Source organism: Crotalus tigris, unplaced genomic scaffold, assembly GCF_016545835.1.
Source record: "Crotalus tigris isolate CLP2741 ecotype Arizona unplaced genomic scaffold, ASM1654583v1 scf7180000024441.2113493, whole genome shotgun sequence".
Lineage (NCBI taxonomy): Eukaryota > Metazoa > Chordata > Lepidosauria > Squamata > Viperidae > Crotalus > Crotalus tigris.
Window position 1 is genome coordinate 81,117 of NW_024100610.1, and position 288,358 is coordinate 369,474.

The 288,358-nt window shown below is 40.5% G+C and overlaps 5 protein-coding genes across 20 annotated transcripts; 1 reads left to right on the forward strand and 4 right to left on the reverse strand.

The window, feature by feature from the left end:
• Positions 1-28,563: 28,563 nt before the first annotated feature.
• SLC11A2 (solute carrier family 11 member 2) lies at positions 28,564-106,381 on the reverse strand. Of its 5 annotated transcripts, none has more exons than XM_039332023.1 (17): positions 106,298-106,381; positions 92,391-92,474; positions 82,287-82,411; positions 80,729-80,854; positions 79,371-79,490; positions 68,418-68,524; positions 62,370-62,440; positions 60,909-60,976; positions 60,503-60,658; positions 59,707-59,865; positions 56,754-56,840; positions 55,761-55,880; positions 53,117-53,266; positions 48,821-48,894; positions 46,487-46,640; positions 42,580-42,633; positions 28,564-32,365 (listed from the first exon to the last, which is right to left on the reverse strand). In XM_039332023.1, exons 2-17 carry the CDS (start codon positions 92,422-92,424, stop codon positions 32,288-32,290), a joined length of 1,683 nt encoding a protein of 560 aa, XP_039187957.1. In that variant the 5' UTR covers positions 92,425-92,474; positions 106,298-106,381; the 3' UTR covers positions 28,564-32,287. The 5 variants fall into 5 exon arrangements, with proteins under 5 accessions (XP_039187957.1, XP_039187956.1, XP_039187952.1 ...); XM_039332022.1 differs by having other exon boundaries at positions 92,415-92,474; positions 106,298-106,343; XM_039332018.1 differs by lacking the exon at positions 106,298-106,381 and adding an exon at positions 106,214-106,232.
• An 11,166-nt stretch (positions 106,382-117,547) lies between these two features.
• Positions 117,548-135,687, forward strand: LETMD1 (LETM1 domain containing 1). 2 transcript variants are annotated; one of them, XM_039332032.1, is made up of 9 exons: positions 117,548-117,781; positions 119,208-119,359; positions 120,848-120,963; positions 126,118-126,200; positions 127,819-128,005; positions 129,133-129,234; positions 130,470-130,622; positions 131,321-131,417; positions 132,750-135,687. In XM_039332032.1, exons 1-9 carry the CDS (start codon positions 117,636-117,638, stop codon positions 132,854-132,856), a joined length of 1,143 nt encoding a protein of 380 aa, XP_039187966.1. In that variant the 5' UTR covers positions 117,548-117,635; the 3' UTR covers positions 132,857-135,687. The 2 variants fall into 2 exon arrangements, with proteins under 2 accessions (XP_039187966.1, XP_039187967.1); XM_039332033.1 differs by having other exon boundaries at positions 134,281-135,687.
• A 469-nt stretch (positions 135,688-136,156) lies between these two features.
• On the reverse strand, positions 136,157-176,529 carry CSRNP2 (cysteine and serine rich nuclear protein 2). Of its 5 annotated transcripts, none has more exons than XM_039332027.1 (6): positions 176,245-176,529; positions 171,131-171,193; positions 149,710-149,958; positions 146,896-147,155; positions 142,193-142,489; positions 136,157-140,993 (listed from the first exon to the last, which is right to left on the reverse strand). In XM_039332027.1, exons 3-6 carry the CDS (start codon positions 149,858-149,860, stop codon positions 140,094-140,096), a joined length of 1,608 nt encoding a protein of 535 aa, XP_039187961.1. In that variant the 5' UTR covers positions 149,861-149,958; positions 171,131-171,193; positions 176,245-176,529; the 3' UTR covers positions 136,157-140,093. The 5 variants fall into 5 exon arrangements, with proteins under 5 accessions (XP_039187961.1, XP_039187962.1, XP_039187960.1 ...); XM_039332028.1 differs by lacking the exon at positions 171,131-171,193 and adding an exon at positions 175,575-175,833; XM_039332026.1 differs by lacking the exon at positions 171,131-171,193.
• A 6,732-nt stretch (positions 176,530-183,261) lies between these two features.
• On the reverse strand, positions 183,262-235,097 carry TFCP2 (transcription factor CP2). The gene is made up of 16 exons (XM_039331959.1): positions 234,959-235,097; positions 234,020-234,263; positions 226,038-226,189; positions 225,055-225,131; positions 220,948-221,053; positions 217,886-217,992; positions 213,393-213,545; positions 207,730-207,840; positions 205,249-205,337; positions 203,800-203,848; positions 203,098-203,191; positions 201,048-201,138; positions 190,196-190,299; positions 189,530-189,672; positions 185,798-185,849; positions 183,262-185,559 (listed from the first exon to the last, which is right to left on the reverse strand). The coding sequence occupies exons 2-16, from the start codon at positions 234,139-234,141 to the stop codon at positions 185,522-185,524; spliced, it is 1,488 nt and encodes a 495-aa protein (XP_039187893.1). The 5' UTR covers positions 234,142-234,263; positions 234,959-235,097; the 3' UTR covers positions 183,262-185,521.
• Positions 235,098-246,586: 11,489 nt separating this feature from the next.
• POU6F1 (POU class 6 homeobox 1) lies at positions 246,587-284,304 on the reverse strand. Of its 7 annotated transcripts, none has more exons than XM_039331952.1 (12): positions 284,148-284,300; positions 266,632-267,700; positions 265,309-265,406; positions 264,333-264,540; positions 260,203-260,324; positions 257,908-258,133; positions 256,067-256,296; positions 254,281-254,409; positions 253,640-253,858; positions 251,262-251,400; positions 250,175-250,349; positions 246,587-247,770 (listed from the first exon to the last, which is right to left on the reverse strand). In XM_039331952.1, exons 3-12 carry the CDS (start codon positions 265,360-265,362, stop codon positions 247,425-247,427), a joined length of 1,848 nt encoding a protein of 615 aa, XP_039187886.1. In that variant the 5' UTR covers positions 265,363-265,406; positions 266,632-267,700; positions 284,148-284,300; the 3' UTR covers positions 246,587-247,424. The 7 variants fall into 7 exon arrangements, with proteins under 7 accessions (XP_039187886.1, XP_039187890.1, XP_039187887.1 ...); XM_039331956.1 differs by lacking the exon at positions 284,148-284,300 and having other exon boundaries at positions 266,632-266,721; positions 267,505-267,953; XM_039331953.1 differs by lacking the exon at positions 284,148-284,300 and having other exon boundaries at positions 266,632-267,381; positions 267,505-267,953.
• Positions 284,305-288,358: the final 4,054 nt, after the last annotated feature.

Genomic DNA, 288,358 nt, shown 5'->3' on the forward strand with positions numbered 1-288,358 from the left:
TCTTCAGACGTTTGTCCTTTTTTTCTCTTATTTTCATCAATCAGACAAAGATGCAACTCCAAGTCTCCTTTTACTTTGGAATATTGCTTTCTCTCTCTTTACTTTTATTTCCATCTCTGAACCACCAGTGGCATTGGGGGAAAGTTTATGTGCTGAGAATCACTGAAGCCTGTTGACTTTTACTGGCCACCATTTCTTGAGTAGCAGCTTGAGATGAACGGTACTAGTTAGCAGATATCACAGTATGTGCTGCAAATTTTGCTGAAGTTATGGTTCAGGGCATTTTGAGGGACAGGATCATCAATTCTGCACGATAAAAACTATGAAATTTTCTGAAAACATTTTTGCAGAATACAATAGAAACTTATACATATATAGTGGTTTGTATGAGTTTTATACCTTTGATATAGTCAGATGACTAAATCAATAAATTTTCTATTCTATTCTTCTAAAACGTTTTTTTCCCGATTCTCTTCAGAAACGCAGAGAACGGAACAAAACGAACCAATCAGAGCATCTTTTCTAGCTGAACAATAGGAGACAGTAAATATGTCATTCAACCAGGGCCCTGCTGGAAGCTAGTGCAGGTCCTGGAGCAACAGAAATCCTGTTACACCCCTTCCCATCATGTACAACATACATTAAAATAAATAAATGAATTGCTAGCTTCCTCTGCCACTGCATGTTTCCAGAATATGTTATATATATTGTCTGGCCATATAAAGAAATGCAACCCACAAAAACTGAGCCACATAATACAGGGGTCACTCCAGGAGTGATTGGAGGAAGGGTAAAAGATAACTGTCCTAACCGGTGATCAAAGCCCTGTCTTCTTTTTTTTTTACATATGTCACACTAATTCAACAATGGCAGGTCTATAACTTCGAAGCCTCCAATTCAGCATTCCTCTGTTGCATTTAAAAGCCCTCTCTGTGGGTACGCGCACCATGCCCCGGAGATGGCAACTGTCCCTCTTCAACCAGCTACCTCACGGAGGTCCCACGTGGCCGGATGCATCATGGCACGGCTGGTTCCCCTCCCCACCATCCCGTCCCCCCTGGCCTTGCACACTCTCCTTTTCTCTGGCACAACCCACTGCATCGCCTCCTCAGCTATTGGCCAGCCATCCAGCTCAGAGGCGGCTTCTTTGAACTGGCGGCAGGCTGCGGAGCCCCAGAGTGCACCGGTCGAGGGGCCGGCAGGCTATGGCTGCTGATGAAACACCGTCGGCCCCATGCACTCATTGGCTTCTGTGTGCGGGGCCCGATGGTGTCAGGCAGCAGCTGCCCCGACCCTTGCCTTGCAACATGGCAATGGCACCCCTGCTCTGCCTCACCTCACCCCACAGGATGAGCCTCCTGCCTACTGCCCCACCTGCCAGAGACCCCTGGATCTCCCCCAACCTTGCCCACCCCCCACAGGCATCCCTCCCCATGAGCAACATTGAGGTGACCATGCCCACCTTGGCCACACCCACCCAATCTGCCATGACCATCACAGCTACAGCCACCCAGTGGGCCACGCCCAGCTGGCACCCGGCGATAAAAGTGGGTTTTGGGTTGCAGTTTGGGCACTTGATCTCTAAAAGGGGTTATGCTATGCTAGTAAAATGGAAGAATTCTGGCAGTTTTGCATCCAGAGATTCATCCAGTTGCTGATTGTATATTAGCATAATAGTACGGGTGGCTAGAGGGCAGGATGAAGGGAGACATACTATATTCCAAAGGATAGGACTGTGCAGTATTTCTGTTTCCAAAGGGAAATGTGATTGTCATACTGGTCGAAATCTTCTTAAATTCGGTGGATTTTTCCTTGAGTTTGCATGCCGCCTCTTTAAAGGAGCTGCCGGGGCAGCAGGAAAGTCGCTCTGTGCTCGGAGTCACTTTTTAAATTTGGAATCCAAGTTGCTGCCCTGCCCCAAAATAGCACCTACAAAGCGAACAACATTATTAACAAGATGCTGAAGGCTGTGAGCTAATAGGACAAATTTGCTTCCATCTCACTCCATACAGAAGTTGCTAGCAATTGTGTACACACACACACACACACACACAGAATCCATAAGGCAGCTTTCAGCAAGCTATTCCCTGCTGCAATAATAATTTTAAAAACCAGAACTGTTATCAGTTTAAACCAGCAAAAATACTGGGATGAATTTGATCAATGCTCTGAGTTCTTTTGCCTTTTTCATTGGTGGAGGATAAGCCAACTGCAAAGTCCCGGGCTATTCGTCGAGGAGTTGGGTATTTTGAATAACTGTAGAGCAGGGGTCCCCAACCCCCAGTCCGTGGACTGGGACCGGTCCGCAGTATGCCAACAACCGGTCCGCACAAATAAGCAAAGCCCCACCCAGGGGATGCAGGCAGCACACAAAACCGATCCGCAGAAAAACCTCTCTCCATGGAACTGGTCCCTGGCACCCAAAAGGCTGGCGACCTCTGCTGTAGAGAATAGAGAGTGGGGAGAGAGTATCTATTTTAAAATGGCATCAACAAGATAGGGTGCATTTATCTGATGGTATATGACAGTGATGGCGAAGCTATAGCACGGGTGCCAGAGGCGGCACATATGCTGTTGCCCCAGCCTTGCCTCCCCCGCGACCCCCTCCTCTCCAGCAGCCCCCCTGAAGGAGAGCCGTCCCTGAGCGTGGCCCACGTGGAGCAGCGCAGCCAAGGACATGACAGCCAGGCAGCATAAAAAAGACTCTACCCTCACACCCCATCGTGCACAGTTGATGCTGCAGGGCACGGGCAGAGGGCGTGACTGTCATAGCACTGCTTGGCTGCCTGGGCGATCTGTGGTGGGCACTGGAGGCGGTGAATGGCCCTGTGGGCAGGCGGGGTAGGGGATGGGGGAGCGGAATGGGGGCGGGGCAGGGGGTAGAGTAGGGGTGGGGCCAGTTTTGGGGCACTTGGTCTCTAAAAGGTTCGCCATCACTAGTATATGAACACTGAAAGGTTAGCAGAATTGGACTCAGAAGGAAGAAGGAGATGTGGCAAAGAGCAGATATAGCAAAATCTTGACTTTTTCCTCAGTCTTCTGGGTCTTTTTGAGGCATCCAGTGATGGCTTGGATTTTTTGCAGCCGAGATCTAGTACAGCAGGGGTCCCCAATTCCTGGGCCATGGACCGGTAGCAGTCCATGGTGCAACTCCTCACCAATCGGTACAAGTCCATGGCCTATTAGAAACTGGACCGCACACATGGCAGGCGAGTAACCAAAGCTTCATCTGCACATGTGCAGGATTTACGTTATGTGCAGAACCATCCCCACCCACCCCTGATCCGTGGAAGACAATTTTTCTTCCAAAACCAGTCCCTGGTGCCAGAAAAATTGGGCACTGCTGTAGTAGAGCAGTGTTTTTCAAACTTGGCAACTTTAAGATGTGTGGACTTCAACTCCCAGAATTCTCTACTCAGCATGCTGGCTGGGGAATTGTAGGAGTTGAAGTCCACACATTTTAATATTGTCAGGCTTGAAAAACACTGTAGTAGACCAAATGAAAAACAAATCTGTGTGTGAAGAGAGATGTATAATGCAATCGACACTCCTTTCCCCTTTAAGAACCTGTGAACAAAATGGGCCATCTGCTGAAGCCCAAGAGCAAGGCAAGGAGATAGGTTCCTATGAATGGAAAAGCAGACTGCTTAAAGTTCTACAGAGTTTTTCATTGCTGCAAGTGGAAATACCACTTTGTTACCCTATATCAGTGATGGCAAACCTTTTAGAGACCGAATGCCCAAAATCTGGCCCCTCCCCTGCCCCACCCTACTGTGCCTGCCCACAGGGCCACTCACCACCTCCAGGGCCTGCCACAGATCGCCCAGGCAGCCCAGCAACGCCATGGCGGCCACGCGCTCTGCCCACACCCTGCAGCATCAACTGTGTGCATTGGGGCGTGAGGGCAGAGTCTTGTCTACGCTGCCTGGCTGCCATGTCCTTGACTGCGCTGCTCCGCGTGGGCCACGCTCGGGGCAACTCTCCTCCAGGGAGGCTGCTGGTGAGGACGGGGTTGCGGGCGGAGGCAAGGTTGGGGCAACGGCATGTGTGCCCACAGAGAGGGCTCCAAGTGCTGCCTCTGGCACCCGTGCCATAGGTTTGCCACCACTGCCCTATATGATCTGCACTTTTAGCAGTTGACCACCTATTTTTCCAATAGGTTTCAAAATTTATATTGCTGCAGGGATTATTTTTATGCCAAAACGGCTGGCTTTTAATTTTATAGGGTTTTCTTTCCCAAAGCTCCTGGCAGAATTTGTGTTTGTTTCCCATAAAGGTGAAAAATTGCCATGATTGCTATCTTATCATCTTAATTTCCTAGCAGAGGGATGGAAAAACAAGGTCATGGGCACATGAATAAGTCAATTTCATCAATTTATGGCTACAAAACTGGGCTGCAAAAATCCAGATGACCACTCCATTTCTAGCTCAGATCAAACACAGGTAGTCCTCAATTTACAGCCATTCATTTAGTGACCTTACAACAGCACTGAAAAAGTGACTTATGACCATTTTTCACACTTATGACCATTGTGGCATCCCATAGTCATGTGATTAAAATTCGGATGTATTGGTCTAATAAGATGACCATAATTGCAAATAAAATTGAGTTACGAATTGGATAGAAAAGATGCTATAATTTAGAAGCAGTGTTAGTAGATACAATATTAGAAAGATATGATGAAGAAGAAACATATATTTAATGTTATATGTATGTTATATGTATTAACAGTAGAAAGAATTGCATTTGTTTAATGTTTAAAAAGTGAAAAAACATCACTTGAAGGATTAAGAAAATGTCAGAATGTGCAGAAACTAAGAGCGATATTGAAGAACAAAGAAAAGGGAGATATAGAATAATTTTAATATGTATTGTTAAGTAAAAATGAACCCAGACAACACATTGTTTATTAAGCACCTATGATTTGTAAAAATTAGAAAATCAATAAAGTTTTATTTAAAAAAATTCAGACGCTTGGCAACTGGCATGTATTTATCATCTATTGCTACCTTCTGACAAGCAAAATTAATAGAGAAGTCAGATTCATTTAACAATTGTGTTACTAACTTAACAACTGCAGTGATTCACTTAACAGCTGTGTCAAGAAAGGTCACAAAGTGGGGTAAAACTCACTTAATATCCAACCTGAAAGCCAGTTAGCTATAGTAGTTAAGGCATCAGGCTAGCAACCATGAGACCGTGAGTTTTAGTCCCAGCTAAGGCACAAAGTTAGTTGAGTGACTTAAAACAGAATTCTCCAATGTTTTCAGTTTTGTACACTGGTGGGGTGGGTGTGGAGGGGATGGTTCTGCTCACCCGCCACTTCCATGGCCCAGTTCCAAAAGGCTCAAGGCCTAGTAGTAGGCCACGGCCCAGGGCTTGGGGGGGCCTTGCCTAAAGGAACCCTCTCTCAGTCCTAGGAAGGAGGCAGTTGCAAATCACTTCTGGGGGTGGGACAAGAAAATTGCAGGGGCTTATCCAGACAATCTCTGAGAATCAGACATGATTGAACAGAAAACAAAAAATACAATCTATTTTCAGGCAAGACCTAGCTTGCAAAAGTAACAGTAAGCTTCCATGACAAACGCATATTGTGACACTGCAATACAAACTCTGCCTCTTTTTTTTTTTTTTTTTTTTTATTGAAAATTTTTACATTTTACAAAAACAAATCCCCTTCCCATACCCCCCCCTACCTCACCCCCCCCCCTTCCCAAGCTCCCAAACCCTCCCCTGGACTTCCCAGAGCTGAGTACAGGCTTAATTAAAAAAAAAAAAAAAACTTAAAACACTTTTAAAACCTAAACAAATTTAAATACAATCATCATTCTATATAAGCTCCCTCCAAAAACACAAATTTAAACATTACTTTCTTTGAATATCTATATCTATAATATAAAATCTAATTTCTCCCTCTTTCTTTATCCTAAAACGAAAAAATAAACATACAAATCTTTGTTATACCATTAAAGCTAAATACTCTTAAAGAACTTAAAATAAGTACATATTTCCTTCAATCTTCATAATCTTCTCTCCTATCCAAAAAGAAAAAAAAAAAAAACAAAAACTTAAAAAACCTATAAGTCCTAAACAAATCTAAGCACATTTAATTAAACAAATTATTTTGTCTTAAAAATATTAATAATAATATTTAAAAACTAAAAACACTTTTAAATCCTAAACAAATCTAAATACAATCATCACTCTATATAAACTCCCTCCAAAACCACAAATTTTTAAAATTTAAAACATTAGAATCCACTCACTAAAATAAGCAAATTATAATCCCTTCAAAACACAAATTTAAACAATATTATCATTAAAGGTTCAAAACTTAAAACAACAAAGTTAATAAACACATTAAACATTTCAATCTTCACCAATAACTAATTCCATCCATAAAAAACTACATCCTTATCAATCTCAATTATATTAGTATTATTAATTATTCACATTCCAGTTTTTTCCATTCTCCATTCTTCCATTCTTCCATTTCCCTTCTCCATTCTTGTATCAAACTCGTAAGAAATGCTGCAAGTTCTGCCTTAGGAGACTGCTCCAAAATTCCTGAATCTCCCATCGACTCCGAAGCCAATAAGGGTTCCTTAAATTCCTCCTTGTATTGATCTTTACAATTGTAAGTTGTACAAGTTATCCTCTGCCCATTCCTCTCTTGTTGATGCCCCTCAGACTGAGATTTCCCAGTTTCCATTTCAGGCAACAATTCCACCCTTAAAGATTGCTCCAAAGACTTTGTAGGTCTAACATCTCCCAGAGATAAACTCTGCCTCTTTTACTATGTCACAGGCATGTACACAAGGAGTGGCACTTGAGCTGTCACTGAATGAGACCCATTTCAACTTTTGGCTGAAATTTCACTTGTTGACAGCGGGAATATTCACTTTGGAAGAAAGGGATTTTTGAAGAGATGCTTCAGTTGTGCAACCCCTGCCCCAGATACATTCTCCTTGCCTTTAGCCAGTATGAGAAACGGGATTAAAAAATTATCCAGTAAAATCAGGATTTGTAATTTCTGTGTTAAAATGTTATATTGCCGATTTCTTCTAATGTACAATTTACTTTGCAATTAAATAACCTCTATGGGATGCCGGTTTCCATTCTATGTACGCAGTCCTTTTTTTTTTTTTTTATGTTTTCCTTGGAAGAAACGATCCTAAGAATGTAGCTCTGGCCACACAAAAAGGACATCTATTTGCTTAATTATGTAACCTACACTGAGCACACTATGCACTCAACAGGTATTTGATTGTAGGCTTGATCTACGAAGAAAATAACACCAAGATGCCAAGAATAGATTGAAATTCTTCCCCTGTAGCTGAGGCCCTTTCACGAGGAAGCAAAGCATGGGAAGACTTGGCAAGAGCCAGCTCAGGCCTCTACACACAATTAAGAGCACAAAAACTCAGGGTAATACTTAAAATGTGTGACCCAGCTCATGCCAGAAACAGGTCCAACCAGCAAAACAAATCCAGATTGACAAGAGACACTAGAGCAAAATAGGAAGTTTGATTAGGAATCCGCTGGGCCTGAAGCTCACTTATGAGTAGAAACAATACGAAAGTGGTCAAACAGGTATCAAAGGAATGAAGCGGGGGAGGGGGGGAGAACCTAGGACCTGAAGAATAAAAATCAGGATGCAAAGAATAGACTGTCGAAGATAAAATTTGCCACATATACTTCCCTTTCCTTTCAGAATCCCTTTTGTCTGTCCAATTTAAAACAACTTCTGTCTTATCATCAACCAGCCATTTATAATATTGATAGAACTGATACACGTTGCTAGCCTCTAATGTAATTGCTTGGCTTCAACTTAGCATGTAGTAGGAATTCAGACACTCCGAGTTATTCCACAAGCCATGTATAAAACTAAGGTGACCAACTTTTTTACAATGAAAAGGAGGACATAAATAAATTGAAGAAAAAAATATCATAAATAAAAGAAACTTTTATTCATTGCAACAATAATACAGAATACACTATAATATGATAAATGCGTAATAAAAACCATTTGTAACAATAACATTTTATATTGTAATTATGCTTACATGCAGTGCCCCCGCCCGCAGCGCCCCGCCGCGTAGAGTGAGCCCTACGGCTCCCAAAGCACCAGCTGCGCCGGCTCCAGCCCCAGGGGGCAGCTCGCTGTCAACACACCCGGCCTGCAGCCGCCCTGCCAGCACCACTGCCCACCCTGCGCAGTCCCGTGTAGAGCAGGCCCCGCAGCTCGAACAGCATGAGGGGCAGCCAGCAACTGCTGCCCCTCACAGCCCCACCCGCAACAGCCTCGCTGCCCCTGCCTCTTGCACCCGCAGCCATTATTGCCCTAGTAGGGCCGAAGATCAAGAGAAAGTTACCGTGGCGTCGCCACTCCAGTCTCCTCCAGGTATCTTCAGGACTAACTAGGAGATGGTGTAGTTGGGTAGCAGGGAGGGGTGTAAAGTTACTGCCAATTCATCTTCGTTGTAGACAACTTACATGTGCAAAGTTTGCCGGCCAGAGGTTTTGGCACGCTCAGCAGCAATTCCTATTGGCTTTCAAAAGCCAATAGGGGGAGTAGCACAGCTCATGCAAAAGTTGAAAAAAAAAACCATCAAAAAAAGGTGCCAGAATGCCATTCTGAGTGTTCTATGAGGAAAAAAAAGCCCTGCAGATTAGTCTTCAAATATCGAAAAGGAGGACATGTAGGAGGACACTTTTTGAGAGAGGACAGAACTCATAAAAGGAGGACTGTCCTCCCTAAAGGAGGACGGTTGGTCACCTTAATAAAACAAACCATGACTTTCCATGGTATGTGAAACTAACCAACATCAGACTGAGTTAAGGAAAGGAAGGATCAAAAACATAATGCAGTGAAGGGGTAGGTTGAAAACCTCTAGACAAACTAGAAGACCAAGAAGGCATCTTTTCTATCCAAAGAGACAGAAGGAAGGAATTAATAAAAGCCAGAAGAAATACTAAGGTCATGTAACAAATCTGTGCAGGCTGTCAAATAGAAATAGAAGCTGTGGAGAATAGGGTTTGTACCTGATGGCCCTGGCTGGATATCTTCATGCTGAATGAGTCCTCCAGACATATTGGTGAATAATGTAGATGTCTGTTGTTAAGAAAATTGTGTGACTTTAAAGAAGCCATGAAGCTTGATTCAGACATCTTCTCTGCCTTAATTCCTTTATCTGGAGTTACCTAAGTGAAGCATCTTATTTTTAGAACCAGTTGTCAGAAAAGCAAAATGCAAGGGTGCCTCTATACCAGAGTTTCCCAAACTGTGAAGTTTATCTCTCTTGGGGAGGTACAAAAAAAGTTCAGAGGATGTATGAAGAAACTTTTAGTTCTATATTGTCACAATAAATCCCTCTTTCCCAAAGTTTCATTACATTGTTTTTAATTGTTCGTTTGTGTTCATACTGATTTTTGGATTTTTAGGGGAGGTGTGTACATTAAGATTACACATTAAAGGGAGGTGTGATGGCAAAAAGTTTAGGACCTCTACTCTACATTTACAATGCTCCATTGTTATTGTTGAAATATTTCTAATGATAACTAGTTCTTCTGCTGAATTTCAGATCCTCTAGAAAATGCAAGAACTTCCCCCCAAAATCTATTTAAAATAGTTGCTATTTTCTTACCGCACTGAGCACAATTTAAGATTATTAGACCGTAAAACACGTCTAGCCCCTCTATGCTTCTGAAGAAGTGAACTGTTGCTCCCAAGTGCTTATGCCTCTTAATAAAATTTCTTAGCCAAAAAGTTGTGTAACAGAAGTAAAGAATAATAGAGTTACATGGGACCTTGGAGATCTTCTAGTCCACCCTGCTCAAGCAGGAAACCTATACTGTGTTATACCCTATACCAGGGGTAGGCAACCTTGGCTCTTTTATGATTCGTGGACTTCAGCTCCCAGAATTCCTGAGCCAGCCATGCTGAGGGGGAAAGAAGAGGTTTCCAAGCTGAGCCATGCTGGTTCAGGAATTCTGGGAGTTGAAGTCCACAAGTCACAAAAGAGCCAAGGTTGCCTACCCCTGCCCTATATCCTATTGGTGTTATACCCTACACTCTATAGGTATTAATAGACTTCTGATGCTTTCCCTTACCGATTGCTTTGTTTAACAACAAATTGCCATCCCAATTGTGGGCATGACATCAGCATTACCTGTATTGGAAATTAATATGCAGTCTTCCAGAATCACATATGAGGAAAAATGGTTTACTGAAGCTGTTTTGATGGACTAGATGGTAAATGCCTGGAACCACACTGCGCCCTGCTTCTCCATTATGCCTCTAAGGCTTTTTTAAAGCTCATGGGCTTCAAAGTGAGCTTGTCTGGGTGCTAAGATTCTTGGAAAAGGAGTTTCCCTTCATTCAGATACCATGAGAAGCACATGTGGTCCTAGGGCAGGAGCAGCTTTTCACCCTAGATGCAGAGTCTGGACCTCTCTGGCAAACTTACTTTGTCCAATCAGACATTTTAATTCAGGGAGGTATTTCTATTTTTAAGCTGACTATCCATACTAAAAAGCAGAGACGTCACCCTGCCAACAAAAGTACGTATAGTCAAGGCCATGGTTTTCCCAGTTGCAATGTATGGCTGTGAAAGTTGGACCGTAAGAAAGGCTGAGCGCAAAAGAATTAAGGCTTTTGTACTATGGCGCTGGAGAAGACTCCTGCGAGTCCCCAGGATTGCAAGGTGATCAAACCGGTCAGTCCTAGAAGAGATCAACCCTGACTGCTCTTTAGAAGGCCAGATCCTGAAGTTGAAACTCAAATACTTTGGCCACCTAATGAGAAGGAAGGATTCACTGGAGAAGAGCCTAATGCTGGGAAAGATTGAGGGCAGTAGAAGAAGGGGACAACAGAGAATGAGGTGGCTGGATGGCATCACTGAAGCAGTAGGCGTGAGCTTAAACGGACTCCAGAAGATGGTAGAGGACAGGAAGGCCTGGAGGACTGTTGTCCATGGGGTCGTGATGGATCGGACATGACTTCGCAACTAACAACAATAAAGCCTTATCAAATTCCTTTCATAGAAATTTACCTCATTAATCTGATGGATCTGATCCACAAAAGCTTATGTGATAATAAAATTGGTTGAGTGCCACAAATGTCCCTGATTGAATGATTGATTTTGTTTATTTGCTTTGTGCCATTTGATGAAATAGCTTTTAAACTGGGGACAGTGTTGTTTCTTTCTTTAGTAGCACATATTTTAACAGATGTATTTTTCATTGATGTTCTTCACTGATGTGCTTTAAATACAAATACATGCATACAATATACATATATACGCACATGTGTGTGTCTTACCTTCATTTCTTACCGCATCTCACACAGACATACAAACACATACACATTTGTACTTAAAACACATTAGTGAAGGTCATCAATGAAAAATGCATCAATTAAAGTATACGTATATATTGTTGGTGTACGCGTACACACCATCTAAGTTCCTTTTTAGTCAAAAGACAAGATATGGCAGTAACAACCAAGCCTATGCTATCTTCATCCCTTGGCATTTTTTTCTTCATTCCTTTCCCCAGCTTTTTAAAATAGGTTTTTAAGGCTAGGGAAGGTGACCTCAGTATTATACAGTAATTTTAATATCAGTCTGGAGGTGTTTTTTTTCCCATCATCTCATTTTTATGCTCACTTCTGCTCTAACCATGCTATGTTTTTTCTCTTCTAATAAAATAGTAGAGTGGTATGTAATTAAATATGACAGCAAGGTTTACCATCTTTTCTCAACCCCAGCTCCATTTAAATCTGCTTTGATTTTTTTTTAAAAAAGAAACAATAGGCTTGTCAGTGAATTGTGAACAGTTGGAGAGCAATGTAATTTAAGAAGCGTTGCCTTCATCTCTTACCGCGTGACATCTCCTTTCTTCCCAGCCTCTGTCTCCAGCCTGTAGATGCTGCCAACTGTAGCAAATTACCAGTGTAAGCCCATAAATGTCTATTCAGTTCACTCTCTGGGACTTTCTCCCATGTAATGTATTGCAAATGAACATTGTTTGAACAGAAGCAGAAAGCAGAAAGGGGCCGGGTCATCAATTGGAACCTTTTTCCTCAGCTGCAGAATTCTTCAGCATCAATTTGGTACTACCATTCTGCCCTTTCCATGGTTGTAGTGGTAACCTTGTCATCCCCCCCCCCCAAAGGAAGAAAGAAAAGGTCCACCATTTTATTGATGCATCAGTAACTTGGGAAGAAAAAGAGGTTCATTTTGAAATTGGTCAAGCAGCCCAGGATAAAATGGCTGAGGAGAACAACAACAGAGCAACCAGCGAATGAAAGGGAGGATCATTTCTGCCACAGCACAAAGTAGCCAATTGGAGGGAAAGAATTTGCCTACAACAAAATGAAGTGCAGCAGGCAAACAGTTGTGATTACAGTTTCCAAGCTGGCCCAAGTTAAAAAATGTTGCTTTCAAAACATAGCAGGAAAGGTGGATAAAAATTGCCTGCCTGGTGGGCTGGGGTGTCAACATATTTTCTCACTCTCAAAAAATGATTAATGTTCTGTATTTGTGCTGATAGGTCGGATCAACCCCAGAAAGAACTTCATTTTATTTGTATTAATGTATAAAGAATATTGTCTATGTATATATTGTTCTCATATGTTTTATCTGCAATCCTGCAGAGTAGAACAGGCTGATAATTTCCTTTTTCTTATAATGCAAATGCAGAAAGTACATTGCGAGGTGCCTTATTATCATACCAAACAATCAGATATCCAAGTCTACAGCTTGAATTTATTGGCTACATTCATTTACCTGTGCTTCACTGAACCATGGTTTACTCAAATGTAATTTTCTTGCTCCACAGACAGTACTTAGGTAATTTGTGGTTTAACACTGTTATGAACACAATTGTAGGGAAAGCAAAGACTATGGGGCTGCAAAAGTCTGGACAACCATTAGCAAAAAAAAAAAAAAAAAGTTTTCTATATCTCTGTGCTACCACCTAGAGGGCATCTGGATATCTGCACACTATATATAGTTTTCAAGTTAATACGTGTACTAAGAAGGAACAAAACCTTGGAAATAGTTGCTTAAAATATAAAGTTAAATACTTCTATTAAGAATTTGCAGAGAATATTTTACCAGCTCATTTCAGGTGGACACACAAGAGTGTAACCTTTAGGCTGTGTTCATCTGACACAAACCAATCACCATTTTTGCTGGAACAGCAGAGGAAGAGGAAATTCAAATTACTCCATTAATAACTTCAGTGGCCTGATTCTGTGACCCTTAGGTGACTCTTTCAGGAATTCCTAAGGATAAGATTGAGTCAGAGGGAAGTCAGACTGAGATGTGGCACCATGTAGATTATGGTCTGTTTATGTCTGGGAATGCCCTTTGTTCAAAGCCATGGTCTACTCAGGAAAAGGCGGGCAGGCTTTCTCAAGTCGTACTTTAAGGCTTTTGAATTCTTTTGAAAGGAAATTTAATAAACAGAAGTGCAGATTCGCAAAGCCCATGCCTGCCATCAGCTAAGATAACTACAAGAGGTTCCAGGAGAGGGTGCTCTTTGTGACAAATGCCAAAACCCTGGTTCTGTGGGCTGGTCTGGAGCCCCAATTATAGCACACTAAGTTAATGGCTAATGGGGCAGAGAGAAGATTCCCCACTCCCATGTTGCCCGCCCTCTTGGTTTTTAGTTTCTTATTTAATCCTTGTAAGTTTAATAATTTTGCATTATCTTTTTTGCCTTTTTATCATATGGTAAGTGGCACAGAATTGCTGTAACAGTTAGATGGTCAGCATGCAAGTTTAATAAATAAATATAAATAAGCAAGCCTCCCTTTTTTTCACCATTAGCAAATATTCACAGATTTTCCAGCTTTTTTTTTTTTTTAGAAGGCTAGTGCAATCTCAAGAAGGTTTTCTCAGAAGATGTAACATCTTAGTCAGCAAAGGTATTTCCAGGTTTTTAAAAGTCCTCGGAAGACTGAGAGTGCTCTAGGAAGGCAGTTACCTTCCTTTCAGGAAATAAGCAAGAGCCAATTTGTACTTCTACAACTCAAACCCAGAGCTACCTAGTTGGTCCTTAAGCAACGGAAGGGCAAAAGAAAATTAGGAAGAAGGGGCAATTAGAGCCCCATCTGGTGCTATGCACTTTGGATAATTCCACCCACTTGGATGGAAGCTAATAATTGTGCAAGCTTCCGGTTTGATTGAAAATCTTTTGGAGAAAATCCAGAATCGGTATGTTTTGAGTTTATAATTAGTTGGAACACAAGGGGAGTTACATAAGGCAACTGTAAACAAGAAATTGATATAAAGCCATCAAATGATGTAGCCAGGAGAATGGCGACATCTGCTGGATAAAAGTGTGTGTTGGTAAATTTTGTGTCTGATCTCAACTAAGGGAACTGCATGTGTCAGAGGAGGCAGATCTTGGTTTGTTGCACCAAAAGCAAAGGCTCTACAGATTCTTCAGGATTAGCAAATAGTCATGGATGAAAAGCCAGTTCAAGAAAAATCATGTCTGTTAAAGCACAAGCACAAAGAGACTTGGGGGACTTGAAATGGTTAAAGCAAAGGGATGTGAAAAGTAGGAAACACAATTTCTTATTCTAGAAGATGCCATAAGATTCTTTAGTCTCACTGACAAAATACATCATTTTAAAACTATTTACAGAGAGAAGAAAACAAAATTGGAATAAAAATGTACTTGTTTTAATTATATTTTAATTACTTGGGACGTGATAACTATTCCACCTTTGTTGAATATGAAAGAATTTCTATATAATATGTGAAGTGGACAAAGGAAGGAATGTTCAAGCACATTATTTTTTTACCAATTATTTTCTAATATTTTTATGATTTTATACACACTTTAATCTAATTATTAATAAATTACAGAATAAAATAAATAAAATTAAACTCAAGGTTGACTTAACAGCCTATTCTCTTACATACATAAAATGAAAGGATGTGTTGGCCTATAGAGCTGCTTTCCCAAATATCGCCACATCAATTTTGTCTGCATTCTGTTAAACTAGCTAAGGACAAAGAAACTCACAAGCATTTTTGAAAATGCTATATCTGTAATGGTAATGGTACTTTTTAAATTGTACCATTTTTTTGTTCTTCCACCAGTAAAATTAGATGGTACCTATAATGTTAATTATTAATATTCATTTATGTATATATTAGAAGATATTACAGAAATTATTACTGAAGAAATTAAATATTCAGATTAGAGACAGATACAGATAGGCATCAATACTATGTAAATTACTAGCACATAAAATGCATCCCACTGTTTTGGCTTCTTCTCAGTATGTCAACCTGGAGAAACTCTAATCTATTTGGTTGCCATGAGTTGAATATCAATCAGTTTTGTGCACTTCCCACTGTCTTAGGAAAGCTCAAAACATTCTTAAACACTTATGTCATCCCAGACATTCTTTTTTTAAACTATTACCATCTGGCAGACAGTACAGGATAATAAAAACAAAGATAAATAGGCTGAAAAACAAATTTTATCACAGAGCTGTAACCATATTAAATATTACTGTATAGTGCAACATTGAAGAGCAATATTATGGGCAGCGCAATGGTGAATAGAATGTAAAGGATGGGTGTATAGAATGTGTGTTTTATCTTGTGTCTAGTGTGCACTGTGGACAGCACTTAATTTTGTTGTGAGATACATAATGACAATAAAGATATTCTATTCTATTCTCAACACAACTTAAGCTGGATCTAGAACTTTATCTTCAATGAAATGGGTATTATTTTTTTAACTGCTGATTTAATAATAATAATAATAATAAAGTTGGAAAGGACCTTTGAGGTCATCTAGTCCAATCCCCTGCTCAGGCAGGAAACCCTATACCATTTCAGACAAATGGCGGTCGTCTCTTCTTAAAAACTTCCAGCATTCACCGCTTCTGGAGGCAGGTTGTTCCACTGGTTAATTGTTCTAATTGTCAGGAAGTTTCTCCTTAGTTCTAGGTTGCTTCTCTTCTTGGTTAGTTTCATCCATTGCTTCTTGTCCTGCCTTCAGGCGCTTTGGAGAATAGCTTGACTCCCTTTCTCCGTGGCAGCCCCTGAGATATTGGAACACTGCAATCATGTCCCCCCCCCCTCGTCCTTCTCTTCATTAAACTAGACATACCAAATTCCAGCGACCGTTCCTTATATGTTTTAGCCTCCAGTCCCCTAATCATCTTTGTTGCTCTTCTCTGTACTCTTTCTAGAGTCTCAACATCTGTTTTACATTGTGGTGACCAAAAGTGGATGCAGTATTCCAAGTGTGACCTTACCAAGGCATTGTAAAGTGGTATTAATACTTCACGTGATCTTGATTCTATCCCTCTGTTAATGCAGCCTAGAACTGTGTTGGCTTTTTTGGCAGCTGCAGCACACTGCTGGCTCATATTTAAGTGACTGTCCACTAGGACTCCAAGATCCCTCTCAGTTACTACTATTGAGCAAGGTACCCCCTATACTATACCTGTACATTTGGTTTTTCTTGCCTAAATATAGAACCTTACTTTTTTCACCATTGAATTTCATTTTGTTAGATAGCGCCCAGTGTTCAAGTCTGTCCAGATCCTCCTGTATCTTAAGCCTATCTTCTGGAGTGTTGGCTATTCCTGCCAGCTTGGTGTCGTCTGCAAATTTAATGAGTTCCCCATCTATCCCCTCGTCCAGATCGTTGATGAAGATGTTGAAGAGCACTGGGCCCAGAACAGAGCCCTGGGGCACCCCACTACACATTTCCCTCCATGTAGATGCAGTTCCATTGAGGACCACATGCTGAGTACAGCCGGTCAGCCAGGTACAAATCCATTTGGTGGTGATGCTGTCTAACCCACATTTTTCTATCTTATCAAGTAATAGGTTGTGATCTACTTTATCAAATGCCTTACTGAAATCCAAGTAAATTATATTTATTTAAAAGAGCTATGGGACTGAGACAATAAAACATTTGCATTATAATACTGTAATTGCAATTATAGTGGGGTACCTCAAAGTTCTATCTTTGAAGAGAGCTCAACAAATTTGCAGATGATACCAAGCTGGTGAAAATTGCTAACACTTTGGAAGATAGGCTCAAGATTCAGAAAGATCTTGACAGCACTTAAGCATTGGGCCCTAGGCAAAAAGATGCAGTTCAGTGGTGAGAAAAGTAAACACCTGGACTTAGGTGGGAAAAATCAAATGCAAAGGTATAAAATAGCCAGTACTTGGTTCAGCAGTAGTAACTGTAAGAAGATCTAAGTGTCCTGGTGGAGCACTATTTGAGTATGAGCAAGTAATTTGCTGTAGCTGCCAAAAAGGCCAACGCAGTCCTGCATCAACAAATATCATCAAGATCATGAGAAGTGATAATACTGCTTTATATTGCACTAGTGAGGCCACACTTGGAATATTGAGTCCAGGTCTAGTCACCAAGATACAAAAAAGATTCTGAGGTCCTTAAAAGAGTGCAGAGAAGAGCAACAAAGATAATAAAGGGTCTGTAGGATAAATCATACAATGAATAGTTGAAGCCTAATGAAGAGGATTAGGGCAGACATAAGCTGTCTTCTGGTACTTGAGGGACTGTCAAAGAGAAAAGATTGATCTATTCTCCAAAACATTTGAGGGCAGGATAAGGAGTAATGGGTGGATGCTCCTCAAAGAGAAATCCAGCCTGGAACTAAGGAGAAATTTCCTGACAGTGAGAACAATTAATCAGTGGAATAGTTTGCATCTCAGAGTTATGGGTGTTCCATAACTGATTTTTTTTTTTTTTTTAAGGACAACCATTTCTCCAGGATGGTATAAGACCCCCATGATCTTGGACAGGGAATTGGACTAGAAAATCTGAGGTCTCTTCCAATCCTATGATTCTGTTCTACTCTAATTGAATTGTTTCCTTTTCCTGTTCTTTTAAGAATCTTGGAAGAGGTGAAAAAATAACTCAGCATCTGCCTTTCTTTAAACTAGAAACAGTCACAATCAAGGATATTTAAAGGAAAACCCTTCCCACCCTCGTTCTGAGAACACAAATGCTTCAAACAGATCCATGCTACAGTATGATAAATGACAGTACAACATGCTGCTCTTCACAATAACTCGGACAGGGTGGTTGCAAGCACTGGGAAATTGCTAGATAGCAACAGATTCTGTCCCAAAACTCGCTACCATACTCCTGGTGGGCAATTTATTGTTTCATAAGATCACCCATTAAAGCAGATATCCTGTTTAGCACCAAAATCAGTAATCGCCTAGCTTCCTTCCTTCCTTCTCCTTCCTTCCTTCCTTCTTCAATGAGCTCTATTTCTCTACAGCACTTAAGTTAATCGCCTTCGATTTAAATGCATTTGCGGATTATTTTCGACCTGGGTACTCGGACTCAGATGGATATCTTTCCTGAATGAGCGATCTGAAACACCCCTTGAAATATTTCCCGCCTTTTCCTTCCGCCGACAAGGAAGGGGAAAACCAAGCCGCGAAGCTCACTACTACCGTAATATTCGGGTCTCTGCGTCCCCGAATTACAGTACCGCCCACATTAGCTCCTCCCTTTCTTCACCCAAGAATGGACCGGATTGTGACGTTACTGGGAGGGAATGAATGGCACGCCTTTCGTTGGAACGTTCCTTTTTTTTCCTACGTAACTTGGCTTCTTCTAGGTTGGCAAAAGCAGCAGGGAATGATGGGAGCACAAGAGAAGCTGGGTGGGGCGATCTTAAAATTTTTAAGAATTCCTTTGGCAACCTTTCCTTTGTCTTCTTAGCAAACCGGCTAGGAAGATCGACGTTTGTTACTGCATTAACTTACTCTTGCTGGTACAGGGTAATGGTGGGCGTTGAAATCTAGTTCACAGGGAGGGTTGCTGGTGAAATGGAGGAACGGCAGGTCGAGTTCGGTCTCCGCAGGATTTTGATGGCCTTTTAACCTTGCAAAGGAGAAAGTTGTGTCAGAAGACATGGAAGTGAGAATGATCGGTTTGATCCGATGAGAAAGGAAGCCTTCGCCTAATCAAGATGTAGCATCTTTCAGGCATTCAAGTGTAGAGACTGTGGTATACACCTCGTGTTCTGAGTTTATTCATTAAAATTTGAGAGCATGTTCCCCATGAAGTTTTATGCTCTTCAAGTTGAACTGAGCTTCTGCTATCTTCATAGTGTTTTATTCTCTCCTCCTACACACACACACACACACACACACAAATACAATTTGTCCTTGGCTCCTTCAACTTTTCTTTGGCTTTCTTGGGGAAAAAAAATAAAGATTGTCATGGGATAGATTGACCTGGACAAAATCTATTTGGTTGCTAGTTGTCAAAAAGAACTTAATAGCACATAATTCATCTTTATTTTTCAAATGGAGTGGGCTGCCCTGGGCTTTCCTTGTGGTCTCCTATGCTAATGCTAAGGAGTTATGATTGCTTAGCAAAGCCCAAGAAGCTCAGCCTGCTGCCACCCGCTAAGGTTATATTGTAGAGATCTGCATACAATGTATCTCTATTACACAATATGTTAAGGAAAACTTTTCTTAACTATGTTTTACTGGGGGAAAAAAATCACTCTTGGCTGGTTTCAAACAACCCTACATACTGCATAAACCAGCCTATCTGGCTTCGCATAACATTAAACCACAAAGAGCAGTTCATATTTTTACTTAAATGTATTCTGAATCCAGCTACAGAAAGACAATAACATTTACTGAGCTTGAATTCCCACTAGCTGCATGTAACCAGCAGGTCTTTCTAATCTATTGTACCTAATAAGCCAAAATGATATCGGCTACAAATAATACTTGTTTCATTTAGCTTCAGGGGAGTCAGAAATTTCCATTTTGAAATTCTGAGAAAAGTAAATAAAACAGCAAACTGGTGTGGAAAGGTGGAATAGAAAAAAATAAGGAAAAATAGTTTCCTCAGGCTTCTGTTTATAAAATCTGATCCTCAGAGTTCTTGATTTCTAAATCTGATATGCTGAATCCATCCTTTATTATTATTATTATCGATCATCGCACAGTCAGCCAGATGTTCAGACTGGATTTGGCATTTTGTCTACCTATCGAGTCCTTACCCAGGACCTGGGATAGGCAGATGTGGATGTTTGATGGTATTACAGATATCGTCGCAGAATGGAAGCAGTTCCTAGTAAGGCCGCCTTTTGCAATTGACTAATAGCGAATTTGTCAATGCCAATGGTGTTCAAGTGGTGCTCCAGTTGTTTTGGGATTGCACCCAAGGAGCCTATGACTATTGGTACTACCCTTGCTTGCTTTTGCCACAGTCTTTCTATTTCTATTTGTAGGTCTTTGTATTTTGTTATCTTCTCCAGTTCTTTCTCTTCTATTCTGCTATCTCCAGGCACTGCCACGTCCACTATCCAGACTTTTTTGTCTTTCTTATCGACAATTGTTAAGTCTGGGGTGTTATGTTGCAGGTGCTTGTCTGTTTGAATTCTGAAGTCCCAGAGCAGTTTAATTTTATCATTTTCTATGACTTTCTCTATTTTATGATCCCACCAGTTTTTGCTTACAGGCAAATGATATTTTTTGCAGATCTTCCAATGCACCATTGTTGCTACTTTGTCATGCCGCTGCTTGTAATCAGTCTGTGCAATCTTCTTGCAACAGCTTACCAAGTGGTCCACTGTTTCTTCAGCTTCTTTGCATAGGCGGCACTTACTGTCTTTGCTGTCTTCTCAATTTTGACTTTGTATGCATTTGTCCTTAAGGCTTGGTCTTGTGCAGCCAGAATTAGTCCTCGGTTCTTTCTTCAATTTTCCTGCTCTTAGCCATTGCCAGGTTTTATTATTATCTGCTTTCCCAGCTATTTTTTTCATGTATTGGCCATGTAGTGCTTTGTCTTCCCATGCCTCTATTCTGTTCTTCATTTGGTCTTTCTTGTAGGCCAGTTTGGTCTCTCCAGTAGTTAGTAAGCCTTCCTGATATACTAATTTCAGTGCATCTTCATCATTGTTCTTCAGATATTCTTCCAAAGCCATTTTTTCTTCTTCAACCATCTGATGTACTTGTAGCATTCCATGCCCACCTATTTGCCTTGGTAGATAAATTCTATCAATGTCACTGCGTGGATGAAGGGCATGATTCATTGTCATTATTTTTCTGGTCTGCCTATCCATTGCTTTTAGTTCTGCTTGAGTCCAGTCCACTATTCCAGCTGTGTACCTAATGACTGGGATTGCCCAGGTGTTGATTGCCTTTATGGAATTTCCTCCATTGAGTTTGGACTTTAAGATCTTCTTCACTCTCTTGATGTATTCACCTCTAATCTTTTTCTTGACTTCAGTGTGCTTGATGTTGTCAGCTTGAAGGATACCCAAGTGTTTGTAGTACTCTTCCTCATCCAGACTTTTAATGTTATTTTTGTGGGGCATCTTGATTCCTTCAGTTTTCATTATTTTTCCTTGTTTGATAGTAAGTGTTATTATTATTATTATTATTATTATTATTATTATTCAAAAGCAAGTTGCGAGGGGCAGGCTTTCTTGCTAAATGCAGAAACATCAATTTCATTTATTTGTTTGTAAGAATAAGGACTTAGCATTTGTATGAGATGCAAGAAGATGCTATTTTATCACAGTACTTTTGTCAAGGAGGATAGAGGTGGTCAAATTGCTATAGAAAATCCAATGAATGAAACTGATTTTAAAACACTTTTACAGTAAGATAAAGGGCAACTCAAAGTCCAGTTTATTTAACCAATGCCGATTGGTAAATTATCAACTTGCTAATAAGGAAAATTGGAAAAGAGTACAGTATAACACTTAAAAAAAATCTATATTTGGTTTCAGTTATAAGAAGCTCTGTTGGAAACAAGATCTTCCCAATCAAAAGTATTTCCCCAATTTATATAATAACAGTCCAAAATTACTTCAAACATTATAATTCACTTCCTAAATAAAAATCAGTCCACCTGCAAGAGCGATTGAAAAATTAATAAAACACATTGAAGCTGAGGGAAGCCACATATTAGAATGCTTTTTTTTAACACCCATAGCCTTATCATCCATAATATTTGTCTGGTGGCAGCCATCTCAGCCTGTAATTCTACTTCACCTCCAGTAATTGAGCAGAGGTAATAATGGAGAAATTCTATTTTTATTTTCACAAATTAACATTTCCAGCCAGACCTAGAGATTTATGTTATATATCTCAAGTTTAACATCAAGGTGTCAATTAAATTGATGGGAAGTATTGTAATTGCATCTCATTTAACAGGATTCTGTTTGTGTAACACGATAATTAAAATCACCAAGAGTGAAGTAGGCTAGAGAAATCCCAGGGGATGAAGCTGGCAGGATGACAATGAACCTGGGACTATAAATCAACTTCTCAGGATCATTGTGATGTGGAAATGAGGAGCCCAGGGTGCCATAATCAGCTTCTTGGAGCAAAAGATTACTTGGGGATAGTGTGAAATAGTTGTTTCATGAAATGAGCCCATTTTATGGTTTGCCAGTTTTCTGTCAAGCAATAATTTAAGACCATTCTCTTCTAGCAAACGCAGTAGTCTCTTGTTGCTAAATTTGGCATACTAATAATTTTAACCTTTGGGGAGCTAGCCTTGGCTTCCAACATCAGTTAATTAAAATATGTTTCATTTATTGTTGTTACTTTATTATATTTTTAAGATTGATTTGAGTGACTCCTCTTTTTAGCATGGGAAAAGTGAGGTGGAAAGACCTGCACTCTTTGTTTTTCATTCACTGTGAATGAAAAACATTTTATTATGCAGGTTAAGAAGATGGTTGATGTAATAAATGCAAAGATAATGTTAACTCTATCATTAAATAAATGCATAATACTGATAATGGAACAATAGTCAAGCAAAGCAAAATGCATGTTAATTTAATTCTTTATTACAAATGTTGACCAGCCACACAATCTCAATTAACTACGTAAATACGACATAAAACTGAAGTGAAAAAATGAAAATGTCTGGAAATATATACATATAATAAAAAGGAACTCCAGAATATTTGATTATGTCTTCTCTTCAGATGCCAAACATGCAATTTCAATTAAGTTGTTTTTTTTTCCTGCTTCCCTGAGCTTGATTTTCATGTACAGGTAGTCCTCGACTTAACGATTACAACTGAGCCCAAAACTTATGTTGCTAGGTAGGAAATTTGTTCAGTGAGTTTTGCCCCATTTTACGACTTTTCTTGCCACATTTGTTAAGTGAATCACTGCAGTTGTTAAGTTAATTACATGGTTGTTAAGTGAATCTGGCTTCCCCATTCACTTTGTCAGAAAGTCACAAAAGGGGATCACATGACCCTGGGATACTGCAGCCGTCATAAGTGTGAGTCAGTTGCTAAGCATCTGAATTTTGCTCATGTGACTGTGGGGATGTTCAATGGTTGTAAGTGTGAAAAAACGGTCATAAGCCACTTTAGAAAAGAGATGAAATAGAAATATGATCAGTCAATCAGCCTGCCTGGGTTTTGGAGTGTGATCTGAAACCATGTTAACAGTATGACTAGTATTGTGGAGACAGTTACTCCAGTTACAGAAATGAATGGCATATTTCCAGCTTAATGATACCTGAATCTGTTGTCTTTCAATTTGTTTTTTTAGTGTTTTTCAGCATGTATGTATTTTTACATGAACGTATTTATTCCATATCTAAATTAATGCACAAAGCACCATATAGTTACAGTCACAAATATTGCATATCTAGTTATAGTTCTAGGTCTCAAAGCCAGTTTTTTAAATATTTTTCTTTCTTTCTTTCTTTCTTTAAAGAAATTTGCAGTTATGATATTTGAATGCGTGTCTTCCCCCCAATTTTATTCTGACAAGGTTCCAGTGATTTGGGGTTAGCAAAATATTTGGAAATCATAGTCCTGACTCCCATTTCCTGATGGTATTTGCAATAAATTAAACCTGTGACATCAAAGTAATATTCACTGAGTTTGGGGTTTATGCAGGAATGGTCTCTGGTTTTATCTGGAGTTTTGGATCTCTGCTAAAGTCAATTAAAAAGACCGAGTGGGGGGATGGTTTTGGAGTCTACTAGAGGTTTATTATTGTTGTTGTTGTTGTTATTGTTATTATTAATTAAAGAGAAAAAGTAGTATTGAAAATGAGAGAACCAAGGAAAAAAAAGAGAAAACTGCAACCAATAACCAAAACTATATAAAGATAACAGAGACAACAGATTTTCATAATTAATAAATTGGCAAGCAAGTGGTAGAATCCAGCTTCTGGAACAAATACTTCTGACCTCTGATGTCTCTAATGGATTTTAATCATGGAGTGGTAAAAAGTAGTTTTGTTTTCTTTATTTCTAACAAGAGCCACGTTCAAACTTCACTTGATGGATATTTTCATGACGCAGTGTTCATTTTAGTAAAGTTTCTTTCTCAATTTAGCTTTGTATGTGTAGTGTGTGTGTGTGTGTGTGAGAGAGAGAGAGAGAGAGAGAGAGAGAGAGGTTTGGGGATGGGTGTCAGAAATGAAATCTAGATTAGGTTTAATCATATTCAGCATAATAGCTTGGTTCATACCTTCTAATAACCTATAATTTTAAAACGAAGCGTTATTGAACAAGTTGAGTGACTGGGTTTATACATTAAGCCCAGATTAAACGTACTTCATGTTGAACTGTAAGAAAATAACTAATGTGTAATTGAGTCTTCATGTGATTATTTGGTATTGTATTCTCAGCTGGATACAGAAGAGTAAAGATTTACATCAAGAAACAAGTAACACTGAATAACAGATCAGTCTTGTTTATTACTGTATATATCTATATATCTTGGGAAGAAAGGATTTTTCTCCAAATGTCTGGGAACTAGGGCAGTCTAATTAGGAGGGATGAAGTCCTCTCTCAATTCTTTTAAAGCAGTGGTTCTCAACCTGTGGGTCGGGACCCCATTTGGGGTCGAACGACCATTTCACGGGAGTTGCCAAACAACAGTCCGCCATTTTTTTTACCCCTTTTCCTTAGCTATGCTACTCCCTTTTATTCTATTGGTTTTTGAAAGCCAATAGAATAGACTCTCTTGAATAGAGTCTAATTCTATTGGCTTTCAAAAGCCAATAGGAATTGTCCAGGCTGTTTCTGCCCTGCTGAGCCCGCCAAAAGTCCCATTCTGCAAACAGTGCTGCACCAGTTGAGTAGTCCTCAACTTAGGACCAGTTGAGTAGTCCTTGACTTACAACCGGTTGGGGGTCGCGGCATTAAAAAGGTTGAGAACCACTGTTTTAAAGCAAGCAATAAAACAGGTTAAAGGCAGGGAGATTCAGAAGTACAAGTAGTCCTCTACTTATGACCAGAATTGAAACCGGAATTTGTTAAGTGAGCCATGCTCAATTTTACAGCCTTTCTTGCCATGATTATTAAGCAAAACACTGCAGTTGTTAAGTGAGTCATGTGGTCGTTAAGCAAATATGGCTTCCCCCATGGACTTTGCTTACCAGAAGCCAACTGGGAAGGTTGCAAATGGCGAACTCACTGACCCAGGACACTGTCGCTGTTGTCAATACATACTGGTTGCCAAGAGCCCAAATATTGATCACGTGACTGTGTGGAATGTTGCAATGGTTGTAAGTGTGAGGACTGGTTGTAAGTCACTTTTTTCAGTGCCATTGTAACTTTGAACAGCCACTAAATGAATGGTTTAACTCAGGGGTCCCCAACCTATGGTCCGTGGTCTGGTACCGGGCCATGGCCTGTTGGCTACTGGGCCCCTGGAATAGGTGGCAATCTCCGCTCCACTCGCGGTAGCACCACTGCGCAGGCACTAGTAGCCCTATTTGTGTATGCGTGGGAATGCTAGCACTGCCAACATAATGCGGGCGCTAGCGGCCCGTTTGTGCATACCCATGGGCACCAGTGTGCGTGCCATGGGCGCATGCGATCCATTTGTGCATGCGCATGCTAGTGCTGCCATTGTGCGCACGCCCGTTTGCGCATGCACGTGCAGAGCCACACGCGCACGCATTTCCCTGCTGTTCCCTTTCCTTCCGGGCCGCCAAGCTGGAAAGGTTGGGGAACTCTAGTTTAAGTCAGGGACTACTCTTATGCTGGATCCCATTTGGATTTGTTCCTCTCTGGATGATCTGTTGGCTTCTCTCGGTCAATAATCTTGTAGCTGGGAAGTCCTTAATGGTAGGTGGTGCTAAATTGCACTTCTCCAGGGATTATTATTAAGGATGTTTTCCCTTAAAAGAAAAAAATGGCTAGGAAAAAGATTGGCTCACATCAGGAAATCCAAAGCTCCTTCATTGTTCTTTTGGCTTCCTTCCCACTGATCATCTCAAGAAGAACCGTATTAAAACAGGACCCCTTTCCAGGAACAGAAGTGATTTATACAGAGAGGGGCCATGAACACCAACTGCTAATTTGTATGCATTGTTGCCGATTAAATTTCCTGTGAAGACACCACTTTCTTCTTTAGATTATGCTTGCAGTTATAAGAATTTTTTTTAAAAAAAGAGGGTTTGGAGTCACGTGGAATTTACACATCCAATGTGAAGAAACAAAAAGCAGATCTAATGCTTTTTACTGATTGCTCTTCTAAGTTTAGCGGATCACTTCAGAACAATATTGGGAGGGCAGGATTTATATTCTCTCTCAATTTTGGAGAACGGACACTAAGGAAGTGGAGTTTATATAAATAGCTGCTTTAAGAACAGCATTTGATTTCAGAACGGAGCTGTTCAAGCCCTTTTTATTTTAGGTTGTGTTTAGAAATCAATAGATTTTTGTCACCTGCAATTTAGCTATCTTATTTCAAAGTAATAGAGGTAATTTGATACTGGTTTTATCTTGTTGTTTTCTCCGAAGTTGCCCAACTTTTCTCATCAACATGGAACATCATTTCTGCACTTCCCGAGTAGTTGAGAAAAAACAAAATCAACACTTTTTCAGCTCCTGACTTCCACTGAAGCATGGCAGTGTGGCTTCCAGCCCCATTCTTACTTTAAGTGGAAGATTTTACAGGCTAGGGGGTGCATTAAGATTATGGAGGATTAAGGCATCCATTTTACCTGCATTTTAAATGGATGATTTTTGCTGCCAATATGTAGCATTGTAGGGGGCTCTGGAGAGGGCAGAAAGGAGCTGGAGACCCACACTTCTGCAAGTTGCTCACTCCTACACTAATTGCGGCATTACTTATATACTGTACATGTCAAGACAGCTGCAGTATCTTACGGATTCTATACACAAAAGTCAACTCCCAGATTATCTTGGATGTAATTAAAGGATGTTCAACTAAGCAAAGTCGGAGAGGTGATTCAGGTAACTGGCAATCTGTAAACAAGGAAAGATAGAAGCTGCAACTGAAGCTCCACCTCCTTTGCACATGCATGAACATAATAAAACAGACAATGCTTCAGTCATGATCTGACAATTGTCATCTCATCTGTGTAGACACCAATGCTGGTAACTGCCTTGTCCTAAGATGGTCACCACTTCTGGGAACAATTTTGAAGATTCTGCAGTACATCAAAAGTTTTTCCACAATACACACTCAAGCAGTTTGTACCTTTCTTTCTTTCTTTCTTTCTTTCTTTCTTTCTTTCTTTCTTTTTCTTTCTTTCTTTTCTTTCTTTCTTTTTCTTTCTTTCTTTTCCTTTTTTCCCCTCCCTCCCTCCTTCTCTTCTTCTCTCTCTCTTTCCTTTCTTTCCTACTTTTCAAGTACTGCTCAGCAGCTTCCATTTATCACTAATCATCTACCTCCACAGTAGTTCCTCTAGTCCAGTGGTTCTCAACCTGTGGGTCGGGGCCCCATTTGGGGTCGAACGACCATATACAACGCAGTCCGCCATTTTTCCCCCCCTTTTCCTTAGCTGTGCTACTCCCTTTTATTCTATTGGCTTTTGAAAGCCAATAGAATAGACTCTCTTGAATAGAGTCTAATTCTATTGGCTTTCAAAAGCCAATAGGAATTGTCCAGACGGTCTCTGCCCTGCTGAGCCCGCCAAAAAATCCTATTCTGCAAACGGTGCTGCAAGTTGTCTGCAGCGAAGGCGAGCTGTCTGGAAGCTTCCACCCCTCCCTGCTGAGCAACTACTAAAAATGTAAGTAAAAGAGGGCCAGGGGTGGGAGGTGGGAGGCCGGCGGGCGCAGGGAGGGTTGCTGGTGCACGTGGGGCCCGGCGGGTGCTTTACCTCCCTTGGGCTGGGCCAGCTGGTGGCCCAGCCGGTGGTCGGTCTGCGCCATCTCTGCCGCTTGCCAGCTACGCCTCGGCCGGCGCAGGGGGCGGCACCACGCATGTGCGGCGCTCCCGGGCAGGGAAAGTCCTCGACTTAATGATTGGTTGGGTAGTCCTCGACTTACGACCGGTTGGGGTCGTGGCATTAAAAAGGTTGAGAACCACTGCTCTAGTCTAAAGCTTCAGTGTTCTTCCTCTTACCCATCCAAGTGTTTTTACAATATCATTCAGATAGAAGAGTGAGGGGAGAGAGCAGTTCTCATGTCTGCAATCAATTACTGTACTGAAAGCAGTTCTATATTATGATTAATTTTTTTAAAAAGTCACAGAATGCAAAGAATTGTAATGACATAATGTTTGGTATAAGATGAGATCCCAAAAGGAAGAGTAGGTATTCGATATTTATTTGAAGATCTGGAATTTCATTTAAATAAACAAAAACGACTGACCCAACATTTCAAATAAATTAGTACCAAATGTCAGAACAAAATTAACAATGAGAAAAATAGATTTTGTAACATCAAACTTTTAAAAACAATCAACACCAAAGGCAATAAATCAAGTATTTTATTGACCTACAAATACTTAGAGCACCTTGAATCATTTTCATTGCTATCTGATCATTCTGGTAGCACCATCAACCTAGTGTACTTCAAATGGTATAAGGTTTCCTGCCTGAGCAGAGGGTTGGACTAGATGACCTCCAAGGTCCCTTCCAACTTTATCATTATTATTATTATTATTATTATTAAATGTACCTGTGCATCCAGGTCTAGTTAAGAGACTCGGACACTGGTTTGAGCATGGGAATATGTTCTTCAGTCTGAAGCAAAAAGCAAAATTTTGGCAACAGCTTTGCAGCCAGTCTTAGAAGCCAGTCTCAACTTATTGCTGCACAAGACACACCTGCCCCCAAATTGCATACATAGGCTGTTGCCAAAGGACATCTCACTTGTTGGCTTAGCTTTGTTTTAAAGCTATGTCAACATTAGATTTTCCAAAATCGAAGAGACTATCCAGGTAACTCTAACATACAGAGATAGGATGCATCTTGGCCAACTAAAGCAACTGTAGTAATTATGAACACTGATGTTTTCTACCAATATTGCCAATTTATTTCTGAATGTGAGGATTGGAAACTTGAATGGTCTTGGGGCGAGGGGGAAATTTCAGACATCAAAGTTCAATGCTGGGTGTGTCTCTTTCATTTCTTGCTTCTAAATGCATCCTCTCCTAAAGGTCTGGAAATTAAATTAAATCTTAACACCAGAATGTGAAACCAACAAATAAACCTGGTCACGCTGCCCTCTAGGTATGTCACCAATGATGGTTAAAAAGGATGAGATGGGAGGGCAGGGTAGGTCCCGTTTACATAAAGAAGTTGGTTCATTACACAACCATCATCAACTCTTTACAGCATGAATATATGACTTGGGTAAAATGAGAGGCAAATTATCAAAAGCAGAAAAGGAGCCTTCCTACCTGCAATAAACTTAAGCATCAGACAATGCAAGTTGGAACAGTTTATATAATTGGGTCGCGCATTTTACAATGAGAGATACCATTGTATCTTCTATCTCGGATGTGAGACAGAAGATATGAAACCTGTTTGATGTGGAGTAAACCATCCCCTACTCTACCTGCCTTTTTATTCTGGAAGTGGGCTGCAGGAAAACTAAAATGGACTATGGACTTCGAAGCTGCTTTATAAATAGAAAAGAACACGAGCAATCACAGAAAAGGAAATGGGAAGGGAAAGATCAAATGCAAAAGATGGGATTTCGAGTAGAAAATATATATTTTATCACACGTGGCTTTCATTTTTTTTTTTTTTAAAGCTACCCTCATGAGGGCAAGAAAGCTACTTCTCAAAGAGAAAACTGATACTGTACCACAGTGTTTCCCAAACTTGACAATTTTAAGGCATGAGGACTTCAACTCCCAGAATTCCACAGCCAGCGTTGCTGGCTGTGGAATTCTGGGAGTTGAAGTCCTCATGCCTTAAAATTGTCAAGTTTGGGAAACACTGCTTGTACCACAAGGATTTCCTCCAATCTTAATTCTGCATTGAACCAGCTTTATAACAAAGCTTAGGGAGTACAAGGTTGCAATCCTGTGCACGCTCGGGTAGCATTTTGAGTAATCTGTTTAGCACTATATTGTTTCCTGAGTTGAAACCAGGGTGGACTATGTAACCAGATCGTGCATAATCTACGTCAGGGGTCTCCAAACTTGGTAACTTTTAAGACTTGCAGATTTCAGCTCTCAGAATTCCTCAGCCAGTCATGCTGGCTGGGAAATTCTGGGAGTTGAAGTCCACAAATCTTAAAAGTTGCCAAGTTTGGGACCCCTGATCTCTTATCAAAGAAATCCCTCCCAGTTCTGTCTCTCCCAACTGTAAAAATGTGCTTGAATGTACTTGAATGATCACAGTGTCAAACCCTTTTATCCAGAACCTCAGGCATTACTTGAACAATGCTAGCAGAAGCGAGAAAGAGCAGAGCAAATTAAACTCAGTGATGAGAGCAAAAGTCTTCAGGATATAGAAGCTCTGAGCAAACTCTTGTTGGGCTTCATGTTTAACTCAAGCTCAGAAAAGAAGGTTGACTAACCTTCAAGAAATCGGGACGAGGGAGAATCATTATTGGATATGTTATTTCTATTCTTTCTTGGTGATAATTGTCTTTGAAGATTAGGACACTCATGAATCCAAAGCCTCCATAACCCACCTGGCATGCTCTTACATTGCTAATTGAACAGCTACAGTTCTGGGATCAGCACTAGGCTGAAGTTTTCCACGAGCAATTAAGAAAGAGGACCTACAGCGGACTTCATTGGGATTTATCTTTCTGTATCTTCTTCTCATTAATCAACTTTCTCAAGAGGAAGCAACAGCAGCTTGGTTTATTTGTCCTTAGTAAAAATGTAGGATTATCATGGTTTCCCCTTAGATTCCATAGTCCTACAACTTCCACCCATTTCTGGAGAGAAGGATCAGGGGCCCAGTTGGGGGAAAAAAACAAGTCAGAATGATTTTGCACTAAGCAGAATCTGCAGTTTAACCACGCTGAAGCTCTTTAATCTAGCTCCAGAATGAATTAGATTTGCATGAAAGAAACAAAAAAAAAAAACCCTCCCCACAACAATGAAACAAAACAGGCAACCAAAGGATTAAACGAACATATGTCTTTCATGAATGCAACATGCAGGAATATGCCATATGAAGGAAAAAGGAGATGAAACATATTGGAATAGGATAGGAGGACATAGTTGGGAAATCTACCAAAAATTTTTTTGTCTAAACCTAAAGAACTTGAAGTGTGTTCTTGCTCCACCTTCTATTTGTTCCTCTTTATTTTAAGAGCTTATATGTTGGCTCATGCAGATTCTCTCCCTGGTGGATTATGGCCATTAAGAGTTTCAGAAAGTTCTTTTCAATTTTCAATGTGCTTTTGCATTAACTGCAGGATATTGCTTAATTTCTAGAACACCATCTCTCAATATTCCAGAAATCAGAAGGTAACAGAAAATTGTTGAGTCCTTCTAAAACAGATTATTGATCCTTTGCATCAAGTGGGAGGCTCCCTATTAGAACTATTATTTACAAAAATGTACCTATTTATACCCATGAAGAGGTGAGGATTTCTAAGTGGGAAGAGAGTACCAAACTCTCCCTTTATTTGCGACGCTCTCCAGTGTAATTGTCTTCCAGCCTCATAACTTAGTGAACTGAGATGTGCAAAAAAGAAAAAGAAATATCAAGTTCAGCACCCTAATTTCATTCATAGCTCTTCACCTTTTTGTTACCTCCTGCATTTTGCCGGTGTCTGTCAATCAGAACCATTTTTCTCACTTAATGCTTTACCTTTGTCAATAGTCCTTTAATAGGCTTCATAGTTGATCTCATGCACAACCTCTAAAGAGGTCTGTTTCCCAGTGTAACAGATAACTCTTCATAATTTGACTCTCCTTCCTGCTTCTTCTTTCAAGGGGAAGCTCTGTCTCCACTGGCAGTTCTTGACTTGTACCTGCTCATTTCGGAACCAATCAAAATTTGGTTTTGTGCAGCATAGAGGGGGGCTTCAAATAAGTTACGAGAGGTTGACGGGATTTCATCTATTCGTGATTGAGACAGCATCAACATTGTTCAGAAGAAAGAGTTCAGGCTGAGAAGTAAGTCCCAGATGATACTAGACAAGACAAAAAAAGAGGTTGGTGGCAATTAGAAATGTTGTTTCAGAAACAAAATCCAGAAATCAAATATCACGAGATCACCAAATTCCCCAGGATATGACTAGCCTGTAAAGCAGTGGTTCTCAACCTTTCTAATGCCGAAACCCCATAATACAGTTCCCCATGTTGTGGTGACCCCCAACCACTTATACATCACTGGGTGCCAGGGGTGTGGCCAAAGAAAAGGGGGAAAAAATGGCGGACAGCCTTGTTTGGTGACCCCTGTGAAATGGTCATTCGACCCCAAATGGGGTCCTGACCCACAGGTTGAGAACCACTGCTGTAAAGGAACCACCCAGGAAATGGCAAGCAAAGCTGCTTCTTATCTTCCAGCAGATGATTTCATTGGCTAAGCTAGTTTTTTTGTGTGCAATTCTGACACAATTCCAAGCCGAGAGAGGGCCTTGGTTTAATGAAGTATGACTCTAATTCTAATTTTTCCAAGGTTGTTTTCGTCTCTGAGTTCTCTTAGATAATTTAAAACCAACTTTTAAGCATGAACAACAGCAACAAAAATCTATGGATTTTAAGAGAAAATTAGCACAATACACTTTTTTGGGGGGCTAGGCCATAATGCAATTTGACTGAATTCACGTATTTGCTGAATGCAAAACAGACCACATTATGGCTCAGCACAGTGGGCGAACCCAACCCATTACTAAATATCCAAATGACCACTTAAATATTCAGATCTATTTCCAGAGATGCTTGATTTGTCAGGCTCCCTTTTAAAATAAAGCGAGAATGAGCATCTGGTGTGCTACAGTACTGAGCAAATTAGAGGCGATAGGTTACTTGACAGTCAGTCACAGGAATGCACAATCCAATCACTGCATTCCAAAGTAGGCACCACTGGCGATAATTCATTATTCAAGAGGGCTGAACCAGGCTCTAATGAAGCAAACCACTCCCAGCCAAAATCCACATTGCTGAATTTGCAAGTTGATTACATCTTAGGCTAGCTTTTTTTCTCCTTTGTAGAATAGGATGCTTTTAAAGTCATTCTCAAGTGTCCTTGAAGTTAGAAATACTTCATGGAGATTTTTTTGTTGTTGTTCTTAAAATCCAATTAATGACTTCTCTTTTATAGAAGGGGCAGACCTATTTGGCCTATTCTAAGGGTTAAAGCAAATGAATCTTTGATATCATTGCGGCTATTGTTTGATCCTATTCTACTATTCCTTGACTAAGTATTTAAAAATAGAGTTGATAATAAATCTGGGCAAGAGTTTGTTTCACGCCTTGTTGAAATTCTAAGGGTTTTCAAGATCTTCTGAGCACTGGCCTCAAAGATGAAAGGCTGGGTGTCGATCAAGCTTGCCTGAGTAGGTGCCTTCCTTATATCTGGAATTTTATATTTACAATTCCAATTATCCCTGGCTAGCATAGCCATGGAAATGAGAGTCCAAAGCAGTAGTTTCTTGAAAACACTGGAGAACCAAATCCCCAAGGACAGATTGTTCTCTGTCTCTCTCACTGGGCCTGTTCTTTGCAGCTGACTCTTGGACAGATCAGCTTCCTTGCTGAAAAAACGCGTCATCATTTCAACAATGCCTGATAGAAATCTTGCCCATGTTTTGCCTGAAGCTGCAAGGCAAATGTTTGCACCTGAGTAGGTGGTGTGTTTTGAACTGTAGATGATTGCTAGCAAGTATGTATGATACTGTGTTAATTTCCTCATCTTTTTACGCCTCCTCACAAAGCTGTACAGTGATATTCAGAAAAAAAAGGCCCTGGTATGGAATCATTCAGCTTGGGGGGGATGGGATCTGCATCTTGCAAATTCTAGTGCTCCAGATGTTCATGTAGCTGATTTGAGATGATGCAATTTAGGGGTAGGAACACTGTAGAGCAGTGGTTCTCAACCTGTGGGTCGGGACCCCATTTGGGGTCGAATGTCCATTTCACGGGGGTCGCCAAACAACGCAGTCCACCATTTTTTCCCCTTTTCTTTAGCTGTGCTACTCCCTTTTATTCTATTGGCTTTTGAAAGCCAATAGAATAGACTCTCTTGAATAGAGTCTAATTCTATTGGCTTTCAAAAGCCAATAGGAATTGTCCAGGCTGTCTCTGCCCTGCTGAGCCTGCCAAAAGTCCCATTCTGCAAACGGTGCTGCACCAGTTGAGTAGTCCTCCACTTACGACCCATTGAGTAGTCCTCAACTTACGACCGGTTGGGGGTTGCGGCATTAAAAAGGTTGAGAACCACTGCTGTAGAGTATATTCTGTTCTGCATAAGGGCAACAGATTCATTTTACCTTCAGTTTAGCTGTAACAATTGCCAGGGATAGCCATTAGTTAAAGGGTGTCAAAAAAAGGGTGTCAATATGGCAGTCATTGCCATTTTGAATATTTAACACACACTTCCTCCTTGCAGTTGCCCTTAATTAGATTTTCCATTAATTTGTATCAATTTTATACAAATGAATGTTTTGCAGATTAACATGATACTATCCATACTACTCTCTATTGCGCTGTTTGGCTGATGAGAACTTTTTTTTAGTTATGCTTGGCAATCATTTGTTTTTCAATTCATGTAGAAACATTTGTCAATGCTGCTAACATTGGATGTTTTTGCATTGACAACAGATGGAAATGTAGCCATCTTTCACCTTTTGCTTTTAGAGTTAGATGAGGCTGGGAGGGGGAATGTGAACAAGAGTCCAACTAGACATAACACTGGACCTAGCATGAGAAACAAGGTTATTGTAAACCAGAGCTGATAAGGAATTGGCGGGCTGGAAAACTGGGCTTCAAGCTAATTGGGGAATGTGATTTATGACTGTTAATTGGAGGAGGGAATTCATAGCTTTGATACTATGTGCTCAGGGGAGGGGAATTCAGTTTTTGGCTTTGATTATGCAGTGCCGATGTTATGCTACTCGAAATAAAGATTCTTTAAGGTAAACAATGCCTCAAAGTTCATTTGAAGAGTTTCATCTGTTGGAACCATGACTACATTACTATTTGACACCCCCCTTCCCTATTACTTAAAGTGAATTGTTGGATTTAACTTCATTATTGGATTAAATGTTTTCATTCCTCTGCCCCTTTCATTATAATAGAAGGAGTGCACTTTCCTTAGTCATGATCTGTATCTGCTTTAGGAAATTCCAGAATTCCTATTCTGGAACACATGCATGGATCACTGAATCAATGTAAGCAAGCCTCATCAGATTTTTAGAATCATGTCACTGGGGCTTAAGATACAGAGAATAAAATTTCAGCTGTTAAGCAATTTGTTGTAACTAAATCACACCAACACTCATTCTCATTTAGACTCACTCTCATTTAGACTAATTGCAATATCAATTTCTCACCAAATTATTTGTGTGCTAAGAGAAATATACTAAGTTAATATTTCAAGTTATTTTTGCATTCCTAGTACAGGAAAGAACTGGTCTGTAACGCATTTCTACCTGCTATAAAAATGATGGGTGTGGATTACTATGAACTAGGCATAAATATCTTCTATACCTAGCAAAATATTAAGAAATTCAACATGGGTTGAGCATTCATACATGGCAGTGCGTCTCTCTTCCTTTCACTTGGAATTTGAGGTGTTTAAAAGGATACAGTTCAGTTTAAAAGTGTTTCAATGTTCTTGGGAATCCAAGAGATTTAAAAGTTCTTTTCTAAAAATCAGGGCTGAGATTTAAGACATTTCATGCTGTGATTGGAGAGCTGCAAATATCCTATGTTTGAAGGACTATCGTATGTACAACCACAGCTTAATTTTGATGAGACTTGCAACACGTCATTCACAGGACATTATTAATCTTAAAATGAGTACCCTTTTCTAGCACAGAAAAACAACATTCTACGATTACCTGGCAACTAGATGAAAGCACACATTCATTGTTCTGGCTTTTACAAATATTGCTTTATATCTCAACTTGCCAGACCTATATTAAATATTTCAATGAGTCACGATTGCATTTGAAAGCTTTGACCTTTTTTTTCCTGAAGCCATTATAAATATTACCAAACATTTGTGTGTTATAAAATTATATATGTTTTCCATATTGTAGGAAATGGAACGCTTTTTAGGGAGAAAAACAATTACTTACACTTTCCAGTTCCTTTAAAGCTGGCAAAGAAAGCTTGTCACAGGAGAAAGAAAAAAAATGCTCATGATGTGTAGTATGTATGTAAGAGGATGATTACATTAGTTTTAATTTAATCTGCATATAAAAATTACTTGGAATATACTAGAAATATATTTTCTTAAGTGGGAAATATATAAGCCTTATAAGATTGCTCCATTGGCCAGGAATCTATTAACATTTTATTTTACCCCTGCAAAATGTTTGTTTAAGCAAATTAGATCAATATTATGGCTATGGACTCATACAAAACACAAAGATACAAGCGTGCGTGTGTGTGTGTGTGTGGTGTGTGTGTGTGTTGTGTGTATTTATTGCATTATTTAAAGCAGGCAAGTCCAGGCCACATATGGCCCTGGACAGCTAGTAATGCGATCCCACAAGTTCATAAACTTTTAACATTATATGATTATATACATTAAAATATATTAATAATATATATATTTTATATGAAACCCAAGTCAATTCCTCTTCACTCAGCGCAACCCAAGCAGGACAAAAGGTTGGACACTCATAATCTAAAGCAAAACCAATAAATAGGCCCCAAAGTTCTAAAATGCTTTAATTTAAACTTCCAAATTGTTTGTTCTATTTTATCAAGATAATGAAATTTCAGCAGTCCCTTTGTTCTCATCTTAGCTATTTGCCACTGTCCCTATTTACTAATACATTGCAACTTTATAGGGGTGTCTCTGAGTTTCTTTGTTATTTGCACGGAGTCAGGTATTAAAGCAAGTTTTAAAGTTGACCCTTTAGGTCTTCAATTTTTGTTCATCTCACCTTAATAATATGAAAAGATCAAATTGTTCATTGGAAATCTAAAAACAAAACAGCATTTTTTTTTGACAACACGGAGATAATAAAATACAAGAAAAATGCATGTTCCAAAATTTATAAAATTAAGAGGTCAAAACAGTGTGTCTCCTGCAATTCTTGGGTAACAGAAGATCTCAAGGCAGTCACAAACATTATTTGTAGTAAGTTTAGTGAGTCCCCTGGACTGCAAGGGGATCAAACCGGTCAGTCCTGGAGGAGATCAACCCTGACTGCTCTTTAGAAGGCCAGATCTTGAAGTTGAAATTCAAGTACTTTGGCCACCTAATGAGAAGGACTCACTGGAGAAGAGCCTGATGCTGGGAAAGATTGAGGGCAATAGAAGAAAGGGACGACAGAGAATGAGGTGGCTGGATGGAGTCACTGAAGCAGTAGGCGTGAGCTTAAATGGACTCCAGAAGATGGTAGAGGACAGGAAGACCTGGAGGAACGTTGTCCATGGGATCGCGATGGGTCGGACACAACTTCGCAACAACAAGTTCAGGGATGAAACATACAGTATAGGATTTCACATCATAAAGTTCACTGCCATAGGATGTGATGATGATAAGGATAAAAAAACTCAAAGTTTTTTTTAAAGTTTTATTCAAACCCAGGAAGCTATATTTAGCAACAGGTATTAGTTGAGAGAGTTCAATACACTTTGCTTTTTTCATTCAAACTTTACCCTTTGCAGAAGCATCTGGCCAGTCCCTATTATCAAAATAATGGTGAACCGTGGTTCTCATACAGTCAAGAAATCATTCTGTTCAAATTAACAATAGCAATAGCACTTAAGACTTATATATAGCTTCACAGTGCTTTACAGCCCTCTTTGAGTAGTTTACAGAGCCAGCCTATGGCCCCCAACAATCTGGGTCCTCATTTTACCAACCTCGGAAGGATGGAAGGCTGAGTCAACCTTGAGCCCTGTCAGGATCGAACTGCTGGCTGTGAGCAGAATCATCCTGCAATACTGCATTCTAACCACTGCGCCACTACAGCTCAATTGCAGTGTATCTGCTGTTCTAGGTCATTACTCTTCATTACTACAAGGATAATACAAAACTTCACACAGATGTTGACGGTGTACACTAGAGACAGCAAGAGCTTCCAGATTCCTTTCAAGAAGGGGATGCTTCATCAAGATGTGTTCAACCTTCTTCCACACTCAAATGAATGCAGGAGGGAAACTGCCCATTCTCTAAACTGGAGGGCATGTAGCTACCCTTTATGAAATGTTTTCCATGTGTGTTTGGGAAAGATACTGTGGCCTGAATTAGATAATCTTTATGATGTTAATTTAAAAAGAAAGAGACCCAAGCTGAAAAATGTTCCATTTTTTAATCAAAATTAGGTATACAGATTGGTTTAGGCCAGATAAAAATAGACATTTGTTTCACATTATACAAGCCATTATGTAGCTCGAATGTTTTGATACATGATTGCTACATATCTGTTTTTTGAAATCTCGTACTATATTCAAATAGTGTCAGACAGAAATTGACATCCCAAGAGGCAGTTTATCTTCTTTCTGAGAACTTAAAAGTTTAAAGTGCATAGAAAAAAAGTGTAGAGCAGCTGAGAATCTGCTGACTATTTTAAACAGCAGAAATACACAACCAGCCTCAGTATAAACTATAATGCTAAACAAAATCAGAAAACAGTCATCCATACACAATACAAAGCTCAATACGTCTACACAGATAATGCAAGACATATCCTTATTTGCTATTGGTTTAGATGGGAGTGGGACACATGCCAATTTTTTTCTCATGATATATACACAGTAAAAGGGTTAAAATACACAAGCCAGCAAACTGCAACATGGAGCTATGAGACGATCAAACAAATTGCTCTTCAAAATGTAGTACTCTGCTGTAGCAAATCTACATTGCCTACAACAGGAAGTGGGTGCTTCTCCATCAAATCTTAAGTCCCACATAAGCTCCTTTCCCGTGAGTGGAGGTAATGATCCCTTGTTGAGTAGGAATTATCTCAATGATCTATGAACACTATGAACTTTGTAGGCATGGGTGTTTTCTTTAAAAAACAAAACAAAATAGGAACAACCGCCCACCAACTATAGGAAAGCAAATTGTAAAGTGGATGGGAAATGTTGTGCAGTCACTGTTTTAATTTAGATATGTGAGGTAGAAGGATATATTTGTTTCAAGGGGGTCCCATGCATGCAAAAATAGTGCACTTTATCACCTCCAAGTTCCAACCTGGAGTTGTGAGATGATTCCAGTTAAATTCCATTGAAAGCCTTGCGTATTCAATATTGCCTTTTCCAGGCAAAGTTTTTTTTTTCCCTAGCAGCCAATGAGCAGCCCAAACCTTTACAAGTATGGCCCCTCTAATATTTGAACTCTTCCCACAGACTCAACATGCAAGCCAACAAATCAAGCCTACAGATCTCCTGCATTTGCACCCTTCCGCATGAAAAATATCATTAATCAGAAATGCTACGGTCAGCTAGGTAGTTCTCTGTTCCCATTCAAGCCAACAAAATGCAACAGTGACTATGTATTTCTCTTTCAGGGTCTGCTTAATTCAAGGTTAAATAGCTCAGGGTTTTAATAGAACCTGAGTCTGCTTAACTATGTACCTTTCAACATAGACGGATCAGGAAATCTGGGATAATTCTGGTAAAAGTTACAAATCATAATCTTTTCAAACTTATAAATACTTGGAAAGAAAAATGATAAATCACCTCTTTTAAATCTATACGAAGTAAGCACAATGTAGCTTTAACCCAGACCCTGAGCCGTCTGACTTTTAGTAAAAAAAGAAAAATTAAACTTGCTAAAATGCATTAGTCGTCCCAAGATTTATCATAAATACTTTAAAAAGTGGAAAAATACAAACACAAATCTCTTGGTGTTGGTGCTAAATGGGACAGCTGGCTGAAACCGTGTCTACAAGGAAGATATTTTGCTTACACGCTTCATTCAGTTCTGACAATTATACCATAATGAACTTAGTCTTTCCTTAGTCAAGAGTAGTAGTGTTATAATATATATAAGGAACATGTTGTTCAAATCAATTAAATTAGGAATTTCTTCAGAATTTGAAAGATAATTCACAACATACATATCAAAAAGTTAGTACCTCCATCTCAACTATAGCAAAGTAAACAAGTAAACATTAATTTCATCACAAGGTTGCATTTGGTCATCAGTAGTATGATTTGCAAGCGAGTCTTCGCCAACCTTTTCCCTGCAGATGTGATGGGGAACATAGGAGCTGTATAGTGTCAGGCTGGCGTAGGCTGAATTATTGCTCAATGCCGCTCTTAAAGACTCAATCCCCTCCATTCAGACTCGGGAAGGACCTTCTTTTTAAAGTATATTGTACTTTATGAAGGTGGTTCTGCTCAAATTGTGGTAGGAAAATCCAGGTTTTTTTTTCTCATTTGGCTGCTCCTACTTGTGGCAGAACTACAAATCCCAGAATTCTTTGTTATCTTGCTTACTGGTTGCAAAGACTGGGAATTCTGGGATTGTAGCCCCAACACAACATCTTATAGAGGCCTGATAGGGAAGACTGCGCAAGCTTAAGTAAGTAAGTATGATAGTAAGATCTTTAAATAAGGTCCTTGGGGAAGAATATAGACATGGATTAAAAGCTATTTGCCGTCCATCTTGACCAAAAGCTCAGGAATGAAATGTTCTTGGTTCTTTATATGATCTCTCTATCTCTTGATATTTGTCCCTTCCCTGAGAGCACAATATCAGGAAAGATTTTGCAATGCTTTGTTAACAACTGTTTGAGGAATGGGCCAACCAACAGAAACACAGGTAAATCATTAGTGAAAATGACAAGAGGGAGCAAGATCGAGCCAGTTATAACATACAGTCACATTCTTAGCTGAGCATACGCTTTTAAAATGGATGCTTATGTTTCATACTGGGAAGATTTCTGGCTAAAGGAAAAGGTTCATATTCCCATAGATAAGTAATTTGACAGCCAGAAACCCTTCCTTAATATAAACATGCCTGCCATAAAGAATGACAGGAAATACAAATACTATCTTGCTTGAGCAAATGAGGATGAAAGCACACACAAATACAAATGGGAAGTATTTGTAAACGCTGAACACAATTCTTCTGTTTTAAATCTAGATTTGATCTTATAAGCAAGCGGTTTCTCTGCAATTAATGACCAGGCTTCATCTCTCCACTATAATCATGCAGGTCTTCGTTGTTTCGACTCCAATGCTTAAAGAGTCTGACCATCTGTTTGACCATAAGGTGTCCACTTTTTGTAAGTCATTATTTTTGTTATTTTGTTATTTTTGCAATGTCTGCTGCACCTTAGCTGGGAAACGGATCAGCCTGGCATCACAGAGACTTGTTGTTGGCACAGAGGCCACTTGATCTCGGAATACAGCCCCAGCTTTGCCAATTTATGTAATCACTCAAAGATCTATGGGTTTCAATTAATTAGGTGGGCTATTTGCCCCCAGATTTTTGCTCCTCTTCATTCACTGATAGTGATTTATCTAGCACTGCTGATAAAGTCTTAACTCTGAGTTCGAATACTGTCCTCTGGGAGAAAAAAAACCTGACATATAGAAAACAAGCTTGACAATGATTAGGATTTAAGGAGGGGTTTTTTTTTTGCTCTCTCTTTTTTTTTAAGGCAGGTAGATACTTTCCCCACCCATAGTTTTATTGCCTCATCAGAAATTTATTTTGTCACTTGAAGCATAGAATGTGAACAAAGATGAATTCCTGAGTTCCAAAGAATGGTTGCTTTCAACTAGTAAACTTAAGATATCTGTATTCCTACTACAGATGTTAAGAAATATTCCATTAAAGGGCAATTTATGACATGTAATTTTTATGCCATTCGATTTATTAACATTAATCCGATGAGTCTCAACGGGAGTGAAATATTAGCTTCTTGGTTAAATTATAAAGTATCTTAGCTTTTAGCAGCGTACAGAGCGATCTCCACGGAGAACTAATGCTAAGAGAATCAATTAATTTTTCTCCCGAGTGTGATTGTTGAGGATTAACGAAAAATACACATAAGCTTTTCTCATATATACATCCAATAATTTTTAAACACCATTATCACAATTTTAACACTGTGCAAAATTGCACATACATTTGGATATGTTTACAAAGTAAACCATAGAAACGCACTGGCCCTGATGGCTACTTGTTCTGCGGTAGACACAGTGATTAATTAACTGCCGCTGAAGGCGGATCTTCAGTTAGCAAAGTTCTTGTGACTCTTACCGTATGCCCACAAGCCAGGAAGGGAACTCCGAGAGCAATTAAGCACTGCCAACTCTGAAAAAGAGAGAAGAATCCCCAATTAATGGTGCATTTATTAAAAGACTAAAGTATTTTTTCCCCTCAAGCAAATCAAAGAAGCATCGCTATTATCCCTCCTCCCGCTCTGTTCTATGAAGCCCCACCATCCCTACAATTCTGTTCTGTCTCCCAAAATCATTTCAGAGAGAAGCATCAGCAGGCAGACTTCAAAATATGAGCCAGAAATGACACATAATTCTGATTCTGGTCATGGAGAAGTACAGCATTGACAGGGAAAAAAAAAAACCCTGAAGTGCTTACTTTGCTGCACTTGCTATTATTCATGTCAAGAAACAAACCTGATTGACTTATTTCACCCTATCTTCTGTGGGAAGATTTTTATGACTCTCCCTATCTACCCTTTCCTACCAGCTGCAAACCTAAAATTCATCATCTATAAATAGATGCTTTTTTTTATTCCTACCAATTTCCTAGTCAACCATACCGGATAAGAAGCTCTTTGATTGGGAACCAACTCACACAAATTATTAAAGCTGTTTTTAATCAAGCTTAACACATGTTGCAGTCATTCAACAAAACAAGCCTGTGATGCTCCATATGCTGATTGACAAAACTTACTCTAGTCAACGTGTAATGCTAGGAATTGTAATTAAGCAACTATTTGCCAGGCTACAGATTTCTCAACCCTGTCCCAGTGTGTCTGAGAGATTGTTTTGGATGTCTCTTAGGTTGTTTCCTTTTCTCCAAGCATGGGCTTTTGTTGGACACCAGCTGTCTTCATTTCCAAGCTGTGAGCTTTCTGGTCACGTGGCTGGCCCAAGTAAAACAAATAGTAGGCTAAATGGAGGCTCTGGTTTGAGCTTGCAAGGTAGTTCTTCTGTTCCCAAGACATTTCTACTCTAATACTGGTAGTCCTTAATTAACAAAGGTAATTGGGATAGAAACCCCAGTACCAAGCAATGTGGCCATTAAACTAAGTAACCACGACATTTAGCAATGGCAGTTCTAGCAGTCCTAGCTGCCATTGTTATGCAAGGATCCCACGTCACCCTGATTTCCTGCTAGCTTCCTCATTGACTTTGCTTGTGAAAAGCTGTCAAGAAGGGCACAATTGCAAGATATTGTAATATTATAACTGCAGTTGGTCACCGAACACCCAAATTGTGATTACATGACCAGACAATATTAACTAGGTGACATTCCTCAACTGTAATATATGCTTGCCCCTTGTTCATGATTCCACTGGATGTCCTTGAGTTTTCTAGGCTGACAGTTACAACCAAGCTGTTTCTTTGATCCTTATTTTGTTTGTTAATATAGGTAGATATCACCAGGAGTGAGAGTTTAGGGGGAGGGGGGAGCAAGCGAGAGAGGTTGGAAAGAGTCTTCCCTTCAAGACTACTGCTTGTGCGATAAACCCATCAATTGCAGTTGAAGTTACTGAGAACTAGCTCTAAACTGCCCCTCCCTATCCCTACCAAACATCCTGGCTGTTTCTTCTGAATCACTTGACAAGACAAATACCCAGAATTGGGTTTAGAGGTTTTTCCAACAAGACCACTGAATTACATAGCCATTATTTTCTAGAAGTACATGTGCTGCCTTGTCTTCTCGTACTCTGCACAATTGTGGCTCATTTCCTCTCTAAGAGAATATATGTGTTTCTGAAAAGAGGAATAGGGAGAAAGGTAACTGTATATAACTAAAGAAAAAAGGTAACTGATATACAGTAACTAAACAAAATGTGATCAGACTTTTATTGGAGCATGATAGAAAACTAGATGTCATAGTTCCGACTAATGAAACACTTCAAAGAACTTCCAGGCATTGTTTATCCTAAAAGCCTTTATTACAGTGTAACAGTCGGCTCAGGAATTCTGGGAGTTGAAGTCCACGAGTCACAAAAGAGCCAAGATTGCCTACCCCTGCCCTAATGCATTATTTGAACACTGCTATCCTTTAGTTTAGAAGGGTATCAATGCCAACAGGCTTTGACTAAGAATGTCTATGGAGATTCTCAGTCACCCAGGCCATAGTTATCCCAAAGGTGCTTTTTCATGAGGCAACTTTTTCATGATGCAAATGGGACATGACATCATCTATCTCCAGTCTACCACACATCCTTTCAGCATTTCCAAGAAGGCCCCACACCCATTTGCACTACTCAGGTGACCCTGAGATAAAACTCCAGGTGGCCTCAATGACTCTCTAAAAGAATGCAAATGATCAGTTGTCTGCAAGGAGTATAAAGCCTTCATTCATCTACACCATCCAGTCAGAGCTGAAGAAGCTTCTTGAATGAGAAGTGAAACATCTTCAAAGAAAAAAACAAGTAAGTCCAGTTGCCTTGTGAAAAAGCACCTAGACTGAAGAAGTTAATATATACCACTGAATTACTAATGGACCCAGACAACACATTGTCTATTAAGTATTTGATTGTAAAACTAGAAAATTAATAAAATATTTATATAAAAAAGCACGTTTGAGATAACTCTGACTAAGAACTTCAGAAGATTCTTTGTAGACTAGGTGAATGAATGGACAATCAAATGGAAGATGTGGTTAACTTTATATAAGTGTAAAATGATATTTAGATAACTGGCCAGAATTACCCTGTGGTAAAATGGGCTGCAAAAAAATTTATATTAAAAAAAAAAATCCTGCCTCAACTGCACACAACCATTGATGGAACTAAGCTGCCTGTAGCTATTTTGGAGCCATAGTAGATGGGTCAAGGGGACTGTTCAATGAACAACAGCTCTAAAAAAAAAAAAAAAAAAAAAAAAAACAAAACAAAAAAAAAAACCACATATTTCATACTTTTGTTCATTAGGGAAATAAAATTGTCAACATGTATAATGCCCTTATACAAACCATCTGGAATACTGGGTAGAGTTCTGTGCATCATTTTTGAAAAAGGATGTATTTGAGCTAGAAAAAGTGTAAGGCGGGGTCTTCAAACTTGGCCCTTTTATAACTTGTGGACTTCAGCTCCCAGAATTCCTCAGCTGGCTGAGGAATTCTGGGAGGTGAAGTCCACAAGTCATAAAAGGGCCAAGTTTGAAGACCCCTGGTGTAAGGGGACTCCAACACATGCCTTATGAGAAAAGAGTGGATTGTTTGGGACTCTTTAGCTTCAAAATTAGGTGACAGAAGAGGAGCTGATTGAGGTTTATTACATTATGGAAAAAAATGGACAAGATAATTGTTACTCCCTCTCTCAGTATATAAGGGTCATCTAATGAAACTGATTGAAGGGACAGCTAAAACAGAAAAAAAGGAATGCACTGTTAACCTAGGGAATTCATTGCCATAAGATATAGGATATGGCGATGATCACTAACTTGACTTTAAAAGAGGACTGAGTGAATTCATGGAATACAGGTCTGTGGGGGATGGCTGCTTACTGACTGACTCAGTAAATATCAGTGGCAGTGGACCACAGCAAGGCAGAGGTACCTGGCAGGTAACATAGAAACATAGAAAACTGATGGCAGAAAAAGACCCAGTGGACCACTGACCCTGCCCTTTGAGTGTTTTGTTTGTTTTTTGTTTTCTTTTTAATTAATTAATTTCAGGTGATAGACACCTGTTTATCCCATGTATGTTTAAACTCAGTTGCTGATGATTGACCCACTACACCTCTGGAAGTTGGTTCCTATCTGGATGGCTACTGTGAGAAACCAAACACCATCCTAAAAAAAAATGGGCTCTGGCATCATCCAAGGGACTATTCTACGTCTCTTATGACCCAGTCTGACCGCTGCCTTTGTTAAAAACAGAAAAATCCCTAAAGAAATCACTGCTAAGAGAACATGGGAAAACCCCTGTGAGGAAAGCAAGAGCATGTAAGCCATCACTAACTCACCAGATATGCCACGAAGGCCAAGTAGAGAATGCTGATAATTGAAGCACATACATACAACACTGTTTGTCCTAGGGCAGTCACATAGATCACCACAAAGTACATGTTAATGCTGCAGATGATCACAATGAGAATTCCCCCAGCGATTTTCCAGCCCCTAGAAGACCAAAAAAAAAATTACAAAGAGAAGAAAATGGATCGGGAATAACTACTTAGGACTAACTGTTGACAAACACATATACACAATTTAAGTTCCTCATTTCTGACTGGATTTCAGTTATTTTGACGTACCCATCCCTCACTTCCACACAGCATAGTGGGCAAAAAACAATAAATCCTCATTCTTTGCACCGTACTACAAGTAGTCCTCGACTTACAACCGTTCATTTAGTGACCGTTCCAAGTTACAATGGCACTGAAAAATGTGACTTATGATCGTTTTTCACAACCTGTGCCGCATTCCCATGATCATGTGATCAAAATTCAGGTGCTTTAGAACTGACTCATATTTATGACGGTTGCTGTGTCCTGGGGTCAGGTGATTCCCCTTTTGCGACCTTCCGACAAGCAAAGTCAATGGGGAAGCCAGATTCACTTAACAACCGGGTTACTAACTTACCAATTGCGGTGATTCAGTTAACAACTGTGGCAAGAAAGGTTGTAAAATGGGGCAAAACTCACTTAATAAATGTCTCATTTAACAACAAAAATTTTGGGCTCAACTGTGGTCGTACGTTAAGGACTACCTGTACATATGTTGCTAAAAAACATTACCTTTCTACCAGCACTTGCATGTCTTACATCTTCTTCAAACATTTCCCTATCTTTAAAAGATGTACCCAAATTCAACTTTTTGCTTTGATTTTTTTTTTCAACATTTAGTTATAAAACTTCAATCATTCAGTACATTTTCCCTGACAAACACAGCCGTCTAGATCACGGGTGTCAAACTCGCCACGTCACATGACGTGCCGCGATGTATGGTGACTTTTTCCCCATTGCCGGAGCTGGGGTGGGCGCGGTTTCGGCATGACGCATCCATCCCACAGGCTGGCAGTCTAGATCTTTCATATATTCGCTTTCAAATCTTCCAGTCCTCAGACACAGATACAATCCTCATGCATGCTAAACAAATTGCACTGTCACTCGGCACTTCATCGCCCAGGAATCTTGCACTCCTATTTTTTAGCCGACGTTTCCAAAATAAATTGCACAATAAATAAAACTACCGAAACCAGTGCCTTGTGGGATTTTAAAAAAAACACACCAAATAATGTAGACGTCTGTGGATTGAAACGCTGCAATGATTACAGTAGGAAAATAATGCAATCTTTGGCAAAAGCATAAGGACGAGCCGTGGTGGTGGGCTGCCAAGCAGTTTGATTCTCACCAGCTCAAGGTTGACTCAGCCTTCCATCCTTCCAAGGTCAGTAAAATGAGGATCCAGATTGTTGGGGGCAATAGGCTGACTTTGTAAACCACTTAGAGAGGGCTGTAAAGCACTGTGAAGCGGTATATAAGTCCAAGTGCTACTGCTATAACAAATGTGCAAATGTTTCTTTCTGTATATTAGGCGTGAGATAGTTAGGCATGGATTCAAGCTCTTCTTCCGTTACTGAAAAGCATTTTGATCCTCTAAGATGTTTATATAGCAAATCTAGAAATCCTGCATGTCAATTGCCAATCTGCAAAAAGTCATAAAATCTACAGCCAAGTGCAGATTCGGGGCGATATTTACCCTGAAAAAGAAGAAGCGTCCATCTGCAGATTTTGCGCTAGTGTATGATCTGCTAGTCTAAATTCCATCTTTTGAAAAATAATTGCAAATGAATAGATTCTGGTGTTCATGCTAGTTATAATACAAACTCTACTCTGCCGTTGGCAGATAGAAAACAGAAAGGAAGTGCACTCTCAGTGTGTAATGGGCTGTGAGAATAACATTGAGGAATAGCTTCACTAAAGCAATGGTCAGGTAAGAAAAATCAGGGTCCAAACTGGGAATGTAATTTGAAAAAAACATCTCAGACTTGACACAAACACACTCACACACACACACAGTTCTCTTAGGATAAAGTGAGAGGGGAGGTACATTCAGAATTGCAAGATTCTGCTAACATAATAAAAGTAGTTTTAATATTTGTGACTTTGGTATTAAGTCTGGTCTATCTCCTGGAATGGACACAATGTGCTTAAAATATAGGTGGTCATTGCAGGCCATGCTGTTACATGGTGACAATGGGAAAAAAAAACCTCAGAGATGTGTGTTAAGGAAACAGCTAAGCTTAATCAAATATAACACTCAACACATTCCAGATGTGGACAACACTTCATACTTACAGGCCATTGGCAAAGTCATTCATCACTGGACGCAGACTTGTGAACGTGAGCACTGGGATTAAAGCAAAGGGTAGCTGGAAAGGAAGAGAAGGAAATTATGCACCAGAAAGGGGTCTTTGGTTATCTGCATACAAAGTAAAAGCTGGTGTAGTAATGAACTGCAAATGCAAAAAGCTGAAAACGGTTCCAAAACACGACTTATTCACTCAAGCTTTTTTCCTCACGTTAACTGCTGAAGGTTTTTCAGGGCCGAATGTAGCATCTTCTAAGAACTGAACAGAAGCACTATTGTCCCTTTACACCAAGGCCCCCATCAAACTAGATGGCTGCATGTAGGCAACCATGGCAATAAGGTGTGATACAGACGGCACTTAGGTGTGGACAATCCATCTTATAGTGAGGACACATTCAGATTTCTTTCCTATTTCCAACGTTCCCAAAGCTCTTTCCAAGGTTAACAACGTCACGTCAGACCCTTCTGCCATACTCTTCTGACCTCGGACAATGGGGAACAAAACAGGGGGAAGGAGAAATAAACAGCAGCATTACTCAGTTTCCAATTAGGCAGGTAGTTCAATGTAGCAACTCAGAGAGAGGACAGGATTGGACCTAATGGCTTTTAAGTTACAGAAGAGTAAATTTTGTTCAATATTAGGAAAAACATTCAGTAATAAAGGCAACATCCAATCTGGTAAGATCAGCACTCCCCAATCAGACAAAGAGTGGTCTCTCTCCCTCACCCCTCATCTCAAATCTTCTACAGAAGACGCCATAGCCTTCACTCTCCATACTGTTCTGACTCATCGGGAGCAGCGGGGGACCTAGGTAAGGATGCTCTTTGTAGATTTTAGCTCTGCATTTAACACAATTCTCCCATACACATTGATGTCTAAACTTGTCAACCATCGGACTTTCACATTCAATCTGCCTTTCGATTATGAAGTTCCGGGCTGGCTGCTCTCAGAGGGTTAGATTAGGCAACTATATCTCCTCAGCCCTTATTCTTAATACTAGCTCCCCACAGGGCTGTGTTTTGAGCCCCCTACTTTACACCCTCTACACCGGGCATGTCAAACTCACGACGTCACGTGACGTCGCGCAACGTATCGGGCCGATTTTGCCATTGCCGGCAATGGGGTGAGCGTGGCTTCCACGGGACACATCCGGCCTGCGGGCCGGCAGTTTGACATCCCTGCTCTACACTTATGACTGTACCCCCACTCATCCCAGCAATATTATTGTTAAATCTGCAGATGATACAACAGTGGTGGGGCTTATCTCCAAGGGGGATGAGTCTGCCTACCAGGATGCGGTGGAGCGGTTGCTCTTATGGTACAGAGACAATAATTTGGTTCTCAACACCACTAAGACCAAGGAGCTTATAGTAAATCATAAAGGGAATAGATCAGACATTCAGTCCCTGATCATCAGCGGAGACTATGTGGAACAGGTGGCCAGCTTTAGGTTTCTGGGTGTTAACATAAAGGAGGACCTGACCTGGAGTGCTCATGATATAGCATTGGTTAAGAAGGCCTAGCAGAGATTATATTTCTTGACACTTCTCAGGAAACAACAACTGAATGAAAAACTGCCCGTGACCTTCTACTCTTGCTCCATAGAGAGCATTCAAACCTATTGCATTTGTGTGTAGTTTGCCACCTACACAGTAGCAGATAGGAAAGCACTCCAGAGAGTCATTACCATCGCACGGAGGATTACTGGCTGCCCTCTCCTTCCCCCTCTACAAAAAATAATTTTTAAAGCCAGAGCTGTAATCATATTAAATACTACTGTATAGTGCAGTGGTTCTCAACCTTTCTAATGCCGCGACCCCATAATACAGTTCCCCATGTTGTGGTGACCCCCAACCACTTATACATCACCAGGTACCAGGGGCGTGGCCAAAGAAAAGGGGGGAAAATGGTGGACAGCCTTGTTTGGCGACCCCCGTGAAATGGTCATTTGACCCCAAATGGGGTCCCGACCCACAGGTTGAGAACCACTGGTATAGTGCAACATATTAGGGGCAGCGCAATGGTGAATAGAATGTGAAGGATGTGTGTATATAATATGTTTTTTTTTTACCTGTAGTTTTTACTTGTGTAAAGTGTGCATTGTGGACAGCACTTATTTTCGTTGTGGGGTACACAATGACAATAAATATTATTCTATTCTATTCTATTCTATTCTATTCTATTCTATTCTATTCTATTCTATTCTATACTATTCTATTCTATTCATCTTGGGAATGGCTTAGCTCTAGCTTTTGAATATGAATCAGAAGTTCAGTATTGTATGTTTCTACGTTCAAGCAAAGGAGAAAATAAAAGCGGAGAATGAATAATGAAGTGAGAGTATTAAGTGGCTTCAAAATTACAAGCTGGGAAAGCTTCCTACTGGGAAATAAACATTTGAGAAAATTGCAAGAGGAAAGGGAGATAACCGGATTTGCCATAGTTATGGTTTATTGCCTTAGAAAAGGCAGGCATAAAAAAGCAGAAATTCAACTAGAATGATTCACAAGTTAAGATCTAGCTTTGGTTTGGCGCATTAGGCTATTCACAAGCCTTGTTTCACTACAGGACAGCCAATCCCTTATGATTAGCGTTGATAATTCCCAAACCGCTGAAAAGACATTTCCACTTGCCGCTGATATATTGTATGCTTAAGGAGGGTCCAAATGTTCTTGATTCATCAAATTTAATTAACTGCATTAACTGCATTTTCACTGATTTATTAATTTCATTGGGAAAAAAAAGTCCACTTCTTAACAGAAGAACAGCTACAAAAGAAGGCTCTTATGCAAGGCTTACAAGTCAGGTAGCCCAATCCTAGCGTTTTTTTGTTTTGCATTTTCCTACACCATTTCTAATCTGCAAGGGGCAGCAGCTGTCCTTGAGGGGGGCGGGAACCCCTTCCTAGTTCACAAAATAATAAAATGATCTCTCTGCTTCACATAATGTAGCCCTGATGTAAACAAAATCAATATGAGATGGATTTTCTCAGGACCCAAATCCCTTCCAGCTATCAGCCCAAGAAAACCGAATTAATACTCCTGGATAAGCTTAGATAATATTTATAACATAATTCTGGAGAGCAAAGTCAAGAGCTACAGGAGGCCATGAAAAATATCCCCTTAAAGGAGAATAATTGTAGCTCAGAGTTGGTGATCTCTGAGCTTTGTTGTTTTCTTGCAGATGTTTCATTAACCAAACTAGGTAACCTCATCAGTGCTAATCAGTTCTAGTTGATTATGTTACCTAGTTTGGGTAATAAAACATCTGCAAGAAAGCCCAGAGAGCACCAAGGACCCCTCAAATATCCCATTGCATGCTAGCACAAGACTTTAATCCTTAAGTGACAAAAAAAAACAACAACAGGATCTTCAGGACTTTTTCAGTAGAATCGTTTGGGTGAGCCATTGATTTTAAGTAAGGTTTTTTTTTGTTGCCATTCTAATATCACTGAATTCACTCATTCCTTGTTTCTTTGCAGGGGAAAAATGAGGCTAGTATTGTTAGACTGCCTCAAATTATTTGCATTTACTTGCCAAACATCCTTCACTGGATTGACAGTACAGGTAGTCCTCGACTTACAATAGTTCATTTAGCGACCGTTCAAAGCAACAATGTCACTGAAAAAAGTGACTTATGCCATTTTCCACATTTATGACCATTTGCAGCATCCCCTCGGTCACACAATTAAAATTCAGATGTTAGTAACCGATTCATATTTACGACGGTTGCAGTGTCCTGGAGTCATGTGATCCCCTTTTGTGACTTTCTGACAAGCAAAATCAATGGGGAAAACCAGCTTCGCTGAACAACTGTGTTACTAATTTACCAACTGCAGTGATTCACTTAACAGCTGTGGCAAGAAAAGTCATAAAACGGGGCAAAACTCACTTAACAAATGTTTCACTTAGCAATAGAAATTTTGGGCTCAACTGTGGTCATTAGTTGAGGACTATCTGTAGTAGTTATCCTTTTTTGTTTATATCTTTTTGTGTGTGTGTGCAAATCATGGAATTGGATCTAGACTCTCTGCCTTACTGCCCAGACGAAACCCCTACTATTTTTTTTCTGGGGCAGGGGTAGGCAACCTTGGCTCTTTTATGACTCGTGGACTTCAACTCCCAGAATTCCTGAGCCAGCCATGCTGAGGGAAAAGGGAGAGGCTTCCAAGCTGAGCCATGCTGGCTCAGGAATTCTGGGAGTTGAAGTCCACGAGTCATAAAAGAGCCAAGGTTGCCTACCCGTTCTGGGGAGAAGAACCACGGCTAATTAGAGCCCCTACCTGTAAACTCATGAGGACATTGAGGAAGTCATTCATGCCGGTCAAGTGTTCCACATCTTTGAAAATGGCAACCAGAAGAGTTGGAGTGATGGCAATGGAGCGGGTTAGAACCACACGAGCAAACCGCGACCACTTCAGATTAAGGAATCCCTGAAAACAAGGAAGAGATCAGAACCATTCAGACAAGACACGGTCTACTGAGGAAAAGTAGTATCTCCTGCTGGGGCAGAAAACATGTCTGACTACAAATTTCACAACCTCTTTTATTTTCTGCAGTCAAAGTCAAAGTACTTTTGCAGTTATTAACCAGACTAGAGTAAAATAGCAGAATTAAATTTATAAACTAAGGCTGAGGTAAAATAGGGTTAGAGTGAGACAAATAAAGTTAAATGAATAAAATATATACTCAAATCAAATGGTCCCTGGCAAGGTCCAGAGAGGCCTTGTTCCGCCTAAAGCAGTTATTTTTGCAGTTGTCAAATGAATTGTATTGAGAACACAAACCGTCTTGCTGTGCAACACACTTCAGAGCTCTCTGCAGTTGCTGGGCAATTGTGGAAAAAGATTCAGCTGCAACATTTGCACCCTTTTTGGAATTAAACCTAAGCACAGCTTATTCTAAACAATGTTGGGTTCGATAATAAGGGCTGAAACACATGAGTGCTAGAGATATGCAAAATTCTTAACCCAGGAATTGAAAATTCTGAAGAACATTGGAATGTTTTCTTCCATATTATGCCCACTCTCCTCCTGGATCATTTCTTGCAGGAGGCAGTTTGATAAGTGTCCAGAATTTAAATTTTCTAAACTAAAATTAATTGGATCTGGTCCTGAAGCCCATTCTGTTTCATCCAAAGCTGCTTCCGGTACCGAGGACTTCCTTCTGGAAACCCTCAAATTGCCCCTGGAAACTGGGAGGGGGTTCGGCAGAGAGAGGAGGAACATTGTAGAGTTCTCCAGAATGTTCTATTTCCAGGTTGATAATTTGTTTTTTGCAGATCTCTAAATGAGACTCACGATTCATCAGCAAAGAGCAAGTTGGGGGCAAGTAAAGTTTCTGCAGCTTGTTTTCACAGTAATAAATTGCAGGGAATCAACCCTACCTATGGTCCAATGACAAATATACCCAGATCCTTTTATTGATACTGCCTAATCCTAACCTACTTTGAGGGGGGGGTGTTGTTATGAAGAATGGGAACATGCCCTTAGATAATACTAAATACTTTCAATTTATTGGACATTACATCAAAGCCAGATGGTGTACTTGACCACTTATCAGTGGTTTGACCAAGGCGTAAGGAAATTTAGCTATGTGTGACCTGTTTCAACCTAACAAAAAGAGAAATGCAGGATTGTAGCAAATGGTCTCCTTCTGGTCCATCTGATCCAGGGCTGTCAGCCTTGGCAGGTAGCAGTTTTGGGGGGATTTTAATGGGACTTTTTCCCAGTCTTATCTGTCTTTGCTGCTGATCAGACCTACACATAAAACCACTCTACTGCTAAATCTGGACCCTCCTGATTTGTTTAAGTACCTAATTTATTCTATTTTAATTAATGGAAATTCTTTGCAAACTGAATTCCAAATTAATTAATTTAATTAACAGAAAACGAAAGTAGGTAGTTTGCTTTGGATTGACAATTGTTAGTTGGGCACAACTAGCAGAAGTGAAGAGGGCACAGGACCAGGGAAATGGTAGGCTGAAATCTTTGGGAACCCTATGAACAACTGAACTTATACAAAGGCAAAGAGATTTGATGAATGACAGCCTAACTAGTGTCATAAGGAAAACACTTGAATGGCATTTCCTCCACAGGTTAATCTAAAGAGGGCATTTTACCCAGCATGGTGTCCTTTAATTGCCTGAAAAGATACCCCTCATCTAACCCAGTGGTGGGATTAAAATATGTGAACAACCGGTTCTCTGTGTGGATGCCGCTTCCGGAAGTTCATTCTGGGCCTGGGCAACAAAAAATTAGCTACCGGTTCTGCCGAAGTAGTGTTAATCGGCTGAATCCCACCACTAATCCATCCCCATATCCCAGATATAGGGCTGGGTAACACTTTGGATTCCACTTCCAAAGGTCCTTTTGCATGCTTGGGAACATGGAGGTAGCATCAGTCAACAACCCTTTAAAACAGCTGTATCTTCTCCTAGTTTTGCACAATTAGCTTTTGAAGGAACTACAGACAGATGCTATCCCCACAGTCTTGACACATGCTGAAGCCCCTTTTAGAAATCACATCCTAAGCTCTGCAGCTTTAATAGACGTGCTCCCAATCCTTCTGAAGTTGCTCATCTCTTATTTCCTTGCTTCAGTTTAACAATGATAGTTTTCAGCATCACTTGGTCGCTGCATAAAAATCTGTTTACAAAACAAGACACCACAACAGTCAGGGAGGGAGGACAAATACATTGCTTAGGGATCACACGAACTGTCCAACTGAAAAGAGAAAATGTCCGCATACAATTTTTCTCACAAAGAAAGTGTCCATACCACAAAGATTCCTGGCTGTGGCATCTGGGAACTGAGCCACTTGGACGACATCCTTAGATTCCTATCACTTTAATTTTGCAGAACTTATAGGGATATCGACTGGAAAGATAAGTCAAATGTAAATCAACATTTTAAAAGATTAAAATACCTCCATAACAAACTGTCCAGAGTAAGTTCCTGTCATTGTTGAGCTCTGTCCTGCAGCAAGAATGCCAATAGCCCAGATGTAGAGAGCAGCAGGGCCAAAGTAACAACCTAGAATTACTCCCTAAAACACAAAAGAGTTCTTTTAAAAAAAATGAAGCTGTAAACCTTAGATTAAGCCTTCTATGTCAGCAGTCTAATGCAAAGTGACACTTTGTGAAATCACTGTTTGGATTAGCAAGGGCCAATTTACTCAGAGAGACTTGACTCTGAATGCTATAGTTACTGTGCACATGCTTATTTCCCAAAAATATCACCATGGCCAAGAACAACACTTTGCTCATAAGCCCATGCCAGATAATTATATTGCTCCTCTGGATGGAAAACCTAACAAAATAACCTGACTACAGTATGGCCTTTTGCAGAATGGTAGGGACAGAAGGTTCACAAATGCCTTATACTGAAAAATATTTTCTTGATCTTGAGAGAAATACCCGGAAGGCAAGTAACTACTAAAGTGCCAATTTGGGTACTGAAACATTTGGAGCTACTCTACTTAGATGTTTGTCTCCTGATAGAACTTCCATCCGGTTCAGTTGCTTTAGAGTGCTAATGAAGGCAGAACTGGAAGAACTTGTGATCTTTTCACATATCTGTTTCATCTTCCCACTTACTCTGTTATGAGCCCCCCCCCCTCTCTCTCAGCACAGCACAGTCAGTTCAAGAGTAGAGCAGAAAGACCCATCAGCTCTGGCTAGCAAGGCCAGAGTGATAAAGGATACTGGGAAGTCCATCAGTACTGCCCATCTTTGAATTAGTAGATGAAGGTACTTTTTCTACAGATTGATCCACCTGAATTTGCCCTCCTCCCAATGTAAAGTTTTAGAAGTTTTAGAAATATCTTTAGGGTATTCAAAGGCTGATTCGGAAATTCAAGAGCCATTACACATGGATCTTTAACTATTGCTAAATTGAACATGTGAAGCTTTTCACTCACCCCTTTGTAGATATCCACTTCCAGGGTGCTATTATCTGCTTGAAACAGCACAGCTTGGGCAAAGCTTTTGTTTGCACAGATGTCATGCTGTGAACATACAAGTAGACATTTTGTGTTACAACTAAGAGACCCCTGTGGCACAAAACTGTTTTAAAAGAATAACAACCAAGAATTCTGGTTTACATTGACCTTTCCCTCTTGTAATGGAGATAGAGATGATGAGGAGGGAGGAGGAGGGAGGGAGGGAGGGAGGGAGGGAGGAGGAGGAGGAGGAGGAGGAGGAACAACTGATAGCATTCAAGGAAACTTGAAACACACAAGAGGCTGTCCTTCCAGTATAGCCTCAAGCTCTTTTATCTGTTCACTGGTCTTGAAAGACCAGCCCAAGCAAAAAGGGAATATGACAGGTGCTACCTTCCAAGCAACAGGAAAGGGGAGACAAAGAGTGTTTGACAGATTACTTGTTTCCACCACAAATTTTATTGCTTTTAATTTATTGCAAAGCATCCTGTCTTGGTTACATGGAGCTGATAATCCTACTGGGAGTTCTATTCTATTATCCTCAGTACTTGCTGTAGTGGTTTAATTCTCTCCACTAATTCTCCCTCCTAAAAGCAGGGGAAGAGAAGCTGAGGTTCACATACAAATCCTGCAAACACACGGAAACATAGGAGTATATGCACAACTCATCCTCCTCTTTTAAATCAGAAGTGCAAACAAGATGAAGAAGGAAACAGGATACAGATGTAGGTGTAAAGAAAAGTTATTAACAACATTGGCAAGAGAGGCAAAATGGAGGAACAAAGCTGGATTGAAGGAAGGGAGGCAGTAACTAAGCAGGAAAGGAAAGAAGCACTTAAGAAATTGGAAAGTACATTAACTCATATGATTTGGTCATGTCCGTTTTTGGGTTTTTGTTTGTTTGTTTTGAGGGAAGTTAGCCCCCCCCCCAACAAGGAAATATTAAAAAGGAAAAAATATTTTTCACCAAAAGGATTTTTTGAAAAGCAGAAACCAAACCTGGCCCCAAATTTCTTTGCCCCAAGCAAGAGCTAACCTCATAGCAATGCAGATATAAGACCATCAGGAAGGTTGGAGCCAGGGAACTCAAGACAAAGAAACTCTTAAGAGTCATTAGCCCAGCCCCAGGAACAGGAGATGACTTTGGGGATATAATAGGACTAACCCATTACCATCAAGTATACCATAGAGACACACCTAAACTCAGGTCAGAATACGGGACACAGGAAATAGCCTCAAAGTTCATGCCACAGGAACAGGAAACTATTCCAAACAAAAGTCTAGAGGGGGTATAAAAAAAACCCAAGTCCATGTGCTCAGCCCTTCTCTCCTCTGATCTTTCCTGAAGAACCATCTCTCTGCAATAAACTGTAACCTTCTTCCCAAAGCAGTCGCCATGTTTGCTTATTTATTCCCGGCTTGGATGAACCAGGATGAAGACTTTACTTCTAACAGTTTTTTTTAAAACAGCATACATATAAAAGTGGCTGTATGGGGGAATCTTTTCAAATTAAAGATCAATGTCATTTTGAATTATATTTCAAAATTAGGGAACCTGAACGTTTTTGAAGAATATTGCTTATACTGGGCATGGGGAATAGCTAAAGGAATTATATTGAGAGATTGGAAATGTAGCATTACACCGGATATCAAACACTGGATTTAAGAAATATGTAAATCATCTTTGATAAAGTTTTTTCTACTAAGCAAAAAATGATAATAATACTGAATGTTTCCCTTTGGCATAAACGATTATATTTTACAAAAATAGACAATTTCATGGATAATTTGATACATTATTAACAGATTAAATGAATTTGGAATAATTAGTTATATCAGTTTGGTACGTTATTTTTTTTGTTTAATTTTTTCTTTACTTGTTTCGATATTGCAATATCGCTGGCAATTTGGAACGGAGTTGCTGTCACTAAGCCATGCAGTCTTGAGGCATGATATCATGTGACTGCATGGCTTAGGGATAACAGTTCTAGAAGTCCTGGTTGCCATCATTAAACAAATACTATGTGGGTCACTAAGCAAAGGCCTCATATAACTGCAATTTCCAACTTCCTGATGGCTTCCCCATTGATTTTGCATGCGGAAAGCCGGTAGGGAATGTCACAAATCATGATCGTGGGACACTGTGATGGCCAGAACCCGTTTTAGGTCCTCCTCGTTCAGCGCCATTGTTAAGTTTGAATGGCCGCTGAACAAAGTGGTCATAACCCGAGGACCACCTGTATTACTGTTTTTATTTTAATTGTTTTTTCCCTTTGTTTTTTAAATTGCAACAAAAAAAAATTAAGTAAGGATTTTTTTTTAAGTATTTAAAACAATCCTTGCAATCCATTACTTAGAAAATTACTTAGAAAATATAAAGGAGCATTTATTGCTTACTAATGTAATATGAAAGCAGAGACATCACCCTGCCAACAAAAGTACGTATAGTCAAGGCCATGGTTTTCCCAGTTGCAATGTATGGCTGTGAAAGTTGGACCATAAGAAAGGCTGAGCGCCAAAGAATTGAGGCCTTTGATCTATGGTGCTGGAGAAGACTCCTGCGAGTCCCCTGGACTGCAAGGCGATCAAACCGGTCAGTCCTAGAGGAGATCAACCCTGACTGCTCTTTAGAAGGCCAGATCCTGAAGTTGAAACTCAAGTACTTTGGCCACCTAATGAGAAAGAAGGACTCACTGGAGAAGAGCCCAATGCTGGGAAAGATTGAGGGCTAGAGAAGAAGGGAACGACAGAGAATGAGGTGGCTGGATGGAGTCACTGAAGCAGTCGACGTGAACTTAAATGGACTCCAGAAGATGGTAGAAGACAGGAAAACCTGGAGGAACGTTGCCCATGGGGTCGCAATGGGTCAGACACAACTTCGCAATTAACAACAACAACAATGTAACATGAAAGAAGAAAGGAAGAAACTCACCACATCTTGGTTCGTCTTTTTATAAAAAGCTTCGGCAAAGACTGAGACAACAAAGACATTGATGATGAAGGAGATAAAGAGGGCTATACAGGATTCAATGAAGAAATACTTGTTGGCCTCAGAAACTTCCTTCTTTTTGGCCCGATTCACCTGTCGAGACTAAACAGCAAAATCCGATTCACACAGCCACCAAAAAGCAGCTTCATTGAAGTATGACCTTCTCCCTTCTATCTTCAGCTACTTTCACTTATTTATTAGATTTTTACCTGTTTTTTTTTTTTACTTTAGAAGTAACTCAAGGTGGCAAACATACCTAATCTCCCTCCTCCTATTTTTTTCCCCCCAAACTAACAACCCTGTGAGGTGGGTTGGGCTGAGAGAGACAGCTACCGGCCCAAAGTTCCTGGCTTTCATGCCCAAGGGAAGGCTAGAATTCAGTCTCCTGGTCTCTATGCCAGCATCTTCACCACTGCACCACACTGGCTCTCAAGCAAATCTACATCAATGAGGCTTGTGGAACTTCTGCTGTAGAGGGAGTCGTTTTAAGAAGAACCAGGAGTTTCTCTTTGCTACTCTAGTGCTCTTCATGAGCTGGAAATTCTGAAGGAAAAACTCGCTCATGGAATTTCCAACTGTGGTGAAATTACGGCCATTGTCCAAGAAGAAATTGGCTCAGGAATTCTGGGATTTGAAGTCCACAAGTCATAAAAGGGCCATAGTTCCCCATCTCTGCACTATGGCATTAGAGAGAGAATACATGGGTGCAAAGGGCTTCCATGAGGAAACCCACACTTACCTTGACCAAAGCAGAATGCAGGTACATGTTATGAGGCATGATGACAGCACCTACGATCCCAACAGCTTGCTCCAGCTGGGCAGGCCCACAGCCTTCACAATAAGGCATAAACATCCCTTTGAGCAGCTGCCCTTGGTCTGGTTTTACAGTTATATACTGCAGAAGACACATGAGAAGGCATCCAAGGGGGAAAAAAAAAAGACATTGGCATTAGCATCGTCCTTGGCAAAGCTCAGAGTCCCATTATAAAAGTCCCCATCGATGCAGCGATATGAAGTTTGGCCCCAAAATGTTTCTTTAGTTTTGGAGGGAGTATTTTGCCCAAAAGACAGGAAAAGGCTTATGTGAGATTCAAAAGCTGCACTGTTCATTTTAAAGATCTATATATACACAAAGGCAGTGTTACCTCATATCCAAACGTGACAGCCATGATAGTAATGAGGAAGCCAAACAATGCTTCCAGTTTCCTCAAACCTAAAAGAGACACACAGCCACTATAAATAGGAAAATTAATATTTGCCAATTAACATAATTAAGATTGTTTTTAGCCAGATTGAAATATATGCTCTGTTCATTAAATGATCACAATGGAATACATACATACATACATGAACACGCATGAACACACGCTGGCTGTTAAAAGACACGAACAACATTTGCAGGTATGGACCCATATGACCAATTTTGGTCACACATTTGATCTTGCCAATGCACAGATTTTGTCTGGAGATACCACCAAGGGAGGCCGCCTACTTAAAGAGACTTGGCTTTCCGATGAGAACTCTATAAACCGCCATGTAAAACTCTGCTCAGCACACCAAATGCTGAGAACGTGGGAAAAACAATGCCAGGATTCCCAACGAAAGCAATTCATTCACCCCTTACAGGACCAGAGGGGTATAGCGATAGAAAAAACAGGGGACCCCCCCCCCATTGGGAGTCCGTACACGAGCAAGAGAGCTAATTAAGGGTGGAATAGAATCCAGTACACATCTTGCAGAGAGTTTGGTGGTGAATGGCGGGAAGGAGCCTTTCAACATGCCTTGGGGCATCCCCTGAGAGGGGCAACAAAAGTGGAGACAGGAATGGGCGTGCTAGAGCCTTCCTGGACAAACATTCAGACCCATCTGACAGATCATCTTGAAACACTCACACACACGCAGGAGCAATGGGGCGAAAAAGCAAGAGGGCAATAGAAGAAGGGGACGACAGAGAATGAGGTGGCTGGATGGAGTCACTGAAGCAGTAGGCGTGAGCTTAAATGGACTCCAGAAGATGGTAGAGGACAGGAAGGCCTGGAGGAACATTGTCCATGGGGTCGCGATGGGTCGGACACGACTTTGCAACTAACAACAACAACTTACTACTAAAATCAATGGTACAATTCCCATAAAGAGCCTGCAATCCTTCCTAAATGGAAGAACTGCAGATTTAGCAGCCATTCTAAGAGGGCTGGGGGGGGGGGGGAATAAAACCTAAAATTCTCCCACTGCAGCTGCCAGAGAGCTGCTAATACAGGCAAGGCCCAAGGGGCTCTAAGCTGAGTCATTTCAGCAAGATGGCAGCAGCACTGGGGGAAAGTGGGATGGGAGAAAATCCCAAGATTCTCCCATAGTACCTCTGGGATATATATTTGGGTTAGCACATGAAAGAAAAAGAGGGAGAACGCACATATAATTGTCTCCTCTGCATGGCAAGTCATTTTTGAAAGGAATCAAGTTAAAATCTTTCCAGCTTTGTGCACAAAGTGAATTCTCTGGAGCGTGGCAAGCAGAGCCCTTCCCACACATCAAAGAGCCTTAATCTCATCAATCAAGAGATTATTTAAGAAATAAAAGAAATCTGCTTCAGTAGGAAAAGCGCTTACCATACTTGTCCAGGAAGAGAAACACAAAGGTATCAGCTATTGTTATGAGCACTCCACCCCACAAAGGGATTCTGTGGGAAGACAAAAGCAGATGAACAAGCTTCAGATTACTCTACATAGGTCAGCGTCTACCTGATTATTCCTTCCATTTAAGGCAGACCTCACCAAGGATGTAGCCCAAATTTATCTCTAAGTACAAAAGGTGGACAAATCACTTATTTAAGGGCGAGGGGAGAGTCATTACAATCCAGAGAACAGAAAGCCTCCTTAACCAGGAAACAAACTGGGCAGTCTAGCAACACATGCAGAAAAGTGTCACATTTTGTGTAGTTTAGCTATTATCAATGGCTCTGTCAGAGTGAAGTCTGAGTCCTCCTATCATTTAGAACACTGGTTCTTAACCTGGGCGATTTCGTTTTTCAGGGGGGGCGATGGAACAAAAAGGGGGCAATATGGGGGCGATGGAGCGAGACGTTTTGAGGACACTTTTGAGACTTTTTCATACAGTGAATCGCTGTATATCTGTCATACAAAAACATCAGATCGCTCGCTATTAGTGGATTGAATTGTGATTTCAAATGTTCCTCCAGCTAGCTTCAGTACAGAACGCCGTACATATATGAATATGCATCGCTTATCTTCATGCGCGTTGCACAGCAGCCTCTACCCATGCAGTGGCGCGCCAATGGCCAGAATGGGCAGTGATGGAGGGGGGAGCGCTTCTTTCGAAACATCGCATGCTGAATGGCTGTCCCCTGTGATGTCAACTGTAATGTCAACGTAACTGTTGAAACTAGGTTTATCGACGTCCACGTGTGTTTTTCTAGTGTTCCAGTGCAGTCGAAAATTTAATTTACAGGTAGTGCCTTTCATTTCGAAGACCTCTCAACATGGCCGAGAAGAGGAAGTGTCGCCAATATTCGACGGAATACCTAAAATTGGGATTCATTCCATCTCCTTCCAACATACAGCTTCTGTTTTGTCTTCTTTGTGAGAAAACATTTTCAAATGAAGCGATGAATCCTTCCCGACTGAAAGACCATTTGGTAAGAATTCATTCGGATAAAGCCGACAAACCGGCATCGTTTTTCCAATCCTTAAAGGCCAAGTTTGAGGGTCGCAGCACTGTTGGGAAGTTATTTGGAAAATCGTCACTCAACGCCAACACGGGGCTCATTTGTTCCTATGAAGTATCTTTGTTGATAGCAAAATGTGGCAAACCTCACACTATCGGAGAAATGCTGATTTTACCAGCAGTGAAACAGATTGTTGCCATCATGTTGTGGCCCAGCACAAGCACTATCACGCAATCGATTCCTTTGAGCAATGACACTGTATCAAAAAGAATCGATGAAATGGTTGCTGATATGGAAGAAAGGCTTATTGACACCTTGAAAAATACAGAATTCGTGATGCAGATTGACGAGTCAACGATTCGTGAAAATGAAGAATTGTTATTGGCTTATGTCCGTTTCATCAACAGAAATGAAGAGATCGGGGAAGAACTGTTATTTGTTTGAAATTTAGCCACTGACACAAAAGGTTTTTCGATATTTAAAAAGGTTGTAGAGTTTTTTAATGAGAAAAACATCCCTTTGACAAACGTCATGGCATGTGCAACCGACGGAACTGCATCCATGGTTGGATGATATCGTGGATTTCAAGCTCATTTAAAATCGGTTGTACCTGGAGTTATGTCTATTGCATCATTTATAGATAGCACCTTATCTCAAAAAATTTGAGTGGCCATTTGCACGAGTCTCTACATTGTGTCATTAATGCTGTGAATAAAATTAAGTCGAATGCCTTGAACAACCAACTTTTCACAAGCTTTGTGAAAAAAAATGATGAGTTTGAATGTCTTCTTTTGCACACCGAAGTAAGGTGGCTTTCAAAAGGAAAGTGTTTGTGGCGATTCCACAAACTTTTTGACATAGTTGTCGAATTTCTTGAATCCATTGACCCAAATCTAAGCAGTTCTCTTAAACTTCGATGTCTGGATGTAGCTTATCTCGCTGATGTTTTTGACAAGCTGAATGAAGTGAACGTAAAGCTGCAAGGAGATAAAATCAATTTTCTTAAGGCCAAAGGAGTAATCTCCTCATTTATTTCCAAATTGGACCTCCTTGCAAACAATATGAGTCGCCAGGAGCTGTATCAGTTCCAAAGTCTTGGCAATGAACGTGAACTCCAAGGAGAAGATCTGGACTTTTTTTGCTGGCACTTGAAACAACTAAAAGAAGATATGGAAATCAGATTCTATGATCTGATAAATCTGGAAGTGCCCACTTGGGTGTTAAATCCTTTCACAGCAGACTTTGCACAACTTCATCCCAAACTGCAAGAGCCACTGACAGATCTGAAATATGACTGTGAAGTCCAGTCACATTTTCAGAGTTACGGCTACGAAGCTTTTTGGGTGAAAATAAGGAACACTTACCCAATATTGTGGGAGGAAGTTAAGTTCCTTTCTAAGTCAAGGAACATGTTGAAGATCTCTGAGCGCGGTGATTTAAGAATGCGATTAACAAAAATGGTTCCAGACATCAAGAAATTGGCATAACCTCACCAAGCACAAGGCAGCTATTGATGTTGGGTTTTTTTGCTTTTTGTGTACATACATTTTTTTCGTTAATAATTGTCTGAGCTTTTATCATTATATTTGCTTGCATTGGATTTCACATTCCAGTTTGAGTTTTTGGCTTCATTTTCGAATTTTTGTTGTGCTCTGTAAAACATTTTGTGTGTCTCTTTGTATTGTACTTTTTAAGCGTGCACTCCAGTTCGATATTATATTTTCTTTGTGTCTTTTTAATCCTTTTTACAGTGTGCGTGATTATATATACCAGTGGTGGCGAACCTTTTAGAGACCAAGTGCTCCAAAACCACTTCCTCACCCTTGTCCCTGCTCTGCCGTGCCCGCTGGACCACCCACCACCTCCACAGCCCACCACAGATCACCCAGGCAGCCCAGCAGCGCCATGGTGGCCACACCCTCCACCCATATCCTGCAGCATCATCTGCACGCAATGGGGTGCAAGGGCGGAGTCTTGTCCCCGCTTCCTGGCTACCATGTCCTTGGCTGCACAGCATTGTGTGGGCCGTGCCCAGGGGCGACTCTCCTCCAGAGGGCTGCTGGTGAGGGGGCCATGGGAGGAGGCGGGGCTGGGGCAACAGCGCATGTGCCCACAGAGAGGGCTCCAAGTGCCGCGTCTGGCACATGAGCCATAAGTTCGCCACCACTGACCTATACTTTCCTTGAATCTTAATTTAGTTTCAGAGTTTTTGTCTTGAAATTCTTAGTTCCTGTATTGTGGTTTGTTTTTATGCCCTTTTTATATTTCTTTTTGCGTCTTAAATTTTACTTGTAATTCAATCATTAAATGTTACTGTTTTTCTTTTCAGGCATTTCACTTTCTTGCAATTGCAAGTGTTTGCATAAATTGAAGAATTATTTCCTATGTTGTGATTGAGAGGTTATGTTGGGGGAGGGGAGCGATGACAACTTCCTCATTGGCTCAAGGGGGCGATTCGTTCAAAAAGGTTAAGAACCACTGATTTAGAAGACCAAACATTGTTTTAGAATGCATAGATAGCAAGCTGATTCGATTATTTGTTGCAATACTTCAAAGGAAGCCATCTACCTGGGCTGCAGCCATCATCTAATAACTCTAAGCTTTAAAACAGAATTTTGCTAGAGCTTATTCAGGAAGGAATTGAAGCAATTATAGCTACCGTAGGTACACAATGCAGCAGGAGACCCAACTGAGCTGTTAGCTGCACTTGGCATCTGGTGAACCTTTTGCTTTTATTAACTGCACAATGACACCTGGAAGGGCTCCCCATTCAAAACATGGCTGCTATGAGGAATACAACCAGTTGCAAAGTGCTGATTTCCCAGGATATCACTTGACCCCCACTATAATTCCTCAGGCCCAGCGGTTTCCTACCACTCCTGCTTTTCTTTGTCCCTTTCTTTTCACAGCAATGGATACACCTCTAAACAACTCACTAAGATGCAGTTGCCCATTAAGTTTACTTTTTAAGAAATTTGACATTTAAGATGCTACAGGTGCTTTGCAGCACAGCAGCTTCTCTTTTTTTAAAAAATGTAAATATCTTAAATAGGTCTAAAAAGTAATATCAGGTAATGAGCATGATGAGTGCCAAAAAAGTGTCTAGTGCAGTGGTTCTCAACCTGTGGGTCTGGACACCATTTGGGGTCGAACGACCATTTCACGTGGGTCGCCAAACAAGGCTGTCCGCCATTTTTTCCCTTTTCCCTAGCTGTCCTACTCCCTCTTATTGGTGGCCACACCCACTTGGGGGTCACCACAACATGGGGAACTGTATTATGGGGTCACGGCATTAGAAAGGTTGAGAACCACTGGTCTAGTGTATCTTTAGATGCCATTTGATAGTGCTTATTTCAAGAGACCACACTGATACTACAGTAAGCTACATCCTGATGTTACATATGACCTGCAAAAGATGACTTTCTTCACGTCTTTAAGAAAGTGGTGCAGTCATGCATCAGAAGTCTGTCTATGACCCTCAGCCTAGGCCAGGGGTAGGCAACCTTCGCTCTTTTATGACTTGTGGACTTCAACTCCCAGAATTCCTGAGCCGGCCATGCTGAGGGGAAAGGGAGAGGTTTCCAAGCTGAACCATGCTGGCTCAGGAATTCTGGGAGTTGAAGTCCACGAGTCATAAAAGAGCCAAGGTTGCCTACCCCTGGCCTAGAATAAGATGTTCATCCATGCTATGGAATGAGTGGAATCAATGCACTAGAGTTTCAAGCAGTTTTATCAAGATTTATCAAGAATTGAACACTGGACTTTGCACGTTCTTTTGACTATGGCTTTCTCACCAACCTATTACACAGGTAGTCCTCAACGTACGACAGTTCGTTTAATGACCATTCAAAGTTCCAATGGCACTTAAAGAAGTGACTTAGGATCATTTTTCATACTTATGACCATTGCAACGTCCCCATGGTCCTCTGATCAAAATTCAGATGTTTGGCAATTGGTTCACTTTTATAACTGTTGCAGCATCCTGTGGTCATGTGACCCCCTTTTTGCGACCTTCTGACAAGCAAAGTCAACGGGGGAGCCAGATTCACTGAACAACCGTTTACTGAATTAACAACTGCAGTGATTCACTTAACATTTGTGGCAAGAAAGGCCGTAAAATGGGGCAAAACTCACTTAACAAGTGTCTCGCTTAGCAACAGAAATTTGGGGCTCAACTGTGGTTGTAAGTCGAGCACTAGACTGTATAGAAAGTGGGTACACAAAGACATTATGAGGATACCCTTTTGATCAGGCTAGAGGTCCTTGTAATTCAAGGATCGGTACCACAGAATCACCAACCAGACTGAATCTGGAAGCTTGCAAGCAGGATATGAGAACAATAACCCTCTCCTGCTCTTTCTCCCTGCTAGCAACTTGCATTTAAAACATACATGCTCCTTTTGATTAGGCGTTAATAAAGTATCAAACAGCCCCTGATCGCCTAATTCTTCATGGACTAAACTCATTAAAATTAGTGGCTATTAAACAGTGAATTTCGTAATTCAATTGCCTTCGGTCAAGACATCTTTTGATCATTTCAAGTTACCCTGACTCAATGTTAGTGAATGCTTATATAAATACTCAGGGTTTTTCGGGGAAAGACGCAAGAAAAGGGCAAATAGGGGAAAAAAAACCCCGAAGGAACTGAGGCTACTTTTGCTTAAATGTCACCTGCCTCGTTTGAGTCACCGAGTCACCTTTTCACGCTTGAAAAGCTCACTTTCAAATGTGACCTATCTGCAGGCATTTAAAAAATCTTGCCATTAAAGCGCGGTAAGTTATATACACCCCATGACTACGATGTAAATATTATCGGTGTCCGGTTGTGAAGGAATGCGCTGACTGGGGAAAGAATTCCTAGATTTGATATGGAGTTTTCTTCCTTGATTGTATCTCTGTGTGGTTTCAACTCATGACTAGCAGGATACTGCTAAAACCACAAAACACTCAGAGAATGAAATAGCTAACTTACTTCCCAACGGATAAGAGGTTAATGGCAATTGCTGAGCCAATGACTTCTTGCATATCCGATCCAATGATAGCCAGCTCGACCATCACCCACAAGATAAGTCGAGGAACCTAGGCAAAAATTCAAGAAGGTCATGCTTAAAACGTGGAATCTTCTCCACCACACCCCCTCCACCCCAGGGAGTAACCAGGAGCTGCGGTGACTGGTTCCCTTCCAAAAACTCTTTGCAACAGTTCTGTACATATCTCTGACAAAACAGCAGTCTGCGCTCTCCCTGATAGTCCCCTGGGTGGATAAGTCAAACAATTGGAGGGGAGAAAGAAAGAAAGAAAGAAAGAAAGAAAGAAAGAAAGAAAGAAAGAAAGAAAGAAAGAAAGAAAGAAAGAAAGAAAGAAAGAAAGAGAGAGAGAGAGAGAGAAGGAAGGAAGGAAAGAAGGAAGGAAAGAGAGGGAGGGAGGGAAAGAAAGAAAGAAAGAAAGAAAGAAAGAAAGAAAGAAAGAAAGAAAGAAAGAAAGAAAGAAAGAAAGAAAGGATAAGAACATGGTGAGGCACATTAAGTCTGCCTACTGCTTAATTTATTAAATTGTGCATGAAAGGAAGGAAGGAAGGAAGGAAGGAAGGAAGGAAGGAAGGAAGGAAGGAAGGAAGGAAGGAAGGAAGGAAGGAAGGGGAGAGGATAAGAACATGGTGAGGCACATTAAGTCTGCCTACTGCTTAATTTATTAAATTGTGCATGAAAGGAAGCAGTATTTGCCCTGAACCTCTTGATAGTTTACAATGGAAACATTTTGTCCACCCTAGAGTTCCTTCAGTAAGAAGTCAACAGAAAGAGACACACTCTTCTTTTCCATGTACAATAGCAGTGATATGAACTCAATTACACTGAGCAGATAGTTGCAAAATATGATTCAAACCTTATTTTAATGCTCTGGTCCAATTCTAGCTTCACAATCTCCACAATGATTCACCCACCCACAGCCTTCAGAAGCCATCCAAAAATTCCTTCTCTCCCCCCCCCACGCATTGTGCAATGAGAAATAATTACCACAATCTAATTTTAGAAAGCAAACTTTCCTAGCAAAGGGAAGATTAAGCGTCTCCTGACCAGCAACCGCCTACATGGATGGCTGTTCCAGGAACCTGGCAACTCAAAAGATAGCCCGAAAGTTTTTAAACTCACTTCTAAACCAAGAGATAGCTACGCAGCAGATGTAAGAGCTATACAAGACACACGATTATATAGGCCAGTGGTTCTCAACCTGTGGGTTGGGACCCCATTTGGGGTCGAACGACCATTTCACGGGGGTCGCCAAACAACGCAGTCCGCCATTTTTTCCCCCTTTTCCTTAGCTGTGCTACTCCCTTTTATTCTGTTGGCTTTTGAAAGCCAATAGAATAGAGTCTCTTGAATAGAGTCTAATTCTATTGGCTTTCAAAAGCCAATAGGAATTGTCCAGGCTGTCTCTGCCCTGCTGAGCCCACCAAAAGTCCCGTTCTGCAAACGGTGCTGCAGCAGTTGAGTAGTCCTTGACTTACGACCAGCTGAGTAGTCCTCGACTTACGACCGATTGGGGGTCGCGGCATTAAAAAGGTTGAGAACCATTGATATAGGCCAAAGGTCTGCTAGCAGGTGGCCATAGTTCAAAATGTTTGTCAAAGACATCGAGCAGACTGCAAAAGGAGATTCTGGATTTAGCTGAATTGTTGCTAAGTCTTTTTCAATCTTCTCCTGGTATTACCTTCCTATGGTATTTCAAAGAGGGAAACCTAAGGAGGCCTTTGTAACTCTCTTCTTGGGCCAGAAGTATCAATCCTCCCAGAAACTGGCTCCTCCCATGTAATCCAGCAGTTTCTGATGAGACCTTCATCCTGGTAAGGAGGAACTGTGTTGGAGCAGTTTCCATACAACCTTTCCATACAATGAACTGTAGAATGCACCGTTTCCCTTAGGAGAAAGGTAATTATTACAATAAGAATTTAATCTGGATATCACCAGAGTTAAATCTGCTACTTACTAAGAATATTCCAACATAGGGGTCTTCAAACTTGGCCCTTTTATGATTGGTGGACTTCAACTCCCAGAATTCCTCAGCCAGCGTGCCTGGCTGAGGAATTCTGGGAGTTGAAGTCCACCAGTCATAAAAGGGCCAGGTTTGAAGACCCCAGTTCTAACATAACTCCAGGAAAGGGAAAGACAAGCAATAGATTTCTGTCAGTTTTTAAAGAATTCTATGCTGTTTTCCTTCAGATGTGCCAGATCCAGGAAATAGATAATTGCCAAACCATCTATGAACATGCATACAATGCACACAGACCACCCAAAGTTAAAAACAATGGAGCAACCTAACAAGGGATTATTAATACTGAAAGGAGGGGGGGGGGACCCTGGGTTTCGTAGGAGATTTCTGCGTCTCTAAGCAACAGTCTTGCCAAAGCAGGCCCAAAAGGAATTTCAGACCAAAAAAGATATCCTATAAGCCTTTCTACATCCAGGTTTTTAAGAGATTCGTTTATCAGTAATTGAAATAATTATGGGAACAACATCAAACAAATACTGTAGGAGCATTAATTTGGACAGGGAAGACAGAAAGGGAGCATTTGAATATTAATTTGGAAACCAAAGTTTCTGACTCTTAAAGTAAAAGAACTATGCTTTTATTCAGTGAATAAGATTTTTTTCAGAAGACATCCACTGATTGTATTATTGATCTATTATTAAACAGTCATTCCCTGATTCACAATAAGTGCCACACAGGAGAGTGTCCACAGGAAGCAAAAACACTTCCTGAAGACCTGTGCAAAGAATATTTGTATTCCAATCCAGCAAGTCAAGATTCTCCCCCTTTCAGGATCAGAGCCTTCTAAACACCATATTCACTCACGTAAAATTGGAGTTTCTTCCTCCATTAATTTCCACTGAAGCAGGAAAATCATTTTGTACAGGTAGTCCTTTACTTACAACCAATCACTTAGTGATTGTTCAAAGACCCTGAAAAGGGGCGTTGTCTTACCTGAACGCCTTTTCTCAGCAGGATGATGTAGAGTCCAAATGGATGGGTTCTATGACGGCCTTCCTGCCTGGCAGACTGGGTAAAAACTTCGGCCACACCCTTCCTTTGGGCGTGACCCCAGTTTTGACTTAGGCGAGAAACTTTGTTGGAATTAACCTTGCAGCTCTTTATTATATCTTTATTATAACCCTGCCTAGACCTATCCTCTGGGTGGGCTTGGACTCTACATCATCCTGCTGAGAAAAGGCGTTCAGGTAAGACAACGCCCCTTCTCCAGCAGGATGGCTGTAGAGTCCAAATGGATGGGACATACCAAAGCCCTCATGTCCCCCTGGGAGGGAATGTCTAGGCTACCGAACTCTGAGCAGATACGACTTGTTGAAGAACTCTTCTGCCAAAAGCCGCGTCTGCTGCTGCTAGGGAGTCTAAACGGTAATGTCGAATAAAAACCGAAGGTGAGGACCAGGTTGCGGCCCTGCAAATCTCTTCCACCGGAGCTTGCGTTAGCCACGCCGCAGATGTAGCTGCGCTCCGAGTTGAGTGAGCAGTCACCTGAGTGGGTGCTGGCAAATCCTGTGAGACGTAGGCCTGCGCTATGCAGGCTCTGATCCACCTGCCTATGGTGGAAGGAGATACCTTCTTTCCCATAGTTGCTGGTTGAAAGGACACAAATAATGCTTCAGTCTTTCGGAAAGCCGAGGTGCGTTTCACGTAGAAACACAGCGCTCTCCGCACGTCCAGCTTGTGCCATCTGTGTTCTAGTCTATGTTTGGGTCTTGGACAGAAATCAGGAAGCGAAAGTTCCTGAGATCTGTGAAAGATGCTATTTACCTTCGGAATGAAGGTCGGGTCTGGTCTAAGAACGACCCTGTCTTTGAAAAAGGTACACAGATCCTTCCTTACTGACAGTGCTGCTAGTTCTGAGATTCTTCTTGCTGAAGTAATTGCCACAAGGAAAGCTACCTTCAGTGATAGGTGATGGAGTGAGCATGTTTCAAGAGGTTCGAAGGGTGCTGATGTCAAGGCTAGAAGGACCTTAGGCAGGTTCCAGGACGGGTACCTGTGTATGACTGGGGGCTTTGTGTTAGATGCCCCTTTTAAAAAGGCATTAATAGCTGGATGCTGTGCTAGGGAAGTTAAGTTGTCGCAGGAGAGTACAGTTGAGAGGGCCGATATCTGTCTGCGGATAGTATTGACTGACAGGCCCTTATTAAGACCCTCCAGTAGGTAATCTAGGATATTGGGAATAGATACTGCGGTCGGGTCTAGGTGAAGCGAAGCGCACCACCTACAAAATCCCTTCCACGTAGCGTCATAAATCCTATTAGTGGACGCTCTTCGTGATGCCTGTATGATCGATATCACCCCTGCAGAATAAGATTGTTTAGTTAAGCTTTGCCGCTCAAATGCCAAGCGGCTAGTTGTAGCCACTGGGGATCTGGGTGTACAAGCTTGCCCTGACTGAGTTTTACCTTGTCCGGGGGGATCCTCCACGGAGGTGATATCGAAAGGTCCACGAGGTCGGCAAACCACGGGCGCCGTGGCCAGTGAGGGGCAATGCAGACCATTTCTGCGCCCTCCAGGATCATCTTGCGTATGGTTGCCGGTATTAATGGCAGCGGTGGGAAGGCGTACAGGAGTTGCGCCGGCCACCGGCACCTGAGAGCATCCGTTCCCTCCGATCCCGGGGACGGGAATCTGGAGAAGAACCTGGGGAGCTGTGTGTTCTTGTGGTTGGCAAATAGATCTAGGTGCGGTTGTCCGAACCTCCGGGAGATCTCCTCGAAGAGAGCCGGGTCCAGACGCCATTCCGACTGGTCCACCTTGGCTCTGCTCAGGGAGTCTGCCTGGGTGTTTGTCTCCCCTGAGATGTGTTCCGCTCTGATGGAACTCACATTGGCTTCTGCCCACCGAGACAGAGCCAATGCTTCCTTCATTAGTTCCACTGATTTCGTTCCTCCCTCCTTGTTTACATGCGCCTTGGCTGCTACATTGTCTGTAAGCACGAGGACGTGCCTCCTCGTTACTAGGTGTGAGAAATGACGGAGGGCCAGGTGTATGGCCCGGAGCTCTAGCCAGTTGATGCTGTGTGACAGGTCCTTCTGACCCCACTGGCCCTGTGCTATCTGGGTCCCCAGATGGGCTCCCCATCCGAACAGGCTCGCATCTGTCGTGAGCGTGACCCTGTTCGGTTCCCTGAATATGCTCCCCTTGAGTGTCATGGGGGATAGCCACCATTTTAGTGATTTCATCACCTGTGCTGGTACCGGCACTCTCCTGCTGGAGGTGCTGAGGTTCCTCCTCTGGTAGGGTAGGAGGAACCACTGCAACTCCCTCGAGTGGAGCCTTGCCCATGGGATGATGCCCATGCAAGATATCATCTTCCCCAGGAGCTTCGAGAGTTGTAGCAAGGGCACTCTCCTGATCTTTTGAATTTGGTGGATTAGCTTGGATATGCTGATCAGTCGCTCCTGGGAAAGGAATACCCCGCACTGTGACGTGTCTATCACCGCGCCCAGGTGTTGCAGTCTCCTTGAGGGAATGAGGTGGCTCTTGTTTAGATTGACCGAGAATCCGTGCCCCTGTAGGGTTCGGATCGTGGTCTTGAGATCTGCCCTTGCTTGTTTCTGAGATCTGGACTGAATCAAGATGTCGTCCAGATAAAACTGTACGCGAACCGGCATCAGCCTGAGATGGGCTGCTATTACAGCTAGGATTTTGGTAAATACCCTTGGTGCTGAAGATAGTCCGAAGGGTAAGGCCCTGTATTGGTAATGCCGGCCCGCGTAGGTAAATCTGAGGAATTTCCGGTAGCTGGGATGGATGGGAATGTGTAGGTACGCCTCTGTGAGATCTATTGAGGATAATAGATCGTCTTCCCTGACGCTGGCTAGGATGGACTTCAATGAGTGCATCTTGAACTTCCTGTACTTTATGAAATGATTCAGGCCCTTCAGGTCCAATATTGCTCTCCACCCTCCTGATGTCTTTGGAATAACGAAGAGGATGGAATAAAATCCTCTTCCCTCCTCTTCCTTTGGTACCCTCTCTATGGCTTGAATTGACAGGAGGTGAGCTATGGCCGAAGTTATCAGCCTCGTCTTGTGTACCTTTCTGGAGATGGGGCATCTGATGAACCGGCTTGGTGGGGGAGAACAAAAGTCTAAGGTCAGGCCATGCCTGATCGTTTCCAAGACCCAGGCGTCGGTGGTGGTCTGCTCCCAGACCTCGATGAAGTTTCCTAACCGACCCCCGATGGGAGTGTCCTGTTTGGCGTCACTTGGTACGCTTAAAGGATCTGCCTCCCGCTCCCCTATATGGGCGTCTGGACTGGAACTGGCCTCTGGCTCCCGGGCTTTGGCGATCCTGGGTTCGATCCTGTCTCGGATAGAAGGATCGTGAGCCTCTGGGCCAGTCCCAGGATTGCCCTGATCGAAAGGGCTGTCTCCATTCCCAGGGGCTTCCTGGGCGGGAGCCCTGTCTCCGGAAGTCCTGACTGCCTCTCCTGTCTAACTTCTTTGATGGATGCACTAGGATTTTTTTCTTGTCTCTGCCTTCGCTGACGTGTGGGTCCAGAATGGAACCAAACAGGGCTTCTCCACTGTATTTGGACGTCGAAAGACGCCATTTGGACCTCAGGTCTGTCTTCCAATTTTTGAGCCACAGTAGCCTTCGCGAGGCCACTGTGGCCGCAATGGACCTTGCCGCATACTTTGTTGCGTACAGTGAAGCGTCAGACACGAATTGAGAGGCCGCGAGGAGCTTGGCCAATGTTTGGTGTACTCTGACCTGGTCTGGAGGCACCGTGCCTTGCAGTTCCCTCAGCCACATGATACTGGCCCTCGCGAAGAATGATGATGAAGTGGCTGCTCTGGCCGCCCAGGCTGCGGCCATATGGGAACGCCGGAGGGAGTGTTCAAATTTCTTCTCCTCAGGTCTCAAGACCTCCGCCATGTCTCCTGGAATCGCGGAGGTAGAAAATAATGAGATCAAGGGGTTATCTACAGTGGGAACCTCTAACATGTTAGAGAAGGAGGGAGATAGGTTGAAAAGCTTTCTTTCCGCGCTGTTAGGTGCCGGTGGGCTCGCAAGTGAGGACCATTGTTCCTCCAGCGTGGTCATAAAGACCTCCGCACATGGGATGTACTTATCCTGTGGAACCTTTTTGGCAAATAGAGGATTGGCCTCCTTGCTTGTTGAGGGCTTCTCATCCTGTACTGATGTTAGGTTGACTGTGGAAACTGCCTTTATCAGGAGTGATTTTAGGAGCGCTGGGTTAAAGAGGCCAGAGCTTGTCGCCTGCTCAGGTGCGGTCTCCTCGTCCTCCGAGAGGGGCATGTCTGACATGTCCAGGTCTACTGAGTCACCCTCTCCCAATTGAGAGGAAGTTTCAGAGATGCTGGTAGGGGGCGGCCTAGCCCGTCCCTTACGGGGTGTGTGAAAGGCCACTTGCCCCTTAGAAGCCATGAACTGGGAGAATGCATCCTGCATGAATGCATGAAATTGTGCCGACCATATGTTCTCCTGCGCCTTGTCGCTGGAGTGAGGCGCTGGAGTGTGGTCGGGTGAAGAAGCTGGTGAGGAGGGATTGGAGGAATCTAACTGTTCAGTTTCCCCAGGAGGAGACCAAGTCTTGAGCACTTCCTCGGCAGTAGGTTCTGTGCTGGGTGCCACCCCTGGGACAGGGGAAACCAAATTTGTCCCATTGACATTGGTTCTCTGTGCTCTGCTAATTTGCCTTTCTAAAGCCAAATGTCTCCTCAAAGCCTCTCGCTCAGCCGTTTTAGACTGTCCCTTCTGAGAAAGGTGCTTTGTTTTAGCTTTCTTCTTCCCCCCCACCTCTGATTCAGAAGATCTGCGTTTTTGTTGTTGCTGTGGGGGGGACAATTGAGGGACCTGTGTGACTGAATACGAGACATTGTCTGCCATTGTGCCAGACACCCCGAGTAGGCAATGCCTGGAAAGGGGGAATGAGATACGCAGATCAGATGCAGATGCTTGGGGCTGTGCCCTCTTCTGCCTATACAAACAATGGCCGGACAGACAGGAATCTTTGGACAGAAGATCCTGCAAGGCAGTGACTAAAGGTCACTATAGGAACAGTTAGGAAAAGAAAAAATATTCCTCCTCACCTCCTCACCTAGTCCAGACAAAAGTACAGTTTATATCTCTCTCTCCCCCGGTCTGTGGCTGTGGTAGCAGACCACGCTCAGAACTGATAGAGGTTCTAATCTTTTATTCCTCTTCCTTCCTCTTGCCCAAGTGTCTTAATGTAAAGGAAAAAAGCGGCGGCTAAACTGCTCGTTTAAAATGGCGAATGGGAGGAAGCCCCGCCTCCCAATAGTAGCCGGATGAGCCACGAGGCTCCAACAATGGCGGGTCTTTAATAGCCAGCAATAGGGTAATTAACCGGCTTGAATGGCTCTTTTGTCCTTAAGGGGGCTGTGCCTCTCCGCTGGGGGAGAAAAAACGGCGCTGAGGCTCTGCCGGTCGGTTTGGGCGCGCTGCGCTTCTCGCGCCGCTCAGCTGATCAGCGCTCTGTTTTCCCGCGCCGCTCAGCTGTTTGGCGCTGAACGGCGCCTCAGCTCCTCCGCCGGACCGAGTGGCCTCCGTGCCACTCAGCTGCCCGGCGGGTGGTCCGGGAAATGTCCCCGCGCCAAACAGCTGTTTGGCGGGTCGGGGATCCGCGGAAGATCCACTGACCGGCCCGAGCCCCCCTGGCTAACCGCCCTGGCGATCCTCTCACCACTCCGACGATCCTGGCTGGGAGGCGTCGGTGTTCTATTCCTCTGCCCGGGATCCCTGCCTGCTGCAAAAAGGGGAGGAAAAAAAAAAAAAAACTGGAAGAGGATATTCTTTTCTTTGTGAAAACTCTTCTTTCCTAAGAGCTGCTTCTCGCACTTCTACCAGGCTTCGAGACTGAGTCAAAACTGGGGTCACGCCCCAAGGAAGGGGTGTGGCCGAAGTTTTTACCCAGTCTGCCAGGCAGGAAGGCCGTCATAGAACCCATCCATTTGGACTCTACAGCCATCCTGCTGGAGAAAAAGTATTTACAACCCAAATTTGAAGCTAGGACATCCACTTTCCCCCAGCCGTAGTCACATGACCATATCTTGGGTGCTCAACAACCAGCCCCATTTATAGCTGTTTGCAGCACCCCATGGTCAAGCTCATATGAAGTGTTAATACCACTTTACAATGCCTTGGTAAGGCCACACTTGGAATACTGCATCCAGTTTTGGTCACCATGATGTAAAAAAGATGTTGAGACTCTAGAAAGAGTACAAAGAAGAGTAACAAAGATGATCAGGGGACTGGAGACTAAAACAACCAAGAACTAAGGAGAAATTTCCTGACAGAACAATTAACCAATGGAACAATCTACCTCCAGAAGTTGTGAATGCTCCAACACTAGAAGTTTTTAAGAAGAGACTGGACAGCCATTTATGTGAAATTGTATAAGATTTCCTGCCTGAGCAGGGGGTTGGACTAGAATACCTCAAACATCCCTTCCAACTATATTATTGTTATTGTTATTGTCACGTGACTGTAATTTATGACATTTTTTGCCAGAAAGTGTTGTTTACTTCTGGTAACAATGGATTCACTTAATAATGCTGATGTTCACTGCTATGTTTGCTTTACAAATGCTGCATTTGCTTTACAGGCTACAAAAAATGGTCATAAAATCAGATTCTGTCACATGGTGATCGGCTCTACAATTGTCATGACTTACGACTGTAATTGCAGACTCAATTACGGGTCGTAACTCGAGGATTACCTGTATTTGTGGAATAAAGGCAGACATGATTGTTGAAAGGGAAAAGCCACATTAACTTCACTGAGGGGAAAGACTGCAGAAAAAAAATGGGTGGAATCCATGGACTGGAAACCTTCTCTATTTATAGGCCCACAAGGGTTTTTTTTGTTTTGTTTTGTTGTTTGTATAGCTATCTCTTATTCTACCCCTGGAGGCAACATCCTCCTTTTTCTCTGTTCCCTACTGTGCGGGGTTCTTCTCTTTTCTTCTAATTAGAGTGACCTTTTCCCCTTATCCTACCTCCCTCTTGGCCTCCTCCCTCTAAAGCAAGATGGAGGAGTTTGCATTTGTGTTGAGAGAGAGAATGACGCAATTTCTGTACTTTTGTTCTCTGGGATAATCCCTCTATCTCATTCCTTTTTTTTTGTTTGTTTGCTTACCGAGCTGTTTTTGCCAAGAACTCAAACTCCAATTTTGGAGACTTCAGAATTATCCACAGTTAGTACCTTTCCCTGGACTTCTCTTCTTTCCTGGTTCCAATCTTCATAGATTTTGCAGTCTTGCCTCTCTCCCTATTTATTGTATGATCCTACAGGTCAGGGGTGAGCAACCATGGCAACTTTACAACCAGTGGACTTCAATTCCCAGAATTCCTAAGCCAGCATAGTTAGGAGTTGGAGATCCACAGGTCATAAAATTGCCATGTTGCCCACCTGTGATCTATAGATCATAGAATATCTGCACATCATGTTTTCTTAAGCCTATGGCTAAAACACAGGCATGACTGCTACCCAATTGTTGCTCCTGTCCACAAGTGTTTGCCACGATCAAGCTCTAATTTAGCAGAGTTTGGCAACCCGACACTCACATTTGATTATGGATCTGTTCACCTAAAGAGAATCTGAAGCATGGCAGGAGGTTAGTTTGGTAATGGCTTCTTCTGATGTGATAAGAGTCAGTCAGCCTTCACGTCAGGCTAAATTGAGTTAAACAAACCACGGATAAGCCATGAGTAGTGCTGATTTGAGTGAAGAATTAGCAATTATCAGTCAACATGTTCAACATTTAACAAAGAACTTAAATAAATATGATCTGCTGACTGGCTCTGGAAGCCCCAATCCTTGCAAAAAAAAAAGGCCCCTCTATCGCCTGGGATGTTCATGCAGACACAGCCAAATTACCCACCTTGGGATACTGTCGATTGCATACTTCTGCCAGATGAAGTCCTGTTACCACTCCCAGCCTTGCCGCCAGACGTTGTAAGAGCAAACCAATGACAGTAGCCAACAAGAGAACCCAGAGTAGCTGAAAAACATAAAAATACACACAAAAAATGAAAAGCAGCCAGGATGGCAATGTTCTGGAAGATGAACAACAATCTAGGGGATTCTGCTAACTAAACAATATCTGCATTTCTGGAGATATTTATCCAAGCCCTCTCACAATCAAAACCTGTCCCAGAGAACCATACTTTACCTCAGACATATTTGGGCTTTTGTTCTGGAGAATTTAATGCTCAAATAAGAACATTCCAAATAGGTGTTTGCTACATAAACATTCCTCTGTTTGTGCAGAACTCTGGAAATTTGAAACATCTCAGAGAGATCCCTGTGCCTATTTTATCCAAAGAAACCCATGCTTCCTGGGGCCTGACTATGGAACTTTGCTGGTAGCAAAGACAGGTATTCAGTTAGATGTGACAATAAAACATAAGATCGAATAATTCTTTTTAAATGTGGGAAATCACAGGCATTGCTTCCAGTAATCTAACCAGCCAACCATGAGGCAAATTTATTAGAAAAGCTAATCGTCAAATAGTAATGAGAATCACTGGGGTAAAAATTTTGCTTTTTAAAATTTTGTTTTCATATTGTGAAACCCTAACCTTTAAAAAACAAAGTTTAAACATTTCAGATTCTTCCTGAGAAAGTTCCTTGTCAGCAACCTTCACTAGCATGCTTAAGGTTTCTGTGTTAATTTAGAAATAATGTGGCAGATTTGCAGGACTAATTGAAATTCTATTAGTTCTGTCCCCAATTTTATGGCATGCCTCTAGATGTTAAGAGGTAACCCATAATGAACAGTGCACATTCTGATGAATCAACCTAATACAGGGGTAGGCAACCAGCTCTTTTGTGACTCGTGGACTTCAACTCCCAGAATTCATGAGCCAGCATGGTTGGCTCAGGAATTCTGGGAGTTGAAGTCCACAAGTCTTAAAAGAGCCAAGGTTGCCTACCCCGACCTAATGCATGGCAATTAATCTTCAATGTGAATCAGTTCAATGTGACCAGATGTAAGAACACAATCCAAGAAAATTCTCCTCTATTTTGCTTTATTGTCATTCCCTAATATTGCAAAATCCCATTTTCAAACATTTTCAATGTACATTTTAAGGAAAGCGTCTACAAAAAAAATGTGTTTAGAAAAATGTTTGTTTTGATCACTGCCCCTGAATTGAATTGTTAAGACATTATTCAGATCAATCTCTACAACAGGTTTCAAAGTGAAAGGTTTTACAAAAAGACAGATTAGCTACTTACCTTAAATCCTGCAACTGCCCCAGACTGTAGATCTGATTCAATGTTACCTGGATCCAGGTAGGCAATGCTCATTAGGAAACCAGGCCCAGTGAAGGCCCACAGTTTTCGAAAACTGAACAATGGGTGCTTTATGAATAGAAATGGAGAAAGGCGGGGGAGGGGAGGGATATTAAGCATTTTCACATAGGGGAATAAATAAATTCACACATTAACATCAACTGTTATGCTGTTAATTATTTGTCATTATTTACCGTAAATCCAAGAAAACTGTTAATTCAAAGAGGCAAAGCATAATATTTTACTTACACCACATATGGCATAGTGTTATCAATTTACTTTCGTAATAAATTACACTAGGTCTTGCAAAGTCAGTTCTAGGAAAGCCTTATATTTTTTTTCATAAACTTTGATGTGGAAGATCAGTTAGCAACTCTTAAGACAACTAGAGTACTTTGCAAAGGATCAATTTTCAATTTTTAACAACTCAGTTTTTAATAATTGTTTAAATTATTTCCTCATCTATTATCCTAAATTCTACTGCTCAAATAAAAAAGTCTGAGATAATAAAAAAAGAATTTGTGCTTGTATACATCAATACTCAGAATATATAATGCTAGAGAGTTTTTTTAAAAAAACAACCTTCAACCTTAGGTTGCATATTCCTTTAATATAATTCTTATTTAGAATTCCAAAATGAAAGCCTTTAGTAACAGAAGGGCCTTAAAGTCAGGGCAATCCATAGATGATGGAATCTTTTCAAGAAACAAAATGTACAAAAATAACTATGGGTGCAACTATTCATTTAAGAAATTAAAGGAAATAGCTGTTTTCTTCACACAGAGGATCATTGTTTCCTCCGTATACTCATTCAATAATTACACTGGCTAGTAAAATATCACTCTCATTCCATCATCTCCCATCCCTGACAACCATTAGAAAGAAGAAGCAAAGACTTATTGTATTTGAGATCAAACGTATTCCATGCCAGGAACAGCATAGGAAAGAGAAGTACAGATTTTTAAATACTAAAGGCATTTTTTAATCATTAACTGAAACAATTTATTGCTTAGAGCAGCTTTTTCCTCTCTGGATACTTCCACATGTTTTAGAATATAACTTTCACTCACTCCAAATGACGTAGTCAGAGGTTAGGGCTGATGAAAATTAGAGTTAAACGCATTTAGAGGGAGACTGATTGAGCACAATACTTAAAGGAGGCTCAGTCTCCACCAATCCCTGAGTTGCTGCATCAATTACTGACTTAAAATAAGAAGAAAGCAACTGCAGAAAAGTGACTCATCCAGACACACAACAGGCAATCAAGAGACCAAGTTAATTCTCTTGAATCTTCAGAAACATCAAAATGTTCCATTAATATATTTTGACAGCTTATAGTGAACCTGAGCATAAACTAAGCATATCTTAAGCAAATGTTACTGTGACCAGTAATTCTTCACACTACTACCCTTTCTGTGACACAATGGGTGTTCTTCAATAAAATACCAGGGAAATGATCACCTATGTTGACCCCACCATCACTCTTATGACCCATACTAACCTTTTCATCTTCTGGTATAGGTATTTTCTGATCAAAGTAGGTGGTAAATTCATCTGCAGAGTCCGAGGCCTGTGGCGTTACTGGGTTGCTGTAAATGGTACTAACACCATCCCCAGAGGTATCTTCTGCACAGCAAGAACAGAATGATGTGATAAGGGAAGTGGAGAAGTAGGAAGAGCAGAAGAACAGCAAGACAGATGTAATATACAGAGAAGTGCATCATGTTATGCTTCATCCACTGGGGGAAAAAAAATCTCATGCCATTTGAAAATGTTACCCATTATAGTATGGAACCAATACATTTGCAGGGAGCCAGGTAGGGGCAAGATATCTAACCTATATCTGCACAAGGAACTTAAATTAACAAAGGTCGAATTAGCTGTTACTTGCACCCAGTAACTGAACACACACACACACACACACACACACAACCAAATTGTTGTCATTTATGCAAAGGTATATGGAGATTCTCGGTCATCCATGTCATGGTTGTATTATTCACAATTATGCAAAGGTATTTCATCCTTAACTACACAAATAAAACAAAACAGAAAACTGAAATTTGATTCAAAGAGACACATACAGTTAGATAGGAATGCCTGCCTCTATACAGCATGTATGGTCTTTCCCAGAACTGCAACTAAACACAGACAACTTGATAGCTACTCCAGTCCCCAGATGTAACTCTTAGATGACACCCATTCATTATCTAAGATCCTGCAGGATGAGCAGAAAAAGGAGAAAGAGAGGCCCTAGTATCCTGGCCTGGGCAGTATAAAAGATGACACTGGGATGACCATGGTGGATCTGGAGGAGTCAGTGTGAGGAAGGGGGCATGGAGAGTGTTGATCCATACAGTGGCCAAGGACGGGACATGGCTGAATGGCTGATGACCACGACAGTCCAGACTGATGGAAGTGTTAAGACTGACAAAGAGCCTCTAGCTTTGACAGAAAGGGAGTTCTATAAATTTATATGGGTGATTTTCTGCTGTGGCTATAGAGTTTTCTTGTAATGAAAACTCTTCGGACATTTCCTATATTCCCAGTTGTATGTTGAAGCCTAAAGGCTGCTTTTTGAATGTTCATTTGATTACAATTACAGTTAGACCGCTTCTGGCTCTCCCCCTGCAAGGTGTAGAATTCTGGGATAAGAATGTTTCTTTTTTTCCCCCCAATCTATGTAGCATGGGAAATAATTTGCTCTCCTCCCTACTTAACTATCACATAACCATCGCTTCCCTTTCCTTATCTGTTTGTTTGAGAAATTATATGTTTGATTGAACATCTACAGGGTGGGAATCTGGCCTTTCTTAATATTCTCACCTTGCAGACATGCAATCTACTCTGTTTATGTCTGCTTAAAAGAATTTATTTTGATATGCTCAATTGTAACCCTACAGTTGCCGACTCATTTTTTTCTCTCCCAAACCTACCTTTTTTTCCCATTTGAAATTCTTGCATATTTTATTCATTCATGAAAGAGTTTCTGATCTTATTTCCTTATCTACAACTTAGTGGTTACTCACTTCTGGAGCCCAAATGCTGGACTGGGCTGATCTTCAAATCTATTCATTGAAATACAAGCATTTACCTTGTTAATGGGCTCTGTAGCTATACTTTCCCCTAAACTTAGATCATTAATCTGGACATTCTATTAAAACCACATCTTGATTTTTTTGGGGGGGAGGAAAGCATTGGAAATAAATTAAATCTCTTCCATCACCCTAGCAAGAAATAGATCAAAGGGTTATAAGGACATCATGTTCTTCAGAAGGCATTCACAATACCCTATACTTCTCAAAATAGCAAAATAACCCAGCCACAAGGAAGAAGGTACGTCTGCAGAGTTTCGCAAACACATACAATAATTTTATACTACCACCTTCCCCTGTAGGAAAGCAGGCTGCAACTGTACTCACTCTTGTATTCAAGTTTGTATTCTCCACGGGGCATTATAGCTCAGCTCTGCTTCCAGAGATCAAAAAAACAACAACAGACTGACACCTGCCTCCTCAGGATGTACAGAAGTGACCAATTTATAGCTAGAAACAGGAGCGGTAAAGAGAGAGATTCAGGGACAGTGGCTGTTTTGTTGATTGAGACGATGAACTTGGGTTTCTCCTCCTACGACTCTACGCACTCCGCCTTCCAAGGAACAGGATATGCCACTCAAGTTTACACGAGAGCTTTAATGCAATAGCCACCCTGTGTTATGAAAAAGCACGAATCAAACAGCTACGCTCACCTTGCTCAGCTAGTTAACCAAGGATGAAAAAGTCTAAGGAAAAGTAGGTAGCACACAACTCGAACCTGTTGCCAGCAATTTCCCCGAAGCTGCACAGTAAATAATAAGCAACTTGACCCAAGAGGTAAACTCCGGCAAGACTTTTGGCAGACAGTCAGCTAATGGAATGTCCTCTCTTAAGACGGTATGTTAACTGCAGATCAGCAAGGAAAATAGTCTGTTCTACCAGGAAATAATAGAATGGTTTCTATTCATAACCTACTGGCAGGGCAGCTTATTCAGGAGGAAGATGATTAGCAATCTTATGCAGAAGTACAATGAGAGAGCAGGACATTTCAGCTGGAGGATTTAAATCGGGAATTTCCCAGATTTAGGCTTCAGCTGGAGGATTTAAATTGGGACGTTCCCAGATTTAGGCTTCATTCTGCACTAGGTGAATGTACAGATTCAAAAGGATTTAGCCCCAAGTGGTGCTCTACTTTAGGTAGCATTCCAAAAAGCTAGGGGAACTGTATATGATGTATTTTTTTAGGGATCTCTTCTGGGTTTTTTTGTTTTACTGAGGCCAAACCAATGACCTCTGAACACCCCCAGATTTACTTCTGGAAGTCCATCAGGCCCTCCCTTTTATAAAACAAGCCACTTTTTATACCCTTACATTTCCCTCTTGACAATACCAGGACAACCTGAAATTGCACAAGCTTTTGTTTGTATCAGAGAAAGGGGCAAAGTTAAGAGCCATACAGGGATCACATCAAAGGCTGGTCTACTCCAGTATTCTGATCCCTCCGTGGCCAAAACCAGATGCCTTTGCTATGGGGCTCGCAGGCGCTCACCGCAGGCAGTCCTTGACTTACAACCATTTCATTTCATGACTGTTTGAAGATACGACGATTCTGAAAAAAGTGATTTATGACCGTTTTTCACACTTACCATTGTTATAGCATCCCTGTGATCACGACACCAAAATTTGGACGTTGGGCAACTGGCTTGTGCTTATGACTGTTGCAGCGTCTCGGGGTCATGTGATCCTCTCTGGCAACTTTGCGACCAGCAAAGTCAACGGGGAAGCCAGATTCAGTTCACAACTGGATTACAAACTTAACAACTGCAGTGCTTCACTTAACTACTGCAGCGAAAAAGGTCATAAAATGGGGGCAAAACTCGCTTAACAATGGTCTTGCTTAGCAATGGAAATCCAGAGCTCACTACTGTAGTCATAATTTGAGGACTGCCTGTACTGTCATCAGAATAATGAAAACAGCATTGTGGTATCACGTTGTAAGTCAGGGGTCTTCAAACATGGCCCTTTTATGACTTGTGGACTTCAGCTCCCAGAATTTCTCTGCCAAGCATGGCCAAGTTTGAATACCCCTGTTGTAAACTCTGCCCATTCTGGGCTTCAGATGTTGCAATATACATCAAACAGAAGTGGGCCTGGGGTTGCAATGCCACACTGTGGCTTCTTTCAGTCTACCCCCCCCCCGTCCCTCCAATTCTGCTATGCTTCTGGGAAGCTCATAAACAGATAAGACTGCAATTGTACTAATGCATGCTAATCTTTCCTACTAGAGGCACACTGGCTTACCAGAATTAAAATGGAGCCATCATGACTAGTAGCCACTGAGAGGATTATCACCCATGAGTGAAAATGTTTTTTAAAACCATCCAAACAGAGAATGGGTCAGGGAAGAACAATCTCTACTTTAGCTATGCACTGTGTGAATCATTTTGGATCAAAATAAAATAAAATAAAGATAGGTATAACATCAATTAAAAAAATTATGCAAACTATCATTTTGATTCTTTTGAGATTTTGTCTCAAGTCAAGGAGTACCTCTCCTTTTAACAGACTGGATCTTTAATCCTTTCAAATAATGTTCTAGAATTTGATTTCTTTTCATTTTTTCTTTGTCCCCAGAAAATCTTTTAAAACTTTAATAATTTTTTTGTAAATCAAATAGAGGAAAGTTATCCAGGTCACTTTTAATTATGAAGACATCAGCTGGTTTCATTATTATATCCAGTGTATCCATATCATTCTTATAGTCTGTCATTTTTAAATCCACTTTCAAACGATCTTGGTCTTGTCAGGTAAAACTTTTTTTTTCCGTAGCAACTTTTAAACAGTCTATCCATAATGGCAGACACTCTTAAAATTAACTTCTGGGTCCATTGCTCAAAATATTCTTCAGTATGTCCATGTTAAAGAATTTTGCTCCATTCTGTATTAGTGAGTCAAATTTGTTTCTCTCCTTTAATTGCAATTTTTAATTCCTTCTCATTCCCTTTAGTGTCCAACCTTTAAAGTCTCAACCTATTATGGTTTTATTTTAAGAACTAAGAACAACCACATTTTCCCATGGGAAGAATTCTTATAATTAATTTCAAAAACTTATTTCAAATTCATCTGGACCCCTTCCAGATTTAATGTTCTAATCAAAATAAAAATTTTAAGTCCTAAAACTTAAAACATCTTTTGCTAAGGAATGAAGGCAGCTCACCTGAGGCTATAAAACTGATAGATCAAAAGATTCCTAATAATTTACAGGCAGCAATTTCTGAACATGATTAAGAAACGAGGCTCGGCAAACTTTAGGTCCACATAGGCTACGTTACAGGTAGTCCTTGACTTATGACAATTGAACCCAAAATTAATGTTGCTAAATGAGACAGGTGTTGTCAGGTCCCCAAATCCTTATTGTTTTCCCTGCATATGTGCTCTTGTTTTGAGGCCTGCCATTCTGCGTAGGGGAGGGGGGAATTTGCTTTCCCTTGGGCAGGAGTAGGCAACCTTGGCTCTTTTATGACTTGTGGACTTCAACTCCCAGAATTCCTGAGCCAGCCATGCTGAGGGGAAAGGGAGAGGCTTCCAAGCTGAGCCATGCTGGCTCAGGAATTCTGGGAATTGAAGTCCACAGTCATAAAAGAGCCAAAGTTGCCTACCCCTGAACTTGGGATAACTTTTGCTTTCTACCTTTCCTCTCCTACCTCTATCCACTTGAGAAAGGAATGTGTCTCCTTTATTAGGGAGACGGTTGCAGAGAAACGAAACTGGAGAAGACCTTGAGATGAGGGCCAACTGTGCCAGTTACCCATACATTGTGCCACCTGTGGATTGGCTGGATTTCAAATGGACATTATGACTCTGGTGGGAGGAGAAAGATTGCTGATTTAACTATACCGTTTTAGCAGGATTCTCCCCAGATCTCTCCTTGACTTCCCTACTGTCACCAACTCCTAATAAAAGTTTCCTTTTGAGGCAATGCCTGTTTCAAGAGTTCTGCTCCCTTGGGTGGCTAGCTGAGGTGGGTCCCTCCAGGTGTTTAAATTGAGTTTTGTGCCATTTTATGATTTTTCCTGCCACAGTTGTTAAGTAAATCACTGCAGTTATTAAGTTAGTAGCATGGTTGTTAAGTGAATCCGGCTTCCCCATTGACTTTGCTTGTCAGAAGGTCTTGAAAGAGGATCACGTGACTCTAGAACATTGTAACTGTCATAAATATGAGTCAGTTTGCCAAGCAGATGAATTTTGATCACGTGACCATGGGGATGCTGCAACGGTCGTAAGTGCGAAAAACGATCATCAGTCACTTTTTTCAGTGCTGTTGTAACTTCAAACAAATGGTTGTAAGTCAAGCACAATTCCCTGCTGTACATTTGTGAGCTTGATTGAAATTCCACAATTCCCTGCTGTTCGATTCACAGGCTGTAATGAAATGTGTGAATGATCTGGAAAAAAGAGGAGAATAGATGCTGTCCAGAAAACAACCCAACAAGAGAAGCAGGATTAACCCTGAAGGATTAACGGTCAGAAAAAGAAAATTAGGAAGGATCTGCCTTAATTGATCAGACAGTTAAAAGCGGGAATGGGAAGTTTACCTTCAGATGGTTCTGTTAATGTTGCCTGACAGTAAAGTAGAATTAGTTCATCTAGTCTTGTTTCCTGTCTGGTTTACTCTGAGGGATGACACAAGCTGACCACAATAAAACTCAGTTCCTGTAGTCTACTCTAGACTACTGTGTAGAGTAATTGCCCAGAATGCAAATGGGTAATCTCTCCTTTTTCCAGAAAGATTTTGTTGAACAGAATTCACTGGCTACTTATCTCTGCCACCAGGCTACCTTTGCTCCTTCAGGGATGTCTAATTCACCATGAATCCCTACTGGAAATCTACAAGTGATGCATTTTTTTCTAACTTTATTTATTTTCATGAGAAATAAATATATTTTACAATCTCTAAACCCCCTAATCAATACACTCAATTTACTATCTTAGCCATACTGGAGATATTTTGTGTATTTTACTGATTATAAACTCTATTTAATAATAATACTGTGTGAAGAAATATTGTAGAAGTTGTTTCTATGTAGACCTATATCAAGGGTAGGCAACCTTGGTTCTTTTATGACTCGGTGGACTTCAACTTCCAGAAAAGTCCAAGAGTCATAAAAGAGCCAAGGTTGCCTACCCCTGACCTATATCAATAAAACTAAGTGCTAATTTACATGACATTATTTCTCTTTTCACATCCACTAATTGTCTCCTTCTTCTCAATTCCTTTGCTTCTATGACTAAGTATCAACTGCCTCTTTCCTCATATATTTCTCTCCCTTGCTAATTTTCTGCCTCAGTTTCCTTACAAGTTAACTCAAGTTAACTCTCTGTATACATTTTCTCAATGCAATGATCTGTTGTTTGATCACATTTTCCCACTTTGTGTTATATTTTCTTCCAGAAAATTGTGACTGCACAATCAAATTTTCACAGAATTTGAATTCCAACAGCTTAGAAGGGAAGCAAAGGAACTAAAAAGGGAATTAAAAGCAAGGAAATATTTCTACTTTAGCTATCTGAATTTACAACTAAATCTGCTAAGTATCTATATTTTATCTGCAACTAGAAACTTGAAAATCTGATAGGTAAGAGGAGATCTATTTAAAAATATTTTGAGATTCAGACAAATATACGTTCTATTATAATTTCATAATTCACAAACTTCTCACAACACAAAAAAATAAAAGGCAAAATAACTAAACCAGCCAAACATCTTATGTTTATATTACAAAGAGACTTAGTGCATGTGAGTACACATGCATTTAGGCTGTAAAATATTTTGAATAAGAAATGACAAAAGAGTGATTGAAAGAATGTTACAGCCAAGTTAATAAGTAAGCAAAACTGGAATTATAAACTCACTCTTTCCCTCCCTCCCTCCCTCCCTCCCTCCCTCTCTCTCTCTCTCTCTCTCTCACACACACACACACACGTGTGTGTGTACGTGTATGTAATATTGTATAGTGTGTATCTATGGTGCATGGCTATATGATAATCTCCAAAAGTGTTTAATCAAATATATGCTGATCACACACACACATCCAAAAACATCTAAAAACCATCTTCATGTCAAAATCCAAAATGCATATTTAAAATCCATTTCAATATATTTAATGTAAAATGTGCCATGCCAGTTTTATAATTGGCTCGCCTTGAACAGAAAGAATAAAACTTAATTTACTACATTAGCCATCTGTCTGGCAAAACAGCAATATATTTTGCTTGCAAAGCCAATTAATGCTGTGCTATATATGTATCATGTATATTAGTGGAAATAATGAACAGATTCAAAATGGCCTTAATATATTTCAATAATTCTAGCAGTACATATGTTTCTTTATTGGAATTTTATAATAATGTCTAATTATTTGAACGTACAGAACCAATAGTTCTTCCAAAAATGGTTCAATAAAATGTTACTTTTCTTAGTGTCCTATAAAGTGATTTAAATATTACCACTTGGGCGCTTCAAAGCCAAATACCTTAATAATCTTAGACATCCACTTATTTAACTTTCTCTGACACATCTGAATGTCACAGACAAAACCAGCCTCAGCCTCAAGTTAAGTCTTAAGAATGTAGAGGAGTTTATAGTCTGATTGACAGTATTTCTGGCCATAATGTTACTTCAAGATACAGTTTAAAAAATGTTCACTAGCATGGATTGGGAGCTGCTGATAACCTGACTGCAGAGCCATAACAATTATCTTGCAGAATATTGCTGGGTGGTTTAACAACTGGCTGATAAAGAATTTCTCTCCCAGTTCCAGATACTTTACTTATGAGAAACTTGAGTTAATGAGAATCAGTTACATTGGAAGAAAATAGAAGAATCAGCAGAAGTCTTTTTTTTTTTTTCTATTAAGAATCCTGTAATCTCTTACATCAGGGTAGAGTCGAATGGAGCTGAGCGTTTACTGGCCAGATGTCCTTCCTGACACCTACAGGAGTTTGCAGCAGATATTTTCTCTTTGTACCCAGAGAGAGAAATATCTGTCATTACCTTGGATCGAACTCACAGCCTGATTGTCAGGCAAAATCAGCAGAATGTCCATATTTTGTCTTAAATATTCTGTTGCTGGAGAGCTTTTCGCTAATTTTTCTCATTTTCATATTCTAAAAGGATGTTAGCTTTGCAAATGCAAACCTAAAACAGAAATCTACACCTACTTTTCTAAAAGCAAGTCCCTTTAGCTCAGTGGTTCTCAACCTTTCTAATGCCGTGACCCCATAATACAGTTCCCCAAGTTGTGGTGACCCCCAAGTGGGTGTGGCCACCAATAAGAGGGAGTAGGACAGCTAGGGAAAAGGGAAAAAAATGGCGGACAGTGTGGTTTGGCGACCCCTATGAAATGGTTGTTTGACCCCAATGGGGTCCTGACCCACAGGTTGAGAACCACTGCTTTAGCTCAATGGAATATCCATTTACAAAGACTTATATAGGGCTTATGCTATACGTAATTTCCACACATAAATCTATAAGGCTCTCTTTCACAGAACTTAACACCTAAGGCATATGTTGTAGGAAGACTATTTCCAATTTTTTTTACCCAATGATAAACAAAAAAGTAGGCATCTTTCATAAATGTTAACTGTAACCAATGAGCATAACAAAGACATGGTAAACTGAGCTGTCCATAGCTTATTTTTATTATAATGTAAGTTAGCTTGGGGAATCTCATGAGACAGGAAGCAATATAGAATGGGTAAAAAGCAAAATGAAGGGCCACATCTGTTGTGGCCCTTGTCTAAATCCAAGGGCCACAACAGATGGCACAATGATGCAAACTGACTTGAGAAGTTTTGTTTTGAGAAAAGATCAGCAAAAGATTGTGCAGATAGGTCTCATTTTTCAAATAATGTGAAGACCATCACTGTAGAGCAGTGGTTCTCAACCTTTTTAATGTTGCGATCCCCAACCAGTCGTAAGTCGAGGACTAAACCGGTCGTAAGTCGAGGACTTTCCCTGCCCGGAAGCGCCACGCATGCGTGGTGCCATCCCCTGCGCCAGCCGAGGCGTAGCTGGCAAGCGGCAGAGACAGAGCAGGCCGACCACCGGCACCCGCAGGAAAAGGGAAAAAAAATGGCGGATAGCCTTGCTTGGCGACCCCCGTGAAATGGTCGATCGACCCCAAAGGGGTCGCGACCCATAGGTTGAGAACCACTGCTGTAGAGTTTGCAGTAGTCCTTTTCATGTGGCTTTCTGCCTCAAAATGGTAAAAAAATATGTCACCATTTTCAGCAGTAATGGTCAGATGAGGTTCTGGAAATCACACAAAAAGAGCTTGGGGCTCTGTTTGTGACCCTCTAAACCAGGCTGAGGAATTCTGGGAGTTGAAGTCCACAAGTCTTAAAGTTGCCAAGGTTGAGAACCCCTGCCTAAACCAAGGATAACATGCCATTCTAGAAATGCTGGAAAGAACAGTAGACATTCAGTTATAAAAGGGAGATATTTGAGCCACTATTTCTGAAAAGCAACCAAATTGCTTAAAAGACATGAAGATTAAAGACAGATTTACCACAGAGTGCTTCCCTTTCCTTGCCTGGTGTCATGGTTAGAGCTTTCTCTCCAGAATTGGGCTCTTTAGAACCAGTCACAGTAGCTGCAAAAGAGAATAAAAGACATTAGATCCATATTTTAGAGGTAAAGCTGCATGTGCCATGCTACAGACCCAGAGTTCTGCCTAACACTTTTCTTCAGGCTGCAGCAGGGAAAGGCAGATATGGTGGAGATCCAGCTCTATTTTTATGATATAGGGTTTGACTCATTCACATGACTCATGTGGAACTAAGGATTTTTTTTCTTGCCCAACCATGAGAAAGTACTTCACAAAAATAGTACCAGAGGCAAAAGCTCAGTTTCTTGAAGACTGATTTATAGAACTTATTGCAATTATACAGATACATAAATCCAAAAGCTAAGTAGATATCTGACTGCCAGCAAAATATTTCTTTAGAAACTGAAACATCTGGTTCAAGTACAATTTCTTTCTCCAGCAGAAGTTTATTTCTGTAAATGCAAAGAAAAAAGAAAAAAAAAAAGCACAACCTAAGGGAAAAATGGAGAGGGAACCCCACACATACAGGCAAATGGATAATGGGTTTTCACAATTAATGGATAATTCCTTGAAGCTTTGCCTACATTTTATGTTCTTATTCTAGAAAAAGAATGCAGTCAAACAATTCTATAATGTAAAATATGACCATAATTTCTGGCAGCTGCCTCTATTGTATAAAAATGTAGTGGTTCAAGAAATGTCGAAACTACGCTGGAACTCAAAAATATGGACTTTCTTTTAATTACCTTTAAAGCTTTAATGATACAAAAGCATTTATTTTATAACCGTTACCCCACTAGGTTAGTTAGTATATTACAAAGCATTCTGTGCATGTTTTCTCAGAAGATTATGCTCCCCCCTCCAACTCCTTTAGTTTGTCAGACTACCGTATGATCCACAAAGAGCAACAGCCATCTGTTTTTCTGCTGTTTCCTGGTTTTAATTTCTTGTCTGCTGCCGAGTCTCAGTAATCAGAGAGCTGGCCATATATATTGTTGGAATATAACATAACGTAACAATCCTACACTACTCAAGTACATCTATCTCAGTTTTTGCCCTCTGAAAAAGAAAAATTTGAGAATGAAAATCATACACATTTTATAACATATTTTATTATAAAAAATACAAGTCTTATTGGAACATAATGCCATGAAGCCAGATTAAAGTTACATTGCTATAATAATTATGCGTGCAGTATCCAAAACAGATTTCCTCCAGTAAAAAGGCTATAAGCCTCTGCATAATTTAATACACCCCAAAAAGGGGGCAAAATTCCAAAACATGTTCAGAAATCCAATCAAATTAGTGAGAACTACTCATGTGTTAAATTTTAAATTTACCGACAAAGAATTAAAGGAGACTGCTATAGCTATTTTGAGCTATTCAGCTTGAAATAGCTATACTAGTCTCTCTTTAATTCTTTTTCGTTAAATTAAAAATTTAACACAAAAATAGTCTGTCGCAGAAGCGACTGCCTGTGAAGGCTCCTAGATTGGGCCTGAAAAGTGAAAGAGGAAGCAGTATGCTCCGTCCCGTATTTGGGGTAGACCAGGTTGCCCTGATAAACCGGTCTCACCTGAAAAACACTTGAGAACTACTCATGTCATTGTAAGAGAAAAAGAAAAGAAAAGAAAAAAGATAGGCCCAACTATCAGAGATGTGTCTAACTTGGTACACATGTATTCTTTAATGCAATCAATTTAGATGATAAAAGTCTTCATATTTGTACTACATAATGTCATTGTATAAAATAATTGTTTTTCAAGACAGTTTTCCCACTGGACCCCTCAAGGAGGATGATTCCAAGACCAAATTTTTCTTAACCTAAAGCTTGACAAAATGAACTTTAAACTCTTTTGAAATTATCTGTTTGCTCTTCATTAATCTTTCCCCAGAACAAACACTTTCTTCCTAATAACATCCATACCTCAGGCCTGCCACAATCCTGATGAACATGGCATGGGTCAAGAGGAGATTAACAAGCGGATGTGCTTAGTTTTATGCATTAGGATTAATGGGGATAGGATAGATTAACAGAGTTGGAAGGGATCTTGGAGGTCTTCTAGTCCAGCCTGAGCAGGGGGTTCCAACTGCTATCATTCTATCCCATTCTAACCCCCTACTCAGGCAGGAAACCCTATACCATTTCAGACAAATGGCTGTCCAGTCTCTTCTTAAAAACTTCCAGTGTTGGAGCATTCACCGCTTCTGGAGGCAAGTTGTTCCACTGCTTAACTGTTCTAACTGTCAGGAAATTTCTCCTTAGTTCTAGGTTGCTTCTCTCCTTGATTAGTTTCCATCCGTTGCTTCTTGTCCTGCCTTCAGGCGTTTTGGAGAATCGCTTGACTCCCTCTTCTTTGTGGCAACCCGAAATCTTGGAACACTGCTATCATGTTACCCCGAGTCCTTCTTTTCATTAAACTAGACATACCCAATTCCAGCAACCATTCCTTATATGTTTCAGCCTCCAGTCCCCTAATCATCTTTGTTGCTCTTCTCTGCACTCTTTCTAGAGTCTCAACGTCTTTTTTACATTGTGGTGACCAAAATTGGATGCAGTATTCCAAGTGTGGCCTTACTAAGGCATTATAAAGGATCTTAGACTAAACCTTGTCAAGGCAGCATGTGACTTTGTTAACATTTCTTGATTTTATTATCATGGTTCAAAACCTTTAACTCAGTTTGCAATATTGCTATCTAGAGGGAATAGTGGACTAATACTTATGATCTGCACTGCTTTTGACACTCTTCAACTTTTGTTCAAGGTCCATCCAGACTAGTGGTTAGCAAGACTTACACTACTATGGGGCAGATTCATGCAACGGCTTAGGAAGGTCTAAAATATTAGCAAAATATTTATTAATTTGACCTGAGGAGCAATTCAAATATGTCATTATTTAACATATTTTTTCTTATTATCAATTTATGGAAAAATAATTGTCACCATAACATGCTAAGTTTAGGGATGCAGTTTGACTTAGGGAGACTCAAGTCACTATTCCCAGTTCCCTTTCTAGGAATCAAATTAAATGTGGAGAATGTTTAAAAACAGGTTATGTTGGTTTCAGGATAAAGGTTTTTTAAAAAGGGGATTTTGTGATAGGGATAAGAGAAAGGATGTAATATAAAATTCATGGCATTATTGGAGGAACAAAATCAGTGTAATAGCATAAATATTTTGTTGAACCATGGAAACTGTTCAGAGCAATGATAGATTGAGGTGGCCTAGAAATTCAGTGATTAAATAAATTTAGTCTCATTAAACCAATGTTTCTCAACTTCGGAAACTTTTTAAGCTGTGTCAACGTCTGCTGTGGAATTCTGGAAGTTGAAGTCCACACGTCTTAAAGTTAGCAAGGTTGACAAACACTGCGTTAAACTAAACTAGTAAGTACAAATTTCGAAACCTTTCCTCACAAAACTTCCAGTTCTCTGGCCATTTAGGTGCATCTCTTTCCAACTCTACTTTTATAAGTTAGGGTTAAGCCAGTCAGAAAGGTAAACAACACCCAAGCAATAATGATAGCATAGATATGTACAAAGATACTGTATTAATTTTTTTCTTATAAAAACTGGAATTTTTATTTTTAACTTGTTTCCTGAAAATCCTACAACGTTGTCTTTTTATTTCCCTCTGAAGTTGACAATTTTATTGAGTAACCCATAATCCCAAGATCTCTTTTCTGAGCTCCCACTGCCAATGAAATACAAGGAAAGAGCTCAGAAGGTGTTCCTTGCCTAGCATCATATGAGCAAGTGGCACACTGGTAGACGTGCCACTTTACACCTCTTGCTGGCACAAATTTTAGCTGCCCTTAAAAACCTTCTATAAAGTTGAGTGCAATTAAAGGAATGGAAAATTATGGGCCATAAAGTTGTCTAAACATTACTGCTCTTTTGTTACTCTTTGTTTTGGTTCTGGCAGCAAAGGGTGTGAAGTGGCATACCCACGATTGTTCTTGTACGTATACAAAGGTTATACATGCACAAGAAGCACCATCTTGCAAATTATAGTGATACCCCAAAGGGTGGTGTTTTTTTTTGTTTGTTTTTTGCTATTTCAACTGAGTATCTATCTACCCTAGTTGACCGATTTGCAGTAATTGTCCATGGATGTAATTTGCATTCCTGTGACTCAAAATTAATTGAAGATGCTTGGGCACAGAAGCCGATGATCTGTGGAAAGCATAAAAAGCCTGTGTGCTATCACAAAACTATAGCTTTTGTTTTCCCAAAATCCATTTTCCATACTGACTATCACAGAAAAGAAAGGAACGGCATATACCTGCTTATAGAACAAAAAGCAAAGACAAGCAGGAAATCAGACAACTAGCCCTGACCTTTGTGTATGTGTGTGGGTGGGTGTGTTTCTTTTTTAAATAGGAACAGAAGCAATTACATTTTATTTGAATTGTCTTCTCAAAAAAACTCAGAATCATGAATGGGCTGCCATGAGATCCCAGTTCTTTATATATGCCTTTGTTTAACCATTCCTACCAATCTAGCACAGGAGGTTAGAGGTGATTAGAAATTGAACAACGATAAGTCAGCTTTGGTTCTGATCTCTGCCTCTCCCAAGTCAAAAATTCTCAGCTCAACTTTCAACTCCAGTGCTGAGCTATAAGGGTTACAGCTGTAAGATACAATGTGATTTATGCATATCTATCCAAATGTCACTCCCGTTAAATTCAATGAGCTTGTTTAACCTAACCGGCTTAAACTTTAAAAAAAAGCTTTTTAAAAGTTTCTAATAAAGGTGGAAACTTTAGATCGCAGTCACTAGAATGATTATAATGGAACTTGTTACTTGAACTCAACAAACGTGACACCCTCTTTTTTAAAATATAAGTCTAAACCAGTGGTTCTCAACCTTTCTAATGCCGTGACCCCATAATACAGTTCCCCATGTTGTGGTGACCCCCCAAGTGGGTGTGGCCACCAATAAGAGGGAGTAAGACAGCTAGGGAAAAGGGAAAAAATGGCAGACAGCATGGTTTGGCGACCCCCGTGAAATGGTCGTTCGACCCCAAATGGGGTCCCGACCCACAGGTTGAGAACCACTGGTCTAAACTTTACATAACAGACCATTCCAAAGAATAAATGTCTACTAGAACAAGCCTACAATACGAGACACACATCAGCTGAACATAAAAAACATAAATGCTGAGCAGTCAACTCAAGGTAAAAATGTTTATTGTAGCAGTAAAATGTGAACTCCATCACTATCAACCTTTGCAAACTTGATTATCCTCATCAAGTATCAACTTTGAATACCTTCTGAATCTAGCACAAATACAACATTATGCTCACAATCAAACATATTGCTTTGAGATAAGTATGATCAGCTATATGTACATTCTCTCCTGTTCTATATACCAAACAAAATATTTATTTAGTGGCTATATTGTTTAGCAAACATTTGCAGTGATGAAAAAGTGACTTTACAACCAATCCTTGCACATATGTCTTCATAGGTCTGTAAAGCAGAAGTAGTAAGTTTATAAGCACATTAATGGATTCAATTAGCAACCACTTCACTAAATGACCAAGTTGTTAGTCCTAACTGTGTTCGTTAAATGAGGATTAACTTTACTCAATCTACTATGCAGCTTGTAGGATAAACTGAAAATAATTTAAAAGTCTGCCTAAATGGGATCCTAAGACAGCACAAATTAAAACTGTCATATTTTCCATTCCCTAATCTATACGCATGTATGTAATGGGCGGAATTTTATAAGTGTAGTTTATAGACACCAATACTGTCAATAGTATCTATAATTTTACTTTCCCTAACAAGGGAAAGAAGATGGGGCGGGGGAAATCATTTAAAATTAAAACATAATCTTTGCTGTATAGCTTATAATTTCTTAGAAGATGCTATTGGTTCAAAAATGCTTTCTCAGCTAGTCAAAAATTAAATTTTGCTGTCCGCCCCACCCATTTACATGTTAAAGTGTGATTTCTTCTGAGGAAAGAAAACCAGATCTCACGTTTATAAGCCACAATAAATTTTGCAAACATACTAAAAAGACAGACAGTCAAATCCACTTGTGAGCTGACCCAGCAAACACTAATTTGGTATTATTCACTCCTCAGCTAAACCAGCCTCAAGGCATGCCACGACATGCAAACTGTTCTTATATAAAAGCAGTCCTCTATACAAGCCCTCTTTACGTTTGAAAGAAAGCTGAAATTACTTAACAAGCCAACTTTCCTGATTCTGTAGGGAAAGACAAATAATTATAGTTTAACAGATGGGGAAATCATCAAATTTGCAGATGACACCAAGCTGGCAGGAATAGCCAACACTCTAGAAGACAGGCTTAGGATACAGGAGGATCTGGACAGACTTGAAAACTGGGCGCTATCTAACAAAATGAAATTCAATGGTGAAAAAAGTAAGGTTCTACATTTAGGCAAGAAAAACCAAATGTACAGATATAGTATAGGGGGTACCTTGCTCAATAGTAGTAACTGTGAGAGGGACCTCGGAGTCTTAGTGGACAATCACTTAAATATGAGCCAGCAGTGTGCTGCAGCTGCCAAAAAGGCCAACCCAGTGGTGGGCTGCATTAACAGAGGGATAGAATCAAGATCAAATGAAGTATTAATACCACTTTACAATGCCTTGGAAAGGCCACCTTTGGAATACTGCATCCACTTTTGGTCACCACGATGTAAAAAAGACGTTGAGAGTCTAGAAAGAGTACAGAGAAGAACAACAAAGATGATTAGGGGACTGGAGGCTAAAGCATATAAGGAAAGGCTGCTGGAATTGGGTATGGCTAGTTTAATGAAGAAAAGGACGAAGGGGGACATGATAACAGTATTCCAATATCTCAGGGGCTGCCACAAAGAAGAGGGAGTCAAGCTATTTTCCAAGGCACCTAAAGGCAGGACAAGAAGCAACGGATGGAAACTAATCAAGGAGAGAAGCAACCTAGAACTAAGGAGAAACTTCCTGACAGTTAGAACAATTAACCAGTAGAACAACCTGCCTCCAGAAGTGGTGAATGCTCCAACACTGGAAGTTTTTAAGAAGAGACTGGACAGCCATTTGTCTGAAATGTTATAGGGTTTCCTGCCTGAGCAGGGGGTTGGACTAGATGACCTCCAAGGTCCCTTCCAACATTATTATTATTATTATTATTATTATTATTATTATTATTATTATTATTCTGGAAGGCTAGAGTATAAATGGATGGTGAGACAGTGATCCTCCAAATGCAGATATTCCCAGCATCCTGGCCTTAAAATGGTCAATGATAAGCCATGATGGCAAGTGCTATAACCAATAGAAAGAGTTCATTTATAATGCCGCTTAACTGAAAAAACATTGGAAGTGGAACACTATAATGTTTTCAATTTTTCCAAATGGAAAGGTAATTATAACTGTAGGTGGTTTATAAGGCATAAAACAAACAATATCACAGTAAGAAAACAAAATGCACCTGGAAACAGGTGTTTTGTAATCTGTGTTTCCTAGTGCCAAGAGTATCAGGACAAGTGCATTGTTGTGCAGTAAAAACAATAAAGTTTCTTCTCATTTAGTATCCCCTTGTGCTATAGTAATTCCAAATATTGATAGTGATTGTGCTGGTTTCTCAATATCATATAAGGTTCAGCTTCATCTTTGGAAGAAAAATGCAAGAGTAGAATATACATTTATACCGAATTGTATAACTGAATCATTCAAACCTTGCCTTATTAATAAATAAAAAAACAAGATGGCTCCATGCCACAGCCAGCCAATAATTTATATCCAGTTGGTTTGAACTACTACATGAAGGGGATGAAATACCCACTTTTGTACAATCCATACGCCTTGTGTTGTATTTCCCAAGAAAGCCAAAGTCTATATTGGCTAGTTATTTGGAGTACCATAGTCCCAAATATACACAGAGGGCACCAGATTGGGAAAAGCTCAATCTTTGAGCTGAATCTTTAAGGGAAAAAAAGTAAAAGTTCTGAGCAAAACACACCAAGGGTCCTTCTGTGGGAAGTATTAGGACATATAGCATTACTGATTGCTGGTATGTCTGTAACATATAAAATATTATACCACTCTTCAATGCCTTGGTAAGGCCACACTTGGAATACTGCATCCAGTTTTGGTCACCACGATGTAAAAAAGATGTTGAGACTCTAGAAAGAGTACAGAGAAGAGCAACAAAGATGATTAGGAGACTGGAGGCTAAAACATATAAGGAACGGTTGCGAGAATTGGGTATGTCTAGTTTAACGAAGAGAAGGACAAGGGGGGACATGATAGCAGTATTCCAATATCTCAGGGGCTGCCACAAAGAAGAGGGAGTCAAGCTATTTTCCAAGGCACCTAAAGGCAGGACAAGAAGCAACGGATGGAAACTAATCAAGGAGAGAAGCAACCTAGAACTAAGGAGAAACTTCCTGACAGTTAGAACAATTAACCAGTGGAACAACCTGCCTCCAGAAGCGGTGAATGCTCTAACACTGGAAGTTTTTAAGAAGAGACTGGACAGCCATTTGTCTGAAATGTTATAGGGTTTCCTGCCTGAGCAGGGGGTTGGACTAGATGACCTCCAAGGTCCCTTCCAACATTATTATTATTATTATTATTATTATTATTATTATTATTATTATTATTATTATTATTATTATTATTCTGGAAGGCTAGAGTATAAATGGATGGTGAGACAGTGATCCTCCAAATGCAGATATTCCCAGCATCCTGGCCTTAAAATGGTCAATGATAAGCCATGATGGCAAGTGCTATAACCAATAGAAAGAGTTCATTTATAATGCCGCTTAACTGAAAAAACATTGGAAGTGGAACACTATAATGTTTTCAATTTTTCCAAATGGAAAGGTAATTATAACTGTAGGTGGTTTATAAGGCATAAAACAAACAATATCACAGTAAGAAAACAAAATGCACCTGGAAACAGGTGTTTTGTAATCTGTGTTTCCTAGTGCCAAGAGTATCAGGACAAGTGCATTGTTGTGCAGTAAAAACAATAAAGTTTCTTCTCATTTAGTATCCCCTTGTGCTATAGTAATTCCAAATATTGATAGTGATTGTGCTGGTTTCTCAATATCATATAAGGTTCAGCTTCATCTTTGGAAGAAAAATGCAAGAGTAGAATATACATTTATACCGAATTGTATAACTGAATCATTCAAACCTTGCCTTATTAATAAATAAAAAAACAAGATGGCTCCATGCCACAGCCAGCCAATAATTTATATCCAGTTGGTTTGAACTACTACATGAAGGGGATGAAATACCCACTTTTGTACAATCCATACGCCTTGTGTTGTATTTCCCAAGAAAGCCAAAGTCTATATTGGCTAGTTATTTGGAGTACCATAGTCCCAAATATACACAGAGGGCACCAGATTGGGAAAAGCTCAATCTTTGAGCTGAATCTTTAAGGGAAAAAAAGTAAAAGTTCTGAGCAAAACACACCAAGGGTCCTTCTGTGGGAAGTATTAGGACATATAGCATTACTGATTGCTGGTATGTCTGTAACATATAAAATATTATACCACTCTTCAATGCCTTGGTAAGGCCACACTTGGAATACTGCATCCAGTTTTGGTCACCACGATGTAAAAAAGATGTTGAGACTCTAGAAAGAGTACAGAGAAGAGCAACAAAGATGATTAGGGGACTGGAGGCTAAAACATATAAGGAACGGTTGCTAGAATTGGGTATGTCTAGTTTAACGAAGAGAAGGACAAGGGGGGACATGATAGCAGTATTCCAATATCTCAGGGGCTGCCATAAAGAAGAGGGAATTAAGCTATTTTCCAAAGCACCTGAAGGCAGGACAAGAAGCAACGGGTGGAAACTAATCAAGGAGAGAAGCAACCTAGAACTAAGGAGAAACTTCCTGACAGTGAGAACAATTAATCAGTGGAACAGCTTGCCTCCAGAAGCAGTAAATGCTCCAACACTGGAAGTTTTTAAGAAGAGACTGGACAGCCATTTGTCCGAAATGGTGTAGGGTTTCCTGCCCGAGCAGGGGGTTGGACTAGATGACCTCCAAGGTCCCTTCCAACTTTACTACTACTATTATTATTATTATTAAGTGCAATCTATTGATCCCTAAACAGGCTGGGGTTGTTAGAATTAAATCTGCTTGCTCTCTGGTGAAATTACCTGGTCACAAAGACCCTGGCTGAGTTGACACATTGTGCAAACTGTTTGTTTGGTTTGGGCTTAGTATGCTTGTGGAATTAAAGAGCTGGAAAGGGCCAAAGGCTGTTGAGTCTGACCTTTTACTCAGAGCATAACATCCCAAACCGAAAGCATCTGCTCCACTCCTTCATCCAAATGATTAATACCTGCCACAATTTTATTTATTTACAATTCGTTCTGGATTGCAAATAAAAGGACATCCCCCCTCCCCCCAAAAAAGATTATGAATTTGAGTCTGATGAAAAAACACTGGTTAGAGTACAAGAGTACTACCAGAAAATACTGATTGGAATACTATTTTTGAGCTCCTCATATACCCACTTAATAATCAAGTCATTCATCTCACTCTTAACTATCTTGCTAATTAGTATGTCATGGAATGTTTTGTCACATGTTTGGGGTCAAGGTATATTGTACTGACAACTTTCCCACAATTTATTAAGAATGCTGTCCAATCAAAAATTGCCTTTGTGGGGTAGGTTTTATTAATTAAACAAATTTATAAAGCTGACCAATTCACATATGGTGACTCCAAATGGCTTACAACTTAAAAAAAAAACCCACAGTCTAAAACCCCTCAAGAAAAAGAAGGACTAATATTTAATAGCAGTGTTTCAATACCTCAGGGGCTGCCACAAAGAAGAGGGAGTCAAGCTATTCTCCAAAGCCCCTGAAGGCCGGACAAGAAGCAATCGATGAAAACTAATCAAGGAGAGAAGCAACCTTCCTAACAGTGAAGACAATTAACCAGTGGAACAGCTTGCCCTCAGAAATCGTGGGTGCTCCATCACTGGAGGTTTCTAAGAAGAGACTGGACAGTTGCTTGTCTGAGATGGTATACAGTGGGTTCTCCTGCTTGAGTGGAGGGCTGGACGGTCCCTTCCAGCTCTATTCTGTTCTAAATTAGAACAATTAATCAGTGAAACAACTTGCTTCCAGAAGTTGTGGGTGTTCCAATACTGGAAGTTTTTAAGAGACTGGACAGCCATTTGTCTGAAATGGTATAGGGTTTCCTTGCCTGGGAAGGCATTGGGCTAGAACAGTGGTTCTCAATCTTTTTAATGCCGCGACCCCAATCGGTCATAAGTCGAGGACTATTCAACCGGTCGTAAGTCGAGGACTACTCAACTCGTGCAGCACCGTTTGCAGAATGGGACTTTTGGCGGGCTCAGCAGGGCAGAGACAGCCTGGACAATTCCTATTGGCTTTTGAAAGCCAATAGAATTGGACTCTATTCAAGAGAGTCTATTCTACTGGCTTTCAAAAGCCAATAGAATAAAAGGGAGTAGCACAGCTAAGGAAAAGGGGGAAAAAATGGCGGACTGCGTTGTTTGGCGACCCCCGTGAAATGGTCGTTCGACCCCAAATGGGGTACCAACCCACAGGTTGAGAACCACTGGGCTAGAAGACCTCCAAGGTCCCTTCCAACTCTTTTATTCTGTTCTGTTCTGTAAACCCCCTGCCCAGTGACAAACAGGTTTGGTGAGAGCTTGGTCTAAGGGCATGGTAAGATTTATACTGGAACTGGGATTTGAAATTTGATCTTCTTACCTCTAGCCTAGTAATCCAACTTCTGCACCATGCTTAGTCTTCAACACATTCCCACAGTAATCCTCTCATAACCAACAGCCTATATAAATTTTCACATTGCCATTCTTGGCAATGACTAAACTTGGTGCATCCAACTTTTGTTGCTAACATGTCAGTCTATTTGCAATGTCAAGTCTTCAGGGATGTTCTGGGAGTTATAAATTTTGTCTTATTGAAAAGAGGCAATTGAGAAATGAAGCTCCTTCTCACAGTCTCAGAATTTGAATTTCACTTGAGAAATAGTCCTTATAAAGAAGGAGAGGGTTTTTGATGGGGGGGGGTTGTTTGGTCTGGGTTCCCATGTTTCATCTTACCCTGTAAAATTATTGCTCAGACCTAGGAGTAGGAGAACATTATATTTTAACTCTGCCTGTTAGAACTTCCCCAAACAATAATTCCATCAGAGTACCTGGCTAGCAGAACTGCACAAAAATATACCTATCGCAAAACCACTCTGCAAAGTGAAAATTTAACACATATACATTCTCTTTCAGATTATTTCTCCGTCAGTCTTATATCACTGCAGAAAAAGTCTACCTTTGCAGGAAAAAATGTGCCCTAAATAGCTGAGAACAATGCACTGGCTCACAATTAAATCCTTAAAAAAAAAAAAAAACTTCCCCTGCATTCTATATCCAACAGGGGCTATTACCAAATACTTCTAGGAGACTTGCAAGCAGAGCTCAAACGATATGATCATTGTCTGCTTGTCCCAGCACTTGATATTCAAAAGGAAATTGCCTCCTTACCATACAATTCCCTACCAACTAGCCTTATAAGCAAGACTTGTTAGTTTGATTATTAAGAGACAGACAGATTCGGGGTCCAATCAAAACTTCATTTACCCTGGAATAAACTGCATCACAATACTGCCTTGTATCTCCAGATGTGTAAGATTTGGAACGGGTTAGGGTTAGAACGTCATCTACAAACATCCTAAAGGTTTTTCCCAGATTGCTCCATGTCTTCCAAGCTGGCTACAAATCCTGGGATGGATTCCTTTGCAAATGCTGGATGCATTCGAATATTGGTTAAGAGCATGGAATGGAACCACTGGAGCAATAAGCCCCATACTAAAGGGGTTAATTTACACGTCATTTTTAACAGCAGCAGAAACATTCTCTCCGGTCATAATGCCCCGCAGCAGTTTTGTTTATTTTGAGAAAAGCTTCTTCCATCCCTTCCTCCACAGATATCCCTTTGCTAGCCTTATACACGTCCTGCCTGCCAGCCTCCAGGCTGATCAGCCATTTTCCCTTTTCTTAACTGGGTGCCTTGCAAAAAGAGTCAGACAAAAAAGTCTTCACCTTCTCTTCAAATAGATCAGTTCCAGGCAAAGTCTATACATCGCTCCCCCTTTTCATGCTCTCTTTTGGAGATAATTACATTAGCCACTGGGAATCTATAGACAGGGGAGGAGCAGTTCCCCCCAGACTACTTTTTAAGGACACACAAAACCATGCGTCTTGTGGTGAAAGCTGACCCCGATAATCTCCAAGAACAGAGAATGGTTCTGTTAAAAATAACAGCTCAGAGAGCGCCAAGGACCCCTCATTTCAATCCCGCGCTACAAATATTCTCCTTTATGGGTACAGATGATAGTCCCTAAAGGAACTCCAAAAGCGCTCGCTGCTTTGGCTGGAAAAATAACACGCAGTATAGAACTTCTCCCCGCCCTCGAAAATAATTCCGCCTCCTTTAAAGAATTTCAAGCCACCTCTGAAATGGGATACTGAGCCACAGACAAGGATGCGGTCGTGCTAACTATTATGTATACAACCAGAGGGTAAACCGGTCTCCAACACAGCAGCTTGTGGCTTTTTGAAAGATTCACCCGCTTATAGTCGGTATGTTTACCATATTAACAACCCACGTCTTTTTGCGTTCTTGCTCCGTCCCTTGCATCAAGCCTCTCCCGATTATTTTGTCAGCCTGACACTTCAAGCATCAACGCAAGTTGCGCATTCCTAAAAGACAGCTCTGTCCTTCCCACCCTGCCGGCAATACTGACCCAGCCACCCCTCTCTTCTGCCAAAGAGCCACCGATTCAATCATTCATTCATGGAAATGCAGCCACCCGCCGGCACCTCCTCACCTCGATCAGAGACGCCCCGCCGGCAGCCACGCGCTCCCCATTCCCGAGTCCGGGACAACAACCCGGTCCTCCCTCCGAGAGCTCTACGAGTCCGAGGAGACAGAGGGGCTCCATGAAGGCGACACAGCGCCTCCTGGTGGCGCTCCGCCACGGTGATTGCCGCGGAGTTCAAGGAGCGCTGGAGCCTTCTGCAACTTGGCGCCCTCCCAATGTTTAGGATTTCAACTTTTATTTTTAAAAAAATACTTCTGGAAATCCAGTTTGGTGTAGTGATTAAGGCAAGAGACTGTGAGTTCTAGTCTTGCCTTAGGCACAGAGTCAGCCTGGTGAAACTTGGGCCAGTCCTTCTCTCTCAGCGGTAGGAATCAAAGTAGTTTAAAAAACAACACCTTGTTAAGAAGGCTGCAGAGACTGGTCCAGGTAGTCACTAGAAGCCAACACTGACTCAACAGCACAAACAAACATGTTACAGGTAGTCCTCAACCTATGGCCACAATATTTCTAATATTTCTGTTGCTAAGTGAGACATTTGCTAAGTAAGTTTTACCCCATTTTACGAGCTTTCTTGTCACAATTGTTAAGTGAATCACTGCAGCTGTTAAGTTATTAACAAGGTTAAATTAATCTGGCTACCCCTTTGTCAGAAGGTTGAAAAAGGTGATCACCTGACCCTTGGGCACTGCAACCATCATAAATATGAGTCAGTTGCCAAGCATCTGAATTTTGAGCATGTGACCATGGGAACGCAGCAATGGTCATAAGTGTGAAAAACGGTCACTTTTTTCAGTGCCCTTGTAACTTTGAACAGTCACTTACTGAACTATTGTAACTTGAGGGCTACCTGTATTGATCTAGTATGGCCGCATTGGGAAGGCACATCAAGTTGGGAAAAGATGGAATATTATTACATAGTATATTTAAAATAAGGCCCCTTATAACTTTGAAGTAACCAAGATGGAAAGGTTGTTTATTTTTCTTGGTATATAGGGTATGCTGAAAGAATAGATATAATTGGTTTGGATTCTAAAGGGAGCACTTCCATGGTCCCATCTGAAAGAGAAACAGCATTCACTTAAATGGGAATTAACAAATAGAATTCAGTCTATGTTAACTATAACCTCTTCATGATTTTCCATCCACCCTCCATTTTTCATGCTCCTCCAAATCACTTTTTTTATGGCACCAAATATTCATTCAATCTTATGGGACTTGGGAAATACACCTTTTCAATTGTAGCACCTGCCCTCTGGAATGATATCCTTGGTCAACCCTCACTCCAAGATTTGTGTGGCTCCCAACTTTATAACATTATGGACATTAATAATTAATAAAAACATTATGGTTCTCTCAGGTCTTGGGATAGAACAGTTGTGGATCACCTTTTAGTTCAGCTTAATTTTGTTCTTTTAGTTGGTCATGTTCTTTTTTTAAATGTATTATTTCTTTTATTTTTAAGTCACCAGAGTCTCAAAATTGGAATAAATGAAATATTCCCCAGACAAAAAACCCAAACTTACCTTGAAAACAGCAATTCATCTGTATTGGCAACCTATTCTGTTGCCCATTTTGATCAGATTATTAGTTACATTTGTCCTTTCCTCATACAAATATGTAATATTTAATTTATAACTTCAATTGTTAATAATCATGCAACAATCATAGTATACCGAAATGTTCAGTGCAAGTTTTGCAGTTATAGAAAAGTAGTTACAATTTAATAAAATTACAATAATCAATTAAAATTAAATTACTAATTTTAAGCTCTTGTTCTTTTCTCTAAGATAAGTAAAATAAAATACTCTTCAGATCCGGCTCAGCTCCTGATGACTTCAGAGAAATGTCTGTAGCTTTCTTGGCATCAGTACAGAAGCATTTTACTTTATTCTGGAATGATTTTCCAGAGTCTGCTCTGATGTTTTCTATCCTCACTCAAAACACTAATCCAACTTTCTCCCTTTCTATAAACCCCACAAAGTCACTCAAGCACTGTGATCTATTGAAGACTTCTCAAAAAAAGGATGGGGGAGTTACTCATTTAATGACGATGCAAGCATTGATTAATTTGTGCCTCATATTTCTCCATATAATTAAGACAATATAGGTTAACTTCCAGTTTCTCAATTACAGACCAGATTAAACTTTAGAAAATTTGCTTTGTTATATTCTACACATTATTACCACCAACCAGTGAATTACCAGAAGCACAGTACCAAAAGGGCATGTCCCAATATCTAACTCTGGGTCAGAGGGGCCAAGAGACAGGAGCTATTAAATACAAAGAAACATGGATCACCATACCTAAGAGAAAATTTCAAAAGAAGTGAACATTTTATCTAATATTCTTATTCTATTAGTATCTTGTAAAGTCAAAACACATTAAGCCCAATTTTCTACTAGATCACAATTCACCGGAGACTCCTGTTCCAAAAGTATTTTTCTACAAGCAACTCACAGGCTGATTACAGCAACTGAACTAAGTTAAATTCTATAGTAGAAGCAGATCAACCAAGCAAGGCTAATAACTATGGCCCACTTGCTACCATTTCATTTTGGGCTCCTATTTGTTTTCAACCCAAATAACTATTAATACATACCCAATTCACAGTTCTCTGGGCAATATTTTAGAGCCATTATGTCAAAAGGACATTAGCTCTTGAAGGACAGCTCTGACAACCCCACAGTAATCCACTATATATATAAATATCCACACTTGGTAATGATTTTTTAAGGTTGGCTTTCTCAGCAATGTTCAGGTTTATTAGAATAATTTCAAAGGAACCAATTAGACCTTAGCATTTGCTTTTTTTTTTAAAGATATAGCACCATAACTGCTAGCATGGATAAGTAATCCTGAAAATAATGATACAGATGACTCACAATTAATGGAGAATTAATTAGGCACATGCAACCTTGATCTTAAGTCTTTTCATTGATTAAGGGTCCTGGCCTAGGTCATGATAGGATTATTCTGAGCAAATTAGAGATATGAAAGTTTAAATTGTCATTTGTGAAAATTAAATTACAGTAGCTTTTCAAAGTATCATGCATAATATACCATGAACTCTGCCCTACACTAGGTATGTTTGAGGATGGAATTTATTTTTTTCTCAACGTGGTATCAAAGCATGGCACCCTGCCATACTTTCCACAATTGGCATATTTTCCATTGTCACAACATTTTCCGTTCCATTGTTGTGCAGCCCAGATTAGCACCTGAAACCAATCAATATAATAGAATATATATGACAAATCAGTACTGATTTGAATAATCCATGAAGATTAGATTTATTAGCCAGTTGACCTGAACACTCTGAAATTTTTCCTGGGTTCCCTGTGTTAATTCATGATAATTAAAAAAAAAAGGTGCTGAGTATACAATACCACTATAACCTATCAGAGAACAGTGAAGTGTCCGTTTGCACATGCGTCGTATGCAGGCAGAACTATAAATTATACTCCCTGGTAGTATACAATAAACATTTAAAGCAATATAAATGCAAACAATGCAAAAAACAGACATCCAGAAAAATAACATAGAATTCTCACAGGCACAAACCTGGGGGACAAGATAGGTTTTAATAGCTCATTTGGATTAAGTTTAGGATGAGGAACCATAGGAATCTCTGGGGAGACCTCATTCTAGAGTACAGACAAGGCCATTTCCTGGATCTCGTCAAATGCCATTGTTTAACTGATGGGACCAGGAAATGCGACCCTGCCAGATTGTATAGGATGGGCAGCTGCAGAAACTACCGCTTGAGAGTCAAATGGTCCCTCAGGATTGCAGAAATCTGGACGTCAAGTGGATGGCAGCAAAGAAAAAAAACAAAATTTCCTTGCTTTACATATTATTGCATTACTGTCTGGTTTGGAAGCAGTACTGCTTCAGACAGGAAGGCAGTGAAGAGAGTGGTGAGGATGGCAGAAAAGATTATTGGTACCGTAAATGCTGGCGTATAAGACGACTTCCGCGAGCGCTGAAATCGGCGCCAAAGACGGGGGTCGTCTTATACGCCAGAAATACTGGTAGTTTCCAGCGTATAAGACGACGTTCTAGGAATGCGGCCCAGCTATAAAGACGGGGGTCGTCTTATACGCCGGGTCGCCTTGTACGCCGGCATTTACGGTAGTTCACTTCTGTCTATCCGGGACATGGTATATAAGCAATGTTTGAGTAGGGTCCGCAGTATCACCTGGGACGCTACGCATCCTCTTCGTGACCTGTTTTCCTTGTTACTTTCTGGGAAAAGGCTCCGTAGTATCCAAAGCAGAACATCCAGATTCAGTCACAGTTTTGTTCCATACAGTATCTCAGCTGTGTATTCAAAATGTGCAGTGATTAATGTGTGTGTGCGTGTGTGTGTGTGTGTGTGTGTGTGTGTAGCATGTTATATGTGTGTTCAGATATGGTATCCCAAGCACAACTATTCTAACTGCAAATTACCTCAGTTTTATACATAATCATGTCTTATGCATATCCTTATAAAATAGTATACATGTGTACATATGGGAGAGGACTTATATTTGCAAACATACGTAATCGGATACTGTAAATACTATACAGTCTCAAGGTGACCAACCGTCCTCCTTTAGGGAGGACAGTCCTCCTTTTGTAAGTATCCTCGAAAAGTGGCCTACATGTCCTCCTTTTTGATATTTGAAGACTAATCTGCAGGGCTTTTTTTTTTCTCAGAGAATGCTCAGAACGGCGTTCTGGCATCTTTTTTTGGTGGGTTTTTTTTTCAACTTTTGCATGAGCTGTGCTATTCCCCCCTATTGGCTTTCGAAAGCCAATAGGAATTGCTGCTGAGCCCGCCAAAACACCTGGCCAGCAAACTTTGCACATGCAAGTTGTCTGCAGCGAAGGCGAATTGGCAGGAACTTTGCACCCCTCCCTGTTACCCAATTACACCATCTCCTAGTTCAGTGGGACCTAGGAATTGCATGGGTGCCCGAGGCGGCACTCGGAGCCCTCTCTGTGGGCACACGTGCGGTTGCCCCAGCCTTACCTCCACCGGTGACCCCCTCCTCTCCAGCAGCTCCCCTGAAAGAGTTGCCCTCGAGCGTGACCCAATGGAGTAGCACAGCCAAGGACATGGCAGCCAGGCAGTGTAGACAACACTGTGCCCTCACACCCTATCATGCAGTTGATGCTGCAGGGCGCAGGCAGAGGGTGTGGCCACCATAGTGCTGCTGGGCTGCCTGGGCGATCTATGGTGGGCCCTGGAGGCGGTGAGTGGTCCTGTGAGCAGGTGGGATGAAGGATGGGGGGGCAGAGCAGGGGCGGAGCAGGGAGGTGGACCAGGGGCGGGGCCAGTTTTTGGGCACTCGGTCTCTAAAAGGTTCGCCATCACTGTCCTAGTTAGTTCCAAAGATACCTGAAGGAGATTGGAGCGGTAAGTTTCTCTTGATCTTCGGCTCTGCTAGGGCAATAATGGGTGTGGGCGCAAGAGGCAGGGGCAGTGGGGGTGCTGCGGGCGGGGGTGTGAGGGGCGACAGCAACTGGCTGCCCCCTGTGCTATGGAAGCCATGGGGCCCTCTCTACACGGGGCTGCGCAGGGTGGGCGGTGGTGCTGGCGGGGCTGCTGCAGGCAGGGTGTGTCGACAGCGGGCTTCCCCCCGGGGCCAGAGCCGGCGCGGCTGGTGCTTTGGGAGCCGCGGGGCCCGCTCTACATGGCGGGGCAGCGGTGCTGGTGGGGCACCTCTGGGCAGGGGCGCAGTGGGTGGTTGACCTTCCAGGGGCCGGGCCAGCTTTTACGATATTTTTTTCTTCAATTTATTTGTGTCCTCCTTTTCATTGTAAAAAAGTTGGTCACCTTAATACAGTGCAACCCCCTTGGAATCCCTGGCCAGGAGGATCCTTCACCTCTCTTCTGCATGTGTTCATCACTATAGCACTGTGTCAAGGTTTTGCGCTTTATTTTCTTTGTTGAGTCAATAGTCTAAATTTTCTTCCAACTTCTGTGCATGTCTGAAAAAGTGTTGAGCCTTTTAGGAATCACTTTAACTTTAATGAATGAAATCCTTTTTAAAAAAGCATCTTTTTCCCCCCCAGATTTCAACAAATCAAACTACTTTAATGAAGAACGAAGAAGGAGCCTGAAAATGTTTTCTTCAGAATCCCCATAGAAGCATGTTTGCCCTAATAAGTAGTGTTGCGTCCTGAGCCTACAAAACCAGGCTCGGGACGTTGCATTGGTCCCGAGCATTCCAAAAGCTGCCTGGGACCAGACAGAGTGGCGCCAGCCTTGCGCACATGCGCAAGGCGCGAAAACGCTGTGTTACTTTGACATTGTCCGGGTTTCTGGCCATATAAAAGACCTGCGTGCCTTTTACTGTTGTTCGGTTGTTGTTAGAAGAAGAATAAAGAGCTGTTTAACATTGTCATGTTTCTTCATCATTCGCACGCGAACAAAGTACTTAACAAGTAGAACAAAACTTGAGAAATGGGTGGACTATACAAGCTCAATAACATTTTGCTGCTCCCAGGTGTTAGGAACTGGAATCCCAGTTACTGATTAAATTCTTTTTTGCCACTACTTCCTCTTTACTCTAGTTCTCAAAGATTATAATCAGGTCCTGAGATCACATTTCCAGTTCCTTTAACATCCTGAAATATAATCCATCCAATTTCAGAAATATAAAGCAGCAAGGTGTTCCCTTACCAATTCCTTGCCTCTTTTGATCTGCATTTTATTTCTAACATCCTATGATGTAGCTTCTGACAGATTGGGCCATTTTTCCTTTTGTGCAAAGACAGATACAAAATAGGGATTAAGTAGTTTAGCCTCCTCCTTGTTGCCCATTTCCACCTCACAAACTTCTGCAATCATTCGGCTTCCTTGACTTTCTCTTGTGATGCACAAAGAACTCTTATGTGTTATTTCTGGCATTTTATTTTAATTCTTACCTCATTCCAAGCCTTCGCTTCCCAATCCCATCTTTGTAGTTTTGACTGTTCTCTGGTATTTTGCTTTGATTACGTGGTCCTCTTTCTCACCCAAGGAATTAATTGGCATACATTTGTATGTTGTGTCTGATGACCATTCTAAGGTCTACTTAACTTCAGCAACATGGTGCCCTAATAGCAAAGCCGTTAGCTATTTTGTGAGATGAGGAAAACTCAGCCTTCACGTGAAAGGCAGTTGTTTACTTCAGTGGTACGGTATGTACAATTGCAATGTTGTTTCTGACCAGGAAAAAAATGGTTGTGTCCTTTATAAAATAGAAGATTTTGATAGCGTAGAGTAGTAGCCATTTTGTTGCAGCATCCCCATGGTCATGTTGGAAGTCAACACCCGCCCACCCTCCTAGAGAAGGAAATATTTTGAGGAATATTAAAAAGGCAGAATATTGTATTTCCCCAAAGGAACTTAAAGGCAGAACCCCCCCCCCCCCCGCAAGTCTCTCTGCCACAAGCAGAAACCAGGTCTGTAGAAATGCAGATTTGATAATCCTTTCGTTGTTTGACTGGAGAATTGCTCTAATAAATTTGGATTGAACTCTTTCCAATGGTGTGAAACACGAAGCTGAGGGTCCGCATAAAAGAATAAAACAAACACAGTAGTCCCAATCAAAAACTGTTGGTAGACCATGCTGTAATGGTTAACTGAATTCTTATTGACTGAATCAATATAATGGCCTTGATTTGCACAGCACAGCTGAATCAGAAATTAACTGTACTAAATTAGGGTCGAAATGTTACCAAGAAATAAATGAAGTAAAGTCCTTAGGAGTAGCAGTATCTTTGAATTGAACCTTAAACTGCAATATTTCTTTTTCATGCTGATGTTAGCTCATTTGTTATATAAACTAGTGAGATTGCAATTTTTTTTTATAGTTAAGCTAAAAATTACTATTAGAAAAGAGGGAACACCGAAACAGGGAAGTAAGATTTTTCTTCAGACTTTGACTCAGCAATCTTGAGATTGCAGCAAAGTCATGAAACTATAGAATGTATTCCTGAGGCATTCCACCATCATTACACATATCTTCCTTTTGGAACATCTTACTTGATGAAGAGATCTTAGACACTTTGAATTGGCTTGATAAATATATGTTAATGTTAATTTTGGATCTTTTTTCCTTTCCTTATGGCCAGAATCAATTTGTTTTTTACAAAGTGAAAAAAAAAATAGGTAGTCCTCAATTTATGACTACAAATGACCCCAAAATTTCGGTTGCTAAGCAAGACAGTTGTTAAGTGAGTTTTACCCTGTTTTATAACCTCTCTTGCCACAGTTATTAAGTGGATCACTGCCATTGTTAACAAAATGGTTGTTAAGTGAATCTGGCCTCCCCATTGACTTTGCTTGTCACAAGATCGCAAAAGGTGATCACATGACCCTGGAACACAGCATCAGTCATAAATACGTTCCGGTGGTTGAGTGTTCAAGTTTGATCATTTGACCACGGCAAAGCTGCAATGGTCACAAGACTGAAAAACAGTCTTAAGTCACTTTTTTCAGTGCCATTATAACTTCAAATGATGATTAAATGAATGATTTTAAGTCAAGGACTTCCTATATACCCTTACATCAGCGTGGGTTTGTGCTCCATGAGGGAGCAGAATTTTATCATTTGAGCCTGCAATTTAGATTCATTTAACTAGGTTTAGTGCAACAGTTTTTGCCATAAAGAATAGGACAGACGTCTTGGGAGATAGGGATGCTGAACATGCCATGACTTGTGTGCTGGCAATCTATAGTTGGATTATAGTAATGTGCTCTGTGTAGGCCCTTGAGGAATGTGCAGAAATTGCAGAATACCATCACACCTTCCTCCCTCTGGCCAAAATCATGGGCTTCACTATGTATAAAATATGTTTCTTTGTTCTGAACAATCAAGTAAAGATGGATTCTATATCTTATTTTTATTGTCCTTGTCCCCAATCATTACCATTCACCTGATTTCTTTCCAAGGTAACAGGTGACAGAGAGGAACAGATTTTACATGCCTAGAAATGGTGTCAGAATAAGAAAATACAATTTTAATACTGGAACAGCTGAGAATGATTTAAGCTTGATTCACTTGAGGGGGTCAACCTGTTTTCCAAAGCACCTGAAGGCAAAAACAAGAAACAATGGATGGAAATTAATCAAGGAGAGAAGCAACTTAGAACTAAGGAGAAATTTCCTAATGGTGAGAATAATCAACCAGTGGAACGGCTTGCTTTCAGAAGTTGTGGGTGCACCAACACTGGAGGCTTTCAAGAAGAGACTGGACAGCTATTTGTCTGAAATGGTATAGGGTTTCCTGCTCAAGCAGGGGGCTGGACTAGATGACCTCCAAGGTCCCTTCCATCTCTGTTATTCTGTTTTGTGTTGACATATTGACCATCCTGCCAAATGCCTGATATGAGTGTGATGGGTGAGATCCCCAAGGATTTGGTCTTGGAGAGGCACCAACATTCATGTTAACTGTTTAAATGGGTGCACCTCAGAATTTCATGGCTTCCAAGGGTTTCAAAAGATATATTCATAACTTTCCCAGATGACAGGTCATATCCTGAATTTGGCTTTTGTCTTGAATGCAGATGACCAGAAATATCCTGGACTTAGCACAATTTGATGAGATTTGGATCTCTGAAGCATATTCTCATCAAGAGCAAGGGCGACATCGAATAGGTCCACCACAGAGACTGAGAGATTCTATTTGATTCCAAGTAGTTCTGAACAATGTTCTCTGCAATTTGATTGTTCAGTTTTTCAGTGACCATGTTGAAATGCAGAATATTGAAACTTATCTGGCATTTAATATAGTAGCTCCTAGGCAAGATAGCTTTTTGCCCTACTTTGGAGTCCATATTATATCACGGCTCATATAATGGTTCCAAGACTTGAACAACTATAACGTAGGTCCAGGGGCAAAGACAAAGAAGCATAATGGGGGGATTCACCATGAAACCTATGCAGCAGCTATTAGAGAGAAGAAATGTTGGATTTCCCTTCCCCCTCTTCCCTCAACTGCAGACAACAGTCCAAAGGAATCCTTGGGCAGATACCCTTCCATGGCTCTGGGTAGCACCTAGATCCCGTCTGATCAATCTGGTAAACAATTTATGAAGTTCTCTTTTGAATGAAATTGTTCAGATTTGTGCTGGTATTGAAATCAGTCCAAGGAATCTACCACACATGTATAATAATAGCATAATTTCAGACAGTTCCATAGTTTCACTTGTGAGAAATTAGGTAAGATATTCGGATCTCTTTGGGCCTCCCATTATATGTTTGGTTCCTTCCCTGGCTTGGCTTGTTAAGAAACTCTAACAGTCATTTTACATCTCTAATCCATGTTTTTTGCAAGCTAAATCTACACCCTATAAATGAAGTAGTAATAACAATAAGATCCCTGTCCCTCGCAAAGTATCTTTGGATCTAACTCCGGATTAGGCAACCTTGGCTCTGGTATGACTTGTGGACTTCAATACCCAGAATTCCTGAACCAGCCATGCTGGCTCAGGAATTCTGGGAGTTGAAGTCCACAAGTCATAAAAGAGCTAAGGTTGCCTACCCCTGATTCTAGCTGGTGTTAAGAGCTATCAACCAATCCCCCCCTCCCCAAAAAATCATCCTTAGATGAGACCGATTATCCTAAGCCTTTTAAGCCTAGTTTTAGGCCTTGGATGATATGGAGACACTGGTGAGAAATGCAGAAATGACATGCAGCATTTGTAATAGTGGTATGGAGAAGCAAATTTCACAGATGTAGATTGTTACTTTGAACATTATAGTGGAAGGTTATCCTGTGGATAGCAAAATTCAGATGTTGTCAGAGTATAGTAATCGCAGTTAATGGATACATTCTGAAGTCATTATATATGCTCTCTAGTAGTCCATACCGGTAGTAATATCCATGTCTTCTTCCTCTAAGTATCTTGTGCATGGATATGTGGCTATTCGTTAAATATATCCGTTAAATATATCCTTTTTGATAAAAAAAGTACATTTTTTATGTTGTAAAAAACGATTCAAGAAAAATTAATTAGAAAAGAATTAATGCTACGATTGTCTTCCGGTCCTGCTGCCACCTTTTTCATTTCAACTTCCTCCTTCTTTGCTTGCTTCCTTCCTTCCTTTGAGGAACTGACCACTCTATATTTCACCTACCGTACTTTCGTAGAAAACAAACGAGACGGGGTGGATGGGTAGAGAGAGAGAGAGAGAGAAAAGCCGACGTTCTCGGTTGCGTCTTGGCCTCACGTGTTCGTGACAAAGGGCCTTGGTTCCTTTCTCTTTCCGTAGCCGCTTCTTCCGCCCGGGGTTGTTACGTGAGCCACCTGACAGCTGAGTGCGCGTGCGCCCGAAAGCCCAGGCGCCCTTCGCCTCTTTCGGCGGGCATGGCGCTGCTGTTGCTGCTGCTGTCTGGCCGGCGTTGCTGCGGCGGCGGCGGCTTGCTTTTAGGACTTCGCCGACCTCCTGTACCCGCTGCATCCCTTCACCGGGCTTTACGCCCACCGGAGCCTCCCCCGTGGCCGGCCCTGAGGTGAGAATCTGGGCTTGGGAGGCACGCCGGCTTCTTGGAGCCTCCCGCTCTACCAGAGAGAGCGAGAGAGAGGCATGGGGGCAGCCGCCCTCTGCATATTCCCTTTCTTGTAGGGAAGTCCGTGTCCCTTCCCGGACTTCCATGCAACGGGGAGCTGCGTGCCCCGGCCCCCTTCGTGCTGCAGGCTAGGGAAGATACAGCACTTTGAGTGCGGCTCCCCCTCCGCCCGCAAAAGTAACCCGCTTAAGTTCTCAGTCAAGGACGGTGGGTGAAATGGTTCTGCTCCGTATCGGTTAGTCTCCATCCACCTCAAGAAAATTCTGGCCCCGATTATCCTTTTAAGGATTCGAGGAAGAAGGCAGAGGCTCAGAGGAAGGCAGCGAAGGGTGATCCGGACAGACCTATGCAGAGAGGAGATAGGAGCTGTGCACGAGCAGCCTGGAGGAAAGATGGCTTAAGGCGGCAGCCCATCGCATCCTTTGGGTGTTTGAATGGAGGAGGTCTCGGTGACTAGTTTTCTTCGATTCCAAAGTACAGGTAGTCCTCGACTTGCAGCAGTTCCGTTTAGTGACTGTTCAAACTTACAACGGCACAGAAAAAAAATGTGACGGGACCGTTTTTCAGTTAGGACCTTTGCAGCATCCTCATGAATGTGGGATCAAAATTCAGACGCTTGGCAACTGGCTCGTATTTAGGACCGTTGCTGTGTCCCAGGGTCAGGTGATCCCCTTTGGCGACCTTCTGACAAGCAAAGTCAATGGGGAAGCCAGATTCACTTCTCAACCAGGTTACCAACATCAGCTGCAGTGACTCACTTAATGACAAGGTTGTAAAACTCACTTAACAAATGTCTCGCTTAACAACAGAAATATTGGGCTTGATTGTCATTAAATCAAGGACTACTTGTACAATATACAGAATAATGGGTTTAAGTTAGAACACAGGTGTCAAATGCGATTGCGTTATGTGACATAGCGCGATGTTTTTTGCCCTTGTGGAACTGGGGTGGCCATGGTCTGCACATGATGCATCTAGCTCAAGGGCCACCAATTTAACACCCCTGAGTTAGAAGAAGGAAGATTCTGCTTTGATGATAATTGCTATTCAACAGTGGAACCAATTCTTAGAGGGCAAGTGGGCTCCCTTTTGCTGGATGTGTTCAAAATAAAGGCTAGACATTTTGGGTAAATAAAACTAGGTACTTCAGTTATAATTATGTATGAGTTCCATGAAAATGTGTTCCAATCTTTTTTTCACTGTGGGCATAAAATATTAATTTTAAGCTGTACTGTTTGAAACATCAGTCAGAGATAATTGTTCTCCATTAGTCTGCTATAACTACAATATTAAAGTTGTTTCTGTGTGAGCTAAATGGCATAAAAGAGATACATGACAATACAAGTGCTGAACTTGGATGTCCTTTCAGACTTCCAGTGTGCCGTTTTTCTTCAAAAGCAAACTCAAACAAGCTTACCTCTGCTTTGGTTTCAAAAATCAAATACCTGAATCAGAAGTATGAAAGATATTTGGAAAGGAGATTCCCACGTTTCTATCAGCTGTATTCAACATTTTTAAAAGGTGGGTTTTCATTTAAAAATATAGTTTATAATTTCAGTGAAAAGGCAACCCAGGAACATATGTCTTAATTTTTGTAGTATGCAAAATGTTTTAAATTGAGGGTATCCTGTTTCAGATTTCAAATGAATTGCACTGATGGAAGTGTGTCAAACAGAATTGCTTTAAAACGAGATGGGCTGCAAATAAATTTAATAATAAGATAGCTCTCTTTTAAGCTTTTTTGAACAATCTCAAAACTTAATTGAAATAGCTTTTTGTATGTAAAACAACCATTTCAAAATAAAAATGGAGTGTTTCTGCATACCATTCTGTATGCTAAACTGAAGTTTGGGAAACAAGTGCTTATATTAATTATAATTGATTATATATGCAGCATTCCAGTTAAATGTACCCAATTCCGGTATAATGAAAGATTCTCATGCTTGTTCCCCTTCCCAGTTCTTTTAGATTTACAAGGAAAGTGCTAAAAATGCCTCCTTCCAATTCATTATAATGCTCAAGAGTCTTATTTGAAACTACAATTTGATCCTGACATGTTCTCAGGAACATCTTTAAACTCAGAAATCCTAGGTAATTGTTAATTCCTAGAGGAAGAGGGAAATAGAGAAGAACGAATAAGTGAGCTTAAGGCTTCCAACAGTTTGTTCTTTTTAATAAAGATGTGTTTTTTATTAAATCTGAATTAATCTAGAGCCTGATCTGAGGAGGAAGAGATGAATATATGAGCAATATGTTGACATTCTGAATGAAACTGTATTTGTGCGTGTATGTGTGTGTATAAAATTTCTTTTATGAAAGCAGTAGATTTTGCAGAATGACAAGGAATGAAAGAGGTCTTGAGCTGAAAGAATAATATAAGAAGAATAGCAAGCATAGCTGTATGGCTCCTGATTTCTCAACCGTTTTCTCTCATTCCTTTTAAGACAATAGTGATATGTATAGTCGTATCACTAGTATAGTATACCTTACAACAGGATTGAATAAGCTTATACTATGAAGACTATTATCAACGCTACAATACTGCATTTCTATGGCATGCCCTAATATTATTAAATCAGGAGGGAAACAATTAGATGGTCAATATTTTTTAGAAATTGGACAAGAAAGTCAAAATAGGCCCTGAAATCAATAAACACAAGGAACTGTATGTTTGTGGAGATTCTCAGTCATCCAAGTCATAGTGGTCTCAAAAGTGCTTTTTCAAAAGGCAACTGAACTGTTTTTTTTTCCTTGAGGAAGAAAAATAAGATATTTTGCTTCTTATCTAAGAAGCTTCCCACTGATGAAGTTTCTTGAGGAGAAGTGTTTTCTTCTTCTCCCTCAATGAAAAAAACAGTCCATCTGTCTTTTGAAAAAGCACCTTTGAGACAAGGAACATTTTTTTCTAGAGACGAGTGAATGGTGATATTTTCAGATTAAAATAAATATATGAAAAACACAACATGAAAGTGGAAGTGAAATCTGAAAATAATTATATATTCTGTTCAGGCTTACAGGTTTTCTTTTCAGAAGCAAAAGAAATAAGAAAAATAAAGGCAGATATGTCAAATAAAAACATCCAGTTCCATCAACTTCCATACAGGGAAATGGAGAGACTAAGACAGGTAGGTTTGTATTCCATGTTCTCTTTTTCCTGTTAACTTTCTAATGCTTAAATTGCACTAGATGTTGGAGTTGACAGGTTAATTTTAGGCAGTATTTAGTTCCTGCACTTCCCCAACACTATTCGTACATGAGGAATTATCTTTCATTGTACATATCTAGTACACTTCTTTGCTTGTATGTTCAAGGATTTTAACAAAAATGATCTACTTGAGGTAATGAGAAATATATCTGTGCTGGAAACCTGTTTGCTTTAGTATGATATAGTGTTGTTTTATAGATGATCCTTTTTTGAAATGATCAGAAATCAGAAATTAGTATTGTTTTTCCTTTCTGAGGCTCCATTCATTCGGCAATAATTTGGAGTCTGTCTTGTGATTATGGATAAAGCAAGCAGCAGATGGGGCTAGAGTTAAACCAGATATAAAGCCTGACAGTTATTTTCTGACACAGTCTTACATTTTTCCAAAGCTGTTGGCTGGAGGAAAACAACTGACTGTTCTTATCAGAGGTCTGGACTGATTTTTGCACAGAATTTTGAAATTAGGGCATGGAACTCATGACATACAGCCTCAGGGCTGACCTAGATTCCTGGCATAACCATCAAGCATAAACCACGTCTTAAAACCGCAGTGACTTAATGTTCAGACAATGCACCCAGTGAAAATCCAGCCTACCATATAATGATCTTACGTCCTAACCACCATTCAGACTATAAGTGGTGGAGCAGAAAATTTATATTAGGACAACCTGGAATGTTCTGGTTATAATTTAGAATACAGATATTTCTCGACTTAACCAGTTGTTTAATGACTTTGGATTACAATGACTTTGGAAAAAAATGCTTTATGGCCTGTAAAGCAGTTCCATCTGTCATAAAATGTGCAACCCCCCCACACCCATTATGTCACATTATAGCATCTAGGTGCTTGGCAATCTGTTTGCACTTATGTGTAAATGGGGGGGGAGGAGTTGACCTCAGGGGGGAGCTTTTTTTCCCACTCCATTTGCTTAACAATCCATGATAACATCCCGGTGATGCTTAATGACCATAACTGGAGTGCCAGGATTGTGGTCATTGAGTGAATCAGTCATGTGGGCATCTCACTTAACATCCTCATTGTCCAACAATTGAGATTCCAGTCCCAATTGCTATGGGCATCCTATATTGCCTGAATCCAAACAATTATGGCTTTTTAATCTTGGTTAAATTAATCATGATTTATAATAATTATATGCCATGGACAGTAGTTATGTATAATAGTCTCTAACAGCTTTAAGTTGATTAATAGATACTTTCTGAAAAGGATTAGAAAGTGAGACTTGAGAACTTAGGGTCCTTTAAAAGACTCCGCTGTGGTTTAAGCAAGAGGGCCTAATCCAGGGATAGGCAACCTTGGCTTTTTTATGACTTAATAATAATAATGATAAAGTTGGAAGGGACCTTGGAGGTCATCTAGTCCAATACCCTGCTCAGGCAGGAAACCCTATACCATTTTGGACAAATGGCTGTCCAGTTTCTTCTTAAAAACTTCCAGTGTTGGAGCATTCACCACTTCTGGAGGTGGGTTGTTCCACTGGTTAATTGTTCTAACTGTCAGGAAGTTTCTCCTTAGTTCTAGGTTGCTTCTCTCTTTGGTTAGTTTCCACCCGTTGCTTCTTGTCCTGCCTTCAGGCGCTTTGGAAAATAGCTTGACTCCCTCTTCTTTGTGGCAGCCCCTGAGATATTGGAACGCTGCTATCATGTCCCCCCTTGTCCTCTCTTCATTAAACTAGACATACCCAATTCCAGCAACTGTTCCTTATATGTTTTAGCCTCCAGTCCCCTAATCATCTTTGTTGCTCTTCTCTGTACTCTTTCTAGAGTCTCAACATCTTTTTTACATCGTGGTGACCAAAACTGGATGCAGTATTCCAAGTGTGGCCTTACCAAGGCATTGTAAAGTGGTATTAATACTTCACGTGATCTTGATTCTATCCCTCTGTTAATGCAGCCTAGCACTGTGTTGGCTTTTTTGGCAGCTGCAGCACACTGCTGGCTCATATTTAAGTGATTGTCCACTAGGACTTCGAGATCCCTCTCACAGTTACTCTTATTGAGCAAGGTACCCCCTATACTATACCTGTACATTTGGTTTTTCTTGCCTAAATGTAGAACCTTACTTTTTTCACCATTGAATTTCATTTTGTTAGATAGCGCCTAGTGTTCAAGTGCGTCCAGATCCTCCTGTATCCTAAGCCTGTCTTCTGGAGTGTTGGCTATTCCTGCCAGCTTGGTGTCGTCTGCAAATTTGATGAGTTCCCCATCTATCCCCTCGTCCAGATCGTTGATGAAGATGTTGAAGAGCACTGGGCCCAGAACAGAGCCCTGGGGCACCCCACTACACACTTCCCTCCATGTAGATGCAGTTCCATTGAGGACCACATGCTGAGTATGGCCGGTCAGCCAGCTACGGATCCATCTGGTGGTGATGCTGTCTAACTCGCATTTTTCTATCTTATCAAGTAGAAGGTTGTGGTCTACTTTGTCAAATGCCTTAGTGAAGTCTAAGTAAATTATATCCACAGCATTCCTCTGGTCCACTAATTTTGTCACTTGGTCAAAGAATGCAATAAGATTTGTCTGGCATGATCTGTTTTTGACAAACCCGTGTTGGCTTTTAGTAATGACTTTGTTTGCCTGTAGGTGTTCGCTGATTCATTGTTTGATTATCTTTTCCAGAATTTTCCCAGGTATTGAGGTCAGGCTGATAGGTCTGTAATTTCCTGGGTCCTTTTTCCCCCCTTTTTTGAAGATAGGAATTACATCAGCTCTTTTCCAGTCCTCTGGTAGTTCCCCAATGCTCCAGGATCTTCAAAAAATATAGTTCAGTGGTTCTGAGATCACATCTGCCAGTTCCTTAAGAACCTTGGGGTATAATCCATCTCGTCCTGGTGATTTGAACTCATCTAGGCTGGACAGGTGTTCACTTACCATTTTCTTGCCTATCTTAACTTGTATTTCTATTTTGTTTTTTTATGGTGGTATTTTTGATAGGTTGGTCTGTTTTTTCCCTTTGTGTAAAGCAGTGGTTCTCAACCTGTGGGTTGGGACCCCATTTGGGGTCGAACGACCATTTCACGGGGGTCGCCAAACAAGGCTGTCCGCCATTTTTCCCCTTTTCTTTGGCCACGCCCCTGGCACCTGGTGATGTATAAGTGGTTGGGGGTCACCACAACATGGGGAACTATATTATGGGGTCATGGCATTAGAAAGGTTGAGAACCACTGGTGTAAAGACAGATGTGAAAAAATGAGTTAAATAGTTGTGCTTTCTCCCTGTTGCTTGTCATCTTCTTGCCACTTTCACCCACTAATGGACCAATCGTTTCCTTCACTTTTTTCTTCTTCTTTACATGTTGAAAGAAGCTTTTTTTTGTTATTTTTGACTTTGGTCACTAACCTTAGTTCATTTTGAGCCTTAGCTTTCCTCACTTCGTCTTTGCAGGCTTGGGCTATTTGCTGATATTCTGACTTAGTTATGTGTCCCTCTTTCCACTTTCTATACTTGTCTTTTTTATCTTTCAATTGATCAGAGAATTCTTTATGCAGCCATGCTGGTTTCTTTTGAGAGCTGTTATTTTTCCTCTTTGTTGGTATTGTGGTAGACTGGGCCTTTATTATCTCACTTTTCAAAATTTCCCAAGCCTCTTGAGTTGTTTTCCCCTGGAGGATTCTCATCCATGGAATCCTTCCCAAACCCTCTCTGAGTTTATTGAAATTAGCTCTCTTGAAGTCCAAGACTCTAGTTTGACTGTGTTCTATTGCTTGTGCTTCCATAATGTTGAATTCCAATATTGCATGATCACTTCCTCCCAGGGTTCCTATGGCTTCAACACCTTCTATCATTTCATCTCTGTTAGTGATAATTAGGTCCAAAATGGCTAATCCCCTAGTTCCCTTCTCTACTTTTTGGGAGACAATGTTGTCTGCTAGGTTTGTCAGGATTTGTGGACTTCAACTCCCAGAATTCCTGAGCCAACCATAAAAGAGCCAAGGTTGCCTACCCCTGGCCTAATCACTTCATCTCCCAGGGCTGAAACCTGCAGAAGGCCACCGTCTTGCAATCTGCTTGTGAGGGGCAACTATCTGGAGCACATGTGGGTGTCTCTCATCTCTCATCCTCTCCTTCTCTGGAGATATTTCAAAGAACTGGTCTACTCCTTAGTCATCAGTCATTTTCAGTTTGCCACGCCTCCCCCAAAAGTCTAATCTCAGTACTTTCATCTTTTCTTTATCCTACTTATCCTACTTATACTTTCAGATTTGAGTATAGCACCACTAATAACTATGCAATAAAAATAAGTAATCTCTTTATTTCAGTCATCGATCAGCATAATATAACATTCAAGAATAAAATTATTGGCTGCTTACGGTGGTCATAATTGACCTCTCCCCAAGGGCTTCTGGAACTGCCAAAGGATCAATAAATAGCTGGGGATCAAAAGGGGGTCTGTAAATAATCGGGTCAATAGATAATAAATGATGAAAAGTCAATTTTTTGAGGCATGTGTAGAGTTCCACACCATTCCTACTCCTGAAGGTTATTTGGCTAGTGGAAAGACATTGTTACTCAAGGTAGGATGGTCACCTGCCAGTGAAAGTGGGCTTAAGTTGTCTCTGTTGTTGTTATTCATAGTAGTATAGTACTAAATTATTTTCTTATAATAAATGTTTGGGGATTGATGAACAGTCTGAAACTTTGTTGATCAATGAGCTGAAGAGTTTAGGGACCTCTGACCTGTATGCTAAAAGAATTGACTAAAATTTAGATCACTAGCACAAACTATAAAATCATGATAGGATGACCACTAAGAGTATGTTTTGAAAGGCAAAAGTGAGTATAAAAGAGATAATTTGGGTAAAATTGTAGAATTTATGAACTTAAAGTAGCCATCACAAATTATAAAATTACTATCACTAAAAGAGGTAAACTAATATCAGTATTGTAACTAGCAACTATAAAAGGGCGGTATAAAATAGAAGTTTGTAAATGAATTACAGTAACTTAAAAGGCTAAGCAGCCAATAATGACCAATTATAATAGTTGGTTTCCTGCATTGTTAAGGGGGTCTCTAGCAATTAATAATAATGATAACTATGCATTGTTCCTCTAGTTTCGCAGGGATCTTATTAAAGCCATTCCTGTTGGGATTCTCTCTCTTCCACCCTTCGCCAACTATTTCGTTCTTTTGCTTATGTAAGTAGAATCTTGTCTCCACCTAGATCCTTGACATTAACTGGGAAAATTAGGACTGGGATTAGAGATTTCCAAAAACAAAAACAAAATTCTAGGACTAAAATCTAGAATGGGAAGTTGAAACAAGATTCCAGAAGTCAACCATTTCCGTGTGGTTGTCAAGAAAATTACATGGACACGAGCTTCACACAAATAGATATTTATTTTTATATTAAGTACACCTGGAAATTTTGGCAGGCAACAGGAATGGATTTTTTTCTCATCAACGTTTACATACAGAATTCCTGATTTATGGAATAGGGTTGTTAGTTAGCTTATATTTTAGCAACTACAAAAATAAATTGTAGAAGAACACATTTTAAAAATCATAAAAATGTTCAGACTTAAGTATTTTCAGCCTGGGCACATAGCGAGTTACAATCCCATGTGCTCACATATACCCTGATGCTAAGACTACAAATAATAGTCATATGTTTAGTATGAGTAATTTGGAATACAGCCTTTTTGCTCTCTCTCCTGTCTTTTGACATAATTTCTAAATGCTTTAAAATGCTCTTTTTTTTAAAAAAAAAAGATTGGAAGATGTTTAAGGGGGGGAAAAGATGTGGGCAAAACCCATATCTCAATAGGTAATTTTCCTGCCTTGTTGGCCAGAGAAAATCCTTGGCTTTCATAATTGTTTTTCTAAAAATCATTTTGGAGATGTTAGATAAAAGAAGCATGAATAGGGTGAATTTGTTCTCACTTTTACCAGCTCAGTATGGCTGGATGGCAGGGCAGCTTAGCCTTGCAAAACATTGTAGGTTTTCTTTTTAGAAAAGGAAACAGGACATGAAGATGATTAGCTACAGCAGGTTTAGATTAAAATATGATTAAAGACACTCTGTCTACGAAAAAGCCTGTGACTGCTCAGCATAGAATATGGAATATATTGCCTACAACTGGTGTATTTATTAAATCTTCATGAGTGCAGGATAGCTTACAGACAATATTAAAAGAAATGCATTGGAAAACAAACAGTAGTGGAACTGCAAAGCAGAACAAGAGACAAATAAGAATCACATTTGTTATCAATGGAATTATCAAGGTAAATCTGCTCTGGCACCTAAATTATGGCATCTGGGAAGAGAATTCCAAAGGCTGGAATTTTCCAAGTAGCTTTCCTCCAAGACTGAGGAACTAAATCTCAGAAGGGTATTTGTATTGCCAGATTGGATCCTATATGATAGAAGAAGCCTTATTGGATATGTTGGCAAAATAAATTATCATGTTCTTTTTCTTAAGTAGGTTTTCAGCAGTCCTATGAAGATAATTTAAAAATGGGCATGCAAGACCTGGTTAAATTTCCAAAAGAAGGGTTCCACAGGATTTCGAGTTGTCAGGGCCATGGTTACAGCTGCAAGACTACTGTTTTTTTTTATCCCCTTGGTGGAAATTATCAAGTAAAAGCTTACACTATGGGTGGAAGCTGTAAAATCCGTTTCTTGATACAACATTTGGGTTTCCTTGGCCTAAATTTGGTTGTAAATGTATAATGCACGTACTCCTAAATTTGTATTTGTTGGTTGTCTTGGTTTAGAAGTAAGTCACGTCTTCCAAACAATTTCTCCTTCCCAAGGTATTTATTCCCAAGACAGCTCTTAATACGCCACTTCTGGACTCCTAAACAACAAGCTGAGTTTCTGAACACTTACCACAATATGAGGAGGGAGGCATATACTGAAGTGATTGATGGACTAACACATCTATCTCACTTCCTAGATGATCCTCAGCTTCGCCAACGGATGCTCTATCTCTGCGAAAAGGTACCTCTCTCTCCAAAAATTTCCATTGACAAAGAAGCAATCCTGGATATTTTAAAGTGTTATCCTTAAAAAAAAAAGACTTTTGCTTTTTTGTGTTTAATTCTTTTTCTTGCCACAGCATAGTTCACATATACTAAGCCACTGTTTGCTTAATTATGTTTTACTAAATTGCTACTCTATTTTATAGTGCAATCCAGGTAGTCCTCAACGTACGACAATTGAGGCCAACATTCCCATTGCTAAGTGAGGCTGTTAAGTGAGACAGTTTTGCCTCATTCTGCTATCGTTTTGCCACAGTTGCTAAGTGAATCCTGTCATTAAGGGAATCTGTTTTCCCCCATTGACCTTGCTTGTTGGAAGCTGGCTGGGAAAGTTGCAAATAGTGATCGCATGACCATGGGACAATCCACGTGTCATAAGTGCATACCAGTTGCCAAGTGTCTGGATTTTGATCATGAGAACGTGGGTATTCTGCAGTGGTTGTGTAAAAAGTCAGTTGCTTCAGTGCCGTTGTAATGTAAAGCAGTCACTAAACAATTGTAATTGAGGACTACCTGTACACTCTTGCAATAGTTGGGTTCAGAGATTGTGCTAAACTAGGAACAAGTAGGCCACATCTTGTGAACAAAACTAGAGAATCACTTCCCTGCATCTTTTCTAAAGCATAAGGAAACACTTCTAGAAATTGCTCTTACACAAGATACATTTTTCCATTAATATGCACGCAGGTGAGTCTGTGGCCAAGTGGATAGACAATCCTATATACTTCATCCCATGTAAGCAAAAGCGTAAGAATGTTTCAGTTATTTAGTGGTTTGACCCTGTTGAAAAGACACTGTGTAGATGCACTCATAATGTCAGCATACATTATACTGGAAAGAAACAAAACATATTCTGGTAGCATCTAGTCTTACATGCTGCAATTGTAAGGAGGTACCAACCAAGATGGGTTGGGAAGACTTTAATATTCACATTGTCTGCTGCAGTGAGGCAGAATTTGGTTAAATGGTAAAGAAGAGCCTGGTGGGAAGAGGCGTGAACACTTGTAGTAGTTGGTTTAGTTGTGCACAGGAACAGATCCTACTATATACTTGGGAAAATTGCTTCTCTGTTTCTTAATCTCCAAGGTTCAGGAAGGATTTCATCCAGATGTAACAGAACTTAAAGCTGTGAGGACTTTATTTGTGGGGCATCCCTTTGGTATCCAACAACTCACGGTTCAGCATGTGGTAGGTGCCTTTTAAGGAATGAAATTAAGCTTTAAGAGCCTTGGTGACGCAGTGGTTAAAATGTAGTATTGCAGGCTAACTCATTGCTCACTGTTGGGAGTTTGATCCTGACCGGCTCAAAGTTGACTCAGCCTTCCATCTTTCCAAAGTCAGTAAAATGAGGATCCATATTGTTGGGGGCAATATGCTGACTCTGTAAACCTCTTAGGACTGCAAAGCACTATGAAGAGATATATAAGTGCTATTGCTATTGCTATTTAATCAAAGAAAACATCCAACTTTGTATATACTTGGGAACCGCTTTTAAATCTTGTGTTTGAGACAGAAAAAAAAAATAAAGTTTGACTTTGGGATTTGCTAATTAGATAAGTTTCTTGTTAAAGTAATGGCTGGTAGAGGTTGTAATATTTTTATTCTACTGCCCTGGAAAGAGTTGGAAGTTATTGCTTTTCTTTTTTTTTTTTGCTTCTTTCCCTTTCCCCCACTTTTCTCTCTCTCTTCCTCCCCTTCCCCATTTTCCTACTACTATCTTTATTTTCACTTGTATATTTTTAAAAGTTTAATAAAATTATAATTAAAAAAGGAATGAAACTGGTAACCGCTTAAAAGCCTAATTTATGATGAATCTGTTACTACCATTTGCTCTTTCTGCTCACATGCTTTAGCTCAGTGGTTCTCAACCTGTGGGTCGGGACCCCATTTGGGGTCGAACGACCATTTTACGGGGGTCACCAAACAACGCAGTCCGCCATTTTTTCCCCCTTTTCCTTAGCTGTGCTACTCCCTTTACTCGAATAGAGTCTAATTCTATTGGCTTTCAAAAGCCAATAGGAATTGTCCAGGCTGTCTCTGCCCTGCTGAGCCCGCCAAAAGTCCCATTCTGCAAACGGTGCTGCACCAGTTGAGTAGTCCTCGACTTACGACCGGTTAGTAGTCCTCGACTTACAACCGGTTGAGGATCGCGGCATTAAAAAGGTTGAGAACCACTGCTTTAGCTGAAAGGCTTGAAAAACCAGAAAATTAAATCTCTCCCCACTTAAAAAAATCTTAAATCTCCCATATTCAGTCATGGCTTGGATTTAAGTCATGTTGTGATTGCATCTGCCACTATTGTTCATCCTTACTGCCTTGTCCACAGGCTAATTTTTTTTTCAGAAATGGAGACTCAATGGTAAAACATTTTGATCTGAAAGCCTTTGTGTGCTTTAATGCTATTTTTGCTTTATTTTCCTCAGAAAGTTCTCAGTCGTGTTTTGTTCCTGACGCCTCGCCTGCCGTCTTTCTTCCTGAGAAATCGCTTGAGGAGCCATCTCTCTGAGCTGCATTATTTGGACCAAGCAATGGTGAAGCTAGGAGTAAGCCAGCTGACTAAAGAAGAAGTGCAAGCAGTAAGATGATTGGGCTTTGCAGTTAACTGGGGACTAATTACTATTCATCTGCTGCCTTAATCCTCATAAGCACTGGGCACATTACAAATGAGTAATAGTCATAGTTACCAGTCTCAAAGCCAATATAGACTTTCTGTGACCTATAATGTGATGGCTTATTCAACAAACCAGGTATAAATTAGTTTTGCATTTTGTGGGCACTATCTTACCTTGCTTTTAGTTGTGCAGGAATGCTGGGAAGAATGGAGGGGTATGTCTCCCTATCCATCTTCGCAGCTGAGAGATTCTCTAGGCCAGTGTTTCTCAATCTTGACAATTTTAAGGCATGTGGACTTCAACTCCCAGAATTCCACAGCCAGCATTGCTGGCTGTGGAATTCTGGGAGTTGAAGTCCACATGCCTTAAAATTGTCAAGGTTGAGAAACACTGCTCTAGGCATATAGACAACATTTAGAGGGATTAGCTCCTTCTCCCAATGACCCTAAATGTACTGCTTTTTAGCCCGTCAAAAATATCAGTAAAATTCCAAAGGGGCTGTATGCAAGTTGAGGGCTATATGCCTCTGATCTAGAACATTATATGTCAAAGCAGGGCATCGATTAATGGAATACCAACACGGCCTTTTCTTGGATTCAGTGATTCTTAGTGAAATGAAAGCATCTTGCTGCATTCCAAGGGGTCCCTCTGATTTTTTGCAGGCGTGCTATACCCGTGGCTTGAATTCCGTTCATCTTGATCCAGATGATTGTAGGGTTTGGTTGAACCAGTGGCTATCACTCTCCTGTTCACTAAGAGGTAAGATTGGCTGAACTATTGGAAGGAGGATTAGTATTACAACTATTCTGGAAAATTTCTCCCATCAGAACACACACATACACACACACACACACACACACACACACACACACCCCTCCCTGCCTAACTAGGTGTCTGTGGAAATAAAACCTAAAAAAGGAGCTAACCATAGATAAGTCAAGAATATTAAAGTAGAATCTCTTAATAATTAAAAATATTATTGCGGAGTTAGTGTCACAAATTGTACTGATCATAAGCCATACCACAGTGAGATACATAATACATGTAGTCCTCAATGATATTTGAGATGGGAACTTCCATCACTAAGTGATGTCAGAAAGCAATGTCATGTGACCGCATTGCTTACCAAAGGCAACCCTGGCAACCCTGTTGCCATCGTTAAGCAAGGACCTCCCCACAACTTCTCGCTGGTTTCCAGCAACCAAAGTCAGTGGGGAAGCCGGCAGGAAGTTGCAAGTCCCACGTAGCTCACAAGCAGGCCAGCGGACAGCTAAGCGGCAGCTGGGGAAGGTTGTGTGGGTGACAAAAGTGGCTGCTGCCACATGGAGGCGTGTACACGGGTGGCCAGCACAGTGCCAACCCAGTGCAGCTGGCTGCTGCTGAATGGAGGAGACTTACCCCAGCAACTTGCAGTCTTCCTTGCCGGCTTCTTCATTGACTTTGCTTGTAGAAAGCCACAGGGAAGGTTGCAAACCATCATGTGCCCATGGGATGCTGCAACCATCATTAATGCAAGACGGTTGCCGAGCGCCCAGTTTACAGTGACATGGTACAGAGAGTGCGGGGGCAGCCAAAATACAGGCTGGTCGTAAGCTGACTCATTTCAGCGCTGTTGTAACGCTGAAGGGTTGCTGAATTAGTGGTTTTTAATCAAGGATTACCTATAGAAAAAACTTGGGATTCGGAAAGTCAGATAAGTAGTATTGTATACCACACAGCAGAAGAGAATTTCTTTGGGATATTAGCTTGGTATTACTGGGATGAAAAACCTTAATTTTCTGGAGTTCCAGTCAAGGAAATTCTCTGCAGTGGTAAATGTCAGACATTAAACAAGCAACTCTGAAAGAAGTTGGAAAATTGTGGTGGAAAATGGGGTTTCTCCTAACAATCCAGAAATATATAAGTAATGCAGGTAGTCCTTGACTTACAATCACAATGGAGCCCAAAATTTTTGTTGCTAAGCAAGAAAGTTGAGTTGTGCCCTGCTTTATGACATTTTAGCCATAGTTGTTATGTGAATCACTGCAATTATTAAGTGAGTCATGCGGCCATTAAGTGAATCTGGCTTCCCCCATTGACTTTGCTTGTCAGAATCCGCGGGGGAGGTTACAAATGGTGATCACGTGCAACTGTCAAGCACAGTTATCAAGTGCCTGAATTTTGATCATCTGACTGGGGATGCTGCAACAGTCGTGTGAAAACCGGTCATCAATCACTTTTTCAGTGCTGTTATAACTTCAAATCATAACTGAATGGTTGTAAGTTTGAGGACTATTTGTATCCGTATATATTGTCAGTGGAGTTCTTGGAATGCTTTATCTCATCTTATCTAGTCTCCATTTAACTGTTTCAATTTTGTGTGCATAGTATTTAAGATGGATCATTATAACATTTAACTTGGGCTAGATGATATCCTGCACTTTTGAGTGCTCTTCTGCTTTAGTTTAATAAATGACACAAAATGAAAATTTCAGTTTCCATTTTTAATAAAATCTAAGGCTTCTGACCAGATGAAAGTATTCAAAGATCAAAATCCCAAGTGAAGAACCCAGTTAAGGAGAACTTAGCTTATTTTGGTGTCTTTTATGCCCTCCTATCTCATTAATATGTTCTCTGATCATTTGTCCCTGATCTCCATTTTTCTTCATGTCTTATTTAATCTTATAATAGTGTTTTTTAAAAAAGGAAACTCGTTATATGTTCGATTGCCAGTTTGACCCTATGTTTTTGGATATGTGATACTTTGTATGGCAATACAAACTCAAAAAAACAGAAGAATTTCAGTCATTTACACTCTTAAAAGTTGTTAAAGGAGAGGAGTATACAACACAAAAAATAAAGGTTGGCTGAAAAATAAGAACTAATACTTCTGTAGGCTTGGTTATACAGAGGATAAAAACTAGTCACATTTTATTTCTTGAAATACAGTCCACATTCTTGTTAAGGGAGGTATAAAGTGGTTAAGTCTTTTTTAAAAAATAGATGTAAATAATTTAACTGTGAAAGGCATCTAACTGAAATAGTTTGAAGCAGTATACCAGTATCATGAAGAAAAAAACTCAACCGTAGCTGATCCCCACAAAAGTTTTAACTAATTCAAATATACTACTTTGGGGGCAACATGGGCCATTTCTCTATTTAATGAGTATCAAATTGTGGTGGGAATTTGTCATGTCAGAAGTTGTGATGCTGCTACAAATAAAAGTTAATAGAAACAAATGGACCGATGCATTGCAAGGAGGCGGGGGGGGGGGAGGGGAAACAGAGAAGATTGTTGTAAATAGAAAAATACCTAGACTGTAATACCAGGAAAGATGAGTGTCCTGGCAGTAAAAATAGTGAAGTTCTTAACTGTAAAAACATAGCAAAATTAAAATTGTGCTTAACCTTCTGAACCAAAATAATTTATGTTTAAAATGAATGGGCTTTCTCAGATTTATTGAGGATGCAGTAAATGAAGCAGGTAAGTCTTGTTCTTCCTAATCTTCCAGAAGGGGTCATTCTAAACGGAGGTTGTCTCCTTCCCATTTCTATGTCAGAACAGCTGTTTGCAATCAAAATTAACAGTGTTAAAATGTTTATGAATATAATCCAGTGCAATAGAAAGCTATTATTTTTTCAGATTCTGAGACGTCGCTCTTGGCACATGCGATGGTTTTACTTTCTACCAACTTTACTCCTTCCTCTAAGAGCTAACCGGAAACAACCCCTTCCTGGATTATTGAATATATGTTGTATATTGACTTTTGGCTGAACCAGAAAGGGGAATACATTTTCTTTTCACTGACTCAAAAAAAAAAAAAAAAAGAAAAGAAAAGAGGGGAGGTGGGGGTGGAGAGGCAAGAATGCAGCAGAAGAAACTCCAGTGAATTTGTTAGTGTAGAGGTGACACTAGAAGAAACATTGAAAAATGAATAAAATTACCCCACTTTTGGGGGAATTTTGAGAGAAGACCATTGCTAAGCTAGCACAACAAAATACCTCTGCAGTATATTTCACCAACTTTGCATTTAAGCCTGGTTCAGTGATGACCACACAGGCCCCTTTCTTGGATTGTCAGAGTATAATGCAGGGTTGTTCAGACTTGTCAGTCCAAAGTCTTGTAGCTAATGCTTGAAGCAAACTCTTCTGCTGGAAAGAAACATCTACTCCTTCAAATGGCTACAATGAAGTTGGTTTCATGTTAGCCAGGAAGCCGTGCAAATATAAAAAAGAATGAATAGTTGCAGAATACACATTCTGCAGAACACAATGCAGCTTATTTGCTAAATGTACACTATTACCACTTTCTATGATTTCAGTCTTGCCAGCTAAAGGGGAGGAGATCCACATGTCTTAATGTTTGCTTCTTCCATCCCTTTTGTCTTAAAATGTTCCAGGGACTGTATTTCTCTCCAGTTGCAATTGTTAAGAAGGAATAGGATGGAAATATGAAAGAGGCCAGTATTGAAGCCTCTCTCCATTTGGCTGTATTACCCACACCCACAGACACATACATATCCCTTTTCTCCTTTTTGATGCTGATTTTGTAGGACTTAGTGGTAAAGGCCCAAGGCTGCAAAAGACTGGGAGGGCACAGCTGAGATAGCACAGTTCACTCCTATCAAAAGGGAAGACTCAATCTTCTGTGGTCTCTCAGGAGCCATAAGATTGCAGGGTTGTTTTTTTGTTTTTGTTTTTAATTATGAAGCGTAGCAGACTTGAAAAATCCTTTTGGGGGTGGGGTGGGAAGGAGAGGATAAAAAAAAAAAAGACTGCATGTTGTATACCAGAAGCTGGTATTCTGGATGGAATGTGTAAGCTGAGGAAGTCTCTATTTGAGCTAATCATAAAATGTGTGAGAAATTTGTATATTACGTGTATTTTATTTGAAAGATAAATGTTTACCATTAAAGATGGCAAGATGGCTAACAGTAAAAAATGATCAATCTTTTAATTGTGGAGTCTTGAAGTCAGTCTATTAACATATCACTATTATGACTCCTCTTGAGTACCCGAGCTTGAGTAATAAATTACTGGAGCCACTAAAGCTATTCATGTTTTCCCCTATAAAGTAACCAATGGCCACTAGGATCATGACCCAAGTCTTTGTTGTGTACACCTTACTCCAAGTAATATGATCAGTCTTTTTGAAAGAAAATCTATGCAAGGGAATAAACCCCTTGATGCGTGAAAAGTGTTTTCCGTAAGGTTTCACTATGAGAGAAATTGATAAATTTGTCAGAAAGCAAAAATTAAGTCAAACTGCAAAAACTACCTTAGAGGGGTGACATCTACAATGATCCAATGCAGAAGCTCCCCATCATGATGAAACATTCCACATACTTTGATATTGTTTAGTTCCTTTAGACAGAAATGATTGTTTTACAAATGCAGACTCTGCAAGTATTAATCATGTTGCACTTTGGCTAAAAACAGCTGTGAAAAATGTGTGTGTACACCGAGTCTGTAACTGAATAGAAGGCAGCTACAATTTTGAGAACAAAATTCACTTAATGTAAGTTTACGCATTTATTTGTTTTTACACTTAAATATCCTCTTTAAATACAGCATTATCACAATGAAAAGAACATAAGAGGCAAAACAAAATGTAAAGGACCTGACAAGCTTTGGATTCACATTGAAAATGCCACCTGTGTATTTCCTGCAGGAAAGCAGAGTTATGAAGTTTATCAGTTGCAAGTGACAAGAGGACAGGGCTAATACCAATTATATCAGACCAGGGCTTCATTAATAGAAGTCTCCTCCAGGTAGTAAAAGGGCTGTCCTGTAAACAGTTCAGTAGCACCAAAAGAAGGGAAGGGAAGGGAAAACAGGTGAATGTACCACCACATCAGAGTAAGAAAGATAGTTTTGTTACTAATAACAAAAGGGAGACAGGCAAGAGAAATAGGCCTTTTTGCATTGAAGAACATTCTTTAAAAACAAAAGCTTTCTAAGAAGCCCAGCCTCTACTACAGGATTTAGAAATAAAATTCTGTCATTTGAGATCAGTGCCCTTTCTTTTTTCATAATGCTCAGGAAGGAGTGTCTTTTTTTTTCTAGCCATTTTTCTACAAATAGCTATTTAATGTCTTTTTCTGTCATAACTAAGCACTCTCATGGAAATGAAAGCCAGTGTAACATTTAATAGTTCAGATGCTATGCTGAGTTTCTGTTTTCTTCCCTATTGTCTCCACCTCTGGGTAAGAATGTAGTATTTTAGTACTTGGTTTCTACCAAGCCATTACATTAATCATTGCATTCCAGAATGTCAGTCACAAGAAATGTTTCTGCACTATAAAAATGGAATCCTGGTATTTAAGTGTGAAGCTGCTTCCATTTTCAGAAATTGTATTCCACCAAACCATCTGTCAGTATTGGCAGGTGGCCATGGGGTGCAACAGCTTAAGCACTCAACAGGAGGAGATTCTTATTACTGCCAGATCCACAAGAATTGAGGTAAGCCCCATTTAAAAACTTGATTCTAGAGCTCATCATGCCCAATCCCCAGAATAACACCATGCAGTTAAATGCAGCAAAGCCTCTGGCTTTAGCCACTTACTTTAGAGCAGATCTGCTACACAATAGTTCCTAATTCAGGGCTATAAAGAGTATAGCTGGAACAATGGAGGAATAATATAGGGAAAAGACAAGTGCATCTTGTCCTGAAACAAACCTACAGGTACCTATGTCACTGTAGTTGTGTAAAAAAGCAATTATGGGGTCAGTATTATAAATACCCAAGGTGCTTTCAAATAGAGAATTTTATAAGAAATGCCTTCTCTTTGACCTAGATACCTACAAAGCTATGTATTCGATGTAGGAGGAAATTTTTCTATTCTGTTTGATTCAGATGCGAAGAGCACTACATTTGCTACAGTGAGAGTTGCATCTGGAATCAGCTGCCTTGAAAATAAATCTAGCCTTTTATAGCACCATTTGTTTTGTAAACTACAAATGTGAGAATTAGGAAAGACACCAATGGACCCTCAAATCCAGGAATAGTCTGGGGGTAAAGCAGCATGGAATAAAAGCCTAAATACCCCCTCAGGAATGAGACCAGTGTATAGGAAGGTAGGTTGTGTGTGTGTGTGTGTGTGTGAGAGAGAGAGAGAGAGAGATGCAACAAGGTGTGTGACTTTTTAAAGACAAAAGGACATTTTAAGGCTGCACATTCATCCTCTTACATTTTAAAATGTACAAAGGAGACATTTGCCCACTAAACATGGCATTGCTTCTAAACAATCCCCTGAAAGAGGTAGCGATGAGAAAGCAATTAAGTACTTAGTAGTCTGGCAAAGTACAGGAGCCCTGGCTGCATACTATGTGCTAATCAGCACAAAGAGAGCTTGGGTGAGATAAGGTGAAAATCAGACAGGAGTCTAGTACTGAAGTCTTTGCATCTGTTCTGAAGCCTGGAATGGGCTGAAAGGGTGTTACATGTCAACAGTCTTTCTCTCCTGCCGCCTACACAGCATTTGCTTGTGTTTACTTTATCTTACACGGAGTCACTTTCAGGAGAATAGGCTTTTCTGGATGCGCTGGCAGCACTGATTGCTCATCACTGATCGTTAACAGCCAAGAATTTTAGTAAGACTTGGCTTGTTCTGCCTACTCCCAAGCAGCTTTGCAATTAAGGGACATAAGAAGCCCGAGCCTGTTAAATCTTTCCAGATTCAGCATCTAGAAACTTACGTGGCCCAGCATTTATATAGATCTAGTTATATGCCTGAAAAGCACAAACACCTATTTAAGTTCTGATGGTGCCTGTATTATTTCTCAGCTGGGAGGTAGGTAGGCTACTTAAATCCCACCCTCTTATGCATAAGGAGTTATGGGTAACTGAATTACCCAGAAGCTTTTGTGCAAGTCATTGTAAGTCTTGAGCAGTCTGAAAAAAGAAAAGATTCCTAAATACAGGGAAACCAGTTCTTGCTAAGCCCCAGCCCACGTAAGAGATACACCACAGGGCTGTAATATGAGCTGGGTCAGAACAGGTGACGACAGAGAAAGGCAATGATTATCTGCTGTTTACTAGAAGGTAGAAGAAGAAAAGGATGCTCCGGGTAAGCTGGAAGAGAAAAGTGCTTTTGTTATCCTAGATTGGTCATAGGGCCGAGTGGCAGCTTATAACGGCGTCCTTTCTCCCTTTATTCCAAGACCAATTGGAACAATTGACACACTTCACTGGGAGGGGGATTGCAGGTGCCACCTTATTGCACATTTACTGAACCCTAATGCTTGTGACCCAGCAGGCTGCAGTTTTACTGCACACAGACTCCTGTGCCCTTTCAAGTCATCCAGAATGCTAGGTTGCTAAGCAAGGCGCAAGGGGACAGAAAGCTTTCAACATCACCTCCAAATTCTTGTGCAACTAGAATGGAAAAGACTGAGACAGTGAAAAGGGAAAACTGATTCGTAAAACTATGAGGCAAAAGGTTAAGTACTTTGTAGGACTCTGCCCACCCAAACTGGCAGTTATTGGACCCCACCTGATCCTAGGGCATTCAGTGTTTACAGAATCAGATCCCCAAAAGGGTTCCAATCGGAGGTGACAGATTGCAGCTCAGGATCAGAGAGTCAGTGACACGTCTTGAGTCACATCATGTCCGTAAACATTCAGCATTTTTTTTTAAAAAAGTTAATTTAAACTTAAATCAGTTCCCAGCCAAGGCCAGCAAAAAGGGCCCGTGAACATGTTTGGGTGAAGCTACTGGCGGGGGCGGGGCAGAGGCTCCGGGATGAAAATTATTTTGTACGACAGTTGCATGCCAAACTGTAGGTGTAAGCTAGTCATGATCAAAGTTAATTCATAGTGAATTTAAAAAATACATGGGATCCTTCCAGGGAACGAAGGGCAGCAAATGTCACATAAATAAGAGGCTGCAGAGCTTAAGCTGTGTAACTGGTTAGAGCAGTTCAAGCAAGTAAGGTCACCGTTACCAAGACACAGCACTGAAAGTGACAGACAGGGATGGGCGGCGGTGGCGGTGGCAGCAGCAGCTTCACTTGGGATCAGCAACTGGAGGGAGAGATTCCACCACGCATAGAGACTGGTTGACGTCATGAAGTAGTAACAGCGTGTTCTCTTCTGCCTGCCCTCCAACCCATCCAGCACTTTAGAAAAGGCAGCTTTGCTCTATTGCTTCCATGAGACACATTCACGTTTGGTCCTTGTAGGAGGGAGTCTAGGCCTCCCCTACAAAGTTCCATCGCCTATGGGTCCAACCTCTTCAGAACCAGGAGGCTGCCCTACTGGGTGGACAGGCCCTCCTACTCTGAGGCAGCCGTTTAAGTGCTCAGTTTTAGGCCCTTATATGGTGGAGCCCACACAAAGCAGCCCCTTCTCCTTTCCCTCCCCCACCCAATATCAAACCATTCCCAATGGCTGTGGCCATTTGATAAAAACCGTTTTGTCAATAAATAAACATCAAGACGATGGGTTGGGAATTGTCACACGGTCAGAGGAGGGCCCAAAGAGCTTTCCTCAGAAGAGGAGAGCTCACAGGCCCTCTCTGGAGATTGCGGCACCAGGTTCTGGGGCCGCAAACTGTCTTGTGGCACCTCTGTGTGGAGTGGCAAGCTTGGCAGAGGAACTTCAGGCTGACAGCTTTCAGAAGACGGGGGCTCAAAAGGTACAGCAGCCTTCCCTGTTTCTACACTGCTGGTGGCTGTGGCTCTGCCACAAGACACCAGTGAAGTCACAGGGACAGAGTAGATGCTTAGCTCCTTCTCCTCTGTGTAACGAGGGGTCCCCTCGGGCTCCTCGGCTCTATTTTCCCCCTTCACCCCCAGCACTGACCTTTGGTCAACCTGATAGTATACAACGGGCCCATTGTTCAAGTAGGGTCGGCTGCCCTCAGCCGAGCTGGCTTGCTCAGAACTGTCCGTGAAACACAGAACAGAGGAACCTGGTGGCAGCTGAGCTTGAATGAGGATTGGCGTGGCGAGGCTTGGGCACATCCCTTCGGAGACAGAAAGCGGCTCCTCCAAAATGCACACCCCCAGGCTTTCCATGCTGGAGCCACTGCTAGAGTCTTCCTCAGCCTTCAGCCGCTCCAGCTCCTCAGCTGTCTGAAGATGCATGACTGCCGTTTCATTCTCCGCCATGAACTCCTGGAAATCCTGGGTCTCTGGCGACTGGCTTCCCAGCCAGTCACTGCCGGAGCTATGAGGGGTCTCTTCATCCAGAGTCTGGGCGGCCCGGCTCACCTGCCGTTTATTCTCTAGCTCTAGTTTCATAATGGTGTGCAGGTAGTGAGTCCTCACCCGGATGGGATTGAATTCAATTCTCCCAGCCATATTCCCACAACCATCTCTGGAACAGCCGCATGGGAAGGACATTCGGTCCACCTAGGTGGGGGAAGCGAAGGACAGTGAAAACTGTGCCTGTGTGAGAACTGAGGAGGTGAATGGCAGGATGGAAGCTTGGCTAAAGTGAGAGCAAGTGAACAGATGGAAAATTAAGTCAGATGGAAAATGTAAAATCCAGGTAAGCGGTTATCAAAAAGCGACTGGCCAGAGAGCCCTCCAGCAACCCAGAATCCCCCCGTTCAATTATTTCCCCCCCCCCGTTAACCTATCTATAAATCTTGTTATTTCAAGGAGAAATCAAAAGAAATAAAGAATGGCCTGGAGTATGTCTGATTCGATCTATTGTGAAAGACAGAGTGTGCTCTTTGACACTTCATTTATCAAACAATCAAATGCTCTTTTCAGGATAAAAGCACTTTCAGGAAGGAGGATCTGAAATCCTTCACCAGAGCTAGCCGTTTAGTATGCAAAAGATAGGGTGCAAAAGAGGCAGAGAAAGTGAGAGGGAATGACTTTGCCAAGAAAATATTAAGAGCAGAAATGCCAGTGCACACATTCCACGGAAAAAGCAAAATGCTACTCATGAGAACAAAGCAGAGCATGAAATCCAGTTCTGGAGGCATCACCCAGCATCTTAGATGTTGGGAATCAAAACTGAGGTAACTAAGACTTCCTGTCTTTTGACTTCTAGATTCTGAGCATCCTTTTGCCTCTTCGTTTTGTCTTAAGAAGCAAAATACTGTAAATCAAATACTAAGAAAATACGGTTAAAATTGCACAAATGCTGCATAATTTATGTTAACATTTGAGCAGATTCTTTCAAGCACTTGTTTCATAGAGCAGCCAATAGAGGGAAGCAGAAGAATGGTGGATCCCACACGTATAACCACGGTCACTTCACATCATCCTGGAAAGCTAGTGCTACTTTCCTCAAGACCTTTCCCCATGGCTGCTTCTTGCCATCTGTTTTTCTCCACAAACTCGAGCAGCATCTTCCCTCCCGAATTAATTCACTTCTTTTTTTTTTAACTTGGAGCATCTAAGGGGGACAATATAACCTGTCACCCTTTAAGACCTTTGTAGGTGGGCAGAGTATAGCTCTCTTTAAATCACCCCTTATAGGCTGGGACTCAACACATGAAATAAGGTTTGAGTGGACCCCTCGCCATATCAAAAAGACACACAGGCAACGGGAGATATAGTTCAGGCCAAAGCCTAGCGGTTTCTTCCCCACTGACCTGGCATTTAATTCCAGCCTGGCTACAGGCACAGGCCTCAGGGTCACAGTACAGCCGGCAGTCGCACCCACATTCTTCACGTGAGAGGCGGATGGCCCGAAGTTCTTGTTTTTCTTCTGCATCGATGCGATGGACACCAGAGGCTCGAAGTAGAGCTCGCCGCCGCTTGGTAGGCAGTGGCTGTAAGAAGAAGTAGTCATCCACCTCCACGTTCTCTACATCGAGGTCATCATCTGAGACGTCCTCAAGGGTCAAACCATCAGCCTCTTCTGACTCCACCGTTCCGTTCTTGGTCAGCTTAGGGGAGGGTGTGGGAAAGAACAGAGAACACACAGACACACACCAGCAAAGTTAATCTCGAAATTGAAATCCCATCAGTTTTCAGTCTGGAAAAAAAAAAAAAAAGACAAATGATTTCCCTGAGTTTAACTGGGCTGCAAGGGTCACCCATTCCCTCCAAATAACCGATTCCTCCCAAGCTGTGAGTTTTGACAGTGATGCAGCTTTCTGCACTGCCAAAGCTGGAATAACCTCAAAGCTTGCTCTGTTCTCCCTGAACAAACTGCCTTTTATTTTGTCTGGACAGAGAGGGAGCAAGTTCTAACAGCAAACCAGCTTTATATGCACAGGCCAGAGCACCATTAGTTCATGTTCTGGCCTTTTCTTTCTCCTTTGCTTGCACAACCCAACATCCAGAGAAAATAGGGGTAAATTCTGACAGTGGCTCACCTTTGCACATTGCAAGCCTTCAACCTACCACACAAGCCATAGCCTTGTTAGAAAATATGGGCTTTGTTTGATCAAACCAGCTGTTGGATTGTGCAGGCAGATCACAATCAATTAAAGAATGGTAGTTTAGTTCTTTGCAAATTCCTTAGTTCCAAGCCCACCCCTTTTTAACCTTTATCCAACCCATCTGTCCTTAAAATTGGCACCTTCAAACAGAAAGATATCAGAAGGAGATATGTATTTCATTTAGCTTATTTGAGGTGGGAAATTTCAAAACATGGTTTGGACAATGGTAACCGCCATACAACCCCGTACTGTAGATCTCATTTCCCCCCCCCCCCCAAGATTCAGAGGAGATACATATAGATGCCTATAGAGTAGCACATTTTTGAAGCCAAAATCCCATGTTTGAATTTGACATTTCTAGATAGTGGTATCTAAAAGCAGGAGGAATCCTTTCTTATCGGTGTAAACCAGGGGTAGGCAACCTTGGCTCTTTTATGACTCGTGGACTTCAACTCCCAGAATTCCTGAGCCAGCATGGCTCAGCTTGGAAGCCTCTCCCTTTCCCCTCAGCATGGCTGGCTCAGGAATTTTGGGAGTTGAAGTCCACGAGTCATAAAAGAGCCAAGGTTGCCTACCCCTGGTGTAGACCATAATCCTTTAAATTTTTCACTTTGACAAACTTTGTGTTATATTATTTACACAGTGAATATAGATAACTAGTCCTTGAGTTACAACCATGTGTTTGGCAACCATTCAAAGGTACAATGGCATTGACAAAAGTGACTTATGAATGATCTTCACATTTATGACTGCTGAAACATCCCATAGTTATGTGATCGCATGGCTTGGGCAACTGGCATGTATTTATGACAGTTGAAACATCTCAGGGTCGTGTGATCACCATTTGCAACCTTCTCCACCAACATCTGACAAGCCAAGTTGATAAGGGGAAGCAGATTCGCTCAATGACAGCAAGCTTCACTTAACAACTGCAGTTGATTTCACTTAACTGTGGCAAAAAAGGTAGTAAAATCAGGTAACCACCTTTATGTTTAGCAACAGAAATTCTACTCCCACTTGTGGTTGCTAGTCCAGCACTACCTGTACACTTAGCAGAACATTAAAAAGCAAGAAAAAGAGAAAATAAATACAGTGTCTGTTTTAAGTGGGAAGCAAAAAAAAAAAAAAAAAAAAATCTGAACCATGGGCTACATCAGGCATGTCAAAACTGCCGGCCTGCGGGCCAGATGCGTCACATCGAAACGGCACCCACCCCATTCCTGGCAACAGGGAAAAAGTCCCAATACGTTGCGCGACATCATGTGACATCATGAGTTTCACATGTCCGGGCTACATGGAAGCAGTATTTATATCTTTACCAGAAAAAGGAGTTATTCTTTTTGTAGCTCTTTCCCTCATTGATTGCAACCCCAATTTTGCTTTTTTTGCCCATCCCCTTTTTGCCCATTTTTTTTAAAAAATATATATTTATTTGGTTTGTATACCCTGTCTAAAATGCAATAAAAATTAAAAAAGGAACATTCGTGGCAAAAACAAGGCAAGCAATAGTAGTATTTCATCAGAGCAGCCATGGTATTACAAAGGGCCATTCCTGAGAGACATGATGCAACACAGCTGAAGGCTGAGGTGAGCGCTAAACTCTGCTCCGGCACTGCAATCCTGTCTCCTCCATCTTCTGAGGGAAGCGGTCAGTGTGACAGGTGGAGTTTGGATTTGGGAATTCTAGAACCTTCCGAGGTCTGAGGGTGACCTTGATCCAATCATTACATCAGACTGTACTGAGACACTAAACACATTTGCAGCTTGATATTTCTTACAGCAAACATGAGGGATGCTACAGTTCGCATTGCTGGCCATGTGGAAAGCACAGTAATCTTTCTACTGGCAGACACAGCCTGTCCTCAAGGGCAAAGCAGAAGGAACACATGGCTGATTTGTGCCTCATACAAACATCCCCCCCCCAATCGTCTGCTGAACAGAGTACAAATTTGTTTCACCTCCTATCTTTGGAGGGGAGAAGACTTGTGTGAAGCTTTTTTGGCAGAGACATGGCAACTAGAGGGAAGAGGATGCCGTAGATTGTTGTAAGATAACAAATAAGCCTTGGAAGGTGGCTGAATAAGGATCAGATATGTGAGAAAGCTGAATTGCCATTAAAAATGACAAGGAGTTGTCTATAAGAAATATAGAAATGAAACCTTTAAAATGTAGCCGGTAAGATCTGTAACATTTCTGTGCACAAACAGACTGTGAAAGAGAAAAATGGATTTTCAGAATGCCGAATTCTGTGTGGAATATACAAAACACGCCTGTTTTAGAAAAGCGCTTTGCATGTTTTCCATAGGGTTCAGGAACACCACTGTCATGTTACCAAAGCGGTAAGTACTTTTTTGGAATTTGGGCCAGTTATTAACTATCAGCCCAATCTACCTCTCAGGGTTGTTTTAGTGGGAAAAACAGGAGGAAGGTGTGTTGGATATGTTTGCTGCCTCGAGTTATTTATAAAAATAATAAAGGTGGGAAATAATAAATAAATAAGGAAGCAGGCTTCTTTTCAGACACACTCCACCTCAATCTACAACAGTGTTTCTCAACCTTGACAATTTTAAGGCATGTGGACTTCAACTCCCAGAATTCCACAGCCAGCAATGGATGGGGGCGGTATCCAGGACAGGATGCTCGTTCATACAACTAAAAACACACCAAAAACAGCCACCATGGAAAGCCAGCAAGTTAGTTAGCAAGTTATAACCCAGATCCTTCTCTTTGATGTGCAGGTTTTCTACACTCACCTTCTGGAGAAGGTGGCACATGCATAAACAAGGACAGATCTTATAAGGACAAACCTGTGCAGTTCCGAAACGGGTTTCCTTCAACAACTATAAGAAGTAGGCCAGAGTTGCAGGACTGCCGAGTATTTGTCCTTTCTGCTAAGCTGGTTGTCATGGTAGCAAGAGAATGATTGGAACATCTATGTTTTTTGACAGAAGCATTCAATCCAGTAAGGGAAACCCAGTTACTAGGCAACCTACAGGACACACCAACCAAGCCTAAGGAGATGGATAGAACAGGAAGCTTGCTGGAGGAGGCTAAAAGGGAGAGGCTTTCGCTGCAATTGCTGAGCCTTCCCAGGAATCGACTTGACACAAAACAAGAGGCTAGAAGACTGGTTGGCATCGCCAACAGTACTTGTCTCTTGGCTGTGAGGGTTCCCCTGCTGCTGGATGGCAGCTCTCCTCAGAAAGCCCATCTTTGACCCTTCCTCACCAAGCCCCAGAGGGAAAGCTCTTGCCAGGTTCGCATTCGTTGGCTTCAAGGAGAAATTCTTCAATGCTCACTTTCACATTACCAGCTGCATTTCTCATATTCCAATCCAGATGGAGGGCTGTATGCAGTCTATGAAATGTGGGGAAATCCAGGGAAAAATGGGCTTCAGTTTGGGGTTGCGGAATTAACATAATGGAGTAGACAGGAAAGAAAACCAAAAGGCAAAATAATTAGAACTGCGTATTGTGAATGCTATTTCTTAATAGCTTACTGCAGAGGCAGACAAGTAAAAGAGTCCAGCAAATTCACAAAAGTACCATGTGATTATCTACCGGCAGGTCTTCTCTACCACTTGCCACAGGTAGGCCTGAGATGAACTAACCCAGGGGTAGGCAACCTTGGCTCTTTTATGACTCATGGACTTCAACTCCCAGAATTCCTGAGCCAGCTATGCTGGCTCAGGAATTCTGGGAGTTGAAGTCCACGAGTCATAAAAGAGCCAAGGTTGCCTACCCCTGAACTAATCATATCAAATTGGGAAAAGGATTACAGGTGTTCAAAATCAATTCCCAATCCTGCTATATTTGCTACATATACATCACAATATGGTCAAGCCACAGCGCCAAAAACTGTGCAAACGAATAACCCAAAAGGACCTTTTCTGCCTGCCAAAACCCTACCTTCATTTTCTTGGCATGAAGCTTCTCCTCTTTCAGGTGTTCTCGAAGGATCTCACGGTGATTCACTTCCTGCTCTTGGGCAAATTCACCCAGGGTATACCTGCGGACAGAGTTGTGCCGCTGGGCCATGCCCAGGGAACTGCCCCCTTGGCTAGGAACGCTGGTAAATCCCTGACGCCTTGCGAAGTAGTACACCGTCACCTGATCGAAGCGCACATTCTTTCTACGCAGCTGTTTCTGCCTTTTTAAGATGGAGGTTGCTGAGATGTAAGAAAGCAAAACAGAAACACCGATTGACAATTGAAGCAAGTGTGTGTATGTGTCTCCTTTCACACAGCCCATTTCATATTTTCTTCACGGTTACGGAGCACCCCCAGCAAATGTTGTTTGAAGAATGTGTCCTCCGCCATAGAAGCTTTCAAAATCTTCCGCATTGATATATCTGCCGCTTCATTCCTAAGCACTGGACAGAATTCTCAGAGCATGTTCCAGGATATAAAGAGCTCTGGCCGAGCCTGCAGGGTTTTACTGTAGCTCTGAACAGCCAAGAGTGAAATCTGTAGCCTATTTAAAATTCTGGCTATGCACGGCAGAGGCATATTAGTAGTGACAGACAAGCGGTCTTTCCAGAAATCTGGGAAATACCGAGAAATCTTTAGGCTCTGTAGAAATACATTTTTCAAACGCAACTAATGGTGTAAAACAACAGGCATGGCACTGTTTTGTCAAGCCAGGTCCTTATCCAGCAAGTCATCTTTCACTTCTAACCTCTTTCTCCAATCATATGAAGTTAACATAGGCAAGCCTATCTGAGGGGCAGAATGTAAGTTGTTTGAACTATCGGCTATTCTACTGAACTAAGACTAAAATCCTGGAACAAATAGCTGATTAATTTCTTATAACTCTTAATGTTCCAAGAATGGATAAAAAGAGGGTAATTAATATGGCTAGGCAGAACACGAGGGCAGACACATGATCCTAGGAAAAGGCACAGCTGCTTTAGGGAATTTATTTATTTTACAAGGCTCAGACACTATTCTAATCAAGCCTGACTCTGAGCAGCTTACTGAGGTCCAGAACAAAGTTAAAAGTTAAACATAAAAATGTAACAAATAACACCCAGCACTGAGGAACAACCATAAAAGTGTGTATTTATTTAGATTTCTATAGCCACCTGTCTCACAGGGACGACAGCTCAGTCAAAACACAAGCGCATTTTTTTTAAAAAAAAATCAACATTATTAACAACAAGACAGTAGAAAATAATACAGCCATCTCATTATATCACCATTTCCGTGAGATCCCCCAGCTTGCTGATGTAGCCATGTTTTGAGGGCCTTTTGGAAGGGTATCTGGACGGGGCCAATCTCAACTGTGGGGGGGGGGAGGGAAATGATATCCCACAGAGCAGGCACTATGGCAGAAAAGGCCCATCTCCTGGGTTCTGCCACATGCATTCAGTCAGGAGAGACTGAGGTGAGTCCCTCAAGAGTTGCTGAAATTAGCCAGGTCTTGTAAAAAAACTTACGGGGTTGGCAGCTATCTGATATCAAAGGAACACTGCTCCAGAGAAGGGGAGACAGTGACTGAAAAGAGCAACTTTCTCTTCCACAACTCACACAAAGGGGGGGGGGGAGGCAGAGAATACTGGAGGAAGGTAGTGGATCGTTCACACACACCCAACTCATACAAAAGCATTTTTCTGCCTTGAATCCTAAGTGCTACATGGTCCTGCTAATCAAGGTATTATGGACTAATCCAGCGGTCCCCAATCTTTCTGGCTTGGCGGCCTGGCGGAGGGAAAGAGGGGATGGTTCTCTATGAGCAGCAGAAGTGTGCGTGAGCAGCTCCATACATGCAAGTGGAGTAATGGCGCGCCTGCCACTCACACAAATGAGCTTTGTTCATGTGTGCTCACGCCCACCACTTGTGCAAGTGGAGCTGTGTGCGCGTGCTTGCCCACCACTTGTGCGGCCTGGTTCCGAACAGCCCATGGCGTGGGGGTTGGGGACTCCAGAACTAATCAATCCTATATGGAGCATCCAAGAACAATAGCAACTTTTCACATGATTTGCTTCTGTTACACCCAATAAACAAAAAGCAGCAAGAGTGTAGATATATATTTCACTAGGATCAGATTGGGGAAAAAGGACTACTACACACACTTTTATTAGAATTATTAACTCCATAAGACTGAATAGCCTCATAATAACTGCACATTCATTATATGACCAATTCTGGCCATATTAGTCCAACTTTTTGGATAGATCTGGATCAAAGAAGGATGCCTGAAAGAAATTATAGGCTATTTTTAAACTGCTCTTGACAAGCTTTTATTGGTTGGCAAGACAGAAGCAGCTAGCCAAAAGCCTATACTTACTACTCTTGTTTCACCTTGGAAGTCATCCCATCCTTGCAAAAGTCTGACTCCATGGAAGACTATCTTGATGAAGTTAAGGCTTCAGGGACTAACAGTTGGAACAGGTAAATTCTTCTGTAAGTATCGTCAGAATTAATGCTGATAACACAGTTAGTCCTTGATTTGGCAACTGGCTCACATTTATGACAGCTGTGTGTGTCATGTGATCACCATTTGCTATTGTCCCTGCCTGCTTCTGACAAGCAAAATCAATAGGGGAAGTTGGATTTACTTAATGACGATGTGGTTCACTTCATGATTGCAGCAAAAAAAAAAAAAAATAGTCATAAAATTAGGCATGATCACATGATGGCTTAACAACCACATTACTTAGCCACAGAAGTCACCTGTACTATGTTCCCGTGTTTCAAAAACCCGCTAATGCCAATACTTACGAATGAAGCCTGAGGAGCTTGGAGGATTGACGCTGTCACAGCTGTCTGCGCTATCGCTGTTGGAGAGCTCATCATCGGAATTGGAAATGGGCGAGCCCACGTCCACATCATCAAATTTCCTCTTGAGGCCGGCACTTGCGATGGCATCCATTTGTCTCTGGCTCGCATGGAGAGCCAAAGAGCAGAAGAGAGATTTGTATTAGCTGATGGTTTCTGACTCCAGGCCTACTGATGGGATTTATCAGGTACCTAGTGAGGACAAAAGAGAGGAAAAGATCAGTGACTACTTCATGTCATGCACCTGCAACACACAGGCTGTGTTCAGGCATTGTACTCAGTCAGCTCATGCAGGTGCCATGCCTTTCTTTCTTTTCCAGCTATTCCCCATTATTATTTCCCCCCCAGAGATGAATTAAATGGCTTCTAAGAAAAGCCAAATATGTCAGATATTGATTCCCTTTCATATATTACAGCAGTGGCCCCCAACCCGTGGACCGGCACCGGTCCATGGCATGGCAGAAACCAGTCCATGCAAACAAGTAAAGCCCCAGCCGTGGGATGGAGGCAGCATGCAAAACAATGCCCCTTCCGGTCTGCGGAAAAACCTCTCTACAGGAACCGGTCCCTGGTGCCCATAAGGTTGGGAACCGTTCTATTATAGGCATCAGTCACTCTTCATACAGTTGCATGAGCTGCTTTTTATCCATTCAAAGCTGCCTATTACTTACTGGCTGGCACCAGCAAACAGACAATACGCTGGGAAGCAGAGCATGAGATGCCCACTTGCAGCTCTCAGAACCTTCTAAGCCAGGACTAGCCAAAACTTGGTACCCCCGGGAATCGCCATCTTTTTATTATGATGAGTTCTGCTTGCTAAGTGAGTTCTGCCCCATTTTACCACCTTTCTTACGACAACTGTTAAGTGAATCACTGCAAAGTCAATGGGGGAAGCCAGATTCGCTTAATGACCTCATGTTTCACTTAACAACAGCAGTAATTCGCTTAACTGTGGCAAAAAAAAGGTTGTAAAAGGGGGAAAAACTCACTTAACAACTTCCTCGCTTAGCAATGGAAATCTTGGGCTCAGCTGTGGTCATAAGTCGATCTGTATACATTTTTATCATGTCTATTTATGCATGAGTGAAAAACTCAGACCAGGCTGCTTTCTGCAAATGCCTTCTTGGCATCCAACAATCAAACACAGCTCCTCCCTCCCCATGAGCGTAATGCACTAACAGTGACTTTTGCAGGGGGGGAGGGGAGGGCAGGGGGCTCCAAGCCGGTGTTTGACTCCTGGCAACTGCCTGGACCAGTTCCTGCAGTTTTCTCGGCAAGATTTTTCAGAAGGGGTTTGCCCAGTGCCTTCTTCCTAGAGCTGCTTGTTTCTAGCTGGTTTCTAGCCTGACGCCTTAATCATTACACCAAACTGGCTCTCACAAAAGTGGCCCAGCAAACAAACACACAAACACACACAGACATGCATATGCAAAATCTTCAGGTTTTCCTCATACAAAAACATATCCACCTGCTGATCATGGAGCTTATAGCCTTTCCAACAGGCTAGCGTTTTTAAGCTTCAAAAGTAACCACTTAATTTGGCTTATTATTCCACTTCACAACAAGCCTTTGTATGTTTCCTGACTGCAAATTAAGTAAAAACATTTTATATACAAAGTACAAATTGGCTATCGTTAGTTCATTTTTCAACAAAGGTTTGCAGACTTTATACAGTGGGGATTCTGAAGCCAGTCCTATCACACAGTAAGGTTCAAAAACTCAATTTTCAAAACTGCTAAAATTCGGCTGTATTTCCTACCAAAGCTTCTTAAGACTTGACTTTCAAAGCAATACAAATAATATTTGTATTATAATAAAAGAAAAAGTGCTTAAAATTATGGTGTTACCTTCTATCCAAGTATCATAAAAGGTCAGATTAAAAAAAATGGAAATTCAAGCTACCCCGCAATATCCATAAAACTAGTAACTCTATTGCTAAATAGAGTGGTGGTCGCTAAGTGGGAAATCATGTGATCAAAATGGCCTTGCAAGCTCACTTCCCCTTTGGTCATTAAGTGAAATATCATGTAACTGCAAGATGCCATATTTACAGTTGCAAAGTACCCAAATGGCAATTACAACCACGGGATGCTACGGTGGTTATATGGTAATGAGAGGATTTGTTGCAAAGCTATTTTTTTACACTGTCGTAACTTTGAACAGTTGCTAAATAAGTTGGGAAGCAAGGACTATCTGTATGTACTTTCCCATAATTACAGAGAAGATTTGTTCTTTATCATACACTTCTACCTGCTGAGACCAACGTCTTTTTTTTTCTTTCTAAAAGAAAGCAGATTGGTTTGTCAGAGAAAAAAACTGTAAGTGTTAAATTTTGAAATTATTTTTTCCACTCCTTGCTTTATTTACTAACCGCTGGGCTCTTTGAACCTTAAAGAGGGACCTGATGCCAAGAGCATGGACTTCTTGCTATTTCTGTTGTGTTTTTTAGCCGTAAATGCCCACTTCACTTGTTGCCTGTGAAACGCTATGCATTCTATAGTCAATTAAAATGGAAGGCTCTGAAGTTGTTTTCATATTCCTGACCATGTTTACATATCAGACATACGTGCTGTGCCTTCTAAGTAGCAAAATCTAGATTTATTTTTATGGAATGAATATACATCACTGGAAGGTGTATAAACATTTCTGGTAAAAGCAACAAGAATTCTGACCAAATCTGAATTGGCTTCAATACTGTAGCAGCCAGTAGGGAAATGCAACCATTTTAACCATACGATGCACCAAGGGATATAAATGTTTATGCCAATTATACTGGGGAAAGTTACCCAGCTATTATTCAATATAAATATCGACACTAATATTTTTTAAATGTAGTTGCTGATTTTTTTTTACAAAGGTATGACTGGCTCAGACCTATTTTAGTGCAATCTGGCTAAGTCATGGCCAACAACAGATGTTTCAAAGAAAGGTGTATCAGAAACCAAAACGTTAGTCAGGAGCATGATAATCCTATCCTGTGGCAGTCAAATCCTTATCTGCAACAGTGAAAGATGAAGTTAAGCCTTAGGAGACATGCGCAACAGCGTTTAATTTAGATGCAGCAGACCTGATGACCTACTTCAGCAAGGCTTAGTCTGCATGAGGGCAAAGGAAACTTAGGTTCCATGATAATATTGTTTTTATATACTTTAAAAACAGTTAATGGCAACAAGATAAGCTGGGAATCTTGTCAACCTCAGTGCAGAATGAAAGTCACAATGGAAAAGCGGGCAACAAGGTCCCAATGAAAAAATTCCCAACTGTTATTAAAATGAGGAATAGGGGAATTTCAAGTTAACCTGGGGGATTAGAAGGAAGAAGAGAAATTGTGGTAGGTTGAGAAATAAGATTGCACCAACTGAACGTGTAGTACAATGTATGGCATGGAAAAACCAGTTCCTGGCCTGAGTGTAAAACTATGACTTCCAAAAGAATACTGTGAGTTTAAAGTTCAAAACCCAAACAAGATAGAACATATTTTTTTTAAAAAAAACTATGTGTTACTGCTACTGTATTACATTTATCTTTAGAATGATACCTACCACAATTTGAGACACCCTTTGGATAAAGGGTAGTTTACATATTTTAAACATAAATATGCCTATGTGTTACACAATATGTAACACTATGCAGCACTACTGTGTATATTGTCTATGTTGCAGTTGGCCCTTTCTTGCAAGAATCTAGATATTTTTCCCCTATATATTCTTTTTGAAAGTTGTAAGCCGCAATAGGCATGAGGCAAGCTTATACCAGCTCTGCTAGGACCCCTGCTATTATATCTCATGTATAACAAAGAGCTGCGTCAAATCAGAGGAGGCCTACCTTCTCCACATAATGGACTTCAGATGTTAATGGGAAGACCCTAAGAGGGATATGTGCCAAATCACAATCCCCGGCTCTTTCTGGAGATTTAAGTATGTCTCTGTCTGTGTGTGCGCATGCGTACATCTCTGATAAGAAGCTTGCTTTACCACCAAAAATGAGATGGGGCAAAAACTGTCCTTCTGCTAGCATTTTTGTCACATTAGCTTATGATATAAAGCAGAGATCCCAACCTTTTGGGCACCAGGGACTGGTTCCGTGGAGAGGTTTTTCCGCAGACCGGAGGGTACATGGCTTTGTGTGCTGCCTGCATCCCGCGGATGGGGTTTTGCTTGTTTCTGCGGACCGGTTGCTGGCATGCCGTGGCCCGGTACTGGTCCACGGATGGGGGTTGAGGATCCCTAATATAAAGCCAGTTAGAAACAAACATCTCTGTTGGAGGAAGGGCAGGCTGCGGGTGTTCTGAATACAAGCTGCAACTCCAAAATTAGTAACACACCCTATGTAAAAACACACACACAGAGTACTACCATCATTTCTCTTCAATCTGGCCTTTTTTTTTTTACATTAACACAACAGGACCTTGATTGAAAAAAAAGAATCTGGGGGAGGAGGAATGCAACACTTCTTCCCAGAAAGAAGCAAACAACAGCCAAAAAGAGAATAAATCCCTCCAGCTGGAGCACTGGCAGTCCTTCCAAGGAGGAAGTATTTGGCTTCACTGGAAGCCAAGTGTTTCTTCTTTGAAACATCTCATTCTCTTGAGAGGGTAACAGCTATTAACAGGGACTGCTCCAATTTGTTCTCCTGCAAGTTAGATTCTGATCTATCCTTTGGCAGAAAGACTTGTCTGAAGGCCAGAAGAAAAATGGTCACAAATGGTGATTACCTGCTCCTGTAAAAGCCTTGTTTGCCAGAAATTAAGGAAAAGAATGCACAGCTAAATTTATCACACACTGCTGTGACGTCTATGCTGTTTGTGTCTGTGTATGTGTGCCTTCAAGTCAGTCTTGACTCCTGGAAAATACCTCACAAGTCCCTGCAATTTTCCTGTCAAGATTTTGGAAGTGGTTTCCCTTGCCTCTTTCCTAGAGAAAAAGTGACTGGTCCCAGGTCACCCAACTAGCTTCATGCCGAAAGTGGGACTAGAACTCACAGTCTCCCGGTTTTGCCTGATGCATTAACCATATATCAGACTGGCTTCATGTTATTACGCACTACCTCACTCTTTTAAAGAAAACTAGTTTTAATGGGGGAGGAGGCAAAGGAAGTGCAGCTCAGCTTCAGAAGATAGCTATAGGGAGGGAAAAAAATATTTGATCCCCTGATGATTTTGTGCGTTTACCTGCTGACAAAGAAATGATCAGTATATAGTTTTAATGGTAAGTTTATTTTAAGTGAGAGACAGAATAACAACAAAGAAATCCAGAAAAATGCATTTTAAAAAAAGGTATAAATTGATTGAAATAGGTATTTGACCCCTGCCCAAAACATAACTTAGTACTTGGTGGCAAAACCCTTGTTGGCAATTACAGAGGTCAGACGTTTCTTGTAGCTGGCCACCAGGTTTGCACACATCTCAGGAAAGATTTTATCCCACTCCTCTTTGCAGATCCTCTCCAAGACATTAAGGTTTGGCATCTCGAACCTTTGGCTCTCTCACAGATTTTCTATGGGATTAAGGTCTGGAAACTGGCTAGGCCACTCAAGGATCTTAATATGGTTCTTCTTGAGCCACTCCTTTGTTGCCTTGGCTGTGTGGTTTGGGTCATTGGTATTCTGGAATACCCATCCATAACCCATTTTCTATTCCCTGGCTGAGGGAAGGAGGTTTTCAACCAAGATTTGACAGTACATGGCCCCGTCCATTGTCCCTTTGATGTGGTGAAGTTGTCTTGTCCCCTTACCAGAAAAACACCCCCAAAGCATAATGTTTCCATCTCCATGTTTGACGGTGGAAATGGTGTTCTTAGGGTCACAGGCAGCCTCCCCCTTCTCCAAGCACAGCAAGTTGAGTTAATGCCAAAAAATTTGATTTTGGTCTCATCTGACCACCACACTTTCACCCAGTTCTCCTCTGAATCATTCAGATGTTCATTGGCAAGCTTCAGATGGGCCTGTAAATGTGCTTTCTTGAGCAGGGAGACCTTGCGGGCACTGTAGGATTTCAATCCTTCACGGCACAGTGTGTTACCAATTGTTTTCCTGGTGACTATAGTCCCAGCTGCCTTGAGATCCTTGACAAGATATTTCTGTGTAGTTCTGGGCTGATTCCTCACTGTTCTCATGATCACTGAAACTCCACCAGGTGAGATCTTGCATGGAGCCCCAGACAGAGGGAGATTGAGTTATTTTGTGTTTCTTCCATTTGCGAATAATTACACCAACTGTTTTCACCTTCTCACCAAGCTGCTTGGCAATGGTCTTGTAGTCCATTCCAGCCTTGTGTAAGTCTACAATCTTGTCCCTAACATCCTTGGACAGCTCTTTGATCTTGGCCATGGTGGAGAGTTTGGAATCTGATTGATTGCTTCTGTGGACAGATGTCTTTTATACAGGTAACAAGCTGAGATTAGGAGCACTCCCTTTAAGAGTTTGTTACCTGTATAAAAGATACCTGGGAGCCAGAAATCTTGATGATTGATAGAGGATCAAATACTTATTTCACTCATTAAAATACAAATCAATTTATAACTTTTTTGAAATGCATTTTTCTGGATTTTTTTGTTTTTCTTCTGTCTCTCACTGTTAAAATAAACCTACCATTAAAATGATAGACTGATCATTTCTTTGTCAGTGGGCAAATGTACAAAATCAGCAGGAAATCAAATAATTTTTTCTCTCAATGTAGAACAGCATGTTGCCACAACTAGAAATATGAAAGAAAAGCACCTAGTATTTAGTGTATTTTGCCTCTAGCTTCTCTAATATATCTGCATCTAAAAAGAACAAGAATGCTCTCAAATATAGCCTATATCTCATAGATTTGTTGTTATAGAAAAGGCTACTCTGTATTATAAACATAAATGTTTTAATGCTATTACCTTATTCTGTTGCACCAAAAGGAGTTGGAAGTCAACATTTTCTTTCTTCTTTCCCTCCACACTTTTCTCCCTTTCTCTCTTTTTCACTTTGTATTTTATATTTATATTTGGATAAACTAATAAAAATTTCAAAATTATGAAGGTTGGCTGATGTCAAAAAGTTAAATAAGATCAGGTTTGGACCGTCGGGTGCTTGGAAAGATGAATAAATAAATATATTTGACGTTAAAAAAAATAAGAAAATGAATAGATAAAAAGTATCACCTATTATTTCTTAGACTAAAATATCTTGTCTACATCATCTTGAAAATACAAGATAGATATACCGTGTAAGTCATAATAATAATAATGTATGTTACCTACCATATATCAAGTAAGGATAATATCTAAAGAATTCTACAGCTAGTCAGCACTAACAAAAAAACCAACTAATAAATTTACGACATTTCAAAAAATAGAAGGAATATGAAAGAAAGGGAGTGGAGGGGAACTCTGAATCGTGCTGCGAGTTTCTTTTCCTATCTCCACTTTTCTGCCGCAAGACATTCATTACAGAACAATGGCCTTTCCTTTATTCAGCTGGGAGACAGATTAGTCTGAGCACAGGCCTTGGGTTTGGTTTTGTTTTTTTAAAATGTCCCTGATGACTACAAGAGAGAAATAATGTCATTTCCAAGAGAGAAATAACTTTTTAAAAGCTGCCCTTTCCCAGCACAAAATGCCCCGTGGGTTAAGGAGAACAAAAAAAAAAAAAAGAGAAACAGCTCTTGAAAGAATCAAGGGTCACCCTCAGGTGACCCGCTAGAATAGGGAAATGAGACAGGTTCAGAAAACAGAGCACTGCAAGGTACCAAAGAGAGCTTCTCAGCCTTGAGAAGTGAAATCTGGTGGGAAAACAGCCTTGAAGTTAACACAACAGCAGCTTAGTAACCCACTGTAGCAATATGCAGTCATAAAACCACTGCTCTGAAAGTTTAGAGAAATGCCACCCTGCAACTCTAACCCACTGTCTTTTGTAGAATAAAAACTACAGCCTTTCATAAAATAAAAAGACTCTGCAGAAGTAGAATTTGGTCAGCAGATCTCATGAATCTACTTCCCACAAACTCTGTGCATGTTGGTGCAACTCCATCACCGCCCACCCAGACTGGCCCTGCCCACTTCTTCCTTGCACTTGTCTGTTCCCTTCCAAATCCTAGCAACTGTCTCCATAGCAACAAAGCTGAACAAATGGGCTTGAAAGAAACATGCCAGCCAGATGTGGCATGCAGCAGCAAGATGATCCTGACTGCCAGTCTCAGCTTCTTTGGAAGAAAGGAGCTAGCAGCTTGTGTCAGAGACAGGCATACAGAAAGACAGACAGACAGACACACACAGACAGACAGACATAGAAAAACAACATCCATTCTCCACTGCTGAATCTTCAGCTCTCTTCAGAATCAAGATTTTTATATTCCTTCAATTGAGAAACATTTCAAGGGAATTTAACAGCTTGATTTCTGTATCTGCTAAAGGAAAGAGACCAAACCTGGCAACTGAGGCAAATCAGGAAGCCAAGTACAATAGTGTCAACTTGGCATGCCATTAATTACTCATCACTGATTTCTTCACTTTTAAGTAGGTCAGCACTTTTGCAGTGGCTTTTTTTTATATTTTCATCTAATGCTGTTAGTCATGAACTTGAGGTGGATGGCCAGATAGGATGGCCAAATTCAGAAGATGCTGGGACCTTTGGTGTAAACCAATAATGAAGCGAAAGGGTTCCTGACTCACCAATTCCTCTGGAACTAAGTTTGCCACCCATAAAATCGAGTCCTGGATGAAATGTATTCACACTCCTTGAATGGGCAACACCAATGAAAAAAGAACAGCGTTGTGTCTTTGCAACCGCACGTGCCACTAGATTCAAAGTTTGAACATCTCACTTTGTACTGTTACCAACTTCTGTAACTCTACCATCACCAGTATATGTCTTTCTCTCTCTCTGCCCTTTCACACATTATTAGCTTCCTAAATTACTTCCTTCTACTGTGTACAGTAAGCATGTGACAAAACAAGTGTTGTTTTAAACGTGTTTAAAGAGCCAGTGGCATGGAAGGTAAGGTAAGGTGTTGGATTAGGAATGAGAAAGCTCATTGGCTACTTTAAGTACATACACTCAACCTACTTCACAGGACTGCTATCATGGGGAAAAGAAGGAAGACAGTATGTTATGGCCACTGCCCTAAATGAAGGGCAGGATGAAAATCAAGAAAACAGACGGTTAAATACAATTGGGTGTCCACCCTGTACAACAAGAGATCTTATGCTTAATGAAACTGTTGTCTCCTCCTTCTTGTATGGTTTGTTCTATTTTATCTGAAGACCATTTTGAACCAATTGTATTTTTGTCCTGTAGTGGAACCGTGTACTGGGTATTGGATTAATATGCTACGTGGAAATTCATTGCAGATTTCTTTCAAGGTTTACAAGGAACCATTGTTGAAAATTCACGCTTCTAGAGAAAACCAAATTCTGTTTTTAAAAATTCACAGTATCAGGAACTCTTAAAACATAAGGTTAGTTTTTCTCAGCAATACATGTTTAATAGAACTGACCTCACCCTTGAAAGAATCCATTGCACTTCAACTCACTCTACAAGCTTTCTACCAAACTTTTTAAAAATCAACAGATCCAAAGCATCCTATACACCATGGGTGTCAAACTCACCACGTAATGTATCGTGACTCTTTTTGCATTGCTGGCAATGGGGTGGGCATGGCTTCAGTATGATGAAACCAGCCCGTGGGCCGGCAGTTTGACACCCCTGCTATACACTGTTACCTGACCGAAGCAAGCTTAACACTGCTATTTTCTAGATTCTGCAAAATCTTACCATAACTCGAAAGATTTTGATGTCCTCACTAAAACAATAATTAGAACTATTTATAAAAAAAGTAACATTAAAAAAAACCCTCAGAGACCAAAGCATCAGACTCATGTTTCTCCTCCCCATCTGTCCATTGAGCCACCCAGAGAGCAGCAACATGAAACCTGCTACGTCCAAGTGAGAAATGCTTTGTTGATCAAAAGGAGCATCACCTGTTTTTCATTATGGCAAGGAATTCCAAACATCTTGAAGACATCCTACAGTGTTTGGGAAGAACTGATGGGAAAAGCAGTAGGATCCCCTTGGTGAAAAACCATGAACAAGTCATTTACAAAGGAGGGGAAAAAAACTAGAGGGATGGAGAAGAAGAAAAACTTTCAAGGGAATTATTTAGCTTAGAAAAGGAAGTAAAAAAGGAATCTGAAAGGAGGGGATCACAAAGGGGAACACAGCTTCAAAAGGGAAACATCAACTCACCCAAAATTAATTTTGCAAGTCGGCAAGCAGTGTCCTATTTGCCAGAGGGAGAGAGAGAATACCATTTAATTCATTCCCCAGATTCACAAAACGGAAGTTTCATATGACTAGGAGGCTCTGCTGATTGAACAAGGTTTCTAATGCCTAGGACTGCAGTTCTAAGTATGTTATAATGAGTATAATGCTCAGATGGTTTTATAAATGTTCATTCCTCAATCCTCACAGCAACACTATGCAAACTGAGTCTTATGTAAGCTAAAAATTGGGTACATACCTCACCTTATGCTATTTTTTTTTTTACTAGGGGTTGGTTTGCTTGCACAGTTGGTTAAGTTTGTACCTACACTAAACCATGATTTGTTGCGATATGTAAACCTAGCCATCCTCTTCTTGCCTCAAATACTAAATTGGAAATTTAATGTGGTTTCACAGCTAAAAAGAGGTCCAAACATAAGCCTAATACATTTACTGCAGCAAGTCTTGCTAGACCAGATGTGTCAAACTCACGTCAAGTGACATTGCGCAACGTATCAGGACTGTTTTGCCACTGCCAGCAATGGGGTGGGCGCAGCTTCCGTGTGATGCGTCCGGCCCACGGGTAGGCAGTTTGACACCCCTGCGCTAGACAGTAGTAGAAAATATAATAGGATATGGCTACTAATGTCTTATGACATAGTCCTAATATTCACTAGATTTATGAAGTCATTAGACCATGAGAACCATACTATCTTAGAAACCAAGGTGAGGCTGCCTATTGGTGCCAGTTCTGCTCTGCATGATAGAATTAGGATGCTGGGAGAATGAGGGTTCCCCCCTCCCCCCCTGAATTATCCTATTCTCCAAAAAAGTGAATGTTTCAGTTGAGATTAGGAAATCACAAACTCAAAGGAAAATCGGTGGGGCTCTCTCATGCTTGTAGCTGTGGTATTTTTGAGGAATGGGGACACTTTCAAAATAGAAGCCATGTAACTAATTAAATCTACATTACTCAGCAGATTCTAACATACTTTTGAACATTTCAACAATTTTATTTGCCAGAATGTACTGATATCAAAATATATTTAAAATAAAAGGTAGAAGGGTCACATGAGAAAAAAAAATCTGAGCAGATTCTGCCACTAAGTGGGCTGCAACGTATCTACGAAATATTCAGTGAAAATGAATATTTTTGAGTAAAATTTGATAATTAATGGAGATACTAGAATGGATGGAGAAAGTACCATAGGAAACAGATTTATTTATTTATAAAATTTATTGGCCGCCCATCTTATCATAAGGTAACTCTGGGTGGCTTACGGACATAAAAATACATCTACATTAAAACAAGAGTAAATTAAAGCCAAGATTATAATCAAAGACACATGGGGGAGAGTGTGGGCAGAGTGGGGGGGGGGGGAAGGCAGGATCAGTTGTTACTTGATTAACCACCTCCATTGTGCTGTTCCCCTGTTAGGACCCCAGGCCAATTGGCAGAGCCAAGTTTTAGGCCCTTACGAAAGGATAGGAGGGTTGGGGTCTATGACAGCACTTAGCAATAACACTTTGACTTATATAACACTTCACAGTGCTTTACAGCCCTCTCTAAGCTGTTTACAGAGTCATCCTATTGCCCCCAACAATCTGGGTCCTTAGTTTACTCACCTTGGAAGGGTGGAAGGCCAGGTCAACCTTGAGCCAGTCAGGATCAAAGGAATCGAACTCCTGGCAGTGGGAATGTAGCCTGAGCCTGCAATACTGCATTCTGATCACTGCCCCACCACCGGTCTTATGATAACTTCATAAGAGTTGTTGTAAGAGGAATGTAACCCAAATCCAATACCCATATAATTTTGTTTCTTGGGGCCTCTATTTCCACAGTTCTAGGTGCTTTGCCTCAGCTGCCTGGCATCTATATCTCTTTACAGGCTGCATGTACCATGCTGTAATCTCACTAATGCTACCCTGTTTCTTACACACAAAAAAAGAATCAGTAAAAAGCAAGGCTTTGATGCGATTAACCAACCTCTGGTGGAAAAAAAAGAATCACATTTCCCCACTGGAATTCCCTTTCAGGCTTCATAAGCGCTTTATGCCTGTTGTGTCTCCTCCCCTTCCACCCCCACTGCCATTTTGTTCTCAATCAAGGGATTTTAAGGGAATTCCATTCAAGGCCGGGGAACATCTGAGTGTGAACCTCTATGGTACCCATTAGTTTATTTTTAGATCTTTTTAAGAAAAAATATTAAATGGGTTATCTGTCACGCTGCACAAAGCAAAGTATCAATTGCAAATACTGCCTTTGGGCAAAAGAATGTCTCTGGGCCCCACAAAGGTGTTCTTAGAAAATAGCAATGGTAACTGGATGCATCCTAGGGCTTTATCTGTTACTATGCCAGGGGTCCAGGAAACACCCAGAACCAAGATCAGATCAAACGTGGGGATGGCTAAAGGGATTAACGGAGACCGGTGTCATCAGCTTGTGCTTCAGATAAACGGGTGTCTGCAACTGGCCAGACAAATTAGGCTAAGCGTTTTCTGAACTGGCAAGCTTTCCCATGGCAACCATTTTAAAATAATGGCTACAATGTACTCAAATGCCAAATCAGCTTACGACTGTCAAAAGGTTTTCTCCTCCCTACAAGATCACAAAGGCGAAAAGATGTGACCCACAAGAAGCAGAGGCTCAAGAGAGAAGAAATATGCTAAAGAGAAGGAATACTGGAGAGACTTAATAACACCTTATTTAACTAAAAAAGTAGGGAAATATAGCCAGCTTTTTAATTAGCTCTTTTTTCGTGTCCTGGTGTCCCGGCGCAAGAGGAATTCTACTTCATTGCTAGGCACTTAAGTGGCCTAGAAGGTCCAAAGTAGGAAAATATGCTTGGCTTTGGGAAGGGAACAAAAAATTCAAATACAAACAAAATCTAAGAAAATCAAAAAGAGGTGCAAGAGAAGATAAAAAGAAAAAAAAAGTACAGGTAGTCCTACTCTTATAAACACAATTGAGCCCCCAATTTCTGTTGCTAAGTGAGACAATTTTTGCTCCATTTTACGACCTTCCTTGCCACAGATGTTAAGTGAATCACTGCAGTTGTTAAATTAGTAACACGGTTGTAAAGTGAATATGGCTTCTCCATTGTTTTTGCTTGTCATGAGCAACTGTCATAAATGTGAGTCAGTTGCCAAGCATCTTAATGTTGATGACACAACCACGAGGGACGCTGCAACGGTCATGTGAAAAAGAGTCATGTCATTTTTTTTCAGTGCTATTATAACTCTGAATGCTCACTAAATGAATGGTTATAAGTCGAGGACTAAATATAGTCACTTTATGACTTTTTCCAGCGCAGAAGAATACAAAGGAACCTGACATTCTGGAAACAAAATTGAAATCTAAGATACGCCACCAAGGTAGCCCCCTATTTATGTACTGCCCAGGCCTGATGATTGGTTTTCTAGATTAGCCAAACCTAACATCAGTCTGCTTAAGGTCTATTGTAATACAGTATGCTTAGTCTTATCAGCCAGCTAGATGGCAACGTCTACTCAATCTTGATTTTCTCGGGGGAAAAAAAAAATCCTCTAAGCAAGAATAAACATGAATAATACATAGATATAATTTTGCTGGAAGTCTCCATTCTAAACTGGAAAATCAAACAAAAATCTTGTAAGAAGGCAATGGCAAACCATTTTGATGTTGTTAAGGAAACTGCATGGATGCATTTCATGATGTTACCAGAGATCAAGTTCAATTTGAAAGAAATTATATTTTAGTCTTCTAGCATTTGTTAACTTGTTTCCTCCCCTTTTTTCTCCCTAACCACCCCAAGCCTCCAATATTTGGCTTTGTTCCAAATACGTACTGTATTAAGGCAGAATTAAATGGAAAGCTACAAGAATGTAAATTTGCATTACCCTCAAGGATTTCCTAATGGAAAGAGCTACATATCAACAGAAGAAAGCTGGCTGGGCATGTATGTTGGTGAGACTGATTGCAATTATATTATATGCCAGTTCCAACACAAGGAAACAATTAATTCAACTTATAGTCTGCTCCAATCATGTCTGATTTTGAGCAACTTACAGAGCAGTTTGTAATTTTCTTTTTTCACAGGAAGTCCCCTAGAACAGTGGTTCTCAACCTTTTTAATGCCATGACCCCCAACCGGTCGTTAAGTCGAGGACTACTCAACCGGTTGTAAGTCGAGGACTACTCAACTGGTGCAGCACCGTTTGCAGAATGGGACTTTTGGTGGGCTCAGCAGGGCAGAGACAGCCTGGACAATTCCTATTTGCTTTTGAAAGCCAATAGAATTAGACTCTATTCAAGAGAGTCTATTCTATTGGCTTTCAAAAGCCAATAGAATAAAAGGGAACAGCACAGCTAAGGAAAAGGGAAAAAAAATGGCGGACTGCGTTGTTTGGCGACCCCCGTGAAATGGTCGTTCGACCCCAAATGGGGTCCCGACGCACAGGTTGAGAACCACTGCCCTAGAATATGGAGGCTTCTCCCAATTAGACAAACAGGTTACTCTCCTTGTTTTATGCTAATTTCCCAAAAAGCTATATTCATAACTATTGCATGACACCTACACTAGAATAAGTTACACTTAACAGTGGTAGCTATATCTTTTGTTTTCTTATTAGTATTTCTAAAAAATGGTTCAGTAAGGACAATACATCCAACATAATACTTATGTTGAGCAGTCAACACAGCAGCCTTGATTATGATTCTCTTTCTTGAAAGCTTTTTCACATCCAATATTGTGTGACCATATAATCATCAAAGCACCTCAGTGCAAAAACAGCTTGCATAACCTTGTACAAATTCCATAACTTTTAGTTCAAATTTGGCCTAAAATAATATTAGCATTCTTTCCAACAGTTAGACCAGTGGTTCTCAACCTGTGGGTCAGGACCCCATTTGGAGTCGAACGACCATTTCATGGGGGTCGCCAAACAATGCAGTCCACCATTTTTTTCTCCCCTTTTCCTTAGCTGTGCTACTCCCTTTTATTCTATTGGCTTTTGAAAGCAAATAGAATAGACTCTCTTGAATAGAGTCTAATTCTATTGGCTTTCAAAAGCCAATAGGAATTGTCCAGGCTGTCTCTGCCCTGCTGAGCCCGCCAAAAGTCCCATTCTGCAAATGGTGCTGCACCAGTTGAGTAGTCCTCGACTTACGACCGGTTGGGGGGTCACAGCATTAAAAAGGTTGAGAACCACTGAGTTAGACTGTCCTACACATAATTGTTTATGTACCAGCAAATTATGTACCAGCAAACATAGCCAAACTTGATTATTAATGAAAATGAAGTAATGTTGGTCCAGAGTTGGAACTTAGATGGGGGATATCCTGGGAAATCCTGGACTGTTGACTAAACTGGAAAGTAGGAAAAAATGCTTGAAGAAGTCAGACTGATTCTGTATCTCTGCCAAGAAAACTGCATAGACTGGCTATCCAGGAATGAGTTTGAATTATAAGGGCATCTTTATACTCATTTAACCTTCCAAAGATCAAAAAGAACAACTATAATTATACAAAATGCTGAGAAAGCACAACCATAAATATCAACTGTAGTGGAGAAGTGAGAAACACACCAAGTTATCACACCCCAGATATTTGGTTCAAACAAACTCAAAATCTCATGGATTATTTTAAGATTAGTATCTTACTTGCTCTCTAAGAAGTGTTCAAATGACATTTGACATTCAAAAGCAGAAATAAAGGGGGGGGGAATGAACATGTTTTTAAATTCTATATTTCTCATATAACATGTTCATGATTTATATGAAATACTGTGGCGGTCTGTAACTGTAATAAAGATTGAAATTGAATATGAAATACACTCCGTATTTTTTTACTGTGTCACAACTCCATTCACAAACAGATGGGGGAAAATAGGCAATTAAGTGGCATGGCTAAGGTGGCAACAGCATAGAAATCCATGTGGGAGTAGCCAGGAATGTAGCTGAAAGGATTGAGCACCAAGTTTCAGCCAATGATTAAAAACAAGCATAAGAAAAGAGAAGTTGCAGAGAGGAAAAATACTCCTACTTACTGCCTTTTCATTATAGGCTTCCTTTAGGCAAGGACTCCTACCGTATCTGCCTAGAATAGATACTATGGGGTATTGCAGGGATGTAGCCATGACTTTGCATCCCCTTCTGACGAGTATCTAGTAGTCCTTCTTTCAGGCAAGTGACAAATGCTCTTCTTTACAGAGAAAAGGCATAATAAAGGAAGTTGGCTGTCAAAAGGGATTTAACTTCAGATTTTTCCTAAGTCCATGATGAATTTTGGTCACTTGTGAAAGACATTAAGATCTTCATTTTTTCACAAAATGATGGTAGAGGCACATGAGCATCAAATAACTATGATCCTGATCCTCAATAACTGAAGAATCAGACAAGCAGTAGATATGTTATGTCTAACACTGGTATTCAAAAGAACTTCATACAATTAATCTTTCATACACATCATACAGATGCCAGTCAGTATAAGGGACACAATTTCTTGCTGGTAACACAGCTGTCTTTGTTTCTGTCTAAGTAAAGTTTGGTGCTGTGTAATTCAATAAGAACTCTTTGTAATTATATTTAAGGATCTCTCTCTCTCTCTCTTGCTCTCTCACATTTTTTGCGCAAACCATACTCATCTTTGCTGCTTTTGTACCTTTGTCCATTGCAGGCTTTGCAGTTTGAGTACTACTACTCTCTGCCAAGTCACTTCATTCTCTTTTATCCTTTGTTTTTTTTTGCTATCATTTGGCCACAGCTTATCCCCACCTTGTCTATTACAGCCTTCAAGCTCTTACCTCTTTAGCAATTTTATAAATCTAATAGTAGAATGGGAAATACTCCAGAAGCAACAATTCTTCTGACCAGCTAACATCAATCCACAAAAATGTTTTCCTTCTTTCTTTCTCTTTCTTTCTTTCTTTCTTTCTTTCTTTCTTTCTTTCTTTCTTTCTTTTCCTTCCTTCCTTCCTTCCTTCCTTCCTACCTACCTACCTACTTACCTCCCTACCTCAAAATACAGTGTTAATTAACAATGCAATAATCAAGGTTTTGCATAACAAACTCATTTACTGGGAGAAAAGCCAGGTCTTCACAATTTTCTGGAAGGCTATTTCCACCAAGTTTTTTAAAGCTGATTATCTGGAAACAAAGTCATATTTGACTGGCTCCCTTTAACTGCTAGAAGATAAAGCTATACATGTGGTGATCCATTAAGAACACTATCAATGCATCTTCTGATATAACTTCAGGAATTAAAAGCTGACAGGTCTGTGGTTTAATTTAATCTCTGTATTAAAAATTTATCACACTGAAGTTACCGATTTTGAACCAGCAAACTTTCCAGCTGAGATTTTTCTATATATTAGGCATTAATAAACCACACAGAAATGAACTACCTGACTTATATACCGTACAATTGATAGCCAAGTATAAGACGACCCTAGACAAGCATTTAAATCAAATAGTTAACTATAGCTATGCATTTAAACAAGAGTGGCACAATATATAAGGTATAATTAATGATCCCTATCACACCTGGTACAGAGCTCTGTATCTCTCTTTCACCATAATGGATACTGGGGTGAATCTATCTTTGGGCATTTTTTTTCCTTAGGAAATACAAATGGTAGCAGCAAAAAGGAGTGGGAAATGGGAATAGTTGGTGCAGGTAACAATCCCCTCAGTAATTGGCTGCGTGGTGATTTTTAGCCTTACATCTTTAAAAAAAAATATCATTCCAGCTGTTCCTGGCAACGCCTGTTGTTTCCAGCAATCAGACTGTAACATCTGCAGGTTCCTCATTTATTTGTTTTAAAGAAAGATAATGTAATTTTAACCAATATAATACTTAAAACTGAAATAAAGATAGGCGTGCTTTTCCAGAAGGTCTACTATACCAAATGAAGAGATTATATCAAATTTAAAGCTTGCTCTAGCTACCACCCACACCTAGCTGAACTGATCCCAGTTTAGCATCTGATTCTCACGGCTGCTTCCTTGCCTCTGGAAACTTAAAACAGATGTCATAGTTTAGTCTCTATGGTCAGGTAATCAAAAGAACTCCAAGGGGATTCCCACATTATTTCTGCTGTTCCTTCTCCACCACTGTGACATTTCTTCCTTCCATTTCAGAGTTTGGATTGCATGGACTTTTGTTTGCATTTATTTATTTTTCCTTAAGCAAACTCACTGGAATAGATCTAAGCCAATAGGTAAATCTTAAACAAAAAAAGCAAATTAGATATGGAGCACATGAAAGAATTCCTAAAAAAAAATTAGAACAGATAACTTTAGATAACAACTGTGCAATTGTAATTATTATGTTTTTATTTGTCTCTTTTGTTACAATTTGTATGCCTTGGATCAGTGTTTCTTAAAGCATTTTTCTCTCAGGACCCATCCCACTTTTAAAATTTACGGAGAAGCCCAAAACAGTTTTTGTTTACTTTGTTTATATTTATCAATATTTACTATATTAAAAATTAAAATTGACACATTGGCTGCATTACTGCTTCTCACAATTCTTTGACAGGATTTTAATATTGTATTATTTTTCAATATATGCGGGGAAATAATTCTGATTTCACAGACTCCTGTTTGGTGACCTTACAATACACTTTGAGATTTCAGGTGTATATCTAAACAATTCGGAACTTACATTACTATTTTCCTATACTATTCTATCATGTTGAAACATTTTAGAATTGGTTTTCTCAAAGTAAAATGATCTCCATTCTAAAATAACATTAATATAAATCAGGTGATCATCTTAATAACAGTTATGTAGCTAGCATATTCCATTCAAACTTTTGCAATACTGTACTCACATTCATTTGAAATGGGAAAGAAAAATGCATGAATATCAACTAAACATACTACCTGTATATGTAATGCTTCATCTCTTCTATTGTTTGTAGACAATTTGAAATTGTAAAAGTGTAACCCAAAAGTGTAACCTTTCTGTTAATGTCCTTATTTGACTTGTAATTTCCATAAATATTAATAGAGGTTGTCTTTGCTTACTGACTGCCTTGTTTAGCGACTGCCTTGTTTAGAGACTATTCAAAGTTGCAACAGTATAAAAAGAGCTTTGCAATCACATTTACAAAAACCATTGCAATGTCCCAGAGACACACACCATTGGTGTGCTTCACAACTGGTTTGCAACAAGCAGAGTTAATTGTGAAGACAGAAGAAAAAAATGTTCATCATGGTTACCGGATGTTTTACTTAGCAACAGAGTTGCTGTTCCCAATTGTGACTGCTAAGCTAAAACTACCTGTACTAGAAAATATTGAACTCATTGTGATTGTAATTTCTTACTACCATATTTAGTGACACAGAAAGTTGTTAGATAAAAGAGACAAATGTTTGGGGACAATATCTTAACAAAAAATAAAAAAGGAAGAAAAAATGTGACCTTTAAAAAGAAACATTTACTCACCAGAATGGACAACATTAAAACTAAGAAACAAACAAAAACAAATGTGTTGCTCAATCCTTTAAATCCAATAATTGATTTATCAAGAGAAATAAAATGCATTTAATCTATGTGGAAGGCTACCTACTATATCTCTATTAGCTTCACTATTCTGTTTCGCTCTGAAGTAGAATAATAGATGTTAACTAATGACTTTACTTAGTATGATTTTACTGTTCAAAAGCAATGATACACAGCAATCAAACTGAGATATCTAGAAGCAATGATACACAGCACTCAAACTGAGATATCTAGAATATTTAGAATATCTTGTTTCTCCCAGACAAGACACTTTATTTAGAACAATAAGTCAAGGTAAGCGGAGTTGAGGTTTACTCTGAAGACAAGTATGCTTATAAATTCTAAACAGAAATCTTTAATACTACCAGAGCAAAATGTTCCTTCAATTTTAATTCAGAAAAAGATGGCTACCACAGTGATCTTGATGTTTGGGAAACACTTCACTCTGCTGCATAAAAGCCATACATCAGCACAATCACTAAAGGCACAGCCACGAATATGTCTGCCTTCCCCTAAATATCACAGCAATGTGATGATAAGGTTTGATTTGGAGTGATGAGGCATATTTAATGATTTTGGGTAGGGGAAGCTGGAACTACTGATAATTCCTACATTACTTGTCAAATACAGAATGCTACCTTGTCTGTTAAAGTACAAATATCAGACTATACCACAGTAGGTGCACTGGATCTACAGATCAGGTTCGCAATCTTATTCTATTCTTTCTTGGATTCTTATTTTTTTTCAAATCAATACAAATAGATAAGTGGTTAGGCTGATCAGCCAATAGGATGTGGAAGTAAGAATACTGTACCATATTAGGACAAGATATTTAAAGCACTTTCCTACCCAGGCAGGCACCATTTTTGGCTAGTTATCACCTCTTCTTCTGTCACAATTAGGCTCAGTGATGAAGTAAAAATAAATGGGCAGAGAGAATTACATGCTATCTTGAGCTTCTTGAAGGAAGGAGGAGTTATCAATGCAGCGTTCCTGAAAAACTAGTTCATTACAAAATAAGCTAGAATATTCCTAGCCCAAACCATGGCATCAGTGTAGTCAAGCACCATTAATTCAAAGTCCATCTCTTGCAGTCATTTTATTAATCAAATGTCTATGTTGCCAATTTTATTTCATGAGTTGGAACAAAATTGCTCAGTCAGGGCACATAAGGACCAGAACATAGTTTTAATATCCACTTGAAGTATTTTTTTCTGAAGCTTCAGGAGAATCAAATTGCAAATAAACTGGCCAATCAACCAGAACAGTGAAGAAATGCACACTGAAAAACCTTTGCTTCTATATTCTTCCCATCACTGAAGGGAAGGCAGAGGCAGATAGATATAACATTGTTCCAAATAAAGATCAGAAACTCCCTAGACATAACTACATATCTCCACTGCAGCAGAAGAATTGGACCACAGAATTATTGAAGAAAATAATTTAACAGGCAAAAAATGGAGAACTATTAATCACTGAAAGTCATCTTAAACCTGGAAATAGGGGACTTTTTAAAATACTGTTTTTAAGTATCCAAAAAAAACTAATTTGGAGGAGAGAACAGCCATAGACCTTTGTCATATGCCTCTATGATAGGATCTTTTATTTTAGAATTCTAGAGTACTTAATTTCATTGTTACCACATACTTGTAAGCAGAAATGATGCATCCAGAATGACATGGCACCTTCATTGCAGAGAAGCAAACTGTCCTTGAATAAGATGACATCATTAGAAGACTCAAACATCAGATGGCTGCAAATGATCCAAGCCTGATCTTGTTTTAAAAAAGTTCAGTAGGCTGTTACATCTAGTATAAAACACAAAACATATTCCAAAGCAATGCGTACTATAATGTTTTTAGTGCAGGATTTTGAGCTAGGCCACCAGGATTGAAATAGCTCAGCACTAGGACAGTACTGATGCACTACAAGGCAAATACTAATCAACTGTTTCAAAAGAAGAGATCTATTGTATCTCTCCACAGATAACACACATGTTCTGTAAATTAGCTTCAGAAAATCTTTTTTAAAAATTAATTTTGTATTTGAATTTTTATACAAAAAGGAAATACAAAATGCACATATTATTTATGTATTGTATTGGCAAGAAAGAATATAATCCAAAGCAAAAAGTTTATCTGGTCAAATTATCCAAGTTAACTGAATCAATAAATAGCCTAAGAGTGATTTATTCAACATTCTTGATTATGAATTCATCAGCGCAAAATAGTTCTTCTGTATCACTGCATTTACAAATGAGATTTTCAAACTGTGTCCTATAGGAACAGATCTGACAAAATGCAACCAAAGAATTGTACTCAAGTTTTACCACTGTGAAAGGGAGAGAAACTTAAAGAGACACAGTTACTACATTCTTACCCTGCCCTTTTCTGCACCACTCCTAGGTCAATAATGTTAGGATGCCATGATTAGAAATGTACACAACACTCCAATGGCGCATTCTAGGTTTGCCTAAGGGTATATATTAATATAGGTACCATATCCTTGTATAAAGTATTGTAAGACGGCCAATTCTATTTTCAATATCCTTCCTCTGTGATTCCAAGCATCTAGACATGAGAAATCTAATTTCCAGACACCATAATTTCCAGGGTTTCTGGAAATTAGATTTCTCATGTCTAGAACAATATTTTGGAGTCAAAGCGAGGATGAGTGAAGTCTATTACTATTGTAGTGAAACCTTGTTTTAACAGACTATCTGGGGGAGCTCTTAGTTGCAGTTAAAATATGTTAAATTTATGAAAGAATATTGTTGTGGCAATTTATATCATTTGCATAAGTTTCAGTTTCCTGGTTCAAGGGGATAGGAGTGATAGTGTACTCCTAGTAACTTGCTTTTACACAAATAAGATAGAGAATCTTGTTGTTCGATAGAAAAGTCTGTCTCATTTATGTCTTCTAAACTTTATGGAATTCCATGACTTCAACAAACAAGGCAACTCTGTTCCCAGTATACCCTTCCTGAATGAATATCCAGAGATAATTATACCCTATTATGCATCAACACTCAAACTGTTCTCTTGTGGCTTAGAGATTTCTGGCATATACAAATAAGTACACATGCAGACTCACCTTGAATTTTCTATATCATGCACCTTTATTTTTGTGATTTTCTTGATGGATTATATTTATTTCCTAGCTATTCCCCCCAAGCAGATACAAAGATTTTCACCCAGAGGTGTTTTTTCCCAAACCAGATATACTTCCCTTCCTATCATGTTCCAATCTCCTGAGAATCAGTCTACAGAAACAGCGTATTAATAGCAGGACCAGTCTCCTATATTACATTTGCTACATTTTCATTTTAACCAAACCCATTTAGATTAAAACACATCACTTGTCAGGTAAAAGCCAAAGATGTCAATCACTGGACTCCTGTGTTGTCATATTCTAGGAGAGGTCAGCTACTACACACAAGAAAAACAGTTTGCCGATCAATAAAATCAAAGGACAAACTCCAATGTTCTTGTTAGTAATTTAAGCAAGTGCTAGCTAAGGAAGGGAACGAACTAGGCTTTGGGTGGCTGGAACTTAGATACTGATTTATTGGATGACCAGGGGCCTAAACTATAATTTGCAGAATTATCATGAAAATAAAGTGGGAAAGAAAGCCAACCATGCAAGCTACTGTACGACATTGGGAAAAAAAACACAGGTTTACATAATTTCATGTACATATTTTAAATATATGCAATATTTGTGTTTGTTGACTTTTTAAAAAAGATGTATGTATGACCTCCACTTAGTAGTAACTGAACGAAAAACAAGGTTTAAATTTACAACTTAAGGTCTGTTCTATGCTTTTGTTTTCATTGAAGAAATATATATTATGAATTATTAGCAAAATATTTTATACAATTAAAGAAATTTGACTTTTTTATATCATTCACATCTGACCGTAATTCAGATGCTCTCTATATTAGCAGTATCTTGAAAGATAGCATTCTAGAACAGTCAGTATTGTGACATCACTGCTATTGATCAACCGAGACTACACTTTGGACAAATCTCAAAAGAAGTTGTTTTGTTACATATCTGGGACAATTTAACAAATAATCTAACCTTTCCTATTCATGTTATACATATATGACAAATTTATAAAAATAAATATAACTAACATCAAATAACCCCAAAAACACAATAATTTACTGTATTTTTCCCTCTAAGGTTTTACTGCTGGATTTTGAAACAAAATTTGAGCAGGGTTAAATAATTTTCAAGTAATGAAATCATTTAAAAAGTTGATTATCAGGGGGAACTAGTCCAACAACTTCCTTTATGCAAAAATATGAAATGAATCTCTCCCACAGTTCTCCAGATACAATTAAGTTATGAGTATGAAGAATGAAGTATACATTTACTTTAAATCTTGCAACTATTCGTTCAAGTTCTTTACATTATTTAATAGTGATATTATTCCTGTTTCCCAATATGAGCACAATGGCTATTATAAATTCTGGATGATTTTCACGTTTTTGATTCAGTTCAAAAAAGTATCAGAAGATCTTCCAGTCTCCTGAAATCCTGAACTGAATGACTCCTAGGGATGTGCAGGATTTTAGACTTAAATATATATATTTTAAAATATTAGGCACTTGGAAGAGGGATGGAGTCAGAACCTTTCCTTCTCCACAGCAGGAAAAGACACATTTAATTTGGTAGCAGTGCTCCTCTGTACTCCCCAAACACATTTTTCTCTTTGAATCTAAAAACCTGCAAAGTCCTAATTCTTTCCCTCCTAACTTATGGAGCTTATAAAAACTGGAATCATTAATATTTCTCCTAGGTTTCCAATGCTTCAGAAGAAAATTTTGCACTTCGTGAAAATTATCAAATGTAACATAATGCAGGAATAGTCAAGTCTATACTGCAAGAGGTATAGTTTGGAGGTATACTATGGCCAAATAAAAAATGGCTATCTGAATAAGCATCTGCATTTATGATTTGGTGTATATGTATGTGTGTATGTATGTATGTGTGTGTGTGTGTGTGTGTGTGTGTGTGTGTATATATATATATATATATATATATATATATATATATATATATATATATATATATATATGAATATTTTAATTAGAAAGTTATGGTTTGTTATCTTTGGATTTTTCTCATCTTCTTTAATTTGGAAAATTGCTGAAACTATGTATATACACAACCCATTTCTAAGCCTATGTCACATCTTTCATAAAATGTCTGTGACGATACATTAACAATTTGATATGAAAAATCCCTGTTTTACCAAACATTAATATCTAAGGTATCCTTTTTCAGGCCGGTTTTTATATTTCATTTAATATTTTCAGGATGAAGAAATTCTTTAGCATTAAATCTGTAAGACAAAACATTCATCACCTTAATATTTGCTATGATTAACCTATATGTGCCCTCTAATTCCAAGGCCTAGCCCTAAGGAAGTAGGAGTACTAGTCAAAAGATTTTCTAGAATCTTCCAAAAAGAGAGCTTTCCGGTAGTATTTAGATTTTTGTTAGGACTTCCTTAACTTCAAGGCCAAAGTCAACTGAAAATAACTTATCCTTAAATATCGGAGCCCATTCTCATCCCAAGGCATCACTTTCTGCCTATTTTTTCAGGTTATCTTCTGTCATACAAGATGATCCCTGAAGTATGTAAACATCTCTTTGAACAGATTGTTCTAAAATCCAACATTAAGGTAGTGGGCACTACCCTGCAAATGCCACCCATATCTGAATCCCATATTCCCCCCCCCCCGATTTTAGCCTAAAGAATGAAAACTGGTAGTATACAGTTGACCTACACAGGGGGAAAAAAACTACTTTTGCAAAAAAAATATCTATAAATACCTAATCAGAAGACCAAAAATTTCTACAAACTCAACACTATACAAATTTATCCACAGGGCTTTTGGGGAGATACTTTTGGCTGAGTGATGCAGCCTCAGATAATGAACCTTTCCCCTGTTTCCCTCCCCCCTTTCAGTTCCAGATCTAGGTTATTTGCACAAGGTGCACATCTCACTTTGAATATCCTTTTTCTCCTCAACCAAGCACTTGATTTTACCAATCGCAGCTCGAGATAATTACCAACCTCACTTTCAGGTACGGTAGCTTTACACACTACGCATCAAGGGAGGGAATTCCTAATGAGGTTAACTGCAACCTCCCATTTAGGCAATCTGAACTCAAGTTGACAAGGCGGCTCCGGCCCTTCTCTCTCTCTCTCTCCCGCGCGGAGACCCACACAAGCCCTCGGATCAGGCTCAAGATAGGAGAGCAACCAGCTCCGCAATCACCATAGAGACATTAGCGTGCAATCCCAGAATCGGTTTCTGTCAGCGAAGAGAAGCCTGCGACAAAACAAGACCTCAATGCGTGTCCGGGGATTCAAATCCTCCATCCTGCAACGTAAAAGGGCGAGGCACGCTCTTCCTCCGCTCGCCCCCTCCTCAAACCATCCTTGCCTCAGCGAGGGAGGCAGGAAGCGCTTCTCCGCTCTCCCTTCCAGGGAAGCATCGCCCATCCTTCTTCCTTCCAAGGGCCACCAGGGCGGCGAGAATTCACCCACTGAGGGACCCCCGCGCAAAGACGACGGCGCCGCCGCAGCGCCTACAGGTCTTTTCCTGGGGAAGGGGGTCTCCTGCCCGCTTCTTTCCTCCCGCCCTCACCGCCAAAAGACCCCCGTAGCCCGGCCCCTCGCAAGGCACGCCCTCCTCTTCACGCTAGCCAGCCAGCCAGCCCAGCTAAATCCAGCCACTCACCGGGTAGGGGTACCTCCCGCCCGCCGGTCCCTCCTCCCTTCCCTCTACACAGGCCGGGGCTGCAGGGCGAAGCCCAAGATCCCCTAAGCAGGGGATTGTGCGGAGGTAGCAGCTCCGTGCCTTCGGAGGGGAGGGAGGGGAAATGGTCAGCAAGGGCGGCAGCGGGGAGGCTCTGGCAGGCAGCAGCGGCGGCCCAGACCAGGCAGACCACCAGCCTCAACTTCGTCGGTGATAACAATAGGACAGCCGGCGCAGCGTCGCCTTTTATAGGGAAATGACCACGTGATACGCTCCGGCCTCTCCCCGCCCCCGTTCGTATGGCGCCGCACTCGCGCGGCAACATGGGAAACGTAGTCACCCTCAGAAGGGCGGTGCTTGCGCAATAGAACGGGGATGAAGTGGGGTGGGACAGTTTGTCCAAGTAACGGCGGCATCTGAGGTGAGGATGAAAAGAACCACATAGCGCTTTGAACACTGGGAAATGGAACCCATCGGCTTCTTCCAGCGCTTGCTAAAAGTTAAGTTCCAGAATGCAACCTGGCTGTTCGTAGTTTTCGCTAAATGTATCCCTTAAAAAATAAAACAGCGGACAAGCCTGGTGATAAATGATCCAGACAGAGGGTTACCAGCCTGTACTTTCAAGTTGCCATCGTATTCTGAGTGAGTCTAATTTTAGAAACAAGATAATCTTGTATTCTAGATAGTGGAGGAGCACTTTTTCCAGAACTGCTTGAGGTTAAGATGTTTGTGGGTGTGCAGAGTGCTATTTTATCACACTCTCCAGTCATGACACATCTGCAGAGCATGGGGGCCAGTTTCTTTTGACTAACAAAATAAAAATAAAAACGTTAATGTAGGTGGGATTCAGATGAGAATCATAATACTAAGTAAACAACTGCAGGACTTTTTCAGGATTTAATAGCTCCTCTATGCTAATTATATGTGAAGGTAATTGTAGTCTTAATTTAAAAACAAGCTTAGTTAACTTGATTTTGATTTTCAGTTATAACAGATTCAGTCAATATACGGCAACTAATTAGAAGGATCAGGATCAGATAAGAATCTGAGCGGGAAAAGGGGGACACCATATATACAAGCCTACAAAAAATTGTATGTTTGTGTGACAAGAGAAAGTAAGAGAGATCAATTTTGTTATAAAACTAGATGAGATAACATACAATTTAATAATCTGAGGCATGCTAATCACATTGATTAAAAAAATCAAAATTGTCCTGATGAAAACAAAACAGAACCTATAAAAATTGTACTGATTCTTTATAAAATATGCGAAGTTCTAGACCTTCAAAATGTTCATTTAATAATTCAAAAATCAGAAGGCTGTACTGAACCATGAAGTCTGTCATTTAGAGTCATTCTCAAGCCATTCACTGCAACAACAAAACCTTTGAGTACAGCGTAGTAATAACAAAGTTACTGTACAATCCTTTAAAGATGCAGATTAGATTTACACATTACACTAAACCATGTTTTGTTTTGTCAAGCTATATTGCCCTGATTATACTTCTGGCTTGATTGTCCCAAAGGTGCTTTTTCAAAAAGCAACTGAACTTTGTTTTTTTTCAAAGATGTTTCACTTCTCATCCAAGAAGCTTCTTCAGGAAAAAGCATCTTTGGGAAAACCACAACCTGGATGATTGAGAATCTCCACAGATACTCTTGGCCTGGTTACACAAAACATTAGCCCATTAATCATAAATGAATTTATTGTAATAAGCCACGTTCAAGAACTGCATTATCATTATGGCTTAACAGAACATGTGAATCCAGTCACTGACATCCAAGTCCCATTGGATGTAAAAACAAACAAACAGGCATTTACAGAATACAGAGTCGTCTTGTTGAAATTATAGATATGGATTCTTAAGTTCTAAGTGAAAGTATACCATATGTTTACTCCCTCGGATTCCAAGATAGAAGAAGGTTGGAAAATAAACACATTTAATATTCCTGTGTAGTTCCATTTTTAAATTGTGATTGGTCTCTTCCACTCCCTTCAAAGAAAAATACAGCATTTTCACTGTATGCAGTCAGTGCCCAGATCTTAAATACTGCAATACTTTTGCTCACCACTGGATGGAGTGGCAAGAAAGGAAAATACATTTGGAGAAACATGCCTATTGGCAAATTGAACAAGTATAAAATTCAGCCCTACCTAATAAAACAGATACTTGAAGGAGAAATACCGTAGTCAGTTTCCATATGGTAAGAAATATCTGTTTTGGACTTAATAATCTGAGTCACAAATTGCTTTTACTTTGTAACCAATCTTTCTGGACATCACCAGAATGTAGGATAAAATTAATGCCATCCAAAAATAAGTGCAGATGTACTTAAATGTGACATAGATATTAAATGTCATATTCATATGTTAATAATGGCTTAGTACTAAATAGCTTAGGCTACATGACAAAGTAAATCACAGTCTGTTTTCTTTTTTTGTTTTTAAGATCATGCCCCTTTTATATTTATCTTATTTGTTAAATTTATATGCTATCCGTCTCATGTAGAGGCAACTCTAGGTAGCTTACAACCAATAAAAATAGGATAAAACAAATTTTGGTCAAAAATACACATCTGGTTACAGAAAATGTTAAGAAAACATGTAGATTTTAAGCCAGAATTATTATTTTTAGGTATAATTACAGAGACCTATGACAAAAATGTATATATTTAATATTACATGTATTAAAAACATTGAGAATTGCATTTGCACAGTACTGGAAAAACGAAGAAACACCACTGGAAGAAGACATAATTAGGAAAATTTTAGATTGTGCGGAAATGGACAGGATCATATTGAAAATGAAAGGGAAAGAAGACACAGAATATTTCCAAACACGGGATAATTTTTATAAATGGCTGGAAAAATGGAGTAGAGAGTAGAAATGGAAGTTCTATTACTATTAATGTTAAATATGTTCACCCAGATAACACGTTTATTAAGCACTAAAGATTTGTAACTATAAAAACGTAATAAAAAACTGGGATAAAACATTAAAACAATAAATATTAACACTAAAATTGATTTAAGAATTAACAAAGATGGCAACAAAGGGAGCAAGATGCACACGGAGAAGAGGCGGGATCTTATCTCAGTCCATTAACCATTTCCAGTATGACATGCCTATTATGGGGCCCCAGGCCAATTGGCATAACCAAGTCTTCAAACTCTTTTGGAAGGCCAACATTCTTTGAAAATTACAAAAAGAATGAAATCAAGAGCATAAAAATAAACTAACAAATAGGAAAACTCAGACCTTCAGCATTATCTATCATTATGGAAGAATACAAGTGTTCCCAGCATGTAATGAGTCTGTTAAATAGTTGTTTTTTTAAAAATGAACCAAAACATATCCTTCATAGTAGGATTTGGTTCATATCACTATTTATTGTCAGCATTCTCAGCATAATACTTGTAATTTCTAATATGTAAATTAAATTGATTTCATCCCAAGAGTTTAGATATGGATAAATTAAGAATCTGGGCAAAAAATAGTCAGAAATTAAGCTTCAGAAGATTGCCAGGAGGTCTAGAATCAGCAATATGCATCTTACTATTACAATTATGAAGCGTCTATAGTTGGAATGCTTAATGATTAAACAAAATCAGATTTTGACTAGGTAGCACCATTAATAGAGTTCTCAATTACCATTTACTGTATACCATCCTCCCCCAATCTATGCTTTTCAGAGATGCCAGAACACAACTTGCTCACTCCAAACCAGCATGGTCAAAAGCCATGGGAAAGGCCAGTTTATATTGTTTAACTTATTACCTGCTACCACTATGATGTGTATTCACATCTGATATAAAGCTCTTATTTTTAACTGAAACCCCTGTCTATTAAGCAAATCAGTACTTTTGGTCAGTAGTCCTAGTAGGTGTTTTACAATAGAAGAAAAATTATAGCATCTTTTTGGCCATTTAGTAAAACATTTTAGGCCTGCAACTGCACAATAAAGTAATGCATATATGGCTTAACTAACCCTGGCAATGACGTCCTGTGATATTGCTAAGATTTTAAGGTGTACAGATAACCTCCTACAATTGCTTCACAGAACACAGTGTGGATTTTTTTTGTCTGAATATATTACTAATGAATATGCACACATTGTCTCCTAATAGGCAGATCTCCTGCTGGTCTCCTCTATACTCTTAATTCAGAATGTTTTCACAGTGAGAAATACATTCTGAGCCATAGTTATTTAGTACAGTTAAATGCCCGTATTTCCACAAATGCTGCAGAGGTTACTTTCATGTTAGAGATTACTACTGCTTGCCCTTATATCTCTAGCGTTTCATTTTGCAACAGCTGATCTATATTTCTATCTTAAGTACTCTCCTGCACAAAATGTCTCCTTCCCTCATGTTAAAAATGTTTTTTTTAAAAAAAAAAATCATGAAAAAATAGATTTCTGCTAAAATTGCTAGAATTGTGTTTGCCTTGCTAAAATCATTATGTATCCAAAATGAATCATCCAGTTGTATGAAAAGATATTTAGGATCAGTTGTGCATTTTGAAAATGGAATACAGTACAGAATGTTTATCACAAAATTCAACTGGTACACAACATGTTTGTTCTGCTTGTTCTCCCTCACTTTTCTTTTCAACCTTATCCTCAATGTATTTCAACTTATGCCAATGATTTAGGTAAACCTTCATTGTTTCTAACATTGCACACATACACAAAACGTAGTAGTTGAAATATTTGGGAATTACCTTTCTTCTAATTTCTAAACAGCTTAATTAGGCTTGTAGACAAAATTAAAGAAATCTAAGAGTACGTTGGGGATAAAAGTGAAATGAACCGGTAAAAAACTAAATATCAGAACTGTGCAGTTTGAGTTTTGATTCCAAAGAGTACTCTGGAATGTGAATGTAGGGCCTATTAAAGTCAAAGGCACTTAATTTTAGGATGGATTAAATTGTAACTAAAATTTAAAAATGCTAGGCTGGTATACAATTCTTTCATTGGCTTAATAGACGGAAAACAACGTCTAGTGCAGACATGTCAAACACAAGGCCCGGGGGCCGTATGTGGCCCGCAAAGTAGTTTCATGTGGCCCGCGAAGCCATCCTGGAAACAGTGAGGGAATGGCTCCCACTGCCTTGGCCCTGGCCCAGACCGGCCAGGAGCCAATGTACAATTTTGTGGTGGCCATCTATGTTGAAACGCATTCAGTCTTAGCTCCACAAGGCCGTATACAAACAGCGAGGAAACAGCTCCTGCCGCGTCGGCCCCGCCCCCTGGGTGCATGCTGGGGAAGTGTCACCCTTTGTGAGGAATGAAGAAATGGACCATGCCTTGGCGCTTGCCCTGGTCCCATCCCCTTCTGCCAGAGACCCTCAGATCTGTCCCACTCCTGCCCAGGCCTCCACAGGCACCCTTGACGCGAACGATACAGAGCTGGGCATGCCCACCCAGTAGGCCATGCCCACCCAGTAGGCTGCACCCACCCTGACCACACCCACCCGGCCCCCCAAGGGCAACCGCAATGCTAAGGCGGCCCTCAATGAAATTGAGTTTGACACCCCTGGTCTAGTGACTCAGTAGCTACAATCCTACCTTCTGGAAAACCATGTAAGATTTTCTGATAAGTTTCAACCAGGGAAGACCAAATCCTTTCAGCCTATTTTTCCATTTATTTTGGATTTGGGAACAGCTTTGCTTCAATAATACTTACATTTCCATCTCTACTCTTAAAATTGCCTCCAAAATTATGCACAGCAGTTTTCCAATGTGGGCAGTCCCAAGGAAAACAGCTCCTCTCCACCTGTCCTACAGTCCTGGATCAAAGGATAATTTCTTAAAAAGTGCCTGTCAAGGAAATACTGTTCAGAACACCTTCACAAGGTGAAAGAAAACTGCCCAGTTGCTCTGATTTATTTTGAAGTAAATGAAAACATGAGGAAAATATTTTCTGAAGAAATTTTTGACTTTGCATCTGCTTTGTACTTGACAGTTAATGTTCCACACATCAGATAATTTAACTTCCCAACAGTCTTCTGATGGATCAGCAAAGCAGTGACTCTGAAGGGTATTTCTTGCCTTAACTAACAACTGGGTTGCTACTAGGCAAGCAAATTGGGTTATTTATTTACTAAGCATATGTAAAACAGCGACAAAAAAGGGCATCTTTATCCACTTATTTATTTTTTTTAAAGAAAAGTGTTTGGTGTTTAGGGGTCCTGGGAATAATTACCTGTATTTATTCCTCACATATTGAACAATCCCACCTGAATATGGGTATAATATAATCCTATGACCATGGAAGCACACTAGAGGCGAATATGTTCTTGCACACCAGAAACTAAAATTATAATGAAGTAAAGTGTAAAACAAGAATGACATATTTGTTTCATGGTTAGAGAAAACAATAAAAATACACCTTTTCCCCTAAACCATCCCCCCCTTTCCCTCTCATATATATGTGTATTTGTGTGTGTGTATTTTGCATGAAATAGTCCGTTGCAGGATGAAAGGCTGAAGTCTACTCACTGAAGGTTATGGAGTGTAGTTCACCATACTGGTCCATTGGTGGATTGAGAGATGTTTTTTAACTTTTCAATCCAAGACTGAGAGAGAATGACTGGCCAGACAGCCCACTTCAAAGCCTAAGTGAGAACTAAAATGCATGGTTTCCCAGCACCTATACCAGGGGTGTCAAACTTGCAATGTCACGTGATGTGTCGCGACTTAACCTGACTTTTTTTTGCTATTGCTGGCAATGGGGGTAGGCGCAGTTTCGCTATGATGCATCCAGCCCGTGGGCCCGTAGTTTGACACCCCTGACCTATACACTACACTGGGTCTCATTCTTATACACAATCTATTTTCCCCAAGTAGAACACTTAAATACAATTTCAGTCTACTGTGCAGCTTCTTTTTCTTTACTGGTCTGCAATTATCCACAATTTAAATAAAAGGTTCCACAACAGAATTCAAAATAAAGATTCCACAACAGAATTCAAAATAAAGAATTCCACAGCCATGTTTTATAGTTCATTGTTTCATTCAATGGTTTACTGAAAACAAACACATAACAAATCATTACAGTTCCAGGAAGAATGGCAAACACTCTCATACATGCTCTTAGGATAAAAAAAATATCCCAAAGTGATTGAACACAGTTTGAGAAAGGAAGAAAAAATAAGCTGTCATTTATGTATTGTATGTACTGCTTGACAGACAGACAGACAGACAGACATACTTGACAGTACGAAGGATGATGGTTGATTCAAAAATCATGTCAATTTGATTCTAGTTTTACAGCTTGATATAAAAAGGGTTGAGACACAGTTTCCTGTGACCTCTGCACTGGGAAACTTTGGCTTAAGATGCAAAGCTATTTCCTCTGAAGTTGGATACACTATGGAGAAAAGGAAAGACAATAACAAGTGACCAGATTTGCTCATGTTCTAATAAGCGACATTTTACTGTACTGAAATCAGAAAGCCAAGTTGTTGTCTTATGAACACATACCATACAACTAGGAACACTACAAGCCTTGTCATAGTGCAAGACATTTCCTCAAAGACTGATCTGGGGACTCTATCAATCAACTCTTAACCCTGCTATCACTATGTCTATGCACACAATCCATTATTAGGAATAATGGAAGTCTGTAGGTCACCATTAATTTAGCTTCATCACTATACCCAGTCGGCTCAAGCATCCTGATGGATCACATGAGTTTCAGGTACAGAATTAAAGCAAACAATATCCTAATTAAGGTTGGTAACCATTCTGGGAGATGGAACAGGGAGTATGTCATAATATAAATAAGAGCTTCAAAGGCAATCTGAAAAAGCTGATTTTTTTTTCAATGCATCAGGTATGAACTCTTAGATTCTATTTAAAAATGGTAAAGCTACTGTACAAGATCTTTTTAAAGTGTATTTCTCTTTTTTTTTTATGAAACTCATTTAAAGTGAAAAACTTCTCAAATAGTCTGATATCCTTAGGAAACAGATAACTTGGTTTCCACTTAATAAAATGCAAGTCCTTTTCTCAAACTCTCAGCTTTAGGTTAATGTCAGCCTATATCAGCTTCCTGGCCTCTGTCCACTGATTAGGGAACCTAGCTTAGGCAAGAGCACATTACCCTCTGGAATATGAAACTACAGCTTGCAGAGATTTTTCATTTTGCTAGGGGCACTGGAAAGGTCACGGAGAATCTGGCGTTGTTCCTTAGACTTGCTGTCCACTTATAATTTGGGGACATTATTTCCTGTAGCTAAAATAGTTTCCCCTTCTTTCCCTCCAAGACTCAAAAAATGCATTCATTTCAAAATGTGGAGACCTTTTTAGTAAGAGACTGGTTGCTGCCCTGGAAACAAAGATTCAGGGACTTTATCACCATGGAGTATTCAAAGCTTTTCAAAAAGCATTATAAAATTCTTGCTTTTGAATCTACTCTTGGACAGTGAATTCCAGTAGGATTTCATTCCAAAGTCTGCATCAGTTCAACATCATCTCACATAAATCATTCCAATATATTCTTGCTGTTTTTAACACAGTCTTTTCTCTCTTCCTTGGGAGTTCTTTAAGTAAACAGAAGAAAGCCCTGGATACTGATTTCATCATTTCTTTTTATTTTTTTCTGCCTCTGAACCCTCTTTAACAAGAGTGTTAGGTAACGGCCCAAGTAGACGGAGTTCATAAACTCACAGCTTTCTCCTAACTTGTACTAGTACAAGAAATCACTCACATAGTTATGTATAAGAGCACCTTTTGATACACAGATTTTTGTATCTCAAACAAATTCTGAAAAAGTCAGAACTTGAGTGTTTTTTCAATTAAAAAAACAGGAGTGTTTTTTCAATCCAGGCTTGTCAGAATCAACGAAGTGGTATAGACCTTCAAGAGTTTCCCTAGAAAGGACACACAATTCCTAGGGTGCCCAGATATCCATCAGAACAACAAGGTTTAGTCTATTGAAGTACTAGGGTTGTTGTCTGCAGAAGCCTCACACAACCCTCTTTGTATTACATATAATTACAAAGTTCCATCACTGGATAGTCTGGCAATTTTAATTAGCAAACAAGTATACTAATGTCACTGAGCTAGAAATAAGCAGCTCTGTGCTTATGACTGGTATCTACTTCATGCCAGTAGTGGTATATTCCACACGGTTCACCTAATAGGCGAAAACAAGTTGTGGTAGCAAAATGGGTCTGTGCTGGTGTCCAGTTGCCAAACTTGACAATGAAGCTGTATATGCAGAGCAGATGCAAGAAGATTGAGTCCTTATCTACTTTAAGATGATGTGGTAGCTATCATTGGTTTCAGCTGCAAAGGAAGCACATCATCAGACCCTGGATGAACACAAGTAGAATCCCATTATTATTCCTCACCCACCTCCCATTTGAAAGACAGAAGCTTACACATAGTACACTAATCTCCATGCAATGCTGATTTGGTTTGGGTTTATGGGGAAGAGGAGGGGGGAGAGTAGGATTTGTACGTTTTTCAGAAAAAAATAAAAAACAGAGTAACATGCATGACTATGCCCTGAATAAATGAGTACCTTTCATTGTGTCCAAGACGAAACACGATTCATCTTGAAAGTTCTGTATCATCTAAAATAGGAATAAAAAGAGCCTGGAAAAATCAAGCCGCTATTCATTGTGTCCATCTTAAGCAGCACATATTGTATATTAATGTACTTTGTCAATAGCTAATAAACATTCATCATCCCTTATAGATGAAATACAAGGAAAGGCAAGTATGTACCGAGAACTACACGCTGACCCTTTTGCAAAACAGTTTGGTTATCTCCAAGGCAGGAAAACTCCCATCTACCAATCATCTTAATTTCCACTCTCTAAAGTTCAAGGGGTGGTTTTTTTAAGAGAGGATCTGGATTTTGCTAAATTGGCTAAATTTTTCTTTAGATTATTTATAATTATTTCTGGGATGATTTAGGATTCCAAACCAATCTGGCTTCTTATATGTGCTGTGACTTTCTTTCCTCCAATTAAGCTAAAGCAGTGGTTCTTAACCTGGGCGATATCGCCCCCCAGGGGGCGATTTTGTTTTTCAGGGGGGCAATGGAATGAAAAGGGGCGACGTGGGGGTGAAGGAACGAAAAGGGGGAGATATGGGGTGATAGAGCGAGAAGTTTTGGGGACACTTTTGAGACTATTTCGTACAGTGAATCGCTGCGTATCTGTTGTACAAAAACATCAGATCACTCACTATTAGTGGATTGAATTGTGATTTCAAATGTTCCTCCAGCTAGCTTCAGTACAGAATGCCGTACATATGTGAATACGCATCACTTATCTTCATGTGCATTGTGCAGCAGCCTCTACCCTTTTTATATTTCTTTTTGCGTCTTAAATTTCACTTGTAATTCAATCATTAAATGTTACTGTTTTTCTTTTCGGGCATTCACTTTCTTGCAATTGAATTTTGTTTTCACTGGTCATTACATTTAAGTGTCTTGAATAAATAAGATAATAATGAAATACATGTATCACGAAGTTTGGTAATAAAGTGATGGGTGGCACCAAAATTTTTCAAACAGTTGAGATATGGGAAAAAGACTGAAAATAAATTATTTGCATTGATATGTCCTGATGACAGTTTTAAAGAAAACAAAAAAAGTGTTTGCATAAATTGAAGAATTATTTCCTATGTTATGTTGGGGTAGGGGGGGGCGATGACAACTTCCTCATTGGCTCAAGGGGGCGATTCGTTCAAAAAGGATAGAGCCACTGAGCTAAAGCACAAAAAAACCAGAGGACTACAAAGCTGTAAGCTTTTAAATTCTAATCCTATTCTGAAGATACAGTGAAAACTGTCTCATGGTAAAACATTGGGAAAAAGCATTGACTTAAAAAAGTGAAAAGCTACAAAAACAGAATAAATGGAAGCATGCAATGATTAGGCAGGGAAGCATGTTACTTGGATGAAGAAATCAGCACTGTGTAAAATATCTGTTTATATTGCAATGTGTTTTACTAGATGCAAGAAACTACAGAACATGAAAAGATGGCTTTTTTTTCCAAGTTAAAGTTCTAAATATTGTCCATACTTCTTTAATTCTTAGCAGTCATTTAGCCAGGAAAAAGGCTTTTATTGTACTGATAAGCAGTGACTCACAAAAATTGTAATTTGTAAAATGCTGATCTCTGGATCCATGCCTAAATGCTGCAGATCTGCATAATACAATACATGCATACCTAATTATCAATTACCAAACATGTGAAGATACATAATTTTAAAAGTTTGTGTTTTCTACACAGTAGATATTCTAGTCTGATGGATTGCAGGTTCTAATAAAAAGACAATGTAGATCTTGCAAGCCTAGGTAGAATCGAGAATGAAAACTGAGAAAGTGCTTAATCCATACATCTCTGGAAGTGTTTGCATTACAGTATTCCAAATTCCCTTAAAAATATGGGAATATTAGTACAAAAATCCAATAAGTAAGAGAATAAAAATGTGCATGAATTTTTAATATGGATTTTTTAAAAAAGCAAATGTATGAAGAAGAAACTCTTGAGATTCCTCAGAGAGAAAGCAATATAAAGGACTGACTTACCATCAACAATTGGGTCCGGCCATTCCATTGCTAAGCAATGCAGCCTTAAAGTGAGAGATCATTTGACCACACTGGATTTACAACATCAAGTATGACATCACATGACCATGACTCGTGACTTCCTACTGGCTTTCTACTGACCAGAAGCCAGCTGTGAAGGTTGCAAATGGTGATCACCTGACTATGGTTGCCAGTTACCATGCGCCCAAGTTGTAATCATGTGACTGCAGGGACGTTGCAGTGGCTGCAAGTTCAAGGATAGGTCATACTTCTCCTTTTTCAGCACCACTGTTACGTTCACATGGTTGTTAAACAAGCAGTTGGTAAGAGAGGACCACCTGTACACGGTCAACTTTTTAAAAAGCACATGCTCTATAATGGTCGGTTTTATTTTTCAATCTAACTTAATCAGATAGATGGCTTAGATTCAGGTACTATTTTCTTCAATAGTAGAAAAACCAGGAGAATCAACGGACACATGAACAGTAGACCCCAAATCAACTAACTTGAAATTCTAACCCTTTCAGGAGGGTCCTTGCAATTCAGCTCAAGAGCTGAATCCATGTATTTGACTAATACCAAAGTTTGCTTAAGAAAGCTGCCTTTGTAATTATACAAAATGCTGAGCCAGAGGTAGTTCTATGGATACCAATGTGTATCTCAGATATCTCTTCTACTGTCCACTAGGTTCCTCAGTGTACCTGACTTGTTTTTTTTAAAGACTTGTGTTTGTTTTTTTTAAAAGTTAAGTAACAAGCTAACATGTTGCACAGCTCTTCAGATCCATATGACCCATCTGACTGCTGTCATTTAGAGGGGTCTTAAAAATCTGGGATTTCCTAGAGGGTCTGCAAAAGATGATTTGTGCAAATATGATTCTTACCACGCAATAATGGAAAAATGAAGAAATACCATCAGAGGAAGAAATAATTAAAAAAATACTAGAATGTGCGGAAATGGACAGACTTACTATGTGGTTGAAAGAAAAAGAAGAAACAAATTACTATCAGACTTGGGACTTATTTTATCAATGGCTGGAGAAAAGAATAAAGGATTAGGAATTAAAATTGTATTAGTGAATGATAAACTCAGACAACACATTGTTGAATAAGTACTATTGAATTATATGGAAAAAATTAATAGAAAATTTACAAAAAAAAAGAACTTGCTATAATGTTATGTATTTTGAGTTTTGTCTTTCCTGGTCTGGCTGATTATCCTGATTTTTTAAAATTCTCTTTGTAAGCCTACTTGGATCACTTTCAGGGCCGTCTTAGAAACCGAAATGAATGAATTTTTTTATAGCTTTGAATATCATATCTGTTCAAGGCAATTCTTTAGATCTCACAAACATCTTATTGAGATCATAGAGAGGATTCTGGTAGACTAGCTGGCTTTCTAATAAACTAGTGTTTGTGAATGGCTATCATGTGAGTTGTTTGGTGAGTAGACAAGTTTTTCACGATATCAATTTTATTAAGCGTGCCCATCATGTGATGTCAAAAATCCAAATGAATACAAACAACATTGTAGCTTACTGCAATTTATAATCTGGCAAATGAAGAAAATTGTCCATTTCTTTTTTATAAGAAATCAGAGCGAGCCTGCCAGTATTTACTATTGTTATTATTGTCGTTGTTAAATTATTATTATTAAATGTTAAATTCCTAAACCGCTACAAATCACTTCAGACTATCACTTTACTCTTACCTCATCACTGATGAGTACATGTATCCCTGTAGGTCCTTGTTTGTATATTTGGCTGATTTGTTGCGAGGAAATGCTGAAGAGTTGGGCTATTTTTTCTGTCAGCTCTACAGCAGTCAATTCTTCTAAGTAGATTGCATGGTAAACTGCAGAATCAATGAGAATGAATAAGGACCTTAACTAGGATTGGAGGGGGGAGGGCAGAAAGTGCTTTTAAAAAAAGCAAATAGCAGTACTGTCTTCTTTTTATTTATCGTTTTTGTCAGATTCCACAACAGGTTTTACTATAATTTTATTCTATTATTCAAAATAAATGTACACATTCCCTGACAAATAAATAACTGTTTGGATATATGTCATCCCTTTCAACAGGCATTGCAATCTCTATGATATACGGAAGCTAGAAAATTGTCATCAGATCTATATAATAGCAGTGATATTTTAAAGGTGGTGGCTCTTATTAGAATTAAGCAGATGAACGTAAGTGGGAAATTTAGGAGCAACAAAATCAAAAATGAACTACAACTAAAACTACAAACTGATTACTGGTGTGTCTTATACCATCATTCCCATCACCAAAGGGCCAACATCTCCTTGAAGAGATGATCCCATTACAAAATACTGCCAATCCATTTACTAACTAGAATGCAGTCTTCCCAATGTCCTTACCAAAAAAGGTACCATTGGCTGCATCCCCATCTTCGTGTTTCTGCTGATCTCTCAACTGTTGTGACTCTTGACAAACATAGATGGTCAACCTTGGCCTTACCATCCTATGGAGAAAAGAAGACATGAGCTCTCCAGGATCACTAGGAATAAGAGTAACGAATGAAAGGGGGAAAAATGTGTCACCACTTGACTATTTGTTTAGCTGCATTTGGACCTCATCTTTCACAAAAAACACTTCAGAGTAAATAATATTGTTAGTTAACTGCCAAAAGTTTAATAAGGTATCATTAAAACCATGAACACCAATGGCAACAAAGGAAATAACACAAAGCACTCCACATTCCTTACAAGCATTCATTCATGCCCAGTGAAAGATCAGTAAGATTGGCACCAAGTAAAAGGGAGGCACAACTGCTGTGACAGCTTTTTGCTGATCATCACAGTTTAGTTCATACATTACAAAAATAAGATACAATACTCTTCCTAGGATTATTTTGTGTTTAGGATGATGGTAAGAAAACTGAAAATGTAAATACATAAAAAAGAAAGTTTAGGCAAAATCAACAGATAATTTCCAACTACATTTCCCTGTCTGCTCTCTTGCCCTTTGTTTGCAGAATTTATCTATAGAGGATGTTCAAAGTTCATGAGAAACCAAAAAGATAAATATTAATTTTTATTGTATTACATATGAGCACCTACACATGTTTAGCTTAGAAGATGAAATGGTCATAATTTCTTTGCTTATCAGTAATACTAAAGCTGGAAGTATATTTTGTACTTAGACATTTTTCACTGTGGCTCACTAAACAAACCATAAAAAGCAGAGTTTCCACATTACACTAAGCCAAAACCATAGAAATCACATTATGGCTTAGTTCAATCTGTAAGTCCAGTCCAGATTACAGAATTGCTGCAATCAAAATGAATGTGCTACCTAAAATATTATTTTTGTTCCAAGGCATACCCATTAAATTAGATAAGGAATTTTTTTGAAATTTCAATCAAACCGTACTTAAATTTATTTGGCAAGGGAAAAAAGCAAGGATCAAATTAAAATTATTACAAGATTCAAAGGAAAGGGGTGGACTCGGTCTTCCGGATTTGGAAAAATACTATCAGGCTATAGTTTTATTATGGGTGCGGGATTGGATACAATTGAAAAACAGGAGATTGTTAAGTCTGGAAGGTCATGATTTGCAGATTGGATGGCACGCTATGCTATGGGATCAGAAATACAAGGCCCACCAGAACATCCCGGTTATCGTAGGGAGAGGTAGATATGGTGGGAGCCAAGGGGTGGGCCATCTTCGGGGAACAAGGACTCGCTGCATTAAAGCAATTACCTGTTCCGACCCCTTGGACTCTTCTCCAATACCTGGAGAGGGGGGTGTTCAGGATCCTGACCTCAGGTTGCTGCTTCTTAATGCCAGGTCGGTTATTAATAAAGCCCCTCTCATCTGGGACTTGATATTAGATGAGGAGGCCGACCTGGCATGTATTACTGAGATCTGGCTGGGCCAAGAGGGAGGTGTTCCTCTCTCAGAGATGTGCCCAGACGGGTTTTAGATAATGCACCAACCGCGACTCTAGGGAAGGGGTGGGGGAGTGGCAATTCTTGTCCGAGAATCCTTGAGACCTCGCAGGATCCCAGCCCCAGAGGTTGTTGGATGTGAGTCCCTTCTCTTGAGGTTGGATTCAAGGGTTCAGTCGGGTTTGTTGTTGACATACCTGCCTCCCAGCTATGTGACAACAGCCCTGCCTGAGCTGCTGGAGGGGGTAGCCGGGTTGGCGGTGGAATTCCCCAGGCTTATGGTGCTGGGGGATTTCAATCTGCCGTCACTCGGCGAATCCTCTGGTGTGGCTCAGGAGTTCATGGCTTCCATGACAACCATGGACCTGATCCAGATAATTCAGGGTACGACCCATAGGGGAGGACACACGCTCGACTTGGTATTCCTATCGTGGAGACGTGATTTTGATATAAGGGGTATAGTTACTTCTCCCTTGTCATGGTCGCATCACTTCCTGTTGAGGTTAGATTTCTCGGTCCTACTCCCCCACCGCAGGGAGGCGGAACCGATTAGGTGGTTCCGCCCCAGGCGTTTAATGGACCCGGAGGGGTTCCAAATAGCGCTTGGGGGTTTTCCTGATTCCCTCCTCCACGAACCGGCTGAGTCCTTGGTCGCTGCTTGGAATAAGGCGGCATCAGGGGCGTTAGACCGGATCGCGCCTTTGCGACCTCTCCGTGATTGTGGATCTCGGAGGGCACCTTGGTTTACCGAGGAGCTACGGGAGATGAAGTGTCAGAAGAGACGTCTAGAGCGACAGTGGAGGGCTAGTAACTCCGAATCCGACCGGACACTCCTAAGAGCCTATATTAGGACTTATTTAGTGGCGATACGAGCGGCAAAATGTTCGCATTTTTCCGCACTTATTGCGTCTGCAGAATCTTGCCCCGCCGCCCTGTTTAGGGTGACCCGTTCCCTACTTAACGTTCAGGAAGCCGGGGAGCCCTTACAGGGTAGAGCGGAGGAATTTGTGCAATTCCTATCAGACAAAATCGCTCGGATTCGGACAGACCTAGACTCCGATTGGGTAGGGCCTTCTGAGATGACTGGGGCAGGTCTTAGCTCAGTTTTATGGGATGAATTTGAGTCTATGACCACTGAGGATGTTGACAGAGCGGTGGGAACAATGAGCGCCTCCACTTGTTTATTGGACCCGTGTCCTTCCTGGTTGGTCTCGGCTGCCAAGGAGGTGACACGAGGCTGGCTCCAGGTGTTGATCAACGCTTCGTTGAGGGAGGGGTCTTTCCCGCAATCCTTGAAGGAGGCGGTTGTGAGGCCCCTTCTCAAGAAGCCTACCCTGGACCCGGCTGACTTAAATAACTTCCATCCAGTCTCCAATCTCCCCTTTTTGGGGAAGGTTGTAGGGAGAGTGGTGGCGCTCCAGCTCCAACGGTCTCTGGATGAAGCGGATTATCTAGACCCTTTTCAATCTGGCTTCAGGCCCGGCTTCAGCACAGAAACCGCTTTGGTCGCGCTGATGGATGATCTCTAGCGGGCCCAAGACAGGGGTTATTCCTCTGTCTTGGTGCTACTTGACCTCTCAGCGGCTTTTGATACCATCGATCATGGTATCCTTTTGCGACGACTTGAAGGGGTGGGAGTGGGAGGCACCGTTTTACGGTGGTTCTCCTCCTACCTCTCTGGCCGGTCGCAATCGGTATTGGTGGGAGAGCAGAGGTCAACTCCGAGGCCCCTTGAATGCGGTGTGCCGCAGGGGTCGGTCCTCTCCCCCCTCCTATTTAACATTTATATGAAGCCTCTGGGTGAGATCATCAGACAGCACGGGGTGAGGTTTCATCAGTATGCTGATGATACCCAGTTATATATCTCCTCCCCGAGCTCTCTCAGTGAAGCGGCCGATGTGATGGGCTGTTGCCTCGAAGCCGTGAGGGTCTGGATGGGGGTTAACAGACTCAGGCTCAATCCTGACAAGACCGAGTGGCTTTGGATGTTGTCTCCCAAGGATCATGTCGACTGTCCAGTGTTGACTCTTGCGGGGGAAAATATACCCCCTTCGGAGCGGGTTCGCAACTTGGGTGTCCTCCTTGATCCACAGCTGAATTTGGAACATCATTTGACGGCTGTGGCTGGGAGGACCTTTGCACAAGTTCATCTGTTGCACCAGTTGCGACCCTACCTGGACCAGGAGGCTCTCCTTACAGTCACTCATGCCCTTGTCACCTCACGTCTGGACTACTGCAACGCGCTCTACATGGGGCTACCCTTGAAAAGTATTCGGAGACTACAGCTGGTCCAGAATGCAGCCGCGCGAGTGATACTGGGTGCTCCTCGATACACCCATGTTACACCTATCCTCCGTGAGCTGCACTGGTTGCCTATTGGTCTCCGGGTCCAATTCAAGGTGTTGGTTATTACCTTTAAAGCCCTATGGGCCAGGCTATTTGCGAGACCGCCTACTACCTCATAGTTCCCTACGTCCGGTTAGATCCCACAGGCTGGGCCTCCTTCAGTCCCGTCGGCCAAGCAGTGCCATTTGGCAGGGCCGCGGAGGAGGGCTTTCTCTGTGATGGCACCCACGTCTTGGAACCAGCTCCCCCTGGAGATTAGGACCACTCCCACCCTGTTGGTTTTCCATAAGCTGCTTAAGACCTGGTTTTTCTGGCAGGCCTGGGGTTTATAAAATCTGACCCCTGGATGACTGTAATTGTACGTTTGTCATGTTTTATGTTGTTTTTATTGTTAGCTGCCCAGAGTCCTACGGGAGTGGGGCGGCTTATAAATTTTAAAAATAAAATAAATAAAATAACCTACAAAAATGTATTAGATGAGAGAGGGGAATTGAAATCAAGGAAAAATCTTCAAGATGAAGGGATTGAATTGGAATGGTGGGCATATCTTCAATTACAATCAAGATACAGGAATGACAAAAAAGAGTGGGGTATAAAAACAGAGTTGATAGAGCTGAATAAAATATTATTAAGAACTGAGGATAAGATGATTAAAAGTCTATACCATTACCTCTTAGATCAGGCAATGTATGAAGAACAGGTTAAGGAAACCATGTTAACATGGAGTAGGGATTTTGGCTTCAATATTGATCTGCAAACTTGGCAAGAATTATGGAAAAGAAATAGGAAAAATTACCCTAGCTACTTCCTACAAGGAAAACCTCTACAAAATGTTTTACAGATGGCATTTCCCACCCACAAAGTTAGCCAAAATGGGCCCAAATCTCTCATCCATATGTTGGAAATGCAAACTGGCAATAGGGACCTACTATCATATGTGGTGGGAATGTCCTAAAGCCTGCGATTATTGGAACAAGGTAAGAAAATGGTTGGAAGAAATATTAATGATGGAGATAGAGCCAAAACCAGAACTCTTTTTATTGGGCATAACTATTGAGAAATATGACAAAGGGATAGTCTATTTGATGCTACACATTCTGACTGCTGCTAGATTGGCATTTGCACAAAAATGGAAGACTAAAGAAACTCCCACAGAGGAAGAAATATTACATAAAATATTATCGTGTGCCGAAATGGACAGGCTCACGATGGAACTGAAGGACAAGAGTGGATTAGAATACTTCGAAATCTGGGAGAAATTTTACTATTGGTAGGAACAAAGGAGGTCTGTTCAGGTTACAGATTAGCATTAAGATAGAAATGTATATACTTTTAGGTTAATAAATAGAGAAATGAATTAGGTATTGTATAAAAATATATATATGTACTTATAGAGATCAAGAATTAAATGTAAGAAGAGAATCAATTTGTTAGAAATGTGTATACTGGAATTTCAAGTCATGTCCAATCTTTTCTTTTTTCTTTTTTTAATTGTATTATAAATAACTTTTTTTTTAAAAAAAAGAAATCACATTATAGCTTAGTTCAATCTGTAAGTCCAGCCAGGTTTTTTTGTTCATGATGTAAACCATGATGTAAAATAAATCTTGATTCGGCCTTATATGCAAATGAAGTCATGCAGTCACTCAGCAGACTCAGATCAAGCTTTAGCATCTTGAATTATTTTGGAATAAATATTGGCCAAAGAAAGCTGAACGAATCGCTGCGAGCACTCCCTCCCTCATAAAATATTGCATGTGTGAGGGCCTTTTCTGTTCTATGCAGAAACATTTACCGTGATGCTGAGATACATAGAAGAACTCACAACACTAGTATTACCCCAGATATATACAAAGTATTTGCGTTATAATAGCTCCAAGCACTCCAGAATGCAAGCAGTGGGATTATGTACATCAAAATTGGTAACTATAGGGGCATTTTTCCTCATTCTGCCTCATCTTAGACCAGGGATCTTCAAACTGCCTGGCTGAGGACTTCTGGGAGTTGAAGTCCACAAATCATAAAAGGGCCAAGTTTGAAGACCCCTGTCTTAGAATCATGTTTGCTAATCATGCAGAGTAGCATGTTTATTTCCACTCGGTTGACGCTCAACTGAGCTGCAATATTTACCATCATATTCTGCTAAATTCAGTGAAGAGAAATAGCAGTAAACATAAACAGGGAGAGGCTGGGGGGGGGGGGAATCCCAAGAATATAAAGAAAAAAGGAGAAATGCCAAACTGTGATGCAGAAAGATTGGTAGTACTTACAGAATACTTCTGTTGAGCAGAAAGTAAAAGAAGGGAAAATATTGTATACAGATGAAACAGAGGAGAAGGAAACAGAACTGCAAATCTTCAGCATAGATAGGAGATATGCATTTTATGAAGTAAAAGGAAAAATAAAATAAAATAATAAACTAGATATATAATATGGAGAACAAAGAAAAAAGGGAGTTAACAAGATACAAAACTTTTTATAACATACTGTATAAAACCGGCCCTCAAGAGTGATTTAAACTGTATGGAAGGTGCTGTTAATAAGCTGCTCCTTTGCTGTGTTTATATACTGGAGTATTTCAATACAAGCAGTCTTTGCTTACATTTTTCAAAAAAGCTGCCAAAGCAGCAGCCATTTGAAATTACGATGATGCTGAACGAGGAAATAGAAGACTGGTCTTTGAAGGTGTGGCTGTGCAGCATCCTTGCAGTCACATGATCACCATCCGAGGCCTTCATTGCCACCTTCTGACAAGCAAAATTAATGGGGAAGCTGGCAGGAATTGGCGAACTGTGGCCACTACATAAAGTCATGCCTATCAATCATGTGGGATTTGCCTGACAAAAACAGCCAGAGCTGCTGTTGTAAGCTGGCACAGCCAAATGAAGTTGCAGTTTACAACTGTTATCACTTAATGACAGTTGCCTAACTCAATTACCACCTTTAAGTGAGGACTACCTCTGTGTATTATTTATGTTGCTCAGGGTCACTGGTGGAAAAACAATTTAGAAATAACTGCAATCCCCAATCTGTATTGTGACGTCAATGTTATAATCTTGGAAAGCTTGTGCCATAAATTTTTGATAGATGAGAGAAGATTTAACACTGATTCAGCTTCTGTAAATAAGGCATCTACAATTAATGCCTTTTTAAAATTTGCCTGACAAGTTTTTGTTTGCATGCCAAAGCAGAACACTAATTTCCATTTCATAAGCGAGGAAATAGAAGCACACACAGAGAAGGAAGTAGCCAGCAGCATTTGTCCTTTCTTTTTTATCCAGAAGTCTATTAAAATGATATATGAAATTCAACCTGATTTATCGAAGCCTTTGCTCTACAACTGAATCCATGAATCTTTCTCAAGCAGAATAAAAGTGAGGAGTGAAGAGTCTCTTTGAGGAGCATGTGGCAATCATAGCCAAAGGTGGCCTTTGCACAACTAACCATCTGCCAATTGCACCTATTCCTAAATCAGGGAGGCTCTACTCAAACTCATATCTTGGTGACCTCCCAAATGAACTACTGCAATACACTATATGTGGAGCTGCCCTTGAAGAGCCATCCAGAAGATACAGCTGGCAGAGAATGTAGTTATGCAGCCCCTTCCCCTCCCCAATCTAGGAAAGGCTGCAACTAATGCAGATGAAGCTTGGCAAAGACCTTCCTGGCCACAGCTGCCATCTGTTCATTGAACAGGAGGCGTAAGCCTAAGAAGACCCTTAAGTTGCACACCACCTTTGAATGAGGAAATGCCACTCCATCCAAGGTCAGACATGAAATATCCCAGATTCAGGGAGCCCGGACACCTGTAGCCATTTTGTCTTGGTAGGACTGATTTTGCAGTGTTTCCCCATCCAAACCTACACAAACTCCAGGTACTGGGACAGAACTTCAACAGCTTCGTTTGGCTGGATCAGGGTTGAAACATGTAACTGGGTATCAATCCTGAACCGAAAACTGGCTGATGACTTCACCCAGAGGATCCATGTAGATCAGTGCTTCTCAACCTGTGGGTCAGGACCCCATTTGGGGTCAAACGATCATTTCACGGGGGTCGCCAAACAACGCAGTCCGCCATTTTTTCCCCCTTTTCCTTAGCTGTGCTACTCCCTTTTACTCTATTAGCTTTTGAAAGGCAATAGAATAGACTCTCTTGAATAGAGTCTAATTCTATTGGCTTTCAAAAGCCAATAGGAATTGTCCAGGCTGTCTCTGCCCTGCTGAGCCCACCAAAAGTCCCATTCTGCAAACGGTGCTGCACCAGTTGAGTAGTCCTCAACTTACGACCGGTTGAGTAGTCCTCGACTTAAGACCGGTTGAGGTGGGTCGTGGCATTAAAAAAGTTGAGAACCACTGATGTAGATGGTGACAAGAAGGGAGAGATAATAGAAACCTACAATAACCAACACAGGAGGGGCCTAGGAAGTGTCTCCCCCAACTACCTAATACTGACTGGAACCAGCTCTGGAGAAAGGAAGAAAACTATGTTACAGTGGTGCCAATTCCCAATCCACAGAGCAAATTCAGGATACGTAGTCAACGGTAGTGAAGGATGGATGCACACCACCCCAGCTCCACCACAGGTTATCTACAAGCCTGACTAGATCTATCTCGGTACTAAATCCCAGCCTGAAACCTGACTGAAACAGGACTAGATAATCCATTTCCTCTAGGATTCACATCAGCTGCAAACCAACCAATTTTCTGAACAACTATCCACAGAAAGGAAGATTGGAGACTGGTTGACAGTTATCGAAGATGTTTGACTCTAAGGACAGCCTCTTGAGGACGGGATGCAACCCAGCCTTTTTCAAGGTTGAGGACCCGTCTTTTCTCAAAAAGGCTGACAGTATTTTCAAATCAAGGAGGGACTTGGATCCAGTAAACAGATGGCCAATCACAGATTGTCCTGTCCACTTCCTCAGGGAGTCACCTGCTCCAACTCATCCTATTGTACATTTTATGGTGTTAAAGTCGTAAGTCAAGAATCAAGAATTTGAGATAGATGGCCATATATAATGAATGAATGAATGAACGGAATGAACGAACAAATGAATTCTCCACCTGTTCCAAGAAGAAGCCTCAAGAAGCTAATCCCCTCGTTCATTTGGAAGTTTTTTTTATTAGCTGCCTTTAGATGCTTTTGTGGCCAGTCATGCAGCAGTACTTATTTTTCTGCAACCTCCTTTCACTTCGATTTATATAACAAAAACAATTGTGACAGCATCAGGAAAGACGTACGTAGAGCGGCAACTGCAAGTCTGTTGCCAGATTTAAAGAAGGCTGTGCTACATGATGTGGTCAGAGGTCTCCATGTTTTCTTGCTCACTGGACTACTTTATACTGTAAGCCAGATTTATCTGCCCCCTTACTTTATCACAGCAGGGGGAAATACCTACTTTCTCTGCACCTTTTTTTTGATCTTCCCCAAACGTCCACACTGTGTTCTTGACTACATCCTTCACCTTCAATTTCTTGTCTCTTCTCCATTTCCCCTCCCTGGTATTTTTCCTCTCCTTCACATGTTTTGCACACATTCCCTGAATAGCAAGGGCAGTGAGCTTTCTACTGCGGAAGCAAGCAGTTCATCAATCCAGTGAAAAGTGTATATACGTGGGGGGGCGGGAGCATGAGGTTCTCTTTTTTTTGGAGGACTCGTTGCATGAAACCAACGAGCCTACACAGCAATCCCCCACCCCCACTTTAGCCAGTCCTATCTGAACAATCAGAACTGCTACATTAACTTAGTGGTATGGTGTGATATTAGGAAAACATTTTTGCCAGAAGGTGCTATTCACCTGGGAATATCTGTTTTTTTCTTCACCTGAAGGACAACTAACAACCCAAGAAACTGCAGAGTATTAAAGTCTGCTCTAGCTACACCTCAAACATGGCTGGCAGGGAATTGGGGGGGGGGAGGGAGATTCAAAATGTATTTCAAAAGGAAGGGAAATTAAAAAGCAAGCATTTATTTAATTTTTAAAAAGCACATATGCTCACATCTTGGACATCCAAAGGACAGAAATGAAAAACTATACAACAGAGTTCTAAGGAGCCCCCCAAAAGAGGCATATATTTGTGTTTTTCTGTAACCTGCCTCATCCTGTCTGATTGTATTGCATCCTGTAATAACTTAGTTCTCTCCTGTATTACAAAGGGATTTTCTAGAAGGGCTGCCCAGAGTTGTTAAGATTGGAGTAACATATCTGGCCCTCTCAATTCCTGGCAAATAGATGGGGAAGAAATGGAGGTAGTGACAGATTTTATTTTCCTGGGCTCCAAGGTCACCTCAGATGGGGACTGCAGCCAAGAAATTAAAAGACACTTGCTCCTGGGGAGAAAAGCTATGGCAAATCTAGACAGCATACTAAAAAACAGAGACATCACCCTGCCAACAAAAGTGCGTATAGTCAAGGCCATGGTTTTCCCAGTTGCAATGTATGGCTGTGAAAGCTGGACCATAAGAAAGGCTGAGCGCCAAAGAATGGAGGCCTTTGAACTATGGTGCTGGAGAAGACTCCTGCAAGTCCCCTGGACTGCAAGGCGATCAAACCGGTCAGTCCTAGAAGAGATCAACCCCGACTGCTCTTTAGAAGGCCAGATCCTGAAGTTGAAACTCAAATATTTTGGCCACCTAATGAGAAGGAAGGACTCACTGGAGAAGAGCCTGATGCTGGGAAAGATTGAAGGCAAGAGAAGAAGGGGACAACAGAGAATGAGGTGGCTGGATGGAGTCACTGAAGCAGTAGGCATGAGCTTAAATGGACTCCAGAAGATGGTAGAGGACAGGAAGGCCTGGAGGAACGTTGTCCATGGGGTCGCAATGGGTCGGACACGACTTCGCAACTAACAACAATTGGTTATAAATAAGCAAAGTGTCTCAGTCAAGTGCCAAAAAAGAACTAAAAATTGGGACAGTTTCAGTACTGTCCAGCACACATAAAGCCTCAACTGTATAAAGCTGATACATACCGTCCTTTCAACGCATTGAAGAGTCTGATGCCATCTGCAGGACCGCATATTTGTATGACATCTTCTCTGGTTAATTTCAGTAAGTCTGCCCCTAAGATTTTTTTTTTACAAAAGTGAAAAGGGATAAAAAGTATTATTATTATAATTATCATTATTATTATTTATAGGCCATCCAATTCCAGTAGACCCTGGGCTGTGCACAAAATTAAAAGAAGACATAAAAACAGCTAAAGATATTACATCAATAGGCAGCTTAGACCAGCGGTTCTCAACCTATGGGTCACGACCCCATTTGGGGTCGATCGACCATTTCATGGGGGTCGCCAAGCAAGGCTGTCTGCCATTTTTTCCCCTTTTCCTTACCTCCCTTGGGCTGGGCCAGCTGGTGGCCGAGCCGGTGGTCGGCCTGCTCCGTCTCTGCCGCTTGCCAGCTACGCCTCGGCCGGCGCAGGGGATGGCACCACGCATGCGCAGCGCTCCCGGGCAGGGAAAGTCCTCGATTTACGACCGGTTTAGTCCTCAACTTATGACCGGAATAGTCCCCGACTTACGACTGGTTGGGGGTCGCGGAATTAAAAAGGTTGAGAACCACTGGCTTAGACCAAAATACTCTTAATAAATTCACAAAATAGGCCATGAAACAAATAACAAACATAAACCCCCGACCTGGAACCAAAGTCAAATTTTCAAAGTTTTCCAGCACCTTAGGAGAGAGGGAACCATCCTTATCTCTGCAGGGAAGGAAATGCTCTTCCAGAGAGTGAGGGCCACAACAACACTACCCCCGGGATGATAATATTTAATTGGCAGTGAGATGGGCATCATATAAATTTAGCAAGTAAATAATGGAGGGGACATAGAGCGCACCCGCTCTGCTGAAAAATACCGGGTTGGAAGAAATTATTGGAGACAAGCACTCTTTGATATCCAGGCTCTGTGCCCATTGAGGGTTTTATAGGTAATAACCAGCACCCTGAATTGCACTCAGAAGCCAACTGGCAGCCAATAAAGCTTGCACAGAAGCAGTATCACATGGGCACATGGAGACATGTCCATTACTGCTTGCGTCACCGCATTTTGACTCAGCTGCAGCTTCTGTGTGGTCTTTACGGGCAAATCCATGTAGAGAACATTGCAATAATTCAATCTTGAGGAAACCAGGGCGGGATTGCCTGACTGCCTGAAGGGACTCCAGATCGAGGAAAGGACGCAACTGACATGTAAGATGAAAAGTAATTTTAAAAAGTTTTAACACAGCGTAACAGCTTGTTTCCCCCAATTTTCTTCATTAATGGGGGCAACTTAACCGCAGTAAAAACCTCACTTTCGTTCCCCGTATTTCCAATTGCTTATTTTTCCTCAGTTCAATCATTCATTGCTTTTCCGCTCAAATGAAGGTCAAAATGAATGTACTGAGCTTCTAGCAGGCTACTTAAGTTGTTTAAAAAAAAAAAAAGCCCTGCCCCCTCCAGCAACTTCCCTATTTCAGCCCCTCACCATCTGTAGCACATCCTAATTTACAAAAAGGATTTCTGCTTCAGAGACCAGTGCATCTGAATATTAAGTTAAAAGACACATGACGTGCCACAGGGAGATTACTACCCAGGTCATAAATAATCTACCACTGCTTTTTTGGCTTGGGGATGAAAGAAAAGTGGCCCAGGTCCTTTGCCTGTTTTGGATATGAAGAGAAAGGGCTTTTTTTTTTTAAATCTGAGTAGAATAAGTCATGGGGGTTGTAAGGTTTTATTTAAGCCTTCTCCTTCCAGTAATTTAAACAAGCATTGCCTAACATCTGCCCAGAACTAGCAGCTCATTTGTACTGCAATAACCAAAAGCAGACCGAGTTACAGAACGGTGCTCCTTGGGATAGTCCTCAAGGTGGAGAACCATTCAGGTGCATTAGCTTGAAGAGGTGTAGAAAGAAATTCCGAGAGGATGTCATGAAGGGAGAGCGTTAAGAGAAGATGGCAGGGGAATTAAGGGATGCAAATTCTGAAGGCCTCTCCTGAGGTATTAGTAAAGAGGGGGAAAAAAGTTTCGGTTCTACCTGAGAAGTTTGTGAAAAGCCGTGAGAAAGTTGAGAAGCGATTCCGGTGCAGCCACTGCTGAGCTTCCTGAGGTGTGGATGTTGGCAAGAGGTTCTAGGGCAAAAAGAAACTCAATTGCTTCTCTGCAAGAAGAATGCAGATCGATTACAGAACTAGACAACCTATTAAAACATTTTGTATTTTGAAACTGGGCATTTGTATGCAATCTTCCCCCAGCATCTCCACATATAACCTGAAACCTCCAACTAGTGTGTTTTGTTACGTTTGAAGCCTTGGATTAATACCAATTTGCAACTTCTATTAGCCAGAAGGCTCTACTAAGCTCTGAATAATTGCAGGTTGAGGGTAGCACTCCAAAAGCGGATGGAGGCAGGAGCTATTCCAGGAAGGAGGTTCAGGAGATTAAAGAGGCCAAACAGGTGCCCTGCACATTTTAAGACATCCATTTGCCTCTTCAATCGTTTTTGGCTCTGCCCATTTATTAGGAATGCTGGGGGGGCTCCAGGATAATCTCAGGCTATTCATTTGTCCACCTGGACAACAAGACTCACGGTGTTATCAGTTGCAGCATTTTGCATGAGGAACAGATAACTCAGGGGAAAGTACCCTTTGGTCAGCTAGATCAGACCATCCCATTCCCACCTGGAGTGAGCAGTGAGGAAGGGAAGAGAAAGAAGTGGGACATATGAATTAAAACGTACATCTGTAACTGGAGCTGGAGGTTCAGGTTGGTGGTTTGGAGACCCGTTCCTAGTTTTAGAAAAAAAAAAACAGAAAAGGCACCTGAATTTTGCTTTTTTTTTTCTCTTCTTGGCACTTATTTAAATATTCCATATCCTGCCAGAAGATTGACGGGAGTTCAACAGAATCATAGTTAAAAAGAACAACTAAAAAATTATGACCTTTCCATGGCCTTTCCTTTAAGCATCGCTGAAGTTCAGGTTTTTGTCAGAATTAATCTTAATAAGAACAAATTATTAAGATGGAAGGTAACGGTAGCCTATACAATCATTAAAGGTCATGCGAATGTAACACTTCACATTTTGTGTGAGTGTGTGTGTGTTTTGGCTTTAAAGGTCTTGGAGGCTATTTAGCCCAACTCCTTGCTGGATGCAGGAAACCTTAAGCTGGAAGATCCCTGAATAGTCATTTAGTCTTGGCTCAAAGACCTCTAGCCAACAAGGAAAGCTAGACTTGTGCTCAAAAGCAGAAAGAGCAGCCATTTTCCTTTCTTCTATTTTTATATAAAGACAGGGTAAAAAGCTCTTTTATGTTTGCTGCTTCTGCTGCTGCTGAAGATTAATACCCTCCTCATCTTCTACCTGATTTATATGTCAGGCTGCCTAAGACAGGGGTCCTCAACCTGTGGGCCGCAGCCCACTACTGGGCTGTGGTCTATTGGCTGCCCGGTGTGCACGTGTGTGTGCATGCACACAGCCCCACTCGTGCAAACTTTGCAGTCATTCACAGTCCCACTCGTGCAAGCATCTCAGGTGTTCATGGCTCCATTCTCATGAGCAATGAGTGTTTGTGTGTGCATGCGCATGCATTCACCTCCCCCCAAAAACATCCCTTCTTCCCCCCCCTCCACTCCGGGCCACCAACCCCGAAAGGTTGGGGAATTCTGGCCTAAGAGACAGCTGGGAAAAGAATTTTAATAATAAGGAGCAAGTTAGTTTCAGCAGCACCTCTATCCCTGCAAGCTAATACCTCTCTTCACAAATAGTATTTTTAAAGTGAAAAATATCCATTCTCTTGAACATTCACTGTTTTTGCCCCATGCTCTCTCTCTCTCTCTCTCTCTCTCTCTCTCTCTCTCTCTCTCTCTCTCTCTCTCTCTCTTTCTTTTTTTTTTGAGAAAGGGGTGTACTAATGCAAAGACATGAGAAGATGACCAGAGCAGGGATAGGCAACCTTGGCTCTTTTACGACTCGTGGACTTCAACTCCCAGAATTCCTGAGCCAGCATGGCTCAGCTTAGAAACCTCTCCCTTTCCCCTCAGCATGGCTGGCTCAGGAATTCTGGGAGTTGAAGTCCACAAGTCATAAAATAGCCAAGGTTACCTACCCCCGTCCTAGAGTAAAGAAACCAATAAACAGAGAGGCCTTTGAAAAAATATATACAGGCATAAAGAATATACGGATACCTACCCTTCACTGATAGAGAAGCTGCTGTGAGAACTGCTAAAGCCAGGTGATGGCACATTGTTGACATACGTGATTTCAGGCCATGGAGAGCACTGGAAGAAAAAAATATATACCCTTCTTCTAATGTGAATATTCCACAATGTTTCTGTCTTCACACCACAAATTTTCTAGTGATGGATACGAATGGATCCTGCCTTCCCCGCCCCTTGCTTCTACGCTTTTCACTTTCCCAGCTCTTGATAAAAGAAAAAAAAAAGTACATCCAATTTATCTGAGGAAAACTATACATTTATTGGAATCATTTTGTTCATTCTAAGCTAGAGGCACAAGCTCTAATTTAAAACTTTCCTTTCTTAAATGCTACCAAAAAAAGGCTTATTTTGAGGTTAAAGGTACAAGTGATCTTTTTCAAATAAAAAATAAAAAATCCCTAAAGTTGGCTGTGCAGTCTTTATGTGCTCTGTGTTGTTTTTAAGCAAGGTTGCTTCTTAAGAGAAGCTATGAAAGATTCTTTTATTTTCATAAAATTCGTATACTATTTGTATACTAGTATTTGAAAAAAGCATCTTTTCGCACCCAAGCCTCATGCTGGTCGGAAGTGATGAATTATTGCTGAATGTCTCGTATTTTTTTTATGCATAAGGTATGGATTTTAACCAAACTGTGACTCAGGTTAGGATTCTCCCACTTACTATCTTTTCCCTATTTATGAATACAACATTTGCACCAGTGATTTACAACCTAAGAATGTGCTGCAATGATAAACTAACACAGAATGAATGGCTGCCAGCAATCTTGCTTAAAAGCAGCATGGAGCACACAAAGACGGCACTTAGCCTACTTTAGGGATTCTTTTTATTATTGTTTATCATGCATCTATAGAAAATAACATATAACAGACCTGAGGAGATATTAATAGCTTGGGACAATAACCTTTGCTGTGTGAAAGAGCATACTCCTCAGCTGCTTATCTGTGTTGCAACAACTACTTGATCCTGGAATGTTAAACATAATCAGATTTGCTTAATACTTGAATGGGAGACTCCAGGAAATGCCAGGGCTTTTGGCTAGACCACAGGTCGGCAACCTGCGGCTCCGGAGCCGCATGCGGCTCTTTGAGCCTTCCCCTGTGGCTCCCAGCCTCCTCTGCCTTTGCAGAGAGAGACAGAGACAGAGAGAGGCAATTGCGCTTCCCTGCTTCTCTCTCTCTCTGTGTGTGTGTGTGTGTGTGTGTGTGTGTGTGTGTGTGTGTGTGTGTGTGCTCTCTCTCTCTCTCTCTTTGTGTGTGTGTGTGTATGTGTGTGTGTAAAAAAAAAAAGATTGCACTCACAGTATTCTCAGAGGAGCTGAAAAGCTTACTGGACGGAGCCCCTCCCTTTGCTGCGTCTCTGCAGGAAGCAGGAAGGGCAGGAGAGAGCTAGCTAGCCCAGCTAGGCTGACTCAGGAATTCTGGGAGTTGAAGTCCATGAGTCATAAAAGAGACGAGGTTGCTTACCCCTGAGCTTGTTGGACAACAGCTTGAAGCTTGCCAGGTGAGCAGCAGATAGGAGGGGGGGGGAGAAAGAGAGAGAGAGAAACAGAGGGAGGGAGGGAGGGAGAGAGAGAGGAAAGAGAGAAAGGAAAGAAAGAGAGAGAAAGAAAGAGAGTGGGGGAAGAGGAGTGGCAGACCAAGGGCAGAGAGGGAGGGAGGGAGAGAGACAGAGAGAGAGAGAGACCCTTTTGACATCTAAAATGAAGATAACACTGCATATATCCTTTTTTTACCTGTATGTGTATGTACGTGTATATATATATGTGTGTGTGTGTGTGTGTGTGTATACATATACACACACACACACATATATACACACACAAACACACACACAAACACACACACTCCTATAATAAAGGTAAAAAAGGATATATGCAGTGTTATCTTCATTTTAGATATCAAAAGGATTTTGCGGCTCCCGGTGTTTTGTTTTTGGTGTGAAACGGGTCCAAGTGGCTCTTTGAGTGTTTTGGGTTGCCTACCCCTGGGCTAGACTAAGGAAATTAAAAAAAAAAAAAAAGTCCAGAAAGTGGCAGTGGTAGATTAACATATATTGTTGCTAAGAAAGCCATATGGATGCATCTGTAAAATCACTAGGAGCCAAGCTTGATTCCTAGAGACATTACTTTTCAGTCATTAGCACTATTTTATTTGCTGTATAACACTGATATCTGTCTACTCTGGTCCTCAAATTCTAATTTAACTGAGATTTCACCCCAGACTTTCCAAACATCTTATCTTCAAAATAAATAACTATGCTTACTGAGTAAGAGTGTTGTAATTCAACAGTGTTTAGGGGCATCAGACTGAGAAAGCCTGATTTATAATGTTGCCAGTATTTGATCCAAATTAGTATTTGGTTATTAATACAGCACTATGAGCATATGAACAGCTATCTTTCTTGAGCCCTAGCTCAAGTGTTTTGTTCACAGAGTTTGGATTTCTTCTTTTACCTCTGTAAGTATTGTCGTTTCATAAGAGGGTTGGTATTTTTCCTTCTCATGAGGAGTTCGCTTTTCCATTTTCTCTCTGTCGGTCTTTTGTTTTCTATCTGCTCCTTTGGGCTGGAAATGAAGCATGTTTATTAAACTAATGTGTGAGTTATAGGAAAAGAGCATTCTGCAAATGTTCTCAGCTCGTGAAGACATCACAATGTTGATTTGTGATACACAAGCAGAAATGTATTTATATAAATATACTGTGACACCTGGCAGTAATAAGGAGTTATGACTCCCCTACCATTAACTGCTGCCTCTGTAGGTTTTGACCATGAGGGATACAATATTCAGTTTGGTTGCTGTAGACTTTTAGCTGCTCTGTTAAAACAGAACGTATACTATCTTGGAAGTAGTCCATGCTATATAACTATATCTATATATCTATATACTTTGACACTTCATGCCATATGCTCAATAAATAAATAAAAATAAACTGCTGCATTTGAGAGGCAGTAGAAAGCTAAGCAATGCTCTCCCAGGCTTATTCAAGATCCTGCTTTCATCTCACAAAGCTGACAAAAGCTAGATTCATATCTTTGGACAAACTATCATGTGGTTTATTTGATACTGATTGAGCCAATTTGGTTTGTAAATCAAATTTATGACTTACTACAAAGTGTAAATCCAGGGAAGAGCTAGCAGCACTGGCTATAATTCTGGATATTTCCCATGGTAGAACTCTACCCATTTGTCTGTTAAGTTATTCAGAACCTAGTCAGGATCTTTTCATGTAGAACAGCGGGTTCTCAACCTGTGGGATGCGACCCCATTTGGGGTCGAACAACCATTTCACGGGGGTCGCCAAACAACGGAGTCCACCATTTTTTCCCCCTTTTCCTTAGCTGTGCTACTCCCTTTTATTCTATTGGCTTTTGAAAGCTTTTAGAATAGACTCTCTTGAATAGAGTCTAATTCTATTGGCTTTCAAAAGCCAATAGGAATTGTCCAGGCTGTCTCTGCCCTGCTGAGCCCGCCAAAAGCCCCAGTCTGCAAACAGTGCTGCAAGTTGTCTGCAGCGAAGGCGAGCTGTCTGTAAGTTTCCACCCCTCCCTGCTGAGCAACTACTAAAAATGTAAGTAAAAGAGGGCCAGGGGTGGGAGGTGCGAGGCCGGTGGGTGCAGGGAGGGTTGCTGGCGCGCGTGGGGCCCGGCGAGTGCCTTACTTCCCTTGGACTGGGCCAGCTGGTGGCCCAGCCGGTGGTCGCCCTGCGCCATCGCTGTCCCTTGCCAGCTACGCCTCGGCCGGTGCAGGGGGCGGCACCACACATGCGCAGCGCTCCCGGGCAGGGAAAGTCCTGGACTTATGACTGGTTGGGTAGTCCTCGACATACGACCGGTTGGGGTCGCGGCATTAAAAAGGTTGAGAACCACTGATGTAGAAGAAGCTAACAGAGCTTTTTATAAATTATTTATTTATTTATTTGCTGCCCATATCCCCTATAAGGCAACTCTGGGCAACTTATGTATATTGTATATGTAGGTTTTGCTGCAGAAATTGCTTTTTGGGTTTTTTTTACCTCTTGTGCTGAAAAAAGGCTGTGAACTCTCTTTCGAGACATTAAGAAAATAAGTATTTCAATGGCAGAGATATAAGAAAGCTGACATATCTGTTTAATATAAAAAAGTGAAACATTTTCCATTAAGAATATAGCACTGTCCATAACAGATGGTAACATTCGCTTCCCTTAGTGGGTATAAAAGTTCACTCTGAAAATTAATACAAACATGAAAAACCAGTTCCACTGCCTCCCTGCACTTGCTGAAGTCCTGTACTGTAGATGTTTATCTATGCAAACATTATGGAATCTGTTTGAATAGTTGTAACAGAAGTGCTCACCTTGTGTAAGATTATGCACCAGGATTATTATTTTTTACATCCCAAGAACTGTGGGTACTATCTGCAGGATCAATAGGTCAAACTAAAAGTGACCACAAAGGAACAATTTGCTTAACCAGACCCAGATGCACACAGGATTTTGTTTTAGAGCAAAAAAATATGAATCCACAGGGAATTTTCTATTCAGGTATACACTAATTTCTAATAAAAAGGAACGTCTTGGTAGTGGGTGATGGAATAAAAGCGGTGAAGGAGGGAGATCGCTTACTACTTCATGAAACCTTTTGCTCTCAAAATTCTGTGCTGTTTAAAACTGCATCAGATATACAGAAAATGCAACTTCCCCACTGCCTATTGTACTGTAGCACTCAAAACTTGTCTTATGAATTAGATTAAAACCCATCACGCTTCCCCATTTTACGATTCTTACCAAATTAAGAATGCCAGGTTCTATTGTAGGAGGTAATCCAATACTGCACACAGAGACATAATTCAGCTTTGCATCTCATTACATTTACATCTAAAAACTAGGAATATTAGAATCCTAGCTTCTCTGATTCATACTGCCTCACTATTACTGATGAGAGTGAGATAAGAGGGTCCGGTAATTTCAGTGATTGTAAGAGTGATGCTGATTAGAATGGAAACTACTGGTATGGCTCCTCTTGATGATAAAAGTTGAAAAGATAAAAGTAAATGTGAAGATATCCACAATGAGAGTCAGAGCAGCCATGAAGAAAGTGCCATTTTAAAAGAAGGAATTCCAAAATTAAAGCTAGAAGGAGGCAAATCCTTTGTATATTGTTGCCAAGAAACTGTGTAGACATAACTGAAACATGTATAAATTTGGCTGTCATATTGTAAGAGCACCACACTGAAGGACATTGCTTGAGTTACTTAGGAAGAACACTCAACTTTCTCAAGAAAATCTGGAATGGCATGATGTGATCAAATCAAAACCACAAGGGCTTCTGGTCACTGATGGGGCCATCATAATGAAAGAGGGCGGCTTTTTATAAAGGACTAATGCAATAGGAACATGGAACATTAAAACCATAAATCAAGAGAAAATTGAAACTGTCGAAGCAATATTAAAGCATTATAAATGGAGCATAATAAGATAAGATGGCCAGAAGTGCTTTACGTGCCTTTCTGAGGTGTTGCAACTTTAACTTTGAACAGTTGTTAGATAACTAGTCATAAGTCAAGGACTACCTGTATTATTAATAGATATTTAGAATGCAGAAGCTGGAAAAATTGAAGAACTTGCAAATACAGGATTATCTGCATAGGATAATTTTATTGATTTTCTAATTTTACATTTAAATATTTAAAAAGCAACGTGGCAGCTGAGTTGATCGATAATTCAATAACATACAAGTATCTTTAGTACAAGTCTCAAACTACTATATTAGATATTTCCTCTCCTTTCCCCTTAGTATTTACTGTCTCATATTTAAACTAATACAATTCTTATTATATTTATTAAATAAAAATAACTTTCTTACGTTTATCAATAATTTTAGTTTATACATATCCTAGTTATTTTAACATTCAATCTTTATAGACAATCAATGTCCTAATTAGTTTTTCCCAATTTTTAGTTTCCCATTAATATTTAAATGTAACATTTAATATTTATAATTTCCAAGTTTTAAATAACCAGTTCCTTTTATCACAATTCATCGCAAAATCTAATGTTCAAGATACACGTCTTATCTATTTGAATATATTCTATTTCTCACCATCTTACATCAACTAATTAATAATACAGTATAACATTCTTATTTTCTATTAATCTCCAAATGTCTCAAATTTAGTAACCAAAATTTCTTATTTTGAAATTTAATACTTCCTCTCTTTTTCTCTTGATATCTACTATCTCATATTTAGGCTTTTTATTATAACAGCTAAGTAAAAACATATTACATTCATCAGTAGATTTTTAGCTTATATATATCTTAATTACTTTTACATTCAACCTTTATAAGCAAATCAATATTCAAATTTAACTATTAATATTTATACTACCAGTTATAAATGAACAAAGTTTTCTTTATCTCAGCTCATAACAAAATCTAGTGTTCAAAATACACATCTTATCTATTTGAATATGTTCTATTTTAATTCTCACTGATAAGTCAAAACCGCAATTTTCTTCAGGCTTATTCTAGCTTTCTTTCTTTGCCAACTCGCCTTCCATGTTCATGCTTTTAAGTCATAAAATAAATCTCCCTGCGTTGTTTTATATATTGTTTGAAGTAGAAAAAGCCATCCGGTCACCATTTTTTGAAAGGACTAACAAATCGTCTCTCTATTTTTCCATATAAATGTACTAGTTTTATTAACATACATAAAAGGATGTAAGAGAGAAGAAAAAAGAAATTAGAAAGGCAACAGATTAAAAAAAATACCAAAAGCATGTTTCATATAAGAAATTATTCAACATAATTTTAAAATCCTTCATTAAATTTTAACAGTCTTTTCCAATACATAGTTAGAGAATGAAAATCAAATGAACACATTTCGACACTCTAACGTGATAAATCTGAAATCTTTCCAAAATCAAACGGTAATTTAAGCAAAGTTACTCTCCAGTGTTGTAACTTTAGCAACAGTAACGTTAAGTTCTGATTAAGATCTTCTAATGAAGAATGGAGCCATATATAAAGAAAGAAATGCCAAATGAATAGGCAGGTTTAAGAAAAGACAGAAGAATATGAGATCAGATAGCCAACATAAAGTGGACAATAAAGCAAGCAGAAGAATTTAACGCAGTTTACTTTACACTACAGAAAAGCGTTTTTGAACATTAAATCATGCCTGAATAGTGGAATATATTATGGACAAAGGGGTGCCAGGACACCGACTTGAATGATAATAAAGAGGTTACTGTAATAATTAAATTTAGAAAAACAGCAGTTCAGAATAGGGAAGAGAGAAAAAAGGGATGCATATTTCTCACATATATATTTAGTGAAAAATTTGAACTAATAATAAATATTAAGAAAGAAAAGATTACGTCAGTCAGCAAGTTTAGAGAACTCACAGTTGATAGCAAAGAAGCAATAGCAGTAGTTTTGATTCCTTGGCCTCAACAACTAGGATGGACAGTGTTCTACAGAATAAAAAAAATTAATCTTATTGGGAATGGGAGTGGAAGCAATAAAAAACTAAAAAAAATCATGAAAGGTAAGAATATTTCTATGAGAAGAGATATCAGAATAGTTAAGGCAATGATATTTCCATTAGAAATAGATGTGTGAGAAAAATGGACATATGAATTGGGTGGTTGAAAAAAGATAAAGACATCTTCAAATTATGGATGTGGAAATAACCACTAATAGGACCACGGACTACAAGGATAAGCAGTTAATCATTGCTGAGCAAAACAAATAATTGCTCTTGAAGCAATGACCAGTAAATAGAAGCTTACATACTTTGGGGATGTGATGGAGAGTGATGAACTAGATAAAAAGATTTCTATCCAAGATGGAGGGCAACAGAAGAAAACAATTGTTATGTCAGTTAATTGGTCTACCTGTCTAGCCAGATAGCCCTGCCATCTTTATTACTGACAGCAAAATTTTAATTTAAGAGCCCCCCCCCCCCCACAAAGGCCTGAGTAACAACATGTAGATCGGAAATGCCACAATCCTGTTTTGCCTTCTTATGAAATAATTTAACTCCTACAGGCTTTTTTTTTTATAGCAGCAGAATGCTAAGGATCTGTTCTCCCCAGCTCTTGTCCCTGCATTATCTATCTTAAAACACAGGTATACCTTGAAGACTTTGATCTGGCAACTGGCAGAATGCAAATGCTCAGTGTATTCCCCATTTTCATTTTCCTTGAAGGTGTCGATCTGGACTCTGAAGGGCACACCTTTCTCTCCACCATGCTTCCTCATAGTGAACTCTGTACTGATGCAATGTACCTGGAAAAAGAGACCCAAAAATATGCTCCAAACTGCAATAGTGCAATAGTGATGCTCGTACAACATAGACAAATAAATCAAACTTTCTGTGTATGTCTAAGTAAGTTCTAACGAAGCCTGAGATTCTATCTGCACAGCAAACCAAGATTGCAGGCACATAAAGAAGTCATAGGAAAAAAAGGTGTTTCCTGCGAAGAGTTAATAGTTGCCTTCTCTCAAAGAAGGGTTTAAACCAGTGGTTCTCAACCTTTTTAATGCCGCGACCCCCAACTGGTCGTAAGTCAGGACTACTCAACCGGTCGTATGTCGAGGACTACTCAACTGGTGCAACACCGTTTGCATAATGGGACTTTTGGCGGGCTCAGCAGGGCAGAGACAGCCTGGACAATTCCTATTGGCTTTTGAAAGCCAATAGAATTAGACTCTATTCAAGAGAGTCTATTCTATTGGCTTTCAAAAGCCAATAGAATAAAAGGGAGTAGCACAGCTAAGGAAAAGGGGAAAAAAATGGCGGACTACGTTGTTTGGCGACCCCCGTGAAATGGTCGTTCGACCCCAAATGGGGTCCCGACCCACAGGTTGAGAACCATTGGTTTAAACCAACCTGGCAAAATATCAGACCTGACCAACAATTTTTTTTTAAAAAAAAAATGTTTTTAATACACCATATTTGACATCTAGGTAGAAACCATATGTGCGCGTCCCTCAAAAGAAAATGCAGAACAACAATGGACGAGAACGGGAATCAGACCTGGGATACATCAAAATATGTCGTTTATTTCTCTTCTAAAACTTAAGTGCAGTCAAGTTATTTTTTAGTAAAGTATGCAGTAAGAAAATACAGGTGGTCCTCAGCTTACAACAGTTCATTTAGTGGCCATTTAAAGTTAACAACGGCACCTAAAAAGGTGATTTATGACAGTTTTTCACACTTACGACCATTGCAGCATCCCCACGGTCACACAATCAAAATTCAACTGCTTGGCTATGGACTTGTATGTATGATGTTTGCGGTATCCCAGGATCACCCTTTGTGACCTTCTGACAGGCCAAGTCAGTGGGGAAGCCGGATTCATTTAACAACTGTGTTACTAATTTAACAACTGCAGGGATTCACTTAACAACTGTGGCAAGAAAGGTCGTAAAATGGGGTAAAACCCACTTAACAATTGTCTCAGTCAGCAACAGAAATTTTGGGCTCAATTGTGGTCGTAAGTCGAGGACAACCTGTATGTACTTCAACCGGATATATCCGATTTGATATCTTTTAAAAGATCTGGAAGACATCAGGCTGAGATGTATCTCTTCTCCTCAGCCTTAGACACAATGATTTCTTTCAATGTTAGCAGTTAATGCTAACAATGGTATGAAGCCATGACTGCAATCTGGAGAGAGCACTATTTTCACTGGGAAGAGGAGAGAAATTGAGCAAGGAAAGAAAGAAGCAGCCAATCCAAGGAGAAAGGAACATAAGGGTTCTTTTACTGAGTGACTTAAGACATTGTGCTAAGCCATAATGAGGAATTTTAGTTTCTGGCTTAATGGGATGTTTCAATTCACTACTGTGGCTACGAAATGTTTGTGTGGTTCAGACCACTTTAATACACCTTGGTTTAAAATTCTGGCTCTGTATAGATGTATGAACTAAGTTAATATTTTAATTGTGATAAAGAAATAAGGAAAAGGAACACATTCCCCAAATCCACCACACTGAAAATATTGTTTTAAAGTGCAAGGAAAATAGACTGGGTTATTCTGTTCTTGCTTTATTTAGAAGCTTCTAATCTTTTTTAAACAAATAATAATTCTAATCAGCATGTATAAAGCTTTTATTTGTAAAAATAGTACGCATTTATGTTGGAATGGAAAGGGAAACATTCTTTTTTCCCTGACATAAGGATATGTGAATAGTGTAAAATAAAGAAAGCACAAATCTCTTAGGACACTGGAAGGCATTGTGTGTGTGTGTGTGTGTGTGTGTGTGTGTGTGTGTGTTACCCATGAAAAATAAGGGATCTACAACGAAAAGTTCTTAAGATGAAAAAAAGAAACAGCAGCAGCAAAAGGCACACTGCATAATTTCAGGAATATCATCAAGGGAGTTGCTCTGGGGACACATTATTCGGATTGAGAGTTTGCATGATGAATATTAGCTTCTGATTCAGAAATAAATTCATTTCATGGTTCACCTATGAACTCTGCAGGAAAGTTCAGCAATTCATAGCTTTGATACCACGCTTCTAATAATTACTTACATCAACAAGGTGTAAAGCTAAGGGAGTCTGCAATATTCCTTAGAGTTTAAGGATCAACAATGGATCAGCTATTATATCTATGTCAGTTCTAAATTTCTCAATTGCCTAAAGGGAGTATGTCTGTCCTTCCGAAAAGGTCTGATATTTTCTTCCCCCTTCCTAATATTTGTCCTGTAGATTGGATTAAATTACAGTAGATAAGCTCCTCTCTCAAATCGTCATAAAATGAATGGTAGCTTTCCCAGTTTTGATAGCTGGGTAGCATTATTGTTTAGTTTATGAACTTCTCATCAACATTTATTGAAGCTTCAAGCATTTCCAGGGACCTTCACCATTTCTGATGAAGAAGTTGATCTTAAAACAAAAGCAACACTGTCTTGAATTAAAGCACTGTAACCATGAATCCTTAAATTATATTCAGCCATTCATTGTCCAAAATTACATCAAAGCGAAGGATAGGAGGAGGTTTTTACACATTGCATTATAGTGAGTTTGATGTGCATTTCCCCAGTTGTAGCCACAGAATAAATATTCTACAAATCCTAATTAAACAAACAATAGCATTGCAGAATCTCTAACTTAAATACGATAATAGGAAACCCAACCCCAAAAGTGGGAAAAATAAGAAACTGTGAATGTATTGTTGTGATGGGGGTATAGAAGGTTACATGGTAACTAGATTAGAATATTTCAGTCAAAGCACAATCAAATTTAATGATACATGTTCTATCTATAGCACTTTTCTATGTTCTGTTGTCTTGTACTCCAAGCATCAGGACATGATAACCATTCAAAGGTTATCATGTTCCTTCGCTATGTACACTTAAAGAGATGATGTCACATTATATGCATGGTAGCACAACACATTATTCTTATAAAAAATACATAAATTTACAAGAATAAATCAACCAATACTTTGCTTGCTATATGTTATCTATCTATCTATCTATCTATCTATCTATCTATCTATCTATCTATCTATCTATCTATCTCAATCTCAATCAATCTTTATATGGCTGTCCATCTCACAAAAATGACTCTTCTAGAGGAACAACCCATCATTAAAGAGGATTTTGTGCAACAATATATACAATCTATTGAGAACTTTGATGACCAAATACTGACTTTAACCAAAGTACCTGCAATTCTTAAAGCAACAGGAACTGAACAACAACTACAATATACTGAGAACTTTGACAATCTAGACAAGCAAATAACAATGACAACAGACCAGACTGAATTGATCACAAACACTTTAAACCAAATATGGAGACTTGACTTATTAGGACAACAACCTAATAACTACAAAAGGGCCAGTTCCTTTGAAAAATTGATAACTGGATGTTCTCCCTTGATTCAAACAGCATGTGTGGAAATGAAGGGAGACATATCGGAGGATTCAAAGGCACTGGTATGGAAACCTGCCTGGCACAAGAAGAAAGCCAGAGATAAATTTAAAAGTGGGTTTTGAAATTCCACCTAATGGGTTAAGAAGGCTTTAGATATACTGACTGATTTAATACTTAGTATTTAGATTTATAATGGAAATGAAAATTAACTTTTAGATTATAGTGTTGAATTGTTATATGGAAATGGGTTTGTGATAATAAAATATATGTTATCAGTATGAGGAGTTATTAGGATGAGAAATAGTATTTATTAGTGAAATAAGACAAGAATTTAAATTTGGGAATAATATGTATACTTTAGCTGTGATAATCACATTGTAATGAAATGAGGGCTACCCGAAGTTTAAACATTATGGTTATTAAAGGCTAAATTTGAAAATGGTAATTGGAATTAAGTAAAACTCAAAATCAGGACTTGGATATCTATAACTAAAATTGTATTTATAAATGTATTGATTGATTGAGCTTTATTAAGAAATGTATCAAATTGAATATGATACAATAATTAAGGGAAATAGAGAGGGAACTTTTAATGATGTAATCTTTGACTTACATGAATGACTCTGTTATTGGACTATGGATTACCCTATCTCCACAATGTTTCCTAATCACTTGGTTGTAAAAATTGAAAAATCAATAAAACTTGTTACAAAAAAAATGACTCTTCTAGATTTACCTGAATAAATACGGAAGTTCTTTTTGAAGGATCCCAAAGAAACTCTACTGTATTCAACTGTGTTGGATTTGCTCTGGGATCTATTATACCCACAGACATTGGAATATCTAAAGACAACAAAAAATAGCCACACATTAGCACATAACACTTAACTGGTCCATTCAAGCTCAAGCAAAAATGATGTAACAACTAATGTCAAGACTCTACAGTCAAAATATGAACTGTACCCACAAGCAACAATCTTGCTGAATAGGAAACTACCTATGATATTCATGCACAAGTAAAACAATTAAGAATGTTGGAATTAGCAAGTTTGACAGAATGCAGGGCAAGGGACAAATTGAAAGCAAAATAGTTTACCAAGCTAATTGTATGTATGATTTAATTGAACTATAGGCATTATCTTTTTGGCCATTCCCTGTGCCTCAGTTCAAGTGAAGACTTCTATGAGTGACCAAAGTTATAAGAGAACCAGTTTGGTGGTTAAGGTATCAGTCTAGAAATTGGGAGACCGTGAGTTCTAGACCTGCCTTAGGAATGAAGCCAATTGGTTCACCTTAGACCAGCGACTTTCTCTCAGACTTAGGAAGGAAGCAAGGGCAAACCACTTCTAAGAAATCTTGGCAAGAAAACTGCAGGGACTAGGTCAGATAGTTGGCAAGAATCAAAATTGAATTGAAGGCACAGACATTTATGCTATAGGATAACTATAACCTAAATTAATAGTAAGAGAAAAAAGGGTTAAAAAGTTGGGAAATAACCTGAAAAACGGGCATGTGCAAGACCAATACAATACAGAGATATTCCAAGCCAAATTAAGAAGGAATAGAAAATTATTGAAATCATTTTAATAAAATCCTTGAATTTCAAATGACCATGGAACAATAATGAAAAAGAACATTTTGAGTTGACAGAGAATACCAAACTTTGATATATTATCATGACATGATCTATGACATTGAGGTAACCAAATAATTCATCCGAGATAATCTAACATTCCTTAAAGTAAAAAAGAACTGAAGGGAAGAACAGATCAACGTCCCATTTTTCATTCCATCCTTACAAAGACTCCAAGAGATTCTCCCATGCTCTTTTGTTGCCTTCCTCGTACAGTAATTCCGTTGTGTTGTTAGTAATTATATAAATGTGTATTATTGAGTTTGGTCATGAACTTGATGCTACATAAGCTCCATCCAGATAATAGTACTAGTTCATATAGAACAGCAGTTCTCAACCTATGGGTCATGACCCCATTTGGGGTCGATCGACCATTTTACGGGGGTCGCCAAACAATGCGATCTGCCATTTCCCCCCTCAGGGGGCGCCACCACGCATGCGCGCCGCGCATGGGGGCGCCACCGCGCATGTGCGCCGCGCTTGTGTGACGGGGTCGCCGTCACACAAACGTTGAGAAACGCTGATATAGAAGATTTTGGAAGATATAGAGACTAGTCTATATATGAACTGTACTTCAGGATTAGCAATGTAGGGATATTTTGGCCTTTGATTCCTTGACATAGTCATGTTGACTGGTTCTGACGGAAGTCTGAAGAGCAATGGGTTATTTAATCCTGCTTTATATTAAGAAGCACACATAGATATGCACCTGTGACCTATATGAATTATGCAATTTTTATAAACAAGTGACTGGTGAACAAACATAAAATCAATTTAAAACAATTACAACATAGCACAAATATATATGTGTCATAGCTGTCAATATAGCCAGGAAATGGGGCCCTTCACACACTTTGGGCCTAAGTTCTTATTAAAAGCCAGCAGGTTTAGGGTCACCCTCAATTCTGAAGAGACTGTTCCAGATGGCAGATGCCCTGGCAGAGAAGGTATGTCTCCTAGTCCCTGCCTGCCAATATTCCTAGGCTAATGGAACCTGTAGCATGCCCAACTTGCTGGACCAAACTGGACTGGTAGAAACAAATGGGAGAAGACAGCCCCTCAAGTAGCCCAGTCCCAAGCCATGAAGGGCTTTAAAGTACCTTAAATTGCACCCATAAACACCACAGGCAAGCAATACAGCTCACACAATAGAGGTGATGCAAACTCCAACCAATGCAGCCGCATTTTGTGCCAGCTGAAGCTTCTGAATACTTTTCAATGGTAGCCCCATGTATACTGTGTTGCAGTAATCCAAATGAGAGGTCATGAAGGCATTAGCTTAGGAATGGGTGCATCTGTTGCACAATTTAAATGTGTGCCAAGGCGCTCTTCTAATCATAGAAGAGTGAAAAACAATAACTCGGATGCATTAAAATCCCATGTGCGAACCCTGGAAGATATCCACTATCTGCTTCCTCCAACGTATCAAGACTTTTTCACATTTCCATTCTCTGATTTCAATATATAAATAAGAACCAGTATTTTTCTTTTCTTTTTTTCTTAATGGACAGCTAGCAAAGATTCAGCATTTCTAGTATGCAGAGGTCTTGGAAGGACATTTTCCTCAAGTCACTCTCAAATAAAAACAAAAGCAATTGATTACATAACACATCTATGTTAAAAAAAAAAGGAGACAGGGGACAAACTTTTTAGGAATTTTACACAGGTCTTAATTTTCACTAGAAACACTGGAATCCTTTACTCAGAAATGTAATCTACTTGGTTTCTAGAACACTCTGATGAATTAAATCATTAGGGGAATACATGAGTGAAAGAAGATATGCTTTCCTGATTTAAAGCAGCTTTCCACTGATTAATAGTACAGGAATATGAAGCAAAAAAAAAAAAACCAATTAAAAAGCTCTCTGATTCTGCGAGGAAAGGATTTTAGCCACAACTGGCTAAACAATGTGATACAAGCTACAATGCAGCCTGAACGGAGCACAGGATTGTGGTAAAAAATTGTTTAGAGAGCAAACCACTCAAGGTAGCCTGTCCAAGCAATCAAAAACAAATCTTCCATGGGAAAATAATGTAAGTTCTGGTGATGTAAACCAAAGACAAAAACTACTTTCCAAAAGCAATAATGGAAAGTAAGCAGGTAAAGACAATGCTTTCCCAAAGCTGTAACATAATAGTAGTCCAGATTTACCAAAAACACTCACCAATATCTAGTATCCTGTCTCCTGGCCTGTTCCACCTCCAGCCTTCCAACTGTTGATGCTCTGTGTACTGCAGCCGCCGATCATGGAACACCACTCTAAATATACTCTAAGAAACAAAAAAACTTCCCATTGACTATAATTAATATGTCAATGCAAGCCGGTTTAAAAAAAAATCAATCCTTGATCAGAGAGATGATTCTTGGGAGCTTCATCCAAAGATATGCCCTCACAAGGTCCACCTACCATAACACTGATGAATGGAAAATATTTAGCTTAACACTAACATCAACAGTCAATTCACATTCATGTTTCTATTTATGGCAAAAGATACACAAAGCCAAGATTCACTTCCACACTGCATTGCAATCTAAAGCAGAATACTACAGCAATGTGTGAAAAGGTTTTAAATTTCCCCAAGGATTAGTTCAAATATGCTTCTAAATCAACTGCTAAACATGAGTCAAGGAAATGCATGAATAGGCTCCTCTAAAAGGTTTTGCTTTGGAGTGGTTGTTCTATCCAAGACATTTGAATTACAATTTACAGGTAGTCCTCAGATTACCACCACTCAAAATTGACCATTCGAAATTGTGACAGTTCTCTATAGCAATAGAGAATGACAGTTCTTAATCATATGGTACAGGTTCTAAAGTAAAAAGGTTCGTTATTCTTCCTGAACACATAAATTATTTCTTTTGTTGACTGTTTTTTTGGCAAATCAATTGCTATGATTTCTCCTGGCAACCGCTTTCATTTTCTAAGGGTATATAGAGAGTTTGTACATCAGTATGGATAATATCCTATAAGGCATATACTTAATTCTTTCTGCTTCATGGAAATATAATATTATTAAATAATAATTAGCAATGTAATCCAAATAGAATTGGGAGGGCTGCAAAGCAACAGGGGGACTTAAAACCAGTCCTCAGAATTCTAGCTGGGGCAGTGTCCTCTGGTTATGTGATTGCAATCTGGGCACTCGGTGCCTGGCTCACAATTAAAATACTGCCACAAGCCACGATCACGGGTAGGCCATTTCTGATGTTCCCTGCCAGCTTCCTACAAGCAAAGGCAATGGGGAAGCCAACAGGAAGTTGGAAGTTACTCCCTCTCCAGCCTTTCTTTGGCCTGCCCACTCTATGTAGTGTCTGACACAGCATAGAGTGGGCAGGCCCCTGCCCCCCATAGTGGCTGCATGCAGCACCCCATCACCTACCTGCACTCAATAGCACTGCTAGCAGTACCTCTCTTACCCACATGTAGCTTTCAACATGCCTGGGACTTCCACCTTTTCTTGCATAACAATAGACACAGTCCAATGATTATGACAGTAACTGGGACTGTCAGGATGGCCATCACTAAACAATGCAGTCATGTGAATTGCTCTTTATGACTGCATTGCTTAGCGATTGTAACCTAAGAGTGACCTGTACTTTCATGATTATTTGCCATAATTCAATATTCCCACAGAGAGATACGTATTGTGTGATTTATTTGAATGTGCCTTGTAATTCAGCACCAGCTACTACAACAAAATAAGATTTCCAATAAGGTTATTCTTATAGGGAGCATCCCCAAGGCACAATACTTTCATGATTTCTAAGCACTCCAGAGGCCAAAGGGCTAGAAACTGTCACAGTATTCAGAGGAGGGAAACTATCATTATTATTCAATAGTAGATGATATAATGAATCCACACTCTAGATCAGGATCCAAAATGTGATAATTGAAAAAAATCCAAAAAGCTTAGATTTCCAGATTCTAAAAAATGCGGTATTTACGTTAGCAACATAAATAATATATCTGGATGGACTATACTTTCACACAAGAAAAATACTACATGTAGTACTCATCTGTTATCACCTATCTTAGCTACTATTTAATTAATCTTTGTGTGTGCGCCTTTGAGTCAATCTTGACTCCTGGCAATCATCTGGACAACATCTCTGTAGTTTTCTTGACAAGATTTTTGGAAGTAGTTTGTCAATAACTTCTTCCTAGGGCTGACAGAGAGTGACTGCCCCAAAATCAACCAGTTGGCTTTGGGTGTAAGGCAGGTCTGAACCTTTAATATCTTGGTTTCTAGTCTGATGCCTTTAACCACTAAACCAGTAGTTCTCAACCTTTTTAATGCCGCAACCCCCAACTGGTTGTAAGTCGAGGACTAAACGGTCGTAAGTCGAGGACTAAATGGTCGTAAGTCGAGGACTACCCAACCGGTCGTAAGTCCAGGACTTTCCCTGCCCGGGAGCGCCACGCATGTGTGATGCCGCCCCCTGCGCTGGCCAAGGCGTAGCTGGCAAGCGGCAGAGATGGAGCAGGCTGACCACCAGCTGGGCCACCAGCTGGCCCAGCCCAAGGGAGGTAAGGCACCCGCCGGAAAAGGGGAAAAAAGTGGCAGACAGCCTTGCTTGGCGACCCCTGTGAAATGGTCGGTCAACCCCAAATGGGGTCACGACCCATAGGTTGAGAACCGCTGCACTAAACCAAACTGGCTCTGTTGAATTTACATAACGGTTACAAAACAGTATTCTTTGAATAAAATATTTTTCACAGCAGTGACGTTATATGTCCCCAGATTTTTATATTAATAAATGAATATGTTTATTAATATAAAAATCTGGGGACATATAAAATGTTACTGCTGTGAAAAATATTTTCACAGCAGTATAAGTATGAGCTATAGCCAGAAAGCAAAAGACAGTTACTTATATAATTTAAAACAAAGCCATGATTACCTAGGTATTTAAGAAATTGTTTACAGCATATTGAAAATGTTCGTGTACCTTCCATGCTAGTGTGTTTTGTCCAGAATATCATTCTATCTTAGGAAAATTTGCAGGTTAATGTTATAAATTCCATTAACATGGAATAACCAATAACCAGGCTGGCGTTAGTAAAAATGCAGAGAGCATAATACATTTGGGTTGAAAAATACTGAACTGGCTGCCTGCTGATACCCAGAAAAAAATTATAATGTGGTAGATATTGTTAAAACCTTATGTGGATTAGGTACAACCTATCTGAGAAATCTTTTTTTCTACAGTAACCTTACTGAACTCCCTCTGCAGTTCCTGCAAGCTGATTTGGAGGTCCCGGGGTCAAGCCTTCTCTGTTGCCACCTCAGTTCTTTCAAGTGTACTTCCCAAAAGGTTTAAGGACCTGTCAACTTCATTAGCTTTAAAAAAAACCTTATAATACATTTTACTTATAATTATTTTTACTGGAATGATAAATTTACATTGCTATTTTAACTATTTTAAAATATTGGATTTAAGTCTATTTTAATTCTTAACGGCCAAGAGACTTCAAAGGTCAGAAGTTTACTAAGTTAGTTAAATAAATACTTTCGCTATCCAAGGCAGTGTGTGTTTAGCTCAAAAAACCTGAATCTAAAACTAAGGGGATTGCAATGGGGAGATTTTCTTACTCTGTATATTACTTCCATTTGTCTTCTAGCTATAGATAAAGAATATTTGTACCTGCCATTTTTGTTGTCTAAGCATTACTAAATTTTCCTGCATATGTTTGGCAAACATAAAGCAAGCTTACAACTGGATTTATTCTTCTATCTTACTTTGATGCTGAATCTTCTACTGCTTCCTGAACTTCATGCAAAGCAAAAATAGTGTTATAGTGAAAAAAAGAGTGCCCCACTTGTATTTTATGCTATTTTGCTATCCCTCTTAAAAACCCTCTGCAAGTTACTATACTACTAAACTGTAGCAAGCCACACATTCACAATCTTGATTCAAGATCATCTGACAATCGTTTTAACTGTTATGTCTTTGGAAGATTCAGTGAAATCTAACATTCTAAGAGATACACATTTCCTCTACCTTATTTATTCTTTGCAATATTTATGCTTTGAATAGCAAGGACTTCTCATTCATCAGTGGCCTATCCACATAATTTATCATCCGCTAATCTTTCATTTTGCTCCTCAGTAAATTGCCATTCCTAACGTTAATACCAGGATTTGCTAGAATGGTGTAAGTGATTGCATCACTTTGCATAATTTAGTATCATTTATTACCTGGCAAAATGTTTGTGGAAATCTGATGAAGTTCTCTAACATATTTTGGGAGAAGACAGATTGTTACATACCTTTACAAGCTTTCCATTTAGTTCAGGCAATTCCCCCATTTTCCTGTTATCCAGCATTCTGATTTCATAAGACTGACCTGAAAAAGAAAATATATTTGCAGTTATGATTTTACAAAAAAAGGATTTGTTGTCTCAGTCAATAAGAAAAATCAAGCATAAGTGTCCCCATAATGTATAGGAAGCAATGAAAAAGGGCCATTCTGTGTGAAAGTATATCTGTATCACTATATACTTCTTTTAGAATAATCTATTTCTTTAGGTCTGAACTTGATTAAACCAGAAATAACTTGAAATATGACAGTCAGTAATGTTACACTGAACTGTACTAAACTACGAGAAATGTAAAAACAGGGATATCAATTAATCTCCTTTTACCTCTCCAGTTACAATTATTCAATTACAAGATACTATATAGGTTGATCCAGCTGAGTCCAAGTCGTGTTAACTGAATGACATTTCTAATAAATTCTGTTTACAGCTAACATGTCAGTAACATTTTTCACTTACCGTAATTATCACTTATCTTTTTCAAATTAACTGCATAAATATGTGAGGAGTGCCGAAAGTTAGATTAATACAAAAAGTATCACATACATTAAAGTTTATCAAAGTTGAAGTTCAGTTGACAGTAACCAAAGCTAAGCTGACTGAGAGATTATAAACTGCACATTGTTAGGCAATTGCACTGCTTTGTCAGGTATTTCCAAGCCCATGAATCACATCAAATACTCATGTCTAGGATTCTTGTATTTCCAACTTATTTTTTTAAGCTTAAAATGCTTTGAGAGTTTTACTGGATAATGGCATATAAGAATTTCAATTCAATTTAAAAAAACCCTACTGTTCGTTGTTCCCCCTTCCTGTTGGGATTTTAGCTTTTATTAACATTGGTTTGAGCAGCCAACTTACACTGATACGAACCCAAAACTATAAAGCAGCCTTTTTCCCACCTGGTATTGATGCAAAACAGAAATATAGCTTACCTTGATTAAGATAAGTGAGAGTTTCATCATGAAGTTTTACAGCAGGAGAAGTGGCAGCACACAAAACATACTGAAAGGGCAGAATTTTGTTCTCATTGTCAGTAGGCAAGCTGGATTCTTCTTGCTTAAAGATGGGCAAGGCAAGGACATCGCTACAAAACAAATATGTGGTCAGACCAATTATTTTTGTTCGTTTTACTAAAAGCTTTTAAAATTACAGTTAAGTTTCCATACCTGACAATTAAAAATGATTTAGTAGATTAAAAGAAGAATTTCCTCTGCAGAGTAAGAGAACAAATGGAATGCTATATGGTGTTACATATCTAAATTTATCACGGACAGCTTCCCTATCAAAACAATCCTTCCTGGAAGGATATATGGTTTTAAAATAAAAAAGAATGTTAGTTGGAAATCCAGAAACTATAGCCAATATTAAGGCTAAACCTTTTTTAGATTTCAAAGAGAGGGCTCTCTGGGTGAGATGTTTGAGTTTGTTACACAATTTTGAGAGCGCTCTTATTCACTCTTGCCCAAGTTGATGTACTCCTTCTATAGCAGACTTGGTTGGCAATCTACCATCTCCACGAAGGACAAATGTGGTTTTATAAGATGCACAGCACTTTGAATCCAGAGAAGATATCCACACCAAGAATCATTTTTTTAACCTGTGAGGTTTTAATGCTACAGACCTGTTGAGACTTCATTTCAAATACACAATAGATTTGACAACCTCTCAGGATAAAATCATTAGTCAAAAGACTTATATTCATACCCCAATTAAATGTTGCATATCCACGAACATCTATGCTCTTACTCCAAGTAAGGCATAGCATCTTTTCTGATCTAAGACTGATGCCCCAATGTTGATGCTGCTAAAAGACATAATATAAAATCCTTCCTACCTTTCAGGAAACTAATGCGGATTATTAGGAATTTGTTAAGAGTCACATTTCTTCACCATAGTAACTATGGGTGCTTGTGTTTCAAATGTACTTTGAAACAGACCTATTAACAATTCCCCTACTACTAATAGTGAAAGAAATCTCCTCAATGTTTCAAAATGGAACTCTGCCATCTGCCTTTAAAATCCCAAGACAGCAACTACAATTTGTTCCAAGCATCAGCATCCACTACAAAAAGTAAGGAATCACGAAAGCAGAACCATTTTCACAAATACATGTATGAACGATCTGAATTCAAAAGTAGTTATGTTTATGGATGCTCAAATTATACTGAAACAATGAACTGGAAAGAAAGTAAACATGTGCATATTTAGTGTAAAATCTTCTGGGGCAACTTCCCACACAAGCTAGAAATCCACACACAGGAAAAATAAGGCGTTCACCCTACTGGGAAGGGATGAGGGATGATGTTGAGTGAAAAAAAATTACAACTAAAGACATTATTTTTTTTTCCTCTTCTTTATTCTTTCTCAAAGTCAAATACAACATTCTAAAAAAATGGGTGGTAGAAAGTCAGAAGAGATTTTACCTAGAAACATTTTCATTTACTTCTGTAAGACAAGGCAATTTTGTGTAGATCTAGTGCAAAACACTAAATACTTCCTAGTATCTAACCCTTTATTAAAAATTATATTTCTCACACAACACTCCCTTTCTTTGTTGGCATGCAAGATTAATTGGCTCAGTATACATAAAAACACGATACTTCTCTGGGCTTTGCTATTTAAACCAAACACAAACACATAAAAATCTGTTAGCTCTCCCAAATTCTAACCCAGGCACAGAAGATTTTGAGGGACAGGATCTATTGGAAGAAAAGTAGTTCCCTTTACTATTCTTGTGGTAAAATCTACTTCTGTAGGTCTAATTTCTGTGTGCATCTGCATATTTTCCCATTAATCAGGACTGAATGGTGCACATATTTGCTACATTACTGTTTAAAATGCCCAGATGCTCAAAGTTTGAGATGACATGTTAGGCTAAACCATAATTTACTTATAGCTTACAAATAAATCACAATGACTGAATTAACACTACAAGCAAAAAGCCATTAAGTAAATAAGGTAGCTAGGACACAATGGTTGGACCACGCCATGTGCTAAAAATTAGGTGAGGGAAACTTTAAGTGACCAGAGTCTTTATTTAACCTTTTGAGCACAGTAAAGCTTATTTCAGGTAGGACAATGAGACTAAGTAGTTAAGACCCTACCAGGCAAATAATCGAGCCTCTTTCTCTTCGTTCTGGGAACTTGGGTACGTCATTATTTAGTTTTAACTGTATTAAGCCTTATAATACAACTTTTTGAGACCGCTGTAAATCAAAGTTTGAGGATGAATTTGAAGAAACATTGGAAGTTGTCAAAACAGGATTCAAGGTCAACAGTGAGGCTGCTTGTCATCTGCCCTAATCCAAAGCTAACAAATCACATCTCTCAATCCTTTCACATGGAGCTTTAAGGATTGAATCCTAACTGCTGCCTGTATCTCCCCATCTCTTGTAAAGATAGAGTGCATCAACTTTTCTATCTTAAAAGGAATGCTGTTTTAAAAAGAAATATTGGTTTTCTTGAAGAATGAGATGACATATCCAATAATCACAACCTACCATTCTTTCAATAACAAAAATTGATACAATAAACTGCTTGACACTTATTTCTGGATGTAGTTGAATTTACATTGGACATCAACCACATCATAATGATGCTTTTCTAAGAATATCAATAATTAAGTCAGCAAGAGGTCTGTACTATATTACAGCTCTGCTTGATTTCATTTTAAAGACTAAATTAGGAATTGTAGCTAAATTATTTGTACAAAATACATACATCTACTACTCTATTATATATTTTGCTATGGCCAAACATGTAGGTATTCCTACTAGCTAACCTTCTGCTACTCTCAATTTTTTCCTTCATCCTAGATACATGATTACTTTCAAATGTGAATTAAAAATTAATCTGGTCAGCAGTAATCAAGGTAATACCAATAAATGGTATCAAAAGTTCTATGTAGCTCTTTTCCCATTCCAGCCCCTGTAGGGCAAGCAGCAGCAGAATAATTTGTAGAAACTGTAAAATTTCCATGGTTATGCAAAACAAAAAAACCGTGTAGAACATTTTCACATAATTTATCGGAATCACAAAAATAAGTTTTTCTTACTATTTTTTAAACATATTATTTTTTGTTAGTGTAGATTAGACAGATGACTGGTTATGGCTAGGACAAGAATTATGAAGGACAGGATATAAATGTTTCAAAGAAATAAGCAATCCCACTTGCGATAAAATAAAATGAATGACCCAAAAATGACTTCCAAGATAATAAAACTTCATAGAAATAAGGTTCAGACTAAGCATCTGATTTTTTCCTTGATATGAAGCAACAGTTTCTGAATAGCAGGCCTTTATTTCATCAAAACCACTTGCTTATCTGTTACCATTCCAATGAGCTGCATTTCTGGAGCCTGACCATGATGTTCTACATGCATCTTCTCTCAAACGTCCCACTGCTTTTAATATTATTCTCAGGACAATGCACATTGTTATTGCCTTTAAGGATCATTATAATGAAATATTTGGAGATAGGCCCTTTCATTATAACATTATTCTTTGCTACTGTCCCGTTAACAGTAATGTGTTAAAGCATTAGACAGGAATGTGTAAATATAAACTGGATTCTTAAAGTGGTGTTCAGCGTATCACGTTTTGCATTGTGAATCTAAATTAATGTTGTCAACTCATTCAGTCTAAATTATGATTAGAGATAGTTCTACAGAGTTCACAACTTTCTCACACTGCTAGAGATTTCAGAGTCTTTTCATAATTCTGAATTCTTGCTGTGTTTTTAAATTCACAGAATCTAAGTAGACTATGCAGGTAGCCTTCCACTTACAACCACAACGGAGCCCAAAATTTCTGTTGCTAAGGGAGAGAGTTGCTGAGTTAATGTTGTCCCATTTTATGACCTTTGTTGCCACTGCAGTTGTTAAGTTAGGAACACGATTGTTAAGTGAATCTGGCTTCCCCATTGACTTTGCTTGTCAGGTCACAAAAGGGGATCACATGACACCAAGACACCGCAACCATCAGAAATAGGAGTAGTTTCCAAGTATTCGAATTTTGAACATGTGACCACAGGGATGCTGCAACAGTCGTTAAGTGTGAAAAATATTGCAAGTCACTTTTTTCAGTGATGTTGTAACTTTGAATAATCACTAAGTGAACTGTTTACTTCCCTTTTACTATAGTTGTCTCCAACCATGAAAAGTGAGGGTGAGAATGTTGATCTTGTTATTGCCTTTATGTATTTCCATAGTTTTATCAAGCTTTGTCTGTTATGTTTTTTTAGTCCTCCTTTGTATCTCTCTGCTATAAGTATCATTGACTAAACCAGGGGTAGGTAACCTTGGCTCTTTTATGACTCGTGATCTTCCAGAATTCCTGAGCCAGCATGGCTCATCTTGGAAGCCTCTCCCTTTCCCCTCAGCATGGCTGGCTCAGGAATTCTGGGAGTTGAAGTCCACGAGTCATAAAAGAGCCAAGGTTGCCTACCCCTGGACTAAACCATCTCCTTCCAAAATTGCCATTCTGCTGTGTAGAAATTTTCACAAATCTGTTAACCAAGACAGACAGCTTGCTTTATAATACAATTTAAAATCTGGAACGCAAGGCCACTTCTTACTTTAGACAGGATTCTTTTGTTTTGGACTTTCCCCACTCCTTATGGATTTACTGACGCTACCTTGCCATTCTCCTCAAGTTCTCTCAGAAATTCGAACTAGGGCATTTGAAACAGATCATTTATCCTGGGTAAAACATTCGTTTGAATTATTGCAAATGATCTTAATCAAGACACTTTTAGGTTCGTCCACCTTTCAAGATCTTTTTTAATCTACTGCCATAATTTGACACAGTTATTCTGACACGTTTCTTGACTGTTTCCTAGTAAATGCAAACTAAGTTATTTTGCTGAATGGACTAACCACCAGATTCTTTGTTTGCAGAAAATTCCTTCTTGTGATAAAAATCTTAAAATAATTTTTGCTTTCTGAACATATTTTATATCCCAAATATCCTCATTTATGGATTATGTTCATTAACTGCTTTTTTTTCTATTTGTGGTTCTGTAAGTATTAGTACTATATCATCTATATAATATTTGAGCTTATATTTCTCTCCATGGATTTTGAGACCTGTTATTTGTCACCTCAGATTTTTTTTTTTCTTCCAGTATTTCTAATGCAAAATCAAAGAGAGTGGATTTATTTGCCTTGTTCCTGTACTGACTTGAAAAATCTGGTAAGGGTACTCCATGAGCTGTAATCTTTGCTTTTTGCCATTCATATCTACTTTTAACTGAAGCTTGAAATGTTTTTCTGGGATCCATTTTATTCAGTACTGCTAGCATGAATAGCCACAGAAAATTATTAAAGACTTTTTCTAAATCTAAGAAAATTAAGATAGCTTTTTAAAAATTTTATATGTTCTGTGGTGTTGATTATGAACGTTCTGTTCTCCTTTACGTTTTTCTTTAGGAATGAAACCAGTTTGGTCAGTCTATACAATGTCTGAAATATATTTCTTCAATCTATCAGTTAATATTGTAGGGAAAAACTTATAACTTAATCTTATAACTTATATGTAACAAGAAAATCCGTCTACTGAATATGATTGTAGTTTCTCGGGATAATTTCCTTCTGTATAAATCAGAGCTATATGTGCCTTCCACCCCCCATATTGGAGGTATTAGCTTTGTTTCTTTAATTTTATTATATTTGCAAATATTCTGACAGCTCAGTATTATAAAGAATTCAGAAAAGATCTATCAGCCCATCTGAATCTGATGCTTTTTCCAATTTGTTTCATTGCAGTTTTTGTTTCTTCAACAGTTGTAGGTGTGCTTAATATTTGCCTACACTGGTCATTGTATTCTTTGATGAACAACTTCTTGACATACTGCATTTATTTAGAGTAATATCATCAACATTGCTCTTAAGAGCATTAATTCTTTAAGGAAAACTACTAATTCTCCTGTTACTTCTGATCCTCAGTGAAACAATTGGATCCTTTTCTAATTACTGATATTCTTTGTATTTCTTTTTTCTGAGTTAATAATAATTTCTCTGTTTTATTTATATGTTCAAAATTCTTCTTCGAGGCAGATTTTATCTTCTTCTGTAACTCTTTGTTTTAATTAGATTTGGTTGCTTTTTAGTTTCTTACAATTCTTTCATCAATAGTTTGTCTGGGTTGTTTTTTAAGTTTTTGTTCTAATTCTCTTATTCTTGTAGAACAATACCCATTTTGAAATCATTGCACTACCTATCAGCTACCTTCCAGATCTAACTGAAATTGCTGATTATTTCTTCCGTAGCTCTACAAAATGTGGCATTTAGTTACAGAGTAGTACTTAAAAGTTAGTGAACCTTTTTGAATTTTCAACATTTTTGCATCAACATATGACCTAAAGGTGATTTATACAAGTCCTAAAATTAGATAAATAGAAAATCCAATGAAACCAATGAGTCAAAACACTTGAAAATATGTAGCTTTACGGATCATTTTTCTCAATAAAGAAATAAACCTTTTTGACTCGTTTGTTGTTATTTGATTCAGCTTAGTTTTAGGACTTGTGTCGAGAACAGCTCATGTTTTAGATTATATTTATGCATAAATATTGAACATTCAGAAGGGTATACAAAACTCTGAGCCCTACTGTACTTGATTCTAACATTTTTTTTACCCTAATACTTTTGTTCAAGAAAAAAAAAAAGAAATGAGCATAGAAGAAATCTCTGTTTGCATGTCCTATGGATCCCTACCTATTCTTTTTGAAGTTAGTATGGAGAAAATAAACCTAACAAACAAAAATGAAGTTGCACCCTTTTCCTCCCTTTGTGGACATGATCAGGATCAACCCCTAATCCTATCAGACTCAAACTGACCTTCTCTGTCCCCTGCAATCCCATCAAAATAAAGAATAAAAGCTTCCTCACCAGTTCATGAACAGCCCAAGGGCAGCCCTTACAAGGAAACTACAACATAGCAATCATTCCATCTTCCATCAACCAATAACTTAACATTCCATCTCCTTCAAAAATGAAATTCTGCTGCCCTCTTGAAAGGCCCATTTTGCCAAACAATAGAAAGAACTCATCCCAAATACACTAACAAAAATTTGCCTAGCTACTCCAAATTAGCTAGCAAGTCAGATCCCTGGATTTCCCACCTTGTAGCCCTATAAAGATCTTTGCTTTTCCATAGTGCAGGGTCCCTCTTTCTTGTAAAGCAGACATCCAATGATTGTTGGAATAAACATGGATCTTCTCAATATTGTACTCCTTCTTCAGACTGAATCGATGACAGCTTAGCTTTTTCAAAGGAATGCATTTTGAAAGACTTTCTTTTGCAGTTATTAGTCTAAAGATCAGCCTGTACATGCAAATTCTTACATGGACATATACTATAATAAAATCAGACTTTTCAAAGTCTATGTTCTTCTTGGCAGTGTCATATATATAACATGGCACAAACCAGTTACACAGGATCTTTTATGGTATTTTGGAAGCAATCTGATTACTGTCGTAAAACTGCAGATATGCAAGTCCAGGATGGCATCTGTAGATACCGCAGTGCTCACACTTTTTTTTAGTACTTATGAAAACTCCTTTTTTAAAGTTATGTGAGTGGAACTTTAATCTTTATTTTTCCTGGATTCAGTGCAAGTACATGGCATGAATTATCTACTGTGCAACTCACCCACCATTTTAAAGGACATGCAACCATAACTTTCAACACATCCACCTACATGGGCAAATAGGGTATGTCATGTGTTCTACAACTTATAACCAACCAGATCAGATACTTCACTTTGTATAGCAAAGCCACACATATTTGCTCTAACCACACCTCCTCCATGTGACATCACTCAGAACGTTCCCAGCTCAATCTTTTTGGGTGCAGCATTTCCCCATCATAAAAGCTGTATGAAAAATTGGGCAAAATCACCTCCTTTACTTACCTCATACTGTACGCCCCAGCACCTAGCTCTTGGCCAATGCCAGAAAGGCTGGCATCAAAATCCTGAACTAGGCCTGACTCGATGACTTCATCCGCTAAGGGCAGCTTCAGAGCCCAAGCCATTTTTGAACAGGTTGCAGCAGCTGGCTAGCTAAGGATAGAGAAGCAACTCCTCCAGATTCTCCAAGACACACTAGGATGCCGCCGTCGGGTCTCCAGCCACCATGCCCACTCCAGAAGCACCTCTTTAAGACAACAACAGAGATATATGCAGAAAGTGTGGGGGACCTCTCCTCCTCCTTCACCATTACATGCAGTTCCCTTAGGTGCAGCTGCCCCTTATCGCGGTGTTTGTAAACAAGCCCTACTAACAAATCCTCTTCTCCGCTCCTTTTAAGTTTTTGCAAGGGCTCAGTCTGCTTCCAAAGGAGGCGAGTTGCTCAGGTTTGCCCTCCGATCGCCCTCCTCCAGATCTCCGCTTCCCTCGATTGCAAAGCGGCCGCAGCCATCGACAAGACACCCCAAGTAAGCAAAAGCCCCGGGCCTCTTTTGGCAACTCTCAATCCCGAGTCGGCCACCCCCCCCCCCGGGATTTTGTCCGATTCTATTCAGAGGAGCCACGCGCCAACGAGAAGGGAGTCCCATTGATCAACGTCCCCAGTTTATATGTCATGTCTATACGCCAGCCCAGTGATTTGAATTATCAGCCACGCCGACTGGGGACTCCCGCAAACAGACCCTCCTACTCCCGAGGCCCCAAGCCACCCACGCTTCCGGGCAGCATTATGCCAGCCATCCGATCCCTTCCTCTGCATGCACCTATTCTTGCCCCGGCTCCTCTAGTTGCAGCCCAGCAAATCCCAGCGCAGCAGAGTTCCCGCTCTACGGAGCGCGGGAACGGCCTTCCTCTAGCCCGCCAGCCCCAAAGCAAATTAGGCACCTTCTCTCCCCCAGCCCCGAGATCCACTCAACATGGAGGCAGACGGAAAAAGACGACACCGGTACATGCAGCAGGCCAGCCCGGGTACCGCGCCGGTCCCCGCCCTCTCCCTCGGCTGCCCAAGCCAATCGGAGCTCTCCCTCCCGCCCACTCTTCCACTTGACCAATCGAATCGTGAGAATGAAGCCCTCTTCCCCTGCTTTCCATGCCGAGCCAGAGCCTGCGGGGATGAAGTAAGGAGAAGGGGCGGGGTTTTCTGAGGCTCCTTAGGTCCCGGTCTTAGAAGCCTGGGCAGCGTTGATTGGGCGGGGGTGTTCTTCCGTTCGCTTCTACAGCCTTGGTTGTGTTTAGTCTGGAGCAGGGATACGCTGAGGGGGGGGGGGCATCCTACATTAAGCGAAAGTCGGTGAAAACAGACAGACGGAGAAGCATGCGCCGAGGCTATGCTTGTTCAGTGGGAATAGTTCCCTAAGCATATGATTGCAGTGTTGTGAATCTTAAGTATGTTTAATTACGTGATTCAAAGAAAACTCGAAAGGCAGTTTGGTGTAGTGGTTAAAGGCACTGGCCTAGAAATTAGGAGACTGAGTTCTGCCCAAGGCATGAAGCCCAGTTGGGTGATCTTAGACCAGTCACTTTTTCAGCACTGGCAAACTACTTTTGAAATCTTGCCGAGAAAACTGCTGCAACTTGTCTAGGAATCAAGCTCGAAGGGACCCCCTCGGAGAATAAGGCTCATCCTTATGCTTAAGGGTTATGATTTTAGGCACGTCTATTTTAGAGCAAGTCCTGCTTAAATTACGGAGAGTTTTTAGCAAGGGGTACACATGTCCGTTGATGTGTATCTTGCTTGTTTCGTATATATTCATTGGTTGATTTGATTTGCATTTGAATATTTGATGTCATTCTGCTGATAAAAACAGGATCGCCAACATGATCGCCAATGTCCGATAACGGATAAGGCACAAGAAGATTTTTTTAAAAAAAATGAGGAAAAATGCTTTTGTGAGGTGCAATTTTCAGAAAGTCATGCCATAATTTTGTTGTTTTTAAAGTTTGTGAAGACCCCTTCCTTATTTATGGCTAACCAACGCATTTATGCTCTGTATAATCTCAGTTCTGCCACATCCCCATTGTGGTGCCTTTGTCCCACCCCAATCCTATGAATGAAACAGCCTTAGGCTGTGTTTAGCTGCACCAGTGTAAAATTGCATTTTTATGCTTGTTTTGACAACATCCAATAGCACTCTTGAGACGTAGGAAATCTGTTAGACCAGGCAGGTCAAACTGCAGGCCTGCGGGCCGGATGTGTCACACGAAACCGCGCCCACCCCAGTGCCAGCAATGGGGAAAAAGTCATGGTACATCACGCAATGTCACGTGACATCATGAGTTTGATCTGCCTGTATTGGACTTTGTCACCCATTATTTTGGAAGGAGATTATTTAAATCTTCCCTTAAAGAAGACAGGATATAGATCAGCAATAGGACAGTGGGTTTCATAACAGCATAGCTTACAGCTGACTGAAGGATGGGTAGAGAAAAATGCAGCTCAGATGTAGGTGTGTGAGCCAACCACAGGTAGAATTCTGAAATGTTTATTGAAAAGTTGTTTTTGTGCTGTTCTTATGTATGGGAAAGTTCTGTCTAAATACACCCCTGGACTTATGCTCAGATCTTCCCTAACAGCACTGCTGCTTTCAAAGCACTTTGCACACTTCAGATAACATTTGTCTTTGCAACAATTCCTTGAGTCAGAGAACCGAAACTGAGAGGATTGTTTGCTTGAGGGCATGGAGTTTATGGAGAGACATGCTTCTCAATTTTATGTTACACCAATTATACTATTATACTGATAGCATCAGTCAGTGAGATGACATGAGAGATAAATTACGTGTTTTGAAATGTGGGTCTTTTTTAATTAAAAAGTTTTTTATTTATAGTACAATTAAAACAAAAATGTCACATGACATTCCAGAGTAAGTATTCCTAACAGTTTGTTTCTTCTGGTACAAAAACTTAATACATCATTCTTAACCTCTATATAAGCCTCATCCTTCTATGTCAGTGGTTCTCAACCTTTTTAATGCCGCGACCCCCAACCGGTCATAAGTCGAGGACTACTCAACCGGTCGTAAGCCGAGGACTACTCAACTGGTGCAGCACTGTTTGCAGAATGGGACTTTTGGCGGGCTCAGTAGGGCAGAGACAGCCTGGACAATTCCTATTGGCTTTTGAAAGCCAATAGAATTAGACTCCATTCAAGAGTCTATTCTATTGGCTTTCAAAAGCCAATAGAATAAAAGGGAGTAGCACAGTTAAGGAAAAGGAGGAAAAAAATGGCAAACTGCGTTGTTTGGCGACCCCCGTGAAATGGTCATTTGACCCCAAATGGGGTCCCGACTCACAGGTTGAGAACCACTGTTCTATGTAATACAATTAAATATACAATTATATGTACAGTTATATATATATTTCAATCCTATCGTTAACTTGAGATCCGAGCAGTACTCTTTAATTCATACCAACGGTAAAATTTGTCCCAGATTTCGAAGTATTCGAGTTCTGTCTTGTCCTTCATAATCATTGTAAGCCTGTCCATCTCAGCACATGAAAGGATTTTATAGAGGATCTCTTCTTCCGTTGGAATTCCTTTATTCAAATGTGGGTCTTTTTATGATTTGGTCTCTCCATCAATCTTAAGCTTGTTCTTTCATGGTCATTGACAAGATGCTGCCACGAACAGGTTGTAGTGTGGTCCCATCTCCATTAGTCCTTGGTAAAGGCAAAAGGATATACTGTGTTTCCCCAAAAATAAGACCGGGTCTTAATTTTTTTTCCCTCCAAAAGAGACACAGGTCTTATTTTTGGGGGGTGTCTTTTATACTCACCTCTGGCACCAACAGCCCCGCCCAGCCGGTCCACTTCTTCTGAGCGAAGGAGCAGCTTCATTCTGCAGCTGCATTCTGGCCTGCATTTTGCAGCCAGGCCTTTCCAGAGGGCCTCTGCGGCCGAGTACCGAGCTATGGATTCAATCCATAGCTTGGTTCTTGACTGCATAGGTCTTGCAGAACCAAGCTATGGATTGAATCTACAGCTCGATTCTCGACTGCAATAGCCTTCTGGAAAGGCTTGTGACTGAGAAATGCAGGCCTGGCTGCAGAAGATGTGGCAGAAGAAATGGGCTGGCCAGGAGAGGCATGGCTCCACCTCCCCCACCCCTGCGCTAGCTCGATTTTTAGGTGTGTGCTTCACCGCCAAAATTAGAGATTATTTGGGGGGGAGGTAGGGCTTATATTAGGCCAGTGTTTCCCAAACTTGACAATTTTAAGGCATGTGGACTTCAACTCCCAGAATTCCACAGCCAGCATTGCTGGCTGTGGAATTCTGGGAGTTGAAGTCCACGTGCCTTAAAATTGTCAAGTTTGGGAAACACTGTATTAGGCCCACCCCCCAAAATCAAACTAGGGCTTATTTTCAGGGTAGGCCTTACTTTTGGGGAAACACAGTATATATGTGTTTGGAAAAGCATTAAGAACTGAGTTCAAAATGTTCCAAATTAGATACTCAGGATAAGGAGAAATGTGGCACTTATAATCCTTTACCCTTCCTCAGTTGTGAGAACTCCTGGTGGCTTTTTTGGTAGGAACAACTGTAATCTTCCCATCTTCTTCCCTCTTCAACCAATACAGGTGATTTATTAGCCTTCTCTGGATTTTTTGATCATGTAGTTGCACACCCTTATATATGCCAGATATAATCAATAAGGGCATCAGGAATACAACATGCAGATAGTCCTAGACTTGCAACAGCTCGTTTGGTGACTGAAGTTACAACAGCAGTGAAAAAAGTGACTTACGACGTTTTTCACACTTTTGACAGCTGCAGCATCCCCATGGTCACGTGAGCAAAATTCAAATGTTGACAACCAACTCATATTTATAACAGTTGCAGTGTCCCTGGGTCATGTGATCACCTATTGTGGCCTTTTGACAAGCAAAGTCAATGGGGAAGCCAGGTTCACTTAACAACCGTGTTATTAACTTAACAGCCGCAGTGATTCACTTAACAACTGTGGCAAGGAGGGTCGTAAAATGGGGCAAAACTCACTGAACAAATGTCTCACTTAACAACAGAAATCCTGGGCTCAATTGTGGTCGTAAATCGAGGACTACCTGTCTTTATAGCTCTTTATTGAATATAGACAAATCTATTGCAATGCAGTAGGTGTGAACTTAAATGGACTCCAGAAGATGGTAGAGGACAGGAAGACCTGGAGGAACGTTGCCCATGGGGTCGCAATGGGTCGGACACGACTTCGCAATTAACAACAACAACAACAACATTGCAATGTACTATATAGCTGATACCCTGTATATAATTTATCCAATTTTGTTTTTAAAAAGTACAGGTTAAATATGGTGTGAGTAAGAATAACTTTTCTGCTTTATTCACTTCTTCCCATTCCTAAAATGCTCTCTGGGGAACCTGATCCAACACCTTTTAGGCATTTTTTTTTCCTTTTCTGCTATTCCACCCAACCCCCAGCTTCTGTTGGAATACCAGTTGAACTTCCTTTTATATTTCTCTCCTATGCTTGTTTCTGCTGCTTTCATGTTGTTATTGTTTTTAAAGTTATGTTTTAACTATTTTTTTATTAATTGCTAGTTAATCAGAGTGCATCTTTTGGAATGGCTGTTTTTTTTCTCCTAATGCAATAGTCTCCATGAAGATTTCTTGTAACAATAGTCTTTTCTATTAATTATAAAAAAATGTACTTTTTGATGACTAAACCACATTTCTAATTAGTTGTACCTATTGATATGGAACTAGTATTACAAAGAAAGGGAAGAGAAAAATGCTTTTTTCTATACCACTCAGAGGAAACAGAATTGAAGACTAGCTGTAGAGAACTGGAGAGATGACCTTGGAGAAGGCATGCAAAGTCAGTTAGCAAAACATGAACTCAGCCCAGAAAACAAGATAGAATGAACAAGAAACTTAAAGTGACCCTGCTCTGACTCATTTTAATATAAGAGCCGAGGGAAGGAAAAACCTTCGCAAGGTTTCAAGATTCTGGTTATTATAATCTTGGTCAATGGATTTCCAGTATTATTATTTTTTGTGGAGCACATTTCCTGACCTGACATATTTTGAGTGTTGATAGTAATCTGTCATCTCTCTTCTACCCACCCCCATTATAAATCTCGAAAGATTTGATAGCTCAATCTGAAATATGTTTACTTAAAAATGAGCAATACTGAGTTTCAGTGGAATTTCTTCCCAGGGAACTGTGGTGTGGCTGAGCAGACAACTTGATGTCCAAGTATCTTAACTATAAAATAAATGTATAAGCTTCGGATCCATAGATGCAGTCCTTTCCCCTCTGCCTAGCTGACCAGCATAGAGGGTGGATCATCAGGAAATGGGTCACCAGACTCCTGCTGCCGTTAGTTGCAAGACTATGATGTGGCTGCCTTTTTGCTATTGACAACAGGAAACCAGTGATTTGCATTGGATCATTGGCATGTGGGGGAACTACGAAGAATTTTTTGTATGATGTGCATGTCTGTGAAGGGATCTTTGTGTGCTTGTGTTTGGTTCTCTGACCATCTGATATATACTCTTGGTGTATACGATGGTTATAGTCTTTAGGGTAGCAGATGTCCCAAAGATCTCGGAATATTTTTGAATTTTTTTTCAGAACCTGACGAGTTCAGATCCAGATAGAGGCAATACAGCACTGGAAATCTGTTCCTACCATCCCTCCTGCAGCTCTTTCCAACACTGGCAAGATATATATGTATGTATGTATGTATGTATCTGTGTATATGTATATATATATATATGTGTGTGTGTGTGTGTGTGTGTGTGTGTGTATGTGTGTGTGTGTATATATATATATATATATATATATATATATATATATATATATATATATATATATTTTATTTTCTGAGGTTTTTGCGGGTATTTGTATGTAGGTCTTTGGTTGTTCGGGTTTTCTCCCGCGTAAAATTGGAAGTGTCTTGGCGACGTTTCGACAAAGTCCCATTCGTCATCTTCAGGCTGGTGCTTTCAGCTTCGTGCTTTGAGCAGCTGAAAGCACGAAGCTGAAAAACCAGCCTGAAGATGACGAATGGGACTTCGTCGAAACGTCGCCAAGACACTTCCAATTTTACGCGGGAGAAAACCCGAACCAAAGACCTACATATATATATTATAATATATATATATATATATATATATATATAAAATATATTAAACAATAAAATATACGAACACCAGGAAGTTACAAAACTATAAAAAGTTTTAATAGAATAAAACCAGAATAAAACCAAGCTTTCGCTGGCTTCTGCCAGCATCATCAGGGTAGTGTCCAGTTGATGGGAGAAGCTATTTATAAATGTGGTGCTCTTTGCGCCCGGCTTCTTGACCTCGTCATGGGTCCCTGCAGGTGGATTGGCTGGGACCCACGACGAGGTCAAGAAGCCGGGCGCAAAGAGCGCCACATTTATAAATAGCTTCTCCCATCGACTGGACGCTACCCTGATGATGCTGGCAGAAGCCAGCGAAAGCTTGGTTTTATTCTATTAAAACTTTTTTTAGTTTTGTAACTTCCTGGTGTTCGTATATTTTATTGTTTAACATGAGTCTACCCAGGAATCACCGTTTTGTTTTTAATATTCTTAAAAATAATATATATTATATATATAATATATATTTTATATATAATATTATATAAAAACTAAAAGGAAGTTGGGCTCAGGGAGCTGTGAATCCCACATTGTCCCAGTGTGCATTCAGGATCGTCATATGTTACACCAGTCTCAGTGCTGGCATGAGGAACTGAGGGAGGGAACAGTTATCTTCTACCATCAAGGCATTGCAGTTCTCTGAGCATGGGAACTAGAATAGATGTTTGCCAAATACTGCAGACCAAGATTTGGCATCAAGTGCCTCCTGAAATCAAGAGGAAAGTTAGGGTGAACAGCATCAAGGAGGGCCTGCCATGTTTCTACTGATACAAAGTTCGTTAATGTATGTACACACCCTGTTTCCAAGTTTCTATTACTTGTTTTCCTTGCAAAGTTTCTGACTAAAAAATAAGTTGTGAGACTCTAGCTTTCTTGGATAGAGGACTTGGCACAGTCCTCTGAAAGAACAGGTTTTGTTTTCTTCCCATTTTCAACCAGAAAAAAATCAGATACGTGTTAGTCTAGACCAGTGGTTCTCAACCTGTGGGTTGGGACCCCACTTGGGGTCGAACAACCATTTCACGGGGGTCGCCAAACAACGCAGTCCGCCATTTTTTTCCCCTTTTCCTTAGCTGTGCTACTCCCTTTTATTTTATTGGGTTTTGAAAGCCAATAGAATAGACTCTGTTGAATAGTCTAATTCTATTGCCTTTCAAAAGCCAATAGGAATTGTCCAGGCTGTCTCTGCCCTGCTGAGCCCGCCAAAAGTCCCATTCTGCAAATGGTGCTGCACCAGTTGAGTAGTCCTCGACTTACGACCGGTTTAGTCCTCGACTTACGACCGGTTGGGGGGTCACGGCATTAAAAAGGTTGAGAACCACTGGTCTAGACCAGTACCTTGCAGTATGCACAACCTCTATTAACCTTTACATCAATACAATAATCTGTGTGCTAGGAAATATTAGAGAAGGCTAATGGATGAGCCGTACCAGGTGAAGAGGGAGGAATATTAGTTTTGTGTTATGCTTATAATACTATGCTCATATTATGTTTTCTGTTTATATGGCATTTGAAATGTTTAAAAGACAAGCATGACTGAGATGTAAACTTAAAATGCCTCCTCTCAACTTTCCTTTAAAATTCAATTCCTTTTCACTTTTTCCTTCTTCCATCTTACTTTTTACCATCACATCACAATCCCTGTATTTAGTTATTGGTAACCCAAAGATTTTAACATGCAATTTTAGGAAGGGAAATCCTTGTAGATGGAAATGTAGAAAAATGATTGCTGAGATAAACTAAAGATGATGGTTTGTCAACATATGCTTAGATAGTAATTGAAAGACAGCATATTGATCAAATTCATTGGACCAGATCCTGTTCCATATTTTTTCCCAGAATGTCTTTCTATACCAGTGGTGGCGAACCTATGGCACGTGTGCCAGAGGCGGCACTCAGAGCCCTCTCTGTGGGCACGTGCACCATGCTCCGGATATGGTAACCGTCCCTCTTCAACCAGCTGCCTGCTAACTCTCCGAAGTCCCACATGGCTAGATGCATCCCAGCACAGCTGGTTTCCCTCCCCCACATCCCATCCGTCCTGGCCTTGCATGCTCTCCTTTTCCTGGACACGACCCACTGCATCACCTCCTCAGCTGTTGGCTGTCTGTCCAGCTGAGACAGCTTCTCTGAACTGCTGGTGGCGGGCTACAGAGCCCCAGAGTGCACCAGTCAAGGGGCTGGCAGGCTGTGGCTGCTGACAAACACTGTCAGCCCCCATGCGCTTGCTGGCCTGTGTGCGGGGGCCGACGGTGTCAGGCAGCAGCTGCCCTGGCCCCTGCCTCGCCTTGCCCTGCGACAATGGCACCCCCGCCTTGCCTCATCTCACCCTGCAAGATGAGCCTCCTCCCCACTGTCCCACCTGCCAGAGACCTCCTGGATCTCCCCCAAACCTGCCCGGCCCCCACAGGCATTCCTCCCCACGAGCAACATCAAGGTGACCACGCCCACCTTGGACACACCCACCCAGTGTGCTGTGACCACCGCAGCCACGCCCACCCAATGGGCCACAGCCACCCAGCACCCAGTGATACATAAGTGGGTTTTGGGTTGCAGTTTGGGCACTCGATCTTTAAAAGGTTCACCATCACTGTTCTATACTATAAAGCTGCCATGCAATTTACACATACCAAAAAAAAAAATAAAAAAAATCTAAAAGTCAAGATATGCTAGTGAAAATTTCAAAAATCTGCAGGAGGTAAACTAATTTGTGAAAATTTTAAAATCTTGCTTTCAAAATTCGATTCTGACAATCCTTTCTAATATAAACTTAAATTATTATTACTTTTAAGGCAATCAAAACCGCAGCTTGCTAAATGCAACTTTTTACATCCCTTCCCTCACCTTAATATTCCTAAATTGAGTGATTTAAATTAAAAAACAAAAACAAAAAAATGTTTTGCAAAAAAAATTAATTTTGGAACAGTGAGGTGGAGAACACATACCCTTTAAAAAAAATTAACTTCAGTTCTGGTAGGAAAAAAAATGACTTTATTTAATGCAGTGTGGAATAAAAGAATCATTTCCCCCCCTTGGTTGCATTAATAGACCTCCCCAGACACTCACTTTTTTACGTGCACAGTGATAATACAATTTTTGCATTATTTGTAATGCCACGTCAATTGTGCATGTATTGGAATGGCATTATGTCATGAATTACCCATCAGCAGTTCTCTTTCTTGATGCAAGATTGTTACTAAAAATAGAGAAAAAAATGATTGTTTCTCCCTAAGAAATAAGCTCTGTGCTACAGTGTGTAATTCAGTTCATGTATTTTTAAAAGTTAAAAGTAAAATGTGTTGAATTGTCTGAAAAACGCTGGTGAGGCAGGAAGAGGAATCAGACTGAGGGATTCAACAGGGAAAGATTAACTCAAGTTTTAAATGCTGAATTAATTTTTGTCGATACCTGTAGAGAATTGGGAAGATGATCTTGAAAGAAATTCAAGAAATAATTTTTGCCTAGGCAGAGGGGGCTGAAATATTTTTTCAAGATTTGAGAAAAATTAGAAAGTGGCCTAGGCAGATATCTCTCTGATGTACTGGAGTATAAGTAGTAGGCTGGGGAGGAAGGTACAGCAGAGTCAGACTTGCAAGATTCTGTTATTATAGCCAATCTCAATAAAGTTAATTCTGGTCTTCCTATAATTGATTTCCCTGTGTGGCCTATCAAGTGAGGCTGACATAATGTGATTTCAAGGACACAGCCATATTCATCCCACCCTCTTTAATCAATAGCTTCTCTGTGTAGGGCAGCTTCAAAACTGATGTGCGTGCATGTGTGCGTGCGAGGCCATGCACACTGGCGCAGCACTAGCAGCCCCGTTCACGCATGCGACATGCGCTGATGCCCCCCCACAGCAGCTAGCGGCCTGTTCACACATGTGCAAACGGGCTGCGCAAACTGCCCAGACTAGCGGCGCATGTGCAAACAGGCTGCGGACACCCGCCCCGCGCTAGCATCGTTTGCGCCTGCACACATGCGCTAGCACGAGTGGGGGAATGCACACCCACCCTTGTGAGCACCGGCCAGCATTTTCCACGGCCCGATGGCCAAGAGACCACGGCCCCGTCCGCAGACCATAGATTGGGGACCTCTGGTGTACAAGATGGCATTTTCACATTCTTTTCAACGGAGTCCTTCCATGAAGCAAGAACTTATTGACACCCTAAACATGTACTGCTAGAAGAAGGCAAGGTACCTGCTGTGACTCCCACCTGTCCTAGTTCTCTAAGCTCTGAAAGTAATTGTTCCAGATCCAGACCATCTGCTCAAGAGGTTGAACAGCCCAAAATCTTGCTGGATTTTGGAAAGTCATCAAGGGGTAGAACACCAGCCTTCTACAGGTAGTCCTCGACTTACACCTGTTCCTTTAGTGACTGTTCAAAGTTACAATGGCACTGAAAAAAGTGACTTATGACCTTTTGTCCCAGTTATGACCATTGCATCATCCCCATGGTCATGTGATCAAAATTCAGATGCTTGGCAAGTGGTTCACATTTATGACTGCTGCGGTCTCCCGAGGACATGTGATCCCCTTTTGCGACCTTCTGACAAGCAACATCAACCGAGAAGCCAGATTCCCTTTACAACCAGGTTACTAACTTAACAATTGCAGTGATTCTCTTAACTATGGCAAGAGAGGATGTAAAACAAGGCAAAATTCACTTAACAAACCTCTTGCTTAACAACAGAAACGTTGAGCTCAATTTTGGTCGTACGTCGAAGGACTACCTATCTGCAGAAGGTCCCCAGCTGAATCCGTATTGCAGGTAATCCTCATTTTAGCAGTGACTGGAACCACCGACACTGTTGTTAAGCAAAGCAGTGGCTTACTGAAATCACGACTATTGTGAAAGTGGTTAAGTGTGAGGACTGGTCATAAAGAAGCTACTTTTTCATCACCATTATAACTGCAGATAGTCATTAAACAAGGACTACTTGTATTACCAGGTACAGTTGAAAAAACTGCTTAAAAACTCTTAAGTTGAATTGAACCCAAGCAAAGCTGACATTAATATAATGGATGGACGAGTGTAAGGCAGTTTTCTGTGTTCCTCTTTTGTTATTACTCGGCTAGATCTTCCTTGCTCTATAGCCGTGGTGGCAAACCTATGGCACGTGTGCCACAGGTGGCACGCAGAGCCCTCTCTGTGGGCACGCATGCCATCGCCCTAGGCCTTCAGCTGGGTTTTATAAAATCTTTTCGCTGTAGGCCTCTGCCACCATGTGCAAAAAAAAAAAAAAAAAAAAAAAAGTTCAATCAATCAATTTCAACTTCTTGCAGGGAAAAAAAAGATCTCGCAAAGTTGGAATTGATTGATTGAACTTTTTAGTCCCACCCAATCTGCCATTACCACCACAACCACGCCTACCCAATGGGCCACACCCACCCAATGGGCCATGCCCACCCAGCACCCGACGATGCATAAGTGGGTTTTGGGTTGCAGTTTGGGCACTCGGTCTCTAAAAGGTTCACCATCACTGCCCTATAATAAGCTAGGCCCGGGACTACTTGTTACTTTTAGTGCTGCTCTGCTGGCATGAGATTTCCAAGACATAAAATATCCCTCCCTCTTTCTTCTCAGCATTCTTCTGGAAGGGAAACTTTAGCTGGCAAATTAGTCTTAAAATAAAAGAATCAACAGGGAGCCAGGATACTAAACTTCAAGATCTTGGTGGATGAAAAAAAAACTTCGGTTTAAATAGTGCTCTCTCGTCATAGTCATATCCATACGGAAAGGGAAATATAAATTACGCCACAGTTCTGCTTAAGATAGGATTTCCTGGATGGGAAACGATAGGTGTGGCTATGAAAAGTGGCTCAAATAAAAGACGGGTTTTTTTTCCCATCGTTCCTGGTGCTATGCTGGTGGCAATCCTAATGCCACCTTCGAAAAGAAAAAGAAAAATGCACACAAACTAGACGAGGAGAACCTTGTCCCTTTAACCGACCATGATTTGTCTTGACACAGAAGGAAGCTAAACGCCAATGGACTCCTAAGTCTTCACAGCTTAGTGCAACTTCCGGGAGGAAGGAAGCGGCTGTTGAATAGGCCGGGGCACAATAAAACACAAGGAGATCCGACTTCCCCTCTTTCACTTCAGTCATCACTATAAACAGGTGGCAGGGGCAGGGGAAACTTAGCCACAAAGTGCTTACAGCAGCCAGGTAGGGAAAGGGAGATTCTCACTTTGAGCTCCAGCCCTCAAGGGATCTGAAAGACGTTGAGTTTGCTGGTGTTTTTGAGTGTTTGTCGCCGGTTGCAGAACCAAACCCGGACTACCTCCCGGTCGTAATTGAGCTCCTTGGCGATCTCGGTGATTTCGTGGCCAGTGGGGAGGGTGTTTTTCTCAAAATAAGCGTTGAGGGCCTCAATGGCCTGCGGGGTGAAAGAGGTGCGGCGTTTCCGCTTCTTGGAAGGCTCCCCGCCCACAAACTCCATCAGGTTCTGCTGGCCTTCCTGATTCCGAAGCTCAGCTTCACTCAGCCACTTCTCCAGGACGGGTTTCAGCTTCTGGGCACTCTTGGGAGTGATGTCCAACTTTTCGAATCTGCAAAATCAGCAGGAATCATTGAGGAATGCAGGGTGGGCTTCTTGTCCCTACCGCTTGCTACCCAACCCTGAGGAAATAAATATCCTCGATGCTCAGGTTTGATTCATTAGTCGCTTAAGGCAGGGCAGAGCTCAAAATGAGTGGGTTCCACATTGTCTCTTAGAAATACGAGGGTAATTCGGAAATAAACCTCCTTTTGGTTATCAATAACAGGCACGCACAGATGCAGAACTTTTATTATACACTTTAGAAAACTACAACATTACTTTTCGACATAATCACCATTCAAATTGAGGCACTTGTCATAACATCTTACAGGGTTTTAAATTCTTTAGTAGTAGTCGCTCGGCGCCAAATTTATTTATTTATTTATGAGACTTATATACCGCTTTAAGTGCGAGCACTCTCTAAGCGGTGTACACCAGTAAGCCATGTGTATATATATATATATATATATTTACATTACCCCCAACAATCTGGGTCCTCATTTTACCTACCCCGGAAGGATGGAAGGCTGAGTCAACCTTGAGCTGGTGAGATTTGAACCACTGACCTGCTGAACACAGTCAGCTAAAGTAGCCTGCAGTACTGCACCCTAACTGCTGCGCCACCTCGGCTCTAGGCTATAAGCGGGTTGATCAAAAACATTGCAATGGAACTGCTTCAAAAGTTCTTGGGTGCGTCTAGCAGTGTGCGAGCGAGCATTATTGTGAACCAACACCACACCAGAAGTCAGCATGCCTCAACGCTTTTTATGGATGGCTCGTCTGAGTTTTCGTAACGTTTCACAATAGACTTCTGAATTGATGGTCGAACCACGCTCCATGAACTTCACTAGCAGTACTCCTTTGGCATCTTCACATTTGGCCGGATTTTCTATGGCACCACTTCCAGTGTGGTGTTGGTTCACGATAATGCTCGCCTGCACACCGCTAGACACACCCAAGAATTTTTGAAGCAGTTTCGTTGGGATGTTTTTGATCACCCCCCTATAGCCCAAATTTAGTGCCGAGCAACTACTTCTAAGGAATTTCAAACCTTGTAAAATGTTATGACAAGTGCCTCGGTTTGAATGGTGATTATGTCGAAAAGTAATGTAATGTTATAGTTTTCTAATGCGTACAACAAAAGTTCTGTATCTGCAAGGGTCTGTCATTGATACTCAAACTGAGGTTTATTTCTGAATTGCCCTCGTAACTGCCATCGTAACAATAATTCCACTTAATTCAGAATTAGAAACCAATATGGAATCCTATTGTGAAGGAGCGTACACCTTGAGGAGCTGAGGGGGAAGAGATCTGGCAGAGCTTTCCCAGAGTAAGAGACTGCACAGTTCCCAGATGGATGTGGGAAGGGGGGGAGAGGTTCAGTGTATCCAATCTACAATCTGGCAAGAAATATCTAGTAGTTAGAATGATATAGCTTTAGTTTGACAAGATTTTGTACATCAGGTATAAGCAAATAAAGGATTGAACTCAACTGGACCTCACTGTCTCATCTAAGGGGTTGGATCTAACACCTATTTAGGGCTACATTATTCCATTTGGGCTGCATTTAGATACTCACTAGATCAGTGGTTCTCAACCTCTGGGTCGGGACCCCATTTGGGGTCGAACAACCATTTCACAGGGGTCGCCAAACAACGCAGTCTGCCATTTTTTTCCCCCTTTTCCTTAGCTGTGCTACTCCCTTTTATTCTATTGGCTTTTGAAAGCCAATAGAATAGACTCTCTTGAATGCAGTCTAATTCTATTGGCTTTCAAAAGCCAATAGGAATTGTCCAGGCTGTCTCTGCCCTGCTGAGCCCGCCAAAAGTCCCATTCTGCAAACGGTGCTGCACCAGTTGAGTAGTTCTCGACTTACGACTGGCTGAGTAGTCCTCGACTTACGACCGGTTAGGGGTTGCGGCATTAAAAAGGTTGAGAACCACTGCACTAGATGATAATCAAGAGACACAAACAACTCTTAGCCATGGTGGCACAATGGTTAGAATGCAGAACTGCAGGCTACTTCTGCTGACTGCTGGCTGCCTGCAGGTTGGTCCTCACCGGCTCAAGGTTGACTCAGCGTTCCATCCTTCTGACCTTAGTAAAATGAGGGCCCGGATTGTTGGGGGACAATATGCTGACTCTGTAAACCGCTTAGAGAGGGCTGTAAAGCACTGTGAAGCGGTATATGTCTAAGTCTAAGTGCTATTGCTATTTCTATCTCTTTTGCTGCCATGTAATGGATATCTGGATTTTTGCAGCCTAGATACGATTGCCCCATCTTATTGTTTTGATGGTACTGAGCTACTTTAAAGAACTGGGAAGGAGGAGGCCTAGTGTTGGTTCAAAAGAAGACTCTATTGAGGGCTGCATTCCACCCAGAATCATCTGCACAGGGAAACAGACTTGCTTACCTGCAAATAGCAGATTGGCTGTACGCAGGTCCTTCAGTGGCAGTTAATGCCTGCCCCACCTGGGTTTGGGTGAGACCCAGAGAGAGACGTCGAATCTTAAAGTTCTTGGCAAACTCTCTGATCTCCTCCAGGTTTATGCCATCTTCCTCACTTCCGCTATTTGAAGGTTGAGGCTCTGGTAGGAAAAAGAGTGAAAAAGACACCATTATTTCATTTTGCAGTTTTTTGACTAAATTGCACTATAAATCCTTTCTCCTGCAACTACATGTATCTTTCATGCCACTGGGATTTTATTTCAAAGCAGTTGAGTTGTGATCTGAAAGTGGGGGACATTTCCATCAATCTCTTTAGGTCACACCCTAGTCTCCTTGGATTATGTGCTGGTGGTTCTCTTTCCTGACTGAGTGGTTGGTTCTAGTCCAGGGGTAGGCAACCTTGGCTCTTTTATGACTCAGGAATTCTGGGAGTTAAAGTCCACGAGTCATAAAAGAGCCAAAGTTGACTACCCCTGTTCTAGTCAGTTGAAGAGGTTGAGCCCACAATCGCTCCGTAACAGGGTGTCGCAGGGCTCAGCTCTTGCCCACTTTTTATTTACGATCTATAGTAAATAAAGCTGCTGAGAGGTGTCTATCCTACGGAGCAGGTTGCCTTTATAAATAATGGGTATAGCAATAAAACCTGGCTCTGGGAAAGAGAATCTGCAAGATGTTAGATTTTGGAATTCACTCTGTTGGTCAACGTCATTACCACCTATATTGTTTATTAATGTTGTGTTGTTCTAGTCCTCTGTTTTTCTGTATATGTGCTGTTCGTTATTAGGAGTAGAGTGGCACAATAAAAAAAGTAATATTATACGTGGTTGTGTTTTTTTTGGTTTGGATTAACACTTGCAGATGTCACCACCAGCAGCTTTTTTCTCAGCAGCTGTAGGGTGTATAACAATGCCCCTTTAAGACAGAAATGGGGCAACCCACTTCATGGTTTTTCTACCATAAATGTTCCACGTACGTGATCATGAACCAGCCTCCATTAATGGTAGCCTCTTTCTCTGCCTGCCACAAGATCGCAGGGATACCAACATGCTTACTTGAAACCAGCTGGCTGACAGTTGGTGTCTCTGAGCAGATGATGGGGACAGGAGTGGAAGCTAGTTTGGATGCTGGGGGAGGACTTGCAATGACCACAGTTGGCTGTGAGAGAGCTGGGGCGGGCTGAATTGGCTGGACCTGGCAACGGAGCAGAAGAAAGCAATATTCAGACCAAAACCGTTCAATACTGCTTTTACTGATTTAGCTTGGCTGCCATTTTTTTTACAGGTAGCCCTTGACTTACAACAGCTCATTTAATGGCCATTCAACATTACAACGGCACTGAAAAAAAGTGACTTATGTCTGTTTTTCACGTGACCCTTGCAGCATCCCCAGGGTCACGTGGTCAAAATTCAAGATGCTTGGCAACTGACTCCTATTTACGAAAGTTGGAGTATCCTGGGATCACGTGATCACCTTTTGCGACTTCTGACAAGCAAAGCCAATAGGGAAATTAGATTCACTTTACAACCGTAGTTATTAACTTAACAACTGCAGTGATTCGCTTAACAGCTGGGGCAAGAAAGGTTGTAAAATGGGGCAAAATTCACTTAAAAACTGCCTCACTTAGCAACAGAAATGTTGAGGCTCAGTTGTGCATTGCTTGTAGCTTTTTTGAGAGTTTTGCAACCGCCCAGAGATATCTGTTTGAGATAAACTGAATGAATGAATGAATGAACAAAATGACTATGAATGAAGAATGGCCTAATGAATCATGATGCCGGTTGCAATCAGGGTCAAAGAAGGCACATTGGCCAATGAGAATTGTACCAGGTAGGAAATACTGTACATTTACCTTTGTTTATTTTGTGTGATTTATACTGTTTGAATAAAGTTAGCATATCTTGACTTTCAAGTGCATGCTACAAGAGCTCTTACTTGAAGAGTCAGCGCCCGGCCTTCTCATTTCCCAACTGAAATACCAAGCATCAGATCAGCCAATTAGATTCTAGCTCAGCTGCAGGGCACTCCTGTCGGTCTTATAAAGTAATGGTCCATAGCAGTGTTTCCCAAACTTGACAATTTTAAGGCATGTGGACTTCAACTCCCAGAATTCTGGGAGTTGAAGTCCTCATGCCTTAAAATTGTCAAGTTTGGGAAACACTGGTCCATAGGTATCAGCTAGTCTATGCTAGGCATCACAAACTTCAGCTACAAAAGGAATAGGATCAGGTTTTCCGGAGCTTGGTGCTAGAAAGGAAAATGGATTGGAGGGAGGACATTTTAGAAGTGGTCTGCTGGCTCTCAAAACACTGCTTCTGTTTTCATCTCAATCCAGGATGGTATTATTTCAATCAGGACTCTCTCCACACGGGCCTTAGTTGATAACCTGAGCACCAGCGTTGCTATATCTAGCATATAAATCCCGCATTATATTACCCAGACACAGATATATTTCATGCCTCAAGCAACACTTGACAAGTGGCTATTTTACACATTCAGCTATCAAGTCATCAAGGGTCAGGGGCCAAGGGAAGATGTTTTGCAGCCTGAGGCAGAACAGGAAATGCTATTCCTGCTTCCAGCCAATTTTGTGATACCTCTGGCTTGATTAGCTAATTTGACAGGTGAGATGCAACATCCCACTGGTCTGCCTCCTCTTCCAGAGCAGTAAAAATAATAAAGTGTCTTACATTTTAATATGTTTTAATTTTCCATAATGATTGTTTTATATTTTTTATAATAATTGTATTTATATTATTGTTATTCTTATTGATGTATGCCACCCAGAGTAGCTTTTTGTCAGATGGGCGGCTGTATAAATGTGATTGACAAACTGGATTATTAGTCTAAACCATATGAAGAATGGTTGAAGGAATTGGGTATGTCTAGTTTAATGAAGAGAAGGACGAGGCGGGACATGATAGCAGTGTTCCAATATCTCGGGGGCTGCCACAAAGAAGAGGGATTCAAGCTATTCTCCAAAGCGCCTGAAGGCAGGACAAGAAGCAACGGGTGGAAACTAATCAAGGAGAGGAGCAACCTAGAACTAAGGAGAAATTTCCTGACAGTTAGAACAATTAATCAATAGAATGGCTTGCTTCTAGAAGTTGTGAATGTTCCAACACTGGAAGTTTTTAAGAAGAGGTTGGACAACCATTTGAAATGGTATAAGGTTTCCTGCTTGAACCAGGGGATTGGACTAGAAGACCTCCAAGGTCCCTTCCACGTCTGTTGTTCTGTTAAATAAATAACCTGGAGCTCTTTCATGACTTTTCTAGTTCAACAATCTATCAAAAGCAGTAGGCTCCCCATTTCTATTTAATCCAACATGTTCCACTTTCCTTTCTCTGTAGGTGCCTCTTTGGGCATCTCGGTAATTTTGCTGCAAGATCCCCTGGTGATTTTTCTCAGCAGCTTTGCTAGTTGGACTCACCTCGCTCTTGGCAGGAGATTCCGGGGGGCTTGATTTCCTAACCATGGCTGCTGTCTGGATGGTGCTAGCCAAGGTGGCAATGATCTGACCTTGGGCATTTAAAAGCAGCTGCGGTGTCACTGCCTGTACTTGTAGATTTTGTGCTGGCAATGTGGCAGGGGCAGGAGCTGCAGTGGCAATTCCAGTTGGGTTCACTACCCATGGAACAGTTCCAATAACCTGGAGGACAAAGGCAAGGGAAGCACCAAGGTTGCGGTGTGTTAATATTCTGACATTTTCCTATCAAAACCATGCTGGTTTAGTTTTCCCATTAAGATTTCTGTAGCTGAGCCAAGATAGTATAAAGTTTAGGCTAAAGGACTGAGATCAGGCAGAGTCCCATTTGAGTCCATTCATGACTATGAAAATTCACTGAATGGTTTTGGCTTAATAATTATCTCTACGTCTAATCTATATCAAAACAGGAGAACATGCTTTCTAGGGTGCCTTAAACTTTGGAGGAAAGGCAGGATACATAACACGAATGAATAAATTGCATAGATGTTTTGTTTGGCAACTAAAAAAAAAAAAACAATTCTGGTGTCCTTTAAGCACGGCCTGCTAATACATTAATTCTGTTTCTGGAATGGTGCAGCACTTACTTGTCCTTGAGCATTAGTCAAGATTTGTCCAGTTATTCCTTGCACAGTAGGAATGGTGTTTGTAATGACAGATGTGGCGGCTAGTGAGCTAAGCAGCTGGGTTGGGGCTCCAAGAGAAGCTGCATTGATCTGCAAGAGACACCAAAACAGGACAATAAATAAAAACAAAGGTCAAAGGTTAAGAGGTTCAATGTTTCATGCAAAGTGAGATCTTTGCCTCAATGGCTTCTATACTTTATTCCACCAGGCAGAAATGTGTGTGTGTGTGTGTCACTCCATGCTCTGTGGAGATGAAGCGATCACTCCTTAGGACAGTGGTTCTCAACCTTTTTAATGCCGTGACCCCCAACCGGTCGTAAGTCGAGGACTACTCAACCGGTCGTAAGTCAAGGACTACTCAACTGGTGCAGCACCGTTTGCAGAATGGGACTTTTGGCGGGCTCAGCAGGGCAGAGACAGCCTGGACAATTCCTATTGGCTTTTGAAAGCCAATAGAATTAGACTCTATTCAAGAGAGTCTATTCTATTGGCTTTCAAAAGCCAATAGAATAAAAGGGAGTAGCACAGCTAAGGAAAAGGGGGAAAAAATGGCGGACTGCATTGTTTGGCGACCCCCGTGAAATGGTTGTTCAACCCCAAATGGGGTCCCGACCCACAGGTTGAGAACCACTGCCTTAGGAGGTCCAGTTTGCACTGTTCCGTTATCTAAATAATAAAATTACCTTTGAAAAGATGCAGTCTGACTACCTTATTCTAAATTAATACGTGGGTAATGATTGCCCATTTTTGGCACCAATCTTCAAATATGGCTAATGTGTGATCTGTTGCTGCAATGCTTTCTTCAATAAGAAAAGAGCTGCTGAATTCTCGTTTTTCTTATTTTTAGCATTTCTCTTGTTGCAGCATCTGCTTGTTTTGCAACTGCACTCAGCAGTCGACACAGCAAAGCTATCAATGAACAAAGTAACGAGAGTTTTTGTTTTTTAGCCAGCATGCGGTAGAGCCTAATGTGGGTTAGAGCTGAGAAGGTCACCCAGCTGACCTCTATACTGAAGGGAGGACTAGAACCTTGGGCTTGGGAACCTGGACTAGAACTAGTCTAGCATTTTAACCCCTACATTATACCATCCTGGCTCTCTTTCAAATATGTGTTCAAGTTAATAGTGTTTCTCTCATTTGAAATGAAGACTGAATACAGATTGTGATTCAGATTTTATATCAGGGACTTTGAAATTATTTTTTTATGTACCAAAGAAATAGATTTGTCATTATCAATGCAGAGATTTACATTTACTAGATTTATTGAAGTTATTCAGTACTGAATTCATCATTGAAATGTACATGAGATTTTGTCTATGTAGATTCTCAGTCCTCCAGGTCATGGTTGTCCCAAAGGAGCTTTTTCATGAGGCAACTGGAGTTTCTCCTTTTTCTCTTTGAAGACATTTTGCTTCTCATCCAAGAAGCTTCTTCCGCTCTGACTGGATGGTGGGGGAATAGGAGGATTTATATTCCTTGCAGACAGCTGGTCATTTCATGAGAAGTGAAATGTCTTCAAAGAGAAAAAAGAAAGTCCAGTTGCCTCGTGAAAAAAAAACAAAAACCTTTCAGGCTACGTGAAATTTTCTCCTTTGGCAAACTCAGAAAGGACCAAAGCGATGCGGAAGACCTTTAGCTGGGTTCAGAAATGTATTTATAGAAGATTTCTCTGTTCCCAACCCTTCTTTCAATGTAGCTCAGAAAGTCTTCTTCAAGGGAAGGGTTCCCCCCCCCCCCAGTGTCTTACTATTCCTGCAAATCCTGCCGGTTGAACTGTGATCTGTGCCGGCGTTTCCAGTGGCTTGGCGGCAGGTGGAGTGGCTGTTGTGGTCGGCTGTGACAAAAGGGTTGTCTGAGCTGGTGGCTGGAACACAGTCTGTGTTGGGATGGACGGCCGGGGCTGGGCCGTTGGCTGTGCCTGGAAAGCTTGGGCTGGCTGCAAAGGGGCTTGTACGGCTGTGTTCAGCACTGCAGTGGCTGCGAGAGCAAGTCAAAAAGAGATGCGCTAAATATTGGGTCATCGCAAAATATACTTTTTGAAGGGGAGGGTCAGTCTCCAAGTTTGTCATATGGCTTCTAGGTTGGATCCATGGGAAAGCCATGGGAAGGATGACTTTTCCGCATGTACGGGATCTAATTAGCCAAGAATAAAACCTTAAAGATAAAATGGGGTAGCAGATACAGGTAGTCCTCAACGTACGACCACAATTGAGCCCAGGATTTCTGTTGCTAAGTGAAACATTTGTTAAGTGAGTTTTGCCCCATTTTACAGCTTTCCTTGCCACAGCTGTTAAGCGAATCACTGCAGTTGGTAAATTAGTAACCCAGTTGCTAAGTGAAACTGGTTTCCCCATTGACTGTGCTTGTCAGGTGGTCACAAAAGGGGATCTCATGACCCCCCTAGACATCGCAACCATCATAAATAGGAGTCAGTTGCCAAGCAGTTAAATTTTGATCTTTGGGATCATGGGCTTGCTGCGATGGTTGGTAAGTATGAAAAACGGTCGTGCATCACTTTTTTCAGCGATGTTAGTTTGAACAGTCACTAAATGAACTTTTGTAAGTCAAGGACGACCGGTATTTCATATTCAGAGGAATCATTGTACCAGCTGGAGTGAAAAGATACGCCGCACACAAAGCAATTATATTGAAACGGACAGGGAAGGTTTTGAGTTCCATGGAATTGTCTCTGCTAGTGCTAGAAATTCTCTCTCTAATGCAAGATGAAACCAGGGGACGCCTAAACAAGTAACCAACAGCTTGGTGGGCTGGGCTCCATCATTGCTGGAGCAGCTGCTGCAACTCAGAGTAACCACAGCTACCTGGATACTTTGCATCACTGGCTCCTTGTGCGAATTAACTGCTAGCAAGAAGTAGTGCCTGGGGAATTAATCCTAGCTCTCCATTTTTAATTAAGCATCGCTGTCCTAACAGTCTTCAGAAAACGAAAGTTATTTGCAAGGATTACTGACTGGAACCACGGTTTCCTTTAAATAACAGGCCACTGAAACCAAACCGCACAGTGTTTTTCTCCTGTCATGTGGACTAGGAATTTAAAGACATTATTTATCCAAGAAACCACTGGTTATGCAAGGGAACGTCCTGGGGGCTGGGGGTTTTGATGCATGCATGAAACTCAGAAAGGTGTCCCCATTGATTTCAGAGGAGGAAGCAGATTCTTCCCATCCATGGATCTGGTTCCTGCGCTCAAGTTAATGGGAGAGTCTGTTTGCAGGATGCATACAGGTTTGGACTGGTTCAGGGATAGGCAACCTTGGCTCTTTTATGACTCCCAGAATTCCTGAGCCAGCATGGCTCAGCTTGGAAACCTCTCCCTTTCCCCTCAGCATGGCTGGCTCAGGAATTCTGGGAGTTGAAGTCCACGAGTCATAAAAGAGCCGCCTACCTCTGGACTAGAACCTTGGCCTTTGACATAGAGCCAAAGAGCTAGCCCTTCCTCCCTTCCCGAAGTTCAAAAAGGTTATCAGTCTCCCGACATACTCCCTCCCAGATTAAGGCTGATCCTGGTTAGGCCCAAGTGGCGGACTCTTGCTCCCCCTATGCTATCTTCCAAGACATGGTGGTTACCTTGCAAATTGGCTATAGGTGATTTGAAAATTCCCCCAGTAGGAGAGGCAGCCGTCAGTCCTGGGAGGGCAGCCACCGTTGCTGCAGGAAATGTCCACACAGCCAGCCCCTGCTGACTTGCCACTTGACCTGCAATACTGATGGGGATAAGAAGAGGTTGAGTAACTGCCCCTGCCGGAACCATTACGCCTGTCACAACTGTTGCTAAGTTTTCCTGAGTCAAGACCTGCAAAAGCAAACGAGATGTAAAAAAGAAAAGGGAAAACAAAATCAACGCCACTGCAGACAGCATCAGCGCAGCAGTCACGTCAGCCAGCCCACCGGAGGCCCAGCCCAGTCAGGAGGTGCCTGACTGAGATGTGCCGGGTGCGGCTGGGTGCCCCCTGGCCAGCAGCTGGGTAATCCAGCTCTGTAACCTTCCAATGGGGGGCCTGGTTCAAAGTCAACCATGAAAGAAGCTGGGGACGTCCCCTCCCCCTTTTTTTTAATGCCCAGCCCTGATCGATTAGTCTCTGCTGTCTGTTCACCAACCCCTTTTTGGCTCAAAATTCACAGCACAGTAAATTCCAGTTATTTTAGTTTACTAGTATCAGGCCAGTTTTAGCCAGGGATATTCCCTTCAGAAAACTGGTACTACTGTACTGCATCCTGGGGTGCACGGCCATCCCACAGGTCAGTGTAGACTGAGAGGGTGGAGGAAATAATTTTCTTGCAATATTCACAAGCTACCTAAAATACATGCTGCAAACAGTACTGGCTTTGTTTCCCATAAAGATGGGCAGCAGATCTTCCTGCTGGGAAATCATTTCATGATAAAAGCTACAGCTTTCCTCACCAATAGCCTTCCTTCCTTCCTCCCTTCCTTCCTTCCTTCCTTCCTCCTTCCTTCCTTTCCTTCGTAGCTGAACTACAAATTCCCAGCAGCCCTGGCTAATGATAAGAAAGGCTGCATGTTGTTGTTCAGCAATTTCTCGAAGGCCAAATGTTCTAGGATGTGTTCCAATCTGCTGTTTCAGAGCAAAGCTTGATAAGCTTATTTGAGAATGAAAACTGTTGACATCCTATGCATTACAGTATTTTCTAAATAGGTGATATTTTCCATAGTAGGGAAAAGGATTACTTTGTATGAAGGTGTTGAAATAATAGTGCTTGCATCACAATTAAATGAATCAGAACTCAAAGGCATTTCATCTGTTCCTTTAAGTTCCAGAGCCGTACAAATAGTATCAAAACCCCCAACAGCAAAGATCTGCCTTGTTCTTCACGTGTTAAGAAGGATAAGATGCAGGACAGCAGAGAGAGAGAGAAAAAAAATCAAAAGATACTGTAGAAAACCAGTTTTATTCTCCATGTGTCTCAATATGTTCAATCTTTCAGTCCTTTTCTGGGATAATTTTGTTCTCCTGGAGAATCACAAAATAAGTGAAGAAGTTCTACACCCCATTCGAAGAACTAAAAAGGGGCATTATCTCATGAATTTGACACTCTTAAATGTGTTATTTTTGAGAATGAAACTAATAGTCTACAGCACATTTAGATATTTTCCTCTTGTGTTTTTTTTTATGTCACTGAACTAAGGCAGTTCTCTTATTTCTAAACTGTGAGGCAATTTACACTAATTGTCTTAAACAACTGTTGCTATATAACAGCTTGTATGGAATAAAAAGTAGGCAGGCTGAATAGAAGATAAACAAGGTAAGTCTTTCTTTAATTTCTTAGTTTTTTGGGGTGGGGCTCTAATGTAAGGGATTAATCATATGTCAAGTGGCATTTGTGTATCTTGCAACAATCTATAAAAAGCCACTCAAATGCCTGCCAAGAAAACACTGGAAGAGTGCATTTAATTTCTACAAAGCTTTGTCAACTGCATCCTTTAAAAAAAAAAACAAAAAAACGAGAGCACATTTCAGAGCACCAAAGCTAACTATAACGGGCCCTCCAATCTTGGCAACTTTAAGATTTCTGGACTTCAACTCCCAGAATTACTCAGCCAGCATGTCTGGATGAGATATTCTAGGAGTTGAAGTCTACAAATCTTAGACTTGCTAAGGCTGGAGACCCCTGATCTATAACATCAAAAAGTATCTTAAATCTGAGAACCTCTAAGTTCCATAACATTCTGGGAATGTTGCTGTGGACTTTTAATAAAGATTCTTCTTCTGCCTAAGTATCCTGCCCATATTCATCTCCTCCACAGGGCACTGGGAACTCCTGATTCCACTAGAGAAATTGAAATTGTTCATTGACCAAGAGGTTCCCTCCTGTTTATGAAAACTAGAATGATAGGGTAGTTACCTGTGGTGCTGCTTGCACTGTGACAGGAGTTAAAGTTGGTGTTGGTTGGCTTGTCACTTGGCTAAATGGCACAATTCCTGGGATAGGCACAGGTGTTACTTCAGGCAGTGCCTTGACTTCACCTTAAAAAAGAGGAAATATATTATTTTGTTAACCTCTTCAACTATCATCCTGGTGTCAACTTTCCGGCTGGCGAATTCAACATTAAAGAAACTCTATGGCCAAATGATAATTTTTTATTGAATACACATCCCGGCACTAAAGAAGTAAAATCAATTCTAAGTTTCCTGTGCGAAGTTCTGGTTAGTTACCAATAGCTTTTCATAACCCCCACCCACCATGTGTTCATGTTCGTTATTGCAATGGTCCACTTCTCTGCCAGACACCTCTATGTATGACCTTGGTTCTCACGGTCTATGGACGGCTTCCTGAAACTCCCGTTTCTTTCCCAGACTCCCCCTCCCCGTTTCTATGGCAAGTTGAGCAGCTATAGAGGTTAGCAAGCATCTTAGCAATTCAACCTTGACAAATGGATATTGTATATTAAACCAAGTTACTTTCATTGACTGAAGAGGATATCCTGAACATGGGTCAATAGACTGCATATATCTTAAACTGGTGGGATATAGACAACAGTCTATATCTTCCAATACTTGAAGTCTTCCAATACTTGAAGGGCTGCCATAAGGAAGAGGGGGCCAACCAAAGCACCTGAAGGCAGGACAAGACAAAATGGATGGAAACTAACCAAGGAGAGAAGCAACCTAGAATTAAGGAGAAAATTCCCAACAGTGAGAACAATTAACCAGTGAACAAATTGCCTTCAGAAGTTGTGTGTGCCCCATCTCTGGAAACTTTTAAGAAGAGACTGGATAGGTATTAGTATTAGTATAGTAAGCAGGGGGTTGGATTAGATGACCTCCAGGATATATTCCAACTCTGTTACTGTTACTGTATTGTCTGCTGGCAAGTAGTATCTAGATTAGAGATCCATATAATGCTTATTTAGGAAAGAATGAGCATGATTTAGGCAAAGCTGGGCTTTGGTTACTGTTATGGCATGCTGGCCAAAATGTGCCCAAAATGCCACTATTAATAAAGAATGCTACTATGACTGATAAACCTTTCTTTCTCTAATTACATGCATTATGCAACCATTTTGATTTATCCACCCTAATGATGCTTAGGAAACTATTGAAGTCCTGATTATTTTCCCAGGCTTTAGGGCAGAATTATGGTTGAACACCTGCTGGATGTTTTTTTTTAATTGCTCTTTTACGTTTATTTTCAATGTTTTATTATTATGTTACTTTGGGGCTGTTCATGATTCCTTCTTGGGTTCTGTATTTAAAAAAAATTAATTGTATGTTGGTCAGAGTTGTTGGGAGTTTGGCAGTCTTTAAATTGCATGCATGAGTGTTTGTATGGGTCAATAAATCAATTTTGCTGTTCAGCAGGTTTTGAAGAAATAATATGAATGAAAGTTTACTGTGCATTTGTTTTTAGATAACACGTATAACTAAGTGGGTAGGCTTGAAATATGTTTTATATGAATATGAAGTGAATAAAGGGTCAATGAGTAAAATAATGGAAATAGATAAGTATAGAGAGAAGGCTTAATAAACAGTTCAACATTGTTTCATGGAAAGGTCTGGAAATTATAATGGTATAGCTGTGAACTAGACTGATTTGGATTTTATTTTCTAATCTGATACCTTTAATTTCTTTTTTCTTTCCTTTTCACGATCCTGTAACTCCTTTTATTGGGGTGGAGTCAGGGTGACTGAAAGGACCTGAGCACTTACTGATCGGATGCCCTTCCTGACACCTCTGCGGAATTCGCAACAAATATTTTCTGTTTGCAACCTGGTAGAGAAACATCTGTTGCTGCCTAGGATTGAACTCTCAACCTCCTGTGAGGCAAGTGCCTTCATCTCTAGGCCACCACACCACTCTTTTTTCTTCTTCTTCTTCGTTACTTGTTTTCTGTGCTTTTTTATAGCCTTGCATACTCCAAAAGGAAGCAGCACGATGTATATACATGTGCAAGATATATATAACTAGCAAACATGGTGTGACATGATCCTTCGAGAAGGAAATTCTTACTACAAGAACTACTTGAAAAAGGAAAGTGACAGACAGGAAAAGGACTACGTGACCAATAGAAGTGAATATCTTGTTTTCTGTAGGTATCGTGATTTACTGATCATTTGCAAGCCAGCAACCAAGTTCAGAGAGCACAAAAAATTTCAAAGTTCAACTCTGACCTACAGACATTCTCTTCAACTGGAACCACATGCGGGCACCAAACATTTTGGAAAGCATGCATAATGGAGGCACTGATGATGTTACCTAATTGGATAACAAAATGTCTGCAAGCAAGCAACCAATCAGGCTCTGAGAGTGTCAAGGCCTCCACAAATAAAATTACATCAGCCCGTTCCCTACTTCCTATCTTGATTTTCCTCTGGAAAAAAGTTTTACCTGTTAAAACAGTGGTTCTCAGCCTGTGGGTTGGGAGCCCATTTGGGGTCGAACGACCATTTCACGGGGGTCGCCAAACAATGCAGTCCACCATTTTTTTCCCCTGAATAGAGTCTAATTCTATTGGCTTTCAAAAGCCAATAGGAATTGTCCAGGCTGTCTCTGCCCTGCTGAGCCCGCCAAAAGTCCCATTCTGCAAACGGTGCTGCACCAGTTCAGTAGTCCTCGACTTACGACCAGTTGAATAGTCTTTGACTTACGACCATTTGGGGGGGGGTTGCGACATTAAAAAGGTTGAGAACCACTGTGTTAAAAAGAAAAGAAACCCCTAATTTTAGCACTCAAACTTCTCACAATTATTTGTGATGTTCATGATTTTTTTTTCCACTGCAAATCGAATGAGTTCTGAACTGATGGCTTAAAATAAATCTGATGCTGTTTCTCCTTCAGAGAGTGTTAAATGGTCTTTAAGAACCTGCAATGTTTACACACAAAAGTGGATCCCAGAATTTGCAAGGGGATTCTTCTTAAGGCCAGCAGGAGTTTAAGGAACGTAACACTTGTGAGAGCCACAGATCCTGACACTGCACCCAAGCCCAATGCCCAGGAACTTGACCCTCCATCTCGTATCCATCTGATTTCAGAAACAGAAATCAGAATTCAGGGCAGTAACTGAACACTTTGAATAGAATATTTGTAGTCAAGAAATCACGTCATGAGATAAATACTTCATCCTCCACTACCATTTTCTAATCTCGGTAACTTCCTTGTTGCCAAAAATGTCACTCGACTGGTCCTGCCTCACTGCCAACCAGCTCTCTTCTTTGTTTGCCCACCTGTCATTTCCTTAACTTCTCTGCTCTGTCGTTGCTCGGTCCACTGCCTATAAATTGTTATTTGAGCTCTGAAATTTGGACTGTCCAAAACTGCAGCTATCTGGCTCCATCCGTTTCTATTTTCTGCACACTTCATATGTGCAAATGCCCAGAAATGGACAACAGGCTTTAGGTCAGGGGTCTTCAGACTTGGCCCTTTTATGACTTGTGGACTTCAACTCCCAGAAGCTTTGCTGGCTAAGGAATTCTGGGAGTTGAAGTCTACAAGTTACAAAAGGGCCAAGTTTGAAGAACCCTGCTTTAGGTATACCATTCTCTATTCATCTTATCTTGTGGTTTTTTTTTTCCTGCCTCTCATGATGAATCTCTGGACTGTTCCAGAGAAAGTTTTTATTCTGTAATCTCCCTGCCTCAAATCATATAATTTAGGGTTGCGGAAGAAGATATCCCGATGTCTTACATTTATAGTCTTTCTGCCCTTTCTCATGACTTCTTCCATTTTTTGTCTTATTGCAAAGGAAGAGCTGCAGAATGTTTGCTGATGGCCAGCTCTAGAGCCTTTTGTATGGAAGCGTTCCTTGGCTATCGGAGAAGAATAGAACAGGAAATTACAGCAGGTGGAAATGGGACTTAAGGAGACCTCCATGGTTCGGCTTTTGTGTTTTTGAGGTCTACAGATTCTCCAATTCCAACACATCATTTTAGCAACCGAAGGAGGTTTTCCCCCCCCCCCCTGAATACAGATATCCATAAATGACCCCTGCTAAGCTTTGTGACCGAATAAATGGAAACATGTAAAGTGCCACTTACCGCTTGACTCTCTGCATGCCTTCTCTGGGCTTTCTTGTGCCCTTTCCTGTCCTGTTTTACTTGATTCTGGAGGGCAGTTTGCAGAATCCTCTCCTCCAGCTGCTGCATCTGTTGCTTTCAGTGTTTTCCCTTCATTTTTTATTGAGACTGGAGCATCTACTCCCACTTCCAGCACCCTAATTGTCTCATGTCCTGACATCACAATCACCTGAGAAAAGATAACGAAACACATGAGGACATCAGGGCTCCATCAATGCAATAGGCAATGAGGAGCAACTGGGGAGATATGCAATGGGTTCTTAAAACAGGGAAGCCATTGCCCAGGGGCAACAAATGACCCTGACTATGCAGACCGAAAGTCTCAGAGAGATCCAGAAAACTTTCTGCCTGGAAGCCAGGAGAACTGCTGCAGATCTTTGTTGACAGTGATGAGCTGTCAGACTGATATAAGGTGGGTAAAATGAGGTGGTTCCATTATTATTAACACACCTCCATCTATTACTTTTTTTCCTCTGTATTACTTTTGTCTTCCTGGTTTTTAATGCTTTCAAAAATAATTATTATATAATAATTTTAGGTATTGTTTTTTATATATCTACTATATTATTGGACTGCTGTACACTGCCCAGAGTCACACTCCATGAGAGGGTGGCTATATAAATTTGGAAGGAAGGAAGGAAGGAAGGAAGGAAGGAAGGAAGGAAGGAAGGAAGGAAGGAAGGAAGGAAGGAAGGAGAAAGAAAAAAAGAAAGATGACTTTTTCTACATAGGACCCATAAAAATCTTTCAGCAACCACAAATCCAGCACATGGCTAAAGTTCATTTCCTCTTGCATACCCACAATCTCTCCAAATAACATGTGGAGATCTCTCACTACGGCCACACTGAACCAAATCAGTGCCTTCACTTCGTACCCTGCCTTGCCACAGTTCTTTCCTCCTTTTCTACATCCCTGGGAGATCTGAGAGAAACATACCTGTTCATTAACAGTCAGGGAAGCTTCCTGTGAGGGCACAGTTTCAGTGTCCATGATTCAATGCCGAAAAATGAGTGCTGCAACTGATGGGTCACATACTGAAAAGCAACAAGTATAGTATATTTGCACGTCAGACTCACCTTCAGCTCATCTTATTCTCCATGATTTATCCAGCCCTGTCAAAAGCATTTTTAAAAACTCTTTTATCTGGCTCCTTCACCACCACCACCACCCCGATTCTGCTCAACCCTTCTATTAAAGGAAGTTCAAAATGTTTTGCTGTCTTAAGAAGGATGGATACTTTTGATAGGATGGATTGTCCATATTAACAAAGTAATGGACCCACCGAAGGAAATCCATTTCTCATCCTGGCATTCTGATGGAGTTCTTCTTGACATGCTCATATCACGTGGTTGTGTTGTCTGCTTGTATGTTAGCCCACTTGGTAGACCAAACCAGAAAATTAACTCCACAGGAAGACAAAAACTGTACTTTATTGAAATAGGCAATAATAACAGAATTTTGCAACTCTGATTGTGCATCAACCTCCTTCCTTCTTATATGCCAGTAAATCAAGGAAGTGTTTGCCTGAGACACTTCCCAATATTATGTTGCTTCCTGCTTTTTGTAAGGTGGTTGATAGCCTTCAACCAAAGCTAAATATAGGCAATTCAAAGTAGTTGTGTATTTATTGAAGAATGATATGGAAAGCTCCTGACTCCTGTGTTTATATGAGATTCAGAAAGTGACTGTTGACATTCCCCACCCTCTTTTCCCAAGTAGCCCTTGAGTTCCCATTGTTCCAAGATCTATGAACTGGATTAGTCCTTCTAAGAAGATATTGAAGAGCAATATGCCATTTGTTGGTTGTTATAAGCCTAACAGTTCTTCCTATACAGTGCTGCTATGCTGTGACTCAGTATTTCCCAACCTGGACAACTCTGAGATGTGTGGACTTCAATTCCCAGTATTCTTAGCAATTAAGAGCTGCCATCAAAATCTTTTGTCATGTGGAGATGACCTGAATTTTTGCACTGCAGTTACAGCAGTGTCTCTCAACCTAGACAACTTTGAAATGTCTAGACTTCAGCTAGGGAATTCTAGTTGTAGTCCACACATTTCAAAGTTGTCCAGGTTGGGAAACACTGCCGTAGCTGCACTGCAAATATTCAGGCCATCTCTACACGACAGAAGATTTTGATGCCAGCTCTTAATTGCCAAGATATACCCTGTTTGATCCTTCAAATTCTCCCTGGCACTGTGACAAATATAGATTGCCACATAATTATTTGCATTTCAGCGGCTACCATAATTTTAATTAACCTGTGTAAGCTTGGTTCATGTTTAGAAGGAAGTGGTTAAGGTGAAAGGATTATTTGTGGGCATCGTGGTTCGAGGTGGATAGAGCCTGTACTGTTGAAAATAAAGGGGAAGAGTTTAGATTTTTCTTCTTAGCAATTTTTATTTTATTCAAAAAAATTTAAAATTCAAAACAATTTAAATTTTAAAAAAAATTAAAAACAAAGACAATCCATACAATACATTAAAAAAGAAAAGAAAAAAAACCCCAACACATATACACATATAACCCCCCTGCTTGAATACTGATTAATACATTGCTACAATATTAGATCCCACCCCTTGCGAAACAGGTCTCCCCAATTTTTAAAAACTAATAAATCTATTTGCAAACTATTGACCTGTCATTTATATACTATATTAAAGACAAAATAGTTAACAGGGAGAACAATAATAACGAAAAGGACAAGATTAGTGTTTCAAAACTATTGACAAAATGTTATTGTAATCAACTTGTAGAACATTTACCACAGCATCTTATCTATCCCAAATCTTCCCAAAAGTTAAGAATAATTCATCCTGGATCAAAATATCCACATTTGTTTCTTCTTTTTTCTTACCAGTTGTTGCCTAATTAAATATAATCCACTCAATCTCCACAACAAAGTCCAGATAAAAGTGGTTTGCAATTAAAAGTAATAAATCCACTCCCGAATCTCCTCCATCCTCCTAAGAAAAACCAGTTTGTCACCTCTCCATGTAAGACTTCTGCTACTGTAAACAAATGCAGATTTGAACTTCACAAAAGATGTACAGAATCAACTCAATTCCCCATCTGTAGAATTGATATCTCTTTGATCTACAGCTTTCAAATCAGATTCCTCCAAAGCTACATACCTCCGAGTATTTTCCATGATCATTATCATCTCATCAAACTTTTTTTAAAAAGCTTTCAACTAAAAGCTGCATGCTGCCAAAAGATCTTTCCTCAGATTTCAGCCACTGCATGTCTGCACTCTGAAACATTATTGCTCTATGAAGCTCATCCAGGGAACAAGGAAGCTGAAGCAGAAGGAAACCGGAAAGGTATTTTCTGGATATTTCAGAAATTAAAAGAAAAATTAAAAAGAAATAAACTCCAAATATTTTGCAAATTAAAAAGATGCAAAAACCCTGAGGTGAGAGTCTAATATTAATGTAAATCAAATGAAAGCACTTTACCATTCACACGCATGCAGTGTTTCCATACAGAAAATGAACATTATAAACCAGTGGTTCTCAACCTGTGGGTCGGGACCCCATTTGGGGTCGAACGACCATTTCATGGGGGTCGCCAAACAACGCAATCCGCCTTTTCCCCCTTTTCCTTAGCTGTGCTACTCCCTTTTATTCTATTGGCTTTTGAAAGCCAGTAGAATAGACTCTCTTGAATAGAGTCTAATTCTATTGGCTTTCAAAAGCCAATAGGAATTGTCCAGGCTGTCTCTGCCCCGCTGAGCCCGCCAAAAGTCCCATTCTGCAAACAGTGCTGCACCAGTTGAGTAGTCCTCGAGTTATGACCGGTTGAGTAGTCCTCGACTTACGACCGATTGGGGGTCGCGGTATTAAAAAGGTTGAGAACCACTGTTATAAATCAAAGAGAAAAAGAAAAAAAGAGAACATCTAAAGTCCAGTAGGGGGTTGAAATAAACCAGCTTTCAGCCAGCCAGTCTACTTTTAAAGCTATAAAAGTAAAAATTAAAAAAAAAAAACAGGCATGCTTTAAAAAATCTGAAATGCCAACAGGAAGATAGATGTCCATGACTTTCTGACTGCTTCCAAAGGAACTGGAATCTTCAAGATTCCCCTTCCCAAATGTGTCCATGGCTGTCCAAAACTCATCTTGGGTCATTCCTAAGTGCTCCCATTCAAATCCAGGGAGCAGGACTGTCAGACAGCCAGCTTAGGTAGCAAAATCAGCAGATTGTTGGCTAGAGAGAAAAATCCCCTTACTGTTCAGCAACCATCATGGGGAGCAGAGTTTAAAGAGATTTTTCTTGTGTCTTAGCTCAGGAAATAAGACAGGGAAACAAAAGAATTTATGTCTAAGGCAGGACTACTCTCCTTGTTTCTAACCTCTACATTATTTTAATCTGTTCTGGTAAGTTCCCATACTTTGACTGATTTATATTTTATCTATCTTTCTTTTTCTGTTGTTAAGATACTTTACTGCTCTTTCTTCCCAGTTATGTGGCATCTTAACAATTCCTCAGAAGATCTCAGAAATAATGACTGATTTTCTGAGAACACATTAGTAAGTTCCTTTAATAACCTGAGAAGCAACTGTCTGACGTGGAAGTCTTAAATTCCTGATAAACACCTTATTATTTTTGAACCACAGCCCTCATCTCAACCCAGCCATAGGACTTATTAATGAATATAATTTTCCTTTTGTCATAAGAAGAATCAGCTTTACCTTTTCCATTTTATTTTTTAACATTTAAACCATCCTCATTGAGTGGATGACCTATCAATTCCATTTCTTTCTTCAAATATTCGGATACTTTTGGGGGGTTGTGCTTCAGACTGTTTCCCAGTCCTGCCTTGTTTTTAACTTTCTTTCCTACTGTCTCTGTAGGTGTGAACCAATTGTCCATATTCACCTTCCCATTTCTTAAACATGTTATTTAAACAATTCTGGAGCCCACAAAACATTTTTGTGTAATTATTCCTCCTACTGCAGTTGTTTATCAGTGACCTTGCTTGGAGAAGTTGCTTCTCAGGAAGTCTAATCTATCTTAAGGCTTCTTTGCCTGTGAATATATCCAGCTACTGAACTCTATCTAGCCTTTTTTTCTGATTTATTCAAGCCAATTTTCTGATGTCCAAAGTTACATACTTAATTACGCTAATTTCTACTACCTATAAACAAAGCAAGCCAAAGCTACTGCTTCTCAACCTTAGCAATTTTATAATATATGGACTTTAATTCTCAGAATTCCCCAGTCGGCTTGCTGGCTAGGAAATTATGAGAATTGAAATCCACATATCTTGAAGTTGTCAAGGCTGAATAACATTGATATAAACTGATCTTGAAATCCATCTACAGAATTGTTAACTCTTCAAAGAAGTATTACTGCCTGGAAGACATAAAACAGCATCCTCTCTGTACTGGATTATTTTTATTCGTGTCAGGCTCTATATCTGTTTACTTGTTTTGGACTGACAGATCCATTGCAAATGTTTTCATAACCTCACATACAGCCCTTGTACTGCCTTGTGGAAAGGTAACTGCCTTTATAAAAGACTTGATTCATTTTTTATAAGCAGTATCTGTAATGCACTTATTGTCTGGATGGCATTCAACTCCTTGATCCATGGAACTGAATTTGTTTTCTATAGCCACACAGGAGATTACAAATTCCAATCCCTGAGCTTCACAATTCTTGAGAAAATTTGAAACAGAGGTGCTAACTTGGGTTTATGAGAGCAGAGCTACCATCCCAAAAGACTTCCAAGACTTTCAGCTTCACTTTCCCCCATTTTCCAAAACCCCCGAGACTCGTGTTGTGTTAGATCAGGCATCTCAGACTGCCGGCCCATGGGCCAGATGTGTCATGCCAAAACCGTACCCACTCCATTGCCGGCAATGGGGAAAAAGTCGTGATATGTCATGCGACATCACGTGATGTCGCAAGTTTGACATGCCTGTGTTAGGTCATTCTTCAGACAGTGATTGATTTGTGATCATTTCCTGAGTTAATTTAACGTCAGATATTTTTTTGTCAACGAAGATGCTATTTTCATTGTTTCCCAATCTATGCACAACTACTTCCATCTTCTTATGCTCTATGTGCAGAAAATCTGCCACTGTCTGCACTTTGAAACCTTATAATGCAGAAACAAAAACATCATACCGTCTTTTTTTGTAAAAATTGGGATATAGCCGAGAGCTTTATATATAACTTGAATCTATTAAAACTGCAGATCCCCCCCCCTCGATTCACTTATGTCAACTCAAGGCAACTATATATTAAAAAAAATCACATGCCATCTCTGTAGTTCCTCTTTGCCATCCCTTTTCATATGTCCCATTTCTGAAACACCTTGCTCTTATCTGTCTTTAATACCTCCTTGGTGTCATCTTCCTTAAGTGGATTTCAGATGAAGGGAAAGAATGGGAAAAGATTAATGCACAGAGATAATTATCCTGTAAGCTCTGCTATACATGAAAGAAGAATTCAAATCATTAATTAACTTAGAACAATGTCCTTATTTTAATTAGATTTACTACACAGATACTGGTAGATAGCCCTACACACTTATTATTAAGCATGCATATAATTTTACCAGTTTGGACCACCTCCCCTATGAAAAATTATCATGTCTGCAATCATTTGTCATCCAAAGCCAAAGAACCTAAAAATTACAAAACGGAAAGGGAATGACAATAGCAAATAAATGCTTGATGGTTTCAAGGGTGTGGAAGCTGCAGCATTGTGGGCACTGTGCCTGCAAGAGGTTTCTAGGGGTTTTCATTAAGACACAAGATGAATTTACTCAGAATCCAAATGGAGAACTCACTTAGAATGCTCAAATAGGAGCAGGATGTAGAAGAGCAGGCAAAGCTTAGGGGGGGGAGTTAAATGTGTCATCAGCTTAGAGTCGTTGCATTCCCAAAAGTGCTCCAAATCCAACCCACTAACCCTTATCTGGCGCCAATTTATTGTTGAACTTTAGTTGACCAGATTCTTGTGTATAGGCTTGAATAAATCTATGCTTCCACCTAACTGATGGTCCTGATTCTTTCTGTCGCACATAGGACTCTGTATTAATGCATTTCCACTGTGCTTATAATGGAAAATTCTGATCTGTATTCTTTTATTGGCATGCCTAACACTGGCTTGGCAAATAATTCTGGAGTTGACTTAAAGTACAAGTAGTCCTCAACTTACAACCGCAACTGAGCCCAAAATCTATGTCACTAAGTGAAAAATTTGTTAAGTGAGTTTTGCCCCATTTTACGACTTTTCCTGCCACATTTGTTAAGTGAATCATTGCAAGAGTTAAATTAGCAACGTGGTTGTTAAGTGAATCTGGCTTCCCCATTGACTTTGTTTGTCAGAAGGTCGCAAAAGGGACTCGCATGAGTCCGGAACATGGAAACCGTCATAAATGTGAGTCAGTTGTCAAGCATGTGAATGTAAATCATGTGACAACGGGGAAGTCACTGTTTTCAGTGCTGTTGTAACTTTGAACAGTCACTAAACGAACTGTTGTAAGTCGAGGACTACATTTATATATCAAAGTATATGAAGTCTTGAGAACAGACCTACATTATAAACTTAATGGCAATCTGATATTATTAGGTAGCAGCACCAAAAAAAAAAAAACAAAGCAGAATCAGACAAGATTAGCTTCAATGGGAGATCAGGAAAGCCTGAGGGCTATAGCTAGACTGGCAAATCAGAAAAAAAAAATGCTGGAAGGAGACTACTACAGTATATTTCTATATTGCTGCCTAGAAAACTCCAGGTAGTTGTCAACTTGCAATTGATCATCCAACAGTTGGGTCCCTTCCGTGGTCACGTGACTGAACTTTGAGTGCTTGGCCAACATTTACAGCTATTTGTAACACCCTGTGGTCACATTTCATAATGGTTTTGTCAAAAACTGGTCATCACTTCGGATGTTCCTCAAAACCACACCTGTAGCAAAGCATTTACTCAACAGCCACAGCATTCACTTAACTAACCTAGTGTTCACTTTATGACTGCTGCATTCGCTTAAGGACTGCTGCAAAAATGGGGCCAGTTATGACTGTCATGACATACAAACGTAATGGGCAGGCTGGGTAACAGTCATATGTCAAGGACTACCTGTATAGGGATATATATTTTTGTAATGAATCATCAGAAGTGGAATCCAAACTGAGGGACTCTTTAAAAATCTAGGGATGATGGGTTCCGGTTCAGAAATCTAAAAATAATCCCCTTGTTGTCTACTTCATTTTCTTTCTTCTAAAAGATAATAAGTCCATCAAGAGCAGGGGTTCCCAACCGGGGGTGCGAGAGAATATTCCATGGGGTGTGAAAACTTGGGTTTTCAAAATTATAGTGTATATGCATAATTTATTGCTGTTATTTCGAAATTTTGTAAGGGGTGCGAGAATATATCAGAAGCATTCTAGGAGTGCGGAATATGTAAAAGGTTGGGAGCTGCTGATCAAGAGAATGGACTAGAAGTCCTTTGCACTGAGGAAGATGAGGCAGCTTTTAAGGCTTGTCTCATACTGGATCTACATCTTGGATCTACATCTGCATTTTCTAAAGCTTGTAACTCATCACTAAGTGCTATGCCTTGTACTACTGAACAGCAGCTAAGCAGGATTTGCAGCCCTTTAAGTACATATGTGGTACTCAGAACCATTGCAGAAGTTGCCTCCAAAGTGCAATCTTTAATATGACCGGGAGAGGATCATTAAATATATGAGGAAGATATAATGAAATTGCATGTATTTATTTTAACTAACAAATGAAATCAAATGCGAGGTTGATATGCACCAACTTCCAGCAACTCTAGATTTATTTAGCACTGCCTGGTGATCAATTCAATTGCTCAAAATAGATCAGTCAGAACTATAATTTGGTAAGTGCCATTAATTCTGTAGTCCCAAGTTCCTTCCAGAGCAGAAATGATTGTATTGGAAACATGGATGGGGCAGGAGGAGGGAGACAGGGACCAGGAGGGAATAAAAGCATACATCTGTCCCCTTTATAATAAGAGTCCCTCAGAAATTGATGAGCAGGTAGCCTCCCCTAGACCAGTGATTGCGAACCTTTTAGAGACCGAGTGCCGAAACTGCAACCCAAAACCTACTCATTTATCGCTGGGTGCCAGGTGGGCGTGGCTGTGGTGGTCATGGCAGATTGGGTGGGTGTGGCCAAGGTGGGCGTGATCACCTCAATGTTGCTCATGGGGAGGGACGCCTGTGGGGGCCGGGCAGGGTTGGGTGAGATCCAGGGGGTCTCTGGCAGGTGGGGTAGTGGGCAGGAGGCTCATCCTGTGGGATGAGGCGAGGCAAGGTGAAGCAGGCCGGCGGTGCCATTGTCACAGGGCAAGGCAGGGGCCGGGGCGGCCGCTGCCTGACACCATCGGCCCTCCACACAGAGGCCAGTGAATGCATGGGTGCTGGGATGCATCTCGCCACGTGGGACCTCGGCGAGTTAGCAGGCGGCTGGTTGAAGAGGGACGGTTGCCATCTCTGGGGCATGGCGGTGTGCCCACAGAGAGGGCTCTGAGTGCTGCCTCTGGCACGCATGCCATAGGTTCGCCACCACTGCCCTAGACACTGGGAGAATCAACCGAGAGGAAAGCAGTGAAAGGTCTTCAAACATTCTTCTGCTAAGGTCAATAAGCATTCAGATATCTCCTCATTTCTTCTCCACAGAGGGAAAAACTGCTGAAAGATGTGAAGGCCTCAGGGGACTTATATGTGTACATAAGCGCAGGTGTAGTTTCCATATGAAAGTTTCAAGTGGTAGTAACAGGGTTTGAAGATTACCCATCCCTGCCTTCCAAAAAGGTCCCTCATTGCACAAAGCTGTGGTAACGTCAAATCAAAGCATTATTTTTAGATTCTCTGCACATGCAAAAATGATGGTGCAAAGTCTGAAGCCAGCCACGGCAGGATAACATTCAAGCCAGGGTATTTATCATTTGCAAGGAAACTCAGATCTTCTCAGGTCCTCCCAGTGGGACAGAGTCAAGCAGAGAGCTATTTTTTCGATGCTGTGCAGAGACCAATTAGCAAGAGAGGCTATTAAAATAGACATTTCATAATGTCAAGCTCTATACATGTTTTGTAGCTCGCAAGTGGGCTGAATTTCATTTAGCCGACATTCCCCTAACATGTAGTAGCATTTTCATTTGCTTCTCCATACCTTTCTCCAATTAATGGGACAACAATTTTGCCCAGATGGCAATGTTATGTGTGCACTGCAAATAAATAAATAAATAAAATCACAGCCATTTCACAGCAGATGGCGACAACTGAAAGTGTGCAAAATTAAAAGAAAAAGAGAGAGGGAGAGGATGATTTGCAACACTCCAAGTCTCACGGTGAACATAATTACCAAGTTTAATTACAAGTACTGATGAGTCAGATGTGAAATTGTCCCAGATAGCATTCCAGAGAGAATCTTATCTTTACCAATAAGTAAGAAATATATCATTGGAAAACTGTTAACAGTGTCCTAGTTCTCTAATCCTAAAAGAACTGGCCCATCAGCAGATTGCAGATCATCCCTATACAGAAATGATTCAACTTGGAAGCATATGAAGCAGAATTGGATGGTGCCTTTGGTTGCACATTTATTTACACATTATGTTGTCAGAAACAAGGCAAAACACCAGAGCAATACAAATAGAAGCCCAAAGACTCTCGGTATTTCTGACTCATGTGTGAAAACAAGCTATAAATGTGAGGAATGCTTTCTGTAGGGAAAGTACAGAAAGGATCTCTTTTCCAGTTACACTAGAGCAGAGGTCTTCAAACCTGGCCCTTTTATGACTCATGGACTTCAACTCCCAGAATTCCTCAGCCAGGCACGCTGGCGGAGGAATTCTGGGAGTTGAAGTCCATGAGTCATAAAAGGGCCAAGTTTGAAGACGGCTGCGCTAGAGGATATTTTTAGACAGCCAGTTTGGTCAAGAGATTAAGACACTGGACTAGAAAGCAAGAGACCATGAGTTCAAGTCTCACCTTGGCCGTGAAAACCAGCCAGGTGATGTTAGGCCAGTCATTCCCTCTCAGCCCAACTCACCCTGGTTGTTGTAGGGAAAACAGAAGGAAGAAGCTGCACTGGAGAAGTTCACTATCTCGAGTTATTTGTAAAAATAATAAAAGTAGGAAATAAATAAAAAAATATTCCTTGCGTTTTTTTCCCCCTTGGCTTTTTTGTGCAACAGGAAAAGCCAGGGTTAGCTGATAGTATCCAAGCACATCTAGGAAGTCTTGAAGGTTCAAATATATACTCCCCCCCCCTAGAGCACCAGGGATGATGTCTACAGCATTTACATTTAAATACAGGTTGGGTAAAGTCCCAACTTCAAGCCTAGATGTGGGCAAAACTGTATTACAACTACATTTAAATATTTGTTTTCCTCCCACTCCATCATCTTGGGCACTTATGAGGACTCCTCTACAGAGAAGCCTGTTTGGGGCCTAATACCTTTCAAATGGTGTTGACCAGGGGTCTTCAAACTTGGCAACTTTAAGACTTGTGGACTTCAAGTCCCAGAATTCCTCAGCTGGTGTTAACCATAATTTCTGTGCCTCCTCCAAACTAGGTAGTAATATTTATACTCCCAATGCAACTAAAAGGCCTGCAACTGGGAAGACCATCACACAGCCTCTTAATTCTTCAGCTGTCCTCCTCCTTGTTTCACTGCCTGTTCACCTGAGACCAGAAGCATTCACAAAACAAGGGACAAAGAGTGTATATACTTGCTTAACACTCCTCCTCAATATAGTTAGACAAGTGGAAAGTAGGGCCAACGTAGAGAGAGAGGGGGGGAGACAATACTGATGACCTTTTTCTCAAGGAGGCAATGCAGTTTCTCCTGGATAAAACAAAACAAAAAAAAATTCCTTTGTGGGTATTGGCAGCAAATTATTGACAGAAGGGCTGCAACCTTTAAACAGCTTGATTGGTTTTATGTGATAATCAGTGGCTTTAATATTTAATCGGAGAAGCCGAGATCAGAAAGCTGACCTGTCCATTTCTCAAATTCTCTATCTGCAAGCGCCCTAAATCTTGCTTTTCTTGTATTTTAAAATATTGGTAGGTGCTTCTCAGCAGGCTTTTGGGAGAGATAGCTGGAAGGATTTTTTTAAACCTACATTTATCCTGCAAACGTGCTCTGCACAGCATACTGAGATACTGTGCATCTCATGCTTGGAATCCAGAATGTGCATTAAAAAAACAAGAAGAAAGGGGAGGGGACACCTCAAGCTTGTTATAGGTGGTTTTAAAAATCATCAAGACCAATGAAAACACTTGCTGTTAATGCAGTTTTTGGAACATGTCTGGCTGCCCCCAGTATCCCAAATTTCCACTCTTATTTAGAGTGACTCATTCTTATCCCTGAAAAGATTATGCTGGAATATCCATTTTAGAAAAGATTTTACCGGTGGAGTCTCTGAAAACACATTGGCAGAATAAATAGACACCACAGAATTTGCTTAAAACTGTTGGGAGGATAGGGGATGGGCGGGAGGAATATCATCCCAAAGTAAAATATAATTTCATTTAGAGACTTAGTTCAATTAGGCTGTTCCTAAAAGAAAACAAAGTTACTAATGACAGCCACACACTGAACCATACATCTAAGTAGATAATTTAAGCTGCAGTCAGCAAAACAATCCTAAATAAAAATAAGATGCAGCATCTTACTAGTCTCCTAGTGTAGCATAAGCTATGGCAATAACCCAATATGTTCACACTGAAAACGCAAAGCAATTGCAGTAGGCAAACGGTTCCAATTTTCAGGTATGTCATGAGCTAGAAGAAAACACATCCCTGTTTCAAATTCTAGCTTGAAAATGACAACAACATTATTTATTTATTTATTTATTTATGAGATTTATATACCGCTTTAAGTGCAAGCACTCTCTAAGCGGTGTACACCAGTAAGCAATGTATATATATATATATATATATTTACATTGTCCCCAACAATCTGGGTCCTCATTTTACCTACCCCGGAAGGATGGAAGGCTGAGTCAACCTTGAGCTGGTGAGATTTGAACCGCTGACCTGCTGAACACAGTCAGCTAAAGTGGCCTGCAGTACTGCACCCTAACTGCTGCGCCACCAATAATATGGGAGTTTGACATACATCACATTATGCAATAGTTTTCTTAACCATGATTTGTAGATTAAATTGGAATTAACTGAATTCATCAAGACTTAAAAGTACAAATCATTGTAGGTTTTTTTTTGCATAATACACTAAAATCAAACAGATCGTGTTATGATATTATATAGTGTTGAGCTAATGATTGTTTCTAATTATCTTATTTTTATAATTATTACTGTATTTAGGTTCTTAAGATCCAAGGCAAAGCAGTCCAACTTCCAAAATCTGAACCAACTATATCAGGTGGAATTGATTCCGCTTAATTTAAAATCGGAATACCATCCCATTAGCAGAGATAGAGGTAGGGGGTAGGGGATTCCAATTAAAGTTAAATATATTTATACAGTATAAAATTATTGCTTTAATCTACATGGCAGTGGGAAAAGAATAATATTTTATGTATAAGAAGCAAAATTCTTCTGCCAGAAATAATGAAATATTATGAATGCTAAATCTGGAGATTTTTCTAAACAGAACTCACATCTAATCAGGATCAGAAGAAACGTCCTGGGCCAAAATAAAACTACCATTTTATTGTGTACATTTGTTTAATAGGATGTAACATTGTATCCCTTCTGATATAAAGCATAAAAAACAACATCTACTTTCATAGAAATTTGTTACCTTTCTTCCTTTTCGTTCAACAAATACCAAAAATTACCATTTCAGAAGTTTCCTGTAATTACTGTTTTGTAGGGAGGGCAGTGTTGTGTTGTATTTTTTCCCCAACCCAACAGAATATTTAAAAAAAGAGAGAGATATGGAAAGGGGCTCTGCCTGTCTGTTTTCACAACACAGAACAGAATAAAATCAAATTTGATATTTGGGGGAGGGGGGGGAGGAGTTGACAAAAGAAAACTCAGATTTAAAAATGGATCAGAGGTCATAAGCTGCCAAGTGAAAAAAATAATAAATTTCTCCAGTGCATCTCTATAGGGGAGGCAACTGGGTGGTATCTTGGAATGTTGATGACTGTCTTATTCTAAGCCAGGGGTAGGCAACCTTGGCTCTTTTATGACTCGTGGACTTCAACTCCCAGAATTCCTGAGCCAGCATGGCTGGCTCAGGAATTCTGGGAGTTGAAGTCCATGAGTCATAAAAGAGCCAAGGTTGCCTACCCCTGTTCTGAGCCTTCCTCTCTCCTAGTCATGTGATTCAGTTCTGATTCTATTAAAGGGTCAGAATGAATTCCAGAATCCAGGATGTCCTGGCTTTCCCTTCCTTGTTTTCAAACAATACTATATTATTATCAACACATCCAGCTCGAGAATCCAAATAAAAGGGGCGTTGTCTTACCTGAACGCCTTTTCTCAGCATGATGATGTAGAATCCACCAGTGGGTAATCTCAGCCTTCCTCCTCAGAAGAGACTAAGTCTAATCTTAGCCACGCCTCCCTCTGGGTGTGTCTTTCCAGTTTTTGATGAGGCGAAGCATCCATGACTAAGTCTGACGCATTGGCTCCAATAAACCTGACACTGGCCTAGACTGCCCTAAGGGGAGGGTGTGGATTCTACATCATCATGCTGAGAAAAGGCGTTCAGGTAAGACAATGCCCCTTCTCCAGCATGATGCCTGTAGAATCCACCGGTGGGACATACCAAAACCACTCATGTCTCCACCGGGAAGGAAAAGTCTAGGCTTGTGTCCCCTGAGAAGAAACTACCTGCTGCAGGACCTGCCTACCAAACAAGGCATCCGTCGCTGCAAACTGATCAATATTATAGTGTCTTATAAAGGAGGAAGGGGAGGACCAAGTCGCTGCCCTACATATCTCTTCAATCGATGCATGGGTGGACCAGGCTGCTGAGACAGCTATGCTGCGCGTAGAGTGAACAGTAATGTGTGTAGGAACTGGGAGAGACTGAGAAGTATAGGCTCGAGCAATACATGCTCTGATCCATCTACCTATGGTCGAAGAGGAGATCATCTGACCCATGGTAGAGGATCTGAAGGACACAAACAAAGCCTCCGATTTACGGAAAACCGAGGTCCTCTTAATATAAAGACGCAGAGCTCTGCATACATCCAACTTATGCCACTGTCTCTCTATTCGATGAGATGGATTGGGAAGAACCAGGTCCTGGGACCTGTGGAACCAAGTATTGATCTTTGGGATGAATGAAGGGTCCAAGCGAAGGACCACCCTATCTTCGAAAAAGGTACATAAATCGCTCCGCACTGAGAGTGCGGCCAATTCCGAGATCCGTCTAGCAGAAGTGATAGCTACTAAGAATGCCATCTTTAAGGAAAGAAAATGAAGTGAACAAGACCTGAGGGGCTCAAAAGGAGGGAGAGTCAGGGCTTGCAATACTTAGGTAGATCCCAAGACGGATATCGATGCACCGGAGGTCTAGCATTGACCGCCCCTTTCAGGAATGCACTAACTGCCGGGTATTGTGCCAAAGGAACCAGGTTATCGCAAGTCAGGACCATTGATAGGACCGCCACCTGCCTGCGGATGGTGTTAGGTGATAACCCCTTATTTATTCCCTCCAAGAGATATTCTAATATGTTAGGAATAGTGACCGACAGCGGCCTGAGATGCTGCTTAATGCACTACATGCAGAAGTTCCTCCATGTGGCATCATAATTCCTATTAGTAGAGGGACGTCTCGAGGCCTGAATCATTGAGATTACCCCGATGAATATGATTGTCTAGTTAAACTTTCCCGCTCAAGTCCCAAGTGGCTAACTGGAGCCACTATGGATCTGGATGTTGAAGATTCCCCTGGCTGATGGCCACTCGGTCTGGAGGAATCCTCCACGGTGGCAAGAGCGAGAAGTCCACAAGGTCAGCAAACCACGGACGCCTTGGCCAATGTGGAGCAACTAAGATTATCTCGGCCTGTTCCTGAATCAATTTGCGAATGGTTGCCTGAAAGGAAGGGGAAGGAAGGCGTAAAGCAGACCCACCGGCCACCGGCACCGGAGAGCGTCCGTTCCCTCCGCCTCCCAAGTTGGATACCTGGTGAAGAACCTGGGGAGCTGAGAGTTTCTTGGAGAGGCAAAGAGATCCAGTTGTGGGTGACCAAACCTGATTGAGATCTCCCTGAACAGTTCCAAATCCAGATTCCACTCTGAGTGGTCGACCGTGACCCTGCTCAGGGAATCTGCTTGTTGATTTGCCTGCGCTCGCCCACTGCTTCCGCAAATGGAGTTTCACTCGCCATTTGTGCAGCTCAGTTCCCAATAGGTGGCGCAGCAGTTAGAGTGGCGCAGCAGTTAGAGTACAGTACTGCAGGCCACTTTAGCTGACTGTGTTCAGCAGGTCAGCGGTTCAAATCTCACCGGCTCAAGATTGACTCAGCCTTCCATCCTTCCGGGGAAGGTAAAATGAGGACCCAGATTGTTGGGGGCAATGTAAATATATATATACATTGCTTACTGGTGTACACCGCTTAGAGAGTGCTTGCACTTAAAGCGGTATATAAGTCTCATAAATAAATAAATAGGGGTTGGGGAGCTCTGCCTTACACAATAGCATTTATATATATACTTATTATATTATTACACTGACACTTTATCCTGGAGTCTCTTGGAGATCAGAAATGTACTGTCTTTCACAAGCTATGTGAGAATGGGTGAACATCTACTACAAAAACACTGCCACCCAGATCCCACCAAGAGGACTGTGGACAGAGTAATTCAGCAGGGACTAAAGCAATGCTGCTGTATCTCTTCATTTCTTTCTCAACAGGAAGATTATTTTTAGAACACTTGTCACATAAAATGTGAAAATGATTAGCTCTGATTATCACATTTTGTTGCTCTGTTGGTCCATGACCAAAATAAAGATTTTGGTTTGATATATTTGTATGAATAGTTTATGGGTGAAGACAAGAATGTCATCGTGATCAATAACAACTAACCAGCAATGATTCATCCAAATTTCCTATATAGGGCACCCCCAACTGTACAGTATTACCTGATCTTATTTAAAAGTGTTTTCTATGCATAATGTTTTAGATAGCAGAGGTACCAGTCAAAATGTACAAATGTAAAACTCATGCTCGCTCAATAAATCCTTTTCAAGCACACTCTTTTATAATCCTCTACCCTAGTTCTAAGACAGTGGTTCTCAACCTTTTTAATGCCGCGACCCCCAACCAGTCATAAGTCAAGAACTACTCAACCGGTCATAAGTCGAGGACTACTCAACTGGTGCAGCACCGTTTGCAGAATGGGACTTTTGGCGGGCTCAGCAGGGCAGAGACAGCCTGGATAATTTCTATTGGCTTTTGAAAGCCAATAGAATTAGACTCTATTCAAGAGAGTCTATTCTATTGGCTTGCAAAAGCCAATAGAATAAAAGGGAGTAGCACAGGAGGAAAAAATGGCGGACTGCGTTGTTTGGCGACCCCCGTGAAATGGTCGTTCGACCCCAAATGGGGTCCCGACCCACAGGTTGAGAACCACTGTTCTAAGAGGACTGTGTCTTCACTCACATAATTGTAAATAATATAAGAGAACTAGCATTTCAGAGGGGAAGGTTATTGGAGAAGATTTCTCTCTACATCCAGATTCTATGCAACACAATTTTTTAGAATGAAGCTGTTCAGGATAGCATGGCTAGAAGCAATATGGTTCGTGTGGCTTTATCACCACATCAACAGTTTATCATCTCTTTAGTTTGTTGCCTAGGTCTATAAAATAAAGAGGAAGCAGGGAGGGAAAGGGGGTTGTGAAGCTATTGTGGAATCTGTGTCCTTTGGCCTTAATCCCCTCATTCCTTAATTTCAGATTTCACAGGATTTAAGCAATGTTTTCAAGGCTAACCATTATGTCACTGGAGTGAAAGATCTACCACTAGATGTTTTCAAGGATTTTTAGGCATTCATGGGTGATGAGCTAAATATAGGAGCAGACATATCTGATCCTTTTCTCCAAATGCATATCATCTGATAGAAGCTACTACTGTATTAGCAACAGACTGGAGAGAAAGGGAATAACATATGGGGCGGTTACTCCCCCCCCCCTTTTTTTTTTTTGCTCCAGTGATGCAATTTAAAAAGATCACCAGATGTCACTTTTCAATACATACGCGCGCGCACACACATACACACACGAGGGAGAGGGAGGGAGAATCGCATAGCTAAGCCCTCATTGCAGTCAATGGGGCTTCTCGAGTACACAGATGCAAGATTGCTCTGTACACCTAATAAAACAATTCCAAGCTCCAGAATCGAAATCTATAAATAGCCCGAAGGAAAGTGCTCCCACTTTTTCCTGAACTAAAAGCAGGGCGACACCGTTGCTTTTCCAACTCGTTTGGTTTCATTGTTTTTACATCCCGTAATAACCACCAATCCGTCTACAGAATAACATCCAAGGGCGCACAGCAAAACCCCTCGCGTCGGATTCTAAAGTTCGAGCCACAATAAATAAGAGTCGCTTTTTGTGCCTTTACACGCGGCGCAGATCTCGGTATTTGTAGACAGCCTTTTTGCCTTTCTCGAATTATCTCATTATTTATGTATTTAGCACCGGCATTGAACAGTAGCTCCGTGGCTGCGCTCGGGCTCCAACGAGTTTCTTCTTTCCCGCGCTATTCGCTCTGAGCACTCGCGAACGCCCCGAAATTTCTCCTTCGGTTTGCTACCCCCCCCCCCATCCCCAGCTCAGCCTCAATCTCCTTTTTTGCTTGGACAGGAAGTTTTGTTCTTTTTCACCTGCCGCAGCGTCAATACCCCCTTCGGGCTGCGAACCCCAATTTCGCCCTTCCTTACCCCGCAGCCTTTGCCCAGATCAAATTCTCGCCCGCCACTGCCTCCTGCCCATCCATCCCCCGGCACCATTCCCAAAGCTCAACTCTCCAACTCCCAGGGAAAGCTGGAAAGAAGCGCCTTCTAGACAACAGACAGCCCCTCATCCAGCGCCTCAGCTTTCCTCTGGATGCCATAAATGGATCTTTCCTCAAGTGATTCCCCCGACCCAGATCCTGGCCGGGAGCACGATCCAGGTCCCGCTCCCCACTGAAACCTTTCCCCGCACGCCTCCCCGTTCGCCCCAATGAGATACCCCGCGGTGGGTTGCTTCTCCGAGTCCCATTTCCCGACAGTTCCGTTTTCTGAAAACCCAGAAACGCCGCCTTTTCCATGCCCGCCCGCCCCCCAGCTTCCCCTGCAGCCCGTTGCCATCCCCGGGGACTAACCCTGTCCCTTTTCCTGAGCTCTCACTAGCCCGATTCCCAAGATTTCCTCACCACCTCCCTCTCTAAGCAGCCTGTCCCAGTCCCGACATCCAAACGACGGATCGTCCTCAAAAGCTCGATCTCAAAAAACACACACCCCAAAACACCATTTATTTGGGAAGGGATGACTAAGATCCACTTCTTTTGGAGCACCAACTTCCCGACCGTCTCCCAAATTCTCTTTCAATTGATCGGGCTCCCCCTGCTTAAGTCCCTCCGTTCTTTGGGGTGAGCCCCCTCCCCGATCGGATCCCCCCCCAATATCTTTCCACAGACCATACAACGTTGCCCCAACCCCGTCTTTCCCGGCGCCCCGTTCCCTGTTTTCTCCCCTCTCTTTATCATAAATATATAAATTATGCTAATTAAGACCATTGCATATTCACCGAACCGGGTCCCCCCCGCCCCCCGATCCACGCCATACCGGCCCGCCGCACCCCCACTCACCGCGGTGCAGCCGGGAGAAAACGCTCGCCCCCTGCCCGGGCTGGGGCTCTGCTGAGCTGATCTCCCCCCCACACTTTTTTTTCCAGGGAATGATTAAAAATTCATCTCACAGCAGCTGGAGCGAAGGTTGCTGCACACACAAAAAGGGGGGGTGGGTGGGCGGGGAGGCAGTGCTCCCCCCCCCAGGCCCAGCCGGCCTCAAGTCCTCTTGGAACCGCAGCCCCCGAGGGTTTGCATCAAGGTTGCCCCCTCCCCAGCCAGCGAAGCACTTGCCCCGCCTGGGGGGAAGGCAGGGGCAGATTTTGATACTCGGGATTTTTTAACTGCTGCGTCATGAACATAATTTATGCAAAGGCCTTTGCCGCATCCTGCATACCCCCGAGGTTGCCACTAGGTGGAGCAGAGAGCCCCCTCCCCTTTCCAGCTGACTTCCCCTCCCGCCCGCCCCATTTCCCCACCCACAATTCTCAATGTGAGGAAGGTTTTCTTGTGCCCATTTATTCTCTTTTCCTTTCTTCTCTTCCGTTCTCATCAAGTCAAAGAAGGGGAAAAAAAGCTGCCCGAAACTGAAAGTATTCAATGGTGTGTGTTTTTGATGCTGTCTAAATGTCTTACCTCTCAGTTGCAGAGTGAAATGTATACTATAAAGGCAGATCTGGTTTTCCCTGCCCTGCCAAGTGCTTTTGGAGGAGGTCTGAGCGATTTTTTTTTTTTTATAAAAAAAAGTTCAACTGAATAACTGCAGTCAGCCTTTTACAAAGGACAGATAAACAAACTGTAATGACCTAGACTAGAGGATTAAAGCAGAAATCCAGTGTGGTGTACAGTATCCTAGCCTAGAAGTAACACTCATTCTGCATGAGGGGTTTTTTTTGGAAAAAGCATGCAGATAGTATGCTGCCAATATTCTTTTTCCAAAAATAGCTTAAGCTAAAATTCAATTCTTCCATGCCTGAGCATTTTCACTGCAACAGATAGAATATATGGTTGGAAATTCAGTACAAATATATATATTTAGGTTCAGCAAAAGAGAAGAAGAAACAACAATACAATACTGTATTGCTGTTTGCTTAATAAGAAAAGTAGATAATTCTGGGCTGTCTCCAGAGTAATAGTAAGCTAATCTCTCATTGAAAACAATGGCAAATTGTCCTGTAGGTGTCAGCCCTTCAAGGTAGATCAGGTCAAGCGATAGATTTGGCAGTGATTCCAGGAATGCTCTTTACAAGCTAATCCTTGATTACAACTACATTTGAGCCCAACATTTCTACCATTAAGCGAAACAATTTTACCCCATTTTACGACTTTTCTTGCCACAGTTGTTAAGTGAATCAGTTGTTAAATTAAAAATGCTGTTGTTAAGTGAATCTTGGCTTCCCCATTGACTGCTTGTCAGAAGGTTGCAAAAAGGTGATCACGTGAATCTGGGACACTGCAACTGTCATAAATATGAATCAGTTGCCACGCGTCTGAATTTTGATCACATGACTGTAGGAATGCTGCAACGGTTATAAGTCTGAAAAATGGTCATAAGTCACTTTTTTCAGTGCCGTTGTAATTTTGAATAGCCACTAAATGTACTGTTGTAAATCGACAGGGTAGAATAACAGAAAACTGAAAGTCCTTCAGAGATTCCCTCTGCCCCACTTTATACTGAACAAAATCAAGACAGGGTTATTTTGAGTTTCTTTCTCATGCTTTCCTCTTTCTCAGAATGGAGTCATTTTTTTCTCCAAATTCCCTCTTAAGGGTTCGCTCATTCCTACCTCATTCCCAGGGTCAGGTCAACATTCCTTCACACTTCTACCCACAGATACCACAAATTGTTTTTTTTTGTCTGTCTATCTATCTATCTATCTATCTATCTATCTATCTATCTATCTATCTATCTATCTATCTATCTATCTATCTATCCTTCTGTGATTCTAAAGGAAGCAGTACTTAAATCATAAACTTTTATTTTGGAATTTAGTGGCAAGAAAAGATTATTACCCCAACTTTTTAACTCAACAAAAGGGACGGTATATGACAAATTATAGTTCAGAAATTGGTTAGCATTCTGCATTCTGAATATGACCCAGGAAGCGGTCAGCCTGGGAGGACTATAGCTTAACAGAGAAACATTCAAACTTTCCACAACATATGTCAAGGTAATAATTTAACACTTAATTGTCATTGGGGGGGGGAAAGGTCATAAAATTGAGCCCAACTCATTTAACAACTACCTTGCTGAGCAATGGAAATTCTGATCCCAGTAATGGTCATAAGTTAAGTATATCTGTAATCTAAGTTGCCATTTTCTATCCAGCTAGCTAGACCTTTGATCCACCTAATTCTGGAATTCTGGGAGTTGAAGTCCACGAGTCATAAAAGAGCCAAGGTTGCCTACCCCTGAGCTAGACCATTGATCCCACCTAATCCACCTTTGATCCACCTGATTCTCCTGAGTAGACCTTTAATTCACCTAATTGTATCTGTTCAGTGGCAGTGTCCCTCCTGAGACTAAATCTGGGACCTTTGCAAAACACAAGAGTTACAAGCTGCGTTCTGTCAAAGAAACAGCAGCAATATACAGGTAGTCCTTGATTTACGGCCACAATTGAGCCTAAAACTTCTGCTGCTAAGTGAGACATGTTAAGTGAACTTTGCCTCATTTTACGCAGTTGTTAAGTGAATCGCTGCAGTTGTTAAGTTAGTAGCACAACAGTAAAGTGAATTTGGCCTCCCCATTGACTTTGCTTGTCAGGTCGCAAAAGGGGATCACGTGACCCTGGAACACTTCACCCGTCATAAATATGAATCAATTGCCAAGCATCTGAATTTTAATCACGTCACCCTCGGGATGCTGCGATGGTTGTTAAGAGTAAAAAATGGTCATAAGTCACTTTTTTTCAACGCAGTTATAACTTTGAATGATCACTAAATGAACCGTTGTAAATCGAGGACTACCTGTATAATTGTCAACCTTTAAAAATTATAATGCACTAATCAACATTGACTTTGTCAGGCCAAAGAGACTGTTTTACATTGGATAAACACACCAGCTAAGCTCTCTGTAAATGAATGAAGAAAGGAGATGAGCATTTAATGGAAACAGATTACTGTAATAACTGAGAGTTTAGTCCCATTTGCCATATATAGCCAGCTACTCTTTTCTAAACATGAAACTAAACCACATTTTCCATCAAAGCAAATGTTTAGAAAAGGATGGTTGTCTGCATCCAGATCCATGAAGTGCATGAACATTAATATTATGCATATTCTTTTTCTGTAATGTATACCTAACTAACATTGTCAACATTTTCAGTAATAACTGAAGCCATTATGGTAAAATGTCTCAGCTCTGGTACAGCTGGTTTTCAGGCATCATATTGCAATTCAGCTAAGAACTTAGTTTGCATAGGCTGCCTAGTGATTATGAATATTTAAATACAGCCATCTCGCTGAATTTAGGCTCATTTACATACATTGGCATGCTATTAATATAATACATTCAGGAAAACAGCACATTAAATTTTTAGCTCAATCAAGAGATCTGTAGAAATTCTTTCTAAAGCAACATTTTTGAAAGGGGGCAAAATATACTTTAAAAAAAATGAAAGCTCTGTTTCTTTATAGTTCTTATAAAATACACTGTGTAGAAATCTTCATAGATCTTTATTCCTTTTTCAATAAATCTGTATTTATTGAGATTATTGTAGTTAGCAATTGCTTCTCTATCATAGTCAAAATTCCCTTTTATACATTCTCTCTGCATTCTGTGACCTTTAACTACTGCAATATTTTATAATCTATATACCCATTTTGAAACTTCCTGATGCTATTACTAATCCACACTTACATATGTTCAATATGGTAGCTATCGTAAGAGCTACATTTCTTCTAAAATGTCTTTTCATTTAGATATTGCACAAGTACTAAACAAAATAGCAAAAAATGCCCAAGTTGAGTTATGGTTTTTTTTCAAGGTGATAAATGTTGCTTAGCATATAAGGAACTTAAGATATAAGGGACTAGAAACCCACCAGTAGTATGCATGTATGTAGTATATGTGTGTGTGTGAGTGTTTGTGACACACACACTAGAAATACTAGGACTGGGGTGGGCAACCTTGGCTCTTTTATGACTCGTGGACTTCAACTCCCAGAGTCATAAAAGAGCCAAGATTGCCTACCCCTGTACTAGGAAGCCCACGTGGAAGCACCCTTAAA

Excerpts from the sequence above, each read along its gene's own strand:
- SLC11A2 (XM_039332023.1), bottom strand. The coding sequence starts at position 92,424 with ATGACACCAGGCAAGGAAAGGGAAGCACTCTGTG. Across the intron at positions 59,866-60,502 it reads TGCATTCTGCTTTGGTCAAG|TCTCGACAGGTGAATCGGGC; the intron begins GTAAGTGTGGGT and ends TTTGCTGTTTAG. Across the intron at positions 32,366-42,579 it reads TCCTGGCTTGTGGGCATACG|TATCATCTGGGACTTACTTC; the intron begins GTAAGAGTCACA and ends TGTCTTGTCTAG.
- POU6F1 (XM_039331954.1), bottom strand. The coding sequence starts at position 265,362 with ATGGACACTGAAACTGTGCCCTCACAGGAAGCTTCCCTGACTGTTAAT. Across the intron at positions 264,541-265,308 it reads CCCTGACTGTTAATGAACAG|GTGATTGTGATGTCAGGACA; the intron begins GTATGTTTCTCT and ends ATCTTTTCTCAG. Across the intron at positions 250,350-251,261 it reads TGTCAGCCAGCTGGTTTCAA|AGCCTCAACCTTCAAATAGC; the intron begins GTAAGCATGTTG and ends TTTTCCTACCAG.
- LETMD1 (XM_039332032.1), top strand. The coding sequence starts at position 117,636 with ATGGCGCTGCTGTTGCTGCTGCTGTCTGGCCGGCGTTGCTGCGGCGGC. Across the intron at positions 126,201-127,818 it reads TATTTCGTTCTTTTGCTTAT|GTATTTATTCCCAAGACAGC; the intron begins GTAAGTAGAATC and ends CTCCTTCCCAAG. Across the intron at positions 130,623-131,320 it reads CTAAAGAAGAAGTGCAAGCA|GCGTGCTATACCCGTGGCTT; the intron begins GTAAGATGATTG and ends GATTTTTTGCAG.
- CSRNP2 (XM_039332026.1), bottom strand. The coding sequence starts at position 149,860 with ATGGATGCCATCGCAAGTGCCGGCCTCAAGAGGAAATTTGATGATGTG. Across the intron at positions 147,156-149,709 it reads AAGCTCCTCAGGCTTCATTC|CAACCTCCATCTTAAAAAGG; the intron begins GTAAGTATTGGC and ends CTTACATCTCAG. Across the intron at positions 142,490-146,895 it reads TTCATGCCAAGAAAATGAAG|CTGACCAAGAACGGAACGGT; the intron begins GTAGGGTTTTGG and ends CCCTCCCCTAAG.
- TFCP2 (XM_039331959.1), bottom strand. The coding sequence starts at position 234,141 with ATGGCTTGGGCTCTGAAGCTGCCCTTAGCGGATGAAGTCATCGAGTCA. Across the intron at positions 217,993-220,947 it reads AGACAGGATACTAGATATTG|ATATTCCAATGTCTGTGGGT; the intron begins GTGAGTGTTTTT and ends TGTTGTCTTTAG. Across the intron at positions 205,338-207,729 it reads AAACGACAATACTTACAGAG|TGCTCTCCATGGCCTGAAAT; the intron begins GTAAAAGAAGAA and ends TTTTTCTTCCAG.